Source organism: Xenopus tropicalis, chromosome 3, assembly GCF_000004195.4.
Source record: "Xenopus tropicalis strain Nigerian chromosome 3, UCB_Xtro_10.0, whole genome shotgun sequence".
NCBI lineage: Eukaryota > Metazoa > Chordata > Amphibia > Anura > Pipidae > Xenopus > Xenopus tropicalis.
Window position 1 is genome coordinate 57,261,524 of NC_030679.2, and position 287,615 is coordinate 57,549,138.

At 39.0% G+C, this 287,615-nt stretch overlaps 8 protein-coding genes and 2 non-coding genes across 14 annotated transcripts; 4 read left to right on the top strand and 6 right to left on the bottom strand.

The window, feature by feature from the left end:
- Positions 1 to 15,300: 15,300 nt before the first annotated feature.
- c12orf66 (chromosome 12 open reading frame 66) lies at positions 15,301 to 23,458 on the bottom strand. The gene is made up of 3 exons (XM_002941253.5): positions 22,929 to 23,458; positions 19,907 to 20,195; positions 15,301 to 17,955 (listed from the first exon to the last, which is right to left on the bottom strand). The coding sequence occupies exons 1-3, from the start codon at positions 23,263 to 23,265 to the stop codon at positions 17,145 to 17,147; spliced, it is 1,437 nt and encodes a 478-aa protein (XP_002941299.2). The 5' UTR covers positions 23,266 to 23,458; the 3' UTR covers positions 15,301 to 17,144.
- A 4,242-nt stretch (positions 23,459 to 27,700) lies between these two features.
- Positions 27,701 to 34,816, bottom strand: rpl18a (ribosomal protein L18a). Its single transcript, NM_001016690.2, is given in 5 exon segments — positions 27,701 to 27,847; positions 28,146 to 28,255; positions 31,893 to 32,022; positions 33,465 to 33,644; positions 34,795 to 34,816. Coding segments are annotated over 5 exon segments (531 nt in total). The 5' UTR covers positions 34,813 to 34,816; the 3' UTR covers positions 27,701 to 27,754.
- LOC116409910 lies at positions 32,763 to 32,893 on the bottom strand. Its single transcript, XR_004222158.1, has one exon. It is a non-coding gene; the product is annotated as a small nucleolar RNA SNORA68 (small nucleolar RNA).
- Positions 33,760 to 33,890, bottom strand: LOC116409909. Its single transcript, XR_004222157.1, has one exon. It is a non-coding gene; the product is annotated as a small nucleolar RNA SNORA68 (small nucleolar RNA).
- Positions 34,817 to 42,911: 8,095 nt separating the features above from the next.
- On the top strand, positions 42,912 to 47,557 carry nxt2 (nuclear transport factor 2-like export factor 2; the record flags this gene model as incomplete). The annotated part of the gene is given in 4 exon segments (NM_001126661.1): positions 42,912 to 42,962; positions 43,681 to 43,767; positions 45,055 to 45,199; positions 47,192 to 47,557. Coding segments are annotated over 4 exon segments (423 nt in total). The 3' UTR covers positions 47,371 to 47,557.
- Positions 47,558 to 59,144: 11,587 nt separating this feature from the next.
- n6amt1 (N-6 adenine-specific DNA methyltransferase 1) lies at positions 59,145 to 67,223 on the top strand. Of its 2 annotated transcripts, none has more exons than XM_002941254.5 (7): positions 59,145 to 59,271; positions 60,395 to 60,527; positions 61,683 to 61,769; positions 62,556 to 62,646; positions 63,848 to 63,931; positions 64,101 to 64,242; positions 65,817 to 67,223. In XM_002941254.5, the coding sequence occupies exons 2-7, from the start codon at positions 60,403 to 60,405 to the stop codon at positions 65,933 to 65,935; spliced, it is 648 nt and encodes a 215-aa protein (XP_002941300.2). In that variant the 5' UTR covers positions 59,145 to 59,271; positions 60,395 to 60,402; the 3' UTR covers positions 65,936 to 67,223. The 2 variants fall into 2 exon arrangements, with proteins under 2 accessions (XP_002941300.2, XP_004912981.2); XM_004912924.4 differs by having other exon boundaries at positions 59,150 to 59,251.
- A 3,606-nt stretch (positions 67,224 to 70,829) lies between these two features.
- Positions 70,830 to 102,257, bottom strand: xpot (exportin, tRNA). Its single transcript, NM_001142243.1, is given in 25 exon segments — positions 70,830 to 71,486; positions 71,612 to 71,668; positions 72,803 to 72,874; positions 73,237 to 73,284; positions 74,881 to 74,996; positions 76,327 to 76,443; positions 76,649 to 76,838; positions 77,388 to 77,673; positions 77,981 to 78,219; positions 78,993 to 79,062; positions 80,051 to 80,145; positions 81,829 to 81,948; positions 82,132 to 82,276; positions 85,555 to 85,679; positions 86,439 to 86,501; positions 87,450 to 87,488; positions 88,252 to 88,488; positions 88,753 to 88,921; positions 90,416 to 90,600; positions 90,707 to 90,925; positions 91,377 to 91,446; positions 92,757 to 92,813; positions 96,551 to 96,633; positions 97,431 to 97,567; positions 102,231 to 102,257. Coding segments are annotated over 24 exon segments (2,889 nt in total). The 5' UTR covers positions 97,491 to 97,567; positions 102,231 to 102,257; the 3' UTR covers positions 70,830 to 71,459.
- A 644-nt stretch (positions 102,258 to 102,901) lies between these two features.
- Positions 102,902 to 114,713, top strand: tmbim4 (transmembrane BAX inhibitor motif containing 4). The gene is given in 7 exon segments (NM_001004879.1): positions 102,902 to 103,033; positions 110,353 to 110,461; positions 111,232 to 111,337; positions 111,849 to 111,882; positions 112,086 to 112,203; positions 112,894 to 112,939; positions 113,960 to 114,713. Coding segments are annotated over 7 exon segments (708 nt in total). The 5' UTR covers positions 102,902 to 102,945; the 3' UTR covers positions 114,167 to 114,713.
- Positions 114,714 to 117,850: 3,137 nt separating this feature from the next.
- Positions 117,851 to 122,032, top strand: llph (LLP homolog, long-term synaptic facilitation (Aplysia) pseudogene). 3 transcript variants are annotated; one of them, XM_031897799.1, is made up of 3 exons: positions 117,851 to 118,066; positions 119,323 to 119,552; positions 120,506 to 122,032. In XM_031897799.1, exons 2-3 carry the CDS (start codon positions 119,348 to 119,350, stop codon positions 120,670 to 120,672), a joined length of 372 nt encoding a protein of 123 aa, XP_031753659.1. In that variant the 5' UTR covers positions 117,851 to 118,066; positions 119,323 to 119,347; the 3' UTR covers positions 120,673 to 122,032.
- A 55,771-nt stretch (positions 122,033 to 177,803) lies between these two features.
- On the bottom strand, positions 177,804 to 235,831 carry hmga2 (high mobility group AT-hook 2). Of its 2 annotated transcripts, NM_001113874.1 has the most exons (5): positions 235,045 to 235,405; positions 233,249 to 233,338; positions 220,687 to 220,737; positions 193,505 to 193,531; positions 182,923 to 183,408 (listed from the first exon to the last, which is right to left on the bottom strand). In NM_001113874.1, the coding sequence occupies exons 1-5, from the start codon at positions 235,147 to 235,149 to the stop codon at positions 183,364 to 183,366; spliced, it is 318 nt and encodes a 105-aa protein (NP_001107346.1). In that variant the 5' UTR covers positions 235,150 to 235,405; the 3' UTR covers positions 182,923 to 183,363. The 2 variants fall into 2 exon arrangements, with proteins under 2 accessions (XP_012813981.1, NP_001107346.1); XM_012958527.3 differs by lacking the exon at positions 220,687 to 220,737 and having other exon boundaries at positions 177,804 to 183,408; positions 235,045 to 235,831.
- Between the last annotated feature and the right edge of the window lie 51,784 nt (positions 235,832 to 287,615).

Here is a 287,615-nt window from a genome sequence, read left to right on the forward strand (position 1 = left end):
GGGGTGCCAAAATTTAAGCACCCCCAAGTAACTTAGATCGCTTACCTCGTACCCTGGGCTGGTGCCCCTGTTAGGAGAAAAAAGCACCAGCCCAGGGTACCTGTAGGAAGCGCTTCCTTCTTCCTTTTTCTTCTGCCGGCAAAATCCGTCGGCCGGCGCATGCGCAGTAGAGTAAAAAGCAGACTTTCTTGTTTAAGTTTGGCTTTTCACTCTACTGCACATGCGAAAAGAAAGGAGGAAGCGCTCGCTGCTACCCCGGCTGGTGCTGTTCTCTTCTAACAGGGGCACCAGCCCGGGGTAAAAGGTAAGCGATCTAAGTCACTTGGGGGTGCCTAACATTTTGGCACCCCCAAGTGACTTAGCCTTTCCTTCTCCTTTAAGGTACCGTTGGCCCAGGGCAAAGATCTCATTGGTGGGCCCTCACAGCTACCCTAAGATATTTTTAAAAGGACTACCCTCAAACAGGAGAACTTGAATCTATTAAGGCAGAAAATAAAGAAATAGCCAATAGTTTGTGAAATAGATATGAGATTCAGGCGTGCTGCCCTGGACCAACAGCATTGCAAGCAGATCCCATCATTTCAAATATCAGCATTTTATTTTTTAAAAATCCCTAATGAACATTTGTTCTAATAACAGAATTAATTAAACTATTGAGCTCTTCCAGGTGATTTAAATGAGGGCTCTGTCATTTCTAGAGGATTCAGTCAAAAGATATAGCAGTTCAAAAGGTTTGATAGTAGGCCCTGGGCAATTGCCCCTTTTGCCCATTTATTAAAACGGCCCTGCCAGAAAGTGCAGCTGAGTTTGGGGCATATGCAGCCCTACCTCTCCCAGTAGGACACATACAGTAGCTCAAGCTACAGCCACAGAAAACTCTTTTACTTTAAAACTTAGAGATGGGAAAATGGAGGAATGCAAAAGAAACCGGAAGCTCAGCAAGTGCTGGAGAAACTATTCAAATTCAATGAAAATATCAGAGCGGGGGCAACTTGTTTGCATTTACTTTACATAGCATGACTGCTGTGAAGCTGTTTGTTTCCCAGATGGAATGAGTGCAGCTGGCACATGAAAGGAGGAATGACTAGCCTGGCACAACGTGTAATCTAGCACACTTGGAACAGACTCGCCACCTGCCACGGCACCGGCAACATCCTGCAATAAGAAAGCTGTCTGCCCAATGCCTTAAAGCTTCTTTCATATCACATTCAAGGAAAAGTTATAGTTGGTATTTAGACATAGGTGCAGGCTGGTTTATGTGTTTGGCGAGGCTAATTAAAAGCATTTTCTACACAGATTCTGTTGGTATCTCAGGGTCAGTTTTATCTGCAATTCCAAGAACAGGTGGCTGGATATGGTATAAATGTGCCATTTTTGTGTATTAAGCCCCAGACCACATAACAAATTGGATACAGTAACGCTCTCCCTTTTATTATACATCCTAAAAATGACAGGATAATTGCAGTGCCTCTTCTATTTGTAATAGCCCTAGAAATATAGTTTCATGGTAACAAAACATATCACAAGTTAAATACAGTGTCAGTTCAATGTACAATGTCCCCAGAACTCCTGGCAGGATAAAGACAGTGTTTGTTCCAATTTTATTTATTTTATAAGTCTTAGGAGGAGATTTACTAATCCACAAACGGTCCGAAGGCGTCTGAATGCGTTTTTTCATAATGATCGGTATTTTTGCAACTTTTTCGTTGCCGTCGCAAAAAAATCGGATTGTTTTTTCCGCCGTTTGCAATCTCTCAATACGAAAAAATCGCAACGGCGGCGAAATAGTTGCGCAAAATACGATATAGTCGCGACGACGCCGTAAAGGTTGCGACAAATACAAAAATTCGCGACAGCGACGAAAAAGTCGCAAAATTTTTGTTTCCAATACGGTTTTTTTCCCTTTTGGGATTCGGATTCGTGGATTAGTAAATCTCCCCCTTAATATTCTGCCTCCTAAAAGACTGTAACTAAAACTGCTATTTGGGTTGTTAAGGTCACTGAGGAAAGGCATATTATTGTCCCGTTGTCCCGAAACATTTGATCCTGCTCTTTAAGCACCCCAATAAATAAATTGGGGGCACCCCACAGCAACCATACAGGTATTGTGGCTTTATTCTTATTTGGATCCGTATACTGGCGGTGGAGGAGGCCAGCCACATACCCGTTTCCCCCTCAGCATTTTACATTACTAAGGTCACTGACTTGTGCCGGTTCTCTTCTTTTATTGCAAATCTTTTATTCCAGGCCCTCTCCAATTTGGATTTCGAACTACTGCCTGGTGGCTTTTGCAATTAACCCCTAGTTGCCAGATACAAATTTAAGGAAATGCACCTAAGTGCTCACCAGAGCATTTCTGGCAGGAAAAGCATTCGCACCTGCACTTCTGCCCATTTTCAGTTGAAGGCAAATGGGACCTCATAGATTTGTCATCTAGTTTGTATTTTACCACCATTGCTTCAATGCCAATGTTATTAATATGGAAGAAAGATAAAAATATAAGAAAAAAATGTCAAAACCACAAAGAACTTGAAAAAAAAGTTCTGTCTGCTGCCTACACCATACTAATGTGTTCATTGTAAGATGAACAAAACCCTACTCTACATTAATTAAAATAATATACCAGGAAAAAAATACCCTCAATGAATCTACATGTAGCATGTTTCAAAAATTCAGTATCAGTCCAAGAAAGCAAAATATATTGATTCAAAAATACCTTTATGTTCATTTTATAGGGCTTTTTCACTGGTCATTGATGATTATTATATATTGCTAAACACAATAGATCAGAAAGGCTATTTTTTTATCAATCAGAGATCATAGCAAACACTTTGGAATGAAAAACATGACTTCTGCTCCATGAAACATATTTTAGAATTATAGGAGAGAAATAACTGAATTATCATTTTGATCTGCAATGCTGATGGCAAAACAGCCAACAGCCAATTAGTATATATTAATCAATGAGACCCTGCTCATGTCTGAGCAATGCAACACTTTCCTTGCATCAAAAGAAGTTAAAAAAAAAAAAAAGGTGCTGCATCAGGTACATAAGTGCAGCTGAACTGCTGGCCATATGTGTTCACCCTTTAATAATGCTGAAAATTCCCTACTCAAACACATTCTTGAGCATACTCTTCCTTTAGATGAAAGGCAAGGCAAGTCTGAGCAGCAGCTGTTGGGACCCAGACTGAGGTGCTGGAGACAATCTGTTCCCCGAGGGCCCATAAAGAGCCATTACTTATAGAGGAACGCAGCTGTCCAACTTATCACTATGTACATGTATCTGCTGGACGGTGAGCAAACCCTATAAATAAACTTTCTCATAAAATGAACTTAACAACACAGTGAGGACTGCCACCCAATCAGAGCTTTGCTGTTCTTAAACTACAGTTTCCAGAATCTCCTCATAGCTTTCAGCTATTGGTGGATGCCAAAAGCTGTAGATTAACAACACCTATAGAGCCACAGGTTGGGCAGTGTAGAATTTATGCAATAAAATGTTGCCATGTGCAGAACTTAGTTCAGCTCCTCATCAAATATTTATTAGGGACCTGCCTAATTGTATTCATTTCTTTATATGCAGTATTTGATTGCCATAATGACTGTTACTGCATTATAATTTATATTAAATCAATAAAAGCAATTTCTCTTGGAATGTATTTCTTTAAACAAGTGCTCAGTCATCAGTATCATAGGCCAGGTCAGTCTCCGCATCCTTTCTGGCTGTCAGGGGAAAGGGAGAGATGGAGTTCAAGTACAGCTGCCAACAGGCCTGGACTGGCAGGTTGCTGTAAGATGCCATAGACAGTCATTATTTATTGGGCTGGTGGGAGCTGTTTGGGCCTCTGTGTACCTGAAATGCCAGGGCCTATTTTGAATATGAGTCCAGACCAGGTTGTCAGCTATATCTGTGTGCCTATACATGCACAGATTTACATATGTGCTAACTGTCACCCTGCAGTCATCCAGCAAAAAGCTGTTGTGGGTAATGTGAGTAATGTGTGAGTATTGGGAGTTGTAGTGCAACATAGAACATCTACTTTAGGATATACAGGCCATTTCTTTTCTTATTAGCTGGCTTATTAAATCCAAGTTAACCTTCTTAAAGTAGCATTACTACAAATTTCATGAGCTGGCTATGGGCCTTCCGAAGTTTGTGCTCGGCCTGCAGGTACCTTAAAGCATCACCAGGTACTATACAGCAGGGGTCCCCAAACTTTTTCCTACCCCAGCCTATCTAACATTTCTGTTTGGCGTGTAGCATAACATTCTATATTTATCACAAATAATAGTACACATTTGACACACACTCACTAGTAATAGTGTGCGCTTATGACAATAAACTCTGCACTACCTGTGTATGAAGTATGAAGTCATTTTCACAAATGTTTATGTGACTGACGCACTTCATGTTCATCCTTAGTATTTAGCAGCAGTAGAGAGATTTATTTCCATAAAGCTGCATTGGTTTTTATATGAACAGTCCATCATGCTAATAAGGCCTAACTATAGCTCTTGTCTTGCTGATTGGTGAACAAATGATTGGTGAACAATAGCAAATGATAATGCCTTTTTATACCTTTGGTGCATAATGAGCATATTAAAAAGACCAGAATAATTTCCGCCCTCTTGTTTTTGTGCATTTCATTTGTCACTTGACGTGTCTCTGCTGTGGTATGCGTGGGACATGTATGTCACGTTTCACAGGAATCCAGCTCCCACAGATCCTGTTTATTCTTAAGTGGAGAAAAATGTAAATACTGAGGGGCCATATTTCTAAATGTGTCTTCCAGCAGCTATTAGTGGGATCAGGATCTGGAAACTAAGACCCCTCTCCCTATTTAGTATGTATACAGTGCGCGGGGAGAGCAATAGCGGTATATAAATATAATGGGTACAGATCTAACTGAACTAGTGTTCTTTTCCCATGTTTTATAAATCTTTACTTGTATGAATATCAGAATGGAATTCATGGAAATACCTCCGACCACCTCTAAACATTTTCCAAGGGAAGTAAACGACAGCGGGATATTTATTAGTTTTGACATAATTTACACTGCAGGAAACCACAAATGCAAAATAAACAGGATTTTAGCAGTTTAATACAAACGCACCACGATGAGATGAGGTCTAACACAGGAAATTGCAAGTTCCCTTAAATCCAGCCAGATTTCAATCAAAGCATATATTGTAATAAATAAGAAATATGTCAAACTGCATAAACTGCATATACCTCCACATACTGAGTAAATGAGAGACGGATAGCATAGCGAGGGTTCTACCCAGTTCTGACTCCAGAGTTAGTGATATTCAGACACAGGCAACTGGTAAGACAACAATTCGTCCCAGTAACAGTCATGTGAGAAAATTTGTCATGTGACAAAGGTAATGTTGCCTTGGAGAAAAATATCATCAGCTTGGAGTTACCTAATTTGGCCAACTTTTGAAATTTAAAGAAAAAAAATGATAATTAACTGACCCAAATGAACTTCAGGCTGTGTTTCTTACTTTTGTTTTCTAGACATTTTCTGTGAGGCTCTGCCACACCTGCAGTTCTCTACCGTCTTGCTACATTGCAATATCAGTCTGTGGTCTGAGGTAATATATATATACTGTATAATAAAAATGTTCATGTGGACCAGCACTCCATTTCTTGTGAATCAATATCTTTTATTCAGCATACTTGTGTATGTAAGTCTGTGTAATGTGCTAAATAAACTTTACTGAAACAAAGGAATTGGTGTAATTAAGTACTCGCTCCCAAAAAAAGGATAATTTGTATAAATGTTTGGCCAGTTTTGTTTTGCTAAGGGAACACTTAGGTGCAATGGTTAGCACCGCTGACTTGCATTGGTGGGGTCCTGGGTTTGATTCCAGCCAGGGTACCATCTGCAAAGAGTTTGTATGTTCTCTCTGTGCTTGTGGCCCCTGATAAAATAGTGAATCTGATATGGCCCTTAGATTGTAAGCTGCTGTAAATAATGTAAAGTCCATTGATCTTTCCATAATTTGGGTTTCCACATCTTAAAGGAACAGTAACACCAAAAAATTAAAGTGTATAAAAGTAACTAAAATACAATGTGCTGCTGCCCTGCACTGGTAAAAGTTGTGTGTTTACTTCAGAAAGTCTACTATAATTTATATAAATAAGCTGCTATGTAGCCATGGAGGCAGCCATTCAAAGGAGAAAAGGCACAGGCACAAAGCTGATAACAGATAAGTTCTGTAGAATACAATAGTGTTTTATCTGTTATCTGCTATGTAACCTGTGCCTTTTCTCCTTTTTTCCAGCTTGAATGGCTGCCCCCGTGGCTACACAGCAGCTTATTATATAAATTATAGTAGTGTTACTGTAGCAAACACACCAGTTTTACCAGTGCAGGGCAACAGTGCATTATATTTTTATTACTTTAAAGCTCTTTCATTTTTTGGTGTTACTGTTCCTTTAAGTCTACTAATAAATCATGTAAACATTAATTAAACCCAATAGGATTATTCTGTCTTGAATAAGGATTCATTATAGCTTAGTTACCTTCAAGTACGAGGTACTGTTTTATTATTACATTTTTAAAAATTAGAATTATTTGGTTATAATGTAGGCTATGGGAGATTGCCTTCCCGTAATTTGGAACATTCTGGGTAACGGGTTTTTGGATAAGGGGTTCCATACATGTACTGACACAGAAACAATGCTGTTGCAATAGCAGATATAGGTTACCGGACATTAGAAACAGAACCCATGCTTGGGCAAGGTTTTAGCAGATATCTGGTTGCTAGGTTCAAAATTACCTTAGCAACCAGGGAGTGGGTTGAATGAGAGACTGGTATATGAACAGGAGGGGACCTAAATAAAAAAAAAAGTTATAAAAAGTGACAATAACAATAAAACTGTAGCCTCACAGAGCAATAGCTTTTGGCTGCCAGGGTCAGTGACGCCCATTTGAAAGTTGGAAATAGTCAGAAGTAGAAAGCAAATAATTTAAAATCTATTAGAAATAAATAATGACGACCAAATGAAATATTGATTATAATTGGCCATTCTATAATGTACTAAAAGTTAACCGAAAGGTGAGCCACCCCTTTAAGGCCACTATACAGGTCTGTATGTTCGTGGGGAAAAAACTAACCACAACACAATTTTCCCACATAGAAAATCTGGTGCAGCTGTAAAAGTGCTTCAAATTAATTTACCGTTTTTAAGTATTTGTAAATCAGTCAGTTTCTGGCAAGTCTAAGCTTTCTCCCATCCCTTTGGAAACCAAGATCACAGAGGCAACTGTTTTCAACCATTTCTGCTTTTAAACACATAACATAATGTTAAACTATTAAACACACCTCTGTCATTAGCGTAGGCTTGCCTTGTGTGGGAAACAACTCAAATGAATCTCCTTTGTGGCTGAGCCTCCATCAAACTGGAATTGTTTGCTCCCCTTAGAAACCCAGCAAGTTACTGTAATTGTTCTAATAAATATAGCCATATGTATGTGCCGAGCAGACATGAAACAGCTCATGTTGAGACAAAACAAACCCATTCTCATTCCAGCTGTGCCGACGAGAAAGCAGAAACAAATGAACAGACAAATAATTTCCACTGTTAGATCAGTTGCTGCTTTATAGCATGAAATGTATTACTCCAGCGCTCCAGTATTTATCCAAAAGGTGCTCTTAAGGTAGAGGTAGATTTTAACTGCTAATTCAGGTCCTTTAGACCAATTCCATGGATGGGAACCCAGAAGGTCCTACTAGACCAGTGATCCCCAACCAGTGGTTCGTGAGCAACATGTTGCTCTCCAACCCCTTGGATGTTGCTCCCCGTGGCCTCAAAGCAGGGGCTTATTTTTGAATTCCTGGGTTTTTGGGCAAGTTTTGGTTACATAAAAACCAAGTATAATGCCAAACAGAGCCTTCTGTAGGCTGCCAATCAACATAGGTGCTATTAAGTAGCCAATTATAGCTCTTATTGGCACCCACAGGAACCTTTTTCATGCTTGTGTTGCTCCCCAACACTTTTTCCATTTAAATGTGGCTCACGGGTATAAAAGGTTGGGGATCCCTGTACTAGACTGACTTTTGGCCTAAAATCTCAATCAGGCAGGTTTGATTTTTCTTCGGATTGGGGGCCGCCTTGGCTCGTTGATGCAGTCCTCGGTCTGATATTGCCTTAGGTGGGCATATCCGCCAAACGAGCAGATATTGTAGTGTATGGCCACCTTTAGTAACCTAGGTATCCCCACCCCAAAAACTGTGGGTAACAGTAGAGAATAGTAACATAGTAAGTTGGGTTGAAAAAAGACATACGTCCATCAAGTTCAACCATAATGCCTATATATAACCTGCCTAACTACTAGTTGATCCAGAGGAAGGCAAAAAACCCCATCTGAAGCCTCTCTAATTTGCTGCAGAGGGGAAAAAATTCCTTCCTGACTCCAAGATGGCAATCGGACCAGTCCCTGCTTTCATTTTCCATCCATCATTCCTCCAAGGGATGTAGTAAGGTTTTAGCTCTCTCTCAGTGGAAATAATGAGCCTTTTTCCTTCCCTCAGAAGGAAAAAGTAAAGGTGGCAGAATCTGCCAATTTGAGTCCTTCAGACTGATACGGCAGTTTATCTGCTGGTTTATGTGGCCCCATGACGGGCTTACTCAATATCTGGCTGAAAATCATACAGGTGTCGATTAGGCAGGTTTGATTTTCCGTCGGATCGGGGAGTGTATCGGCTCATTGATGCAGTCGTTGGTCTGACAGTGCCTATGCCTGCCATTGTTAGCAAAGCAAAGCACACAGGATTAAAAAAAGAAATCTTCAGATGGATACTGTATGGGCATTGTCGGACTGGGATGCCAGGGGTCCACCAGAAAACCTTAGAGCATAGGCCCACTCTCCAAAATTATCTCTACTCCTCTCCCCATTCAACCTCTATATTCCCTCAGTGTCTTTTTCTAATCACCCCATCTTTTTAGCCTTGTTGTATTCATACTGAAACAGGAAATGACCACGGAATAGGCCAGTAGGTTAGGAGCAAAAGGGCCCATTGACACCTGGGCCCCCCAGGAGTTTTCCTGGTATCCCTTTGGGTCAGTCTGACACTGTGTATGGGATACAATACCTAGGCAGTTTTGCATCTTTATTTAGAATCAATATTACCCTGTATACAGTAAGTCAGAAGTGCAAAAAAAACAAAAAACAAAGATTGAGAATACTGGAGACAAAACCAGCCTCTGGAGAGAGCTTTCTGTTTAGGCAGTAACACAAAATGATTAGAAAACAAGCTTGAATTGGTCGCACAAATCTATTATATCATATGCTGAAGCATTAATGGAAACCTCACTTTTTAGCCCCTGAGGTTTGTCCATGCTGTTTATATGAGACTTTGCATATACCTGTTAGCAGGGGCATGTCTACAGAAAGTAGGCCCTGTAGTTGCAGGGTGGCCCAGTGAAGCCATAATTAATGAGCAATTTCAGTATATCTTTGTAGACATACCAGTGTTTTGGGACCCCATGCTAAATTTGCCCAGAGAAACTTGATTGAGTACCTCATGATGACATCATCAGCCATGTTAATACAGAGCTGTGGCATGATGATGTCACTGACTTGTTGTTGAGGCACAAACACATCATTGTTGCAATGCTGCGATGCATGAAGACAAAGCAGGAGTCTGGCTCTTCCTAGAACATTACTACACTCCATTATGCATATATATATTAGAGGAAGTAATTAATAGGTTTCTTCTGTGTTTTTGACAAAGGTTTTGGCAAAATCCAGGAGATTTTATGAATTTAGGGCAAATCAACATTTGCTTTGTCAGCCAGGGAACGAATTGGAACTAAAAGTATAGTATGTAGAGAAAAGAGACTAGGATAATAAAGAGTCTGAGGGAGGAGAGAAGGAATTAAAGTTTTGAGACTGGGCCCATGGTCCAGGGTTTTCTTGTGGGCCCTTGCCATCTCAGTCCGACACTGGATATGGTTGCTCCTCCATGTATTGTGTGCTCTTGATTGTTGTCCACAATTTTGTAGGTGAATGTGATTGCTGGCGTGTGTCTCATATCTCTCTTGTACAACTGACAGCTTGTTTGTGTTATCTGTGTCTTGTACTTATATATTATGAGTTTAAGTTTGCTCCTAATATTAACTAAATGCACATCTTTGAAGGTGCTAGGTTGGTAGGTGAATGTGAGCGTTGGTGTTTTTAAGGAACAGGAACACAAAAAAATGAAAATATAATGTACTGCTGCCCTGCACTACTGTAGTTTATATAAATACGCTGCTGGGTAGCCTTGGGTGCAGCCATTCAGTCTGAACAGGGCAAAAAGGCACAAGTTACCTAGGAGATACAGATAAACTGTGTAAAATACAATGGGTTTTGTTCTTACACAAGAGATACAAGGGATCATACATGTAATTGATGGCTACAGGACTATAGAGTGAAACCTCTTTCACAGATCAACAAATGCAAATTTTCACTTTTGGATATTACTGGTCATTTCATTGGGTGACTTGATAAAGAAAGACAGCTGTATTGATTTGTTCATGAGTGCAGTTTTTTTTATTCTGGGGTTTCTCTGGTTGAGATGTGGGACTCTGGCTTGAGGAAAATCAATATTTTTGAAGCACTTTAGTGCGGGTAGGTGAATGTGTCTGCTGGTGCGTGTACATGTGTTATTGATAGAGGCTGACATATTACTTGTATTTTTTGTGTTTTTTTGTTCTTGTTTTATAGATTGGGTCCTGCGTTGAGGAAAATGTACATTTTTGAACATGGCTGTCTTAAAGGTACTGTAGCTGGAGCAGCTGTCTGATGCACTCGTTCCCTTTTTTATTTATTGCTTTTGGTGATGAAGGTGAAATTGGTTTAATTTATTATTAGCTGGCACACTTCTAGGTGCAAAATCCCACTTTTCTCCATTAATTGGCAAAGCACCATTGCATCTCTTGATGCACATTGCGCAGCAGCACAACAAAGCATCTGCATCTTAAAAGACTGTATCTATAGGGCTCTCTTTGTGACTACAAAATCACACACAACTGAGGGGCACAAAAGTACTTTATGTACATAATTATCCTCCAGTGCAACTTGCACCACATTGACAAGCAGGGGCATGTTTTGCACCTGTGCTGCTTCATATCTTGCTCCTATTTCTTTCTGTGTTTTGTGTACAAATTGTAGCCAAATAGCTTCTATGTAGCCTTTAAAACAAGGAACTGATTTCAGGTGTATATTAATGAGCTGGGGTATAAACGCTCCCTGCTTTCTCACTAGAGCCTTGGAGCTAAGGGTAAGTGCAACAGGGTCTTACTACTTGATTTTAATTGCATCACAGACTTATAAAGCTAACAGGCAGTGTAGGACTCATGTACAATGAGGGGCCGTGACGTGGCATGTGAGCTTACATATTTTGGCCAAAGTGTGGTACTAACACCTCATTTTTTTGTAAAAATTATTTTAACAGCAAACCAAGTGCTGGTAATCGTTCTCCTTCTTCTTGTGTTCAAATAATGGCTTTTTATCGTTTCTAGCAGCTAGTGAACTCTAGTGGGTTAGACTGAGAGCTGGCACAAGGGTGTTTCTAGCAGCTGGTCAACACTAAGGGCTGTGACACACGGGGATATTAGTCGCCACGCGGGCGACTAATCTCCCCGAAATGCCATCCCACCGGCTATAACGTAAATTGCCAGTGGGATGGCATATGCAGCGGCGCGATTTGCCGAAGTCGCTGAAGTTGCCTTGAGACTTCGGCAAATCGCGCTGCCGCGTATGCCATCCAACCGCCGATTTACATTTTAGCCGGTGGCATGGCATTTCAGGGAGATTAGTCGCCCGAAACAAGGAAGATTTGTCACACAGCGACTAATCTCCCAGTGTGTCACAGCCCTAAAGCGTGGGTTAGAGCGAGCACTGGTGATTTTTTTTTTCCTTGTACCAAGGAGACACAAAGAGATCTAGGGGTTAATGCTGCTGAGGGGATCTCACTGTGGAGGCATTCCCTTTGCAAGGACACCGAGGAGCTGTGTGATGGACTGCGGGGGCGCTCAACCTGATTGGCTCTCGACTACTTTGGAATTGCACTTTTTGGAATTTACATCTTTTTGGTTGTAGGAAAGTCACATTTGCAGAAATCAAGCAAGCGTGGAAAATAATTTGCTGCAATGGTAATCCTACTGCACATGCATCTTCTTTAATATGCAATTATAAACAAGCTTACGCTTTATCTGGTCACAGGGTTTTTACAAACCAACACATTTGTGGATTTACCCTATTGCTGTACTATATGGGATTATGAGTATGCATAAAGAGAAACTGACCACGCACGGAAATGCTAGATATTGATAATATCAAATGACTTTTGTACTTGCTTGGACTTCAACAGGCTGCCCTTTGTACAAGCATCAAAGATGCCCAAGAATCTTTTTAACCCACAATATCCTTTCACTGGGACACAGTGGCAATTATTTGGGAGCAGATTTATCAAAGGTATTGGAATTCCTTTTCATGCTTTTTGATTCTGTTTAACAATTATTCTGAATGTAAATCTATGGGAAAGTTCTGCAAGTTAGCAAAAACTGGAAAATACTATCAAAGAATGATAAATATGTGACAAAATATGAAAACAAGAAAAAAAAATCACATGATCTTTGATAATTTGACCCTTTGGAAAAATGCTAGTAAACAATGATAACTATGGGAATATATCCAGAAACTTTTTATTTCACTAGTGACAAAAAAGGAATTATTTCCTGTCCCTTATGTATTGACACTACATAAAGAATAATACAAAATTGAAAGAAATAACTAAATGCCCAAGACTGGTGCTGCCCTCTGCAGGCTGTTAGCAGTTGTATTTCCCATAAGCCAGGTCAATGATTTTGTAATAGAAATTTTGTGGACAAAGGCTCATTTATCATTGCATGGAGCAAATATGAAGGAAGAATTCTGTCTGCCAAACACCATTCCATAAATGATTTGCATTGTGCAAAGATATGCCACTTACACTTGCTTTTCAGAATAGGCAAAACACAGCACAACACTATGGTGCAAGAATGGAAGTAACTAAACTGGGTGCAAGTTGTGTCACACACAGTAGTTTGCATTAACACCGTTACACTGTAATCCTGGAAAAACATCTACATTTATGCCAATGACAAGTGTATTCTGCTACTTTTTGAAATAAGACTTAATATATTTTTCACACAAAAACACAAAATACTTGCAGCACCAACGTAGGATTTAAGGACAATGTAATATTTCCATGTGGAGGCCCTGGTCTATAGTTCTTACTGGGGAGCAGATGCTCTTACCTGCAAGACTTATCTAATGTATGTGTATATGCAGTTTTCTGGTAACAGCTGTTGGACACCTGTGCATATTCTTCTGCTATTGTTTCATGAACAAGTGGATTCTTTACATTTGATACATTTTATAGTATTTCTATATATTTACTACAAATATGTTAGAACCCAAGATATGTAATATAATTCTACGGCCACAACATATACTATGCAAACAAATTAATGCTATGAGACATATTTGTGTGTGGGGGGGGTTAAAGATATATATATTATTAGAATTATAGCCCCACCCCTCCCCAAAGATAGAAAGCAGTGGCTGGAGGGCAACATACTCCATTAGGGTCAGTTATGGTTAGATTTGGTGTTATTTGATGTCCTACATATTCTTGTAAATATGGTTACACAACAATTGATATATATATAATGCCATTATGTGTTATAGTTTTGCAATCTACTCCTCAAGTCTGATCTGAACCAGGTAATCATGTACTCCTTGATGGTTGCATTGGTTCAACCGCACTATGTGACCTGGAAGTGTTGGAAGGAGGTGCATGCACCTGACTGAATAATAATCAACCACCAATTTATTTTCATGGAGTAGTGAAACTGAATGCAAATTGGTTTACTTTGTAAATCAGCTCTAATTGTACAGAATAAAGATCTCCTGCAGCAGCTTGATGCACCTTGTGATTTTCAGCCCACCAGCTGCAGGTATTCAGCCGTTTATATCACATTTATCAGATGGCTCTCATGTCGTAATGCTCTGACTGGTGGCAGGTACTTATAAAACGGTGGATTTTTTTTACATGTTCTGGGAAAGGTATTTGCCATACTGCATATCTGAGGGCCAGAAATATATCAAAATGATGATGTTCATGGATTCCTCGAATAGACTGGGGGGCGATTAAAATCCCATAGAGTAGCATATGCATCCCAGGACCCCCAGTCGCACAGCACTGCTGTAGATTTCAGGATACAATGGAAGGTGTACATGCCTCACATATTGCACTTAAGTTTAGTGTATGCAAATCATTTTTACTATGGTACTGCCACACACATTTGTTTGGATGTTAGGGCATAGGGTGAATTGTTCTGACATATACATATTTGTTGACTGGGCATGTCTTCTTTACTATATTCATACCAAATTTCACCTGCAGCATTGCATTTAGAATTTATGCCTGTAAAAGCATACCATTAATGCTAATCTAAGTTGTTAAAAAAAAAAAAAAAGATGGAAAAATGACTAAACCATATCCTATTCCACACAGATCCTAAAATGAACAGTACAAAATGACTGCCACTTTTTAGCAGCTTTCAAAAAATATCTGGACAGATGATGGCATTTAACAGATGATGGCATTTAACAGATGATGGCAAACACTGCAGGAGCACATAACCCATTAAATACTCATGTTGATGTCATGTACTGCAAGTGAACTAGATAAATTGAATTGTAATTAGCTGAGCAGGGTGACTGATACTCAGTGACATTCTAAACCAGGGAGCAAATTCAAACAACAGAGACTGACACAAAATGGTCTGTTGAGGGGGGGCACACCTGCCTAAAGTAATTGCCAGAACCTTTAATTTTAATGGAGTAAATACAGTGTCCCTCTCACCCCCCAAACAATATTCGTATTTACATCACACTGCACATCATGCTCAAATAAAACCTTGTTTTATGTCTGATGATCGTGTCCTTTAAAGGGCCAGTAACACCAAAACATGAAAACAAATCTACACACTTACAGGATCTTATTTGTCTCTCATGCAACTGCAAATAAAATGTTCATTGGGAGTATTGTATTGTATATGAAAAGTTTCCATATTATAATTGTGTAAGGAGGAACAAATAGCTTATTTTATATGCAAAGTGAGCCCTTCTGGCAGCACCCATGACTATATATATATATATATATATATATTATAAAACCTACATTACTCAATCTTCTAATGCAACACATTTTGTAGAATGTTACATTAAAACAAAATTAAGCTTTAAGAAATGCAGTTTTCTTGTCTTTATTGCAGCAGCAGCAGCATGTTATAAACACCCATCCATTAGTGCAGACATAATTTATACCCGTTATACCAAAATAAGTTTTTTCTTTTTATAACATATTGCAATGATTATTTTCTACATGAGACACAGTACAGGACATTAAAAAAATGAAAAAAAAAAAGCTGAATGCAGTTTAAAAGTACACACAATACTGAAAAATATTTTTTTTAAAAAATGATTAGAATGGCCAGCATGTAAAATATACTTGTAAGGGTCTTCTGAAAACTCCCATTACTATTAAAATGAACTGCATTCAAAACAGGATTGGGGGCGTAATAGATACAGAACAGGCCTTGTGCCCGATGCAGACTCTCTCTATATATTCCGATTCATGTCAGTGGGCCAACTGTTTGAGGCTTGCTGGATATGCATGGGAAGAATCCTGATCAGTTACCGAGCGCTTGGTTCAACTGGGTCAAACTGAAACTGCAGGAAGATCAGTAGTGAGTGTGTGTGTGTGTTTGTGAGAGAGATCTAATTCCATGTATTGGCTCAGCAGCTTAAAGTAACAACAAAAAAACAATAAATTAACACAAGTCAGAAACTCCAGGATTGATTCACTATTTCCAGCAAGGCAATCTGTGTTTAATGCTTTCATTGCATATAAAACTGCACAAGCCTGCTCAGCGAATGGGGGTAGGAAATGCTATAAGCTGTTTAAAAAAAAAAAATGGAAGAAAGTAAAATAAACAAGGAAGGGGCATTAAACCTGTGGCCCTCCAGCTGTGATACACTGCAGTTCCCAACCAACCTTAAGAGAGCTGCAGTTAACAACAGCTAAATAGACACAGGCTGACCATGCCCAATTTCCCAGGGTTATTGCAGTGAGGTGCAGAAAGGAATGCCGGGGTGCAGGCTGGCTTTAACTGCAGTTAAACTGTGGTGGTAGATGGCTATAAAAGTTACACATCAACAGTATTTGTGTAAACAGAGAAGCAACCCACAAGAGCTGGATTGTTTTGTCAGTTGTAGCACCAGCAGAACAATGAAATGAGGTTATTAAAATGTTCCAGGTGAAGCTGTTATGCCCTTACAGTTGTGCCATAACTGTATTCATTCCATTGCAGCCAATAGCAGTTAGTGAATCATCCTTAGCACTTTTTAGCCAACATGTTCCACAACTATTAATACCAAGCCAGTTTCTAAAAGCTAAGATTTGTATTTGGCTAACAGCATGGGCCACTTGTTATAATGTCCATGAATATATCAGAAACACTTTTCCCTAGAATGCAGCTCTCCAATATATAATACTCAGATGTTTCACCCTTGATTTCTGCCAGATAAGGCCTCGCGCGTGCAAGTGTGATCTGCTTAGAAGAAGCAAGTGTGTGTTTGAGAATACACAGAATGATGCTCTACGAGACATTGTGGTATGCACCAAAGTTAAGGATTACCTACACTTTCTTGCAGTCTCCAGAGTCTTATAAATGATCATCTTATGTACCTGTGATGCAGCTCAGCTTCACTTCTCCTGGTCAAATCCCACTGCTTAATAAAAATAGTAGAGCGCTAGCCCTAACAGGTTGATTACTAGCCGCAACCAAGATACAAATAAGTCAAATTGTTGCAGAGCCAGCACAAGTAAAATTAAATGAAAAATAAGGGCAAAAACACAGCAGAATTTGCTAGAAATTTCTTTTGATACAATACTGTGTATAAGTATATTCTGTTGCTGGCTAAATGTATCACTTGCTAGAAAGATGTGTGTAGCCCTTTTGCTGCTGGTGGTGAAAAAAGCAGACAATCTAGCTAGCTATTATATTTTTGCGAACGTGTTACTAGGTTTTATTAAACTTTGGAACCTGGCTTCAAGCTTGCAAATGCTCTAGAACCTTTAAGGGAGTGAGAAAGCTCATTGAGAAATGAGATGAAATGAGAGTCTCTCTCTGATTTCTTGGATTCAAAAATCACCACTATTGTAAAATTGGGCTCAGGACGAGTTAGAAAATAGGTGCTTTGAACTTTGTCATCATAGAAATGCACAACCTTTTCCAAAGTGTTGAGGTCTGCACTCTTGTCAGTCATGATCATAATAACATTGGGCCAGTGCATTATAGGTCTGTCATTGGGCAGAGACACCACTGCTGGATACTGGTCCACACCTTTGGGTGCTTCCCGATAAGAATCTGGATGGTGGTAGCCATGGCCCTGAAAATTCTCAGAACCCCTTGTGTCATAGATCAAAGACACATTGACTGCATCATATTTTCTAATGAAACTAGATATTTTTCCAAAGTAGTCGGGATTTGTTTTAGCTGTGAGTGCCTTCATCTCCGACGTCTGACGGCTAAGAGCTTCATGGAAGTAAAAGCTAAATTTTGCAAGGAGTAAGTTCTTAAATTTCATGAGCCAAAGAAATAGATATGGGGGTTGTGCAACCTTTTGAGACTGCCCTCCGAATAGATGTTTCTTTGTTTCCTTTTGCTTCTCAAATATTTGACCCCAAGTCTGTAGTTTGGTGTGGGCATTGTGCAAGTTTACCAAGGCAGGCAGGAATTTCCACTCATAAATTAAAGACTGTGCTTTCAAAAGATGAGTAAGAACATCCACTTCAAGCTGAAATCCACTTTCTAATGGAGACAATATAGGGTGGTGAAACCTAAAAGACAGAAATAATAATATAAAAATGAAGACTTGCAAGTATAAGATACAAAGCCACCCAATCCACTTTCTGGTGTATCTGCACATGCACATAACCAGTGTCTGGCTCAAAATGACATGCATAACTAAAGGCTGATTTATGTTGTAATAGTGTTTTGTATGTGCAATGAGAGATGAGCAACTGAAGCACAGGATCAGTTTCATTCCCTGTACTGTAAGGAATTAAACATCAAAGGGAGTGAGATATAAGTTCCAGACGCTCAGCTGGAGCGCTATGCCCATAGCTGCTATAAATTCCAACACCTATTTAGAAATGTGCAGCGCTGTATAGCTTCATCATATTAAGGGTCAAGCTCTGGATGAGAAAGGATTTTCAAATAAAACACTAGTTATTCAGCTTATTTATAAACAAGAGGTACTGAGCACAGAAAACTGCAAAATTACAAAATTAAATTTAAAAGATGTCCAGGATATATTGTATACATAGGCATATATATAACCTTAGATAATGGTTTTATCCTTTACCGTGCCATCTCAAAAAAAGGAAAAGGGCTACTCTAAGTCAGGCACAGATTCTAACATGCCCGACCTGGAGTTCAGCCACCTCTCTGCCCTTTGTTCCTCACCTGTTTATGGAAGTGTAACAATTATCTGAATGCTTCACTAACATAACTTGCATCAGCTTCCACTGACTTCCAACTCTAGCCAGTATAAGATATCTTGACCCTGCTATTTACTATTGTGTCGATGCATTTAATCCACATCATATTATCAACCAGCACAAGGGAACCTGTGATATTCAGATATACATATAGAAGTATTTACTGATCAGATGGTAGTAGAGTATAAACAGACTGGAGTAAATCTCCCAAATTATTTACAGCAAGGACTGTGAAGCCTGCAAGGCACACACATTAAATTTATAAATACTAGGTATAAATAAACCTTGTAGTTCAGCAATGTATTTAAAGTTAGCCACTGAAGTTAATATAAGAAATATTCATTATCATTTTAGGGCCTCTCAAAAGCCAGCTATGGAAAATGAAAAGGAAATATTGTGCATCATAACTGTTACTTACATATATGTTGTATATAATCTTTTGAAGTATCCCTATATCCAACTGTTATACAATAGTTTACCTATTATCAAGAGTTTATTTGGCACTACCATCCAGGCTGATGCACCCAGATACATGGACATGCTCAAATTTCACACTGCACTGGGCCAGTCCAACAGACTCAGCATATCACAAATCTAACAAACTGATAGGTTAGGTTTGCAGCACTCTGTCACAGGCACAGAAAGCAATGTCAGACTGACAGGAGACTCAGCCAATAGGAGTTAAGTCTGCTGCCAGTATTATGCGTGATGTAATATAAGGAAGTAAAAAAGCAACTGTAGCGTTTATAGGAGTTACTGATCTCTCCCCCTGCTACACAGCCATTATTTCACTATTAAAGACTTTTTCTAACAAAAATCTTTAAAAGTAGCCTTTATAAATGCAGCACTCCTATGCATATAGGATAGATATTATATATATATATATATATATATATATATATATATAGAAAATAAATAGATGCCGCACTCACAGGTCTTAATGAAAAATAAAGAAAAATTTATTATGTCAAACTAACGTTTCGGCTGACTCCACAGCCTTTCTCTTTGAGAAAGGCTGTGGAGTCAGCCGAAACGTTAGTTTGACATAATAAATTTTTCTTTATTTTTCATTAAGACCTGTGAGTGCGGCATCTATTTATTTTCTGTACTACACCATTTTATATACTGCACCCAGGCATCTGTGACCTTTTTTTGACGTGAGTGCCTGCTTCTCCTCTTTTTGATATATATAGATATATATATATAATAGCATTTGTGCTTGTAGCATATCAAACAATCAATTTCTTGCTTGTTGTTTTGAGGCTAGATGAAAACTTAAGATACTAACCTTGAGCTATACTTCTTTAATATGGCTTCCAATATACTAACCAGCTCTTCTGAGTTAATAAACTTTTGACTGCTTAAAGTGTACATTTTCTCATAAAAGTCTGCAATTTCCATGTGAGCCTGAACAAAGTAGCAGAGCTGTTCTGAAAGGTGAGAGAGCAGTTCTTCCAAATGAGGAGCTGTTCCGCCAACTGCGTTCCTGCCAGTGGTTACAACCTTCTTCAGTTCATTGTACAGTGAGGTATAGTTAGTTCTGATGGAGTCCTTTCTGCTGAAAAATGACTGGCCACCTGAGAAGGAAACATGGTATAAACATGTATAACATGTATAAACAGTAATTGCTGCCTAGGCCTGGGATGGATTATCATTCAGTTAGACAAGCAAACATTAACACTTCCACTATTAAAGAAACAATTCCCTATGGGAAAAGCCCTGCAAATCACAGTCACTATTCTGACAAGGGCAAAAAATATTTACACAGCAGACTGTAAGAAGGGAATGCATTTGTGGCAGTTTGCATGCAGCCTATTACTGTGGCCCCTGAATCATTGCTGACAATACACATGGGTTCTCTGTAAAGAAAGAATATCTAAAATTCACAGGATAGTCACAATAAGGTTTTAACACCTATCAGGACTCAACAATCTAGACCAGTGATCCCCAACCAGTGGTTCCTGAGCAACATGCTGCTCACCAAGCCCTTGGATGTTGCTCCCAGTGTCCTCAAAGCAGGTACTTATTTTTGAACTCCTGGCTTAGAGGCAAGTTTTGGTTGCATAAAAACCATGTGTACTGCCAAACAGAGCCTTCTGTAGGCTGCCAGTCCACATTGGGGCTACCAAATAGCCATTCACAGCCCTTATTTGGCACCTCCAGGAACATTTTTCATGCTTGTATTGGCTCTCCAACTCTTTTTACATTTCAGTGCGGCTCACGAGTAAAAAAGGTTGGGGATCACTGATGTAGGGTGTAGAAGCCAAGATACCTGCAGCAAATAATTAGCTAGTTATGAAAACTAAGGTTATAGAGGTACTTCCATAATCTAACTGCTACTTGATAGCCTGATGAAAGATATGATATGTTTATATATATCATTAACTTTTTATTTTTATCATTGTTTTTTAATGTCAGAACTAGGGATGCACCAAATCCAGGATTCGGAAATTCGCCAAAGATTCAGTCTTTTTCAGCAGGATTCGACCGAATCAATCCTTAAAATCACGTGACTTCGGGTTATGTGAACATGGAAGTAAAACAAATTTTAATTGTGTGCTTCTATTTCACCCTTCTGTAGCCTGATTTACATTTGCAAATTAGAATTTGGTTCGGTATTCGGCCGAAGGATTCGGGGTTCAGCCGAACCCAAAAATAATGGATTTGTTGCATCCCTAGTCAGAACACCAGTATTTATGCAATACAAACCTAAAAGGATTTCAGCATGCCGTGGCAGTTGGGTCAGAGCAAATCTAAAAGTTAGTTTAAACTGTAGTACAATAGAGGATGCTAAGAAAGTTTCATTTGAACAGGAAAAGCATAAACGCTGATCCCAGTTTTCTGCTTCTTTACAACCAAGATATATATTTATGCTTTGATCCAATGCTGCCACCTACTGGTGCTACACTAATATACACCCTTGTCCCAGATGCAAAATATTCTGTTTTTAATTATTCATTTGCCATATTACTATAATGTATCTTTAACACCACTGACAATAACTGACAATTCAGGCTGTACAAGTTGCTGCATTGTATAGCTAATATGGATTGCTATCAAGCATAATGTAGCATTAGAACAATACTACCACTTATTTCTGTGCTGTAAATCTTATACTTAATTGAACAAACCCAAAATAGCCAGTAACATCACAAATTAAAGTTTTGGTATGGATTTGAAGGCAAAGTCCTCTTAAATTGCACTGGTTAAAAAGTTGTGTTTGCTTTAAGCTCTGGTTTATATAGACAAGATAGTATGTAGCCACGGGGACCATTCCATCCCAACAGGGCTCCCATATTTGCGTAGTAGACAGAAGATACACAATATAGAATACAATGGTTTTAGTGCTTATCAGATATCATTCTTGACTCTTTACACACCTATGGGACAAAAATCTCTCATAAAGGGCAATGACAGGGTGCTTTGTCATCTGTGGGAAATCGCTTCTCTTGCGAGCAACAAAGCGCCTGAAAATACTTGCCCCTCCACAATCATTTGAATCACGGCAAGTAAAACACTTAACATGTGGTATTTCAAATGAATGCAGAAGGACAGGTACTTTTGTGCACTTTGTCGCCCACTGGAGAGGAGATTTCCCAGAGACAACAAAGCCTCCATCTGTCACTGCCCTAAAAAAGGACTTGTTCTGCTGAGACATATTTTGTTTGCAGGTGCTTAGCAAACAGATATAACATTTAAATGTAAATAAAATAATATACTTGATAGTGTTACTGGCACTATAAAAACCCTTTTATGCTGATTAACAAAGCATGCATTTTATGCTATCTGCATTGCCCTGCAGCATATGCCCACAGTATAGTTCAACATAAGCACAAATAAAACTTATATTGAAACTGTGTACAGAATTTTGAAAAATGCCTTGGCTTGCATCCCTCTGGTTTGACTGCGTATTTATTTGGGCAGCAGCTGTGCGCTGAGGGGCACCTGGGTGGCTCCGGGGAGCATTGGCAGAGCAGTGACAGCACAAAATATAGAAACAGGCTGCTGCAAATCCCCAGGCCTTGCTGCAAATGGCAGGCATTTAAAGGGAACAGAAAACATGCAACAAGTTGGTGGGATCAGTTGATTTTTATAGAGCTGTGGAATGAAAGCTCTTGCTTTATTCCCCTAAATATCTATTGTATCTGACATGGAAACAGAAACGATCCACTGAGCCTATGGAGCCTCCTGTATTCCTATGCTTGATCTATACACCTTCCTACTGTACGAGCTGCTGGCACTTTCTATGAAATGAATACAAATAATAAGACAAAGCACAAGTATGTAGCCTAAAGAGAGAAGGAGATTACCCGGCTTCTGCCCCAGGAAGCTCATGCTATGGTAGGCTTTCTCCGCAGCAGCCAAATGTGCCAGGGCAGCCAGCATTAGGGACCAGGAGGCGCCGGCGCTCTTGTTGCCTTCCTTCTCCTTCTCCACATGGTCCTTGGCTTTGTCATAGGAGAAGTTCCCGAGGTGGGAGAAGAAAGTGTGCAGCACGTTTTGCTCCGCGGTGACTTGTGCGGAAGTCAGAGGTATCATGACCGAGCTGGTCATCAGCAAAAGCTCCGCGTCCTCCTCTTCCTCCTCCTCCAGCAACAAAAGGCCCGCGGCAGCCGGAGCATCGCCTGGATCCTGGGGTACCACCATGCAGCTCTGGGATGCGATGAGGCGCTCGGCTGTGGGCAGGGCAGGCCGGCCGCTGGGCTGCTGGAAGGCCACTTCCTGACAGCTGCTCTCCGTGTTTACTGTTTGCACTGGGCACCGGAAACCGGCTACCGGGCATGCGCAGGGGGAAATAGCGCAGCCAGACCGGGGAATAAGCCTGACACCGGAGCCAGCCTGCGGTCTTTCTCCCGCTGGGTGCAGGGTACAGTCCTGGTTTACTTGTTTTAATGTATGTAAAACCGAACTGGTGGGGTGCTAATGTCTTCTTAGGGTAAAGAATTCTCTTCTATAGTAACCACATAGCACGGCTCCCCTCACTCCTACTACAAATATGGAATCTACTCTTTAAATCAAGTACACAGAGGCCCAAACAGCTCCCCACCAGCCCACTAAATAGTGACTGTCTATGGCATCTTACAGCAGCCTCTCTGGCAGAATCCAACGATTGCCAGTCTGGGCCTGACTGCCATTCTACAGGTATCTTACTTGCTTACCCTGTAAATATGATAGGTTACCTGATGTACTAGAAAAGGAGGCATCCCTTTCCTTTCCATAGAGACGCAGATGATTTAAAAGCAAATTTGCATTTTAAAACAATTACATACTTAGCCAGATGTACATTGGGCTGTTTTCAAGCACAATATCCACAGTTCTAACTTAATTTTACTCTCCGAAATCATAGTAAAGGCCCAGGGTAATCTTATTTTACATGCAACTTTTGTTTTCTTACAAAGTCACAAGCAGTACAATTGATCTTATTTTAATTTACCATAATTGTCAAACGGTATGAAGAAACTAGAAAGGGAAGTTTTAGAACAAACTTAATCTTGGTTTGAAAAAAGCGAAGGCACTGAATGAAATCTGATTGGCTGTTCACAGCCCTGCCCACTTTTGGGCATCCAACAATCACCATATTTTCATTCAGGCTGACCCCATGACTATGTTATTCAAGTTTGGGGGGTGTAGCTTCAAAGCTGTAAGGTTGGCAGCAGTTTGAAAATCTTCCCTGTCAAAGTCAATGGAAAAATTGGGGGGTTCGGAGCGGCACCACAATAAGATGTTGCCAGTAATTGGGGTAAGGGAAATCTTTTAAATGGTGCATAGAGTCAAAAATCATAATCCATATGTGTTTAGACACAATGAAATAAATTTGCTATATAAACCCATTACAATTTACATGACCGGAGAGTGAAAACCCACCCAGGAATACAGAGCTCCAGTTAGCTGTGTTTTAACCATTTAAACTGCTTTGCCATCTGATTTATTTAGAATCTTAAGGCTGATGCCACACGTGGCGTTTTTACGCTGCGTATTTTCTAATTCTCTCGGCAGCTGAAAAACGCACAATATCATCATCCATAGAAATAAGTTGAAAAGACTCGAGGCAAACCACACAAAGCGTAAATACGCTAGAAAACGCCTTAGCATGGATTTTTCAAGCGTTTGCCAAAATACGCCAGTATTTGCACAGCAAGCTATTCCTATGTATACACAAAGGCAGCTGCCAGACCTAGCGGAAATACGCTGCGTTTTTCACTATTTCGCACTATTAGCACCATGGAAACGGGATTTGCTAAGTCACCAGTACTAGGCTGAAAAACACCATAGTCAGGGGCTGTGTGGCTTGTGTGGCGTTTTTAGGCTGAGAAAATATGCAGCGTAAAAACGCCACGTGTGGCATCAGCCTAAGGTCCCCCATACACGGGCCGATTGTAGCTGCTGATATCAGTCCCTTGGACCAATTCGGCAGCTAATTGGCCCGTGTAGGGGCAGAAACAAGGGGCCTGGCCAACCGATATCTGGCCTGAAATTGGCCAGGTTAGAAAAATCAGTTGGATCGGGGACCGCATCGGCTTGTTGATGCGGTCCCCGAACCGACTGCCCCATTGCCGCAGTTACCCGATATCACCCACCCGTAGGTGGGGATATTGGGTGAAGATCCGCTCGCTTGGCGACATCACCAATTATTTCAAATGTAGTTTTAAATTTTATTTTTTTTTTGCCATGGGGCTCTGAGGTTGGGGGGGGGAACCTTGCCTTACGCCCCAAAAAACAGCCTTTCAGTAGACTCTGCTTTTTTTTCTAGTAACAATCCTAAAGTAGTCTTCTTGATAGTGAGTATTTTGAAATAAAAGGAGGTTAATCAGAATTGCCTTTAATTAATGGCATGATTACGAGAAGGCTGTTAATGTGGCATAAACTTCAAGGCAGGAGGGTCAAAGGGTCCTCCATCCACTTTCCCTGATCTGCAGCTGCCAACATTATATATTTATGAAGAGTTCACAGGGGGTCACGCTGAGTGTCCTTTATTAATTAATTGATCATTGAAACTTGGCAGTAGCGGCTGCATTTCCCACCCTAGGCTTATACTCGAGTCAATAAGTTTTTCCAGTTTTCTCAGGTAAAATTAGGTACCTCGGCTTATATTCGGATTGGCTTATACTCGAGTATACGCGGTATACTAAAAATCAAATCATCTTTTGTATCTAAGATACTTATCTCTTTCACAGGAGAGAACTGTATGAGTGGGGAGGGGGGGGGGGGGAGAACCCAGGGGAAATCAATACAGGAAGAATGCATATTCCACACATCATTCCCTGGTTTGAATCAAATTAAGGCTTTACATTTGGCAAACACAAGTAATATCCTAAGCCAGTGATCCCCAACCAGCAACTCAGTGGCAACATGTTGCTCACCAACCCCTTGGATGTTGCTCCGTGTCCCCAAACCAGGTAGTTATTTTTGAATTCCTGACTTGGTGACAAGTTTTTGTTGAATAAAAAACAAGATTTACTACCAAATAAAGCCTCCTGTAAGCAGATAGTGTGCATAGAGGCTGCCTAATAGCCAATATTAGGCCTTATTTGGCACCTCCATGAACTTTTATTATGCTTGTGTTGCTCTCCAAGTTTTTTTACAATTGACTGTGGCTTACGAGTAAGAAAGGTGGATCCCTGTCCTAAGATGTCAGCATTTTGCCTTTGCACCATTTTCTAGAGAAGGCACCAAAAGGAACAAATTTTTGTTTTGTGATGAGTAACCCTTAGCTACCAATAAGAGGTTGGCCAGGTGACCAGAATCAAGGTTGAGGAAAAGGCTGGACTGTCATAAGCGGATGCTACAGAGCTGATTATTACATCCTGATGCTATTTGCACTGGTTTCCTAGCTGCCATGTAGTAATTCTCTGTATTAATTACTAATCAGCCATATGACATTTATATTCTACATATTCAGTATACAGTGCGTTGGTTCCTAAGCTCAGTAACTGACAGCAGCACAGAGCATGTACCTACTAAAGGGCTGTGGTACAGAAGCCCAAACATAATATGCAGCATTTCTACCCTATTTGTTTAGTTAAGCTTTAGGTCTCCTTTAAGAAGCTGTAAATAGTCAAGAACATCCTCTTATTTTTAAGTTTGTTTCATTTAGAAGATTATCTAGGACAGTGCTGTCCAACTTCTGCGGTGCCGAGGGCCGGAATTTCTCACGCATACATGGTGGAGGGCCGCTAATGGAAGCCACTCCCCTTTTAAACCACACCCACTTCAAACCACACCCATTTTATCACAATGGTGGTAGTGCAGCAAAAACCCAAATGCTTGGTCCTCACTGCAGGGATATCAACCATCATTCATATGTGTAAGAATTATATTATGTCATATTAAGACACACCCTAAAATCCATATGACTTCTCCTCCCCTATGGATAGCACAGCAACCCCCAGTACATAATTACACACCTTAGGGACCATTTAATGGCTATTTCCAACTGCTAACAAACTCCCAGAACAAACCCCTGCCAGGTTCACCTCCCACAGGCAGCATAGGGTAGAAAGAGTATGGCACACATCACTCTGCCTGTCCTACCCTGCCTGGGTGTGCCATACTCTGCCATATGCTGCCTGTGTGTGCCATACTCTACCTGCCATATGCTGCCTGTGTGTGCCATACTCTGCCCTACCCTGCCTGTGTGTTCAATACCCTCCCTGTCCTATGCTGCCTATGTGCCATACTCTGCCTACCCTATGCTGCCTACACACAGGCAGCATAGTTCAGGCAGTACATACAATGTCTGAGGTGTGAACAGACGAACAATATGGGTGATTACAGACTGAGCCTGAGGTGTGAACACTGCAGGGGGTAAACAATGCATAGATTAAAAGGTGTGAACAGTAGAGGGGATTACATGTTTAAACAATACAGAGGGATTACAGCCTGAATCTGAGGTGAGAACCATGCAGGGGGACAGTTAATCTCAGTACTGATACCATTTAAAGTTTATACAAGAGTAAACCATCAAAGCAGCCAGACAGGTGGGGGGCCACACAGAGGGGGGTCGCGGGCCGCATGCGGGCCGCCAGTTGGACAGCACTGATCTAGGACATGGTAAAGGGTACAAAAGCAAGCTGCAAGTGTAGTTTTCCAAACATTTTTATTAGACCAAAGGTCAAGGAAAGTTCTTTTGCCTTGTTTAGAAGAAAGTGTTTGGTCTCTTGGTGGTGAAACGTGGCTTGTGCTGGCGACGCAGTACTCTGTGTGGTAGAGGGAACTTGATCTTTGAGTCCTGCAAAAAACATTACAAATCATTTGTTTTCATAGTGCTTTCTTAGGTGTTGAGTAATTCTCTAACATATGTCCCGCCAATACACCAAAACTATTGTTCCATGGAATCTGATTTCATGGGCAAGAGTATTTTCCTTGGAGAAAGTAAAATTTAAAAATTCATCGAACAGCACTGTCCTTCCCGACTATCACCAAGCAAAGATCATTTAAAATTTTTTGCATTTGAATTTATTACAAGCAACTGAATAAAAATATTTCCCCACCTAGTTTTACCTGTTGGAAACCCCAATAATACTTACGTGGAACTGCTTGATGGCAGGTCTGCGACACTTGCTGGCAGGAATTACCTCTACTTTCATGATCTGAATTGCATGGGCACGAGCACGGTGGCGAGCGCCCATATCACGGTCTAGAGGATGGAGCATAAGGATACTTAATACATTAGAATTTGGACAAATACGTTACTTAGTTAACAATTTTGATCTGTCTACATAGAAGTTGCCATGTCTTGCTAAAATGTTTTGTACAAAATGATATGCCGTTTCCTATGTTACTTCCCCCTCCCCTCTTTCTTTCTGCATCCCCTCTAATAAAAAGCTAAAAATATACACATTCCAGCCGCATACACTTTGAAGCAAGGATATTTTAAGTTGACTGTACTGTCAAAAAATAAATTAGTGACTATATATCTGAGGACAGAAAAAAAGAAAATAAACGTGATTGGATATTTTTAGACTATTCTATTCCTGGGCTGATGTTTTCAAGTGAACACAGGAAATAACAGCACAGTATCTCAAACATTTTCACAAAGTCTGCTAAAAACCCCAACATCTACTGTACTAACACACATTTGAATTAAAATCAGATAGTGAAAGATATAATCAGAATAGCATTCCTATGCTCCAGAAAAGGTCAGTTGTAAAGACATATGTAAACCTTTTGGCAGCATGATACTGCACTACGTGTAAAGTAAAATTGCTTGGAGTTTACTAGATTAGGCATTAAAGGGGATAAATGGAAAAACCCCTAATTTTGTAGGCAATTATGAATATATGGTGCAGGTTTAATTTTGGGCTAAAATTGAATACTGTGTATTTAATGGCCCCTTTATTGGAGCTCCCTATAGATCCTATCAGTTCTCTGTCCATTTCAAATGAGGGGTGGGTGTGTCCTAATGGTCCCTGCTAGAAGCATAGTAGGAGGGGATAGCCAATCACAACCTTGCACTCATACAAGCAAAGACAGGCTTCAGTTCCCTATCAGGTCAGCCTAGCTGCTGATTAGTTCCTATACTACAGTGCCATTTACTGTAGGATAGGCCAGCTCCCCTGCACATCCAGAGAATTCAGCCAACAGGAAGTAGAACAGATGGGCGGGGCTAGTGGGGTTTTGGTGGAATTTCTCAATAAATCAGCCCGAAACATTTTTTTTTTTAAGAACAATCGTTCTAAATTTAGAGAAGTATAATTCACTGGTACATTAATTTTTACATGATACATCTCCTTTAAAACAGATACAAATGGATCAAATCAAAGAAAATTCTGAACTGTAGGGCTGTACCTTCCAGGGCTGCCACCAGGGAGACTGTTGTCCCATAGGACGCTGGTAGTGTTTTGACTTCAGTCTCAAGCCAGTCTCCTCTGTAATTAGTAGTCTTGGAAGACCACAACCTGCAGGGCAGATGTAGCTGGGGATATCGTAGGGAACACACACAGGTATTCCACCTGCTTTTTGCATTTGCACGTGTCAGTACAACCCGATCCCAAAGAACAGGCTGCATCTCATGCATCGTAACTTGCATATAAGCTTATGTAATTTACATAAATTACAGCACTGATAGTGTAAAAATGTACAACTTCCATATCAAGCAATTGCAAAGCAGGTGTGGAGGGATTAAGCACCCCAATGAACTGAATTAGCAGCAAATAAATTACTGGACCTATTTCTATGATTATTGTAGATTAACATCAGCAGTTTATATTTGGATGAATATACTGAAGGATATTGCAAGCATCTCCTATATTAACATTTCAGCAGAGGATTGAATACTTATTGGGTCCAACAGCAACATCATTTGGCCACTAAACTTTTGGAACAAGAAATTTTCCTTAAACATATTGCAGCTGCCACTGGGCCCCCTTTTATAGTTATATTAAAGGAACATTAACACTAAAAAATAAAAATATATTTTAATTATTTGAAAACAATGTGCTGCTGCCCTGCACTGGTTAAAGTTGTGTGTTTACTTCAGAAAGACTACTGTAGTTAATAGAAATAGCTGCTGTGTAGCCATGGGGGCAGCCATTTAAATTGAAAAAAGGAGAAGAGGCACAGGTTACATAAGAAGATAACAGATAACTGTGTAGAATACAATGGGAATCTGCTACTTATCTGTTATCTGCTTAGTAACCTGTGCCTTTTCTCCTTTTTTCAATTTAAATGGCAGCCCCCATGGCTACACAGCAGGGTATTTATATTAACTGTAAGGGCTCTGGCACACGGGGGAGATTAGTCGCCCGCCATAAGACTCCCTGTTCGCGGGCGACTAATCTCCCCGAGTTGCCTACCCCTGCCATCCCACCGGCGAACATGTAAGTCGCCGGCGGGATGGCAGACGCGGCGGGGCGATTTCCGGAAATCGCCGAAAAAGACTCGCGATTTGCGCGAAATCGCGCCGCCGCGTCTGCCATCCCGCCGGCGACTTACATGTTCGCCGGTGGGATGGCAGGGGTAGGCAACTCGGGGAGATTAGTCGCCCGCGAACAGGGAGTTAATCGCGGGCGACTAATCTCCCCCGTGTGCCAGAGCCCTAATAGTGTTTATGAAGCAAACACACAACTTTTACCAGTGCAGGGCAATAGTACATAATATATTAATTATTTTTATAAACTTTCATTTTTTGGTGTTACTGTTCCTTTAAGGGCTGTTTAAATTCACAGACAATGCATATTTTACTTTGGACAATAGCAGAAGATCCGCCTGAAAATCATTTAGGTTAAAACAATGCTGTCCTTTACCTTGCCTGATTTATGGCTAATTTCATGCTGCGCTTTATCTCCACTGGTGGAAAACACACTGTGGATTTGTACAGTTGAGCAATTCGTGTCAGTTACTGCAATGTGTGTACAGCTGCATGTGGATGTCATGTTAGATTCTACACATGGGGTGGCATTTGTACTTTCCCTGCTGTTGGAGAAAACATTGTGTGAGATTAGCCTAGAGCAGGGCAACTGCTTAATGTATCTATTACTGTAAGCTAGAAATAAAGTAATTGGGGCGCTTTCATATGCTGAAGCACAAAACAGGGTCTGACCACCACAGAAACAATAGCAAACATGGTGCCTAGAAAGCTCACAAGGTATAAACAAAACCCAGTGCTCACTGGCTTGAGCAAAAACTTGGGGAAGTTTAGTGCTTGGTGAGGCTACTTAATCTTGCTGTGCCTCTGGCCTGAGATTTTGACTGAAAGCCCTACATGGTTAAGAATTTGAAATAACCATGTTTTTAAAACAGCTGCCACTGTTTTCAAACAGTGGAAAGGAGACAAAGACTGAAACGAGAAAAATGCTAGTAAGGAGAGAGAAGAGGGGAGAAAAGATCTGAGAAGAGATGAGTACAGATAAATAGAACAGAACAAAGTTAAGTTAAGAAAAAGGTAGCTTTTGGAAACAGTTGGCTACACTGTACCAATGTATGTAGGCACTGCATTTAAGGGCAAAGACACGGGGCGATTAGTCAGCGCAACTTTTTAAAATGTTGTGGCAATGTATGCGCAGCGCTCTTTTGTTCCCGCCTCCCATTAGAATTCATAAAACTTACTCCCCCCTCCAAGCTAACAACTAGACCGCAAGCAGGAAGCTATGAAGACCAAGCTAAAATGGCAGCTGCAATCTTACACAAACAGAAAGCTTCTAGGGCTCTTCAGGTATGGCAATACTGATGCAACCAGAGATGTACACAGAAAAAATTAAATTACATATAATGTAAATAGCAAGAAAAATTCCAATAATTACGTCAACACTGACGATAAAACAATGTAAACTTACAGCACTGGGTAACAGCGGCAGCAGTGGTTAAATCTCTGTATTCCCTGTACATGTTGTGTGTTCCACTACGAGAGTCATAACGTAGCCAGATGCCAAAGTTCTTCACCTTCAGGGGTGTCTTTTCATATACCTAAAAAAAAAAAAAAATATATATATATATATATATATATATAATGGTAAACAGTCAAAAAAAAAAAAAAAGTTTGACATGGTGCAAACCTACTTTGTTAAAGGGACAGGGAGTAACCGGGTATAATCATGGGGGGGATTAACTGGTAGGCACCATGCAGAAATTATAATTACCTACCAGAGACTTTGGGCTGCAAACTGAACCAGCCCAGTGCATTTTTGTGAAAGCACCACAATGCCATCATCTTCTCAGATCCTCCTTTATAGCCCTTTCCAGGCATGCATGTGCCCAGCTAAATGCTGAACTTGGAAGAAAGAAGCTAGCTTTTCGCTCTACTTCACATGCGATAATTGAAGTTGCGGAAAAAGATTGCAAACGTGGTGCTTCTACAAAAGTACCCCAGACTTCTGCAGTTTTCAGCAAACAGGAACACTTGCCCAGGGTCTCAGGTAAGCGATTATAATCCCTGGGGGAAGGACTAAAATATAGCAAACCCCATAATTATACCTTTCCTTTAATGTGCAGGATCTATGCTAATATTTACTTCCTAATAAACCACTCCAACTGCTGTGCATTTGATGCATAATGTATGTTTCAACCACTGTCCAAAGATAACCACCATAAGGATTAAGATTCCAGCAAAGTGCATTACTACACAACAGGACAGAAGGCCTCTATTTTAGCCATAACTTGTTTTAAAGGAAGCAATCTAAAATGAATTTCCAACTACTGATCTTTGTGTATGTAGGACCTTTGATTTCACTTTCACAGGCACATCAGCTCTTGAAAGGCGACAAGGTGCTAATAATATGTGCACACCAGACAAGATTGTTACATGGCAAGTTAACAATCTTTGGGTTTTGTGTGCACTTTTATTACTCATGATTAAAAATCTCAAGTCAACCTGTAAATATCTTATTACAAACAGGTCTAAATACTATTTGCACAGATTTTGCATAATTAAAGATAGGCAAAATTTTCCGGTGGCCTAGGATGTCAAGATCCCAAGTTTTACATTACAATCGTATTAATAACCATCTTGTCAAAAGTTTCAAGTTACAGCACAAAAAAAGCCTTTATTTGGTTTGCTTACAAATAAGTATACCTTAGGTTTAATAACTGTGGTGAGTTATACCTTGCATTTACAGGTGTCTGATACGTTAATGGGTTTCCGGATATCTAGAAAGCTCCAAATTTACAGAAAGGCCATCTCCAACAGACTCCATTATGATCAAATAATTCACTATTTTTTTTTTTTTTTTTTTTAAAGTATTAGTATCCTATTTCTCTGTAATAAGCACTTGTACTTGATCTAAACTAAGATATAATTAATCCTTATTGTAGCCAAAACAATATTATTGGGTTTAATTACGGTTTAAATATTTTTTTGGCATAGTCCAGCAATATATTAAGGTGAATTAAAGCACAAAAATTAAATTTACCTGTCCGCAGTAGACAATTTCACCTGATGATTTCTTCATCTTCTTCAGCTGAGACACAAAGTACCAAAAGCGGGACTTGGCAACCACATGATTGGGAGCAAAAATTCTCATGCGATAGAGAGGTGGAGAAGGAGCTTTGGGAGTAGGCAGGCTGCGCCCGATGACCTTATACTCCCTTAGCTGAAATACAAAATGTACAATTATTAAAAGCTAACCTTCACTAATTTGAGTAAAAGCCATTTTACAATATTGCAGATCTTTAGTACATCATTTTTACAACTACAACATGTATTTTCTTTGTTGTACCTTTTTGTTCACTTTCAAAAACACATCAGCTCTAGAAAGGCGACAAGGTACAGTTTATTTCTGCACAGCAGACAAGATCATCAGAACATGGTATAATGATCTTTGGGTTTTGTGTGCAAAATCCCCCTAAAGTCAGGCCAGAGTTAATTCCATACCTTTGTATTATGGGATATACTGTGCAATGACACATTTTGGGGCTTAGTTTTGACTAAAGTGAAAAAAATATTTTAAAGTTTCAGTCACTGTAGAGCCTATACTCCTGCAGCACATAGGTCTGGCAGTCAGAGATAAAGCCACATGAATAAAGGATTCAGTTCAGATCAGGTTCAGCACATCACTGCCCCACCATACAATTGTGCTGCTGCATAAAGCTGAATGTGGTATTAAACACTTTAGACATAAGGATTTACAAGTGGGTACAGGTCATCAAATAGTAAAGTACACTGATAATGTTCACTGTGAAGTCACATGTGCCATATATTCAGGTTATACACAAACTATGCAAAAGCCTCAATGCCAGAAATTATTGTGTTTAATAAAGCGGAGATGATGTGAGTAGGGCTTCCATGTATTCTCAAAAAATCACCAAGACTCGTTTAAAAGGTATATAAATGGGTATGAAAGTCTGAATGTAATAATAATAAGTGTTTGAGATGTATGTTGCATGATTAGCAATCACAGGAAAAGTTGCTGTATTACAACTGTAACTATCCTTATTATCTCTCCATTTAGCGGAAAAGAACGGTAATCACACGCCTTCTTACTTGTATGTACTATCTCACAGTGTCCATTAGGCATCAGTATCTTAATGAGTAACAAACCCGGGCGCCTAACAGCCGGGCCGCATGGTCTCAGAGCCGCCATGTTACAGGCCGCAGTCGCTTGAAGCGCGCATAACTATAATTATACGGTTTAGAACACAGTGCAAATCAAAGCAAAGCCTAACGGTGTCCCTTCAACCAACTACGGTTACAGGATGTGTCAGAGAGTCGCCCCTAAGCCCCATTTCCCCGGGCCTCCTTACAGTGCCGGACGCCTTCATGCTGCCTCGATCCCTGCCAACGAGCGAAAGGAAGTATCTCTGCGAGCGCACGAATACGTCACCCAGCAGCCGGAAGCCTATTGGACTGCCGTTCAACTTTCCTGCATTCTCATTGGAAGCAATATCTGTCAATTCAAGATCGTCCGAAATCCGGGGTGTAGCTAAGCGGATACATGTATCGGTGTTTGAGGGGATGGGGAGTTTCAGAGAATGAGCTCTGTAGAAACATTCCGCGTTATGCTCCTACATGTAGATTCATTCCAAAGTTTAAATTAAATGTTTAAACGCCTTATTGGACCTTTGGAAGGGGTTCTACTTGTAAGGATTGTTTTATTTAAGGATGTTGCGTTTGTACATAACATATTGCTAGCTTTCTGATGTTTTACAGTGTCATAGTTTCTACCTGATTCACTGGGCCATCAGTTCTAATTGTATGGCAATGTGACACTTGTTTGGCTATATTTAGGCAAAACCCAGGCTAGTGTTGAGGTTAGAGCATGGGTTACATTCGACTCTCTTAGGATGGGCCTTCGCTAGGTGAAAGAGACCATGCGGAACAAGGGTGTAGTGGGACTACAACTCACTGTAGCTGTGTAGTGCAGATTTAGCAAAGATGGACGCCAGAAGGTTCTTGCAGTTGAACTATAGTACAGTTTATTGTCAGAAACAAATATCAAAGCAGGGTTATACTCGCAAATGCAGATATAGCTGTTAAGTGATAGTAGTACTCTGAAGACAACAAGAGAGGATGCACACTGGTTTATCCCAACTCTTTTTGGGAGTCTGTCAGGGTAAATGCACCTGGTCAGCTTGGCACCCCTTTGGAAGCTGTCAGAATAGATACCTTAGGTTGATAACCCCTAGCTTGAGAGTCCTCTGTGTGACTAGGGATCAGGGTTTGTTCTAACCTGTCTCCTACGTCTACTCCGTGGCCTAGGCTGAGGCAACATTGCCAGATGGAAGGGTATTTCCTTTCTACTTTCCTTGGTGGAGCTTTAAACTGCCCTTGCTTCCTTCCCTCTCTACCTCACTCTCCTAGATAGTGCTTGACAAGAGTAACTATCTAACTGGTCCTCATTCACGGGGTCTCTGTCCCCGACTTCACCAGAGTGGATGGTAACACTCTGGGGCACATGGCTTTAAACTGGGGCCCTGTTGATCCCAGGCTCAGTGGGCCTTCACCTGAGACACAGAGGCAGCCAAAGAGGAAGCCACACCTCCTTGCTAGACACTATATAAGACTGCAAGGGGTGTGAACAACCATAATAGTCAATAGGTATAAGTGCATAACTTTAAACTGATACATGGGTCTTTGCCCAGTAACAGCTGTAGGCTGCCAGTCCACATACAGTAGGAGCTATTAAATAGCCAATTATAGCTCTTATTTGCACCCCAGGAACCTTTCGTCATGATTGTGGTGCTCTCCAACACTTTTTCCAATTGAAAGTTGCTCATGGGTATAAAAGTTGGGGATCCCTGACGTAGACAGTGATATTCTCAGACAATTTGCCCTATCGTCAGCTGATTTCTAATGTCAGAATTTCAGCAGTATCCTGGGTCCAATTTTCCACAGCAACCAATCTGTGGTTTAAATGAGAAACTGGAGGAAAATGAATAAAAGACTTTAATAGAAAAAGAAGAACGCAAAAGTAACAATAAAACTGTAGCCTCTTAAAGCAGTAACCCTGTTTGAAAACTGGAAAGAAGCAGAAAAGAGAACATTAATTGTATTGGCTGGCAAAGTTTCGGATCAGGATTTTGCCAAGATTCAGCCTTATCAGCAGGATTAGGATTCTGCCGAATCCACTCTCCTGGCAGAACCAAATCCTTAAAATCACTTGACTTTATGTTACATAAACATGGAAGCTGAACATTTTTCGCTGCATGCGGCTCTCTTTAACCCTTCCGTATCCTAATTAACATGTGCCCCCTTTAAAGAATTATGGGCCTTGATTGGTTGTGCCCCGTGCGTGCGCGTGAAATCAGTACGCACAGGGTGCAACCGTATAAAAGTGTGCGGATGCAGTGGGGAGACGGGGGACAGATCAAGAGGACACACCTGAAGGATGGTGGAAGCAGGCGGTTGCTGGAGGATGGAGCTGGGGGGAGCCGCTCGCAGGAAGTTGTAGGTCACTGGGGGGGGGGGGGGAGCTGTAAGATGCTTGGGAGGATGCTGAGGGGGGGAGCAGGCACCGGAGTGTATCTCATTCATTCTGGTGCAGGCACAGGTAGAAAGCAGATGGCGGTATTTTTGGCAAGTGTTTTTCTGCTTGCCGAATATATACGCCAGACGCCTCGTTTGACATTAGCCTTATTATTTCCTGCCTTGACTGCTGCAGCTTGCTTCTTGCTGGTGCTATATAAATAAATGATGATAATTGTGGTTAATATACATTTTTGACCTGGTTTTAATTTAATCCCTGGTATTTAAACTCTTGATGGATCATACCTTCTTACACCTGTCAGTTTCAGCTAACCCATAACTGAATAAGTTCAATAGAACCATTGTGATTGGATGTCTGTGACTGTTCTACCATCAAGAGTTTAAATACCGGGGAATTCCCTACCAGTCATTTGAACAGAAGAAGCCACGCGGATGAGTGGTGAAACGTTTTCAAGAAAAACTCAGAAAAGTCCAGTTGTTTTAGACAATTCTACTAGATACTGTATATCATGACCTGGATGAATGAGAATCTTCATGAACATTCTTCTGTACCTTCTTCCTATATTTTTCTTAAAGCCACAGTTAGACATATTACATTCTCTAGACAAAAGTGGAACATTTAGCTGTATCTCTGTGATACTTCTGTTTACTTTCAGCTACTATAAGTTTCTATTGCGATAAGGGCTCTGGCACACGGGGGAGATTAGTCGCCCGCGATTAACTCCCTGTTCGCGGGCGACTAATCTCCCCGAGTTGCCTACCCCTGCCATCCCACCGGCGAACATGTAAGTTGCCGGCGGGATGGCAGACGCGGCGGCGCGATTTCGTGCAAATCGCCCCGCCGCGTCTGCCATCCCGCCGGCGACTTACATGTTCGCCGGTGGGATGGCAGGGGTAGGCAACTCGGGGAGATTAGTCGCCCGCGAACAGGGAGTTTTATCGCGGGCGACTAATCTCCCCCGTGTGCCAGAGCCCTTAGAGTGAAGACATACAGGGCTATTTACTAGCAGCTACTTGTCACAGCTACTAAATGCCAGAAAATACCCTCCCATAGACAATACTGAGAATTGCCTCTGCTGAAACACACATAGAGACAATTATCAGTAAATGATCAGCATTGTCTATTTTAAGAGATTTTAGCAATAGAATGCTTGCTTTATGGTACCATGTGATTATTTTTTAAAGGAATCCTGTCTCAATGCTTACCAGGTACCCTATTCCAGCCATTACATACGGGTATTTTATGCCTAATCTAGTGCAGAGCTGTATCACTTTTGCATACAGTGCTATCCAGATCTGCATCCCAATCTACATATATAAAGCCCTCATTTACAAATGGTACCCAGCTTGCAATTTAGTCAACATATTCATGGGAAGGATAGTTAAAGAAGTGGGCAGATAATATATTTCCTTATTAGAGTAGATAGAATAGGCAAAAGTTGCAAATAAATGCAAATTTTCAAACCCTCAGAATTACTTCACATAGTAACATGAGTCAATTACGGCCCCAAGCAGCCCCGACAAAGTTATTAGCAGACAACCATGCAGATAGTCAGTCCAACCACTTACACTGCACATATTACTCAAATAATCATACTGGTTCAGTTTATGAATTTGTATTTATGTATGTATAACTTTATTTATAAAGCACCACAAGGGTACGCAGTGCTGTACAATCTTACAAAATATCACACAGGGAGGACAAGTGTTATAATAAATAAATACAATAAATATATATAAATACACAGGTAATAAGTGCCATGTGGTATGAGACACAGTAGGAAGGAGGTCCCTGTCCCGTAGACCTTACAATCTAAGTGATTGGGTAACATACAGGCACAAACTGGAAGGTAAGAGTGCACCAGGTATGGGCATTTGCCCTTAAGCGCAGGACTAGGCCAAATAATGTTTTAGTGCTCTAGAAGGTAACAGCTGAGCTTTTTCTTAAAGAGAGTGGGTGAGTTTTCCCTACGGAGGGATTCAGGGATAGAGTTCCAGAGGTAAGGAGCAGGGGCGCTTCTGCCATGAGGCGAGTTGAGAAACTCGCCTCAGGCGGCAGAAGCGCCCCAGTTACCAGGGGCGGCAAAAAGCCGCTCCTGGTAACTTGAAGAGCCGAATTTCCGTTTTTTAAACCGGAAATTCGGCTCTTCTAGTGCAGAGAGCGCAATTGCGCTCTCTGCACTAGCGATCTCACCGCCCCCGGACCCGTTCCTGCGCTCAGAAGGTAAGCGCTGGGGAGCGGGGGGGGGGGGCGGCATCCAGGAGCCGCCTCAGTCGGCGATATGTCTAGAATCGCCCCTGGTAAGGAGCAGCGAGATAGAAAGGTTAAAGACGAGAGAGCGCAGTGGGTGTGGATGGTGTAAAGAGACGGAGGCTCTGAGAGGAGCGGAGGAGACGACCAGGAACATGCAGGGAGACCAGTGAAGAAATGCAGTGAGGAGCAGAGGAGTGAAGGGCTTTGAATGTTATCACAAGGATTTTGTAAGCTATCCTTTGCTTAACAGGCAGCCACACTAGAGAGCTTAAGTGAGGCTGAACAGGTTACCTCTTCGGAGAGAGCAGGAGGATCCTGGCAGCAGAGTTTAAGAATCATTGCAGGGGAGAGAGGTGGGAGTCTGGGAGGCCAGTTAGTAGGAGATTGCAGTAATCTAAGTGGGAAAGGATAAGGGCATGTATTAGTGTTTTAGCTGTTACTTGTGAAAGAAAGGGGCATATCTTGGCAATATTGCGGAGGAAAAAACGGAAGGTTTTGGCAGTGTTATTAAACGAGAAAGAAAGGTAAAAACTAAGTAAGCTTTATCAGAAAGGTCTATGTAAATACAGCCATGAGCACTCACAGAAACACTGCACTGACTTCTCTGTCAAAAGATTAGTTGTGTCTGTTTTCCTGTGCCACAGACACGCAGCTCTCTGCTTTCTGCTCTGTCCTGCTCCCCCCTCCCTCAAGAATGCTAAGAAGCCCCTCTTTCGAATTATCTATGGGGGGAACAATCTTTAGTAATTAAAAGATTGAAAGAACACCCATTAATAGGGGCCACCTATAGGTGGTGGTTCCAAAATAGACAAGGGATGAATCTTATAGCAACCCCATACATTTTACAAACTTTGGTATGGAACCCATTGTTTATTCCTAGTATGGAAAAGGGTGCTTTTAAAAATTGGCAAGTAAAAGACGGGCTCCCCACTAAAATAGCGGATCTCATCAAGAATAAAAAGCTGATTCCTCTGGCCGAGATACAAGAAAAGTGGGGGAAGAACCCCCGGGACGGGTGGAACTACCAACAGATTTATCATTACGTTTCCAAACACAAGGAGGAGGAGTGGGATAGGGCCCTTACAAAATGGGAAAGGCTTATGGAGCAACCCAGTCCGATAGACAAACCAATTTCCTTGTTATATAAATTACTTATTCAAAATATACCGATGAGGAAACAGGCATTTCAGTTAGGGTGGGAAAACGACTTAAAATTAGAAATAAATGACCGAGACTGGGAGAAAATTTTTTCTATAATCCATAAATCCTCCCGTGCTGTGAGAGTGAGAGAAATGAACTATAAATTGGTTACGAGATGGCACCACACTCCAGAAAAATTAAGGAAAATGTACAGAGATAGCCCAGACTCCTGCTGGAGATGTGGGTCTGATATAGGAACTCACTCACACATTTGGCTCACTTGCCCTTTATTAAGGCAATTCTGGGCTAAAATTATCTCATCAATAGCCAATATTACTGGGACTGCACTACAAGATATAGAGGGCTCAACGATTCTTTTATATTTTAGCCCCCGAGAAAAGTCAGTTTTATCTGACCCATTCACCTACTCCATGCCACAAAAACACTGATCCCACGCAATTGGAAATCGGTGGTACTCCCATCCTTTACGGAGTGGGTTAACTTAGTGGAAGACACTAGAAAAATGGAAGAGATCACCCACATTTTACATAAAACAAGCATGCTCTACTGGAAAATATGGGAACCATGGCATAATTTTATTAAATCAAATTCCCTTTGATTAGTATACTAAGATAGCCATTGACTAGTATATCAGGATAGCCATTGACATAAACAGAAATTATACGATAGAAACATTGGGCAATGTGAATTTATATTTGTTGATAGGAATTAATGTTAAGGAAAAGCCTGCTGTTATGTGATTTGTTTTGACTGACCTCCTCCCTTTCCCCCTTTTTTTTCCTTCTGTATCCCTTTTATTTGTTCAGAAAATCAATAAAGAAAGAATATATAAAAAAAAAAAAAAAGAATGCTAAGAATTCACTCCCCCCCTTAGGAATGAGGATCTGAGCCAATCAGCAGGAAGCTTACTCATAGGGGCCGATTCATTAAAACACGAGTTTGAATCCCGAATGGGAAAAATTCGGATTGGATACGATAATTTCTGAAGATCGCAAATATCACAAAAATGCTTAGTCACGATAATATCGTATTGGGGATCCGAAAGTCACAAAATTTTCGTACCAAGCGATTGTAAACAGCGGCAGAAACTTTCTGAATTTTTCATATGAAAAAGTCGCGCAACCATGAAAAAATTGGCGAAAATACGCTCGGAACGTTTGAATTAACGCTCCGAGCATTCGTGTCTTAATAAATCTCCCCCATAGCCTTACACACTGCGCATGTACACCGGTCTTGCTTTTGGTGCAAGAGTAAGGCATTATAGGAACTTTCTTTACACAGCTCAGTGTTTTTTCTTCCTGTTTGGCTTCTGATCTTCTGAACAGGTGAAATATGGGGAGACTTAAGGGCACTATAGAGAGAACTGAAGGTATGCCTGCAGCTTGAGATTAACTCTTTATTAGCCTTTCCTTCTCTTTTAACATGGTTAGAGAAGGAGAGTGACTGGTCAAAGATAACCCCAAGGCAGCGTGCAGAATTAACAGGGTTGATGGTTATGTCGTCGATAGTAATGGTGAAAGGAGGAGAAAAGGGCTAGGTTTGGGCGGGAAGACCATGAACTCTGTTTTAGCTAGGTTAAGTTTGAGGTGGCGTTGGTTCATTATATATGCTAGAGACACTTCAGTTTGAAAGTCCTTCAGTGCCTGGTATTCTTATCCTCCCCTAGATCCCTGGGATGGTTGCATTTAAATTAAATATAATAAGTTTGCAATCAATGCAGCCCAGAAATGCCTGTATGAGAAGTAACCACAGTTTAAATTAATTCACGGCTTATTTCATTTACTATTGATCTACTGCAGCAGGAGATGTCACAGTAATAAAGACTAATCATTGGGAACCACCCCAATTTTTGGTCCTGATCAATAGATAAATAAAGATTGGTTTTTAAAGGCTTTTTCCACCTCTGAACTTTTAGTATGATGTAGAGAGTAATATTCTGAGAGAATTTTCAATTGGTCTTTATTTTTAATTTGTAGTTTTTTAATTGTTTCCGTTTCTGTTTGGCAGCTCTCTATCTTGGAGTTTCAGCAGCTATTTTGTTGCTAGGATCCAAATGACATTAGCAACCAGGGTGTGGTTTGAATAAAAGACTGATATATGAACAGGAGAGGAATTGAATAGAAAAATAAGTTATATAAAGTAACAATAACAATAAAATTGTAGCCTCACAAAGAAATAGTTTTTTGGTTTGGGGGTCAGTGACCCCCATTTAAAATAAAGCGTTAGAAAAAGAAGGCAAATAATTTAAAAACTATGAAAAATAAATAATGAAGACTAATCGAAATGATACTTTAAAATGGCAATTCTATAACATACTAAAAGTTAATTTAAAGGTGAACAAGCCCTTTAGTTTATGAAGTTTGTAGCTCATGATTTCTGCACTAATAGGATATCGGGGAATAGCACAGCGCCACCTTATAGACACAGAACAGAATGCAGAGAGGCGGAACCAATGTGATCTCCATCCTGGTATTTACGGGGAAGGAATATGTGACTGGACCAGGAAAGGGCTTAATTTTATCGAGGTTTACGTAATCTGCAGACGCGAAATCGTTCAAGATGGTCTCTTCAGTAAGTGAGCTCTCAAGGAAAAGCTGTTTATAGGTTGGGGTGGGAAGAAAGTAGACGAGCAGTTCGCCATTTGGCGCTCTTAGCTGTGAAGCCGCAAGTCCCAGATAGTCAGGCACCGCTGCGCTTGGGCAGGCATGGCCACACATGTATTTGTGCAACAAATCTGTCTGCGTATCGGTTAGGTTTAGGCGCATGTGTGTGTGACTTGAGTATCACGTATGGTTCTTGGGACGCAACAGTGCTTGTTTGTTTGCGTATTTTCCTTTGTTTCGTTTATAGGTCGGTAATATGGGCGCTTCGCGGTCTCTTTGGTACTGCATACTCTTCCGGATCCGGATGTGCTATTTGTCAGTGGGACAGACGATTTTTAATGTACCTGTTGAAATGTAGTATTGCATCCTAGTAGCTGCACGGAATTAAGTCCATGAACTCCCTCCCCCACAGGGATTTTTGTTTTTCACTTTCTTCCAACTCCACCATTCCTGTACAAAGTTGGGGGAGAGATTGCTTAAATTCTCTCTAACTAGCAATAGTACAGTGTACTGACTGTAACTTGAATTTGATAAGGCAATAATCGCAGTAGTGTTAAATCAGGCCTTGAGGCAGGCAGGTTGCCCATCATTATTATTACTACCCATATGCCACAATATAGTGCCTGACTGAAAGCTTGGTACTTAAACATAATCGTAACAAATCTATATTATATTTTTTTGGTCAGGATTTTAGAACAGACGTGGACCTAGCATGCAGGGCTGCAGAAGAATTTGTCAACCTTTACTATGAGACCATTGATAAGAGGAGAAGGGTAAGTTGTGAAGTGATATTAAGGTACAAGCTTTTTTACCTGACATTTTTATTGCTGAGCTGTAGGTTTCTAGGGAAGGTTGTTGGTGCATTAAACTTCTCAATAAAGTATAAAAAAAAAAATTATTTCTAAGAAAAAAAAAGATAATTTGCCATGAGCAGTTGCGGTCTCCTACACCTGATTTACACCATCCACATTTTAGTTACCCTTTTGCTGTAGAGCACCAGAAATATCATATTTTTAAGAGTAGTTTAGTAGTTGTAAAGTCTGTATTTGTTTGCTGACCACAGTGGATCTCTCCATTTCTTCATTTCCCTGTCTCTTATTAAATGTTCAACAGTATAGATCAATGGGAGAGCACACTATTAACACCAAGAGATAAGGCTCAAAATAAGGTGCAATAAAGTCCCAATGTACCGTTATGCAAGGTAACTTGAAGATACACTAATATCAAGGAGTGTAACAGTACAGCAAAATGTAACAAATACAATACAGAGCACTTGAAATTTGTCAGCACACATGAAATGTCTATTTAATCTTATTAAACGTGTGATCAGAAAAATCGTTACATGCTATTTATCTGATATTGTAACCACTATACCTTTTGCTTTACGGAAAGTACACTGAATAAATAATTTAACATTGCAGGTATTTTGTAATCATTTTTTTGAGTAACCAAAGACCTACAGTGATTATAGACATATACTTGTTTTTTTTTTTTTAAATCCAGCAATAAAATACCGGTATGGCACCCATTACCCAGAATGCTCTATGGACCTGGGGTTTTCTGGATAAGGGGTCTTTCCCTAATTTGGATCTGAAAAATCATTTAAACATTCTTAAACCCAATAGGATTGTTTTGCCTCCATAAGAATTAATAATATCTTAGTTGGGATCAAGTACAAGGTGCTGTTTTATTATTGCAGAGAAAAAAGGACATTTTTAAAAATCTAAATTATTTGCTTAGAGTCTATGGGCGATGGCCTTTCCTTAATTGGGAACTTCATGGGTAATGGGTTTCCGGATAACTGAACATACCATACCTGTACCTGAAATTGTCCCCATGATGCTTACTGTGGGAATTTATGTGAGAACACCATAACTGTTTATTTTTATGTGAACATTGCCAGAAAACACTTTTGTATATAAACTTTTTAATACCTACATCTATTTTAAAAAAGAAAAAAAACATAAGCACTACAGAGGGTAAAAGAAAGCATATCCAGAATCTGTATATGAAACCGTAGATAACGTAAACCTGTAGTCAGAATATCCTTTTCTCTGCAGCAACTGATCAAGCTTTACACGGACACTGCAACCTTGGTATGGAACGGCAATCCAATCTCAGGCCAAGATTCTCTTGTTGAGTTTTTTGAAATGTTGCCATCCAGTGAATTTCAAGTGAATATGTTTGACTGCCATCCTGTCCATGGTAAGATTTGATGGTAGGCAACATTGAACCCAAATCAATTCAGCTTTTGGTGTATATAAACATGGTTGGGTGGGTATTATTTTGTTTTTGGAGATTATTTCCTTTATTTATTTATTTTTTCAGCCATGGTAAAGCTAAGAAAGCAAAACTTTAAAAATTCTGCCATATGTTTTGTATTCAAGGTCTGTGTGGTATTGAATGTCTAGAGGAGCAGTATGTAATGAGATTTAGTAGTGCTCACAGGGTTAAGGGATGTGCAACTCCATTTTAATAAATGAAATTCGAAGGAAGAGCTTCCTGGGTAATGGGCACTCGCTAACAAAATATAACTCTTATTGTATGTACACGTTAACCCAATGTGCTGTTCCTTCTAATGTTGTTACACAACAAGTTATACATTATATAGCTACACCCTGGTTTAGCCTAGTGCCTTGCAGCATTAAAGGAGAAGGAAAGGCAAAGTCACTTGGGGGTGCCAAAATGTTAGGCACCCCCTAGTGACTTAGATCGCTCACCTCATACCCCGGGCTGGTGCCCCTGTACGGAGAGAACAGCACCAGCCCGGGGTAGCAGCGAACGCTTCCTCCTTCCTGTAGCGCCGCATGCGCAGTAGAGTGAAAAGCCGAACTTAAAAAACAAAGTCGGCTTTTTACTCTACTGTGCATGCACCGGCCGACAGATTTCGCCGGGAGAAGAGAGAGGAAGGAGGAAGCGCTTCCTACAGGTACCCTGGGCTGGTGCTTTTTTTCTCCTAACAGGGGAACCAGCCCAAGGTACAAGGTAAGCGATCTAAGTTACATGGGGGTGCTTAACATTTTGGCACCCCCAAGTGACTTAGCCTTTCCTTCTCCTTTAAAACATATTGCATTTTAATACATGGGCACCATAATACTTTTCATCTGCTATAATACACTAGATCCTTGATTAAACTATAACTTGTATTCTTATAAATGAGATTGGTAAAGTAAAACCTGTGGAGTAAACAGTATTACCCCCCCGACATGACCTGTATAAAAAAATAAATTACATAAGGGACTAGATAACCTTTAAAGGCAATACAATGCAACCATAGAAATAAAATAAAGTAAAAAGCATACTTCCTTATTATCCAATTCTGCCAGCACAGTTAAAAAAAAAAACCCTAACCCTTAAAAATATTAAATAACTACCTCTCCTGGAGGGGCCCCTCACTTAAAGAACGATATGACTATAACCAAGTAAAGATATCATAATCTCTCATATACAATTGTATTATATTTTTACCTCCATCAAACTGTAACTTTCAAACATCAGTTGCAAGTATTTAAACAGACTATAATAGATAAGTATATTGTGATATCAACCTTTAATCATATCTACGTATATAAAAATTCTGTGAATGTTCAGTGGGTATTACACAGCATATCACGCTTCCCAGTATAACTCCTGTATGTGTTGTAATAAACTTGACCCTGAATATATCCAGCAATAGCTGAGCGATGTATAAATATTCAGTTTCTATACAGAATTATGCAGGCATTAGCACATAATAGTTATCTCCCACATCAGTATATGTGGATGCCATTCCAGGCAATTTTGAAGCATGGCCCAATCACAATCCAGTGGGCGCAATGTTGCGCTTGTAAATCCTCCCAAAATGGTATAAGGTTTAAAAATCTGTCAGACTTCACTAGAATGGAAAGGGGGGGGGGGGCAGCTTCTTATGGTTAATCGCCACCTTGATGATCGTTTCGCCATTAGCTGTATAAAAGCAACTCCTCTGTAGCAACATGCCTTCATATGTTCATATAACAGCTTGGTGACTTTTAATTGCATCAGATTTTCAATAGGGCATACATTGTTACTATAAATTGGTCACTCTGACATTACAGGATATAAGCATATGTTTGACTGCATATTTTAAGCTAATATGTATACTATGGATGTACATCTTACAAATTTGTGATAACCTGTATAACCTAACTGGTATTTTATTTTTCCTTTTCATTAAAGAACAAGCTACACAGGGACAGAAAACAGTTCTGGTTGTTGCCCATGGAATAGTAAAATTTGAAGGAAACAAGCACCATTATTTCAATCAAAACTTTCTCCTGAGTCTTCATGCGACACCAACCAACAGTGTGTGGAAGATAGCCAGTGACTGTTTCCGCTTCCAGGACTGGGCGGGCTGAGGCAACCAAACTACCTTTCATGCTTTCTACTCAAATGACTTTAGCTAAAAAATAAATGTACATGGAGTATTTTTTTTTTTGTTGGAAAACGTTTCTATTTTTTCGATATATGCAGAAAACTGCATTTTTTTCTATTTTTTTTTTTTTAAATCCAATAATTAAAGTTATTCTGGAAAGAGTCTTGTTACTTTTTATACATTGGTTTTTTTTGAACATGCATATGGAAAAAGATATAATTTTATATTTAGTTCCTGCAGGCATTCGGGCCACACCAATATTTGGAACAACTCTGTTATAAATATTTGCTTCACAACTAACTCCCTATAGGGATGATTAAGTATGTGGGGATGTTCCTCTGAAGCCTTACTGCTTACCTATAACCAGGATGCTGGTACATTTAACAAACCAAGCCCATATATTAGGTGGGATTGCACTACTTGGAAGCAGCAAAGTGACAATCCATATGTTAACCAGCAATGAGGGAAGCAAAATGTATACTTGGGGAGTTAAAAAAAAGCTAATTAAATCGTATAATAATATTTATTTTATTTATTATTACCTACAACAGACTATGGGACTGAGTGGTTTACACCTAAAAGGCATTTTACAGGGTTGGTACTAAGACTTTGTTGTATCAAGTCATGTCCATGTCCGTCACACTGATTTTCTTAGATATCCTTTGCAATGACTGATCATTTTCATTTCAGGATGTGCTAAATCACTTGTCTGTATGCTTTGCATAACCCAACTCCCAGAGAAGACAACTTAAAGCTGCCTGGAGATTGCAAGAAATCGTCAATTGTCTTAAAAGCTTTCAGTTTCATAAATGCTTTAAGCCTATAAGTGCTTGTAGGCAATGGAATCAAGACCCTTGTGTAGTTCATAGTTCTGATACAGTGGACATATTGTTCTCATAAGTACTACAGCTTAAGGGATTTTTGACAAGCCTTCCACGATAAGCATGGTGGTACTCCAGTAGATGACGGTAGAAAGGTGCTAAATGTTGTAGTTTGAGCTGCTGCTTAAAGGCCAGAGGGGACACAGTGCAGCACCAACAGGTACTGGAGGATTTGGGTGCACAATGAATAGGTATTAAAACGTCTGGGTCTTGTTGTGTAATAGGCCTAGATAGTATCAGGTTGAGCAAAGTCATAATGCCTATTATCAGTCCTTATTTTGTGCCTAAATTGTAAATTCACTTTTGTTCCTTAACTGTAATAAGAGAGATTTGTGTGCTTAGTTAAATCTTTTTCTCTTATCCTATCATTGGGAGACACAGGCACCATGGGGATGAAGATCCTGCAGCTTGGAGAAAGGACACTAAGGAGTTACGATAGCTCCTCCTCCTGCTCAGGGCTTCATTCCCTGCCTAATTCCGCCTAACCTCAGTTTTCTAACTGAAGAAGGGAAGGACCATGACACTAAAGAAGAAACACTACCCTGACCAGAGAAAGAGCCTCACTCAAAAAGCCCTCTTTATGCAAGAGTATGTACTACTCCATACTTAACTGAAGGGGGAAAAAAATGCCAATTGTCAATGAAAAAATAATCTGCAACTGTTGGAAACTGTAACTTATCTATAACTATGACAAGGAGGGAAGGCCTGTGTCCCCCAATAATAAGACAAGAGAAAAAGATTTAATGGTTAGTACAAAAAATCTCTCTCTTGCCTATATTGTGTGACACATGCATCATGGGGTGTCCCAAAGCTACCCATGAGAGTGGGACAATATGAGCCCAGGTGTTCATGGCAAAGCTGTAACACCTTCCTCCCGAAACTTGCTTAGGCCGAGGCATGTGTGTGCACCCTGTAGAATTTTGAGAAAGTGTGAAGGGAGGCAGCCCTACAAACCTCTTCAGCCGATACCCACAAAGTACGTAAGAGTGAGCGAGTGACTGAAAATGGTGGTCTGTCCCTGATGGTTTATGCCCTGAGAATGGTGAATTTGAGCCATCTTGCGATGGTGGTCTTGAGGCCCTTATTGGCACCTTCTGGCAGCACAAACAGAGCATCAACCTTTCACAACTTCTGAGTTGCCCCAATGTAAGTCTGGACGGAATGGACCACGTCAAGATTGTGCCTTGGGGTCTGGACAAAGGGAAGGAACAGTATGTTATCTATGGGCTCAAACTGTTCCTCTTGAAGAACTGAAAGGACCAAGTTCAGGTCCCAAGGCGGAATGGGTTGTTTGTAAGTAGGAAACCATTCTTATGGCTCCCTGTAGGAAAGTCTTGAAATAGGCCTGCTGTGCTAGCTGTTGTTGGTATGAGATGTAGTGTGCTGACACCTGCACCTTCAGGGAACTTAGTGCTAGCCCCTTGTTGGGAAACCTGTTCTACTCACTCTTCCATGGCCTTAGACACCCATGCTGTGGCAAAGACTAGTCTTAGCATTGCTCCAGAAGCAGTGAATATGGCCTTGCAAAAACCTTGAAGGAGGCCGTGTCAACCACGGGGATGGTAGTGGTCTTGGATAGTCATGAGACTGAAGTAGGTTGAGCAGACCATGTATCCACGCATTCCTGAGGGAAGGGGTAGGTCTGGGTGAAGCACTTGGAAAGTTTTACCCTATGGTCGGGAGATTTTCACTCCACCTTCACTATCTCGTCCAGCTGTTCATAAGCTGGAACTCTTCTTTTGGTGCTTGAATATGTTCTTCTCAGGCTCCTGTGAAGCTTGAGTATCCTCAATGCTTAGAGCTTGCAACATGGCCTGAATGAGACCTTCAACCTCCTTCTGAGATCTAGGAGCATCTTGTTCCTGTCTTCACCAGAAAAAATCTGTCTCTCTTCTCCTGAAAGCTCCTCTTGTTCCTCTAGGGAAGGAGGGGGGTGTTTAGAGCCAGTAGGTTTTAGGGAGTGACGCAGCAGAAGGGGAGAGCCAGGGCTGGAAGCTAGAAGGAGGAGAGAGGCCATGGCGGCTGTTCTGGTGATGGCGGGGGGCGGCAAATGGAGATACTTACCTACATATCAAGCCAAGGGTGCCAATTAGAGATGTTGTCCCTAGTTTCATGAGGTGGTACAGCCTTCGTAGAGCAGGTACCAACCACTCAGGGCGCTTGACTAAATCTGCACCACTGTTCCCTGCCACCTAGTGTCTGTCCTTCTAATGAGGACACTAAAAGAAAACTGAGGGTAGGCGGAAGTTGTCAGGGGATGAAGCCCTGAGCAGGAGGAGGAGCTGCTTTAACTCCTTAGTGTCCTTTCTCCAAGCTGCAGGATCTTCATCCCCATGGTTCCCATGAACCCTCCCTAGTCTTCACAAACAATACCAGACAGTCTGTCCCTTGGGAACCTGTGACAGCTGGTATTGGTCATACTCCTCTGTGAAACGGGGGGACCCCTGCCAGCACTGGTGTTCACCAACACTTTTTTGGTGCCCTGGAACTGACTTATTTTTAGGTAAATGTCAAAATTAGCCTTGTTTTGGACAAGAAGCAAAATACTAAAAACTCAAGTTTACTTTTGGTCAATTTCATCCATTATCTTCAAGCTTGTGCAACATATAATCACTATTTTGCAGTTTGGTGCCCCTAGAGAGCCAATGTTAGAGCCCAAGAGGCCTTAGATAAACACATCTATAACCAGTACAATTTATGGAAATAATTAATTGTTGAATAATTCTATTAAAAAATGATAAATTATTCAGCTGTAAAAATACTAGCATAGATTAGTATATACACAAACTTTATAAATGAATAGCTTGTGAACCACTTCAGTATTTATTTTCAGTGTCGGACTGGCCCATCAGGATACCAGGAAAACTCCCGGTGGGCCCGGGTGTAAGTGGGCCCCTGCTCCTCACTATTTGGCCTGTTTCATGGTCATTCCCTATTTCTGAATAGGAAGAAAGAGGAAAAATAGATGGAAGAATAGATGCTAGCATGTAAAAAAATGACTAGGAGAATAAAGAGGTTGGGTGAGGAAAGGAGGAAAAATAGTTTGGAGAGCGGGCCTAGGGTCCAAGATTTTCTGGTGGGCCCCTGGGTCCCAGTCCGACAGTTTATTTTCTTTTGTTAAGATTCACAACTTAATTTCTGCTTTCATTTTTTTGATTAAGCGAAGCATTGATCTGTGTGTGATCAAGATGTGACGTGTGATTAAGATATTGTATAATCTTTAACCTTTTTAGTGCCACAGGACGTAGAATCTACGTCCTGTGTATCAAAGGACCAAAGTGCCACAGAACGTAGATTCTACGTCCTGCTGCACTTCTGGTTTTGGGAGCGGAGGAATGGCTTTTCAAGCCATTCCTTCGCTCCCCACTCGTTCCCCAGCCTCCAGACAATAGTCAGAGGTGGGGAACGAGTGGCCCCTGGGTAGCGATCACCCAGGGGCCCCATGGGACTTACCTGCCATCCACGTGGCTTTCTGTGCAGCTCCTCTCCCTTCCGCAGCTTCCCCCTCTGGCCCCCCTGCTTCCTGCCCCGCCCCCTCACATGGGCTGATGCTGCTGTGCCAGATCGAGTTTCTCCTGCAGATCCTGATCTTCTAGACCCCAAGTAAGTGGCAAATACACACACAAACACACAATCACACATTTATTACACTAATACACACTTATACTCACACTTACACACACACACATGCATTTTTGGGAGGTTTTCAAACATTCATCACTTACAGCACTTAGAGAAAACTCACACTTGGTTGCACACTCGCACACATGCACACAAAACACATTTTACACACATGTACACACACACTTACACACTTATGTAATTTTGTAATTATTTTTTTTTTTCTAATCGCATCGTTTTTATTCTTGCCTGAAAAAAATGTTTTATTGCCATTGCGGATAGTGTATTCGCTAACCGCACTGCGCAATACCTTTTGTGTATTATTTTGGTGTTTCTACTACATTTTCTGTGATTTTGGTGGATTTTTGGGTATTTTACTGCATGTTTAGCCATTTTATAGCATTTTCAGTTATGCATAGTTGTTGTTTGCTTGACTTTGTCTGTAAAACTTATTTGCCCTAGCCAAAATACTCAAACTGTTATTCTGCCCGCAGATATTATTAGGCAAAAAAAAAAAAAATGATTTTAGTGATTTTTTTTTTTTCTTTATCAATGTTATTGCTTTTTACATTGTTCTTTGTTACTTGTCTTTGCACATGGACATTTTGTCTGGCATCCTCTGTACCCCACATAGTTTGGTAAATCTATTCATATTGGGCATCAAACTGTTCAGTAGACTAGTGGCGTTCATACTTAGAGTGTTTTATGTTGGTACGTTACTAAATGTGGGGTACATAATGGGGCAACATGCAAGCTTTGTGACGATTTTCAGAAATGTCACAAAAACAGTTCTGTTTAGCATAGCTTTGTAGTTTGGTAGTTTGCAGTAGAAAGTTTTATTTACCCATTTTTGTTTTGTCAGAATGTGTACTTTCGGAAAATATATGGTTTTCTAGGGTCTCCTTACTGTTAGGTGGTCATATGGCACATAATACACATACCGGGTGCAAAAACTGCATGAGCCGAAGCATCTTATGTGAAAATTCATATGCACTATTTTTACTTGGGTGCCCCTGTACCCCACATAGTTTGGTAAATCTATGCATATAGGGCATCAAACTGTTCAGTAGACCCCTGGCGTTCATATTTAGAATGTTTTATGTTGATACGGTACAAAATGTGGGGGTAAATAATGGGGTAAAATGCAAGCTTTGTGACAATTTTCAGAAATGTCATAAAAACCGTTCTGTTTAGCATAGCTTTGTAGTTTGGTAGTTTGTAGTAGAAAGATGTATTTACCCATTTTTGTTTTGTCAGAATGTGTACTTTCGGAAAATATATGGTTTTCTAGGGTCTCCTTACTGTTAGGTGGTCGTATGGCACATAATACACATACCGGGTGCAAAAACTGCATGAGCCGAAGCATCTTATGTGAAAATTCATATGCACTATTTTTACTTGGGTGCCCCTGTACCCCACATAGTTTGGTAAATCTATGCATATAGGGCATCAAACTGTTCAGTAGACCCCTGGCGTTCATATTTAGAATGTTTTATGTTGATACGGTACAAAATGTGGGGGTAAATAATGGGGTAAAATGCAAGCTTTGTGACAATTTTCAGAAATGTCATAAAAACCGTTCTGTTTAGCATAGCTTTGTAGTTTGGTAGTTTGTAGTAGAAAGATGTATTTACCCATTTTTGTTTTGTCAGAATGTGTACTTTCGGAAAATATATGGTTTTCTAGGGTCTCCTTACTGTTAGGTGGTCGTATGGCACATAATACACATACCGGGTGCAAAAACTGCATGAGCCGAAGCATCTTATGTGAAAATTCATATGCACTATTTTTATTTGGGTGCCCCTGTACCCCACATAGTTTGGTAAATCTATGCATATAGGGCATCAAACTGTTCAGTAGACCCCTGGCGTTCATATTTAGAATGTTTTATGTTGACACGGTACAAAATGTGGGGGTAAATAATGGGGTAAAATGCAAGCTTTGTGACAATTTTCAGAAATGTCATAAAAACCGTTCTGTTTAGCATAGCTTTGTAGTTTGGTAGTTTGTAGTAGAAAGATGTATTTACCCATTTTTGTTTTGTCAGAATGTGTACTTTCGGAAAATATATGGTTTTCTAGGGTCTCCTTACTGTTAGGTGGTCGTATGGCACATAATACACATACCGGGTGCAAAAACTGCATGAGCCGAAGCATCTTATGTGAAAATTCATATGCACTATTTTTACTTGGGTGCCCCTGTACCCCACATAGTTTGGTAAATCTATGCATATAGGGCATCAAACTGTTCAGTAGACCCCTGGTGTTCATATTTAGAATGTTTCATGTTGATACGGTACAAAATGTGGGGGTACATAATGGGGTAAAATGCAAGCTTTGTGACAATTTTCAGAAATGTCAAAAAAATCGTTCTGTTTAGCATAGCTTTGTAGTTTGGTAGTTTGCAGTAGAAAGATGTATTTACCCATTTTTGTTTTGTCAGATTGTGTACTTTCGGAAAATGTATAGTTTTCTAGGGTCTCCTTACTGTTAGGGGGTCTTATGCCGCATAATGCACATGCCGGTAGCTTATATTGCAGTGTATACACTTTGTATGCACTAACTTCCTTTTGGGGTCTCTAAATGCCAGATACAGTGCTGATCCTATGCACAATGGGCATCAAACTGTTCAGCGGACCCTTGGTTTTCATATTTAGGGTGTGTTTTCTTGGTACCTAATGTTATGTGGGAGATATGGTGCTTGAAAGTGGAAGATTTGATGTGATTTTCAGGTATTTCACCAAAACTGGCAATTTTGGGAAAGCACTGCGACTCTGTAGTTTGGAGTAGAAAGACATGGGTACCAATTTTGAATTCGCCCGAATGTGTACTTTCCAAAAATATATGGTTTTGGGGGGTCAATGTATTTTTGTGTGTTTTTACCCCACAGAAAATGCAGTAATCGTGTTGAATTTTCAGTAGCTAAAGAGACCTCTGGGGCAATCTCTATGCACTGACGTCCTTATGGGGTCTCTAAATGCCAGATACAGTGCTGATCCTATGCACAATGGGCATCAAACTGTTCAGCGGACCCTTGGCTTTCATATTTAGGGTGTGTTTTCTTGGTACCTAATGTTATGTGGGAGATATGGTGCTTGAAAGTGGAAGATTTGATGTGATTTTCAGGTATTTCACCAAAACTAGCAATTTTGGGAAAGCACTGCGACTCTGTAGTTTGGAGTAGAAAGACATGGGTACCAATTTTGAATTCGCCCGAATGTGTACTTTCCAAAAATATATGGTTTTGGGGGGTCAATGTATTTTTGTGTGTTTTTACCCCACAGAAAATGCAGTAAACGTGTTGAATTTTCAGTAGCTAAAGAGACCTCTGGGGCAATCTCTATGCACTAACTTCCTTATGGGGTCTCTAAATGCCAGATACAGTGCTGATCCTATGCACAATGGGCATCAAACTGCTCAGTGGACCCTTGGCTTTCATATTTAGGGTGTGTTTTCTTGGTACCTAATGTTATGTGGGAGATAAGGTGCTTGAAAGTGGAAGATTTGATGTGTTTTTCAGGTATTTCACCAAAACTAGCAATTTTGGGAAAGCACTACGACTCTGTAGTTTGGAGTAGAAAGACATGGGTACCAATTTTGAATTCGCCCGAATGTGTACTTTCCAAAAATATATGGTTTTGGGGGGTCAATGTATTTTTTTGTGTTTTTACCCCACAGAAAATGCAGTAAACGTGTTGAATTTTCAGTAGCTAAAGAGACCTCTGGGGCAATCTCTATGCACTGACGTCCTTATGGGGTCTCTAAATGCCAGATACAGTGCTGATCCTATGCACAATGGGCATCAAACTGTTCAGCGGACCCTAGGCTTTCATATTTCGGGTGTGTTTTCTTGGTACCTAATGTTATGTGGGAGATAAGGTGCTTGAAAGTGGAAGATTTGATGTGTTTTTCAGGTATTTCACCAAAACTAGCAATTTTGGGAAAGCACTGCGACTCTGTAGTTTGGAGTAGAAAGACATGGGTACCAATTTTGAATTCGCCCGAATGTGTACTTTCCAAAAATATATGGTTTTGGGGGGTCAATGTATTTTTGTGTGTGTTTACCCCACAGAAAATGCAGTAAACGTGTTGAATTTTCAGTAGCTAAAGAGACCTCTGGGGCAATCTCTATGCACGGACGTCCTTATGGGGTCTCTAAATGCCAGATACAGTGCTGATCCTATGCACAATGGGCATCAAACTGTTCAGCGGACCCTAGGCTTTCATATTTCGGGTGTGTTTTCTTGGTAGCTAATGTTATGTGGGAGATAAGGTGCTTGAAAGTGGAAGATTTGATGTGTTTTTCAGGTATTTCACCAAAACTAGCAATTTTGGGAAAGCACTGCGACTCTGTAGTTTGGAGTAGAAAGACATGGGTACCAATTTTGAATTCGCCCGAATGTGTACTTTCCAAAACTATATGGTTTTGGGGGGTCAATGTATTTTTTTGGGTTTTTACCCCACAGAAAATGCAGTAAACGTGTTGAATTTTCAGTAGCTAAAGAGATCTCCTGGGCAATTTGTATGCACTAACTTCCTTATGGGGTCTCTAAATGCCAGATACATTGGTGTTCCTATGCACAATGGGCATCAAACTGTTCAGCGGACCCTTGGCTTTCATATTTAGGGTGTGTTCTTTTGGTACCTAATGTTATGTGGGAGATAAGGTGCTTGAAAGTGGAAGATTTGATGTGATTTTTAGGTATTTCATCAAAACTGGCAATTTTGGGAAAGAATTGCGACTCAGTAGTTTGGAGTAGAAAGACATGGGTACCAATTTTGAATTCGTCCGAATGTGTACTTTCCAAAAATATATGATTTTGGGGGGTCAATGTATTTTTTTGTGTTTTTATCCCACAGAAAATGCAGTAAATGTGTTGAATTTTCAGTAGCTAAAGAGATCTCCTGGGCAATTTGTATGTACTAACTTCCTTTTGGGGTCTCTAAATTCCAGATACATCGGTGATCCTATGCACAATGGGCATCAAACTGTTCAGTGGACCCCTGGCTTTTATATTTAGGGTGTGTTTTCTTCGTACCTAATGTTATGTGGGAGATAAGGTGCTTGAAAATGGAAGATTTGAGGTGATTTTTTAGAATTTTCATAATTTTTTATAGAAAATGCTAAATTCAGTAAAGCATTGCCGTTTGGTACTTAGGAGTTGGAAGACATAGTTACCCATTTCGGATTCGTCAGAATGTGTAGTTTTCAAAAATGTATGGTTTCCTGGGGTAAACCTAATGTTCCAGGATTTTTGGCTTTGGAATGTAAAGTGTGCCGTATTCTGCTGTAATGCTTTGAAAATTTAGTAATTTACTGCTGGGAGTTTTTGATCTATAGAAGTCAGAAATCTCAATAAAACTATACATATCAGGTATTGGCACGTTCGGGAGACATGAGGCTTTCCAAATCAGTTGAATTTTTGTCCATAAAATAAAATGTGTTTCTGGTAGAAATCCTTATATCATGAAAAATTGCATTTTTTCTTTTTTTTTTTGTATTTCAAGCTCTAAATCTTGTTCCAGAAGTGGAAATACACAAAAACTCAGGTAGATTTGGAAAGCTCAGGTTCTCCTGAAAAAAACAATATATAGTTTGCCTAACTTAACTTAACCCTGCCCCCAATAAAAGCCCCTACATTGAGAGAGCACAGAATGTTCACAAAACGTCTGGCACTGGGGGGAACTGAAATGACGAATTCGGCTGGCACTTAAAGGGTTAAAGGGTTTTACATTTAACTTCATAATGCAGGTGTATGACATCATTAGTCATAATTTTCAATAAATGTGGTACAGGTATAAGACCCATTATCCAGAATGCTTGAGACCAAGGGTATTCCGGATAAAGGGTCTTTCTGTAATTTGGATCGACATACCTTAAGTCTACTAAAAAATCAATAAAACATTAATAAAACCCAATAGAATTGTTTTGCATCCAATAAGGATTATTTATATCTTAGTTGGGATCAGTTATAAGGTATTGTTTTATTTCTACAGAGAAAAAGGAAATTGGTTTTAAAATTCTGAATTATTTGATTAAAATGGAGTCTATGGGAGACGGGCTTTCCGTAATTCGGAGCTTTCTGGATAATGGGTTTCCGGATAAGGGATTCCATACCTGTATAAACAAACAAAATGACTAAAAACATGTTTCACACAGTCCTAGGGGCACATTTACTAATCCACGAACGTCCGAAAAGCGTCCAAATGTGTTTTTTTCGTAATGATCGGTATTTTGCGTTTTTTTTCGTAAATTGTCGCGACTTTTTTGTAGCTGTTACTACTTTAGTAGCGTTATGACTTGAGCGAATTGTCGCGACTCTTTCGTAGCCGTCGCGCCGAGTACGAAAGTTTCGGATTCATTCAAGCTTCAGTATCGTGACTTTCCTTGGGCCACGTTGGAGCTGCAGAGTGCCATTGAGCCCTATGGGAGGCTTTCCTTGGGCCGGGTTGGAGCTGCAGAGTGCCATTGAGTCCTATGGGAGACTTTCCTTGGGCCAGGTTGGAGCTGCAGAGTGCCATTGAGCCCTATGGGAGACTTTCCTTGGGCCAGGTTGGAGCTGCAGAGTGCCATTGAGTCCTATGGGAGACTTTCCTTGGGCCAGGTTGGAGCTGCAGAGTGCCATTGAGCCCTATGGGAGACTTTCCTTGGGCCAGGTTGGAGCTGCAGAGTGCCATTGAGCCCTATGGGAGACTTTCCTTGGGCCAGGTTGGAGCTGCAGAGTGCCATTGAGTCCTATGGGAGGCTTCCAAAATCATGCTAAGTCTGAAAGGTTTGCCCGCCGTTCACGAGCGCTCAATACGAAAAAGTCACGAGAATATACGAGCAAGTCGTAACGGCTACGAAAAAGTCGTAATGGCGACGAAAAAATCGCAAATAATACGAAAAAGTTGCAAAATGTTCAATTCCAATCCGAATTTTTCCCATTTGGATTCATGGATTAGTAAACGTGCCCCTTAGTTTGCGTAATAGCCTCTTTACTTTCGGGTCAAATTTGAAGAGGCTTTGATAAGAATTGTCTGCCACCAGGAGAACGTCTCTTTTAGTTCCCTGGTACAAGTCAGAACTCCAAGCAGAAAATATAAATGACTTCATTGGAAATACTGTTAGCTAGGGTGGCGGTATGCATGGTAACAATGTTTTTTCTGTACCATAATTAGGAGGTGTGAGCAGTGACATACCAAATTGGAATTTCCGCTACCCCCAATTTACCAGCCGCTTTCAACTAGGTTAAGTTACGCAAACTCATCTCTCCAACCAGGCTACGTGATGCGTCACTGCGCGTACGTACGTGTAGTTGTGACGCTGGTCTGGCGTGATGAGACGTGGTTGGTGGAGTTCGTGTGAGAGTTGGGGCTGCGGGTAAGAGCCCTGAGGGAGGCGTGAGTATTTATCTGGGTGTCAGTGACAATTACAACATTTGGCAATATTATGCCTGTGATTTGTGTGCTCTACCAAATACATACTTACAGCTGACTGTTTACATTCTCCATTAACATTCTCGATCTTGTTTAAATAAAATGTACCATAATTAGTGCATCGCACCAGGAGAGCCGTAATTCAGTACCACTGGGACTGCTTTTCCTTTCCATATTACAGATAACATCTAGATAATACTCCCTTTCATAGATGGGGTATCTGTGCTGCCTACTAATTTGCTAGGGAGATATGTTCTGTTCTGAGTTTACTGTCCACCTTTCTGAAAGGTTAATCAATAAGATCCAATGGGAATTTCTTTTCTACAATCCTTTTTATTAATAGGGCCCTGTTAATTAAATCATAAACTGGTCCATACTTTCTACAGAGTCTAAAAAAATTGCCACAATGGGTGGATGGAAACTATGGTATCTCATGTATGGATTAGTATTAGTTTGTGTTTTTAATCTTCCCTCATTGTGTCAAATCCAAACAATTGACCTGTTTTACTGTCCATTAAGATCCATTTGGAAGAATGATCTTTGTTATTAAACATAAGTATTACAGTGCCATTTTTGCATAACAATGTTGCACTGTAATTAAACTTCAGTAGGGCACATATAGTGCTGTTTAAATGTTTATAGCTACCGAAAAAAATTGTCATTATTTGGTCTGATTAGGTACACTCTGACCAATCAGGTGCACTCTCTGATTGGTTAAACAATGAGAGTATGAAGGCCATACACAATATAACTACTCTTCCGATGATTCAGGAAAAGAAGAGAAGCTTCAGCACCTCTTCACTTTTTCACATGCTGGCATATATAGTGGATTAGGTGATTTAATTTTCAAACATGCACAATTTCCTGAATTGAACAGTATCCATAGTGCATGGATCATGGTTAGGATCTGTGGGGCACCATAAACATACCGTAATACAAATGATATTATTGGTACACCACCAATGTGCGTATATACTATAATATGTGTGTATATAGTCTTGTTTGGCATACCATGGGTCGATAAGTAGTTTGGTCATTATAATTATTAATAAAATGTTTAAATTTGCAAATCTCTATTTGTTTTAAGATAAGAATATGTTGCCCACACCCATATATCCACATGTTGGCCATGGTATTTTCGCTGATGTTTATGACCCTGCAGAAGATACATTTCTTTTACTCGATGCCCTGGAGAAAGATGCAGAGGAGCTTAAGTCCAGGTATGAAATGATAGCCAGCTTGTTTAGGCAGGGTTTATTTTCTTATTTATATGAAAGCATATGTACTTCTACAGGTATCGGATCTATTATCTGGAAACCCATTATCCAAAAAGTTCCGAATTACAGAAAGGCTGTCCTCCATAGACTCCATTATAAGCAAATAACTTTTTAAAAATGATTTCCTTTTTCTCTGTAATAATTAAACAGAACCTTGTATTTTAGTTGGGATCAAGTTCTATTAATTCTTATTGGAATCAAAACAATCCTATTGGGTTTATTTAATGTTTAAATAATCTTTTAGTGGACTTAAGGTATGGAGATCCAAATTATGGAAAGAGCCGGAAAACCCCAGGTCCCGAGTATTCTGGATAATAGATCACATACCTGTATAAGGTAGACACACAGTCATTTTGAGTTCACACATAAATTACAGCAAATTTGGTTAGATTAGTCTTTGTATAAGGCATTGAGGTCCCTGTGGTATACTGAACAATACTCTCTTCCAGACATACATTTGTGAATAAAATTGTGAATGTTGTGAATTCACAATATATCAGATAGACACGTACAATTCATCACTTCAGAAGGCATGGTTTAACTGCTCCAGTGGCACTGGCCTTTACAGAACTTTACCTGACAATTGGCAATGTCCATGGTGACTAGACTTGCGTGCAGTTGTGTACCCATAAAACCCCATTTTCTTGATGAATATTCTTTTGAACTCGGTAGTAACTTCCAACTGAGAAATATCTGAAATACTTTTGGCCATATAGTGTATTCTAACCCATCTGTCAGCATTCAAAAACACATCTTGTTTTAACATACATTTTTGCGTCTGTGAAAACAGTGTCTCATCTTATGAAATACTTGTGAAAAATACATTGTGCTGTGCTATTTTGTTTTTCAAATTAACTCCTTGTACTAAATGTTTGCACTACAAATAAAACCAAGAACAGTCTGGAACAGCACCACCTGTATTTTTATTTAAAATGCCTTTATTGCACACATCTTAGGGCATTACAGCAACATTTTAGGCCATGTGTGGCCTTTTATCAAGCTACAAATAAAACCAAAATCATATTTTGTTTTCATTCTCACTGGTTTACATTATGAGATAGAAATTTAGTATGAATTTAATTCTTGGCTTTCTTGCAGAGTTGGAATTAGCCTTGAAGTGGGCTGCGGGTCTGGTGTTGTCTCTGCATTTATTGCATCACTTATTGGACAGAAAGCTTGGTACCTGTAAGTGGTTGTCACTTTTAGTGTTAAACAGAGGCCATCCTTTTTTGCTTTCACAATTGCTGATTTGACATTACTGTAATCCAATGAGTACAATCCATGTCGATCACCTTGCTGATATTACATGGGATCAATAAGAGGAGAAGGAAGCCTAATCAGTATAATCTAGGTGTCCCAGAAGGAATTGCACATGCACAGTAGAGTAATATTAGACATTTTACCCTGATGCACAAGCCCAAGCTCAGAATGCCTGGAAATAAGGTATGATGGTGGGGCTAGGCAATTTTTCTTAAAAGGAACACCAACCCTGGAAAAATAAACTTGAATTGACTTTTGAGGCACCTAACATTTTGACTTGTCCTCCCAGTGAATAAGGGTTTTCATGTCCTTTAAGATTTTATTTAATATTTATATATTAATATATTTAACAAAATCATGTAAACTGTGGCTGGGCTTCTCACCGCTGTAGCGTCTGCTTTGTTGATTATTACAGTTCTGCTGCGTCTGTCCTTATTTGTGCATAAAACTGAAACTATTACATGCTAAAGTAACACATTTAGTTGAATTAAGAAGGGGTGAGTGATAAGTTTTTAATTGTTACAATGACATTTAAAATGTATCCATTAATGAGATTAATGAGCCTACATTTTGTTAATGAGTTTATGGGCTGTAGCTTTAAATGTCCAAAGTTGCAATACACAAAACAACTCTGTAAATAAAGATAACCAGTAACATATATGTGTTGATATTTATATTGTATTCTCTCTGTAAGCAGTTTCCCTATTGCAGATGTACAGATATCAACCCTGTGGCAGCTTATTGTACTTTAGAGACCGCCAGGGCCAACCAGTTACACATTGAGCCAATCATAACAGACTTGGTAATGAAATAATCTTTGAATACTTTCAGTGATCATATTTTTAACTATAGTATGCATGTTCATGTTATAGAACTTGGAATATGATATTTTGCAGTTATAGAAGAAAAAAAACAGGTTAATATTAAAAGGGTTGTTAATATGATAGTATGAGGTAGATCATGCATAAAAACTAGGTTTCTTGCCAGAGTCTCCTGTAGGCTGCCAGTTCATACAGGGGATACCTAATAGCCAATCATGGCTCTTATTTGGCACCCTGGAACTTGCTCCCCAACACTTTTTCCATTGGAATGTGGCTCACATATAGTTGGAAAAAGAAGGCAAATAATTCAAAAACTAATATAAATAAAAAAATGCAAACCAACTGAAAAGTTAACATTTACTCATTCTATGGGCTAAACTACACAGGAGATTTTGTAGGATGGTGTCAGACTGACAAAAAAACTTGGATGTAGTTGCAATGGTTAAAATATAAAGGGACGGATAGAAAAATCTGATGTGTAAACTATATATCAACTTTTGACATCCGTCACAATGTCTTTATTCAACGAGATAAAATCGTATAGTTCCTGACAGACTTTCTCTTCTCATTGGAATACACTGACTGTCAGATGGAGACACATGAACAAAACACTTTGCAACTTTATCTGATCTGATTTTTACATTACAGCTTGTAGAGATCAGATTTTGTAGGATCCTACAGAATCTTGTGGTGTTGCATGACAAGATCAGACAAAATCTCCCTTGGAGTTAAGCCCTAAAACATACTAAAAGTTAATTTTAAGGTGAACCACCCCTTTAATAGGCTCATTCACAAATCTTATCAATGCCTATGCATTATTACATACGGCAAGTTCCTCATTGGTGGTAACAGGTTGATTTACACCACAGCATGGTGGCAGATAAACAGTGCTTCCATGCTACGATTCCAGTGCTCATTAGGGGAAAAAAGGGGCTAGATGGCCAAAACTGTACTTTTTATTAGCAGTAAAGAGAACAAAGGAGGTTTTAATGTTGATCCTGGACATGCACCTTGTGTAAGAGCTAGGGGGTACCTAACATTTTGGCACGCCCGAGTGATTTAAACTTTCCTTTAACTAAGATGTTATAAACTATGCAGAAATTATCATGACGTAACATCAGACCTTTATACATACCTGAAACAGCTTTGTAGATTGACTCTTGGATATTCTTCTTTACACAGGTTACTGGGTTGTTACCACGTTTACAAGGACACATTGATCTTCTTGTTTTTAATCCACCCTATGTAGTTACACCCCCAGAAGAGGTAATGTGTCAAAAACACATGGGTGGTTGTATTTTTGCAAAAGTGAGGTTGCTCTATGTGAATCAAAGGCTTTTGCAATGATATAACATTGTGCCCTGATCGGAGTGACCTGTGACATGCTTTTGAATGTTAATCTGCTATTCTGAGTCGTTCTTCCTTTCAACTCTAGGTTGGAAGCCATGGAATTGAAGCTGCATGGGCAGGAGGCAAAAATGGTCGAGAAGTAATGGACAGATTTTTCCCATTTGTTCCCAAACTCCTTTCCCCAACTGGCATCTTCTACTTGATTGTTTTAAAGGAAAACAATCCTGGTAAAGACAATACAGCTTCATATTTTATATACAGCAGAAAATAGCAACTGGTTTTCAGAACAGGTGTAATCTAATGGTGGATGACATTATAAAGGATTTCATATTTCTGCTGGTCTTCAAGTTAGTGTACCCAGCTAGTCCCAGTAAAGGTGATAAGGACAGTAAAGAAACAGAGACAAACACAGTTAGACATAACAGTGCTGAATAGACCATGCAGAAAACTGCATTAGCATTGCATTCTACCTCTACCATTTCAAATGTTATTCTTGAACCAGCAAATTTATTTTTTTTTAGTTGCAATGTTGGTGGGTAGGCGCCATCTGAGTGCATTGTGCCTGAGTCTGAGCTTTCAGAAGGAGCCAGCGCTACACATTAGAACTGCTTTCAGTTAACCAATTGTTTCTCCTACTCCAATGTAACTGGAGGAGTCCCAAGCTGGACTTGGATTTATTACTTTCGAGTGCTATTTTGATAACTAACACTAGGTGAGGAATGAGAGCAAAATTAACAATACAGGGTGTCAGGGAGCTGCTATCTTGCTGCCTTCCCATTGTTCTGCTGATTGGCTACTGGGAGGGGGGTGATATCACTCCAGCTTGCAGTGCAGCAGTAAAGTGTGACTGAAGTTTATCAGAGCATAAGTCCAGTCACCTGAGAAGCTAAAGGTTGGCCCGATTTGGCAGCTAATCGCCCTGTGTATGGGCACTTCCGAGGGGCCTGCCCGACCAATATCTGGCCTGAAATCAGCCAGATATCGATTGGACAGGTTAGAAAATCTATTCGGATCGGGGACCACATCAGCTCATCGCATTGACTTCTCCTATACCCGTTGTAATCCGATTGTTTGGCCCCAGGGCCAAACGATCGCATTACCCTGGATTCTCCCGATATCGCCCACCCATAGGTGGGGGATATCGGGAGAAGATCCGCCCGCTTGGCAACACAACATGCCAGTGTATGGGGAGCTTAAGAATATGGCTAGCCCCATGTCAAATTTAAAAATTAAATAAAAAAAATGTTATATTTAGATGTAGATATCTGACTGATCCTTGGTCTACACTGGTCTTCCCACATAGCTACTGACACTTAAGTTAACTACTGTCTGAAGTTCACACCAAAACAGCAGGCACTCATGGATCCCACTAACAGGTTTGTGTAAAAGAAATGCAAATTTTATTATATGCCAGCTAAGGACATAGCCTTACACGTTTTTTTAATCGTAGGCTGGCAATTAAGTGTTTTATGTACAAAACGTTTAAGGCTATGTCCTTTGTTGGCCTGCATTTCTTTTACACCATGGGTGGCTGCTGTTTTGCTTGTGGTATGATCCTCCTCTTGCTGTAGGTCTGGGTCATGTACACCTGGACCCCACATATACTTTGGTAATATGTACTTGAATACTAAAATGTTTAAAATGGATTTTTACTGTCTGAAGTTGGCAGCAGATATCTGCCTGTGTATGGCCAGCTTTGGTCAGCTGAAAATTCCTGATGTTGTCTATAAGCAGTAGTATAGACCCACATTTGAACTATTTTATATTTGCTTACATAGTATGTTACTTTTTTCCTTTGTAGATGAAATACTGGAAAATATGAGGATGTACGGGCTGATAGGATCCAAGGTTCTCTGCCGACAGGCCGGAAGGGAAAATCTATGTGTTCTAAAATTCTGCAGATTGTTGAAAGCACCTTAAGTACTTTTTAAATTGCTAGGAAGTACGGATTGGATTGTTCATTGATGATTTATCCTCTGTGAGGAATTTCTGCAAGTACAGATTAGGGACTGGTTGTCATATGTTCATCTCTGCACTAAAGTTTGTAACACATGGGTGCATTGGAATGTGCTAAAATATGGTATAGCCTCATGCCACAAAGAACCATCTGAATCCTGCTTGAATATCAATTAATGCAGCAATGTTTTGATATAGGCAAGCTCAGTAGGAGTCCCTACCCCTGCTGCTTACAAAAAAACTGTTACAGGAAATTTACATATACAACATATATTAGGTTTCTTCAGAGCATAGAATCTGCCTTGCGTCTTGTTGCAGGACATATTTTGTAAAAGCTTTATAACCCCTGTTTAACCAAGGGATCCCCAGATTTTGCTGGACAATAACATCTTTCCCTGGGGCATCGCTGGGCCAACAACAAATGTGTTCAATTAATTGTTTGCAAAAGCTAAAAGTATTGAGCCTTGAAAAGCTACTTTCTGCTTCATTTTCTAATGTCCTGTGATGTGTCAATCAAACCCTGATTTCAATTCAGATTAGAAGCTGCAGGAGAATTTAAAAATTAAGCAGACAAGCATCATTCGACTTACCTAAACAACTTGGAGCAAATCTGCCTGGAAGAAAAGGCCAAAATGCACGCAAAGCTGCAACATACTTACAGCAAAGACACAGGGCTTATTTTTTCACCTGGACAGTAACCTATTTTTGCGGTCGTTTTTCCTTTCACCTGCTGAAAACAATCTAATTCCTGATTGGTTTCGATTGGTTATTGCCCAGGTCCGAATTTGGCCAGTGTTCATTAATGTGCTCCACTGCATTCTAGTGACTTCACTTTAAATTTTTCAGGTCAGGGGAGTACTGCTCCTTTTGGGCTTTGTATGCATGATGAGTGTTCCTTTCTGTGCTTCCCTGCATAAGAGCTTCAAGTGAAATTTATGTTCCTTATGTCTAAATTGGTGGATTCCTGCCCTTTTCTATGTGAAAATGTCCTCTATTATATTTATAAAGAGCAACTGTGTTTTTATACATTTCACTATTCGTTTTCCCTGTCTTTAATAGTAAAGGACTAATAAAACTAGAAAGTGATTACACTTTATTTCCATTTAACGTTGATATCTGGTTGCTAAGCTTTGGATCAGATACACATATGGCAGGAATAAGGGGCTGATTATCAAATACTGAACTAAAAAATCCTGAAGGATATTAATATTTTTCCCATTTATTAAAACGTTCCTAACTTTTAGGAACTTTTTCAGGGAAGTTATATCAAGTTGACAAATTTATCAAAGCTGATCAGTTCAAATCTGTCAGTTTGTCAGAATGTGCCATGAGCAGCTGAATGCCAGTATGATCTGTCACAATTTGATTAATTGATCCAGTATCATTTTTTTTTTTGTCAAATTGTGTCTTATATTGAAATATAATCTATGATTATATATTAGTCATATGTCACCAATGACATTTTGAAGAAAAAAATACCTGTTTTGGCTGGTATGGGCCCATGATATTCACGTTCTCTCCTATTCATTTTGCAGTTGCTAAGGTAATTAGCTTTTAAAATTCTAAATTAAAAAAAAAAACTTAAATAAATGAAGACCAGGTACAAAGTTTCTTTTAGTAATAACTAATACTAAAATTATTTCAAAAGGTGAATGACCACCTTCAGTTTTGCCTGAAAGTAAAAAAGGTTTGTGCATGACACATGGGGTAAATTTTGGTAATTTCCACTGCATTTTTTTAGCTTGTAAAAACACTCCCACCCTGTTTTATTGTCTTTTTTTTTTTTAAAGTTTTTATTTTTGCATTTTTCAACTTAACATAAAAATACAAAAAGGACAATAATCAGAGGGGAAACAGGGTGAAAGAATAAGGAAGAGGAAAGAGAGGCAGAGTGTAGAGCTGGGGAGATAGGAACCAGTTTATCTTCATTGTTGTGGTATACTGTCTATGGAGTTTTCTGGGGTTTCATGGAAGATCAACCAAGGGCCCCATATTGAATGAAATTTTTTTGGACAACCACGTGCGAGGTAGGTCAGCTTCTGGTTGGTAAGGGTATTATTTACTAGAGTTCTCCAGAACGGTAGGTTTGGGGGGACCAAGGATTTCCATTGTAAGAGAATGGCTTTTTTGGCATAGTATAGAAGCTGGAGGTAGCAGAGTCTGGAGTGGTGTGCGAGACCTAGGTCCTCGGCCACTCCCAGTAGGCAAACAATTGGTGATAGAATCCGGGGAAAGCTTAGGGCATCAGAGATGTAGTTAACGATTTCTCGCCAATAGTTTTGCACAGCTGGACAGCTCCAGAACACATGCATATATGAGCCAGTGTCTCGGTCACATTTTATACAGGTATCTGGGGTGTGGGGGAACATCTTGGAAAGCCTGTATGGCGTAAGGTATACCCGGTTAAGGAACTTCATTTGTATATTGTTTTATTGTCTTTAATGAGAATCAAGTCAATGTACTAGCATGGTCTCACTGCCTAAAAATGTACCGTAGAGCCTGTGCTGGTGCGTTCAATCAGTACTCCTTATCATGAATGGGAGATTTCAGGAGCAATTTTGGGTATTTCAACACATTGGGGCTCATTTATCAACACTGGGCAAATTTACCTGTGGGCAGTAACCCATAGCAACCAGTGATTCGCATTATTTAGCAAGCTGCAGGTCGAACAATGAATGCAACAGTCTGATTGGTTGCCATGGGTTACTGCCCATGGGCAAATTTGCCCAGTGTTGATAAATGGCCCCCATTGTTTTTCAGTGGCAAAAACGCTCAAAAATCACACAGATGAACATTAAGTCTTTTATGGGTTTTACTTTGCAGCAGTGTAATAGTTGCACTTAAAATGCTTTTTAATTTGTGTTAATTTCATGAGAATACAGACTCATGTTAAGGATCTGCAGATCGCATTTATGAAAAAAAAAAAAGACCATATAAAATGCCTTGAAATTTATTGTAAGCACCATTTTTCAAAACTATTTATTAGCATTACAAGAAAAATGCAATGTCTTATAATACTGGGTGATCACAATTAGATATATTTACACTGACATTTGTCTAAAAGCCTTCCCTCCCACAGTCAGATTCACTTTCCTAAATGATGAGACTCAATTCTTTGCAGATCTGACTACATAAAATTTACTGTTATTCTTTTATAAAAAGTTTGAAGAATGCGCTCCTGTATTTAACCTTTAATTACAGAAAAAAAACAAGTTTTAGTTCTAAAATCATGGTATCTGAGACCACCATTGTCAGCATAACCTCATTTGCTTTGAGATAATAACTAAGCTAAAAGGGGAAGTTCACCTTCAGACATTTTGCTTTATTTGGATTTGCAATTGTTTTCTATTTTTCTTTGGTATTTAATTTAGTTATTTTTGAGCTAAACAGGGAAATTAAAGTGATTTAATGTTTGGTCCTTGCAAGCCTAGATAATTAGATTCCCAGTGCAGATACCCCCCTGCATAATGGACTCCTGCTAACATAACAGTTATAAGAAAGGAGGAAGGGCAAGGGGTTGTATATTATATACCTCACGAGGACCAAATATGGAGTAGCTTTAGTTTGCCTGTTAACCTTAAGCCCTATGCATTGCACTTATGTTGAACTAGGTTGTAGACTGCTAATGCTGTCAGTGACTGTCATACTAGATGCACAGAGCTGTTTTACCTGTAATCCAAAAAAACTGGGTTTGGTGCATCCCTAATTCTCACCCACACTATACCCTTGTTTTCTCCTTGGTCTCTTGTTATCATTTCAGAGCTGCTTTATGTTTATAGACCTCTGTGCTACCTTTCCATATAAAAGTGCTGTTATGAAGGTTCTTTCTTTACCATATCAGGCTCGTGCACTTGCATTTCCTTTCTACACACCAGAGTCGTCACACAAGTGCTTTCTCTGGTTGTTTCAAATTCACTTGCTAGCAGTCATACTCAAGTGTGCGAGTGACAAGTTAAAAAATTTCCTCCATCACATCTCTAGTAATGTACTAAATCTGTAGTGCGAAGCACAACCCCCTGAAGGGAAATGGTGAGTAAGGCAGATAACCAAGGGCTATAAAGGGGTCTAGAATGACAGCTTAAATAAACATTAAACATTTTAAGTTATTACAATATAATGTACAGTTGGCTCTGCACTGGTAAAACTGGTGTGCTTCAGAAACTACTTATAAAAACAAAGCTGCTGTGTAGCTATTCAAGTTAAAGTAGGGCTAAAGGTCACAGAGGTTTAATAGCAGACAATATATAAGCTCTGTAAAACACCACTATATTTTACGGAGCTTATCTGCTATATAACCTGTGCATTTTCTTTTTTTCAGACCCTAAAGCTTGTTTATAAAAACTATAATAATGTTTAAGCAAACACACCATTTTTACCAGTCCAGGGCAACATGACATTATATTTTATATTACAGGTATAGGATCCATTATCCAGAATACTTGGTACCTGTGGTTTTCCAGATAAAGGATCTTTCCATAATTTGGAGCACCAATACTGTCTGCTAATCATTTAAACATTAAATAAACCCAGTAGGATTTCTTTGCCACCAATATGGATTCACGCAGCTTAGTTATGATTACGTACAAGGTAGTATTTTATTATTACAGAGAAAAAAAGGAAGTAATTTTTTTAAAAATTACAGGCCTTCTTGTTATTTGGAGCTTTCTGGATAACAGGTTTCTTGATAAGCAAACCCATTCATGTACTTTAAAACACTTTCACTTTTAAAGTTGTCCTTCCAATAGGCACATAAGACATTAAGAATAACTCCCCTCAGAAGCAGAACTCTGAAAAGGGACATGAACAAAAACATAATGGTGTCTAAATTCTAAATTACTTAAAAGCAAAACAAAGAATGGAAGCCTATTGTAAATATAATTTATTATAACTATAAATAAAGCAAAATGTATGAAGGTGAACCTACCCTTCAAATAGCAATGATAAGCAGCCACATACCAAACAAATAAGATTAGTTTCAGAGGCACAAATATTCATTTTACTGAATGTTTGTATGATCCTAGAGATACTATTCTAGATATGTGGGAATATCAAATTCAGGCTGTAAAAGTAGAATGACTATTTACAAAATCAATTTAATTGCTTTATTACACCATGTTATATTCCAGGAGCCTAAATTTAGCATTTTCATTTCTTTGAAATATTTTTTCTTTTTTATTCCATTGACCTTTTCTTAAAAAAAAAATTTACATATAGATACTCCTAGTCTAGAGATTTTCTTTACTTTCAAATTTCAAAATAAAAGCCAATGTTTTATGTGATACCATAAGCAGGGCACAAGCTTAAACTGCAATGCAGAAAATAATGTGGCAGCAGAGTCCAAACAGCTTCATGATGTGTTTTTTAAGTTTCTCTCTAGAACACCAGTTTCAATGGTTTGTACAAAACTAGCAATCTACATAAGTTAATAACTGGAGTTCCTGAGAGAGGGGGGGGGGGGGGGGATAGGGTGCGATTTCCAGTATTTTCCTCAAGGTTTTGCTCTTTGGAAGAAAACCTAGAAAAGAAAATGAAGATTGTGAGGTTTTAAAAGTGACACTAAAACAGCAACCCTCCAGCTGATGCCAAACAGCATTCTTGTGAAAGTGATGGCAGGAAGTTTAGACTGCTGGATTTTCTTACCTTTAGGTAGTTTTTAAAAACTTTTGCATCAGGTTGTTGAAGGGCTTGGCAAAACTCCTGCGAATAAAATGAACGATAAGGAAGAGGTTAGCATGACTGCCCGAGTATTCTGATCTAATGGTTCTGTGACCTATCTTTAAAGGAGAAGGAAAGGTTAAAACTAAGTAAGCTTTAGGTCTAAGTAAATACAGCCATAAGCACTCACAGAAATGCTGCACTGAGTTCCCTGTCAAAAGATTAGTTGTGTTTGTTTTCCTCTGCCAGAGACACACAGCTCTTTGCTTTCTGCTCTTTCCTGCTCCCCCCTCCCTCAAGAATGCTAAAAACTCACCCCCCCCCCCTTAGGAATGTGGATCTGAGCCAATCAGCAGGAAGCCGACTCATAGTCTAACTAACTGAGCATGTTCACTTGGTCTGGGTTTCTGTGCAGGAGCGAGGCATTATGGGAACTTCCTTTACACAGCTCAGCGTTTTTTCTTCCTGTTTGGCTTCTGAACTTCTGAATGGGAGAAATATGGGGAGACTTAAGGGCACTATTGAGACAACTGAAGTTATGCCTGCAGCTTGAGATTAACAGAGAATTTAATTTTGCAGCCAGTACTCCAATCCTCATGCGCACTTACCTAGTTGCTACCTGAATTTTTTTTATAGGTACCTACAAGGTACTCAACATATTGCAGGACCCCACTTTGGGGGATAGCAAAGCGCATTACCCATAAGATGCTGTAACTTTACCAAACAATGTTCCAGTAATGCCATCTGGAGACAGGGCAAAGAAGCCAACTAACTGTCAGGAGAAATCATCCCATTTCTACTATATAAGAGGAGTCACAATTTCCTTATTGATTGCCTTGCCTCCAATTATGGTTGAGTTTACTCTAGAAGTCTAAACTGACAACTAGGACAATATTTATGGGAAGAGCTCATACCAAAGAGTACACAAAATTATTTTACGCAGCCTTAGAATCAGTTAGAGTAAGCTTTGTGGTAAGTACCTACACCAAGTCCCAGTTTGACTGTCATTTACAGTGTGATACAGGGCACTGTTTTTATATATCTATAGCCTTAATATTAGCTAAGGGGGCCCTGAACAAAATTTGGACCACCATGGTTGCTTGAACTGAAAAAGTCTATCAACAAGTATTAGGAGAATGCTCCCCGTGTCCCAATGTCTTAGGAACAATTAATTACCTGAATAATTTCTGGTGCTACCTGTAGAGATGGCAGGTACTCTTGCTGCAGATACTGAATGCATTCTGGCCCCTAATTACAAAAAACAAAAGTTAACAAGCAATACTAAATTGTATGGTCACTGATATGAGGCGCTCATTAAAATATGCCAAGTGGTTAACAAATCACTACAGAAAGGTAAAGCTTTTAGCAACCACAAAGCAAATAATACACCACACTCATACATGAGGAAGGAGACCACCCATGTAACTTGTGTATATATTTGTTTGTTATATATAATACACACGTTTGGAAATTTAATAACAATTACACTGCCCTATTGATGCCATAACATTTGCACAAATATACAAATTATAGCAACAAAGCCTAATCCTGCTGAGCATTGTAAAACAAAAAAGCCATTTCAGTTTAAGATAGGGTCATTAAAAACCTACCCTTTTGATATAAATCGTTTTCATTGTTACAGCACATTCCGATAAAGCCTGAGAACAGAAGATAAAAAAAGTTTGATGGTTTATATTAAAGAAAAAAGAAGCAAAAGCTGGTGTTCTGCACGTCAAATGACAGTAGAGCACTCCTGTTTTAGTATGATGGGGTCTAGGTTTGCCACATGAATTTCAGAGAGCGCCAAAAGAAAAAGTGTCTAACAATAGATCTGACAACAAGTGGTAAACTGCACTAGCATCCCTTTACCATGATAAATGCTATAAACAGAATATTAGAACTGGTCCCAATTAATCCAACCTCATTTTCCTTGAAAAGCCACGGATCGGCTGCAGTTTGCCTAGCATGTATTTTCTGACACAGCTCGTTTCTCTTAAATCTTCTCTTAAAGTGCAAGGCAATTTTTATTTCTTCTTTCTTTTAGAGAGGTGAAACTATACGTCCAAAAATTAGGCACCCACTGGTGTAAAATAAGTCACAGTCATGGGTCCGCAGAGAGGTGACCTTGCCATGCAGTATTAGTACCACAGAGACTCTATCCGCACACCCTAGCACTCCAAAATTATATGCCCGGTGCACACTGCTGGAGGGATCGGCACCCTCCAAAATCTGTACAACCACAAAAAATGCAAATGGCACTCAGGGCTACAAACAAGGGAAAACCCTTTTAAAGGAACAGTAACACCAAAAAATGAAAGTGTATAAAAGTAACTAAAATATAATGTGCTGCTGCCCTGCACTGTGTTTGCTTCAGAAAGTCTACTATAATTTATATAAATAAGCTGCTATGTAGCCATGGAGGCAGCCATTCAAAGGAAAAAAGGCACAGGCACATAGCAGATAACAGATAAAACACTATTGTATTCCACAGAGCTTATCTGTTATCTGCTATGTACCCTGTGCCTTTTCTCCTTTTTTCCAGCTTGAATGGCTGCCCCCGTGGCTACACAGCAGCTTATAATATAAATTATAGTAGTGTTACTGTAGCAAACACACCAGTTTTACCAGTGCAGGGCAACAGTGCATTATATTTTTATTACTTTAAAGCTCTTTCATTTTTTAGTGTTACTGTTCCTTTAAAAGTTTATTGCAGAGGCACCTTCGCAATAAACTTTTAAAAGGGTTTTCCCTTGTTTGTAGCCCTGAGTGCCATTTGCATTTTTTGTTTTTTGTGCTTGCCATGCAGTATGTAATAATTCATTAAGCTATTCTGCACCAATAAAATTAAATAAATTTGTTTTTAGTGGATAACTTTATTTCTCAAAACTGGATTCATATTGGTAATTGCCTTCTGGAACATTTGAATTCTATAAAAAAAAAATGGTCAGCCACCCCCCCCCCCCCCCCCCCCCCAATTAGCTTATTACAGAGTTACATACATTAAAAATTGTTGTAATAGTCATCAAGCTATGACATCAGGAGTTCTGATGACAGCTAAAAGGCAAATGCCTGATGTCATAGCTTGATGACTATTACAACATCTTAACCTGAGTAACCTTCAGGTTGAGTTCCCTAGGGGTCAGCCTTACAGTTTCAAAACACCAAGTCACCAAGAAAGCCATACAGATATCTATGTTTGTTGTTTTAATTGTAGAATGGAATGAAATTTAAAAGTGGTACATGAATTCATTTACCAATACTGTTTGAGCATCTGCAAGATCAAAGCTGGGTTTTAAAGGCGCCAGAAAGCACGCAGGAACAATGTGTTTGTAGACAAAATCTGCAAATCCCACAAGTCCATCTTTGCCACCTGTGAAGGAAAAAGTATCTGTTGTGAACTGAACCAAATGTGATGTTAGAACTAAAAATGAATACAAATTAAAGTTTCTGTTGAGGTACTGGTAAACTTTTGGAGATCTGTGATATAAAAGCCCAAGCAAGTTACTGCTTGGGATAAGTGATCTATTAAAAGATTACAAGTGCTAAACTGAAGACAGTGCAAAGCAAGTATGGTTAGTTATTCAGGAGAATACAGGAAAGCTAAGATAAAAGAAAGAATCCCAACATGTTTAGAAATAAGAGAAGAAGGACAACAAGAAGCAGGAGGAAAGAGGATGGAAATAAAGACATAACATACAATTGTCTGCAATTCCATTAGAAAGACTACTATTGAAAGAAATTGTAAATTCTAGGTTTCATTTTAAAATTATTTGTAAATAGAATTGCTGTTTAAAAGCAGTATATGTGTGGATGGTTACACTTTCTGCTGTGCTGGCTCTGACTCCTGAAATAAAGTTGCAAGCCATATCATTAACAGACCTGAAGGAAAACAGAAGGCCCTGCGAACAAAAAAGGGATAAACCGTGCTTTCGGTAGCCAATACATTTACACATAACTCTGGAACCATTGACATTTTGCACAATTCAAAGCAAATTTCCATAATACATTTGTTAAAAAAATAAGTTTTGGTTGGATGATTCCTTTAGATGGAGAAAAAGGCTAAGGGGAACTATCATAAAATCAGAAACTATAGACTGAAAAGCTTATGTAAAATAAGGCATTATGCTAAATATATTTTTCTTTTTTGCACATTTCGAATATCACATCCTTCTTCTGACACTGTTTGGTTTGTGGTGGTACCATATCTGACAGCATAGTTTAGCACCATATGCCTGTAGTTATTTGGCTGATATACATTGTGTAGGGCTCTGTATATGGTGATCCAGTAATATAATTATTTCAGAATGATTATATCACTAGCCAGCAAGGAATCATAATATTACTGGATTACCAGGTGCAGAGCTCTGCACAAACCAGCCAAGTAACTACAGGAATATGGCTCTAAATTATGATCTCAGATACCATCACAAACAAAATGTTGGAAGTGCTGCAATTCATTCATCAAAGTGATTGCACTATTGGCTGAAGCAGGACTGGAACTGGCATATCTAGTGTGTTAACCATTGAAAGATGCAAAAAAGAAAAAAATGTTTAGGAAAACACTTTATTTTACATAAGCTGCCAGTCTATACCTTTTGATTCTTGCTCCTTTAAGAAAAATAAAAGCGAGAAGGTTGATGTTGGAAAAGAGTATTAAATATTTGTTTCCTAATATGTGCATAGCAGACCTAAAAACTTACCCCACAATTCTACCAGTTTTGACAGGATAATGAAACATGTTTTCTGTGCAATGGGATCTGGGTATTCCACAGCTCCTTGGATGACAGTGAATAAGACACGTTCCACATTTTCAGGCCCTGTGATCCAAAAAAACAGACCAGTTTACTTCTGCATTCATGATAAAAGTTAGGTGTCAGGTGTCCTCCATTTTTTTGATATAACGCTCATGCTATATAGTGCTACAACAGGAGCGACAGCCTGGTCAAAGGAGTTAGCTGAACTGGGATACTGAAAGTAAAAATGTTTGGCTGTTACCCAACAGTTATTGAATTCAATACCTACCCTGGTTGGCAATAACCTCACTCATCCCACTGCCACTGACTGTTTGAAGGAAGGCAAAGTAACTTCTCCGTAACATCTGTTTATCTAAAGCAGCAGACTGGTCGTTTTCCTCTGATGGACGGACTAACATCTCAAATATGGCATGCAGAAGTGGCATAAAGACTTGTTGCAAAAATGGCGAAACCTGTGTCTACAGAAAAATCAAGAAAATTAGATTATACCAAAATAATTTGTATAAACTGGTAAAAGTCAGTTTTGTCAGCTTGAATGGCTACTGCCATGGCTTCACAGTAACTTAAGCCCGTGGCAGACGGGGAGATAAGTCGCCCGTGACAAATCTCCCTTGTCGCAGGCGACTAATCTCCCCGAAATGCCATCCCACTGGCTAGAATGTAAATCGGCGGTGGGATGGCATATGCGACGCCGAAGTTTCCTCTCAAGGCAACTGACGATTTTGGCAAATCGCCACGCCGCATATGCCATCTCACCGGCGATTTGCATTCTAGCCTGTGGGCTGGCATTTCGGGGAGATAAGTCGCCCGTGACAAGGGAGATTTGTCACCGGCGACTTATCTCCCAGTCTGTCACAGCCCTTATATAAACTATTGTAGTCTTTCTGAAGCAAATACACACATTTTACCAGTGCATGGTAATGGTACATTATATTTTATGTACTTCAAAATACTTTCATTTTTTGGTATTACCATGTAACAAAGTACTAACTTATTTAAAAACACACCTTAAACTTAGCTGTTATCTGATTGATTAAGGGAATGAATTCTTGCAGGTCCTTTGCTTCACAATCTTTTAGCATGTGCTCTGAGGCAGTAGGGATAAATGGAAGAACTTCCTCTTCCAGACATATGATCATGCGATGAAGAAAAGTCCGCACCCCACCCCTCAAGACCTCTTTTTGAACAGGACAGCTAAGAGCTGGAAGAAATGTTCGTAAACAGTCCAGGTAGACTTCAGAGCAGCCACACTGCTTTACCGTCTGTTTGTTACTAAAAGCTTTGCTTGTACGGCTGCAAATTAAAAAGATAGTTCATGTTTACATAATTTTCATGGCAAGAACTAATAATATAGTTGCTCAAAAAACAGCTCAATTACTCTATAAAGTAAAGCATTTGATGCTATTAGCAGAGGGGTAATACACAGAAGCAAAATGCAATAGATAAATGGCTTTGGCTTGTGTAGCATGACTTGCCAAATGTTTTAATTTATAAGGTCTTACATTGCAAATATTTCAAATGAATTTACAGGTTACATGCCTACTAATATGGCGATGTTATAATCATGTATAATCACTCATTTTGAGACTTTGAAAGCTACCTAGCAAATCCAACTGCATGATTCAGGCAATCGGCCAGCACAGATTGTCGCTCTTCATCTTGCTCCAGCATTAGTTTCTCTAATACGATTTTGAACTTTTCCATTAGTGGACTCAGCAGGTTCCTCATTAGGATGTGTTTCCGGTCTGCAGGGTAATCACTATTTACTATAAGCACCCCCGCAGTTTCATAAATAAAAAGTTGGTCATCGCTAGTTAGCAAGGTCTGAAAGCCATTTTCCTGAATGGAAATTGAAAGAAATTACCAAAGAATTAAAATATATATAAAAAAAAAAAAAATTAGTTTTGAACTACTTATTCACCTTGCTTCAATTACTGCCTTTAACTGTGCCAAATAATTTCCCATTATTTGAGGGAATCATGGAGAACCAACCTAATAAGCATGGGTATCAATTGGTTAAGTATGCCTGGTGTGGCCTCAATTTTTTTTTCCACCCTCGAGAAAACGTCACATGCCCATCTTATGTAAAAATGCTCAACAAAAAAGGCATGGAGGCATAACCTAACAGGTGAGACTACATTCTCATGTCATTTAGGTCAAGGCTAGATTTAGATGGCCTGGTAAATGCAGAGTGCTAGATAACAAAATACATAAACAACTGTGGTGCTATCATATCAGAAACCCTGTATTTGTGTATGTTGTACAAAGGTGAACAACCCCTTTAAGTCTTAGCAAATACTACCACCTGGGGTATGGCAACATGCATTTATGAAAATGTATTCTTTTGATTCTAGCAAACTGTCAGTGCCCTTGCTCAAGTGTTTTTACCTTAAACGGGGTTGGTGGCTATACACCAAGACTCTAGAATATAGGTCTATGTTTAGAAAATCTTTACTTTGCATTCAACCAACCAGTGTAAGATGTACACCAGCAATATACAGCAGGCAAAGTAACAGCTGTGGTTTATTCGGTGTAAAGGTAGTTTTGGCAAAAAAATAATCTTCTATAAATACAGACTTCATCACTGTTCAGCTAATTATATATTTACTTACAGGTGGTGACAGCTCCAGCAGATCTTGTATCCTTCTCAAAATATCTTCAACAAAAGCATTCATCTGTTTGCTAGTTTGAGTGAGAAAGTGTGAAAGAGTGCACCAAATAGCTATTTAAAAAATTAAGCATATAACAAACATTTTGCAATGGGATGCAACTCATCTTTAGGCAACCAGCAGAAGGAACACCAAGATAAAAACACACAGGGGTAATTTACACAATATTGCACCCTTTAGCCCTCATTGTAGTATCACTTACGTCCTGTGTCTTGCCATGCTCTCAACTTTTAACTATATAAAATGGTGCTAATGTGCCCCCCCCCCCCTATTCTTCACAAATACAGCACTACCAAATGCAGGCAACACGTAATGCATGGTGGAGGAATACATGTTCTTGTGTTTCAGACCTGTGGCCCGCAACCCTGACAAGGGGGGGGTAGTGGTCAAAACGTAAAAAACATGACACCTGTATTTTTTGCATTTTACCCCAATGTCAGTAAAGGAGCCATTAGATTTTCCTGCAGGCTGCATTTTGAAACACCAATGGATATGTGCAGCAGTGACATGTAGCTTGGGTATTTTTTAGCCATCATCTACCAGGCAATTGAGCTGGTATGAAGTACCAGTTGGTACCAAGCCACAGGCTAATAAAGCAGTTTGGTTAGGTGTTTATCTCTTTGGCATCTGGATGCTAAATCCAATAAGTCAGCACAGACCACTGAAGAACGTAAGCTATGAGAACATCGCCATTTATGGTCATTTGTTGGTCTCGGTGGAAAATGTTTTGTTCAGTTTGCTTTGATAATCATTCAAAACAAATATTTCAGGGACAACACAAAATCACTGATTGCTTACCAAAACAGTTATTATTACGAGACAGTCAGGTCTTTGCCAGGCAGTAGCACAGATACTATATCAGGTAAGCAGTTAAAGTAGATGTTCAGTTCTAGTATGTAGCAGATGTTGCTTGAGAGGTATGAAACCACAATAAAAATTCTACTGCTGCAGTAGGAATCACCTTGAAAACCCAAGCATTCTCGTAATCATAAGGCACTTACTGAAGAGATTTGACAAATCTTGAAAAAAGGTATGCAGTTCTGCTACGGACTTTGGGACTAGTATGACGAAGACCTCTGTGATCCAAAAATGCCATCTGAAAAAGACAAGGAGTGCTTTCAGCTAAACTACTACTTTGTAATTGATGGGGTTTATAAGAACTAGCTGAGCAATAATGAAGAAAAAGGCATTCAATTTCAAATGACAAATTAGGTTGTTTTGAGACAAAAATTATGATGATGTATTAGTACCATTTCTGCAGAGAATTTCTACATTGCACCAGCTGAACTGCCTGTTTATTCATACACCACTGTGACATTTTTCAGCAGGTTTACATTAAAGTGCTATATTCTCTGCTATTGTTGTACAAAGAAATCTTGGGTGCTTCTGAGGTTGCACAGATTTCTCTACACAGTTCAGGACTGTACAATGCAGCTACAAGACAACTGGCCCAGTCGCAAAGAGTGTCGTATGGTGCCACCCTGCATCATGTTTCCTTCTTATTAGTTCTCCTTTAATAATGCAGCTGCTTTTGAAGAAACAGTGATTTAATTTATTGGTTTCCAGAAAAATCTTAGCAGGTTAACGATTTGGTATTGTATATGAATTAACTCCCCCCCCCCCACAGACAGCCTTTTTTAAAGGGGTTGTCCACCTTTCAGTTTTTAGTATGATGTAGAGCAGGGACCCCAACCACTGGCTCATAAGCAACATGTTTGCTCAGGTGGCTATTTTTAAATTTCTAGCTTGAAGACAAGTTTTGGAAGGACAGAGACACAGTTTTACTCCAAGCAGAACATCCTGAAGGCCAGCAGTCCACATGGGGCTACCAAATAGCCAATCACAGTACTTATTTGGCAACCCAAAAGAACTTTTTTCATGCTTATGTGGCTCACCAACACTTTTTACATCTGAGTGTGGCTCACGAGTGGAAAAAGGTTGGGGATGCCTGGTGTAGAGAGTAATATTCTGAGACAATTTGCAGTTGGTCTTCATTTTATATTATTTGTAGTTTTTAGTTATTTCAATTTTTGTTCAGCAGCTATCTGGTTGCTAGGGTCCAACTTACCTTAGCAGCCAGGGAGTGGTTTGAACTGATAGGGACAGGAGAGGACCTAAGTTGAAAAATAAGTTATAAAAAGTAACAATAAAATTGGAGCATCGCATAGCAATAGTTTTTGGCTGCTGGGGTCAGAGACCCATTTGAAAGCTGCAAATAATTAAATAGCTTAATATAATGAAGACTAATTAAAAAGTTGCTGAGAATTGTCCATTCTATAACATACTAAAAGTTAACTTAAAGGTGAACCACCCCTTTAATCTCCACACTGGTAATGTTACTCACAAAAAGGTCAGCTGCATATCCAGAACCATTAAACAACAAGTTACAATAATGCTAGTATTTAGCACTGGGAAACTTGTTTCTACTATAGAAATACATTAGAATACTAGCATGCTTTTTAAAATATTTCATAAGTCTGAAGCTTATTCAATTTCCATTTCATGCAAACATTCCATATAGCAGGTGTCATTTGCAAGTTATATCACTTTTTATTACCCTGCACTTTAAAGTCATCCTGTCCCTCACCATCTCTTCAAGAATGAAATATAAACTAAACAGTGCTTATTGCTATAGCAGTGGGCCACATCTCTATAGTTATTAGGCCTTTACACTGTTTTTAATAATGGCTCATCTGTAGCTTTTAGCCAAATTTGATTATGACATTGCAGTTTTTTTTCCTTTTGAAAACTTTCCATGGTAACAAAGCAAATGACTTACCAAAACATTGGGAATGTGAATGGGTTCTACAGCAAAGAATTTTTCATAGCGAACAACAGTTTCAAAATATTCTAATGTTACAGAGGTATGATTGTATGAGCTCACACCAGAAGTCACCAGCTACAAAACAAAAAAAAGTCATGTTGTTTTGTAATACATTGTAGTAATTTAAGTAATTATTGCATTCCAGTAACATGGCTGCATGCATGTAGAAGACTTGTTACACAGCCGACTATGTTAGGTTTTTAACATTGTTTTCCTATATGAAAACATCACTTCTTAGGTTCTACATAAAATACTCACTGTCCTCATCAGGTCCTGTAAGACACTGGCTTTAGCAACATCACCACAGAAATGAGCCCCGTGGGATGCTGGGATTGCCTCACCCAACATATACAGCAATCTGATAGCAACCTCAACTTCCATAAAGGGAGCAGTTTGCCAGTTTCTAGGAAAAAAGCAAAAATAATTGTCTCATTTTGAGCTTAAATAAAAGCAAATGTAACATATTATTAATACATCTACCAAAACCATCTTTTATGAAACAGCCATTAAAGAAATACTAACATACATCTGTACCAACAGAGGTCTTTCTGAGGATGCCTTTCTGTCCCTGCATAAAGGTGACCATACACAGGCAGATTTCACCTGCTGGTTCGGGTCCTTCAGACCAATTCAGCAGCTAATATGCCGTGTATGGGCCTAGCTGACCAACATCTGGCCAGATCTCAATTGGGCAAGTTTGACTTTCCGACAGATTGGTCCAATGAGCTGATGCGGTCCTCAGTCTGACGGCGCCTGCCATTTTAATTTGATCATTTGGCCCAAATAAACGAATTAGCCCAGTATTGTCCACTTTAGGTGTGCATATCAGGAGAAGATCCACTCGTTTGGTGACCTTGTCAAACAAGCAGATCAGAATGTGTATGGCCATCTTTACTAATGGTGGCCATACATGTAACAATTAAGATCTTTCCCGCGACCATTGTCAGGCATTGATTAGTCAGGCATTTTGAGGTGTAATAAAAAAAAAATTCTCTAGGAAATTGAGTCTTACTAATGATTTTTAATAAACTTTTATTATCCTTTATATCCCTTCCCCAATATAGCAATTAATCCACTGCTAAAACAGAAATTAGTTCAGGCCAAGGGGGCCCCCAATACCATCTGAGCCAACTGGCAGTTACAGGGTCTGCACCCTTTAGTTACACTCCTGATATGGATTAGTAACTGATCTTCTGGACTGGCTCAATAGATGTAATTAATAAATCTCATCAGTGTCCAAAATACCAACTGCTACAAATCTCTTGATCCACTATTTAATGATGTTTTATACTATATAATAAGAGGCATTCAACTCATTAAATGATCAAGTGTATTTGCTGCTAGATCAAACTATTATTAGAATATTAGTTACTTTGTTTAACTATTCATTTGTCATTTTTATACTACAGGCATGGGATAATTTATCATGAAAATCCGTTTTCCAGAAAGATCCAAGTTTAAGTAAGGCCATCTCCCACAGTCTCCACTTTTATAAAATAATTCTAAATTTTAAATTCCTGTAATAATTAAACAGTGCCTTGTACTTGATCCCAGCTAAAATATAATTAATCCTTATTAAAGGCAAAACATTCCGTACTGAGTTTATTTAATGATTAACTCTTTACCTGCCAAGCACGTAGGTACGGTATAGGACCCGTTATCCAGAATGCTCGGGACCAAGGGTATTCCGGATAAGGGGTCTTTCCGTAATTTGGATCTCCATACCTTAAGTCTGCTAAAAAAATCAATAAAACATTAATTAAACCCAATAGGATTGTTTTGCCTCCAATAAGGATTAATTATATCTTAGTTGGGATTAAGTACAAGGTACTGTTTTATTATTACAGAGCAAAAAGGAATCAGTTTTAAAATTCTGAATTATTTGATTAAAATGGAGTCTATGGGAGACGGGCTTTCCGTAATTCGGAGCTTTCTGGATAACGGGTTTCCGGATAAGGGGTCCGTTACCTGTACTAAGTTCTTGTAGTAAATGCTTTCCCTCTGCACTGGTGGCTTTTGCTGGTGGTGCAAAGAGTCAGATGTGCCCTCAACTCCCTAGGCAACCAGCCAAGGGGGCTTCCAACGCGATTGTCGCAGGACACTACTTTTATCTGCAGTCACAATTGCCCACGTGTCTGCCGTTAGTACTTCCTCCTTCAGCCCCCCAGCACCCAACCCATGCATTTCTTGCCTGTGATCATCAGTGCTGGAAAGGACCCTCTGCTTTTTTTACCCATATACACACATTTACAAACACGCAATACACCTTTACTAATGGTAACTTTTTTTTCTACTTTTGTACATATTTACATAGTCACATACACATATGTATGCGAGTGTAAACATTTTTAGGCAGTTTTCATATTTACCCATTTTGGATTTGTCTGAATGTGTAATTTTCAAAAATATATGGTTTCCACCTTGGCGTTCATATTTAGGATGTTTTATCTTGGTACCTAATGGTATGTGGGTGATAAGATGCTGCAAAATAGAAGCTTTGATGTGATTTTTGGAAATTTTATCAAAATCACCAATTCTAAGGAAGCTCTGTGGCTTGGTACATTACAGGAAAAAAAAGATGTGTATCCATTTTGGATTCGGGGGAATGTGTACTTTCCAAAAATATCTGGCTTTCTGGGGTGAGTGTACTTTTTTGAAGCTTTATCTCACATAAAATGATTTAAATGTGTTGATTTGCAAGAGCTGAAATGACAGAAATGAGAGATCATATGAAGTTATCTTCACCTTGGGGCCCGGCCCTAAATGCCACATAATTAGGCAACATATGCACATTGGGCATTTAGGATGTTTTGTCTTGTTATCTAATGCTATATGGGAGATAAGATGCTGCTAAGAGAAAGCTTTAGAGATACTGACACCAGAAATTAAACCTTTTTTTACATCTATCATAACATTGTCTTTGCATGACCTTCATTTTTGCCATAAAAGTATTTCCTGATGCTTTTATATTACCTGTCTGATCTCCCATGTTCCCCCTTTAAAGGGGCTGCCATATTTGTCCAGCATGAGGCCATTAGCATTAGAAGCTATAACTGACAGGCTGAGAAGTGACAGTTTTAGGAACTTCAAGTACCAATTATTTACAAAAGCAAATCTCTCAGCGAAAATCAATCAACATGACCTATAGTCGTTATTTAGTGTCAGTATCACTTTAAGGTGATATTCAGAAAGGTCATAAAAATCACAAGTTTAGTAAAGTTTTGCGGCTTGGTACTTTGGAGTAGAAAGACACGTATCCATTTTGGAGTCAGGGGAATGTGTACTTTCCAAAAGTATATGGTTTTCTGGGGGTGAACTTTTTTGTAGCTTTATCCCACATAAAATTATGTAAATGTTGATTCTGCAGGAGCTAAAATGACAGAAATGATAGAGCATATGGAGTATTTTCGTTTTGGGGCTCTTCCATGTCACATACTTAAGTATATGCACATTGGGCATCAAACTGTTCAGTGGACCCCTAGCGTTCATATTTAGGGTATTTCATCTGGTTATCTTATGACCTGTAGGAGATAATATGCACTAAATTGGAAGCCTTTAAGCGATTTTTCAAAATTTCACAAATTTAAAAAAAAAAACAAAAACAAAAAAAGTCTCCCCAACCAAAAGCCTCTAAAGTGAAAGAGCATAAAATGTTAAAAATAAATATGCATATTTACTCACTGTAGTGTATTATTAAAAACTCTACGAACAGAGGTCAACAGTAACTCAGGTGAGACCTGAGCCAAACGGTCCAGTAATAATTTAAGCTGTTTTCTATATTCTACAAACATTGCCTCATCTTCACCCTATAAAAAAACAAAAGAAGAACATTTTATTTAAGACAAAAATCATGTTTTCCTTTAACCTACTTATTTCTCCAACTATATTCACTGCTAGTGAGCCTTCACCTTTTGGGGAAAGACTTATTTGACTCTTTCGTTACTGTAACTATTTCAACCAGACTTTACATAAGGCGCTTGCAACTTCTATTCTAAGTAGACTCTATGAGAAACTTCACCTTTAAATATGCCTATAATATGCCTATGTCCAGCATTTTTATAGCAAAAATGGTGCACACAAAAGAATTTTGTAGTAAAAACACATAATCTTATACTTACTCTGACGCACCCAATGTACAAGATTTTTAAAATGTACATGAGAGTATGTTTTTACACATAGGCCAAAGAAAATTAGAGGAAACATTGGGGAAGGCGGCATTTTAAGCAAATTTGTTGCGGTAGTGCAGATTAACCGCAAGCGACAAATCTCCCTGTGTGCCAGTACCCTAATAGTTACCTCATAAGGGCAACTATAGCAGCTATGACTGATGTGAACAAACCCAAACCGACAATTAAGGCATTTTATATATAAAAACTTATGACCATTTATTTCACTGGCAATTTATAGAAAAATAAAGTGTATGTAAATTCCATTTATTCAAACTTATAACATGTATATTTAACTGTTATGTAGTTACTTTTTTAAACAGCTTATCACCCTCATGTTCTCTAAGCAAAATTATATTAGCATTGCAGATAACTACCAGTAATCAAACACAGACTTACCTCATTTTCAAAGTTATATTCATCATCATAAGTTAGCTTCTTCATAACTGCCAGCATAACTGCCTAAAGTAAATAATGCATTACATAAACGTGGATCATTAAATACAATGTGTAAAAATTCCTCATCATATTCTTACATTAAATTGGGTTATAAGAAGTCAATTAGTCATAACCCAAATTATGGGTCAATATTAAATTTACTTGGTAAAGAAACATGCAATATGCAAGAACTTTATAAGCATATAAATTGGAAGTATCCTTCTTTCTGCTTGCAGCGACAGAAGAGTGTTTTTCTGACATCTACAGCTTCTCCAGAAAAAAGGCGCTTGCGAGGGGACATAATTACTCTGTACAAGTACATTAGAGGGGATTATAGGCAGATAGGGGGTGGTCTTATTTCCAATAAAAAGGATCAGCACACCAGAGGCCAGATTACAGGAACGGAACCTTCATTTGAAGCAAGGTAACTGGTTTTTCACAGTGAGGTTGGGGAATGCGCTTCCTAGTGATGTTGTAATGGCAGATAATGTTAATGCCTATAAGAGGGGCCTGGATGAGTTCTTGAACAAGCATAGTATCCAAGGCTATTGTGATACTAAAATCTACAGTTAGTATATATGTTGGTATATATGGTTTATGCATGAAAGGTTGGGTGTGCTGGGTTCACTTGGAAGGGTTGAACTTAATGGACTCTGGTCTATTTGTTATGTTTGCCATTTATGGACCAATCCATTACCTAGAATAAATAATGCTGGGGTAAAAGATAAATACAGTGGAGCTGAATAAGACTTTCCAATAAATATTTTTGACTGCTCAAAAGAGTTTTCATTAAAAATGAGAAAAATATACATTTTTTAATTTCTCTAGGAATTAGAAAATTTACAGTACATTTTTATTTGGTCTAAAAGTTAGCAGCAACTCCGACCCCTAGCCAGATTTAAAAGTGTGCCTCGCCATTGAAGAAATGCTAAAATAATATACATTGTAAAAAGAGCAACTGAAATCCCTTACCTCCACATTAGCCTTCTGTTGATTTGAAAGCATGGCAAGCTGTAATAAAAACAGATTTTTGATAAACTGAACATTAATTTTAGAATTCTAAAAACTTAAAAAATACAAGTAAGCAATAAAATATAATATTGTAGATAATTATAGAAAAATTGTCAATAAATTATATTAATCTAATATCTGTACAGAGGTGTTAAAAGCAAAACATTTTGACAGCTCAACAAATTCAGTGATTCCAATGAAAAATACAGCCCATTGCAATGCATTAGAAATCTATTGGCAACAGTCTGTGACTATGAAACAGCACACATATTGCAGCTCAATGGGGACTAACATACATTTTTTATTAGAGAACTCGAGAATTGAACTCGAAAATTAAAGAAACAAAAAGGCCCATATCTCAAAATACCAGTGCATTCATTTCACTAAAAGTTAATTCTTTACCTTTAAAGCAGGTTTGCATTATAAAATGCTTCAAGCCAGTCTCTTTTGCAGTCTTTTGTTCAAACCATTGCCTGGCTGGTAGGATCCAATTTAGCAACCAGGCAGTGGTTTGAATGAGACATAGATGCTGAAACTCCAAACTGGAGACCCAATTTCACAAAAATCAAAATATAAAAAAACAAAATAATAGTAATAATTGCAGAGTCTATATACACACACACATATAGCCAGTTTTACTGCAGTTAGGAAAGTACAACAAATGCAATTCTCCGAAGCCTGCCAAATATACACATACACAAACATTAATACCATTAGCCATAAATAGCAAATGAATGAAGGGGATTTGCCTATGTCCATTTACCTGTTTCAAGATATGTAAATACTCATAGCAAAACCCAATTATATTAGATGAAATATCATCGTCTTCATGAACTAGCAACTGCAGCATTAGAGGCACTTTCGATTCAATGGACTGCAGAGTATCTTGGGCACTCTTCATGTCTCCAGTTTTAACCAGTTTACTCCAACTAATAATGAGTGACTGGCCCATGCCATTGACAAGCTTTGAAAACCTGGCCAGGAAATCCACATCTTCCTCCTAAAAGTCAAAATACACAAGTAGGTTATTAACAGCAGGCACAATGGCCAAGATGGTTTCATAATAATACTGAAAAATAAAAAGTTACACTGAAATATCTGGATTCTAAAATGTTACCTTAAAGGTGAAAAATCAAAGTTAAAAAAAACTACCACTGGTTGGCAAGATCAATTACGGTTTCATAATCCAAAGACTGAAGTAGATGCAATCTGCTACAGGCTGGATAAATGTTACGCTGTCAAGAACACTTAAGCACGCCCTTACCCGATTAATGCTGAAGAAGCCAGCTGACTGTAATACTTGGCATAAAGATTCTACTAATTTTGTTTTATCTATTGGATCCATTCCCTTATTTACAATTTCATACAAGCAGTCACATGCTTCCTCCCGCAGAACTTCCACTGACAAGTGACCTAGCAGCATATTTATGAATCTGAAAAAAACAAAAGGTAATGGTATGAAACAGTCTTAGGCTCATCCAAACACAATAATGTAAATCGCCTATGGGAAACATATGCAATGCTTCTTTTTACCCCTGAAGTTGCCTCATGAGAAAACTTTGCCTGACTTTTTTTTTTTTTTGCAAATGAAGTTGCTTGGGCACCCATCCAGCAAGGAATTTAGGGTGGTTGATGCTCTCTCAATTATTAAGCAATACAAATTATTAAAATTTGGACAAAGAATGGCTAGGAACAAAAATAGCAGAGTCATATAAAAGTGTAAGTTTAAAACTCCCAAATAACTAATTGGCGTCACAACTGTCCTACTTACATGAGTGCTTCCACCAAAATCCTATTATTCTAATACCCACCGACCTTGGCATCAAAAGAGGGCCTAGGTAATTTCCCATATCACTTAAAGGAGAAGCAAAGGCAAAGTCACTTGGGAGTGCCAAAATGTTAGGCACCCCCAAGTGACTTTAATCGCTTACCTTGTACCCCGGGCTGGTGCCCCTGTTAGGAGAAAACAGCACCAGCCTGGGGTACCGGTAGCGCATCACTTCCTACTCGCGCTGCTGCTTTCTGGGATAGGCGCATGCGCAGCGAACCAGGAAGGAGGAAGCGCTGGCAGCTACCCCGGGTGGTGCTGTTCCCTCTGAACAGGGGCACCAGCTCGGGGTAAAAGGTAGGCTATTGAAGTCACTTGGGGGTGCCTAACATTTTGGCACCCCCAAGTGACTTTGACTTTCCTTCTCCTTTATACGCTTTCTTTTTACATTGTTGACTTCATATAGGGAATGGCATCTCAAAGCAAACAGGGCAAAGCGTTACATGAATCTCATCCCCCTGTCCTCTTAATTTACTATCTGCCCCACTTACAACATCATCAGGGTTTTATATTTTGCCCCAGCAAGGTAATATATTGGAGATATTTTGGAACATTCCTACCCAGAGGCTTCCCAAATATGTATGCATGAAACTATTCTATACTGTTTTTAATGTTTTGGCCAAATACTGACACCTTCTGTGGCACCTTCAGGTGGAATCCAAACAGAATCCAAACCCTTAATTTGTACAAACTTTATTTTTTTGATAAATACATAATGTATATGGACAAAATGATTCCAGGATTCCATTTCTTGTAATTTTATGTCAAAATGTTTTTATGCTTTGGAATGAGGTTTCCTATCCCATCTGCTTTTTAAAACAATCAGTTAATAAAGCTATATGACTGATACAACTCACTGCAAAGACAGGGAATTGGAATTTCCTTTCTTCTCCACTTATGTTCAATTATCTTTGAGGAATGAGGTACCAGATAAGCCAAGTCATAAGCTCCCAGCATAAACAATAAGAACATATTGTTTATTGTATCTTTAACAGAGTAATTTTGAACTGTAGTAAAATTTGCTAAAAAAACGTAATAGTTAACTTTTTATGATACCGGAAATACAATAAACATTACGAATGTGAAGTGTGAATTTTACCTGTCATTAGCAATCAAGGTTAAATCTATCCAAGAGACATAAGCTCCGATTACTTCAAGGCACTGGCATGTCAATTCAGAATTACTGTGCTGGTAAGTTTGCAGGATTTGATACCAGGATTCGACGAGATTTGGAATACACTGTTCTCTCATTGTATCTTTCAGTAGTGTATTTCGGCGGGCTTCCTAAAAACAAATGCTGAAATTCTTACAAACGTATCATAAAAATGCACTGAGATCAAATCGTGTCTGCAGAATTATCTATAAGAAATATACTGTAAAAGTTGCTTACCTCTGCTGTGTGAATTACATCCCGATCTACTACTTCTGCATCAATTGCCATTAGGATTCTAAGGTACAGGTCCACACCTCGAGGATTAATGCCTACCACGGACAAAATATCAAAGAAGAACTTGGGCCACTTTGTGACATACTCCGTTACAAACACCAAGGCAAACACTTGGGCCGCTTTATTCCGGATAAACGTTTTCTCTGACTGTGCATTAAGCATCTGCATAAAAAGAACAGAAGTCATTTTATTTTTTTATTTTGTGTCTCAGACTGACCTTAACAATACCGGTATTTTGTTTAAATAACACACAGAAATCTGTACACTTGGTTACATTTAAGGTTATTAGTTAGTAAGTCTACTTGTGTACAGTTTATGAAAGAAATCTCTGTAAATCTAAAAAACTGTTTTTTACGTTTCTGCTTCTCTCTTGCCTGACAAGTAAAGTTTATTTGGCTGCTAGGGTTGGTGATCATAGAAAACACATTAGAATTCCAAAGCTGGTGTTGCAATGTCTATAAATAACAAAAGTTATTTTAAGGTAAAAATCACTTTCAGTTTTATCCATTTAGACTGCCCCACTATCTATAGACCATCTCATCTGGATGTAAGAACCCAACTAAAAGGGGGGTGGGGGGGGGGTTGAAACGTTTACAAATATTTCTGTACTTACCTGAGACTGAAGCCATGACATAAGAGTTTCCCTAATGAGCTGCTGTTGCAAAGCAGTTAATTCAGAATATCTGTATAAAAAGAGGATATTAATTACACTACAATTATAAAGATAGTAGTAGAAAGTGCATACCTAATTCTTATTAATGTTATATTGGTAGCTACACTAACTGTTTTTGTTTTAAAGTGCAGGAATATAACATTATAAGAGGGTCTCACACTTCATTTCCTAAAGTAACTCGTAATTCATAAGGAAGGGCCACAGCTGACACTGCCATAATTCCTTAACCTATAAGGGCACACAAAGGGAAACATATTACACTGTTTTTCCCACCCACACAAATTACAGCAGATGATTCATTTATTTCAAAGCACTGTAACGGCACAGAGTATCAACTTTGGCTGGGCCACTGTAGGAAATGTATCTTTTGGCTTGAGCCTTTGGTAGCTTGTTTTTTTTTTGCAGTAGACCTGATCAAGTATTTTACTCCCCAAACTCTTCAAAGTCTAAAGTATCTGGCAGCAGATTTTCAGGAATTTGAAAAAGTGGTTTCCATACCTACCATATAGGTAAACATGGTCTGCACCCATAAAGGTACCACGCCAAGGCATGGACCCACGGGTGCCTATATAGCAAATTGCTTCCACCCAGAAACTGCTCTCGCTTAATTGGCCAACCACCATCTCTACAGCAAAACAAACATAACATCTCCCTATGTACTTTGAGATTTCTCAAATGGTCATCATTGCCACAAATATGGCCTGATTTATATGGGGAGACAATTCATTCAAAGACAGATTTGCCAAGTGCCCCCAAAACCAATTTAAATGGGGTTAAATTGAAAAAAACAGAAGACTTGGACAGATAGGCTTAAAAAGCCTTCATCCAATAGGAATTCGGACTTCTCTCTACAGACAGAATTTTTTCCTGTGCACTTTCTTTTTTTTGGATACATCTGTTAAAACAGAAGGGGTAATCCGTTTGTACAGATTATTTGCATGTTTGGTTTATTATATAGGAGGGAGATCCTAAGGGTTTTCACTTGGTGTTTTTAGCTAGGTGAAGCCTCATGCCTCTGCTCCCACATCTCTACCATGTCCCTCACCCACCCAAGTGGCTGCAGAGGTTCCCAGCTTCCCCTTGATACTTTGCTCATTTCTCCCCACAGAAGGCACCTTGTTGTTGTGAGCTTTGAGGCATTACACTGCAACACTGTTTATATACATGAAAAGAGGGCAACAGCAGCTTAATGAAGCAGTGATCTTGTGTGTATATTTTTCCTCCCACCCATCTGGAATAATTTTCTGGAGAAAACACTGGAATTTTTAAATGTTTGCGAATTAATAAAATGAAAAAAAAATGTTACAAAATATGGCTTACTTAAATTTCATTTGGTGTTCCAAGACCTGAAAACAGAAGAACTTCACATGATCATCACTGAAACAAAAAAAAAAGAGAAAAAAAATAATTAAACAATGATTTTTGGGTGGTTAAAATCACGATAATTTGTGATGTTCAAAAATGTCACGAAAATTATTTTATCGGTCATACGAAAATATCGTGGCTGCGTTCCGAAATTTTCAAATTCAGGTGTTCGTAAAGGCCGTGAAAACCTTTCTGGCTTTGAAACCTTCAAAGTATGATCTTGGAAGCCTTCCATAGGACTCAATGGAGAGGAGAGGAGAGAGAGAGGCTAATCTGTCAGAAACTACTGTAGGTGAAATAGCATTTTAAACTAGAAAGAGAAGTTTGAGAACAAACTTCATGTTGGGTTGAAAAAACGTGAAATCACTGAATGAAATCTGTTTGGCTGTTGTTTTCTAACCTTGGACCACAGTTTTTAATGAATGGCAGCAATTGAAATTTCCCCATTGAAAGTCAATGAGTGACATCCGATTGGCGGGTGGTGGCTCCGTCCACTTTTTCTGACCTGGAACTGCAGTTACCCAGTGACTAACTCTGCAAAGTTTAGGGACCCTAGGATTAATAGTTATAGAATGGCGGCAGTTTAAATTTAAACCAATAAAAGTCAATAGGTAAATTGTAATTGGTGGTTGGTGGGTGTGCCCACTTTTTATAACCTTGAGTCGAAGTCACTCAGTGACAAACAGTGGGCACCCTGGCCCACTTTTCTAAACTTGGAACATAGTTACCCAGTGACAAACTGTGCAAAGTTTGGGGACCCTGACATTAAACATGTGAGAAGCAGTTAGAATTTCCCCACTGAAAACAATGAAAAAAATGTGATTGGCTTTTGGCGTCCGCCCCTTTTTCTAACCTTGAGTACACAGTCACCCAGTGACTGACTGTGCAAAGTTTTGGAACCCTGGCTTCAAACCAATAAAATTCAACAAAATCTGATTGGCTGTTGGTGGCTCCGCCCACTTAAAAAAAAAAAAAAAACACTGCAGCCCCCTAGTGACCAACTGTGAATGGTTTGGGGGCCCTGGTGTTAATACTGTGAGAATGGCAGCAGGTTGAATTTACCCATTAAAAGTCAATGGGTAAAATCTGATTGGCTCTTGGTGGCTGCGCCCACTTGTAAAAAACCCCCCCCCCCAAAAAAAACCCTTGAATACGAAGTTACCAAGTGACTGACAGTGCAGAGTTTGGGAACGCTGGCATCAAACCAATAAAATTCAATAGGTAAAATCTGACTGGCTGTTTGTGGCTCCGCCCACTTTTCTGCAGCTCCCTAATGACCAACTGTGAAAACTTTGGGGACCCCGTCGTTATTACTGTGAGAATGGCAGCAGGTTGGATTTGCGCCAAGTCAATAGGCTGTTCACAGCTCCGCCCACTTTTCGGCATCCAACAATCATAATATTTTCATTCAAGCTGACCCCAAGACTATGTGATTCAAGTTTGGGGGGTATAGTCTCAAAGCTGTAAGATTGGCAGAAGTTTCAATTTCCCCATAAAAGTCGACGGGTGAAGTTTGATTGGCTGTTTTTGGCCTCTCCCACTTTGGGGTCATCCAACAAATGTAGCCATTTCATTCGGGGTGACCCCATTATTATGTTATTCAAGTTTGGGGGGTGTAGTTTCAAAGCTGTAAGCGTGGCAGCAGTTTGAAAATCTTCCCTGTCAAAGTCAATGGGAAAATTGACTTAGAAAAGCACAAGCAACCTGCTCCGCTTTAGGGTCAAGAAGTGTGGAGAATTTGGGTTTTGTACCCCTAGAACTGTAGGAGGAGTAGCGATTAGAAAATGAGTGGGGGGAGGGGAGCACGAAGAACAGTATGTTGGATTTTTCAACCCAACATGAACCAGAAGAGACTTATAATGGTAAATCTAAGTCAACTGGAATTACATCTTGAAAATGTTTCACTGCTCATCCAAGCTGCATTGGTAAATCACAATTTTCAAGACTACTTAGGAAGATTTACAACTACTAGAATATACCAAGATCAGTGCAGTTCCACTGGCGGCCTGAAGCCCCCCTCTGTGTGGCCTCCCATCTGTCTAGCTGCTGTGACTGCTTACCTTTGTGTAAACTTTAAATGGTATCAGTACTGGTTCACACCTCAGACCCATGTATTGTTTAAACATGTAATCTCCTGTACTGATCTCACCTTTAAGACCCTGTATTGTTCACCCCCAGCATTGTTCACACCTCAGGCTCAGAATGTAAGCGTCCACATTGTTTACCTGTTCACACCTCAGACTGTAGGAGCAGAGGGAGAGCATAGGACAGGAACAGCATCTGCTATCCACAGAAGAGGAGGTGGTGTGGGTTAAAAAGGGGGAGTGGTAATAACTGGCTTCCATTGTTGACCCTCCACCATGTAGGCCAGAAAAATTCCAGCCCTCGGTACCATAGAAGTTGAACAACACTGGCCTAGATGAATGAAAACCTTCATAAAACAAAGCTATTGATTTTAATACTTGTGACCGCAACCAGTGGCTTGCATGCAACATGTTTCTCACCAACCCTTTTGATGTTGATCCCAGTGGCCTCAAAGCAGGTGCTCATTTTTGAATATCCGACATGGAAACAAGTTTGGGAGGCATAAAGACCACTGCTAAAGTGCTAAGCCTTACACGTTTCGTACCTAGGGGCACTTAATCATAGGCTATGATTAAATACCCCTAGGTACGAAACGCGTAAGGCTTCTGTCTGATGTTTTATGGATTAAATAAACTATGAACTTTTTATGAATACTACTAGCTGCTCCTTTTGACTTTTTGATGCATTGTGGATACCAGAAGTGCCTGCCTGCTCTTTTTTCCAATGTAATCCAGCTATGCAGCCCTACCATAGAGAAATTCCTTGAATTTAAAAAAAAAAAAAAAAAAAAAAAAAGTTCCTAGGTTGTGCCCAGTAAGGGCTATGATTGGTTATTTGGTAAACTAATGTGGACTGACAGACTACAGGAGGCTCTGTTTAGCACTTTAGCAGTGGTCTTTATGCCTCCAAAACTTGCTTCCATGTCAGAAATTCAAAAATGAGCACCTGCTTTAAGGCCACTGGGATCAACATCAAAAGGGTTGGTGAGCAACGAAGTGCCAGAAGTGCCTGCCTGCTGTTTTTTCCTATGTATTCCTGTATGGCTCCCTTAAGCTGGAGGTCTGGGGCATGAGCACCTGGACCCACCTGATTTGGGGGTAAGATACTACTTGTACACGACTAGTGCTATTCCTGTGATAACAATGTGCATTTAGTATTGTCTGCTTAGCTGGATGCCTGTTGCTCTCCGACTGCTTAGGGCTCTGGCACACGGGGGAGATTAGTCGCCCGCGAACAGGGAGTTTTATCGCGGGCGACTAATCTCCCCCGTGTGCCAGAGCCCTTAGAAGATTTTGCATTACAACATCATTTATTTTAATCTAGTTTAAGGCAATTTGGGAATAACAAAGCAATGTGTATGTTTTCCCACCAGCAATTTACTTTATTGTCAGTGTGAAAGCATTTACTCAGGGTAGCAAAGATTTAAAGTGGCTGCGCTACTGCAGGTGACTGATTGCCCAGTGTGCTACCAGCCTAATCTGTTCAAACAAGTGGTTATTATCAAAAATAAACATGCAACGCTGGGGTTAGGAATCAAGGTTATATTCTAGATACAAAGGTTGTGAAACAACTACAAAACAATATACAGCCTTTAAGAGGTCTGCAACATTCATACTTTTGTCTTTGAATATAAACCTAGAAAAGTACAGCCACACAATACTCACCTATATATACGTTTGACTAAAGCTTCTGCACAGACCTGCCATGCATCATGTGATACTTTTAACTGTTCAAAATATGCTGATGCCTGAAAAAACAACAAAAACAAAGGAACAGGAACCCATGTTAATATTCTGAATTACACATTCTATGGGGCTGATTTACTTACCCACGAACGGGTCGAATGGAGTCCGATTGCGTTTTTTTCGTAATGATCGGTACTTTGCGATTTTTTCGTATGTTTTGCGATTTTTTCGGATTCTTTACGAATTTTTCGGATCCAATACGATTTTTGCGTAAAAACGCGAGTTTTCCTATCCATTACGAAAGTTGCGTAAAAAGTTGCGCATTTTGCTTAGCGTTTAAACTTACGCGAAAAGTTGCGCATTTTTCGTAGCGTTAAGTTTTAACGCTACGAAAAATGCGCAACTTTTCGCGTAAGTTTTAACGCTACGAAAAATGCGCAACTTTTTACGCAACTTTCGTAATGGATACGAAAAACTCGCGTTTTTACGCAAAAATCGTATTGGAAACGAAAAATTCGTACAGAATCCGAAAAAAATCGCAAAACATACGAAAAAGGTGCAAAATGTTCGTTTTCAAGTCGGAACTTTTCCAATTCGGGTCGGATTCGTGGGTTAGTAAATCAGCCCCTATGTATATGACAACCACAACATGTATATAAAGTAAAAGACAGGACACAGTTTAACAAACAAAGCCAAGCTCAAAATAAAAAAAACTTATAGAAAAAGTTGTTTTTAATAAACATTTACTTTTCATACTGATCATTTTTGGCTAACTAAAATAATTATACATATAACACACTTAATTTGTTTCAAGAAAAATATATATACAAATAACGTGTAAGAAGAACACAAAACATACTCTTTCTCTGTAGTCAGCACTGGCATTTGGATTTAGTCCAAGCAGAGCTTGTTCATCCATATCTGCTGCTATAATTCAAGTTTACTATTTTCCCCAACAGGTTTGCCCCTTTCTGGCACTGCAGAATCAACCAACATCTGTCAGAGAACAGAAAAAAAAGCATAGTTAGGAGAAACATGGTATTATAAAAACAATGGTGATGCTTGTTTCAGCAGAAAGTCACAATAAAAGCCAGTCTGGATATGGTGTTCTGCAACACACTTCAGACATAACAATCAAATGTTTTCTAAATAAAAACCAAAGCTTCGGTAACACAGTAACATAGTAAGTTAGGTTGAAAAAAGACCATAATGCCTATATATAACCTGCCTAACTGATCCAGAGGAAGGCAAAAAACCCCATCTGAAGCCTCTCTAATTTGAACAGTACTTTTTGTGTAAACAAAATATGTAAGACTATTAAAATACAAAAACTTAAAAAACTTTTTGAAGACAAATCATTATAACATGAGGATAAACTTAAAGCACATGGAAACCCCAAATATTAAAATGAAGCACTGTATTACATCAGTCTTTGTTATGTTATAAATACCTTATATTTCAGATGTTTGAATTTTAGTACTTTGACTGCTGTGTTTTTATCTCTATAACTAGGAGCTAGAAGACAACCCTTTCTCTCTCCTCCTGAACACCCCTGGGCAAGCAAATTTCCATGCGCAAAATACAGGCTTTGTAACCAGCGCATGCGCATTACAGCCACTAACACTATTTCAGATCTGATGGCGTGGTTGATCACATGTATAAAACTGCATTATCATCACTGACCTTACAAACAAAACTCAGTTAATAAACACACACACTATATGAGTTCACTAGGAAAAGCCCATTCATATGATAGTTGCATCACTGATGACACTGGTGGAAAAAATGGCTACCATGAGAAGAGAAAGCAATATTAAAATTTGTTTTCCATGAAAATTTTCAGTATGAGCAAGTGTGTACTACCTCTTAGTATTAATTTTTGGTGGGTTTTTATGCCCTTTAAAGTGTCACATGGGCAGTGACCAGACGCATCTTGTCGGTCACCTCTCCAAATTCTGTATAACGTAAAGCGCCCTACTGGATTCACACAAATCATGGATTGATAAAACAGCCAAAATAGCATGAAAATAATTTATGGTCCATGCTTATAATGAGTAAAGAAATTTGTTTGACATACCTAGAACACCTTACTTCTTCCATTACTAATTCATCTTATTAAAGCATGAGTTTGTGTTATGAACTATATTTTGCCACGTGACAAGTTTTTCCTTTGTGTGAGAGGCTGACATGATATAGGATTGTTGAAATGTATCACGGATAAACAGACTCACATCTTTTTATTTTGTTTTTTTAATTGTCTGTTAAGGTGCCCATCCTCGAGCTGATAAAATCTGCTGACTCTAGGGCAGGGATCCCCAACCCTTTTTATTCGTGAGCCACGCTCAGATGTAAAAAGTGTGGGGGTGCTAAATAAGGGTTGTGATTGGCTATTTAGTATCCCCATGTGGACTGCTGGCTTGCAGGAGGCTCTGCTTGGAATGAAACTGTGTCTGTACGCTTCAAAAACTTGCCTCCAAGCTAGAAATTTAAAAATGGTCACCTATTTTCAGGCCACTGGGGGGGTTGGTGAGCAACCTTTTCCTCACAAGCCACTGGTTGGGGATCACTGCTCTAGGACAAGTCAGCATATTAGGCTGCGTATGGGGGCTTTCCAATGGCCTGACTAATGGGTATTTAGCAGATTAGAAAACTGCATCCAGTGCAGGCTGCATTTGAGTGTTGATGTTATTTTCTTGTGACTGGTCTGCCTAAGTCTGTATTAGGATCAGATTGTTGGCAAAATTTAGCCCAGACCATGGGTTCCTATATTGGGCAGCAAACAATCCATGATAAAGAGAGTTATTAAATGGACAGTCCCATTTGACAAGTTTCGTTTTTTTCTTTTTCTAAATTTTATGTTTAAAAAAATGAATATCTTTCCTTAAGAAAATGTAAAGCAAAAGCAAAAAGTTGTTTGTGGTGTGCTACGGGAAATATGAGAACTGCCATTTAGGTCAATACAGTAAAGTGTATAGTACCCCACAAACTTGCCTAAGTTGGGCTCATTATAAGAGCTAGTCTGAAAAGGTGACTGTTTCCATCTGAATATGTGTTCACAGTGTATGTTTAATTTTACTCTAGAGAAATCAAGGTGACCTTCTGTCAACTATTGTTATTACTGCCAAAAGAAGGTGCTCCATCTGTCTCTCATTACTGCACATATAGCCCAAGATGGATGTCCACATTCTCTTGCTCACTCCCATAAGCCATAATGCAAGTCCTTCCTATAAAAAAAAAAAACACCCTACAACTAGCCTAGCAAATCCTAGTATGTGTTGGTGCTACCATTACTTATCTAATAAGTTTTTATAACTAAAAGAAGTCTTATGTTTGGTAACAACAGAAGTGAGCAGTATCTTCTAGAAGCCACGCTGATGCTCCTAGTGTGAGGGGATATGCTGGGACACAGTTTGCTTATAATGCACGTGTGGCAGGTCCCAAGTGAGAGCTAGCAGGCACTATCATTAAGCACATGCATGTGACAAAAGATGGCTGCCTACACTGGGAGCTCCCTCCCAGTGTGAGCAGCATAGGGCCCTCTTCACATTGTTTATTAGTTGCTTTGTATGTAATTCTGTATGTTCAATGTATAAACCCATTTATTGTACAACGCTGCAAAATATGTTGGTGTTTTATAAATTCATGTTAATAAGTAGCTATGTCCAGGACTGACAAGTGCTTTGTTAGGTTGAATAGCACTTAGTGCTCATGTGTCCAGTACCCTACACCCTGTGAGTAAACACCATACATGAAGGACAAACATGAAAAAAAGCACAAAGCAATTAAATGTGCTGCCCTTTAAAGGGCATTGTTAAAGGGGATCTAAACTGAAAAATACATTTTGCCTGTCAACACAAAATGTAAACCTAAGCAACTTTCCAAAAGACAGTCATTAGTGGAAAAGAAAAGGTGAAATCAATGAGGGGTACTACAAGCTAGGCACCCCCCAGTGATTGTACTTACTTACCTGATGCCCCAGGCCAGTGCTCATTTTAGCAGAAAACTGTCCTGGCCCGAGCTTCTTCTCAGCAAGCACCACGGCGCAACCCTCTTCTCCCACTTTGTCTTTCTTTGCTACCCCTGAGCTGACACATGCAGTAAAGTGAAAAATACTTTTTTTTGTTAAAGAACAGCTTTTCACACAAAGAAATAAGAAACAGGAAAAAAAATTGCTCCATGGTGCTTGCTGAGTAGAATCCTCGACTACTCAAAGTTTAGTACTTGCATGGTATAATCATGGTATACAACACCCTAACGTCTCACTTTGCTATAAATTATGTTGTGTGCCCTATTAAGGTCAAAAAATAACAAAAACCACAAATCTTTAGTGGTTAAAACAATAGTGAAAAATATGGTCAGCACAAGTCTGATTCACTGAACTTATGTTGAACAAGGAGGTACACTGCACCTTTAATACAGACAATTTATTGTGGCACCTAAGAAAATTGAGAAAATTACTGGATCCCCAGATAATTACGGCAGCAGCACATCATGTCAAAACACCAATACACAATTCTAATTTAAGTGCCAGGAAGTGTGATACAAAGTTCTTCTTTAATATGGAGATGCAAGTCATAACCCCAAACATAGGAAATCGCTTCAATGAAAACTTCGGTCAATCTTACAGTCCAGTGACAACTCCTGACAAAGTCAAATTTGTATACTACTCAATTGTTCACCAGAAGTCAAAAACAGGCTTACGGACACTCATCGAATACCTAATAAGTCAAAGTTCTTCTAGATGTATGAAGTTTAATGGTACATAATTAGATGAAGTAAAGCACAAAATAATTTGCCCATGATTAATGGTACAGTGGAAGTAATTTTGTGTATTGACAACCTTAGAAACTACATGGCAGAGAAGATATCACTTACTGGTGGAAAATGGATAATTAGAAAAAGCTCTGCGCTGGTTATTACTGAGCAATGTTTGCAAGATGGTAACAATATATGCACATAATGAGCATACAATAATTTCTGGAATAGGCATGCTGACTTAAAGGGAATCTTCACCAAAAGAAAATTTAACTAAAATCAGATTATTAATATACAGTAAGAATTTAGCAGTTTTGTTTTTTTTTGTAAATGTAATTGCTATTGAAAGCAGTGTTTCTGTATCCCTTACTGTTGAATAACAATTTCATTTACAAAGAACTTTAGACTGCTAGACAGATACAGTCCCTGGAAGCAGGGCATGGGGTAGGTACAGTGGTACTGGGCTCCTGTTGGTTTTGGGTCTTGGGGGCCAGCTGTGCTGCACTTCCTTGGCTTACTGGGCCCCTGCTGTCAGTGAGCTGCAGACTTGGGTAGGGAGGGGGGGAGCAAGGGTGTTGGCATGTTTTTTCCTTACACAGCTTTTCCTAAGGCTGGTTTTGCCTCAGAAGTTTAAGTCTCAGTAAAGATGCATGGAAATTAGTTTGGGGAGGGGTTTAAACTTCACCCCCAGCCTATCCAATCCCTATACAGTTCTACTGGTACTAAAACTTCTGTGACAAAACGTGCTGCACAGAAAGCTGTGAAGGGAAAGAACATGCTGGCACCCTGGCTCCCGCCCTCCCTTCCCAAGTCTGCAGCTCAGCGGCAGTAGCGAATCCCAGTAATCCAAGTAAGTGCATACTGACCAAGTGTCCCGCTTTTCCTAACGCAGATCGATACTTACACCTCCCGCAAAGCTGCTAACTGCAGGCTCGTAGCCTCCTGTCTTACAGAAAATCCCGAAGCCACATGTCTCATCACGCGAGACAGGAGTCACAACTACACGTAAGCGCAGTGACGCATCACGCGGCCGCCTTGTGCGAGTGATGCGTAAGATGACGTAACTCAGCGTAACTGGAGGTTCCCTCCCAGTATATTTTACTCGGCTCGCACCTCCTACTTATGTTGGATAACTTAAACATGCCTCTGCCGTACGCGACACTGTGATTACATATGAATAGCTAAACAGTAACCATTTCAGGGTAGCTTCTTTACTGTAGCTTGTCAACCTCAGCTGAAAAAGGGAGGGAAAGAAAATAGATTGTGTGAAGTGATAGGAAGGGACGTGCCGTGACACATTTTACTGTGTATAATGTATCAGCCAGTGACCACGTAGTTTGCTACATTCTGACTGAAACATTCCAGGACATTGCGTGAGACGTTTCGCTTTCCTAAACTGTTTGGACTTCTGAGATACCCTCTGATCACGTTGCTTGTCCTGTGACTTTCAGCCAATAGGATAGCTGAGGTTAGGAGTGTGGCGGAATAACACGTTGATCGGGGGGTGGAGCCTGACGTAAAACATTCAGTGGGGGCGAGTTTGTCTGTAAACAGCTGACTATCGTAGGAAAGAGACTGTGATGTTCTAGGTGTATTTGTCATTTAATTGCGTGCGAAAGATGGCGTCTCCATACCCTAGGTCTTCAATAGAGGATGATTTTAACTATGGCACCAATGTGGCGTCCGCAAGTATACAGATTCGTATGGGTAAGGTCTTAACTATGACTAGGCGTCTGCTCTCTGTGGTTCAATCATCTGCCTGAGCCATATTGTGTGCTTTACAGTGCTGAACGGTGTTTGCTATTGATCACTATCAGCCTTTCCCAGTTCCTAGTGGCTGACTGGTAAGGGGATTGTGTCCTTTATGCCGTAAAGCAATGCTGACCAACTTTTTGGTACAGAGGGCTGGAATTTGTCTGGCCTACATGGTGGAGGGCCAACAATAGAAGCCAGCTTTGGCCACTCTCTTGTTTTATAAGTTACACCCACTTCAAGCCACACCCATGCTTTTAAGACCATTCAAGTTGTGTAGCACACACACACACAAAATTGGTGCTCACTGAAGGGATATCTTAAGTTTATTATTAACACACCCTTAATTCCATATGGTTCCTCCTCCTATGTGGATAGCACAGCAACACCCAGCACATAATTAAAGGAGAAGGAAAGTCATTTTGGCTTTTTACTGCCAATAGACATTAGTGCAACCTAGAATGGTATATTTATTTTGCAGAAAGCTTTATCATACCTGAGTAAACAGCCCTAGAAGCTTTCTCTGTTTGTTTAAGATTGCAGCTGCCATTTTAGCTTGGTCTTCATAGCTTCCTGCTTGCAGCTTAGCCGTTATAGCTCAGAATACACATTCCTAAGGGAGAGGTCTCTTGTCCTAATCAGGCTACCTCTGTCTACTACAGCACACTCACCACTGCCCTCAATGTGCTTGCTCCTGCCAAGACTAAACGCATGAGGCCCAAACCACTCCAACCCTGGCACACTGCTCATACCAAATCCCTCCAAAAACAGTCACGTACACTTGAGCGCCGCTGGCGCAAATCAAGGTCAGAGTCAGATTTCTGCAGCTACAAATCTGCTCTGCTCTCCTACAACACCACCCTCTGCCAAGCTAAACAAACCTACTTCACTGCACTTATTAACTCCCTCTCTAAAAAACCTGCACAACTCTTCTCTACCTTTAACTCTCTGCTGTCCCCTCCTCCGCCCCCTCCGTGTGCTTCAGTCACTGCTCAAGCTATTGCTGAGCACTTTAAAAATAAAATTGACACCATCCGAAGTGACATTGCACAACTAAATCCCCATAACCATTCTCCTCCCTCCCTACATGCTCCCCAGTCTCTTCTTGGCTCCTTCTCCCCTGTGACTGAAGAGGAAGTCTCAAAACTGCTGTCTTCCTCTCACCTTACTACCAGCCCGCTTGATCCCATTCCTACCAAACTTCTACGCAAAGCCAACCCCTGTCTTATCTAAGCCTTAACTCATCTATTCAATCTCTCGCTCTCTACTGGAATCTTTCCCTCCCAACTGAAACATGCACTGGTAACCCCTATTCTGAAAAAACCCTCCCTAGATCCTTCCAATCCTACTAACCTCCGACCTATCTCTCTGCTCCCATTCATTTCCAAACTGCTTGAGCGCCTAGTATACAACCGACTGGCGCTATTCCTCTCTGACAATAACCACCTGGATCCCCTACAATCTGGTTTTAGACAACAACATTCCACTGAAACTGCTCTAACCCGACTAACAAATGACCTCCTTTCAGCTAAAACCAAAAAACACTACTCGCTACTAATACTTCTCGATCTCTCTGCTGCTTTTGACACTGTGGATCACCCTCTTCTCCTCCAGACTCTCCGCTCTCTTGGCCTTCGTGACACTGCCTTATCCTGGTTTTCATCTTATCTCTCAGATCGATCCTTCAGTGTCTCTTACAATGGGGAATCATCTTCTCCCTTGCCTCTTTCTGTCGGGGTTCCTCAAGGCTCTGTCCTGGGCCCCTTACTATTTTCTCTCTATACCTCCTCACTTGGCAAACTAATCAGTTCTTTTGGCTTTCAGTACCACCTCTATGCTGACAATACTCAGATCTATCTTTCCTCTCCTGATCTCAACCCAGAGCTTCTAACTCGCGTCTCTTCCTGCCTGTCCGCTATCTCCACTTGGATGTCCCAACGTTACCTGAAATTAAACCTCTCTAAGACTGAACTGGTTCTCTTTCCCCCATCCAACGCCCACATTGTTCCCGAGGTATCTATAACGGTTAACAATTCTACCATCACCCCATCTTCCCAGGCCCGGTGCCTTGGGGTTATCCTTGATTCTGCCCTGTCCTTCACCCCTCATATCCAATCACTTATCAAATCATGTCACTTTCACCTAAGAAATATCTCCAAAATCCGATCATTTATCACCCAAGATGCTGCCAAAATTCTTATTCACTCTCTTATAATATCTCGCCTGGACTACTGTAACTCCCTATTAATTGGCCTTCCCCTCCAAAGACTGTCCCCTCTCCAGTCCATAATGAATACTGCTGCCAGGCTCATACACCTCTCCAACCGCTCCTCCTCTGCCATGCCGCTCTGCCAATCCCTGCACTGGCTTCCCCTACCATCCAGGATAAAATTCAAGCTATTGACCCTCACATTTAAAGCAGTCCATAACTCTGCCCCACCCTACATCTCTGAACTCATCTCTAGGTACCATCCAACCCGCTTGTTACGCTCCTCTACTGACCTGCTCCTCAACTCCTCTCTCATTCCCTCCTCACACGCTCGCATTCAAGACTTTGCAAGGGCTGCCCCCCTTCTCTGGAATTCGCTCCCACAAACTGTCAGACTTTCTCCCAATCTCTCTGCCTTCAAGAAATCTCTAAAAACACATTTATTTAGAGAGGCTTACCCTAATCTAGTTTAGCAATACCCTGTGCCCCACTTCTCACAACTCTGGTCATGCCCATTCCCACACCTTGTGTCTCAACCCTTTCTCCATGTAGATTGTAAGCTCTTTTGGGCAGGGCCCTCTTCACCTCTTGTATCGGTTATTGAGTGCTTTATATGTTACTCTGTATGTCCAATGTATGTAACCCACTTATTGTACAGCGCTGCGGAATATGTTGGCGCTTTATAAATAAATGTTAATGTAATGTAATAAGTGTTATGAATTCTTATGGGAGGGGAGAGAGAACTGTGCAAACTCTGGCCCCAGGAAAGAAGGATTTTTCTGAGAGGGGAAGTCAGATACCTGAGTTTCTTTTGAGAGTACTCAGTGCAGCATTACTATAAGTGCTTATGGCTGTATTTACATAGACCTTTCTGATAAAGCTTACTTAGTTTTTACCTTTCCTCCTCTTTTAAAGGGCAAGGAAAGGCAAAGTCACTTGGGGGTGCCAAAATGTTAGGCACCCCCAAGTGACTTTAATCGCTTACCTTGTACCCGGGCTGGTGGTGTTAGGAGAAAACAGCAGAAGCCAGAAGGAGGAAGCGCTACGCTCCAGGTACCCCAGGCTGGTGCTGTTTTCTACTAACTGGGGTACCTGGAGCGTAGCGCTTCCTCCTTCTGGCTTCGTTCTTGGAACGACTAAGGACAGGCGCATGCGCAGTAGAGTGAAAAGCCGACTTCTCTGTTAAAGTTCGGCTTTTCACCCTACTGCGCATGTGCGTGCGAGCAAACCCGGAAGTAGGAAGCGCTGCAGGTACCCCGGGCTGGTGCTGTTCTCTCTGTACAGGGGCACCAGCCCGGGGAAAAGGTAGGCGTTTAAAGTCACTTGGGGGTGCCTAACATTTTGGCACCCCCAAGTGACTTTGCCTTTCCTTCTCCTTTAAATACTTGAGACCCTCTAACAACTATTTCCAAATGCTAACAAAATCCCAGAACAAACCCCTGCCAGGCTCAATTTCTACAGGCAGCATAGGGCAGGTAGAGTATGGCACACACAAGCAGGGTAGGGCAGGCAGGGTATGGCACACACAGGCAGGGTAGGGCAGGCAGAGTATGGCACACACAGGCTGGGTAGGGCAGGCAGAGTGTGACACACACAGGCAGAGTATGGCAGGCAGAGTATGGCAGGCAGAGTATGGCAGGCAGAGTATGGCAGGCAGAGTATGGCAGGCAGAGTATGGCAGGCAGAGTATGGCAGGCAGAGTATGGCAGGCAGAGTATGGCAGGCAGAGTATGGCAGGCAGAGTATGGCAGGCAGAGTATGGCACACACAGGCTGGCTACGGCAGGCAGAGTATAGCACCACACACAAGCAGCGTAGGGCAGGAAGAGAATGGCACACACAGGTTGGGTTGGGTAGGGCAGGCAGAGTATAGCACCAAACACACAAGCAGCATAGGGCAGGCAGAGCATGGCACACACAGGGAGCAATGGGCCGGCAGAGAATGGTACACACACAGGCAGGCTAGAGCAGGGCAGGCAGAGTATGGCACACACAGGCTGGGTAGGGCAGGCAGAGAATGGTACACACACACACACACACACAGGCAGGCTAGAGCAGGGCAGGCAGAGTATGGCACACAGAGGCAGGGTAGGGCAGGCAGAGTATAGCACCACACACAAGCAGTGTAGGGCAGGCAGAAAATAGGACACACAGGAAGCTTAGGGCAGGCAGGGTAAGGCAGGCATTGTGACTTTCCTTGGGCCAAATTGATGCTGCAGAGTGCCATTGAGTCCTATGGGAGGCTTCCAAAATCATGCACTGAAGGTTCAAAGTCAGAAAGGTCTTCCTGCCGCTTAAAATCATTTTGTGACTATCTGATCGCCATTCGCAAACAATTGTTTCAATACGAACATTTTGGATCGTAAGTACGAAATCTTCATATTCAAACAGAATTTTCGTGACTTTTGCAATCATCAGAAATTATCGGATTTCGAGATTGGATTCGTACTGTAATGAATGTGCCCCCTAATATGCTAGCAAGGTGCTATGTTTGCAGCAACTGAGTTGGCAGCCAAGAAAATTCATACGCAATATTATTCAGTTCAGGGTCCCTACAGTCCATATGTTTTGCTAAATCTATGTATATTGGCCATAAAATTGCTAAGTTGACCACTGATGTTCATATTTAGGGTGTTTTACTTTTGTATGTATTGTGTATTAAATGCAGCAAATTGCATTATTAGTAGGCGATTTTCAGAAACGTCATAATCAACTGCCTTCCGGCCGTGTGGTGTTGAATTAGTTAAAAATCAAGCCATGAAATTAGTATGGACAAGGTATATTTTGGCATCTGTACATGCCATATACCTCGATACACTTATGTACGTTGTGCATCAAACTCTTCAGTGGACCCCTGTCATTCATATTTAGGCACATAATGATATGTGGGAGATAAGATGCTGCAAAGTGGAAGCTTGGGGGTGATTTTTGAAAATGTAATCAAAATCAACAACTTAGTGGAGTAGAAAGGATTTAGAAGAATGTGTAATTTCCAAAAATATGTGGCTTTTATTTTGGCGTCCTTTGCATATTCGCCATCAGATTATTCAGTGTAGCCTTGGCATTTATATTTAGGATGTTTAATCTTGGTACCTAATGATACGTGATAGATCAGATGCTAAAAATTGAAAGCGGTTAAGTGATTTTCATAACTGTTATCAAAAATGCTAACATCAGCAAAGCTTTGCAGTTTGGTACTTTGGAACAGAAATACATAGTTATCCATTTTGGATTCCACAGAATATGTATTTTTCTTTCAAATATTTGTCATTTTAAAATAACATTAACAAATAGTGCCATCTGGCAACAAGTAAGAGAAAAATTGGGATGGCGGAGGGAAAAACGTGTTAATGCACTTAGGCCTTAATTTTGCTACTTGGCAATGGCTTGAGAAAGGATGTTTGTCTGAGCACAGTCCATTTTTCCCATATTTTAAAAAAGGTGTTGGAGGATCCAGTAGATAAGGCTGCACATTTTTGATAATAGTGATGCAAGTACAGTTCTGTTATAATGTGTGGAGTAGTCAGAATATGTATTTTTTTGGGGGGGGGGCTTTACCCACATAAAATGCAGTAAAAGTGTTAATTTTGCAGTAGCTGAAATCATAGAACATATGGGGTATTTACATTTTAGGACCCCTACATGTCACATACTTAGGTAAACCTATTCACACTTGGCATCAAACTGTTAAGTGGACCCCTGGCATTCATATTTATGAACTTTTATCGGGTCATCTAATGACCTATAAGACATAAGATGCTGTAAAATGGGAAAAAAACTATAATGTCATAATTTAGTAATTTACACTAATTTTCTATTTTTAGTGGTTACTGAGATATTACTGATTTTATACTGCTAGGCAGGCTTTGACTAGACAGCTCTCTTTGAAGTCCAAGAGTTTCACCGAACCTAAGGGCATAGTTATATATGATATATGGTCTACTTATCTCCACTTACATTTTGTAGGGAGGCAGAGAGCAGGGGGATCCATTCTCATTCTCAGCTCTGTGTAGCTGCACTGACAGGCACAGCAGCAGCCTGAGTCCTGACATTTTGCAGATGAGAAATTTATCAATTCATATTGTTACATTAGTGAAAAAGTAAAAAGCTAGAAATCGGTAAAATTTACCAGACTGGAAATTTTAGGAGGAACTTAGTGCAACACTTATGCCAAAACATAGGCCTGTTTTCTAAAATTTCTATGCTGAGCTTTAGTCTTTGCTTACTATTAAATACATAGTTAATTTGGGTTAAAAAAAAGACAAAAATCCAACAAGAAAAATACCTTACACCTAGGATTCCTGTTGGGACACCATTCTTGCTACAACATAAAATAGTAACTAAAGTGAGACACGCAGTTGTGTGCCTGTCACTACCCCCATGCATACAGAGGTGTCGCAGTTGGGGCACTGTACCTATGGCAGGCAGTAAGGACAGAACTGGCTTTTGTCAGCTGATGGTGTAATCTGCACCAAGCACCTTATTTTTTAGGCGCAGATGCAGCTACACTCTGGACAAAAGTGCTTTCTGAATGAGCACTTAGGGACATTCTTTTGCATCTCTTAATAATTTTGCACTTCTGTCCAGGGACTTTGTAAATGACCCCTAAGGACTCATACTTATCTTATTGCTTCCTAATATGTTTGTGTTGGGCATAAATTAGTTGCGTTCAATGAACATGTTCCTCAAAGTCCATTTTTAAACAGAAAACTCTTTCCAGTGTAACATTATAACCCACTTATAAAAGAGATGGCTAACTGCTTTGACTGCTTTTAGTTTCAGGAGATTCCCTAGAGATGAATGCAGATGTGGTTCTTGGGCTTTGTCTGACACTTGGATTACATGGTTTTCATGGAAGAATCTGAACTTTTGTTGTTGCAACTGTGCAAATGACCTGATCACTTGGAGCAAATGATTCAGCTTTGACAGTCAGATACAAATTGCTTAGAAATACAGATGTACACAAGACTTAAAAAGAATATCAATTAATGAACCATTTGCAATAATTATGGCTTTTTATGGTGATAAAACTGAAATCTAAAATTTTTATTTTGCTCCCAACATAGATTTTCTTAAAAAAGTTTACAGCATTCTGACAACACAGATTCTTTTGACTACACTAACTGCGGCGTTATTCCTTTACTCCAAATCAATTCAAACATTTGTTCATGAAAGGTAAGTGATCTTTTACTGTCATCTTGAGAAATCCACTTTTTAATGTTTTATTTAGTTTTAATTTGTTTTAACTACCGTATATACTTGAGTATAAGCTGATCCGAATATAAGCCGAGGTACCTAATTAAACCTAAGAAAACTGGAAAAACGTATTGACTCGAGTATATGCCTAGGGTGGGAAATGCAGCCGCTACTGCTAAGTTACAATAATCAAAATAAATACCAATAAAATTATATTAAATGAGACATCAGTGGGGTATATGTTTTTAAATATTTATTTCAAAGAAAAAACATAAACTAGCTCTGTAAGTGAAGAAAAGTGTCAACAAAAACAATATGGTATCCACAATGATACCTTAAGAGTACTACCCCCTTAGCTCACTCAGCAACCAAGCTAAAACACAAAGAGTTAAAATCCTTCAAAACTATATATAGTTTATATAGAATATAAAGTGTAATGTCTAGTGTAGAATGGGACAAGTGAGGATGGTAGATGAAGATGAATTTGGGAGCGGGCCAGGGCACTGGAGGTTCTGGTTGCGGGTGGCCACAAAGGACAGAGGGTGCTACTCTGGAGGGACCCATGGCACCCGACTCGAATATAAGCCGAGGGTGACTTTTTCAGCACATTTTGGGTACTGAAAATCTAGGCTTATACTTGAGTATATACAGTAAATATATCCAGTGTTTTCATATTTTTATACTTTTCTGTCCCTTTTATAATATTTATTAAGAGATGCTTATCCATTACTTAATGTTTTTTTCCTTAGTCCTGCTCTGCTCTTAATATCAGTCATTGGATCTCTTGGAACAGTCATTGCTTTAACAATCTACAGACAGCAGCATCCAGTGAATTTGTACCTGCTTTTGGCATTTGTAAGCACTTTATTTTATTAACATAGCTTTTTTTTAACAACAGTACATATACATGCTCACAACAAACTGAAAAGGATAAATCTGCAAATACTGTAACTGAAAAATCAATGTACATTGAAAGCTAGTGCAAAATTTGAGCCAACACATTGCTATGTTACTTTTATAAGAATTCACTTCTGTTAACAGAATCATCTACCATAAGTGCCAGTGTAGTATAAATATATATGACATATTTACTCCTAACAAAAGACTTTTCAAAATAATGCATTTTACTTTTCCTTATCATATACAAAGTAAACCATTCCACACACCAACTTTTTGAAATTTAGTAGTAAATGGTTGTTTATGATTAACGTGATTGTACAAGCTAGGATGCAGCAGGAATGCTGATGTGCTTTTCCATTGCCCAGCACCCCATGTCACCTCAGTTGCAGTGCCCTGACTTCTTCTGTTTAGCACAAGAAATGTTGAATTGGTTTATACATAATCTACATTTTGTTTTTTTTTGCAGACTGCTTTTGAAGCTGTGACTGTAGCTATTGCTGGTAGGTAATAACTCAATACATACATATTTACTGTAGTGAGAAGAACCATTTTCAGTACTCTTATTAGTTAGCGAATCCAGTTATGTCAAACCATTTGCTGCTGGGAGTCAATGCCATGCAGTTATTTAGATTTTGTTTTTGGTGTTTGTCACTAAACCTATTGCAATTTTATTTACATTCTCTTGTGCCTCCCTCTTTTCTAGTTACATTCTATGATGTAGCTGTAGTTCTTCAAGCCTTTATACTGACTACAGCTGTGTTCCTTGGCCTGACAGCATTCACGTTTCAGTCAAAGAGAGACTTCAGCAAGTTTGGAGCTGGGTATATTGTTTTCCTACTTCTAAAGGGTTTTCTCTATTATAGTCAAGTGTTGAGTGATTGTCAATGTTTCTTGTATGAAAGACAGATTCTCTTATACTCCATTAGTCCAGTAAGTGCTATACAACATTTTTTTTTCTTTTTCACTTTTATTTATTACAATAATTGTAGGGATTTACTCAAAGGCATTCTTGCTTTTGTCACAAATACCCTTGCATTTCTACCACCCACATTTTTATGATTAACAACTGAATTGATTATCTAAATGAAGCCTTATGAAAGTCTGACCATTAGTCTGACTTTTGTTTAAAAACTGAAAGATCATTGTAACTGGATTAAAGGATACTAAAAATATGAAACATATAAAAAGCCATCCCCAGGACTCAGTATCCTAGGAATGCCTTTTGTTTAAATCACAATATTCTGTGGAGTTTTAAAGTGATGGCACACGGAGAGATTTGTCACCCGCAGTTATGTCTGGGCTTCCACGGGCTACAAATCTCCCATGAATGCTTTTGCTGGTAAGGCAAGTGTGCAGCAGCCCAACATCCTAAAGTTGGGCTTTCTCTTAACCAAAAATATATCATCCCCAGGATATTGGGTCATGTGGATGGCACTGCATACATATATATGCATATTTATGTTTGTTTCCCCTTGAAGAGTGTGTAACTTTGTTTTGTAATGTATTTACAGGCTTTTCACAGGCCTTTGGATCCTGATTTTTGCAAGTTTTCTGAGGGTAAGCTGTCTTATTATTTTGCCACTATAACATACCGCATTATCTGTTTTTTTCTTAAACTGCTGGTCTTATTTATTATAAAATATACTGAACTATAATTAGTTTTGCTGAAATTTGACTTGTGTACTGGATGGGGTGATCAGTTTCCGTGACTTAAGAAAACCCCAGTCATGGGCAACACAGTTGCAGCAACTACCTCCATGATGGAGTGGTACAAGTCACCACGACTTAGTGGAGATGAATAGTCACCACAGTTAGATTATATATAGATTGTAAGCTCTACGGGGCAGGGACCTCCATCTTCTTGTGTCTTTGACTCTTAACTTATTGCAACTATTTATTGTTGTACTTTGTATTTATCTGTTATTATCTTAATAATCCCGTTTGTATTAATGTATTCTACTTTTATAATGTATGTATATCTTTATAAATAAAGATATACATACATTATAAAAATTGCGGCGACTAATTGCCCCATCAGTCTTCGTCCTTAATGGGTGGGTTAGAAGATTTTCAACATGAATCAGAGCCTAACCAACTGCTTGCCAACTTGTTCCTAAAATCCACTTCTAAATTACACCCCACCTAACACACTGTGATTATGTTACAAATAAGAGGGGTTGGCATGGATAAATCACTGTGGATTGGGGAGTCGATGCAAGTATCTTACCAAAGGGTTGGGTGCGTTCTTTAAATTTGATCAGCATACCACCTGAACTTCTGGGCTATATTTCTCAGCGCCAAAGTGTGTAACAGTGGCTTTCTAGGTCACACAACACTATTATATAGGACATGCAACAGGATTATGGTTGTTTATATTTTATTTCACAAGATAAGGTGAAATTAAATTGGAATTGCTGCACCCTTTAGAAGCTAGGAGCATTCATACATTGTGTTAAAAAGTATGAAATTCATGGCTTAGTATTTTCCTTCTTAAAATATTAGAGCTTCGTGGTGTAAACAGTACAAACAAATAATGCAACTTTTAACCATTTCTCTCTTTGTTTTCCTTTTGGACAGCTGTTCTTTTACAGCGAGACAGTAGAACTGTTAATTGCAGCAGCAGGAGCCTTGCTGTTCTGTGGATTCATCATCTTTGACACACATTTATTGATGCACAAACTGTCCCCAGAGGAGTACATCCTGGCATCTGTCAACCTTTATCTGGACATCATTAACCTCTTTCTTCATCTGCTTAGAATATTACAAGCTGTAAACAAAAAATAAAGTAAATTACTGAGATCAGTATATTCCATATTTTGTGCCCATAAATTCCTTTTTTTTCCCCCCTATTCTCTTTATATATTTTACTATGTTGGGATTTTAGATGGTGTGTATATTTTAGTCCACTCTTTCAGTAACTTACTATAAGCTTCACCAGATGGAGTAATGCAGTAGTCATTGACTAGGAACAGCCAAAAGCTAATGGTTCTTTGTAGCTGTTTTTTTGTTTATTTGTTTTTTTAGAAGTCTGCATAATTTTTTAATTGATCTGGTAAATATTCTTTACAGTGCAAAAGCAATTGAATAGGCCTTGAAGCCTGCTATTGAAATATTTTATCCTTTTTATGAGCCACTCATTTCTGGGCAAGACCCTCTGCTAAAATACTGAATCATTACCATTTATCAAATGTATGATTTACCTTTTAATTTATCCAGTGCATTTCTGCTTTAACTAATGTACTGTGCCAACTGTGATGTTTTTTCTGGTGCAAAGAATGTGCAATATAATTTCTGAAAATCATATGAAAATATACTCTAAATTATATTTTGATACCAGGTGTTTCTTTTTGTATTTTCTTGTTGTTCAAATACACCTTTAGAATGTTCTTTTTGTGATGGGTTTGCAAGCAGGTAAACTAAAATGCCAAATCAAGTTTCTAAGGAAACTCAAACATCAAATTAATTTATATACCAAATTAGTTATGAGCAAAGGTATTAAAGAAAACTTAGGTACCTGCTTTGAAGACCATCTTCTGCTAGTATAAGCCCTAATTCCTAAATGGACATGTTTGGCCTGTTCTTTGTAAAACAATTAAGCTTTGTGCTCAGAACTGTCCTGTAAATGTTTCTGGAAACTCAAACATTAGGTTTGTCAAAAAGGGAGTATCAAAGGATTGAATGACTTCCCCTTCATAATACATGTATACTTTCTACTATTTCTATACTAAATATATTTTTCTGAAGAGAATGCCTGGAGTTCTCCCACTCTAGTGTTAGGCAATGGGCACTCTTTAAAGTATTTCCACTCTAGTCTTTTTCTAAACTCAGTTAAACAAACTAAGCAGTAAATAGATCTCTGGGATCCTCATCTCTGTCCTAAGCCCTAAAAAGAAAAAGTTTGTAAACTTTATAACAGGGTGTGCAGAAGTACTATTGCCACCCAACTTTGAGGACAGGAAGGGGGCTACTATGATACTATGATGCAATGGCTGGCATCAGAGGCAGTGTATTATAGGATGGGTACATTTTCAGCAAATCTGTAGCTCTGGCCCTGGCTGGTATTTTATTGCCTAGTTCCCCCATGAAAACTGTAAAATACTTCTTATATAGAAAACCACACCTAGACATAATAACCAGGCACAATTTTATTCATTACAAAAAGCCTTCTAAGAGACAAAAACTTCATGCAGGCGAGTATGACTATTGAATGGAAGATGGTTCCCAGGTACGCTGCTGCGCTGCTCTACTCTTTTAGGCTGGGGTTTTTCTATAGGGGACAGTTCTTAAAGTTATAGACTATGCGAGAAGGGAGAGGTAAAGGGGGGGGGGGCGATGCAGGCCAGTTATAAGGGGGCTTTTATACCTGGGGGGTGTAGTTCTTTAATGAAGTTTTTGTCTGTTAAAAGGCCTTTTGTAATATAATAATAATCAGGCACAATTTTATTAAAGAAGTATTTTACAATTTTCACGTGGAGATATATCATTTTCCCCCATCTTAATTACACTAAAAGGCTGTAATGAATAAATGTGTAATGTCATAGGGATGCATTTTCATGCTTTGTATACACAGTGTGGCCCACCACTGCAGTGTCCGACTGGGGTGTAAGGGGGCCCACTGGGGCTGCCTCTCCAGTCGTGATCTTGTCCATGCATCAAACCCAGTGCTACCCTCACCCACCCCCGACCATGTACCTTCACCTTGTACCTTTTACTTCCTGCTTGAAGCCATAATTGTAAGGACTGCAGGTGTGGGTCAGCGTGGCCCATCACATTTTTTTTTCTCGCCAGACCAGTCCAACCCTGCACCAGTGTTCCTTCACAGGCATAGTGTGGCCTATCCCAGCAGTTCACAAAAGGCACAGTGTGGCCCCTCAGTTTTTCACAACAGACACATTTGTCCCCCATCCTTTTCACCTTTTAACTGAAGCAGAGAAAAATTAGCCACACTATATAAGAACAAGTGATTAGTCATGGAGCCTTGAAAGGTGAATGCAATAAAAATGTAACTATCAAATAGCAATGCCTGGCTTTTAAAGGGGCAGGTCACCTTTAAGTTAATTTTACTATATCATAGAATGTCCTATTCCTAGAAACTTTGTTTTTATAATTTTAGTGTTATTTGCCTTCCTCTGCTATCCTACTTCTAGCTTTCAAGTGGGGTCAATGACCCCAATAGCTAAAAAAACCTTTTGTTTTTGAGTTTATTATTTTATTTTTATTGTTACTTCTTACTCCTTATCTTTCTATTCAGGCCTTTCTGATTCATATTCCAGTCTCTCATTCAAACCACTACCTGGTTAGCAAAGTAAACAATATCCTAGCTATGGTTGCCACCTCTCCTGTACGGAAACTCTGGGCATGGAGGTGGGTTGTGATGTCACAGGGGCAGGGCACCTGTGAAATTGTCTCAAAAATATCATTGTCTACATCATACTAAAAGTTAAGAGGTAAACAACACCTACCTATACAAGGTTCTGCATCTTTCATGGGCATGAAAGTCCTTACACTTGAAACAGAGCTATCATAAGTGGGTTTAAAGAAACAGTAACACCAAAAAAAATGAAAGTGTATAAAAGTAATTGCAATATAAGTTATTGCTGCCCTGCACTGGTGCAACTGGTGTGGTGGCCTCAGAAAGACTGCTATCGTTTATATAACCAAAGCTGCTTTGTTGCCATGGGGGCAGCCATTCAGAGGAGAAAATGCACAGGCACATTGCAGATAACAGATAAAACACCATTGTATTCTACAGAGCTTATCAATTGTAAGCTCTATGGGGCGGGGACCTCCATCCTCTTGTGTCTTTGACTCTTAACTTATTGCAACTGTATTTATCTTGTATCTATCTGTATTTATTGTTATACTTTGTATTTATCTATTATTATCTTAATAATCCCATTTGTATTAATGTATTCTACTGTACAGCGCTGCGTACATAATTACTTCTCTATAAATAAAGATATATATATATACATTATCTGTTATCTGCTATGTAACCTATGCCTTTTCTCCAGCTTGAATGGCTGCCCCCATGGCTACACAGCAGCTTATTTATATAAACTATAAAAGTGTTACTACAGCAAACACACAACTTTTACCAGTGCAGGGTAACAGTACATTATATTTTAATTACTTTAAAAAAAACTTTCATTTTTTGATGATACAGTTCCTCTAAAGGCACATTCCAGCTACAGTGTGTAAATGACCCCTCCACTCCCACGCCGTGACCCAACACACTGAGCATGTCAGGATAGAAGCAGTTATCACACAGAGAAGAGGGGGTTAGAAATCTTAGCAACGCCATAGTCACCGCCTTTTAAAGGTTCAACAACTACGCTCACCCCTGCCATACTCTCACAGAGGGTTTCCGACCCCCTGACTATATATAATGATGATTTTTTTATACCCCCGATCGCGCCACATTGTATAGCCACTTGCTAGCCTCTGACTTTTATTACGAGCGCTAACGAAAGGGTTAATGAAGCGTAAGGAGCGCGCACGTTCTCCCCGCCCCTAAGCGCACTGTGACTGGCTGTGGGAGGTGCGTCTCCAGCGCAGTGAGGCTCTCAACGTGCCGATAACTTCCTTGTGTGACACGTTTTAGGGATCTTGTGGTAAGTTACGGTGTCGGTGCAGTAACGTTTGTGGGCGGCCATGTAGCAGCGTGAGAAATACTGACCAAATGTGAGACAAGAAGCGAGGGCGCTAAGTGGCTTAAGGTCACATGTTACCCGGTCAGTACGGAGGCGGCTCATGCGTGTGGCGCTCGTACTGTGCCTAAGCCAGTGGCCCCTCAGCTTGTCTAACAGCAATGATTAAAGTAGCCTAGGCTATTTTGAAATGTTGGATTAAATCAACACTGGTAATAATTATTTCTTTTTAATTACCACCAGCCATAACTTCTGTTGTGTAAACAGCCCGAGTATATGTGACCACAAAACAATTTCTGTGAGAATATATATAATTGGTAGTGCAACTTTAGCCTAGCAACCAGGCAGTGGTTTGAGACTTATTGGAATGTAAATAGAAGTGCTGCATAGATAAGTTATTACCTAATAGTATAATTGTAAATTCAAAGAAGACTTTTTTTGAATGAAGGGGTTGGTGACCCTCCCACTCACGCCCAAAAAAGAGGATTTTAAATTTCAAGCTAGAATGAGATGAAGTGGAATGTAAATAATTCAAAAGCTGTCAATAGGCTTTAATATTCCATTAATTAAAGGGATTTATATTTCTAAATGTCACTGTTTACATAGCAAATAATTCACTCTACCATTGAAAATGTTATTCTTGAACCAACAAATGTATTTTTGTAGCTGTAATATTGGTGTGCAGGCGCCATCTCAGTGCATTGTGCCTGAGTCTGAGCTTTCAGAAGGAGCCAGCGCTACACATTAGAACTGCTTTCAGGTAACCTATTGTTTCTCCTACTCCCATGTAACTGGAGGAGTCCCAAGCCGGACTTGGATTTCTTCCTATTGAGTGCTATTCTGATATCTACTGGGAGCTGCTATTTTGCTTCCTTCCCATTGTTCTACTTATTGGCTGCTGGGCGGGAGGTGATATCATTCCATCTTGCAAGTGTGACTGAAGTTTCAGAGCACAGGTCACATTGCTGTGGTACACTGGGAAATTAAGAACATGGCTAGCCCCATGTGTAATTTCAAAATTAAATAAAAAAAAAAAAAAAAACTTTTCAGGCTTGTGAAAAACTGATTTCAATGCAGGATTCTGCTGGAAAAGCTCCATTAACTGATGCGTTTTGAAAAAAACATGTTTTCCCATGACCGTATTCCTTTAACTTTATGGCAGAGACATGCTTTAAAGTTGTTGGCAAAGAAAATGTAAAGACAATATAAGTGATAGTTTGCCTCCGTAGTCATTAAATCTTTAGAATATTTCATTAATGCCAGTTTTTTTTATTGTTTTTGGATCTCTAGTAATTTTTATACATCAAAAACCAAAATGGCTAAAAGCATAAGAAGCAAGTGGAAGAGGAAAATGCGGGCAGAAAAGAGAAAAAAGAATGCACCCAAGGAACTTGCCAGATTAAAAAATGTTTTGGCAAAGGGAAGTGAAGTACTCATGGATGATGTGAAAGAAATTGCAACAGTTGTGCCTTCTAAGAAAATAAATGAGAAAACAGACATGGACGTTGATGCACCTGAAGGTGAGTAAATAACTGGTGGAATTGGTTTCCTAGCCAGTCAGATCTCTAGAACATCTCCATTTTGATTGTAAACAAATGCCTGTTTCAATATTACACCCCGCTCGATTTGTCGATCAATTCACTTTTTCAGCCAATAAACCTATGTTCAGATAGTGTTTATATACATTATATACATGTATTACATACATGTTTTTAAAACTACGTTGCGAGAAACTGGGCATTGGTTTGGAATTAAAAAACAATAGGATTGTTTTGCCTCCAATTAGAATAAATTATATCTTGGTTGGGATCAAGTACAAGGTACTGTTCTATCATTACAGAGAAATAGGAAAGCATTTTTTAAAATGTTAATTATTTGCTTAAAATTGAGTGTATGGCTTTTTCCATAATTCATAGCTTTCCGGATAAAGAGTTTTTGGATAAGGGATCCCATACCTGTATAAAACATGTGTAAATAGTTACAGTAGACACTCATTTTCTTATGTAGAATATATTTTACAACATTTTCCTAAAACAGAATGTTTGTTGTATACAATTAACTTTATAGACTATAGAGTGAGTAACTGGTACAGATGATTCATGCCAAGAAAAACTTTTGTGGAAACAAATAGCTATATTATCTGTAGTGAAATAAAAGCAGCACACTAACTCCTGTACAAGTCTGTGTGCTAAATATAACCTATACTTAGTCTTGTCATATTTCTTGGTTAGAAATTGAAAGGACATGGAAAGCAAAAATCACTGGGGGCTCACTAATTGTCAGCAACCCCCAGTAATTACTCTTACTAACCTTGAATCCCAGGACCATGCCCTTTGCAACCCTTTTAGATGTTCATAAGAGGCATTTTCTTTGTATGCATGACTTTATGCACCAGTTTTAAGGATATATTTGATAACCGGTTAATATTTCTGAAAATATGGGCAAAGAAATGACTTTTATTTTCCCATTCTAGGTGATTCAAGTAAGATGGATATGGAATTAAAACGCAACAAGAAAAACCTACGTGACCAGCATGGTCAGTATCCTGTATGGCTGAATCAGAGACAGCAAAAAAAGCTGAAATCACAATGTGGAAAGAAAAAAGGCAAATCCAAGCAGGCAAAGAAGTTGGCTTGGTAGATATTTCTTTCTTGACCTGTACAAAGCAATCCTTAATATACACAGGAGTGACTTGGAGCCGATTTGCTGTACTTGCTGTTTGTCATAAAGCTCTACAGAAAGCAAAGATGATCTTTAGCAGAACAGATGAAAAGAAAACTTTGAAAAGGCTTTGAGAAGTAGATGGCACTATGCATAATAAATTATGCCATCTTGAATTTTGTGGTCTACATTTTTAAAAGCTTTTTTTCCTCTGATCTGAACTGTGTAGAACTGTTGCCACGCGTGGCATGTGTTTAATTTTTGAGTTAAAAATGCCATAGCATGTCTTGCAGTTTTAAATATGTTTTCGCAACAGATATTTTATCTTCTCTGGATGCACCTATATGAGTGTTAAATTGAAACCATACACCATACATTGAATCCCCATATTGATTGATGAATTACATATAATGTCTTGTTATTGAAAAATATAATATTGCTACATTTCCCACCTAAAATGAAAATGATACTTGATGATAATATAAATAGAAAAGAGAGTTAAGGTCCCCATACACGGGCCGATAGTAGCTGCCGATATCGGTCCCTTGGACCGATTCGGCAGCTTATCGGCCTGTGTAGGGGCAGAACCAAGGGGCCTGGCCGACCGATATCTGGCCTAAAATTGGCCAGATATCGATCGGCCAGGTTAGAAAATTGTCAGATCGGGGACTGCATCGGCTCGTTGATCCCTATGCAAGTTGGATAATATAAAGTCACATGCACACACTGCATGCAGCTTTCCCTTCCCACAGGTGTGTCTTATCGGATGGCAAAGCCATGTAGTTTACGCATCAGATTTTTCTTCATGTCCCATTATTTTGTAGCCCATGCAACTACATCTGACTTGTAGGGTGCAATCTGTTGATCTGACACCATCCTACAAAATCTCCTCTTTAGTTTCGCTCTTAAGAAAAGCTGCTACTTGTCTTTAAAAAAAAAAAGTTGGTTGCATCAGTTGGTGTGGCCACATTAATATTCCTCACTATATGTGAAACATGGGAGAAAAAAAAGGAAGTACTGAAAAGGATAATGTACACCATACACAAAATACTCCCATATTTCCCACCTCCACCAAATAAAAATGGAACTCTTTACCTGCCATTGGTGCAGCCCCAGTGAGTACAGACTAACTGAATAGCCAGTATTTTCCTGTGTTCCACTATGTTGGAATTGCCCCCTGCTAATGGTTGTGATGTCCTGCATTGCCACCCCCTGATGCTTGGATAAATAGATGAATATATGGAGTATTGCAATTGGGAAGCTGTATCATTTACCTCTACTTGATACAACCCAGCTTGTATGGCTCTTGTAACTCAATAAAATGTTGAATTAAAAAAAACAAAAACCTGTTTCTCTGACTTGAGCAAAGAGAGTATCTCCAGCCTTCACTAATAGTCATGGAAAGTGCCAAAATCGTTGCTTCATCACCCTTATCATCGAAGGGGTAATACGAAATGATTATAGGTGTAGGCTCAGTAGCAGGACTTCGTTCCTTGCAAATGTGCATCTATTGTGCCAATCTTCACTAGAATTGCACAATAAATGTACATTTGCAAGGAACGAAGTCCTGCTGCTGAGCCTGCATTTGTTCCTACAACTATATTCATTCTCTGACTTGAGGCCAAGCTCATTCATTTTCCTGCAAGTAATTGTAACCTCATATTTTCAGACTGAATTTTGGACTATATGGGGGGAATTCACAAGTTGAGATAGCCCTTTTTTGGAGTTAAAGTGGTGGAAAACACTTTCTCCAGATTCACAAACAGAATTCTGACTCAACCGCCACTTTTCCGTTGTTGGTGAAAGAAAGACTGTTTACAGACACTTTTGTGAATCTGTCGTTTAAACGCCATTTATACACCGATTTAACGTAATTTTTTCCCAACATTTTCAAAATGGCGTAAAGCACAGTGTAACTCTGTCAGACTTATTTTAAGCTCTTCTGTTTTTTTTTTTATTTCACCTAGTCTCTGTTTCACACCTCTGGTATGAAACAGTAAAACACTGATTAAGTTTAATATATATTATTGCATTGTTATGCTACTTTTAGCTTAATGAATCAGCAATAATAACATTTTGAGTGAAGGAAAAGTAAAGCCTTCCAGGCAAATTTTTAGTTTTAGCAGCAGTGCCCCCTCTTTAATCACTTCACTGACATTTGCCTCATCTTATCTGTGCCCCCATAGCATGTCCAGAACTACAGAGCTGCGTAACTGCATTGTCCCCCACCTTTAGCTGTGCCCCTTCTGGTCCCAGCCGCCATCTTGGTGGTAAACAAACAGCACATGGCACCCAAACTGGGATATTTGGGTACAGGGCACTGGATAAAAACCTGGTGGGTTTTGGATCTCTCTTACACCAGGCATGTTAGTGTGTGGGCCGGATTGCTGTTGAACAGTAATGAGTAGGGGCTAGAAAAAGAAGGTATTTAGACCCTTACAGAATTCCACTTACAGAAGTGGAATTACACAGACATATAGAAAAAAATGATTTTGAAAACAATGTATAGTTTCCCTGGGCAAACTAAAATTACCCCTCAGGAAATGACAAATGGCATATAAAATGCAAAATCCTGCTGGTAAAATCCTTACCTCAAGGCTCATGTAGATGTGGGACTGGGTTTGATGGCACCAACAGGTTTACTAAGAGCTAACAGCTAATTCCTAAAAAAAAATGTCTGTAAAATAACAAAATCTGAAAACTGCCTGTTTCAAAGACAAGTTCACAAGAGTGGAGATAGAGATTTGTGAATTGGGTGGTTTCACAAACAAATCATTAGGGTTGAGGAGAGTGCCTTATACAGATACAAATAAACAAAAGGAATTGTGGGAATGAATTCCAAACAAACTCCAAAAAAATCCCATTTGTATGGGTTTACTCTATAGGCTAAAGCTCACCCACTGGGTTGTAAAGCAGAAGCCAGGACAATAGCTGATCTTCAACTACAGACCGGTTTCGCCTTTCTTGAGGCTCATCAGTGTAGTGCAAAGTTTTCTGATCAGCATAGGTAGTCACTGTGTGGTTTCACAATTAGGTGGAAAATCAGATAAATATATCTCCATTTTTATTTTGTCTCAAAATCAGCACTTTTGTGAATTCCCCCCTATGAGTTAGAATGATGCATTATGAATGTTGTAAGCTGAAAATGTTTTGTTTACAAGGAGAACCTATTAAAATGATGCTCTCATGACATAATCACAGTACAGGTATGGGATCCCTTATCCGGAAACCCATTATCCAGCAAGTTACCCATTATTACGGAAAGGCCATCTCCCATAGACTCCATTATAAGCAAGTAATTCTAATTTTAAAAATGTTTTCCTTTTTCTCTGTAATAAAAAAACAGAACCTTGTACTTGATCCCAACTAAGATATAATTAATGCTTATTGGAGGCAAAACAATCCTATTGGGTTTATTCGATATTTAAATGATTTTTAGCAGACTTAAGTTATGGGGATCCAAATTACGGAAAGATCGCTTATCTGTAAAACCCCAGGTCCCGAGCATAATGGATAACAGGTCCCATACCTGTACTTTCTTAGTTTAGCATGTGCTTACCCATAAGCCAAACTTGCTATTTTAATGAGGGGTATGTTATAAAGAAGTGGTGTTGCTGCAAGAAGGGACTCTACCCCATTTGATTATTTAATTCAGTTTCATGTATTACAGTTGTTGGATCTGTTATCCAGAATGCTTGTGAACTGGGGTTTTTGGGATAAGTATAATATGGATATCTATACCTTAGGTCTGCTACAAATCATTTAAACATTAAATAAACCCAATAGGATTATTTTAGATTCATGGAGCTTAATTAGGTCTTCCATAAGGTGAAAATAGATTTGCTGCCATTTTTAAAGGCTGATATTGGAGATCAAATGCTTTATCACCTTAAATTTGAGTTCATTTCTTATCTTTCTCAGTTATATCCATTAGGTATTATCTCCTGTTAAAGGCGAAGTAAAACTGGGCATTTTTAGTTATAGCTATAGCAAATCCTCTTCTCCCTTCCCAACCACATCAGTTTCCCCAACTTAACTGTTGGTCATAGCATATCCAGAACTGCAGAGCTACACCCCCATCTTTGGCCATGTGACTTCCATTCCCATCATGGATATCAACTAGGAACATGTGCAGTAGATGAAAATCACAATTTGGCTACCAGTATGCATGAGCCTGCTTGCTGATTAATGAAATGCATGTTGGGAACAGAAGTTACACAGCTAAAAGTGGTGGCCAACACTACTGACCATCTGTGGAGTTCAGGACATGCTATGGGGGCACAGATACAAGTGTCGGGGGGGGGGGGGAGGCTGGTAGCCTGTTCACTGGTGCTAAAACTATCATTTTGCCAGGGATCCCCCCACACTGCACATGAAAGGGGGGGGGTGATACAGAGTAGAAGTGCATCAAATGTAACTGACACAGGGAAGGAGTTACAGGGAGGATTAAATGCCAGTGGAAAATGTTATATGGGGTATTGTTTCAGTGTTTTTGTTGTTTAAAAGACTAGATCATAAGTGTCTTTAAAAGTTTTTTTTTCACAAAAGAGTAAAAACTAGTGATTGAGTTGCAGTTTCCCCAGATCTATGTCTGTGAACGTGTAGAATTTTTTTCCCCCTCACTTTTACTGAGAAAAAGGCTTTCTTCAATCTCTATTAGAACTCTTTATAGCTTGGACAGCTGTGCAAAGCCAAACCCCCATATAACTTCATAGGACCTGCAAGTGCATCAGGGACCAGAGAAGTAGTGCAGTGGCCACTGTGCGGCACTACATGCACACACATGCTCTGCACAAAGAGAACACATTACCTGAAACCTCATGACAAAAGTCAGGGTATAAAATATGCAACACAACTCCTAAATAAGCCAGAGGTGTTTTGGGACCAAGTCTGTGGGCTAAATAAACAAAACGTATCTCTTTAGTGACAACACATACACTTAGGAAACAAAAGCATTTGAAGAAAACAAGTTGTTACACATCAGGGTACAACAATTATGATTTAGAGTATGGCAGCCAGTGGCATAGGAAATATTCAGGTTAAGGGGACAATGAATTCTACTAAGTATCACTGAATTTAGAATTCCATGATCAGTGAAGGAAATAAAGTTGAAAAGAGTTTGGTTGTTACAACAAGAAGAGCTTCAATTCAACAATGAACTACTGCAAAACACAAAAGCTTTTGCGATTACCTTTACAGCCCCCACAGAAATGAAAGTAAGTAGGTGCTTATAAGACAAGCTAAGAATATTTCTGAGCTGGAAGAGTAGGAAAAGATTGCTAAATCAGAAACGGAAAGAACATTAGCTAGCCCCGAACAGTCATCAAAAATTAGCCAGTGGGGTTGGTGGGTGCCATGTTAACTTCATCCTAATGTCGGTTGCCACCCAAGAGCATTCCAGCTAGAAGCCAACCTGATCCTGTTGTTTGGTGTGCATGCCCCTGATCGGCAAAGGAGCAAGACAGTAAAGTGAAGAAGTTGATCATGGTGGCCACCAACTGGGTAACTCTGCCTTGGGAATATTTGTGCAGGGGGAGCAAGGCTGTTTTGGAGATTAAGTTGCAGTGGTTTGGAAGGGGCCCAGTGCAGGGGCCCTATGTTGGCTAAGTATATTTCATTTTCACTTAGCAAATCAACAAAACAAATGTACCAGGAATACCTAAAATTGAACACAACTGTAAATGTAATGTTGATAAAAGTGGAGCTATTTCTCTATGATCATCTCATGGTAAACTTGAGTTTGATTTTTTCCAGAATTTTGGCTAAACTCGAACAATTTGAGTTATTCAAGTTTTTTTTATTCGATCTTAATTAACCCTTTCAATGCCAGCCGTTTTTGGTCAAAGTGGAACTTCTACTGCCAGACAGTTTTTGAACATTTTGCACTGTTTCACTTTAGGGGCCTTTCCACTTTTAGTTTACCCAGGAAAACAATATATTGTTTTTTTCAGGACAACCTAAGCTTTCAAAATATGGTAGAATTTTGGTGTAATTCCAATTCTTTAACAAGATATAGGCTTCTAAATGTCTAAAAACTTTTTAAAAAATCACATTTTCCATAATATAAACACACATGCCAGAAAAATTATTTTATGCACAAAAATACAACTGATTTGGAAAGTCCCATGTCTCCTGAACTTGCCAATACCAAATATATATAGTTTTATGGAGATTTCTCACTTGTATAGGTCAAAAACACCCAGCAGTACACTACCAAATTTCCAAAGCACTGCTTCAGAAAGCTGCATACTTTAGATTTCAAGGCCAAAAATTCCACTAACAGAAGGTTTATCCCAGAAAATTACACATTTCTGGAAGGAACAAATTCTGGGGAATACAGAATAGGCACAACTGTCTGTCTACTCCAAACTATCAAGTCGCAATGCTTTCCTAAAGTTATTGGTTTTTACCAAAATTTGTGAAATTTTAAAAAAAATCACTTCAAAGCTTCCAGTCTATAGTATCTTATCTCCTATAGGTCATAAAGTAACCAAATAAAACACCCTAAATATGGGGGTCCACTGAACAGTTTGATGCCCAATATGTATAGGTTTACCTAAGTATGTCGCATGTCAAATGTGAACATACCCCCATCTGTCATTTCAGCTCCTGCAAAATCAACACATTTACATCATTATATGTTGGAAGAATCCTTTCTTCACCAAAGTACCAATCTGCAAAGCTTTCCTAAAGTTAGTGGTTTTTATGACAATTTAGAAAATCGCCTTAAAAATTTGCAATTTGCTGCATTTATCTCACACAATTTCTTGCATACAAAGGCAAATCACCCCAAATAGGAACACCAGAGGCCTACTGAACAGTTTGATGCCCAATATGCATAGATATACCAAAGTCTGCGGTATGTACTGACCCCAAAATAAAAATAGCGCATAAGGATTTCTTGCCTGCCAATTCAGATTTTGTACAGAGCCCCCTGACAGCGTATTATGTGCTGTAACCCCCCTAACTATACAGAGAGTCCCAGAAAACCGGATATTTTTTGAAAGTACACATTCTGATGAATTCAAAATAGGTAAAGTTATTTTTCTACACCAAAGTTACACCTGGCAAAGCTATGCTAAAAACAGATCAGGAATACTAATACTGTACTAATACTAATATCTTAATTAATCCCGTTTGCATTAATGTATTCTACTGTACAGCGCTGCGTACATAAGTAGCGCTTTATAAATAAAGATATACATACATACATACATACAGGGATAAAAATGCAATAAAACCACAAAACTTGTGCAAATTAGTGGAACGACAAAATAAGTCACACGACAGTGTAATTAGTGGTCAAGCAGCTGACGCAATGCAATCATGTCTGCTGCTTGGGGGTCGGCTTTGCAATGATCGCGTCGCAGGGCCGACATGACAGCCCCCCTGGCTTGTTGCCCAGGGGGCTGTCATCGCTAAAAACTCTCTCCAGAAGTGGCACATGGCGCTTCTGCAGAGAGTACCTTTATCTGCCAAACAACGTACGGCGCACATTGTTGGCAGTTAAAGGGTTAAACGAGTTTTCCTTATTAATAAATAAGCATTTGATGCAAGTTTATTCAATTTAGAAAAACAAACTCAAATTCACAAACTCGAAAATTGATAAATAAGCCCATTGCAGTTATTAAAATGCCTTGAGCCTCTAGAAGCTACTCCCCATGGTAATGTATGGCACACAGCTATGTTTCTGTTCATCTTTGGAAGCCCACAGGTCAGCAATATTTAATATAAACATCCTCATAAAGGCTGAACAATATCGGATACAGGGACACTGCGCAGAACCCCTCATTAGAACTGCAGTCTGTCCTTTCGTATGTGGTCTAGTGTCTTGTGGTGAGGAACAAATAAGCTGGTAATGCTGTTCATATGTTTTATTTGCTGACCTGAATTCTCATTACTTTTCTCAGCATGGTTGTGAATTTTTTATTGCTATTTTCTATAGAGATTGGGTATGTTATACTGTGCTCTATGTTTTGGTTCCAGATGCTTTTTATTTTGAGTTCAATGCATGCAGAATTGCTCTTGGTCCAGATATTTCTCTTTTCCCTGGCTGTTTCTGTTATTTGCTCCTTGATGTTTTGTTACCAGATAGCCTTCTCTTGAAAGTTTCATATGTGAAAAAGAGCTCCATTATGCAAATCTTCTAGGTCTCTTTTAGTGTGCATGTAAAATACTGTTCAAACCAATGAGCTCCTGCAGTAATGTCATAAGTAGATAGCTATAAACCAGGCACAATGAGAATAAAAAAAGTGCTATAAACACTGTTGGATGGACAAACAAAGATTGAAAAATAATAAGGTAAGATAAATTCACAACCATTAAGTGCTATAATCCATCCATAAGAATGAGAAGGTGGCACCACAAATAATTCTATGGAACAGCTGGGCTCCCACAGCATCTCAGCAAAGCAATTGCACTTTCCATGAAATTACATCTGGATACAGTGTAAAAACATCACATGCAGCCTCAAGCCCTGATACAAAAACCAAACCATCTATAAATAATAAATAAATTAATTTAATTCACTAAGTGGGAATGCTTTTACTTATCAAATGAATTGGAAAAGACTTTCCACACAATCTTTAATAGTTGTTTTTTTCTGTGTTTTCTTCAGCATGCACTGTATTAGTGTGTTATTGGGGTATTCCATGGAAAGTGGCTCATTGGCCATCAGTAGATGCTACATGTCAACACAGAGAGCTGCTGAGATTGTCCTTATTGAATGTAGGGGAGTATATGCCCCACTACAAGCAACAAAGACAATCAGCGGTGTGCAAACACAAGCAATACTAATTAGATACTGAAAAATAGATGCAGTGCCCTTTATACAAAAAACTCCCATAAACATTAATAAATTCCCACTTGTAATAGTTGCATGTTTGCTTCTATTTTGTTACATGCCCATTAACATTTAAGTAAGTGAATACTTTTTCACAAATTCAATTTTTACATTTAACATATTGCACACAACATAATCACTGTCACTTTTTAGCAAAATCACTTACTTGTATGTGCAATTGTGTAATTACCAACCTCTCAGGTATGAGTAGTTAATGCTGCTATATTTATAATAAACACTTGCATAACTCCTGGTATGACTACAGTTTTTGGCACACAGTGAATAGAAACAGCCATGATTAACAGGTAATATTTTTTATTTTGCAAGCACAAAAAGTTATTTTCATTTCTTAAAAACTTAAAAAAATAGTTGCTCCACTGGCTATAGCAGGGATCCCCAACCTTTCTTACTCGTGAGCCACAGTCAAATATAAAAAGACTTGGAGAGCAACACAAGCATTATAAAAGTTCATGGAGGTGCCAAATAAGGGCTAAGATTGGCTATTAGGCAGCCTCTATGCACACTATCAGCTTACAAAGGCTTTATTTGGTAGTAAATCTTGTTTCTATTCAACCAAAACTTGCCCCCAAGTCAGGAATTCAAAAATAACTACCCGGTTTGTGGGAACTGAGAGCAACATCCAAGGGGTTGGTGAGCAACATGTTGCCCCCGAGCCACTGGTTGGGGATCACTGGGCTATATAGCATGTATACAGCTATGCAACATGCAGCTATGCTGGATTTCCCCTAGTAGGGCTGGCGGTGGCCTAGGAAGATTTTTATTTTTTACATTTTTTTAAACTTCATTGATTATATAGGCAACTGCGGGCAGCCCTAGGTACATGCATTTGGGTTCCTATTATTAAATACGGCCCTGCTTGCAACATACATTAATTAGATGTGTCACTATATTCTCAAGTGATCTGGTAACCCTACTTTAAACACCCTAGCATCGTAGCAATCCTTAAAAGGATCAGTATCTCACAATAGCCTGGCTGACATAATTTGTCATTTGGAGGCATGGTAATTAATGAACTCTGCCTTTTAAGGGCTCGGACTGAGATTCAAAATAGGCTCTGGTATTTCCAGTACACACAGGCCAAAAAGCCTTCCAGCCAACTAAATAGTAACTATCTATGGCATCTTACAGCAGATTGCCAGTCTGGGCCTGTTAGTGGCCCAACACTAAAATGCTTACTGTAAAGCCTTACTGTTTTCTGAAGACAATTTATTTTAAGTGTCTGATACCTTTTAGGACTATGACACATAGGCTGATGCCACACCATGCATATGGTGTATAATTTCAGCAAGTCGAAAAACGCTTGGCGAAAATATGCGCCATATGCACCATATGCTCCTACCTGTGCCTGCACCCGAATGAATGGAATATGCTCGGGTGCAGGCACATGTAGCCGATATCTGCATAAAAACGTGAGAGAATGCAAAGCCAAATATTAGCTTACCGAAAATATACGCCGTACGCTAAGTGTGGCATTAGCCATAGGGGTAATAGAGCTGATGGAAAACACCTGAGACTTCAACTGTCAACTTCAATTAAATTGAATGGGGCATGAATGTCAGTGGTGGCACTGGTGAATCAGCAGTATTCAGTCAGTAGTACTCATGCTTTGCTGATTTTGCCCCATGTGCTAGCTACGCTGGGTTGCACACCTGCAAATTTGCACTATTTACTGTGTCTCACCAACTGTAAATAAAAATTGCTAAGATCTCATTTATTTTTATTTTTCAACCTAGATTTCTTTTACTTTTTAATAACAGCAATGCAATTTTAAAAAATATCCAGTAGGTGGCAGGCTTTGCTTGAGCTACAGTACAGTATAATATGGAAGCAGCTTTGAGTTTGCATCCTAGAATCCCACTCCTGGCTCTACCTAAGCTGATCAGAAAACCCTGCACTACACTGATGAGCCCCCAAAAAGGGCGAAACCAGTCTGTAGTTGGGAATCTGATCATCTATTATCCTGGCTTCTGCTTTAAACCCAGTGGGTGAGCTTTAGCCTATAGGATAAACCCATGTAAATGGGACAAAGCCCATGTAAATGGACTTTTCTAGGAGCCTTAAGGAATTTTTTCCCAGAATCCTGTTATGACATTTGCATACGTATGAGGTGGTCTCCTCAATCCCTTTAGCTTGTTCGTGCATCCTAGAATCGTAATTGCTTTAAAAGTACAAGCCAGTATCAGGTACGTTTTAAAACATACATTTATATGTAGGTTGTGGAGGCAAGTTTCAATTGCCAAGTGAAATTATTATGGTGCAAAGTATCATGTAACCATTACTCAGATACACATATAACCTGTTATTGTACAGAAAAGCTGTTGTGTCTATAACTATATTTATTTGTAGGGTGTACTGTTGTTTTTTTTCTTCTGAAAAGAGACTTAAGCTTGACTTGAACTTTCTCTAAAGACAAATAGAGGTATGGGATCCCTTTTCCAGAAAGCTCCAAATGTCATCTCCCATAGACTACATTTTAATCAAATAATTCATATTTTTTAAATGGATTTCCCTTTTCTCTGTAATAATAAAACAGTACCTTATACTTGATCCTAAGATATAATGAATCCTCATTGGATGTAAAACAATCCTGTTGGGTTTATTTAATGTTTAAATCATCTTTTAGTAAATTTAAAGTATGGAGATTCATATTACCAAATTATTGAAAGATCCTTTATACAGAAAACCCCAGGTCCTGAGAATTCTGGATAACAGGTCCCATACCTGTACTATAATGGGAGCCCTTTTTCAGCCTATGGAAAATGCATCTGCTAAGATGGCTCCTATATACAGTATATAAGAGGTGTGTTTTTTTGGTGACAAAACGCCATACATTACATTTTACTGTTGTGTTGAAAAGAGAGGAAATTACAAATAAATATCTCAGCAGTAAGATTACTGTAGTGAGACCTGGGTATGAACCTGTCATCTGTTAGTGACCATGTTACAAGTCCTTTTCCCAAGCACTGTACTCCATGTGTCTGAATATGTCTCTGAAGAAAATTTTTGCATAAGCTTTGTAATACATATAACGATTAAAAGCAGTGTGCACCTTCCAGAAAAATTCCTTACACTAATTCCAAAATAATCAGTTTAAAAAACACTCCATGAACCATTATTCTTACACTGGCAGCTTTCTCAGCAATAACACTGAGTGACAAAATGTTAATGCCTAGATGGGACACAAAAAAAGAAATAATGATAAAAGGTAAACTCTCGTCTCCTCCTTGTCTGTCGATGCTTTTTATAGAGATGGAATAAAACAAAGATAAACATTTGGGATTGTCAAAGGCATCCATAACACAAAGACAATTACACATTAATGTATCTGAGAAATGTGGGAAAAGCCCATGGGAGAGAAGGCAGGGCAGACCACCCAATTCCATTCACATGTTTAATTACAGTTCTTAGCTCACTTCGCTTGTGATCAAAGCTGAACTGGAACATATGTCTCCATTGGTGAAACCTAAGTTGCAAGAGCTGTACATATGGCACATTTAAAAGGCAGTGAAAAATAGTTTTAGGGAGCTGAAACAAAAGGTGATCATTAGGCTGAAGGAAGGAGGCTGCTTTGATAGAGTTCATTCTGAGGACAGCGGCTATTCACAATGTTCAGACACTACTTGTAAACAGACACTGATGTTCTCATCAGCAAATGTGGAACAAAGAGACAGAGAGAGGGAATGTCTACAGATGAGGAGTTAAGGCAAGACCTATGCCATTCTGTGCTGTTAACTCCTTGGCTGCAGCTACGGCACAAATGCACAGTATATTAGCATCACTGCTCTGCATTAGTACCGTTACAGTAGTTTCATTTTCATAGGACATCCCATTCATGTTATGGTTCAAATGAGGCCACCTAGATGATGCCTTATGAATATTTCATTGCTTAGATGATTTCAACTGATATACCAATAGTAATAATATACTGTACATATGTATATACAGGTACAGGACCTGTTATCCAGAATGCTTGGGACCTGAGGTTTTCTGGATAAGGGAGTCTTTCCATAATCTGGATCTCCATACCTTTAGTCTACTAAACATACTAAACATTCATTAAACCCAAAAGGATTGTTTAACTTCCAATAAGAATTCATTATATCTTAGTTGGGATCAAGTACAAGGTACTGTTTTGTTATTACAGAGAAAAAGGAAATCATTTTTAAAAATCAGAGTTGTTTGCATATAACAGTCTATGGGAGATGGCCTTCCCATAATTTGCAACTTTCTGGATAATTGGCTTTCGGAAAACGGATCCTCTGCCTGTAATCAATTATTTTGGAAAATAAAGAGTTATCACCAAGTAACTGGGTCCTGGGCTGACACCCCCAATATTTATTCACATTTGTTGCCAGTTGATTATTCCTATTAGCTCAGGTTTCCTTTGTAAAGGTTGTATGTTCTCCCCATGTCTGCGGGTTTCCTCTAGATACTCTGGTTTCCTCCCACACTCCAAAAACATCCAGACAGGTTAAATGACTTGTAATTAAATTACCCATAGCATATATATAAATGAGGTATGATGTGAATAATGAATCATTTCTGTAAAGGTTTGAGTAGCATGTTGGCACTATAAAAATGTAAAGTAGGAAGAGAGCAGATGTATAGAGAAGTAGTCATCACAGATCATCCTGCTCTTGTACGCACTAATTACAATATATTGCTACTTAAATTATTATTATGCCATCTTCAATCAACCTCCCAAGATAATACAGGAATTTTGAAAGCATGCTTACATATCAAAATCATTTAAGCCTGACTTGGCTCAACAATGTTAAGACTGTGAATCAGGAAAGAACAAATGCCTAAAGATGGTGAATAACTGATTTTAAGATGTCAATTTCTGATAATATAGAACATTCATTAGACTGCTTAGTAATGTGATTAAAGTTAAATTTAAATTCCTACTAGAGTGCAAGTAAACTTGGAATGCAGGACCAACAACTGTTATTTCATAGTGATTATGAATAAATAAATATGCACAATCTTACCATAAGGAATTTATTACCGTTATTCTTAAAATTGCCATACAACACAAGAGCTGCTTGTTTGGTAAGGTTTTCAGACAAAAGGATACGTACTTAATTTGACTACCCACACAGGGCTTAGGGTCGTTAGGGGCCTACAGATTCCTGTTACATAATTAAATTAACAAAGTAAGGAATTAAAATACATAATTATAATAACAAAGTAAAAGACAACCGAAATACATCACATTAGGCTAAATAGGAGTGCAGCAATTGGTAAAACAGTTTGATCTCTGGAAGTTTTGGGGGAATATATTTTGTTGTGGGGGTTCAGTAACATCTAACCATGCAATACTACATGTGGTTTAGTGACTAAACTATTTTGCAGTCCCAGATTAGTATATATAGCATCATTTTAGCTGGCTTATAAAAAAAATCTAGGGTATTTCTCTTGCATTTTCAGACAGAAATACTTGATGGCGGGCAGGTTTAAACCACGTTCTTATAGCTAATCTCTTAAAGTAAAAGTACAAGAGAATAGTTTGTAAAAGAATTAGCAAACTATCACAATCAAATAAAATGTTTAAAACATGAAAGGGTGAACATCTCATTCTTGGCACTCATTCACTGGGCAATTTATAGGGACACATCCAGACATTTAGAGGTCACATAAGAACAGCTAAGGGTCATATGCAATCGTCAAGTGCTGCTGGAACCCAGGATTTATTTGCACAAGCAGTTAGGTAATTACGCTATATAAACCTGAACTGCCGGTGCTGATTTCTGCTGTGCTAGCAGACAGGCTCTAAAGGATCTTGCAATATAACTGGTTTAATATAACAATGACAAGCTAAAAGACGAAGGAAGAGACCACAGCATGTTTTGCCTAATTTGCTGCTTTTCTTATGCAGAGAACAGCGTTTGGATGTTTATTTTTTGCCTGACATCAAGAGACCTTTCAACAGACCTGACATCAAGAAAAACTGTGTGTTTGTGTGTGTAAATATTGATTTGGTTTTCTTTACCTAGCTTGGTATTCTGATTATCTATGTAACACAAGCAGAATAGTATTGTAGCAGCTTCTTCTTGCTGCATAAGCAATCTAGGCTAGCCAATATCATACATACCCTTTTTAGAAGTGGTAAATGAAACTGCAGTCCCATAATATGAGAGTGTATAGGTGCTACAAAGTTTAGAAACAGAGGCTACACTAGCACTCACATGGGGTCTGGGTGCACAGCCCCAGATTTGTAGCTAAGGTGGGGGGGGGCAGATAACACTCTGGACCAAGATAGAAAGAAAATTTTGATTTAGGAAAAAACACTTAAGCCAACATGTTTCATGTGCTGCTGACCTATGGTTAATGGGCTTATTTATAAATTTTCGAGTTTGCCTTTCTAAATCAAATGGTCGCCTATTTATTAATGTGGTAAACTCGTGCAATTAAAAAAACTTGGATACCTCATATTTTCCAGTTTACAAACTCAAATAAAACCTCAAAAACTCAAATATCTCAAATTGAAAATAGGGCTTGACTTTGCCTAGTAAAATTCCCATTGACTTCTATAGAAACTTGCAAGCTTTTAGATGGTGAAGTTTTACATGTAAGTTTTTGTTTTTTTTGCAATTAATAATAATGCAGATATTTAAGCTTTCAAACCATAACTTAAATTGTACAAGCTCTAAAAATCTCGAGTCTCTGTGAAAAAACCCCACACTCAAGCAGTAATAAATCTCCCCCTAAGTGTGAAGCAACATACAAAACATGTTATATTTAAGAGATTTTAGTTATAAAAAAAATGTTTCTGCTTCTACTGATCTGGAGTGTGGGATTTTCTTCTAATAGGTATTACTGACTGTCTTGCCTTTAGCAGACAATCCCCCTCTCCATTTCCCCTCTATCCACCAGCACCTCAGTATCCTCTTCTACTCACCACCCCAGTGTTCCATTCACCATGCACCAGCAGTGCATTATCTCTCTCCAGTATTCCATCATAACTGCGGATGTAATTGCACCCAATATATCAAAATGAACACAACTACATGTGTGTACTGGTTGCAACTTGTGTCTAACATTATTTTTACTTAATTACTTGCAGTGCACAGCATTAATATACAGTAGCATTAGAGTGGGACATTTTCAGTGCCAGTTTGCTGTGCCTATTGCTGCAGGCAGCTGTGGGAACCCTGAAATTACCACCATATTCAGGGTAGCAGTAGCTTGAGGGGTTCCCAGCATCAATATGTGCACATGTACGCGATTCAGCAGAAGAGAGAGGAGAATTACAATGGCTTTAGCATAACTAGACAAAGGAATTTTGCCAACACACCTTAAGCCTTCCAAATAAAAGTACAACAGGCGCTGGCTAATAACACTTTGACAATCCAATGAAATAACAGCACGTCCCTTTATCAATCATGCAATAAACTCTGCAGGGTTCGCCTGCAATCCAGCAGTGTGCTGGTTTATTTTTGTTGGATTTAGCATAACTGTACAGAAGTATACAGAATGTGTTTGGATTCAAGTAAAGTGCCTTTAATAATTGGTGTCAATAATCTTAAAATCTGTGTCCATTTTAGTGTGACCACAGCTGTGTTTGTAAGTGATCCTCTGTAAGTTCATTAAGGGCTTTCTCCCATCAGTTTTCTTTATTTATTCTAATACTAACTTTGTAGCAGAGGTTTTCAGACTTTTTTGCTCAAGCTCTCCTTTGAGCTCCAAGGTTTTTTAAACATTCTGTATCAGCCGTTTAACTGCTTTGGGTCCCCCTAGTGAGGCCAGCAAGTTTGTGTACCACTGCCCTGTAAAAAATGTACTTTTACCTGAAAACCTGTGTGTGTGTTGTACAAAAGATACAGTCTTGTCAGATCTAAATATATGCATATAAAAAATGCCATACATAAGGGGTCATTTACTTTAAAGAACACAATGTACTTGTACGTGCACTTGTCCATTTTTTTGGCATTCTGCACTTCTTGTATTCCCACAGGTATCTGCACTCTGTTTTGGCACTCTAGCACTGGAGATATGTAAATGGTCACTATAATATGTAATATTTACTAATACTGTATGTGCTTATGTCCTTCGTCTTCTATACATATTACATTTTATATGTGTGGACCTATTTTGTAACTCTTCCAAAGACATTACAGGGGTTTAATTTAATAGGGAAATGTGCTTGGATGCGTTTGTAATTGGCTGTTTTTCACAAAGCCATGCCCAGAATGACACCAAACTTTGCACCCCACCAGGGTTCCTGGTAACGTTCAGAGCTGAATTTTGGCTCTTTTAGTGCAAAGCTAAAACTGCTAGCAAAGCCTGTAATACTTTAACTAAATCTTGTAGAAAATGTGCAGGAGGGAAATCATTTTACAAGAATAAAATACAAAAAAAGAATACAACATTCATTTGTGATATTATAGAATGGGATGATTTTAATGCAATAAATAGCCAATCCTACAATAGAATGAAGTTGCTTTAAAAGTGAAGGAACAAAACTCATTTGAGCATATAGACCGGAGAGCTTTTATAAAAACACATAAACACTCAAAGCAAACAAACGTGCGGACGAGTATAGCTACGAGACAGGAAAATGAACACAATTGAAAATAAATTTATATTTAAAAAAAAATCATTAAAAGAAAGGAAAATAATGTGTTGACAGATCATTTAAAGGATGTATATTACTATAAAGGTGCTTTGCTATATAAAAATATCATAATTAAAGAATCTGTATCCTGACTTCAAAAAGATTATTATACTTCCTTTTCTCCCTTAGTTTGTCACTAGACTGTTAGTAGCAGGAAACCTCATGTGTCATTAGTCACAATGGATTTTCCTTTCTCTGTTTCCGTACCACTGTCTCAACTCTTTCTGCTTCTCACCTCCCTGTCTGATCACTGTGCACTTTTACTTCCTATAACGTCTGTGTTTTCCAGTGACTCTTTGCAGCCTCGCCTCAGTACTTTAAGCCATTATGTACAGTTTAACCCAGTTCTCACTTCATGATATTTCATATGACTATTTCTTCCTGCCGATGACAAATCTCACTGTACAGTACCGTATTTCCATTACTGCAGCTCTTTATCCCTCAGATCTGCATAAGTTCTTTTTGCAGTATGTCTCTGTTGAGATGTATATTTGACAAAGTGTAAAGTGTAGAAATTGTATGCATTGTATGTCTTTTACCCTTCATATTGTGTTATTTCTGACAGTTCAAGCATAATTGTGGGCACCTTACAAAGTAGTATGCTCTGTTTTAATATCTGCATTGTTTAGGGCCAAACTAGGGGTAGGCAGAAGAGACATGTGCCTAGGGCACAACAGTTTGGGGGCACCAGGCGTATACCGCTTTCATCTACCCACAATTGGGACCCTTATCCTCTCACTGCATTACATCCCTCCCCTGTCTTTAGTGTGCCTGTACATGCTCATGCATACATGGGGGGGGGGCAACAGTGGGTGGGCTGGCTGGCCAGGTTGCTTAGGGTGCCCCCAACCAGCATGGCCCGGCGCTGGCAGTGTTAATTGTACTCCAGTCATGTATCTCTTGCATGTGAGTGGGAATTGTGTTTCTTTTTTTTTTCTTTCTCATTTTGTTCAATGCAAAATGCTCATCGTTTTGACTTGTATTAACCCAAGTAACGCTATGATCAGCATTTGAATGCAGGTTACCAAGAAAGAATAACTATATTTATTATCTACCATAAGAAGCTACAAATAGTGTTAAATAGTGTGAATTTAGTTTGCAAATAGTTTTTGGGTGTTTACATGTAGACTAAAGGGCAGGCCTGGGGAGCAGTATAAAGCAGCACCAATTTGAAGAGGAAATAAAATGTATTGCAGAAGCTGCAGTGCAACAATTTTCAGTTCATGTCCAACATTTTAAATTGGCTGGCACATTTTTATTGAGGTCAAAAATTATTTGTATAAAATGTCTATGAAGATTCTCATTCATCCAGGTCATGATATACAGTATCTAGTAGAATTAAGTCTAAACCAAACATTTCTTGAAAATGTTTCACCACTCATTCGAGTGGCTTCTTCAGTTCAAATGACTGGTAGGGAATTCCCAAGCATTTAAACTTTTGAGGGTAGTACAGTCCCTCAAGGGTCCCTACCAGCCATTTGAATTCAAGAAGCCACTCGGATGAGTGGTGAAACGTTTTGAAGAAAAACTCAGAAAAGTTCAGTTGTTTTAGACTTAATTCTGCTAGATTTTGTATAAAATGTGTCTGAGACAGATTTAACCCATTATCTGTGGCAAAAATTCTACTCCTCATTGTAAGTGGTAGAAAGGCTTGACATGTTTAAAGTAGCAGAGTTTCATTTACAGCACTGTTTGGTGATTTTTATGCACCATAATCTTTCTTAACACCCAGCGATTTATAAATACTCCTGTCATGGGTCAGTAAAAATTGTAGACAGCATATTACCTATGGATTTACTTACATACACTGTTTGATTTTATGAATTAAAACTAAATATTAAAGAAAAGTGGGCACTGTGCCCGTGACAGATATGGTCCGTGGTTTCTTACTCTGTAAAGGATTGGTGCCTCTCCTGGTTATTTGTGAATACATAGCTGACACTTATGCACTCGTATCACAAAAAAAATCAAACGAAAAGCCAGAGATACAGCAATCCTCTTTAAAAATGGGACTTCGACAAAGCAAATAGTGCAGGGGTTTCAGCTTTTTTCTTTTTTATTAATTTCTCACAGGCTTAATATCCTGATCTGAAACATCCAAACTAGGATTTCACATGTTTGCAAATAACATATACAAAATATCTGTGCATTCTTTTAACACAATAAAACCCAGAGAATGCTATGTTTAACCTTAAATTACTTTGGACTCTCCATCTATGGTAAAATCTTTGTCCAAAATCCGTTTCAGATTTGTATAAATCCCTGGGCATAGTGTTCTGGTCCAATCAAATACACAACCCAAGCACTGCAAGGCAGCAATTCTAACCACTGCCCCACTGGCTATCAAGTATTACAAGAAGTCCATTTGGGCCTAAGCAAAATTGCAAATGAGCCTCAGTTTGATTAACACTTGTGTAGAGAGTAGAACTGGCAATGGACATCCAAGGTGTTAGTCTATCGCTTTTGTACCATTTACTGAAATATTCATGAGAGAGTAAATTTTCAGTAGCTTTACATTTTGGTTTAATAATGTTATACAAATTAAATCTTTTACTTTTGATTTCTATCTATTTTGTATTAAAAAAAACCCAGAAATTTCATAAAAACTAGATTATCCACGATGGCATTTTGATCTGAAGGTATTTTTCAATTCTGGAGTATTGCTGTGCTCTTTGACACAACATGAACAAGATTTTCTCCATACATGACTTTGTCTATATTTGCAGCATGTCAGCTATGAAATTCTCCATACACTTTGGCAAAGGGAAAAATACTTTGTGTACTTGTTCCCTACACGCTTCACTATTAGTGGTCCAAGTAAAACATGATTGGAATTTCAGCAGTAGTAAAAGCAATATTATTGTTCAGTCCCGAGTCCCACATTTTTCTTTTTGTGTGAAGTTGTGAGGTTTCACATTGGTAAAACAATCAAAGCAATATACAAATAATAGAGAAAAATATTTAACAAAAAACCCTAATCCTCAATTTGAGGCAGGAAAGCGGAAGAAATATTGGGTGGTATGACCTTTTTGGTATAAGAGTCTCATTCTGTGGGTTGCTTTAAAGATAGTCTGGGGCTGGCTGAATGCCTTAGGCTTGAGGTTAAACATATCTACACCATAGAATTACATGAACAAGGTTACTTCTTTGGGGAAGAAACAGGGCTGCTGTATGTGCACCCAGTCTAACAAATGTATTGTTTATTCTTTAACTCTGTCTTCACACACATAACAACAGGACCATTTTAAGTGATTTGGATTTTCAGTTATTTTTGTGCTTATGTGTATTTTTACTTTAAAAATGTTTCAGGCCATTCTCCTGTATAGAAAATAGCCAGTACATTCAGTGTTGGACTGGCCCACCAAGATACCAGGAAAACTCCCAGTGGGTCCATTTCTATATGAGAATAAAGAAAATAAATAGAAGAAGGAATAGAGAATAATAATATGGATGGTGAAGTGATTAAGAATAAAGAATGTGAGTGAAGAGAGAAGGAAACATTGTTTAGATACTGGGCCTGAAGTCTAAGGTTTTCTGGTGGGTCCCTGGCACCCTAGTCCGACACTGAGTACATTTGAAAGTGCTTACTCTGTTATGTGTAGCTGAAGAATGTATTGTTACTCAAAAAATCATGCTGCACCTCCAACTTTAATCTTATTATTCAAAGACACACAAACAGACTGGGTGTTCCATTTACTGCTGCACAGGGTAATCATCTTGCCACACATTCTTTACACATTTAACTCGAGAAAGTGACTGTGCTAAGGAAACCATAGCCATTTCATACCAAGCAGACCTAGTTTTGCAACTGTGAGCTGAAATTAGCTGTTGTGACCACTAGACTGGAACATAATTAAATGAACACCCCTAATTATTTCACTTATTTCCTTTCTAATTTTAGAAAGCCATTTGCCAGTACCTCAGACAAAGCCTTCAGTTTGATACAGAGCTATACTGACCTCTGAGTACTTTTCTCTTCAGAGCCTTTTCTGGCCCATCTGGTTTGCATTAAGTTTTGTTATGAGTCATTCCATTTTCATAAGACCACTATGGTATAGAAAGCTTGCTAATATTTTACCATTTTAAAGCAAATAGTGTGCAGTGGATTACCCATGGCTGAATAAAGCTGCAGGGGAGACGTCATTAGACATCAGTTTGTGATCTTGTGTGCTTTTGGTAGGAAGCATATAGTGAGAGCTGGTCCCACCATTTGTATTTCCCAATAGTTCCACTGAAGCAAACATCTATATATTGCTCTGTAATACAGTGAATGTGGCAGTGCATAGAAATTTGTGCTAATAAAACGATTAAACAAAATACCTCAAAATGAGAACAAGGCTGGCACTAAAAAAATCTGGACCAAATAGCAAAAAGTGGTGCAGTTAAAACATGTTTGTTTTTTATTTAAAGAAAAAACATCTCAAGCATAGACAGCCTGACACAAAAGCAGACACTTAATTATAGGTTAGGCTGTCTATGTTTGAGATGTTTTTTCTTTAAATAAAAAACAAACATGTTCTAACTGCACCACTTTTTGCTATTTGGTCCAGGTTTTTTTAGTGCCAGCCTTGTTCTCTTGTGCACCTGGCCCTATATACAAATCGGCGAATGTACCCCTTGATTTGTCCACTTGGAATTTTTCTTTATTAATTGGATTAATAAAACTATTGTCAAATAAAAAAATAAAAATTATAGTCCTGTCTTATGTGCTTTCTCCTACTTGGAGAGGAGTGTAATGTAATATTATTAATTACAAGTATATGAAGCACCAGTATATTCTGTGGCTCTGTACAATAGAAGAGTACACTGGAAGTGTACCCTGCTCATTAGAGCTTACAATCTAAAAGGAGAAGACCATAAGAGGCACAAGGTATGGGTGTGTATATCAGTACACATATAAAATAAAACACTTCAAAACAGACAAATAAAAACATGATATCACTAATTTAATTTACCTTAGGGAATTCACTGATTCATGGATTGTCTCTAAAAAGCAATGATATACAGTAGAAACCCAATTTTAGGTCTCTGTATTTTACAGTTTCCCGGAATAGATGCGTTTTGTTGCTGTCCCATTCAGGGGACACAGGCAAGCTGTGTTTTTCTATCCTGGAATTAACATTTTCCCAGAATTTGTGACGTTTTGAATTGGGGTTCTGCTCTATATTAACTGTATAATACACAAGAACTATGAATAACTAGCAAAATATGTAGGGTGTGATGTATTACCTGCTACCTACTAAATTTGTACTACCTAATAACTTTTATGGCGGCAGAAGAGAGGATCAGATTCTACAACAAAACGTGAATACTTTCCTGGCTCCTTTGAATAAAGGTGCAATTCCCCCTTGTTCATCATGAGTTCAATAAAAAATGGATTATGCTAGACGGTTTAACTATAGTTATTCGCAGGGCAAAAGAAGGCATTTAGTTGTTTTGTTGTTTTTTTTTTTACCATTAAACACCCACATATTAAGGAACTCCTCATTATCTGTAAGTCAGAGAAACAGATAGCAGATGGAGGAAAGGAACTTGTTTATACAGAGCTTTTTATCCCTATTTAAACAAATTCTTTTGATTTCAGATGGGGAGATGGTATGGTAAAAACAAAACAATGATCTTTTAGTGCTTTCTAATAGAAAAACTAAAAGAACAGGCAAAATACACAATGCAGGTTATTTTGGTCATGTTTAACAAAGGTGTATGTAAGTGTTTATTGCCCCTTTAAGGGCTGTGACAAACAAATTTTCCTTGTCGCGGGCGTCTAATCTCCCCGAAATGCGGCGCCACGATTTCCCTAAATCACAGAAGTTTCCTCTGAAGGCAACTTCCACGATTTTGGGAAATCGTAGCGCCGTGTATGCCACCCCACCGGCGATTTACATTTTCGCTGGTGGGATGGCATTTCGGGGAGATTAGTCGCCCGTGACAAGGGAGATTTGTCGCAGGCAATCTCCCCCATGTGCCACCACCCTAAAGAACCCTTTCACATACTAGGTGCACTTCCATCGTGTTTGTACTCACAAGCATCTGCCCCTGCGTTCTACCGCAGGGGAATGCAGGAACATTCTTCCACATTACCGGTGATGTTGCCATCAGCAATTCGATTTCAACAGCTAGAAAACCAAAGCAAAGCATCTGATTGGTTGCTATGAACCAGTAATGTTTTACTCCACTTTTTACACAGCATGATAAATATACCCCTTAGTGTGGTATAATAAATAATATGGTACTGTGAAAATGATTGTAGGGGTTGCAGGACACTGTTCTTGGGACAAAGTTGCTTTGAAGTCTCTATCAAATGACCCGGGACAAATTTGTATTTTAACTATATATTACACCATTTGCTTTTATTTTCCTATTCCAGCAGGAACCATAATGCCCATTGAAGACAGGAATGCCACACTACACTGATTAACCCATTTTGTGCTGCTGTCTGCTGCTCTTGACATCTGGTTTTTGGCAAAGCCCATCCAGCAGCAATGTGGTTATTATCAGCTTCTGCCACATCCTTTCCCAGACTTCATAAAAAGTGTTTTGAAAGCAGCTTTTGTCAAGGAAGGATGAGTGATTCTATAGGAAGTAAGGATGCTCTGCACTTCCTTACATCTGACATTTAACCCAGGCAAAAGTGCTATATTTATTTTTCTGTCAACACTGACTTTATTGCTGCTTATGTTCCTATTCATGCATTTCCTGGTTGTGCAGTGATTGAAAAGTAATAATGCATTGAGTGAACATCTGCAGCATTAAATATGGAAAAGCAGACGGCAGTTTCTTTAAAAAAGAAATCCTACGAAACATAAAAAGCGCAGACACCGTTTTATCAAGTACTTTATAGTAATGATTTTGCACGCTGGATAATTTTTTAAAGTCTGCAATTCATTATAACATGTGATCCAGCAAAGCCACTTCAGATAAAGGAACTGCTTTTGAGTAAGCAAGACAGGTCAAATATTGCTAAAATATTTTTGTAATATGTTTGTATACCTTTATTTATAAATCTCTACAAGGATATGCGAAGATGCAAAAAATGATTCATATAGCATTGAACTTAAGGTAATAAAAGGCATTATGTTTGCCCTGGAGCAGTAATCCATAGCAACCAATCAGTAGGTAGAATTTACTGTTTAACAGCAAACATCTAGGGGTTGCTGCTCCTGGGCAAAATGAGTGCCTTTTATTACATACGGGGTATAGTTTATTCAAAGCACATAACTGCAACGAAGGCAGCCATCTAACACTGTGTTCAAAATACTGAGAAACAAGGGAGTTATGCTGCCACACAGTCAAAGTTTGCCCTGGGCTAGTAGCCCATAGCAACCAGTCATCAGTTGCTTGAATCTAGGGCAGTAATAATAATGAAAACAAAAGCTTCATCGTTTGCAGCTATATACCTGCACTAGACTAGGAAAAGTTTGGCCCATATTACTACAAAGCATTTTTAAATGACCAGGCACTAACTCTTTACTCTTTAGTTTTAGACTTTAGAGTAATTTATTTTATATAAAACCAGAAGTGCTCCTGGGTCTGCTGCCGTCCAAGGCAAGATTCTCATTCGGCTTCATGGTAAAATTAAACAGAGCAAAAGCCTTACAAAAAAGCTCAGCTTTTCTTCTGTATCTATGAAAAATATAAAAACATAGAGCAGCTCCTATTTGTATATGTATATATAGCTTATATATGCATATATATAGCTGCAGATGGACAGAAATAAAGGCAATTCCCCCAAAACAGGTGGAACTAAGAGGCAGATTTGTTTAATGGCATGGTGATTAAAGCATTAGTAAAGCTGCTCTGAATAGGGTGTAGCTGCTCAAGCTGCTCGTTTGCATGCTGATAATGGCTTTTGTGAGCTGGAAGGCTATCAATAAAATGTTACAAATTCTTAGTTATTGGGAGTTATATATAGGAGCGGTGGGAATACGCTATAAATATATCGAGTAAGAGCTTAGACTTAAATAGACATTTCCCTTTAAATGGAAAAAATGGTTTTGATTGTTAGCCCCACGTTATTGAGAACATTGTTTCCGTGAGAATGGAAATATTACAACTAATGAAAATGCTTTATTTTAACTGCAGATGTTAAAAAGATTTCATAAATATGAAAGTGTATTGAATGTCAGACATCTGCCTTAAATGTAGCAACAAAAAAAGTCACCAAACGTAAGAAGGTATAACCATTACATGGGTTATATTTGCCACAAGTTATGCAAGCATGAAATTAAATTATTATTAAGTGTATGATCCAAGGATGGTGTCCCCAAAATGTCCAGAGGTAAAACGAGGCTCCTCTATTTGAGAGCAGTTTTGTTACTCCCTAGGTACAGTATACTTACCCATGGCAACTTGTCTGCCTCAGTACACATTTCCTGCACGCAGCTGCGTCTTAGTATTGTTGCCTTAGTATAAGGAACTAAGTGTAATTGCTTAAAGTCTTAGTTTCAAGGCATATGTTCAAAAACTTAGACTCATTTCCCTTTGGGGATTCAGTGGGTGGGTGTAAGGCAAATTCCTATTTGTTGCCAAACATTTTCAGAAAGTTAAGCCTGAAGGTGGGTAAGGGTGAGATCTGAGGTTATATCTTATTTGCTTCCTAAATTTAGGGTCACATTGAGGAACTGTGCACCTGGGGTGATGCACTGCACATGTACTGTACTCCTGTAGGAGAGCCAAAGGGAGAAAGCTGCCCTAAAGGAATCCAGAAGGTAAGTGGGAGCTGCAAAGGAGACCGTAACTGGCATATGGCTTCTGTATGGGAGAAATGGCCCAGCAGCCCTTTACCTAATGAAACAAGAGCATCTTGATTTTGAGCAGCCCTTTACAGCTATTTGCAAAGAGAGGCAGGCATATTCTTACCCAAGTCAACAAACAAACAGTTATTCCTGCATGCCAGTTAACCATACTGGCTCAGAGAACATACAGGCTGGCAAGTTGTCCTGGCAGTAAAGGGTTCTAACATCTACTCTGGGTGGCTCCAAATAAATTCATTGTGCAAGAAATAAGAGCTATTTTCCCACATTTATGAAGACAAAAAGGTTATTTTTTGTATATTTGGAATAATATATGTAATATTTAATTGGTTTAATATAGTAGTTCGATTTACTGTACAAAGTAGCAGAGTGTTGTTAGCCATAGAACAAAACCAGAAAATATAGAGTAGGTGATACCTACTACCTGGCTAACTATGTAAAAACTGCAAGCTTTCAGGACTACTTAGGTTGCTGCTTCAGGTATGCACATTATTGCAAGCACCATAATGAACTGCATAATGCACTCATAATGCATCTATTATTGAGCAACTACACTTGCTGATGGATTTATAAATTACCCCTGATGTCTTTCCATGTATATATATGTGTATCTGCGACTAGGTATTCATGTAGATGCTCCATTCTACCATCCACAATGCCCCTGGCCACTGGCCATTTGACTTTGCTTGGGGCCAGAGAAATGAAACTGAAATTAAACCAAAGGTTTGTAGGAATCGTAATGAAAGATGCCCTAGTCTTGTAACCTATAGCCCTGTTTATTTTAAATAACGGACCAGTAAATGCTACCTGCTAATTGGCTGCTATGAGTTACCTGTAGCAAACATTACTTTTTATTATGTAACCCCATTTATAATGTTAAGAGAACTTAGTAAGATGCTCCCCCACAGAGAGGAAGTATTGGTTCATTTAAGGCTGCTCTAACAGTAGCAGCCTGCATTAAGGGAAAAAAACCTTGTTAGTGCCTTCATAAATTTGAAAAATACAGTATCTGACACTATGCTTTGAAGTCGGGTATCACTATATTTCTCAGATCACAGGTTTATTGCCTCCAGGTGCCCTAAGACTTTAGTAAATGTGAACAGATGTGCCCTGATGCAGTGGGAAACTTTTCATTTTAACCCGTATGTATTAATGCTGCTCCAAACATGGAATGTACCCTGAGATCGGCAAAGTGGATATTTTGTTAATTAATAGTGAAAGGTCACAAGGAAGGAAACCCCCATTGTCAAACATCGCATATACCACAAATTCACAAAGTTGCAAACAGTGGCTACTAGCCTAGTGGTGTGTGCATCGTGTTTTCCTCAATGCAATATAATATAGGAACTAATTGTACCTTCCAATATTTATCATCAGAACTGAATAAAGTCTGATATAGGTATTGGGAGAAAAGAGCAATGCTACAATACTTTTATAATAGTGTATAGATTGTTTTGCATACACAAAACTAAATGGAAAGCTAAATTATATATTTATCTGCATGCTATCCTGAACTTTTTTTTCTAAAGAAATGGCAAAACTACAGGAAAACCAGAAGGCTGTGGTCAGGCAACCAGTGTGCAAAGGAGGCTTATGTAAGGATGAATTTGCAACACAGTTGCCAACAACTTTATAGAAGCTAGGGAAAAGAGTAATGGCATTACAGAGAGTGGCATTATACATTTAAAAAAAACATTTTGTATTCAGTTAGTTTAACTATAAGTAAATCACCAGACAAAATATAACATCAATCTAAAAGTAGAAAAGATCAAATGAATACATAATAGCCACCTAAGGATACCCCACCAACATAAGGGGCTTTTTTGGTCTTCATTTCCTTAAATATGATGCATCGTTCTAAAAATGTATGTATGTTCAATGCAATTCATTTTATATGCTACTGAGAAAGTTCCCATTAGGAAGGAAAATTAAAAGAATTCATATTTTAAAAGCAATTATAAAAATTTTTAAAGCATACGAGTTATATGAGTGGTAGATATTGGAAAAGAAAGCACTTTGTGAACGTGAACTTTAATTTATATACTGAATAATAACATTCTGTTTGCTTAGGAGCATATGAGATTTTAGAGACCAAAAATATTTAAAATATAACTTTTTTGTTAGGGACACAGTACAAAATCTGCTCCTTGTATTTTCTTTCAAAATTCTGTGATTTAATAGAAATTTGAAAGCTGAAAAGATTAATCCTGTGACACCAAAATGACATACTCATAAGAATGGGTTTCTTCTATAATTTGCTTGAGTCTTCATAGAAAAAGTTACTTTATGCTGCAAGTTCTTAGGGAGTAAAAGCAGTTCTAGTCAACCTGTGTGACTCTCTATAACATCTAGAACCTTTTAACATTTTTAATGCCCTGGCTAAATTGCCTATAAATAGAAGGGTCACATATGAGTTAATACCAGCTGGGAGGCTATATTTAAAATGTATGTCTATGGTTTAGTAAAGAAACATTATGAGTGTATTCTTTCATTGACAAGTTCAAGTGAAATCAAATTCTGAGCATGTTTAAAACAATACCTCCTATACAATATATGCAATATATATGTATATATGAATACTATTAAGGGTTACATTTAGCTTTTTCTCCAGAACCTATATGAAAAGTATTCATATTATTAAATGACATTCATAGAAGTCACTTTCTAAATATATCATAATAATGATAACCTCTGCAGTGAACATATAAATGAGAAATTAAATCAGAATTTGAACTACAAAAAAACAAAGCAAATGCATTGTTTCACACACAGTTCTGCCTTAATGGTGTTGAATCCCAAAGGGGATTTATTTTTTTATTGTAAATTGTAGGTAAATTGGCTCTTGATAAAAATTGTCCCTTCTGTGCATGAATGTGATAGGGACCTTAGATTGTAAGTTCCATTGGGGCAGGGACTGATGTCAATGATGTTTAATCTCTGTAAAGCGCTGCAAAAAATGTGTTATATAAATACAGAAAATAAATAAATAAAAATGTATATGCAGTGCTGGACTGATCTTAATAACTAAATCTATTATTTATACATCCTAATGTTTAAATAATAGTATCTCTCTCTCTTTAGGGGATTAGTTTAATTTCTGTCACCTTTGTTTATATTTTATATATAAAAGGAGACAAATCTCAGTGGCTCAGGGGTTAGCATGGGTGCTGGGGTGTTCCATTCTGCCCAGAGCACTGTCTGTACAGAGTTTGTATTTTTGCAATGTGTAGCATGGATTTTCTAATGTCCCTTTCACAGTCAAAAAATACACTGGTAGATTAACTGGCTTCTGATTAAATGTTCCTGTATCTCTGTGTATCTGTGTGCCTGTGGTGTAGAGAGAAAGGCATGATATGAATGATTGAAGAGCTGCATATGTTGGCAGTATATAAATAAGATTTATAATTAAAAGGGTGGAGAGATACATCATTTCTATCGGGCACACGGATGCCTAAATCTGGAGGAGAGATACTAGTGGGTTCTGACATACAATGTAAAATATATCTAGGATTTGATGGCTGCCAAACATTACCGCATTTTCTTGGGTAAGCTTGTGGCAGAGAGGGCTATTCTATTTATTAATAGTGGAGGCTTTGGAACACATCCAGCTGAGGCTTAGAACACTGGCTCATTGCCTGGATCTATTTCTGGGGATGAAGTTGCCTAAGATGTTGCTGGAGTCAGATTTTAAAAAAGGACCATTACAGGAGCTGGATAATCAAGTAAAGGTTGAAGGTTATACTGTAGCTTAGAGACCTTTAATCAGCCAGATTTCAATGTAAAGGAATAACACGGATTTGCATGAACTGCTGATGTTAGATGGCCGTAGGTATCTATAAGGTATTTATAAGGTATCTCAAATAATAAGTGAATACTTTTTGTAGGGCAGTTACATAAATTTAATTAAGATACATAATGAATAAAATGTTACCACTGATACAAAACACAGATACTGGAATATTTAGAAAGCTGACCCAATTAATACCCAATACTTTGAAAATTCTATTTGAGGTATGTGCACAACTATCATTTAGTGCACTTTACAATTTTGTTGTGCCTTCATCACAACTTGTGTTTGCACTGCCACTGAGTTCTAATATCCCACAGAAAAGAATGGGATTAGGATACTAAGACAGTAAAACACATTCTGATAAACTGACGCTGATTTGCTAACTGCAATAAAATATAGATGAAACATACCTCTAAGGGCTAAGCTTCACTAGAGCAGATGCACCATGCTACGTTTCCTTCCGACAGGCATGTCGTGTCAGATGGCAAAAGCTTACATGTAGTTTACATATCAGATATTTCTATTAGTCCCATTATATTTTGACTCATGCGATGTCGGATGTGTTTTGTCGATCTGACACATTTGACAAAAGCGTTTGTGGAGTTCAGCTGCAGGCAGATTCTAATATAGTCAAAGCAAAGTACGAGTGCAAATAAAATGAATAAGGGGGGAGTGCAGGATGAAAAAACATCCGATTCTTTCTTATGGGGCTGTAACAACACAGGCACAAGTAAGTGCCAAACACACCTGCATTCAGCGATGCAGTGGTTAGTACAGCCTAGAAAGAATGGAATGTGTTTCTTCCTTCACTCCCCTGCGGTAGAATGCAGGAGAATGCCACCTCAGGGGAGCAGAGGGAGATCGCTCGTCTGTACGAGCCCTAAAGCACACAAGATAGCTAGTTTTTGCATTATGAAACAGTATAAAAAAAGTACAACCCTAAGGTTGCATGGTCACTGGTGTTAATATTAACAGTAATAATGTGCCATATTGCTATTTCCCATTAGAATTAGTGGCAAGTAGATTCAGGGATATAAAATAGTCCCCAAAAGTCCTTTTACTAGTCTAACAATGGATTTAGGACCAACTGAAAGTATTTGACCAGAAACACACCTTTTTAGCTCATTATTTCGCTCCACAAAAGGAGGCTGTTAACTGTTCTGCCTCCAAAGCCATGCCTTTCAGCCGAGCAATCAGTGGTTACCATTTAAGGCTGAAACACATATAAAAACATTCCCGCTTTATGTTTGTGGTCCAATAATAAATACAGTTTTCCTTACCCATTTGTTATTAAAGCACCAGATGTGATGATGCATGGTAAATGTCAAATGGTGACACTTTTATGTATACACTTTCTACTAATCAATCACATAAAAAGCTTTAACAAGTTTTTCTAATCTGGCTGGTATAATCTGAACAGTAAATCCGATTTTTGTGTGTTCTGTGGAACAGATCATAGACATCTGCAGTGTTACTTTACAGACGGAGAAGAGACTCAAAGCCCTTTCTGTTCCATTCAGCTCTGTGCCATTTTCATGTAAATTCCTGCATCACAATATGAAACAACTGGCGGGTAACAAACTGGGTGACTGTAAATCACTTTCCGCTAAAGTGTAAGGCAGTAATTAGGCTTGCTGCTGAAATGGCTTCCACCATAAATACTAGCTGTTGGGATTTTGGGAAGCCATAATTATTTTTGTAAAAGTTATATATAGAAGTTCATTGGGTTCTTTACACCACAAGGCATTTGAACAATGACATGTCTAAGTTCAAGGGGAGCAAAGGTAAACCAGAAAAAAAAATTAATACACAATAAAAATCTAAAGTATGCAAACCAACATTCTAACAGTATGGAAGCCTTAATTAAAGTTATCATGATTATTCTAGTTTTTTTTGACAGACTGTTAAAACCCTTTACAACCCACACTCGCACACTGCTTTTGCAATCATAGATTATGGACTGAATAGAAATTTTCCCACCCCTACAGAAACATATATACTGTATAGCGTAACCTGCTGTGGGACTATGAATGGATCCAGCAATGTTGTTTGTTTGGCAGTGTAGGGTAATGCCCATTGCACAAGTATTGAGTATGGTAGCACTACATTAATCTAAGTTAATATCGCAGCTTAGCCCTTGACTCTTCTATGGCTGCATAAAGCACATGCAACATTCTCTGTTTACTGTTTGGCACCACTGTTCAAATGTTGCCGAGAAATGTGGGCAACTGTATTTTATGTTAGCTGTCTGCTGTGCAAATGTACCATTTTTGTGGCAATTCCAACAGAGACAGTTACACAAGGTTTGTTCAAACAAATGTAAAAGTTACTAAAGGGTTAAAAAAATCCTCTTGCGTGACAATAATCTCAAAATAAAAGTTAGCATGTATATTATAGTAAAACATATATGATATATTATATTACAATACGTTCAGGATTCTAATGGGGATATCACAAAGGAAAACAGATATACACAGAAATAGTGGGTTTTATTTCATACCTACAACTAAGTTGTACACAATGTGTTCCTTATGGCTTTGTTTGTCTTCTGCAGATGCACAGTATGCATAGATAAACAGTTATGTTAGAGGCCTAAAACATATTTTTACCTCCTCTGCCAAAAACCTTGGGGAATATGATAGGGCTCCCCTTCTAATAGGCTGGTGGGTTACAGAGTTGCTGAAGATCACAGCTATAAGGGTAGTGGCACATAAGGTGACTTCAGGTACTTAGGAGGACCAGGACCAGACTACAATTTAAAATAGGCTCTGACATTTCTAGTACACAGAGGCCCAAACAGCCCCCCACCAGCCCACTAAATAGTGACTGTAGATAGCATCCTACAGCAGCCCCTTTGGCACTTGCAAGAATTCACAGATTGCCAGTCTGGGCCTGGTGCCAAATCAGTCCTGGTCCCTGTTGCCCACTATGGTAATAGTCTCAGAGCATTCATGCAAGCACTTTCCAGTTGACTGTTGCTTAGCAAAAATAGCTCTACGGGATTCTATGGATTGAATATCTATGCAAACATAATCATTCTAACAATTTTCTTTTTGCTTTATTTTGAGTTTCAGAAATAAATAAATGACAGAAAGGGGAATTTAAGTGTAGTATCTGTCACTTCTAGAATGAGAAAATGAGTCAAGCTGAAATACTTTTGCAAGTCACTGTATATGAGAACATATACAGCCTTGGGTATCCAGCATGTCCAGATTTCCTCTAAAGGAGAAGAGTTAAACATATTTAGGCACTTATTTTGCACAGTGCACAAAGTGCTTAATGATACTGAAAAAGACTACTGAGTTTATGAATGAATGCTTATTTGTTCAGAAAGAATTAGCAGTAACTTGTATCACTGTACTTTCCCATAGTGAAACCTAGAAGTCTTTCTTACACAGGGATTTTCGGCATGTTTTAATGAATTATTCATAGTTAAGAAATTAGACTACTTACAGTTGCAAGAAAAAGTATGTGAACCCTTTGGAATGATATGGCTTTCTGCACAAATTGGTCATAAAATGTGATCTGATCTTCATCTAAGTCACAACAATAGACACGCACAGTCTGCTTAAACTAATACCACACAAATAATTAAATGTTTCCATGTTTTTATTGAACACACCATGTAAACATTCACAGTGCAGGTGGAAAAAGTATGTGAACCCTTGGATTTAATAACTGGTTGAACCTCCTTTGGCAGCAATAACTTCAACCAAGCGTTTCCTGTAGTTGCAGATCAGACGTGCACAATGGTCAGGAGTAGTTCTTGACCATTCCTCTTTGATGTTGGTGTGCTGTGCCTCTTTTTCTCCACACATAGGGGCACATTTACTAATCCACGAACGTCCGAAAAGCGTCCAAATGCGTTTTTTTCGTAATGATTGGTATTTTGCGACTTTTTCGCGAATTGTTGCGAATTTTTCGAGCGCTCAATACGAAAAAATCGCAACAATTCACGAAAGTCGTAACGGCTAGGAAAAAGTCGAGACGGTGACGAAAAAATACGAAAAAGTCACAAAATGTTCGTTTCCAATCCGATTTTTTCCCATTTGGGATTCGGATTCGTGGATTGGTAAATCAGCCCCATAGTGTTGTGTGTTTCTTCCAAACAACTCAACTTTGGTTTTATCTGTCCACAGAATATTTTGCCAGTACTGCTGTGGAACATCCAAGTGCTCTTTTGCAAACTTTAAACGTGCAGCAATTTTTTTTTTGGGCAGCAGTGGTTTCCTCTGTGGTATCCTCCCATGAAATCCATTCTTGTTTAGTGTTTTACGTATCGTAGATTCACTAACAGGGATGTTATCAGATGCCAGACACTTTTGTAAGTATTTAGCTGACATTCTAGGATTCTTCTTCACCTCATTGAGCATTCTGCACTGTGCTCTTGCAGTCATCTTTACAGGACGGCCACTCCTAGGGAGAGTAGCAGCAGTGCTGAACTTTCTCCATTTATAGACAATTTGTCTTACCATGGACTGATGAACAGCAAGGCTTTTGGAGATACTTTTTTTTAACCCTTTCCAGCTTTATGCAAGTCAACAATTTTTAATCGTAGGTCTTCTGAGAGCTCTATAGTGCGAGGCATCATTCACATCAGGCAATGCTTCTTGGGAAAAGCAAACCCAAAACTGGTGTGTGTTTTTTTATAGGGCAGGGCAGCTGTAACCAACACCTCCAATCTCATCTCATTGATTGGACTACAGTTGGCTGACAACTCAATCCAATTAGCTCTTGGAGATGTCATTAGTCTAGGGGTTTACATAATTTTTCCACCTGCACTGTGAATGTTTACATGGTGTGTTCAATAAAAACATGAAAACATTTAATTATTTGTGTGGTATTAGTTTAAGCAGACTGTGATTGTCTATTGTTGTGACTTAGATGAAGATCAGATCACATTTTATGACCAATTTGTGCAGAAATCCATATAATTCCAAAGGGTTCACATACTTTTTCTTGCAACTGTATAAACTGACAGTGTCACCTTTTCTGCAGTTGTTTTTCTTTATACTATTTATATATTGCAACCCAAGCCATAACTTGTAAATATTGATACAAACATATTTTTCATTTTGCAGTAACACTGATATATAAATTGTGTCCTTATGGGCAGGAAAGGCGGAGAAAACAGGAAAGGAGGATATTCTAAGTTTGTTGATGAGACATAGTAGTGCATGAATTTTTACTTAATGAAACAGAAAGTTAATGTTTCTATTTCCGCTGTACATTTTTCTGATCTCACGTTGCACTATTTAATTTGGTTAGTAATGTGGAAGTACCTGGCAGGCTTTGTGGGATGGAAAAAAATAAGAAAGGAGATCATTCGGTACGGTTTTTTGGAACTGCCGTGGAATGCTCAGTGTTAACACAGCGGCGCTGCCAAGGCAAGTGACTCTCATATTAGTCACTGGAACCTCCCAACAATTAAAAACCTTTAACCGGTGATTCAGCTCTGTGATCACTATAAAATAAACTGAGGCTGACTTTGAGCTGCCTACTAGGCTGCCCGCGCAGTGATACACCTCCCACATGTTTTGCTGTAGGAAGCTTTTCAATGTACCCAGCTGATGACTAACATCAAGAGGTCCAACTAGGGGGAGTGTAATGGCTTAGCTTCCTCCCACAGCCATTAGGATGCTGTGCAGACTCCGCTACTGGCCACTTTCCCTGTAATTGTAGTTTTATGAGACACTTAGCCCTGGCTGTTATAATATGGCAATGAATGAATTCCGATTCACTTAAATAAAAGCAAATCTTCACTGCCACAGGGTAACTGTTACATATGCCAATTTAGCACCTGCAAATGTGTCATTTTTTTCTGGTTGAAATTCATTTTTAAACATTTATTTGAAATTAAGTATTTCAGGAACTTTTTTTTAATAGATGCATTAAAAATTAAAAGACCTTGGTGCAAGTCAATTAATGGGGCATTATACCTGACTTATTACGTTTTTGCAAGCAATCATACTTCTAAATTATATAAAGGCTCTCCCCTAGTTTAAAAGTCGTTGCTTGTAAACTCAAGCAAGTATTCCACCATTTTTACCTGTATTAAAAACAACAACACTTTTTTCACTTCTTCAAGGGTAAAAATAACAATATTTGCCCAAACTCCCCTGTGCGTATGCAGAAACATGAATGACAGGCACCTTGCAGTGTATATGGAAAGGATATCTGCATGCCAAAGCTCAAGTGTGCATTTTTAGGCTAAAACATTCCTCATCTGACATTTCTCAGTGAATGTCAGATATCATTCATGTCACTGCTTTCAGACACAGGGCAAAGAGCAAAATGGGTGAGTTGAAATTTAGTCATATGGGAGAACACGCATTCCAGGATTTTAGAGTCAGGGATACAGGACAGTAATTAGAAAGACAGGATGGGTCAAGTGTGGACTTTTTAAGAATAGGCTTGACGCAGGCTTGTTTGAATGGAGAGGTTAAGTTCCAGGAGTCAGAGAGGAACTGAAGATGTGAGTAAGAGCCGGAGTAAGCTCAGCAGCACAGTGTTTAAGCAAAGAAGAAGGCATAGGGTTAAGTTGTGAGTGGGGATGACAAGAGAGTTTGAGAGACTTTGGAGGCCATTGCAGGATGTAAAGGGTTAAGGCAGGCAGAACAGGTTTAGGAAGGAGGTAATTGTGTAAATAGAGGTGGGAATATGATTGTCTCCTTTGTTTTTTTTAAGTCTGTTCATAAAGGATGCAGAAGGGAATTGAATATGGAAAATGACATTGTGCATTGGATTTGTTATTGTTTAAGAGACTGAGAACTCCAGCTTGGCCTTTGACAGGGCAGAATTAAGGCATGACAGTAGAAATTTATAATGAATAAATTCTGCTTGGATTTTCTCCACATACTTTGGTCTGGTTTGTGAGTTTAACCAGGGTTGTTGGTTCTGAGCACAAGTAGGCTTAGCTTGTAAAGGTACAATTTAGCCAATGGTGGAGTAGATAACATGTATAGGGCCCTCTTAATGGCATAACTGGGCAAAAATCATGCAAATATCTATTGGGCTTGATAGAAAATCCTACTGGGACAAAGACTGAACCAGTGTGTCGATCCATTTACCCAAGGGTCAAAACAATCTGATCATTCCAATCTGGCCCATTTGTTTAACGAACTTAAGAAATCTTTAAATGTTAAAGATGTTAAATAATGCCTCTCCCATTAGTGGCTTATACATAAAGAAGGGGAAAAAATGTTTCACCTATTTTTTTGGTCGGCAATTAGTAGCTGACATCCTGAAAACTTAATGAATGAGTCAGGCACCAGGAATAAACTTCTACACATTTATCTGTAATGTATTATACAAGATACACATGAGATAAAGTGAAGAAATACAACAGAAAATGCTTTTATTACTGTTGCTTTGAGCTAGCTTTCAATGAGTTATATACTTAAGTGTACATTTTGTGGTAAATTTGCCTTGACTGCAGTGAAATAAGTACCAGGAAATAAAAATAATGTCTCTATTTTAGCTGATGATACTAGTTTGCGCAAAACTCTTTACAGATAGATTTATTTAACTTGGAGAACTGGGCAACACATTGTCTAATGACTAATGACAATGTTAATAAATGCAAAGTTATGACATCAGAATTTTAGAATATAAAAACTAAATTGTAGTGAATAGGGGCCTCATTCATTGAAAAAGTGGATTTTTGTGGATAACAAGTTGTGCAAGTATAGGCGGTGTTAGTCAGTGGCAACTATAGCAAAAAAAAAAAAAGGTCTGTTTTCAAGGGAATTAACTTGAGGGATGAAATTATAACTTTATAGATCCCTGGTAAGGCCTCACCTTGAGTGTGCAGTGCATCCTTAAGAAGGATATTAATAAGTTGGAGAGAGTGAAGAGACCTCAACTAAATTGGTAAAAGGAATTGAACTCTGAGTAAAGACTGGGGTTGGGTTAGTTTTCTATAGAGAAAAGGCACCTGCAAGAGGGCTTGAATACTCTTTACAAGTAAGTTCAAGTAAATTATAGACAGATAGTGAGCAATATTTTTTCACAAAGAAAAGATCAAAGAACCAGAGGCCACCCCTTTTAAACACAAAGAACTGAAACAAACAGTTTCAGTGGAATGTTTTGATCCAAAGCCAGATTGAAGGAGGCCCAGCAGGTTATGATCAGAAAGGAATGGTGTCAATCCGTTGTATACTAAGCACTCGAGTAGTTTATATATGAAAGGAATCAGATAGAGGGTAAGAAGGTTACCAAGGTTGGAGGGATCAAGAGGGTTTTTTAAAAATACGAGTGCATGTTTTAGTTGGGGGTAAATCTTAGATAGATGGGCTGAAGCTTTGATTTAACAGGAGTTAAAATTACGTTTACAAAGATTGGGATTAAGAAGGCAGGTTGCAGAATGCAAGGAAAGCAAAAGTTTTGAGACTTCTTTTTCAGTCCAGCAGAGAAGGAGCACTAGAAGACTGGAAAGTGTAAATGAGGCGAGCAGGGAGGTGGATCGCAAGGAGAATTTTGTTGTAATTGTGTAAATGCGATTTCCGATAGTATTCATTTTAATTTTGAAGTGCATGAAGCACATGGAAGGGGTGGGGAAGGAGAGAGCAGTAAATTGGACGCAATGAAAAGTCATTCAGGTTTTTTAGAGATTGAATTAATTAATGTAATGAAACAGTTTTGTTTATCTAGACAGAGGCTAGTAAAAATATAGGAGATTTTTACCTGCAAAAGTCTATATCTGACCGAGATTTGTGCCAGTGGCACAATAACTTGGTATGAGCTGTATGCCAAAAGCTGTATGCAGGAGCTATTTGGATCTAATGCCTTTTGGTCCAGGAGGTTGATATATGACAGTGCTGCAAAGTGATAAGGAGAAAATGAGCCTAATAGCCTAATATCCATGTTCACCATCTCCTAGCCAGTGGCATCTGCTCTGTTTCTTTAAATTCAGACAAATATTACATAGATAATTTTATTGCTGTGTTTAACAAAAATCTGTATCTTATGCCAGTTTAGCCACAAGCATATATATGTTGGAAAGAAACAACTCACTGAGGTGTGATATAATAGTAGGCCATGCACCACATGTTAAACAGCTGACATGTCAGATTATACTAAAACATATACTAATACAAAAATGCTAAATATATGATATTGCAGGGGTATCTAGAGAGAATAAGAATGCATTTTTGATTCATTTTTAAATACCCACCTCTAGGGATTAAATTTAGACATTCAGCTATGCCATTCTGTTCAGAACAACATGACTCTAACTACTTTCTGCTTCCATCTGTCCTCAGCAGTCCTACAGATACAATATTTTTGTTCTATTTTGTTTAGAACACTCTTTCACTTCTGTTACCAGTTCTAAATTTTGCTTTGACCATTGGAAAACTACCCTTAACATTTTCATTGAAAAGACCTTACTAATCAATATACTAGTGGCAAAGAAATTCTTTTCTGCTTTACCTGTGTTGAGAATATATTTTTGTCCAAATGCTCTGGGTCACTGGGCCATATTCTCACTTCAAATAGACTGTCAAGCAACTATCATATGAGGAAGCTGGTTAGTTTTACCAGGGAAATAAAGCGGCCCAATATGCCCCAACATAACTATAGGGGAAGCAGACCCTGTGCGGTCTCCATGGGGGTGGGGGTCTCAGGGGACAGGTGGGCCTGGGCTGTGTGGTCTGCTTTCTCTATAGCTTTAGAAAAAAAACCTCCTGACTGCTCTGCTACCTAAGAGCAAGCAGGTGGAGATGTGGGGCACTTGCGGGCTAGTGAGGAACAGGAGGGGCGGGTGGGCCCATCTGAAGATCTTTTTGCAGGGGGCCCGGTGCTGTCTAGGTATGCCACTGATATGTCCTAGTTATATACCTTCTACAACTGAAATGGTTGCAGCTGATGTTTGTGTGATGAGCTGTAAATTTGCATATAATAATAAAACAGAGCTTTTGGGACCCTTTTTGGTCCTAGCACAATGTCCTACACCTGCAACCTTATATTTGGAACCATCAACCCAGTTCATTATAGGGCTAGTGTTGGTAACAGAAACCTGTTATGCCAGTTTATTACAGGGCTAGTAATTTATAAAAACACAGATGCCCCAGATGCTAAGGTTGCCAGATGGTATAGTTCTGGGAATTTCACGATGAACATTCAGCTTCAAAATCTCCCCTTAATTCCCTGCTTTGAACCCCCCCACTTCAGTCTGGGAACCTCTGTGCAGTCATGGATAAAACAGCAATCTGTATTCTGTGACAGTTCAAATGGACATTGGTTCTAACCCTCTCACTAAGCACCTAGAGGTATTTTACTCCTGAGCGTAGGAGGCAATAAAAACAGAATTATATTAAACTTTATGAAAAGCAGCCACCAGTGTAGGATATTAGATCCCATGTAAAAAAAAAAAAAAATCAATAACATACGTCTTGGCAGCCATGCTAATATTTTAATTTAATAATAGCCGAAACAATCTGGGGAGAGCCAAACAATAACGTCACATTTCAGGTACACATATTGACATAAGGAGAAAATACTTCTTACATATAGATATAAATATATTAGAAGCCCTTAAATTCATTTGTCCAGATGTGTTACATGAGGATAAGCACAGGTGTATATGTTTTTGATGCCAGAAGGTATCCTCTGTTCTCTTGTTGTTCTTCTGCTGTTCTACATTATCCCCAGTTGCCATATGATTGTCTGACAGCAATACACATAGGTGAGTCAGGCCATCTATTTTTCATCTTTTTATAAACCTAACTTTGTAGTCATCACCTAGTGAAACAGATTTTTCCTGTTTGCTCACATCCTATGTGACAGGTACAGGTCAGCTCATGTTTTTTTAACAGTTGTTTTCATGTCTAAAATATATTACTGTACCTCAACATATGCTGGATTTCCTTCTTTCCGTGCTAACCTATGCCATGATTTGGGTGTCTGATTTTTTTCTTTGGATGTCCTAGAACAGGCCAAAACGTGGTATAGTGGACAATCATCACACTACATAGAAAACATGGCATCCTATAACATTTTCATCTGGATCCCAATTAAGCTCATTCTTTGTCACCTGTTATTCCTGTGCATTCACTCAATCTCCCAATTCACTCAGTCCCAATCTATAGTCAGATCCTTTTTATATACACAGTCACATTTATGTATTATCAATGTATTATTATTTATATAGACTATGTTTCTGCAGATTGTTACTCGATATCAACTGCCTGTTATAAGAAGTGAACAAGGATCAGCAGAGACACTCTTATTGAATCAGGCAATCTGTAACCCTTTATGGCTACATTTATCTTCTTTTTATGTTCTGGTTCTATAAAGTGGTAATAAGATTATTAAGAAATAAGTAAGTGTCAACTTACTGTAATCCCAGATGAAATTGCTCTTTTAGTGCACAGGAAGATAAACCTAAAAAGTGACCTCTGTAAAGTTTTTAAATTACTGTGATTTTACATTTTCAATTGTATCCTTGTTGTGGGGCTTACCTGCTGGCATAGTAAAAACCTAATAGTGTCACGTAATAAAATGTTGTAATGGTATTGCGTGTCAGTGTTCCCAAAGTGTTGTGGTAAGAGACAATGTAGTCACGCAAGTCAATTGATTGTTACAATTAAAGGATTAGTTAACACGAAACAATATATATATATATATATATATATATATATATATATATATATATACATACACATATATTTACATTTACAGATTAAAGGAACAGTAACACCAAAAAATGAAAGTGTATAAAAATAATTAATATATTATATACTATTGCTCTGCACTGGTAAAAGTTGTGTGTTTTCTTCATAAACACTACTGCAGTTATATAAATACCCTGTGCTGTGTAGCCATGGGGGCAGCCATTTAAATTGAAAAAAGGAGAAAGGCACAGGTTACTAAGCAGATAACAGATAAGTAGCATAGATTCCCATTGTATTCTACACAGTATATCTGGTATCTTCTTATGTAACCTGTGCCTTTCAATTTAAATGGCTGCCTCCATGGCTACACAGCAGCTATTTCTATTAACTATAGTAGGGTTTCTGAAGCAAACACACAACTTTTACCAGTGCAGGGCAATAGTACATTATATTTTAATTATTTTAAAACATTTTTATTTTTTAGTGTTTTTAGTGTTTTTAGTGTTCCTTTAATAACAAAGTCTACATCATCATAGCTACCGACAAACACAGAACATGGTGGTCTGGTTCCTTTCGTCTAACCAGTTGATCATGGCTTCCTCTGGTCTGTAGCCCTCACATCCTGCTCTCCAAGATGCTCTCTCTGGATGCTCCCCCAGCTGCTCCTCCCCAGGTTCTCCCCCCATAGTCAGTGTATAACACATAAATATGTATAAAAAAAAACACATATGTATATAACACAAATAATGGCACCCAAGATGAGCAATTTCTTACATTAATATATTCTTAAATAGTCTTGGTGCAACCAGGAGTCCTTTAGCAGAACAATGTAGTCTTCAGGTGAGTCCAATGTGGTTACTACCTTATGCAGGACTTCAATGCCTCCTACAGAGTCTTCAGTGGGGGGCCTTAACCATGTAAGACGATCCTCCAGCTACACACATGGACTTCTGTGGTGACAGCATCTTTTAGACTGAACCCTAAATCTTGATCTAGTTGGTCAGGCTGCCCTGCCATCCACTGCTTAAAGCTCTCCTGGGGGAAATACGTTAGCCTCACACTGTGGGAATGACTATTTTAAAGTTTTGTTTAATGCAAATCTTACTCTTCACTCTCGGAATTCATATTTAAGTCATTAACTTTTATGTGCTGCACTAAGGAATACAATATTCTTGAAATCAATGATAACTTACAGGAGTCACATTCCCCCTTCTTTTATTGAGAGCAGATATCTTCTTGTAAATTCTAATCCACATCATGTGTGCAGTGACTTTTATTTGATCTACTTAAGCATGTAATCAGCAGCTTCTAGAGCGGTTAACATCAACGCCATGCTTGCTTGGTAATCTTGGTTATCTGTTTTATTAGTTTATCAGTTTGGTTATCCAAAACGTATTAACTACTAATTGGTAGGACAGAACAATCGCAAGGTTATTTTTATTTTTGTAGCTATTAGACCCTGACAGGATCAGGATTTCTACTGTTTAGGGTTATATACTTTAGGAATGTTTTTTTTCTCCTACCAAATGTGTATATTTGAATATAAAAGGCAAATCAGTTATGTTGCGACAGATGAACCCTACAGTGGTGGTCAAAGCATTCATGTGTCATAAGCCTTAAGTATAAGATATAGGTAAGTTGAGCGAGAGAAAATATACCTCAAAATGTCCTGCATGTCATAGGCTTAAGCATTAATTAGAACAACACTGTGCAAAAAGCAATAAACTAATGGGTTCTCTTGGTGGAAATGTTCTCAGGAAAGTGGTGGCTGATTGGGCTCTTAAGGCTTTTGCTTTCACATCCATGGGTTAACGCCTCACTTTTCGGTCTTCAAAAAAAGCCCTGTTTCCTGTTTAGCACATATGGTATGGCATTGGGGGAGTTCTTTTTGATTTCTCTAAAAGAAGATTGTTCCTAAATGGTTTACTAAACTTGGCTGCAGCCTGACTTGAGTGAGATAGATGTCAGCTGTATTTTGATTCATAACCTCTTTCAAAGTGTTACCAGCTTGCAGATATCTTCTCAGCTGATGGGACGGTGGGGCTGCATGGCTTTTGTCATACAACATATAATTAACCCTTCTCTATATTAACTGTAGGCTTACAAAAGGCTTGAATTCTGTAGGAACGTGTTACATGACAGCAGAAAAACAAGAAAATAACAACTGAAATGCTCACTCATGAACCAAGTTATGCGCAAATGCTAATACTTACTGAGACCCACATGGCATATGGTGGCACTGTAGCTATATATACATTGTCTAGAGCTCTGCCTAGACCTATGGTACTATTAATTCCACATATAGCTCTGGGCAGAGTCATTTTAACAAATTACAGACGGGTGATTCTTGTGGTGTTCAATAAAAGGGCAGTCATTTGGGAGTTTGAATGTTGGAAAGTAAGTTGCAGGTAAAGAAACATATAATGACATACTTCTTAATGAATCAGATGAAAGTGAGTTTAGCACTGGCCAGACTAGGGATGACTTTAAAGTAGTTGGCCAGCTTGAATATATGGCAAAATATGGACAAACAATCCCTGTTTTTTTAAAGGGGAGGGCAATTCCTAGTGGCTTAATGCACAGAATGTCTTTATGTCCTAAATTATATGACATATGATTATTTTATTTCATCTGAGTGGGAGCAGATGACTTATTGTGTTTTTCTACATCCAAACACACACACACAAATATATACATATATCAACAACTCTCATTTTCCTCCATCAGTAATATACTTACTGCCTTCTTATGTATAGCTGGCATGCTGAGTCATGCAGATGGATTCAATTCAATATTATCTTTGAAGGAAATTCATTTTTTTGTTCATCCAACCGTAAAAAAAATTCTGAATATTGTTAGGAGACTCATAAAGTATACTCTGACACATAACATTTTATTACTGCAAAAACAAATCAACACTGACCTAAGTAGGTAAAACATTTTAGCCCTAAAAAAGAGATTAATAATGAGAGTGTTTACATTGGCTGTTTACACCCTCCTATTGCCAAAACCCTAAATATTCATTTATTTTCACTATGGGACAGTTATTTTACCTCACTGCTTATTTTTTTTTCATGTGCTTGCCAGAGTAACTCAACTAAATATACAGTATATATATATCCTTGAGAAAGGTCCTAATGAGGACCGAAACGTTGGTTTTAAACAATATATTTTCAATAAATTTTTGATAAAGCATTGAAGGGTGTGCTGGCCACGGATGATTATTATTTTCTGTATATACATAATTTTGGCTATGCACCCCGCAGAATATTGAGCCTTGGAGTGCGGACACCATTTGGATTGATATATATAAAATTTCCTCCAGTATATATATATATATATATATATCACAGATATACTAAAAACGAAATCAAAACAGATCCCAGGTACTACCGTATACGAAACATCTACTGTAGGTGTGAAAGTTAAAGACTGTTAGGGTAGCGTAACTTTATATTGCTTTAGTAATAACGTACTGTAGCACTTGTGTTGTTGTAAGAACATCTTACTTTAGGGTACTATATGCTAATGTAGTGTTAAAGTGGCAAAGGGCAGAATTATTTATTGATTTTAAAGACCCTCCTTTGTTGCTCTGTTGCTTAATCGCTGGATTATACTGATTGGTGGGATGTGGATATATATATTTTGTATCCAGTAGGTGGTTTGTGCAGCCTATGATCAAATGCTTAATCCACGAAAAAGGTTATGATGTGTCCTACATATTCTTGAAATAAAATTCTTTTATTGCATCTGTTTGTCAGATCTGTGAGTTTCTGCTATATCTTCTGTAGTTTGAATTCCCTCCCCCCAAGCTGTAGGTTTGGGACATGTGCACCAAAACCTCACATAATAAATGTTGAGCTCTCTGTCCCTTTTCTTGTCATTCAATATAAGAAGCTCAGACAGGAATCCAATCCACTACTATGTATAACTAGTGTTGCAGCCCCTTTCCCTTACCAGCAGCCACTATAGGAGATAAAAGTGCATGCTCCTGATTTAATACCAAAGTGTGCACCATACTTTTCAATAGAATACCTACAATACTTGGGCAGTTCTTAATGCTAAAACAAGTTTATGCCACATTGGCATTTCCATGGGCTTCTATATGCCTCTTTCTTTCCTAAACACATATACTGTTTCATTGCCACTTGGAATGGAACACAAAGGCAGTAACATAAGGCACTCCGGAAGAGCTCACACTGACATTCCTTATCCATTTATACATTATTAGTAAGAGGCATGCTATTTTATTTATTTACTTGATATCCGTGCAGGGCTTGGCGTACTGTTTCTACATGAAATAAGTGGTGAAAGGGATTGCGGAAATCATTTTTATTGTCTTCATATGTTTTCTGAAACTGTTGCTATTAGAGCAAAACATGATTACATCTATCACAACACACTATTGTTTAACATCCAGATTTGCAGTTTGTTTTATGAGCAGTCAGTCACCTTATACTAGATATTTTCTCTTTTGATAAAAATTCTATTGATGACAGAGAGTTTTTTCTTCTAAAACTAATATGTCATTGAAGTCCAGAAATGAAAGTCCTATGAATGGTCAGAAAGAGAGGTTAACTGGAAGCAGCTTCTCTTCTTTTGACCAATTGTGACAGGATGGCTTGCTTAAAGGAACAGTAACACCAAAAAATGAAAGAGTATAAAAGTAATAACAATATAATGTACTGTTGCCCTGCACTGGTACAACTGGTGTGTTTGCCTCAGAAAGACTACTATAGTTTATATAAATAAGCTGCTGTGTAGCCATGGGGGCAGCCATTCAAAGGAGAAAAGGCACAGGTTACTTAGCAGATAACAGATAAAACACCCATTATACGGGCTTATCTACTAGTTATCTGCTATGTAACCTGTGCCTTTTCTCCTTTTTTCCAGCTTGAATGGCTGCCCCCATGGCTACACAGCAGCTTATTTATATAGTAGCTTTTCTGTAGCAAAAACACCCGTATTTGCAGAGCAACAGCACATTATATTTATATATAATTACTTTAAAACACTTTAACTTTTTAATGTTACTGTTCCTTTAACTGCCTGTGCTAAACAGAGAGCACATCCATATTACATTTTTAGCCAACATTGGGATAACCACATAGCATATTCCTTCTCTATTCTCATTCTTAAGCTGTAGTCAAACACACTACAATTCTTTAGAGTTGTTTAGGTAGTAAGACTCATTTAGCAACATAAATGCAAAAGTATGTTTTAGTCTATAGTCCATAGCTTGCTTAGGCCTAGACCAATCAAAGTTAATGCAAACTGTATGCTAGTGATTCCATACCACATACCTCTTCCCAGTACGAGCGCTCAAGGTAAATATGCAGAAGTGCCCATTGGTAGCTTTGTGGTTACTACTGCTGCCTTACAGTTTTGGGCTCCTGAGTTGGATTCTGACCTGGCCACTTTCTACAAGAAGTTTGTATGTTCTCACCAATTTTACATGGGTTTATCCCTACTATAGCAAAATATTCTATCCCTGGCCAGCATTTACACATTTGCATCAGGAGTGCTTGCATTATTAATGCCAGTTTGTGAAGACTCCGTGGCAAGAAGTGGAAGGCTTACTTCAGAAGGGTTACAATTACAGGAAGAACATCCAATTTGAGATAGGCATCTAATTTATTGGAGGGCTGATTTGTATCTAGTATAGTTCCTCCTGGAGATAATTCAAACACCTCATAAACTTTAAAAATGCTTTACATGTATGCCATCTCCTGTTCTCCTGCCTACCCCTAGTCCTGGCTGTCTTGTCCCTGCCACCGATACTGCTCTGCATTCGCATGTTCGCTCACGTTGAGGCTAGGTGACCAGCTGGGTTGGCTAGGGTGCTCGGCTGACTTGTCCCACCCCTGGTTGTCCCAGCATTACAACATACTTACCATATACAGTATTTATTTACATTTTTTATTTTGAGAATTAAATTTATGATCTTCTATTGTGTGACTAAAAAAGATCTTTAGGAAGCAGAAGATCAGAGCTGGGGGAGGATGCTGGGAAGGACGCTAAGGGGAGTTACAGGATGCTGGGGAGTGGAGCTGGAGGATGCTAAGGGGTGGAGCTGGAGGGTGCTGAGGGGTGGAGCTGGAGGGTGCTGAGGGGGCGAGCTGGAGGATGCTGAGGTGGGGGAGCTGGAGGATGCTGGGGAGTGGAGCTGTAAGATGCTGAGGGGGGAGCTGCAGGATGCTGGGGAGTGGAACTGGAGGATGCTGGAGAGGGGGAGTTGAAGGATGCTGGGGGGGGAGCTGGAGGAAGAAGTGGGGGAGCAGGAAGCAGCGGAGGGACCTATAGTTGTGGAGCACATAGATGTGTAACATGTGGTAATATTAAGCGGTCTACTAAGTTTAGGAGCTCAGTGACTGGAAAAGGTTCGACATGCAGTTCTACGCTAATTGTAACACTCAGCATGTTGTTTACCTTTTAACATGCTCCAATTGTGACATTCAGTATGTCGGATGTACAACTCGCTCCCTGAAAGATAGGATGCGTGAGCACATCAGACATATTGTTTCCAATAATTGTAACAGTCCAATAGCCAGACACTTTCTACATTGTTGCGAGTCTGATGTTTCTTTCCTGCAGATAATAGATAAAGTTGTGCCTGATGATAGGGGCACTGACAGGCTTTGCTAGACTTTTGCGCCTTGAGGTAAAATGGATATTTGTATTGAATACGCACCATCCTGCGGGTCTTAACTCTATATTTGATGTTAATTGTTTTGTCTAGCTACTAGTTTTTCTCTTCTCCGTTTCTATTAAATAAATACTTGTCATTATTATTATTATTATTATTATTATTTTGGTTGGATATTCAGCCAACAAATTCAATGAGTTCATTTAATTTGTTTTACTTGTCTATTTATTTTTGCATTTATTATATAATTAAATATGTCAGTGAAATGGTACTTAACTTAATGAGTCTATTTAATCATAAAACAAATTCTAAAACAAATGATATCTGATTAATTTCGATATATTTACAATCTAGTGAAATAGCGCAAGTTATGAATGAGATGTGAAACAAATCAATTTGATGAAATATATAAGATGTTACATTTTAGGATTGTATTACTCTATAGGAGTCTGTTTTGAGTCTTTTGTGCGAAGCTTTCTCCTTTAATTTTAGATTGGTGGGGGTGGGGCTTGGTCCTGCCCATCATCATTGATCCACTATTTAAACTTTATTGTGACTCCTTTCTTTGCCTATGATTAAGTGCGCACGCGCACGAAATGCGTCAGGCGTTTTGATTTTAAATGGAAGAATAAAGATCGCCTTTTAACAGACTCCTATGTCCGGGCGTGCTTGAAGTTCCTCTACAGCTTTGTGATTTTTTCTCCCCCTCGGCTACGGGTTCGGGGCCTTGAGCACCCGGACCACTTCAGGATCTGGGTGAGCTAATTTATATAAATGGATTTTGTTGACCCTTTATGACTAAGTGGATTTGAATACACTTTGAGACGGGCTCGGGGTTTTTACACGGGCCTTTTTTTTGTGTTGTTAGTTCAATACAGAATCATTGCTGTTGTTATTGGGTATTGTTTGTGGTACTGTAACTGCTGGGTTTCTCTCACTGAATAAATGATGATGATGTTGATGTGCACATAAAAAATGGCAAAGCTTTTACTGTACTAGGGATATATTCATTATGCTGTGTAAAAAGTAGAGTGAAGTGTTACCGGTGATGTTGCCCAGGGAAACCAATCAGCAACTAGATTTCAACAGTTAGAAAACCAAAACAAAGCTTCTCATTGGCTGCTTATGAGCAACATCACCAATAATGTTTCACTCCACTTTTTACACAGCATGATAAACATACACGTAATAGTGTCTGTGGCTACTACTAGTATAGTATTACTAGTATTTCTAGTATTTCATTATGCGTGATGCCTTTTTAGAACAGTCTTCAACTCAGTATGGCATGTACAGTCTGTGTAAATTCTGGACTTTTTCAATTCAATTCAATATGTCTTCTACAACACATCAATCAATAAAAAGGCAGCAGTAACACATCAAACATCTCTCTTTTCCATTTTATAAAGTATAGCATAATAAAAAAAATTAAAATCAATTTCAGTTACAGTTCAGTTCTTATTCTTTTGCCAGCTAAAAATTGTTTACCATATATTACAATAATTAAATAAGCTGTAGGCAAAGGCTTGCTATCTGTAATACCCTAACCCTGCTCTACATATGTTTCCAGTGTTTTCTGTAGCTTTAGTAAATGTTTTACTATCTACTCAATAGGATTCAGATTTGGTTCAGGATTCTGCAGAATCCTTCAGGATGGATTTGGGGGTTCGGCCGAACCCAAAAAAGTGGAATCGGTGCATCCCTATTTAATACTAAAGGAGAAAAGATAACACTTGGCTTACAGTCAGAAAGGCAGCAATTAGGTACTAGTAAGGCTTGAATAAGGAGCTAGTAAAGCCTGCAGCATTCCAGACTCCAGACAGAGATATATAATTAAAAATACAACATTATTACATATAATTGGGTTTTAAGTATATGAAATAAGTCATGTCATCAGTAGATGGCAGAAGAAGACCAGGTACCATAGTGTACTGATAAAACAAAATAAATTACAATTACTGAAGAAACTTAATTGGCTAATGTAGATTTTTAAGGCTCACACAGGGGCATAACAGATACAGCAGACCTAGCAGCAACTTGTAGGTTGAAAATTTTAGGGGCCCAGTGGGGTTCTCACCAAGGCCTAATTTTAACAATTGTGAGTACAAAATTGTGTCCACTTTGCCTTGCTCCTACTGCCAATGCATCGCTTGTGCCTATTAATGTGAAAGAGACCCTAGGTTCCAATGTTCAGCTTACAGAGGCACAAAGGAGTCATGTGGTTTACACCTCTCATTGAAGAGGTGTATTGTACCCAATTTTACCCACATTACTAAGGTAATGTGAATTAGTGGCAAACAGAAAGATGTCCCTGGTAACTTTAAGAGCTGAATGAGTTGGGGGGCGGGGGCAAAAAAAAAAAAAAAAAAAAAAAAAAAATTGCAGCCCATTGACTTCTATGCATTTCTCAAACTTTTCACCATTTAGTAACATAGTAACATAGTAAGTTGGGTTGAAAAAAGACATACGTCCATCAAGTTCAACCATAATGCCTATATATAACCTGCCTAACTACTAGTTGATCCAGAGGAAGGCAAAAAACCCCATCTGAAGCCTCTCTAATTTGCCGCAGAGGGGAAAAAATTCCTTCCTGACTCCAAGATGGCAATCGGACCAGTCCCTGGATCAACTAGTACTAAGAGCTATCTCCCATAACCCTGTATTCCCTCACTTGCTAAGAATCCATCCAGCCCCTTCTTAAAGCTATATAATGTATCAGCCAGCACGACTGATTCGGGGAGGGAATTCCAGAACTTCACAGCTCTCACAGTAAAAAATCCTTTCCGAATATTTAAACGGAACCTCCCTTCTTCTAAACGGAGTGGGTGCCCTCGTGTCCGTTGGAAGGACCTACTGGTAAATAAAGCATTAGAAAGGTTATTATATGATCATGAATTTCATAGCAGTTTTGCAAATTTTTCAGGGAAGCCAAACAGGACAGATTCGCTTTTCACTAGCTTTCTCAATTCAGAATGACTTGTACAAAGATCTTCCTGGAATAAATACCCAGGAATGTGCTCCAGTCACCATGATCTGTTTCCCTTAACCAGCGTGGGGTTTGGGGGAATCAGTTGCTGCCACACTGTGTTCCCAAGTTCTTTCCCCGTCACGCTTTCTGGAAAACATGAGGGGTGACTGATGATCCAAACCCCCAGAAATCTTCCCTCTTAATGGGTATTGGATGGAACTGTTTGGTATCATCAGGAAGCATGTGATCTCCTCTTAGCCAATATGTGATTTATGAGTATGTGAACCCCAAGGTTATTTGGTTCCCGGCTCATAACTAACCACCTCATCTCTTGGTCCATCAGCCCTCTTCATTGATCATTAGTTCAAAAGGAACAAGATGGTATCTTCTTAGACATTGTGATCTGGCTTCATACCATCTTCTAGTAGAACAATTGCCCCCACTCGCTGACAGATCCCCTTCTGGAACCTCTAGTTAAGGCTCTTTTTGTGACTTGAGACCTTTTGAACCCAGTTTATCTCTGACTATGCTAGTGCACTGCTACTCTGGCATAACTTTCATATGGGATATTCTTTGGAATTAGTATGGTGGCTTTTTGGGTTGATGATAGTATATTTGAATTGCATGTATTCAGTTTCATGGAGATTGTTCATTGGACAGGCATGTGCACTTATGTGCTTATTGGCTACAATTTTCTTCTAATCAGTAGCACTTCAGTAATAATTAAATTGGTTTGGGTGCTAAAGTCTGGCAATACTTTTTTTATACTACACCCTCAAGTTTTGGGGTGAAATATTTATCAGATACCCGAAAATATTGGTGTATCTTTTAGGCAGCCATATTTCTTCCAAGAATAGCTAGAACAAATTTTCACCCATAGCTGAACCTAAATGACCTTACAAGCAGCCGGACTGCAGTTCTCTTTGTTACTTCCCTGTCTAGCATGAAGCTCTGCACCCTTTTGCTTTCTGAGCACTCATTTTCTCTCCAAATACGATGCTGAAAAAGGTGTCTACTGCACATGCCTGATGAAGTAGGCACCTCTTTGAGGTCCAATTCACTCTGTTTGTCTGGCGGCTCCCAGTCGTTCCTATTCACTTATATACTTATGTAGTGGTGAACTATAAACTTAAGCTTAAATTTAATGGTTTCTTATAACAAGCCAAACGCTCACCAAATAAGACTACAGGTCCGGGTGCATATGCCCCGAACCTCTCGCTCTGTAGGTATTCAGTCTTCATATAAGTGCAATTAATATACTATGTACAGTTGTGAACGGTTAGATATACACTCACCGCTTCCTCTCAGTGGCCCGGGTGCAATGCCCCAGACCCGCAGCAAGGGAAAACACAACCTCAAATCAGGTGTAGAAACATCACCGGCATGCACTCAACGGACCCCAGGACAGCGGTTGTAAAACTTCATTCGGCTTTATTCAAGGATCCAGACCCTTGAATAAAGGGGTCTGGATCCTTGAATAAAGCCTTTTTGAAGTTTTACAACCGCTGTCCTGGAGTCCGTTGAGTGCATGCCGGTGATGTTTCTACACCTGATTTGAGGACCTCTTTGAGGTCTTCATAGTCTCATAGAGAATGAGTCCACAGAAAGATAGAGGGGCAGAGCTTCATGCTAGACAAGGAAGTAACTACAAGAACTGCAGTTCAGCTGCTTGTAATAGAGAAACAAAATAAATCTGAATGCAGGAAAAAAGTATTTTATTCTGGGCACTGTAAAGAGTAATTTTATGGGATTTTAAAATAAAAGCCTTACTTATCCTTTAAGTCCCTGATGCAAAAAAAAAGTAGGTAAATATATATAATTTTTTTTACAGATGCTGACTGCTGTGCTCTTTATTTTTAAGGTACTAGCTTCCTCTTTTAAGTGCTATAAAGTTGTAGTTTCAATGCCATAAAAAGAGCATATATTTTCATTTATCATATGTTGTGTATAAAGCGGATATTCTAAGAGCTTCAGAACGTTAGCTCCAAAGTCACATAAAGAAGAGTCAGTGGAACAGAGATTTAAAATGTAATTTCCTTTGGGAACTAGGTTTGTCTACAGTGAATAAAGTTATTCATTTTAGGGAATTTGCAATCCTGATATTAAGTATATGTTGGATGTATTTACTTGGCAAAAACACTAAATGTATTTATATGTTTGCTTGTTTTATAGAATGTAACATTTCTTTTACATGTTTAATGTCAAAAGAATACTGGAAAAAATTACACAGGATATTACTATGAACGATGACTCTGGATTTTATATGTGGGATTATGGGTTTTCATAAACTGGAGGCAAACTTCAGAAAAGAAATCATGTTTCCCTGTTTTTATGTCTAAAAACTTATAAATAATGATGTGAGAATGACACTAGACAATTTGTTACAGAACAGAATACTTTTCAAGACATAATATTTGGCCAAAAATCTAAAGATGTTCTTCAAGCAAGCAATTACTGTCCTTATGTTCATCACAGCCTAAGAAAAACCATATTGGAACGGGAATAATCCAAATCTACCACTCCTTCATTTATTGGGTGGATAGCCAGATATCACTCTGATGCATTACATTTCAACCTTTACCCCAGAGAGATATGATGGTTTCTTTAGATCCAATCTTTAACTCTAAAGAAGTACTTGTTTGCAGGAAACTATTGATTTTACAAACCATTCATCCGCAGTGGTAGTTGGTTATGATTGGCTCTGACATATTGCCAGATACAATACACTGTAAAAGCCCTATAACCTACTGACATCCTACAGGGGCTCCTAGCGATATCACCAGTCAATGGAGCTGCACTGATCACAGTATGAAGCTAAATTGGACCAACTGTTACAAGATTTCAAAACAAAACACCCCCACATCAACTTAGAACTCCTATCTCTGCCATGCTAGACCTGCCCTGGTCAAATGTTCTGTTATTGTGAAGTGGAAACATTTAGGAACAGACATTACAGTTGCATAATCACAAATGTAAAGTTTGGTAGTGATGGAAAATGGTCTGGCCTGTTCTTTATGGTTTGGAATATGCTTTAATTTCAGTAAAAACATTAATTTCATTTAAAACACCTTTATTTTCTCTACAACTGGTTTAGACCCTGAAAGCGCCAGCAGGGTCCAATTTTTTGGGAAAATAAAGGCTTTTTTAATAATCGCAGTGAATGCGGTTAGAATTTATGTTGGTAAACGGAGATTGAAGGTGACCACAATGGTGCGCATCTAGCTTAAGCTTCACACAAAGTACTGACTTTAAGCATTGCATTAAATCTTAGTAATACAGCATACAATGACATTCTAGAGAACCGTATGCTTCCCTGTGGCAACAATAACTCACTATCTATAAAGAAGTGGTTTACAGCATCTAGTGTGGAAAAACTTGACCGGCTTGTACAGGACTCAGACCCGAATCGCATCAAACACTTTTAGGATGAATTGGAACACTGAATAACCCAGGCCCTCATTGTACAACATCTGTGTCAGCACCATAAGAATCGTCAGAGTTGGAGCAAATAGCTGCAGTCATATTGCAAAATCTAGTGAAAAGCTTTCACATGAAGTTGAAGCTGTTATAGAAGCAAAGAATGGACTATTTTCTTAAGAATACCTATGGTTTTAAAATTAACATTTTCAGCAAGCATTTCTGGGTGTGTGTTCTTGCTTCCACATACTTATGATCATGTATATGTTTGTTATGCTTTTCTTGCCGTTTTATTGTATTAATGACTTTCACTGAAGCACCCAGAGAGGTCCTAAAGGGTAATAAATGCTCGGAAAATCCGGTCACTTGGAACTGAAAAAAATAGCTTTGTTTAAAAAAGTGGCTAACCCCAAGCAGAGAGAGATCACTTCACTGGTGGTTTCATTAGAATACAATAACTATTCTTTGCAGAGAGGAGGAATCAAAGAGTGTTTTGACTAGATAGAGGAATATTTTTTTTTCATTTTTAGGTTGCATCTTGCAACTGTCATTTAAGACAAAACCCGTATAGATTTGCTGATCCAAAGATTGATTAAAAAAAGTTGAAGGGGAGTTTGGGCTGAAAAAGTGTAAGAGCATAACATGTGTTATCCAGTATATCCAGCAAACTTTTGGCCATCACGCATCATGATAATTCAGGTATGTCTTTACATTTTCTCAGTGCCCAGTTTAAGAAAAACCTGCACTCTGGGGGCACCATAAAATTATGATACAAGATGACAGATAGGACATACCCAGTTAGGCATGCAAACACACACATACCATGTCCACACTGGAGCACCAGCATCTCCAATCTAGCAGAGCATCCTGTGTCTCCATTGCAACTATTCCAGGATACAGGGAGAAACTGAGACACCACATTTACATTTGGATGTGTTTATTTCTTAAAAACAGCCCTATATTCATTAGAGATACATATCTTAAGGCAAAACGATGGCTGCATATTAATGCTTTCAGCTATTATGCAGCATATGTATAGCTACTGACCAGTAAACCTAACCAGTAATTATGTTCCAGTTTTATATAAGTGGATGTAGATTACATCCCTTGTTTGAACCCAAGGGGCTGAGTGTGTTTAGCCTCTATAGATCCATTGAATTTGAACATGGCTTAAGCCCAAGAGCTAGATTCTTTTGGTGTAGTGGGGTGGGGGGAGGGGGAAGAGATGTGTTTGATAACCTGAAATTATAAGTCATTAGTTGTTATATCCCATTTGCAAACAATGTCTGGAAAGAGAAATGGTATGTATTAATGGTTGATCACTGCAGCGAAAACACATTCTTAATATTTTGGTGCCTCCAAAATTGGTCAATTAGACCATATTTTTTTTATTACATCAGATCTCCTTTTTAGATGTGAAATTCTAAGTCATGAAAATATTTCAGGCACCAATATGCTCTAAGCCCACTGTCTAAGATCAACTGCTTTATGGCAACTTTCACCCTTTGGCTGTCAAGAGATATGTGCTAATTGTAGATGGTGTCCTGAATAAGACGTTAAATGACTTTTACAGTAGGTGAAAAACAAAAATCATGTGCAGAGTAGTGTTTTGATAATTGTATGAAACATTGACATTCACTGAAGGATGTTTATCCTTCAGTGTCTGCCTTACAAGGAGGACTTTCTATCCATTTTGTAGGAGACAGACTGTGGAGAACCGATTTGTCCATGTGAAAGCCACTCCTTCTCCAGACTTCAGTTGGGCCACCCTAAAGAAATGATGTATTGCTATCAAGGATGTACAGCATTGTTTTGTTCCAACAGGGTCAAATTTTAGTCATTGAGTAAATGGACAGAAGTTTGAGAATAGGGGATACAATTCATAACAAATTTCAATATATTGTATTATGGATATTATGCTTTTTGGTGCCAATTGTTAAATAAGTGCTGTGGTAGTATGGCTCTGTTGGACATTTTATTATTGGTTAAGTGACTTCGTACAATAAAGAACGTATACACCCTAATACTATTGGAAGCTTATGGGGTGCACTGTATAAATTGTGATATGTGAATTGTGTATAAATTCATAAAAACATTAACATGTAAATGACAAAACACCTCATTAAAGGTTTTCAGAGTTTTGTGGGTCAAGCTACCCCACTTCTAGTGTGATCCACTTGGGCAACTCAAAGTTTAGAGAATAAGTAAATACAGCAATTAATGGTTACCTTGCTAAAGCAATGACAATATCTAATATATGCATTGAAAGCAAATATCACCCTGACTGCCATGGGTTTCCTTAAGGGCAGGCTCTATGGTACAGGAACCTTTGCCATAAGTTGAGGGGTAATGTTATACACACAGAGCCTTTAATGAAATAATTAGTCAGATACACACAGGTCAGAGTTTTTGTTGAAGTGACAAATAGATCAAGACAACATAGGTATAACAAGGGGTATTATGTTTATTGTGCTAAACAGACTGTGATAATCCATTTAAAAAATATGTTCAACAAGCAAGCAATTCAAAGTACAATCACAGACATGAAGTCTAGGCAAAGGAGCAAGGCAAAGTTAGGCAACACTCAAAAGAAAAGGATTTTTAAAGCATATAAAGCAAACTTCAGTTAAGCATTTTGATACTTTGTCTCACAATCAGAATCCTTTTGCAAAGGAACAGAAAACAGAAAATGTCCAGTCATGTCTAGCTGGGGCCAATAACAGCAAAGAACAGTTTTATAAAATTTATCTCCCACAAAAATAAACTATATGCATAAAAATTTATAATGTTCTTTCTGACTATGTGGCCACCAGCTGCTTTTGTTCAGTCTGAAAAAATGAGGTATAGTAAGCCCTAAGAGGTAGTAATGTCTGATTGTACTAAAACATATAGAAAATAAACATGATTACGTTTATTAGAGCTGTTGGCACCCCAGGGCTTTGTGTCTGTACATAGTACTGCATTTCCCTCCAGCATATGCAACATAGCTGGAATAGCTCAACCTAAAGAGCTGGCCAGCCAATAAAAAGCATAGATTTTGTAGAGTCACCGCGGGATTGGGAGACATGCGGCCCTGCAGACGGCTGTAAGTAGGTTGCCCATCACTGCTGTTTTGGATCCAGTCTACCTAGGATTCCAAGAAAACCATTGCTGTTTATGAACACTATACAGGTTTCAATGCTTTGACTGTATTTTGAAGCCATACATACTTTTATTTCCATCATTGGGCATATGCGGTATTTGGCACACCACGTAAACAGCACAGACATAAGCACTCCTGGGGGCTACTACAAGCCCAGTTATTAATATAATGTTAAAGGTGTAAATACTGGCTAAAGAGAGAGAGGAAAAGATAAAGGAAAAAATCTCTACTTGACAATGTAAAATAAATCTTGAACACAAAAATTAAAAATAAATCACATTTGTGAAAAATACATGAAATTAGCATTTCCGTTTTCTACATTACATGCCTAGTTACGATTGCATTATGCAAAAGCCAAGCTTGCATTTATCCCGCCTACAAAATTTCAAGTTTTTCTGGTGTTCTTTAGAAGATGCATTGTGATCCATGTTTAAGTGATGTGCTGTGTTCTATGCAGACACCGATGAAACTTATCAAGCAGCACTACTCAAACGTGGGACAATTTAAATTTTTCATATAATTCCCACAAAACACTCTGATTAGTGCAAGGATATGTAATCTTTGGCACGTCTGGTACTGAGGAATGCCATGCCCCAGCAAAACTTTAAGTGGTAGCTCCACTACAGTTGGGAGTGCCAAAGGTTGCTTATCCTTGGATTCTAAGTAAATTGCAGTCCTAAATACTATACACTATTCCTAATGGCATTTTCCATTGCATTTGAAGTTGAGAGGTATTGCAGTTTTTGTGAAGGTAATAGCCCATGTTTAACAATGAGGTACAACTATGGACATCAGTTCCATTTTGTGTATATGAATTGTTGGTGCTAAAATATTACATGTTCAATGACTATGCTAGGGTTATTCGTAAAAACCTAGAAGAATTCCATACAAAAATATATATATATATATATCGAAGGTAACAGTTCATAATACAGGCACTGAATAAAAGACCACACAAGTATATTGAGATATGTAGGGGATTAAAGTAAACACAGTAGCAGACCATGGAGTTGTTACAAAAGTGCTCCAAATTGCTACTCATTTATACCCCCATTTACTCTTAATATGGTTGCAGGTAGGAGCACTTTTCTGTCCTAATGTAATTTTCTGCAATGTAATTAATATAGCAGCATTTGATAACAAGACCGTTGGAAATCAGAGGTAGTCTGTGATTTCATTGAAAGTCCTAACCTGTGGCATTTCTCTTACATGGCTGGCAAATGGACACAAGTTATACATTTCTTTTAAGGACAATGCTTTCAAATTGAATTTACAAAATTATTTTTAAAATATAAAGCACAACATTTCCCATTAAGAAATGTAATAAAAGAAGTGAAACCAGCAGACTCTTCAAACAAGGAGTCATTAACTGCAAAACATCATGAAGGATAACAGAAGGTTGGTTGATGCCCGTGCTTCTGAGACTCCAGATCTGCTTCACCATTTGTGGCATTGGAATAGGAAAGCACTTACGGGCTCTATAGGAACCACTTTTCTGTATGAAGGGTTTTGCTGTCATTTACGGTCTTCACACCATACAAAATGTATCATGTACAGACAATTGTTTTGTTTAGATACAAATATCTCACTGACATTCCAGGAGATGGTAAGCAATCAAGGAGTCCCTTATTCATTTTAGCTAACTTGACTTTTCCTGATGAATTATGAAGCAATCACTCAGCAAAGTGCAAAATAAAAACTCTATGGTAACAAGCCACTTTGAAAAATAAAATACTACTTAAGGACTCCAATGGCACTTTTTTCACTGCTTGCCAACTGTATAACATACATTTTACAGTGCTGGCTGTCAGGGACCTCAATTATTTTCAAAAATGCATTTCAACTTATAACAATGGGGCAGATTTATCAAAGCTCAAATTATTTTTACAGTTAAAAAGTTTTTTCTTGCAGGTTGAACATTTACAAAACAAATTCACAATTTGCAAAAAAACATTTACCAGCTTTGAGCAAGCCAAACCCATTCTAATCTGTGGGCAAGTGTGCTCCATTGTTGATGTGGAAAAGCATACTTATACTTATTTTTGCAATTTTTTTTGCAGATAAAAAGAATGGATTTCTTTCCTTGATAAACCTGCCCCTATAATAAATTGGGTGATAAGTGTTTTAGAAATTACATTTATGGATTCAGTATACTTGCAGAATATGAAAAATTATACTATACATATAAATCCCCAAATCATTTTCTTTACAGTAATTCTTTAAAAACTGAACTCTTATCTCTCAGTCTATAGAAAAAAAACATTTTTGGTGGCTGCTTCAGAATAAAATAGGCACAGTGTGGTTGCTAATACAAGGCATTCAAACTTGATTAAACTGCTAAAAATACACATTAAGGCAAATTTCAAGTTCTTATTGTTGAGGTACACGGAAATTATTTACATGATGGCAGCAGACTGAAGAGTGTCTATTCCCTTTTCTTTCAAGCATATTCTGCTTGCAGCCACACAAATTCTATGTGCCAGGTAGCTGCTACCTTGGAAGACAGCATCTGCTTTTAAAACTAAGGCCCAAAATGAGGGCACATTCGTTCATTTTAAAAGGTAGAACATAGATACCGCATTTCAGAGCTGATAAAAGTTATACAAATATTAGTTAATATTGCTTTGCAATTATGTCTTTGAAAACTTGCTGTCAGGGCTGTCCAACTGGAGGCCCTTGGACAAGAAGCATCCCTTCAGTTTACATAGTTCTAAGTTTCCAGCCTACCTCTTGAGATACTGTTCAAGTTTATATAGCCTCTGGGCAATCTGGTAGTCATTAAAATTGGTTTTCTATTACGTTGCAGTCATTTTGGAGAAGGACACTTCCCATCTCAGCAAACCAGCATTATCATGCTGAAACAGAAAAAAATGGTCTGCTTAGAGCGACTTTAACTGAAACCCTGTGACGAAAAGCCGACTAAATTACAGGCCCGAGCCCTAATATCAGTGCCCAACCTCAGATGCTTTATGCCTGAATGAAAGCAAATCCCACCAAAAATGTTCCAACATCTAGTGGAATGTATTCCCATAAGTGTTGAAGCTGTTATAGCAGCAAAGGGAGCACCACCATTACACCCTTGGTTTTAGAATGAGGTGTTGGGCAGACTGGTGTCAGAACACTTTTGGCAATATAAAAGTGTAATAACTCACTGCAAAGAAACACATTTTACATGCCCACACTAAGCACTCCAAAATATTCATGGGTAGAGACATTTAACATATATTAACTGCCTTTTGTACCTGTGTGAATGGAAAGTGAAACAAACCTAGAAGTGGAAGCTTTTAAGCAACACTTGTATATAACAGTTAACTACACAAAGAGAGCCTTATCAAGTATGTCTCATCCACTGTACTGCAGCCAATGGAATAATTTCAACTGCTCCTATCTTTTTTTTATCAAGTATGCAGGAGAACATGAGGATTGCCCAAAAGGACTTCTCCTGCAATATAAGGTAGGGCAGAGACTTGATCCAACCACCCTACAAACTGAAAGTAAACATTAAAAAAAAAAAAAAAAAAAAAAATGCTTTTCAGAACTGGTCATTTTTGTGAAAGACAATTTCGTGCAACTTCTTAACCTTTGAGAAAGGAAATATATCTTATCCATAAATTGTGTTTATCTTCCATTTATCTTTCCTTAAATAATCACAGAAGTACTGAGGACACAATTTATTGTGCACAGAGCACTCATTCTCTGCCTTGGCTGAGGCAGTCTCCAACAGAACAGCATCTGTATTTAATGCATGACCATAGTTCAGGTCAGTGGAAAGGTCGCAGCACATATTAGTTAATTACCTCATATTTTAAATGTCTGTTTAAGAGAAAATAAATGGATGATGAAAATATAAATGGATGATGAAACCTACTTTATCAACAGGGCTCATTTTGCCTTCAAGTTTCAGCAAACATTTATAACATGCTATCTCAAAAAATGACTATTTGTAAGAAGTATTGCCTATGTGATGTGGAGTTTTAAAAACAATTAGAATGACATGGTCAGTAAATCTATTTCACAAATTTCAAGTTCCAAAGAATATGAATGCACATATGAGGGACTTGTCTTGACCTCTATATTTACCAGTTTAAAAGAAATAGGGTTTTTTTTTTAGTTAAAGTAATGGATAGCTTGCTCATCTTGCTGGACATGCAGGACATGTGCAAATAACTTGTTTTCGGTACAATCAATATTTTGTTTTGGGCTATATTAAAATATTGCAGAAGACTTTGTGGTGCAACAGTTTTTAGGAAAAGCTATATAAAAGTGTGGCCACTTTTTCTGTTCAAATGTAGAAAAATGAGATTAGGATATTTACTTGCATGTAAAACAAAGCCTAAATCAATAAAATCACATTTATCCCTTATTGTTGGCGTGGGCTGGTGTGGTTTGATTTAAGGTCTAAACAGTGTGGCACACCAAGCTTTTCCCAGTTCAATGCCCATTTAATGCAGGTTTCCTTGTCTGTATACAGTGCAGAAAGTGACTAAAATGACTCCAATTTCTTCAACCCACACACCCTTTCCTAACAGCATTAACTATTAGTAGGTTAAGGAGAAACAACATTATTTATAAAGTCATCATTAATCTGAATCCCCTGTTTTACAGCAGTTTTTTTTTGTTCACTAGATCTGGGACAGAGAAGGGATTACAAAGAAAATGATCAACAAAGTCCTTGGAAAAAAGTGTGATTTTTTTTTTTTCTTCCTGGTCCCCAAGGCAAAAGTGGAAAGACTGTGGTAGTAGAAATTAAGTGGTCAAGGCAGTGTCTTTTCCTTTCTAAGACCCAGATTCACTGAAGATTCTGAATCTGGACCAAAGAAACCCAACTGCTGTCTGAGGTAGAAATTCAGTTTGGTGGTTATCTAGTCGTCTTCAGATTCTTGTGAGGATGTCTCTGCAGTTTGTTCCTATAAAAAAACAAAAAAAAACAAAAGAAAACATTGTTTTAAATCTGCAGCTAAATGCCACAGCTTAAATGCTTTACCTTATTTTCACCATAATTCTACAGCAGTAATAACCTTGCCACATATACACTCTATTTAATTGGTCTCCATTTGTTTAAATGGGTCATGTCAAATGTTAGTGCCTGTGCATTTTCTACAGGGAACATAAGGATTTAAATATATACATATGAAGGCAGCATTTTAGCAGATAAGTAGAATGAGATCATTATGTTAAAATGTTCATCGTTTCCCAAGCTTCATACCTTCATATTGTTATAGCATCCTTGTTGTATGTCTGTCATCGAGGCAGAGAGAAAAAAAATTCTACTAATCACAAAACAAAAAAGGGAAATGTAGAATATGCATGTTTGGCATAATGCCCCGACATCTTTCATCAAAGAACATTTCCGTGGTTATATCCTCTCCCACAATTTTAATAAAATGGGGGTGAAAAAGGGACAGCATTGGAATTTTCCTTCCTTAGTCTCAACATAAACTGGTAACGTTCACCTATATCAAATGCTTGTTGTAGTGTCGGGTGCCGACTGCTGAGCCCACTTCCAAGGACCAATTATATCTGTAAATCCCTTCCTTAGAGTGTAACCAATGAATCAATATCACAATGACCAAGACGTCAGCTCAGACCAGGAGTTGATAAGTGCAGGCCAAAAATCAGCCCCAATGCATCGGCCCAGGAGCAGGCACATGGAGAGGTTTTTAGCTGTTGCTAAAATAATAAGTATGCATTTCAGCACCAAAATCCACTCCATGTGCCTGCAACTGGCCTGCAGCAGTGGCTCCAGGTGCAAAAACATGCAAGGGCTGATGTGAGCAGAGGGGGTGATTCTCATCTCCATGTGGCGTTAGCCTATTAGCACCTGCTGGTGTAGTCTTGAGTGAGAAAACAGGCAAAACTGCCCTACATTACTTTAGCATGGCTTCAGACCTCTGCCAGCCAAAATACACTGTGGAAAACTGTCCCATGTGCTATTAGTCTTAATTAGCTTGTACAGTTACAGTAAAAAATATATAGATACACACAGTATGCACTTGTAAATAACCACGAACAATCACTCTAGATCCTAAACATATTATACAGTAAATTGCAGTGGGTAATGGCACCCAAAATCAAAAGAATAGTGGGAACTTTATCCTCAAATACATAATATACAGTGAGAGGCAAAGATTTCTGACACCCCAGACACACTTGAAGCTTGAAGAAGATTTCAGCAGTGTATAGGTGAAAATAAATTCAGAAATTGTTTCTAAACATTCTCCGCCTGGTGGTAGACATGAGACTATTACCTAAGCAGGAGAAACCCAGGTCATGTTTTTTTACGACTAGGTTTACAACCATTGAGTAGGAGAAAGCGCTAGCGCTTTTTTAAAGCTCAGGATCAGGCACAATGACCTAGGATGTCTGCCTATACACCAATATTACACCAAAAAACTCATTTATTGGCACATTGAATTATTTGCAATTTACACTGCATAACTTTGTAATTAAATGTTTTAGTTTAGGCTGCCACCGCTCAGCCTTCTTATCTATTTCTTGCCCACTGATAGATCAGCAAGCATCTGAAAATAGTGTGATAAGTATAGAGTGGTCTAGAGTGAATAATCCTGCTTTGTTCTGTCAGACACTGGCTCAGATATTGCAATTTAATGAAGAATCCCTGCCACAATGCAGGATAGGACTTGTGTTTGCACAAAACAGGAAGCACAAATAGTCACATGATTACTAGGAAATTGACTGACCCACACGAGCGTGTAAACAATGTTTAAATCAATAATATTATATTGCTTCTTCTGACAACATTCCCTAGAGCCTGTACAGTTTTGTGAAATAGCTCACAGGGCCACAGTAGTATGCTGAAGTCTGATAAACAGGCTGTTCTGAAAATACATTTTTTATAAATTACACACAATTTAGTTTTACTTGTGTAGTGGACATAAGGGGAAAAATGTAACCTTAAACCAACTTAGGAAAGTCATCATACTTCAATATATTTAATTTTCCACATGGCTTCATTTTGTCTGGGAGTCCAACTGACAGAATTTATAACCCTCTTCCTTTCCCAGGCCACTACAGTACACCATTGAGGGAAGCATGCTTTAGAGTTTGCCTGCATTACATGAGCAGGCTTCCATTCTTTAGTGTCTGAAACACTTCAGCTGTGAAGGGGCTCCTAAATGCTACCATGTGTGACATAACTGCACAAGAGCACCATGGTTGAAGGAAAAAACACTGGCCTTTCATCATAGACCACTGCTTTGAGCACTCCTTTCCTTTTACAAAGGTTTTAAAGAGCCTCCTCTCCTGTCCCCAAGAAAAAAAAATGATGGGTGTGCGAATGTGTGCTGGAAAAAAAAAAAGTTGTAAATCCAGGGAAAAAACACAAGCACAAATGCATGATAGACAGCTTAAAAATATTACCAAAGCAGCGTCAGGCCATGATATTTCACACTGGTTGTCTGTCCAAAGAACTGTGGGAAATGTGGATATCGTAAAAAGTAGCTTATCCTTTTGCACATTATATGGCCCTTGAAGAGGAGTCAGGGCATGACCCTTATATATACTCCTCCGATGATGTAACAGTGTGTGCAATTCCCAGAAGAGTAAACGGGAAAAATATGAGTAGGAAGCACATTTTCAATCACGTACTCAATACATCAGCCCATTGGGGGTGTAAAGTTTCACACGGAATACAGAGGCTCTTTTAAGGGGTTGTTCAAATTAAAATTAACCTTTAGATTAAGTTAGACATTTGTATTTGATCTTCATTTTTATATAACTTTTTTAAAAAAAATATATATTTTTATTGGTTTTAACCTTTGAAAGGTAGAAGAAAGAGAGTAAAGAGGGGGAGGGGGGAGCTGGAGAGTCTCAGTGTTCATTTAGTAGAAGTCGCAGGAGAATCAAACCATGGAGCCCATATACCTTCAAACTTGTTTGTGCAGCCTCTGAATAGATGGGTAATTTTGTGTAGTTGTAGTTGGGCCTTAACTAGGGAAATCCATTTTCTGAGTGTTGGTGGGGTAGAGCCCATCCAGTGCATAGCTACCATCTTTTTGGCATAGAAAAAGAGCAGCCTCATGAGACATCTAGTATATGTTCTGGGCACCAGGGAGTCTACCAAACCTAGCAAGCATGTTTCTGGGATGTATACTAGGGGAAGTGAGAGTTCTGTGGCCATAAAGTGTATGACCTGCCTCCAGAATTTTTGTATGTCAGGGCAGTCCCATAGTAGATGTTAAAAGTTGTCGGAGGGGGCCTTGCATCTTAGACAGTTTGGAGAAGGGAGTCTTCCAATAGTGTGCAGTTTTTGGGGTGCAAGATAAATTTGGTGAATAATTTTAAATTGTTAAAGTTTGTCTCAGACACTCACTAAAGGTTGGTACAAGTTGTTGATGATTTCATCCCAGTCATCGGGATCTACGTGGATCCCGCTGGCTTCCCATTTGTATTTTACTCTAGGCCACGGGTTGTATCTTTTGGAAATCAGATGTTTGTATGTATTAGAAAGGAGTTTTGATCTAGTAGGATGAACCATTAACATCTCCAGATCCATGTGCTGGATTTGTGGAGGTGATAAAGGAAATTGGGCTAAACAGAGGCATGTTGTCCCATACTGGTGTATGGGGTGACAACATCCCTGATGTATCATGCTGTCCCATACTCTTTTGGTGGCATCTAGGACAGGTAGCAAGGGACTAATGTCCTTCCGACTTCTATAAAGAGCATTATGTAGGCTTTCAATTGAGGTTGAATACAAAGCTTCTAGTATTGATGCTGGGTTTTCTGTATTAAATATTTCAATTTGGCGATGTGGGAGTTCTGAGAGGCCAGATAGTATAGTTCATAATTGGGAGATGTCAGTCCTAACTGGTCTTGGGGAGCATTGAGTATAGGCCTGGAGAGGGTGGGGGTTTGGTTTCCCCAAATGAATTCTGATTGTGTCCTATCTATGTCTTGGAGAACCTTTTTAGGTATGTGACTAGGAGTGTTACTGAAAATATATAGAAATTTAAAAATATCTTATATATTAGGACACTACCAGCCTGGAGCCTGGGTTCTCATGGGTGATTTGCAGGTTAAGGGAAAGTCTCCTAAGATTAAAACTAGTAGATTTGGATGGCATGAACCCAGTCTGGTCAGGTTCGAAGGAGGTTATCACTTTGATAAGTCGTTAAGCCACTTTAGCAAAAATTTGGATTTCCATATTAAGCAAGGAGATAGCACACTCTGCTCCTCATATAGGCCTGTCTTTCCCAGGTTTAGGTATGACCAACTATTGTTGCATCGTAAAAGGATTTAGGAAGGGAGACGTTTTCAAAGGAGCATATTAGTGTTTCATGTAGTGACCAGCCCATCACTGGAGGGGCAGGCATGAGATGGCAGATAATAGGGATGCTCAGACATCATTGGTGGGTGGGCAGACTGCAAGCAGAGTCTGGCTGCTACCCTCTAAAAGTGTTTAGCTGGCCTTATCCCACCCAAGTCATGGGTAAACCTGTATGCCATGCAAAGACCAACAGAAATGTTGCCAAGAATAAGATATTCTATCCCATTAAAAATTGACTTATAGGTGAACTACTCCTTTAAACCTGAAATGTTTACAGAGAATATATGGCAACTAGGGATGCACCAAGCCTTTTTTTTTTTTTTTTTTTGAAGGATTCAGTTCCGCCCGAATCCACAGTCCCAGTGAACCAAATCCCAATTAGCATAAATTAGCATTCAGAAGGGTTAAATAGTAGGAGGGAAAAATGTCGCCACTCACTGTGTGCACAGCAATTTTTAACCCTTCCCGATCCAATTAGCATATGCAGAATCCGTCACGGGGATCAGCTGAACCAAAAAAAGTGGGTTCGGTGCATCCCCAATGGCAACAGAAATATACATATGACCACTAAGGATGATTTCATTTGTATAAGGAGAAAACAATACAAAAATAAATTAATGGTCAATTATAAGTTACCTCTACTGCCCCTCCACACACTGCCATGCATATAGCCTATAGATAATGCTGGTGTGGCTTAAGTACTATACCTTTATATGAACACACGTGTAGCTATTTTCTAAAACATTTGAAGATAGTGAAACAAATCAAGTCATGTAATGTTGTTCCTACTTAAAACAATATTTTTTTAAGCAACAAGTAATATTTAGCCTATAACAAATATGCTTGGTATGATACAGAGTGACGATTACATTCCTAGAGAGTAACAATACTTTCCTCATTACTATACTGCCTTAATCTATTTGCCAAGAGATCCACACTTTATTCTGAAAAATAGGAGGGTGAAAATGTTTATTTAAGAGACAGACATACACACCTCATTAAGGCCAAGCTACGTGGGAAGGCCGGGCTGCAGCTTCCAGGTCGAGCCACTTAGTCATTGGAAATGGGTTTTAGTAAGGTAAGATAAAAGGCCCTTTTAAAGTGAAAGCGCATAGTGACATGTTTATGACTAGCAGGCACGAGGACTGCTGAATGCTCAACAGCTCACAGCCAATTCCATAACCATTTCACAAAAGACAAAAAAACTGCTGCATTACAAGGTAACAGTAAAGAAACATGCTCCCAGAGGGTCTTTTGTGTACTGATATTTTGCTCTGCTAAGCTTGTTGGATATGATAGAGACAAGGGGACCATTGTTACCTTCTGGGAGGTGATCACATGGGTTTTATACTGCATTAAGAGGATGCGCTCTAGAGTTTGTTACCTCTCTATTTTGGGGAAAAATCATGAGGAATCTCAGGCTCTCATAAAAAAAACATTTGAGGTTTCAAAGCATTGTCTGCTTCACACAACGGATAGGAAGAATTCCAAAATTGTGTTAAATGTATACACCATTGGCACAACACAGAAAGGCAATGCTGACACCATCTATCATGGTTTAGCCATTCCTTTTTCAGTGCCTACTTTTACCAGCAGTTATTGCGACTCTACAGCCCTGTGCAAAAGTAAGTCAGGCTCTGTAAAGTCACTGCCAAAGTCAATGTTTTCACCTTAAATTCCAAACAATGTTATTTACAGACACTTAACAGAAGGCCTTCAACATTAAAAGAATGTTTGAAAATTCACTTTATGTAGGTATAGCAGGTCGTGTTCTGGTTCTTGCTCTTATTTTGCATCTACCCCAAGACCCCCTTCTTATGCGTTTAATGGGGCCCACTTATCTGCAGACCCTGATTTTGTGAACATTTTCTTATTTACACAGCAGAGATTAGCTCTGGCAATAATTGCAGGGGCGGCCGGGTTATGTACAGCTGGTTAGAAATTAAGACCTTTATGAGCCTAAAATTTACTGTAGACTGTAATGCCTTAAGGGGGTAAATGTAATAAAAAGGCAGTAACAGAAAAAATATTCGCAATGCAAAAATGTATGCCTCTGTGCGAATTTAATATGGCCTTTGCGAATGCAGAAACTGTTTAGGGACCACTTCCGACAGAGGAAGAAAGTTTGCAAATTTTTGCGCAGTGTATGTAATTAAACTTCTTAATGAAAAAGTTAAGTTTGCTCCAACAGATTATGCCATGTTCACGCATGTCTTAAAAAGGTTGCAATGTGTAATTAATTTAATTTATTAATTTGCAATGCAATAGCACTCTAATGAACTATATATTACATTGAGGAATGTAAAATGTTATTCTTATTTTTTTCCCTGTTTACTTTACATTCCTCCAAAAGTCTTTTGAGCCACTTGCCCAGAGCCGCCATCATCCATAGACCCTATGGCAGAGAGGGGACTCCGCAGGGCATGATTACTGATGGTAGCCCTGCACTTGCCTTTCTATTCTGCCAAATATCATTTCAAGAATATCTTAGAAAAAGATTAATCCTGATGAATCAGTTTCGTTAAGGCAGTCTCCCTGTCACCTTCTTGTCATTCAAACAGCTTTATTGTAAGGTGAAGAATGACCCTAGCAACCAGAGAATGGCTGGAATTCCAAACTTGCTTTTGCAAAACAGAAATTAAATAATATTAAGAGCCAATAAAAAAAGATGAGCTGCAAACTGCCTTACAATACCATTCTCTACATCATACTGAAAATATAAAATGTAAAGATTATTAAGTTTTTATAATCAAACACGCTTAAAACCATTTTAAAAGAGCACTCTTATAGGCAACTTTGCTGCCCCTAAATGACAGCCCTGTCTCTGGGAAAAAAAACAAAGCAATCACAACAGCAGCCGTCATAAAACGAAACAATACTTCCCAGTCTATTTCCAATGAGCAGATTGTGTATGTAAACGTTCTGTTGTGGGAGAAAGGATAAGCTTGAAACTTAACTCTGACCAACACATGGAAAACCTATCAATGTGCATATTCTGAAGGAAACAGATGGAAAAGGAAGAGATTCTTGTGAATGTAACTGAAGATTTACATTATCCTCCATGAACTTCCATGCAGTCCTTGTGTTTATATAATTTATCACTATTTCCTTAGATAGTTCAGATTAGGAAACCCACATGAGCTCATGTCCTTGTTGTCCATTTTTAGCCTGGACTTTTCTCCTTTAAAGGGAAACTTGGTAGAGCCCAAATGAAAACAAAGAAAACTTTTAACTGTTAACCTCAACTGTTAAGAGGAACTTAAAGGAACAATGAAACTGGGTAAAATAGACAGACTGCGCAAAATAAAACATATTTAGTATAGTTAGTTAGGCAAAAATGTAATCTATAAAGGCTAGAGTGGGCAGATGTCTAACATAATGGCCATAAAACTACTTCCTGCTTTCAGCTCTCTAACCTCTAAGGGCTCTGGCACATGGGGAGATTAGTCGCCCGCGACAAATCTCCCTGTTCGCGGGCGACTAATCTCCCCGAAATGTCATCCCACCGGTGAAAATATAAATCGCCGGTGGGATGGCATACGCGGCGGCACGATTTCCTCAAAATCGCAGAAGTTTCCTTTCAAGGCAACTTCCGCGATTTCACTGAAATCGTGCCGCCGCGTATGCCATCCCACCGGCAATTTACTTTTTCGCCAGTGGAATGGCATTTCGGGGAGATTAGTCGCGGGCCTGAAAATCGGGCAGATATCGATCAGGCAGGTTTAAAAATCAGTTGGATCGGGGACCGCATCAGCTCGTTGATGTGGTCCCCGAACCGACCAACGCCTATACCCGTCGTTCTAATTCAATCGTTTGGCCCCAAACGATCCCTGTGTATCAATCAACACATCTGTGGTTTCAGTAGAGACACAAAACTTTCACGAATCTTTTAATTTTTTTTTATTTACTCAAAATTTTATACAACATAAGTTTATTTTATTTTTAAAAATCTATAAAAGGAACAACATTTTTAGATACTGTTAATATTTTTGTTTACATTACAGTTGATGATTTTATGGGTTAGAGTATGATGGTATCAGAGGACCTGCTACTTGTGACATTATACTAAGCCCTATGCCACACAGGGGAGTTCTCTCCAATGGCATTTTTCAACCTGTCATTTACTTGAATTGAAGCGGCCTCTCATTAGTTACAGGCAGTTTTGTGCCAGGAAGGGATCAAACTTTCCATTTAAGTAAGAACCAACGCTCACATCCATCATGCAGGCACAAAATCATATTCCAATCTGAATGGATTATTAGTGTAATAAGAATGCCATGGAATTTTTTTTTAAAAACATAGCATAAACCTTATGAAAGGTATGATGTAAAATAATACATACTAGATAAAAGGCTATTTTTTCAATCATTATAAATCACTTTTAAGCCCTAATTAACTAAAATGACTTGCTAGGGCTATAGTATTCCTTTAATCTTAAATTATAACCTAATAATGTTTAGGTGACAAAGTTTAATTAAGGATTTTTTTCATGGGAGCAGTAAGTTCAATATAAATGAATTGCTTACACTTTTACAGAGGCAATACACTTTGGTTTGTATTATTCACGATATATAGAAGAAATATTGACTGCATATTAATAATGGTAACTTTATACTGCAAACTCATTTTCTACTATGGATTTACTGCATAGAGTATGGTCCAAAGACCACCTCCTGACCTCACTTCCTGGATACTTGCTTGCTCTCACAAAAGCTGATTTGCAAAGGCATTTAAGAAATAAATTTCCTTACCTCCATACAAATACCCTTTTAGTGCAGAAAAAAGCAGGACTCCTAACTGGAACACAGCCAGAAAAGCTATATTTAGCTTTTGTCTCCTCTCATACTAACCTCATCTCAACTTCCTTTTCAGTCTAAGCAGTGGCCTGAGCCAAGACCCCTTAATCATTCTAACTCTTGTAACTAAACAAAATTTTCAGCTCATCAGTAATCCTAGCCTTTGTGAAAAATGTAAGCCTGTGTTACAAATAGTGATTTTGGGCCATTTTGACATTTACGCACAGAAAGAAAAGCCCCACAGTGGGCAAGGCACCCCAAAGATTGCCATGTGTAATATAAGCTTTAATCCTGAAGCAAAGGTGATTGATATCAGCTGTATTAGGGAAAGGGCCTAGGGAAAAGGCTAGTCTGCTAATCATTATTTAAGTAAATGCACAATTACTACAAGGCAAAATTTATTAAAGAACCCTGAATGGCTGATGCTTGGGTCAGAAATTTTCCAACATGCGCTTAGCACTAATCAACCCCTAGAAGGGGCTTTGGGACCTGCACCATCCTAATCCTTCTGCTAACTGTAGAGATTAAATCACAAAAGGATTCTCTGGTTGCTAGACGAGACAGGAGGCTGCAAGTGTAGAAGGGCACTAGTCTGGCCCACAACCCACCCCTATACTGATGGTGGGTAGTAGTGCAGTAGTCTACCTATGCCCAACTTTAAATCTGAATTTAACTTGCTTACCTGGCCCTCCAAAAAAAAAAAAAAAAAAAAAAAAATTATATATATTGTATTTATTTGGTGAATCCATTTGCCCATGATGGTGCCCTGTAAAAATTTGTGGCCCAGGATTGTTAACATTAAACAATTTACAGTATAGCTGAAAAAAATAAAAAAAAGGCAAGTAAATGTGCAATAAGTATATGTAGTATATGTAAAACTGCATAAAAATAGTAATTTAATATGGAAAGGATGCTTACCCGACCAGACTTTTTCTCTTGCTGTGGCTAAAAAGAAGACAAATGAGATATTAATTTTTGAAAGAAAAATTAGAGTTACAAATTGTATATTTTGCTCCTTGTGGGAACCTCAGTAAATCCTTGCAGTGTGGACTATATATTATATATGAATATGTTCCTATATGACTATTAATTTTGTACGTAAGTCACCTAATCATAACTTAAAAGAAAAAAAAAACATTTATCTGTAAAATTCTGGTTTAGTCAAAACCAAACTGACTAAACATGTTATCAAATGTAAAATATACAGGCTTACAAACACTAATAACACAATTGTTTTCAATTTAACCCAACTTTCATTTTTAAAAGTTGTAATTCCTTTTAAATTCTCTAGATGTCAAGCTATTTTTTCTCACCACATTTTTGTGCTGTGAATCACTCCTGGACTGATACAAACCACATCAAACACAGACATTTTTTCAGCCTGACTGATTCCTGCTGCTAAGAAATCCCCATGTATCGCTGGCTGTAGGTCTTGAACTCATGTGACTCCGGTACACTGCAACTCAGTGAAACCCAATGAAAGACCTGCCAGCTCAACCAATTTTTCCATGAATTACATTCTGACACTTCAATGAAGGGAAAGACAATGTCTGAAAGCAGGCCAGCTCTGGCTTCCTGCCTAGTATGTGTCACAGTAATTCTGCAAGCTGCCCTTCTAAAAAATGAACTCCATACTTTACAGACCACCAAACAAACAGACCCTTGAAAAGCCTCAGTGCTAGTCGGGGTTACAGCCACATGCACGTTTTTTCAGCTAGTGGCACCCAATGGCTCCAGACATTACTTGCAAATATTTTTTCCACTGTGGTGAAATTTATGAATGGTGCGCTCTAGGAGTGAATATGCACCAGCTATAAACAGAATTTCAGGTAAGTAAAAACAAAATATTTACATAATATCAAACCAAAAAACGTACATATTACATACACAAATATATTATATACATGCAGAAACACATGCACACACTTCTTTCTCTCTTGCGCTCTTCTGGTCTATTCATGAAAACAAAATATTTTATGAACAGAAAGAGGGTGCAAGTTTTAGCAACATGTGTACACTTGGGTCACAAGAAGGATCTGACATCATTCTGTATGCTTAGATGATTATACATAAGGCACTGTGGAATATCTTGGTGCTATATAAAAGATATTTTACTAATAAAATAATTACACTATTTACTAAAAAACACATCTCTCCAAAAATGGAAGGGCTGATTTACTTTACATCAAGAATAACAAAATAGCACAAAGGACTGATACACTAACACAAGTGCTAAAATGGTAACAACTGGGAAGTATTTAGTAGACATTTCTAAATTCAATGTTTTGCCCATGGTTCCAGTCAGGAATTGTGGGGCCTCAAAATTCCACCTGGCCACACCCCTTGCCTGCCCAACTCTGCTCCTTTAGCAGGAAGCACCACCCTTTCCACAGCTGTCTAGACCACCCACTTTGACTGGGCCCTGCTTTTGGCAATTGCACTGTTGAAACTGAAACTAATCCCATATTGTCAGTGAAATATAGGTTATGTTAGAAAATTACTGCATTAACATTACAAATAAATTTAAAGAACAGGAGGTTTAAGGTAAATTTCCTTTACATAGTAATTCAGGCCTGATGAAGAGCCCCATACATAGCCAGATAAATTACTGAAATCGGCAGCTTAAATCTGCCCCTGTATGGCCACCTTAACTGTATAACTGGGTATGTGTGTAGACCCTACAAACAGTTTAACAAATGTAAAACGATTTTGACAAGTTTAGCCCTCCTATTTGCATATTCCCTTTATTTGCCTTTATTTAGAATAGAAGATATTCACATGTTCCAAGCTAGGCACATAGCATTCCCTTAACTCACACTTAGGGCTGTGGCACACGTTGAGATTAGTCGCCCATGACAAATCTCCCTTGTCGTGAGTGACTAATCTCCCCGATATCACATCCCACCGGCGAGAAAGTAAATCGCTGTGGGATGGCATATGCGGTGCATAGGCAACTTCTGCAATCGGGCGTCACGTATGCAATCCCACCGGCGATTTACATTCTCGCCGGTGGGATGTCATATCAGGGAGATTAGTTGCGGGTGACTTATCTCAGCGTGTGCCACAGCCCTTAAGGAATCATAAAATAAGTCACGCAAATGAATCCTTTTTATACCTGTGGCCAACTACCCATCCAAAAACCACTTGTTTACTAAAACATACACAGCCTAATTATTCAGAGCTATAAATCCAAGCTTACAGACAAGCCTGTTTTGATCTCCATATATCTCATCAGTGCAAGATATCGGAACATAATTTTGGACAAAGTATTTGAAAAGTAAAGAACCCTAAACATGCACTGCTTATCAGTTTATAGGATCTTCAAGGGCATATAAACTTGCTTTGAACTGGCCCGTGACTTGCTGGGGTGAAAGCAGGTCACAATGCCTGCAATTTAAAAGCACTGCAGAAAAAAAAAAAAAGACAAAACTAAACAGAACTACAGATATAGTGGCTGTAGTTCGAGGACAGTGGGGGACAGCAGACAACGAGAATAAGCAGTTGGCTGGAGAAAGCAGTTCCTTCCATCCAACAGCAGCATTGTGATTCTCTCACTAATGTTACACAGTTTTGTGTTGCATGAAAAGATCCCATTAATGTCTCTGCTCCATAACATAGCAGGCCATGTCTATGAATGGCACCTATCAGAGTCTAGGATAAATCCAGTGATTAGGGAGAATTTGCCAAAGGGCCTTTGTAGCTAAGAAAAATGCCTTCTCCCGAATGGTATGCAGAGAATTCCTGGGAGCACAGGTCCTCTTTTGTTGGAAGTCTAGTGGTATTCTGCAGCAAATAAAAGACACAAAAAGGATCTGAGAGGCAATAAGTATTTGGGGAAAAGAAATCTTTCAAAGGCTTCATTTAAGCATTGCCTGCTTTTCTAAACTGAACTGATCTCTTAAGAATAATATATAACCCATACAGGGGTCATTTAGTAGGGTTCAAAAACAAGTTATATATTACATTTCAAAAAAGAAGAAAAAAAAAAAAAAAAAAAGACAATTATGCAAGAAACTGGGTATTGCTAGTGACCAGAAGGCCTAGGTCTCAGATGTGGCCACTGCATGCCCAAATCTTCCCAGACAGTCCTATATGTATTATACTAAGGATACAGTAATATGAATTAAAAATAAAGGAAAATCAATTGTTAGTATCTGAATTATGTTTTTTTATATTAATTTATAATGTTCACTTGGTAGGCATAATGTTTTTTTGAAAACACCATATATTAAAAGACAGTGCTCTTTGACCCAAGTCTAAAGTCTTTTCATGAAACAGACTAAGAAGTTGTGTGTCTCACTCTATTTAAAGGAACAGTAACACCAAAAAATTTAAGTGTATAAAAGTAACTAAAATATAATGTGCTGCTGCCCTGCACTGGTAAAAGTTGTGTGTTTACTTCAGAAAGTCTACTATATTTTATATAAATAAGCTGCTATGTAGCCATGGAGGCAGCCATTCAAAGGAGAAAAAGCACAGGCACATAGCAGATAACAGATAAAACACTATTGTATTCTACAGAGCTTATCTGTTATCTGCTATGTAACCTGTGCCTTTTCTCCTTTGAATGGCTGCCCCCGTGGCTACACAGCAGCTTATTATATAAATTATAGTAGTGTTACTGTAGCAAACACACCAGTTTTACCAGTGCAGGGCAACAGTGCATTAGTATTACTGGTTGTATATATATAGTTTATGTATGTGAGTGTATAGATTGGTTAGTATAGGTTGTGTGCTGGGTTTACTCGGATGGGTTGAACTTGATGGACAATGGTCTTTTTTCAACCCTATGTAACTATGTAACTATGTAACTATTATATTTTTATTACTTTAAAGCTCTTTCATTTTTTGGTGTTACTGTTCCTTTAAGAGAACTGTGTAAAAATCACCTATGTTCCTGAATGTGCAGGCATCCATCATGATTCTGGAGAATTGTTTAAGGGCTAGATGCAAGTGTTCAGTGAATAAGGCCTTTAGCTCTTGTAAGGTATATTCACACTGAAAAAAAAAATTTGGAGGCACTTTTAGAGCGTTATAATTGGTGTTATGTAGTAAACTTGCATGGGGGTTAAAGAAGGTACAGCAACCAAGGCAATATTTTTCATTATTGTTAATGTGCTAAGACCAAGTCCCTTGCATATTCCAGGGTTACATCCTGAAATTCTCAAAATTAAAAAAAAAAAAAAAAAAATGTTAATCAAATCGCCCAAGCCCACTGAAATGTACAGGAACAGAGCTATGCAAGTCTACTAAGTATGCATGGGAACCAGCGTTATTAGTAAATAAGTGGTATAATTGGCTCAAGTACTTGCATTCTGTATTTAAATTTAGTATGCATGTTTATTAGACAATGTCTCATGGAATTTACAATTATTTTTCATCTATAAATTTACATATTTAAGGGCTGTTTAAATACTGGTGCTGTCGCTGCATTTTTATTTTATTAAAACAGTTTCATAAACACTATGACACTAAATGCCAAAACATGCTTTAATGTGGAAGAGACATATTTAAATTGTTCCTTTAACTTTTTTGTAATCTCAGTCACACTGCAGGCATTACATCTTGTATGAATTCATCTAGTTTGCTAGGTTTTCTAGGTGTTTTGGCTTAGTAGATATGTTTGAAGTGTAACTTATGCTTCTCTTGACTCTACCCTTTAATTATCAGGCGATTAGTCATATTAGACAGCAAATCTTTAGTGTTTTCTTTATGCCTATACATACGCAGTTATGAAGAGCAGATAAATCCCCAGTGCTTCACACAGAAGCCAGGTTAGAACATCACATTGTAGTTTTTTGCCACAAACACACGTGCCTAGATCAATAACCTAATTTTAAGATAGATGGTAAAGGAACCACAAAATAGACACTATGCAACTGTTTTCCAATCATCCAACAAGCACATGGAAAGATCTCCTTGTGTTTACAACTTAAAGCATCACTGTGGTGACTATATGTATCCTTTGCATGCCTAATGAATTTAAGGACACGTAAAGCCTACATTTGCCTACAATGTATGTCAGTTGGGCACGTCTCCCCCACCCAAATGGCATAATTTGTACTGCATATATCCCCTCCGCTTGCCAGCACCATCTCATTTTCCTAAAGCAAATAGCAGCTTTCACCTGGTGGCCATTTTTCCTCTAATATATAATCAGATACATTGAGATCTGCAAACAGCATACACACACACACACACACATTTATTCAGCATACATTTCATCAAGAATACAGGCTCACAGAGGCACAACTGTCTTTGATAAAAGTTCTGCTTTGTTTGAGCCGAGCTCAGGAGAGGAGGTTAGCAGAAAAAAACTGAAGCAGACAGCTAGAGCAGAGTTTCTATGGGAACCAGCAATGCCATCTTTTCACTGGCTGCTAGACTGGGGGGCGTGTTTTGTAATCTGAGCTTAGAACAACTGAGCATGCCCACAAGCCAGAAATCAAAGCAAATTCCTAAGGGAGGGGCTGAGTGGGTTTCAGGAGGAGAAATATTTCAAAGAGGCTGTTTACTGATTAAATTTGTGTGTGTGGGGCTTACATGTCCTTTAAGCAGAACCCGTATCAACAAAATCATCTCTTTAAATGAAGACTGTCCAAATAACCATGCAAATTTCTGAGAGGTCCATGATTTAATACCAGGCCAAGGGCTCTAAACTTGTTTAAATGATTTCTTTTTCGTTGTCTGATCCACCAGCGTGTAGTATAGTAGAAAAATCAAGGATGTGTCAATGCACTGGTGGGGCCCAGTTTCATAAGTAGGGACCATGCATCTCTCATCACCCCCCCCATGTAGTAATGATGCACCCTTACCTTACATCTTGGTATTATTATAGTTATTTATTTTGTAAGCTAAAAAAATCCAGGTGTGGCACAGTTTAGCACTGCTACCTCACAGAGGTCTGATTTAGAGAAGAGCATTTTTTGCATGAAGTCTAAGGGGCTGATTTACTAACCCACGAATCCGACCCGAATTGGAAAAGTTCCGACTTGAAAACGAACATTTTGCGACTTTTTCGTATGTTTTGCGATTTTTTCGGATTCTTTACGAATTTTTCGTTACCAATACGATTTTTGCGTAAAAACGCGAGTTTTCGTATCCATTACGAAAGTTGCGTAAAAAGTTGCGCATTTTTCGTAGCGTTAAAACTTACGCGAAAAGTTGCGCATTTTTTTTTTTTTTTACGCAACTTTCGTAATGGATACGAAAACTCGCGTTTTTACGCAAAAATCGTATTGGTAACGAAAAATTCGTAAAGAATCCGAAAAAATCGCAAAACATACGAAAAAATCGCAAAATACCGATCATTACGAAAAAAACGCAATCGGACTCCATTCGACCCGTTCGTGGGTAAGTAAATCAGCCCCTAAGTATTCCACCTGTATTTGCAGTCTAGAGACATATTTGTAGATTATGGTAAAGCTGAAACTGACCATATTGTGCTTGTTTGCATGCCTGTGGAAGGAATATTAGATTGTAGTGGGATGATTAAGCATTCTCTGCAAAGCGCTAGGTATCTTAGTTCTGTATAAAAGAAATGTAATAGCAAAGGTCAAGTGATTAACTTGGCTTAATGAGACAAGAGGTTATAGCTCGATTTTTTTTGAACAAGCAGCCTGTCACCATGCAAAGATGGACTGCACTGTTGTGCCACTTAAGAAGTTTTCACAAAAGGACGACTACTACTTATCTAAACCCATCAAAATTATGGCTTTGTCATTTATGACACACGTGACACTCAAACCAGATAAAGGCAGCACCCCATGTCCTGGTGGGCTTTGGACAAATGTCCATTGTGCCAGTTTATTAAAGTGCCATATGCCTGTAGGGACCCATAGGTATTAGAGTCCCTATGGCTTTAATTCCCTACTGCCTCTCTCCTATTACTGTTACTCGGCAAAGTCCCATGTATCTAGTTCACTATGCCTTATTGGCTTAGTTAGGATGACCACTCCCCTTACAGACTGATAAAGTGTCTAGCAAAGAGGGGTGGCTTCCCCTTTGGCTGCCTTCTGACTCTCAGGGAACAACTCCATTGAGCCTGGGATCAGAATAGGCCCCAGTAAAGCCACCACAGTAGCCCCTTGGTGCTCTAGTGAAGTCGGGGACAGGGCCCCGTGAATGAGGTGAAGTTAGTGGTAGCATAGATCCAGTCATAGCACGCTTTAGATAGTGTGATATAGTTAGGGCTATCTAGTAAGAGCAGTCTTGGCTCCAACATAGGAGAAAGTAAGGGTTCAGCATACCCAGGCTCTGTTTGACTTGCTGTAGGGACCGCAGTTCAGACACAGGTATCAGGCAGTATCTACCCCAGATCCAACGTTGGCTGTAGGGATCCGGTCCAGTAAAGGGTGATCATCCTTAGGATTGCTGCTAGCTCCTCATCTACCTCCACTGTGGTGCTACTCTGCCTTTGCATTTGTACAACTGCCACTACTTGCTGTATTAACTACCTCAACTATTGTCAGTATAACCCTGCTTCAACCTTGTCTTTGACAATAAACGTTCTACAGTTAGGACGCCAGAAGGTTCTTTGCTGAATAATTACTACCACTACACAATACAGCTTCAGGGAGTTGTAGTCCAACAACATCCTCACCTCCAAAATAGCTCCTATAGGCCATCTCCCACTTAGCGGAGGCCCATCCTGGGAAAGGGGGATCGCATGTAACACATGCTCTACTAAATACTAGCCTGGATTAACCCCTAAATGGCCAAAAAGGTGTTACATGCCATAACATCATTTAGAATCATAATCATCATCTTTTATTTATATAGTGCCAGCAAATTACGCTGCGCTTCACAATAAATTTAAACAAATAGGGATCTTAAGAAGTTTAAACAAACAAGGGTATACAGAGAAACAATAGGATCAGGGGGCCCTGCTCTCAAGAGCTTACAATCTACAGGATGCTAATTGTCCTCACATGAAGGAGGAGCAAGCTGCAGCTTGACAATAAAGTCCAGCTATTTGCATCTCTCACGAATAATTGTTGGGAAGGGCACTCATGGCATCCATTGAGCAAGTAACAGACAGCAGAGAGCCATAGGTGGTTACATTCGGGGCCTATTTAATTTTCCGGATAATTGAACATGGCACTAAACCCAGGGTCAGGGCTGCAATTTTTTGCATGTGCTATTATATGCAGTCCCTCAGAAGTTAGAGCCAAATGCCTTTGTTGTGGAGCTAAAAAGCAAAATAATAATACATTTGCAAAGCTACATACAGTGCATTAAAGGCCATATTTATATTTTTCATTAGGTAAAAAAAAACAAACGATTTGTTGTCTGAAGTAGAGACCTTAAGTAACAAATCACCACGTGCCATAATCCTTAAACTGGTGGCACACAGACAGATTAGTCACCTATGATAAATATTCACTACCGCAGGTGACTAATCTCCTCAAAGTGCCTTCCCACCTGCAAGAGTCTGAATTGCCAGTGGGATGGCATACGCAATGCTTCAGTTTTCTGAAGTTTCCTTGTGGGGCTACTTTGGACTGAAGTGTTGAGCATGGCATCACACAGGCAATTCACATTCTTGCCGGTGGAAGGCATTTCAGGGACATTAGTCGCCCACAGTAACAAAGATTTTACGGCGACTAATCACCCTGTGTGCCACCACCCTTAAAGGTACCCAAATGCAAAAACATTAATTGTTCTTTTGCAAGGACTACAGCAGCTCTAACAGAATAAAAGTCTTTCCAAAGTGTACATCTGGGCAGCTCTAAATTATCATCAGCTGCATAAATCCCAATGTTATCTTCTAAAAGATATTTATCAGCTAACAGAACAGATCAAAGAAGTATGCAGGGCCTGCATAACAAGCAGCTGTTGATTTATTGTGTTACTAAAGAACTACAGATGCGAGAAGTCCTTTTTAATTCCATACATGTATTTCCTTCGCAAGTCTAGCCACTGAGATGATGTTCACAATAATCAGAGATTAGCCATTATTAAAAATTTGCAGTAACCCATTAAGAAGCTTTGGCCATAAGTACTAGACACCGAGAAATGACTCTTAGGTACTCTAAAACACAGCTGAGTTTGGTTATATTCAGCATCAAATTCAAATATAGGTATGATTTTTGGTGGTCTAAATCTATATAGATCTACGTACTGGCCATGTTTGAAATTCTAATCTGCTGATGCACCATCTGTCACAGCAAATCTTCACTTCCAGCTGTTCCAACTGCATGGACCCACTACTTACTTTCAGCAGATGGACAGTGAGTATTTCAAATTCTATTTAATTTTTACTACAATACTGTGAAAATGATTTGCAGCTGGGAATATTTGCCTTTCTTTCCTGCCTCTCTCCAATCTGAACTATTGAAGGAGATGTTTAACTTTGGACAAACAAGCAAACTACCTGTGCCAATAAAACATTTTTTACTACTTGACCCTGTTTTTTTTTTTTTTTTTTTTTAAGTTAAGCATTTTCAAGATATCTACCTCTGCAGTTTCTCTTTGCCTGGTCTTGAAGTTTCTCCATTTCCCCCAGACCCTGCCCACAGGATGACAAAGTTTGTTCAGCTATTCAGCACTACTGCTGTGCATGCCCCTTTAACTTGCATGCCACTGATCCAATTGGCTAAATCGTGTCAACCAAAAGTATCAGACATGCAAATTAACGTCATTTACGGAAGGAAAATAATTCAAAACATATTAAAAAAACAAACAATGATAATCAGTGGAAACGAAGCCAGGAATAGGGCATTGTAAAACATAAACGTGAACTGCCCCTTTAAGAATTTGCTCCAGACAGTAGCCACTAAAGTTTCTATAAATACAAAAAAGTAACACAGCTAGTTTCCCAATACCAGGCTGAATAAGTGAATAGTGCAAATATGTGCTATTTACCATAATTATAAAATATAAAAAAAAGTCTGTAAAAATTTAACAAGCACTTCACCTTCCTACTGCTATGCAATATAAAATTTATTCCAAGACATGCATAGCTTTTTATTTGTTCAACAGAACTTTCCAGGCTACTATAAATGTAACAGCTCTCAACACATCTATTTCTTCATCTTCTTTTCCTCTAGGCTGTGGTCTTTTACCATGATTAACTCTATTCATTAATTTACTTTTAATCAGTGGGTAATGCAGGCAGCAGCTGGAACTTGTTATTCTCAAAAATATTGTATTCGCCCCTTTGAACTTTTATAAAGCTGATCTGGATGCGAATACAGCCAAGCAGGGACAGGTACAATTCCCAAAACTGTGTAAATAGTTTTAAATTACATTGCCAACCACTAAGGGCCAAAGCAGCAGTCAGTGCATCCATCTGTTTCACAGAAGAGAGAAAACAAGGCATTTCTAGAACGGAGCATTTGAAAATAGTGGGTGAAAACAAAGCTGTTCTTTTGTCACATTCAGGGACATTTACATTACTTCTCACACAACCTCAAACTCTATAAATAAAACAGGCATCCTGTGGAAATCATTAAAAAAAAAAACAAACTTGTCTCCCACAACAGAACAAGTCCAACTACTGAGATACGTAGAAAAAAGGAACACAAAGGGCACTGCTCTACAGTATTTGTGAAGGCTCTGCTGTACTAACAGCAATTAGAAAGTTCAGCTGTAATTTCACCCTTCATTCATACAAGACCTTCTCTCACCTTCAGCAGGAAACAAGGGCTGGCTCAGTGGAGCCTGGATATAATAGAAGTCTGTGACTGTAGTATGCAGCAAAGCCATCAATATAAATCTGTCATAGGCAGAAGCAATAAGGAAGAGGAACTTGTGTTCTCTGTGGGACTAAACTTTTTTTTTTTTTTTTGATACTGACAGAAATTTACACCTTTTACAACATATCTGCCCCAGGGACAAACTGTTTCCTTGCACTACCATTTTTGCAGTAAACACATTTAAGGTTTAGGACCTGGGCACACTGAGCATTTGGTACACTTCTCTCAGCCTGCAGAAAAAATGCAGTCTGAGAGAAGTAGATCTGCTTCCTCATGCAGCTCTGTGTACCTGCATGGAAAAGTAGAGGTTCCATCTGAGTACAGGTACGAAGAGTGGAGGTCGGCCCGAAAATGCCAGCTTTCTTGTTTTTTGCCTAAGGCTAATGCCACACGTAGCGTATGGAGCATATTTTCTGCAAGCTGAAAAACACTTGCCGAGAATATGCTCAAATATGCCCTTACCTGTGCCTGCACCCAAATGAATGGAATACACTCTGGTGCAGGCACATGTAGCAGATATCTGCTAAAAATATGAAATCTCGCGTTTTTGGTGGATATCGGCTACATGTGGCCGCACCCATGCGTATTCCATTCATTAGGGCACAAGAAAGGCCGAATTTACCATAGCAGGGTATATTCCCAGCAAGTGTTTTCCGGCTTGCCAAGAATACGCCTGTGCAGCATTAGCAAGAGTGAAAAAGACATTTTCAGGCCGGCCTCTTCTTCACTTTTTGTATCTTCAGACACAAGCTGCACTTTTCCTTTTCAGTGCAGGTACATGAAGCTGTGTAAAGGGAATAGAAAATGGACCAAATACTATGTGTGCTCCCAAACTCCGAAATTTAAAAAAGTAAATGTATCCATTGGACAACAGTCATAGATAGTGTCAAAGATAATTACATGAGTAAACTGGAGATGAAAAAAAAAAAAAAAAAAGGGAATGATGACAAACTGCTGACAATTGGTAAAAACCTGTATCATATGTTCACTTAGCCCAGCAAAACTTATTTAAATTGTTTGAGCTTTTGTTAACGTTGATGCCCAATTGTACTGCATGATGGGGGGCTGGTTCAAATTGGCATTCTTAACCAAGGTGCCATTACTGTCATTTTCTGATGCCATAAGATAATCAATATAATCATGGCAAGCAATATTATGTTTAAAGACAAATACAGTATATTGGCTGCAGCTGAATATGTCTTGTGTAATAGGATTCTGTTAAAAAGCCAATACACAGGCCTTTTTGCACTGATTTTGGAGTGATTTTGCATTTCAGTGCACACCTGTTTGTGCGATAATGTACTCCCAAATAATGAAAAATCTCTCTAGAGACATCAGTAGGTATTAGTGAGATCAATAATGTTAAGTCCGAATCCTTGAGGATTTTAATTTAAGAGAAACGCACTTTGCACAACTCCTGTTGGACCAACTCACCCTCTTAATTTTACTATTGGGTTCGAGGAGGAGGTTAAAGTATCAGAGCTGTTCTGTCACATTGCAGCACAATATATATTACACTTATTTATTACAATGGCACCATGGTTCAGGTCAGGGCTGGTGCCTTGCAGCACTGAATTTGATTCTGACCAGGGCACCATCAACAAAGGCTTTGCTCTCTTCATGTCCATTTTCTCAGCTGCTCTTGTTTCCTACCACACTCTAAAAAAACATTCAGGAGGTTTAACTGGCTCCTAATAAAAATTACCACTGTGTGTAAATGTGGTAGGGACTGATGTAACTTAAGTACTATATCTGCCGCTGGGTGGCTTTGATAAGAACGTGTGTTTAGTTTAGTGACTCTTACATTGCTTGCTACTACTTGCAAGCCCGCTTTTTTTTTTAGTAAGTATCTGGTGAAACGTTTTCTTTGATGGAAAGTGGTTTAACTAAAGGAGTTTTTTGGAGCGTTAGTTTGGGAAAAATGTGGTTGGCAAAACATGTCTTCCCATTACCCGTACTATCACTGGGGGGGGGGGGCGTAGTAGCTTGAAGGTACACAAGCTCTAATATAAAGTCCCACTTTAGACTAAGAATATCAAACAAAAACCCCTATACAGATAAGTTACAAGTTATCCAGAATGCTCAGGATCTGGGGTTTTCTAGATAAGAAGTCTGTCTGTAATTAAGATCTCCATACTTTAAAGAAGCCTATTTATTATGCTATACAAAATAAAATTTGCCGAAAAATGTCGTACAAAGCTGTGTACAAGAAATGGCAAAATGTATCAAAGGTTTGTTTTATTTTACCCATCTGAACAACAGATGTGACATCTTTATTTCTGGTGGTAATCGATCTTAAGAAAAACATATTAAAAGTTATGCCTTTTTTCTACTTGGCAAAGCCTAGTGCCATGTGCCGAATTTTGTCCTTTACACCAGCGTTTTTCAACCGCTGTTCCGCGGCACACTAGTGTGCCGCGAGATGTTGCCTGGTGTGCCGTAGGCAGGGCCGCAATTTTTACTTTCAAAGGGGGCCCAGCGATGCTACAGTTTTTCTTAGTAGCCCTTTAATAAAATCCGGGCCCTGTCATTGGTTGCGCCCCGTGTGTACGGGTGATGTCAGTACGCACGGGGCGCAACGTTATAAAAGGGCCTGTGTGCGGTCGCGTGTAGGCAGAAGTGCAGAGGCAGCGCGCGTGAGGGGAAGATGCTGCTGAAGCCGCCGAAGAGCAGAAGTAAAATGCTGCTGGGCACCAATGTATTAGGGGGGGCCACGGGGCACACTGACTTATGGGGGCACTGCTGCTGGGCACCAATGTACTAGGGGGGCTGGCTCTTGGCACCAATGTACTGGGGGGCACTGCTGCTGGGCACCAATGTACTAGGGGGGCACTGCTCTTGGCACCAATGTACTAGGGGGGCACTGCTCTTGGCACCAATGTACTAGGGGGGCACTGCTGCTGGGCACAGAGTTAAATTTTTTAACATTTTCTAATGGTGGTGTGCCTCGTGATTTTTTTCATGAAACAAGTGTGCCTTTGCCCAAAAAAGGTTGAAAAACACTGCTTTACACTGCATAATAAATCTGGTCTATTAAGTTATTTTAACACTGATCCTAACTAAGATATAATTAATCCTTATTGGAGGCGAAACAATTGTGTTGGGTTTAATTACAAGCAACGGTTTTAATATTACAGAAAAAAAGGATTTAAAAAAAAAAAAAAAAAAAAAAATTGAAATGAGTTGCTTAAAAGGAACAGTAACACCAAAAAATGAAAGAGCTTTAAAATAAATAAAAATATAATGCACTGTTGCCCTGCACTGGTAAAACTGGTGTGTTTGCTACAGTAACACTACTATAATTTATATAATAAGCTGCTGTGTAGCCACGGGGGCAGCCATTCAAGTTGGAAAAAAGGAGAAAAGGCACAGGTAACATAGCAGATAACAGATAAACTCTGTAGAATATAATGGGGCTTTATCTGTTATCTGCTATGTGTCTGTGCCTTTTCTCCTTTGAATGGCTGCCTCCATGGCTACATAGCAGCTTATTTATATAAATTATAGTAGACTTTCTGAAGTAAACACACAACTTTTACCAGTGCAGGGCAGCAGCACATATATTTTAGTTACTTTTATACACTTTCATTTTTTGGTGTTACTGTTCCTTTAAAACGGAAGACTGATTCCAGATAAATGATCCCATACCCGTATCCCTTTAAAAATATATTATAAATAAAAGTATCTTAAAGTGGAAACTGCATTATGATAAAGTGAGGGCTCAAACTTTAATATCATAGAGATCCTCCTGGGAGAGGGCAGTGAAAAGATGCCCCTTTCCTTTAAATAAACAAAAAAAAGAAGGTTATTTGAAAACAAACTGTCCCAGAACATTTAATCAAATGTTTCCTACAAGTAACTGGTCACTGATTAAACAGGTGACTCACTGAAGCTGAGAGCAGAAGAGGGCTGCACTGTAGAAAGCTGGAAGGCAAAGTTCACTATTTTGCATTTGCGGAAGGCATGCCTGTACTATAAAAAGAATGTGCTGTTTGAGAGCGACCGTATCTGCAGTAATCTGGCTGCTGAAAGTCTTTCCAAGCTCTCCGAGTACAGTATGAATCACAATCATGTGGGTCAGATCGCTGCCAAATTCTTCCTTGCTGCTACCACTATGAGTGTCTCTGATCTCTGCCAGCAGTATTTGTCATCTAGCCAAGACCATCAGCCGAAGTGGGAGGCGAGAGTAGTCGCTCTCTCCCCCCCCATGGCAACAAGGAAGCAAGCAAGCAAGGCAGCGTATTAAATTTACTTAAGTAACTTCAGTGACTTAAAAAAGTGTAGAGATGGCAGAAATACAGAGCGTAAGGTGAATGTTATTACTATAGATTATATATCAACAACAAATTCTGCAGCGCTTTACAGAGATTATACATTATTCACATCAGTCCATGCCCCAATGAAGCTTGCAATCTATGGTCCTTATTATATTAACACATACTATGGTCAGTTTTATCAGGAGCCTATTAACCTGTCTGTATGTTTGTGGAGTTTGGGTGGGAGGAAACTCAAGTACCCAGAGAAAACCGACAGAAAAATAGGAGGAGAACATACATACTCTAACATTCTAGAGTAGCAGTGCTAACAACTGCAACACTGTGCTGTAGAGGAGAGTTATTCACCAGAAAAGTACCAAGCAGACCTACAATTCCAAACAAGGGTTGTATCCATTCAGCCCAATATATGGAAAATGTTGGTCAGAACTGTGAAATAGTATTAGGGATTTCATACCACCACTTCGAATTTAATCATTTAAAAAGAATGGTAAAAGAATAAGTACCACCACAATGTGTGTGAACAAATATATTTTGAATGCCATTACTTTAGGTCAATTTAATATTGTTTTTTTCCCGCTCTTATCCAGAAACCTATTGAGATTTTTTTTTCTCTGTAATAGTAAAAAAGTACCTTGTACTTGGTCTTAACTATGCTATAATTAATTCTTATTGGAGGCAATCCAGAAAATAGATCCCATACCCATATCTAAATACTTTGTGTTCAATAAGATAAAATAAACTCACACAGCCTATCATTTAATAACAAGACTATTTGGTTAAATAGGATTGAAGCTTCCCAATAAATTCTAGTCAAATTGCTCAGAGTGCTCTTCTGGGCACTTTTGCATTTCAGATTGGTTTTATAAAAAAAAAAAAAAAAAAAAAAAAATTAAGTTCACATAGTTCTAAATTGTGGAACCACCCCATACACAGCTTGTAAATATGTCCAGCATAAAAAAACCAAAGGCATGCCTTACATACAAGTTGTTACCCGGTATTGAAAAAGGAACTAAAATGTTCTGAAAGTTTGCTATGGTTATCTTAGTTAGCCAATAAAGGTATCACCTTTATACCACTTTTGTTACTTTTTATTTCAAAAGGGTTACCCTGTAAACATACAAGTTGTTAGTAATGCAACGCTGAACTAAGTGGAGATCCAGGTTTTGAAGAGTTGCCTTACAGAACCAGTGCCTATAGGACAGCAACATTCCCTGTTCCCTAATGGTATTTTTCGTGCACAGACATCACAGACCAACTACAGCAGTCAGCTTAGGTTACATAGTTACATAGTTACATAGGGTTGAAAAAAGACCAGTGTCCATCAAGTTCAACCCATCCAAGGAAACCCAGCACACTTAACCCACACCTACCAATCTATACACTCACATACATAAACTATAAATACAACCACTAGTACTAACTGTAGATATTAGTATCACAATAGCCTTGGATATTCTGATTGATCAAGAACTCATCCAGGCCCCTCTTAAAGGCATTAACAGAATCTGCCATTACCACATCACTAGGAAGGGCATTCCATAACCTCACTGCCCTCACCGTGAAAAACCACCTACGCTGCTTCAAATGGAAGCTCCTTTCCTCTAATCTAAAGGGGTGACCTCTGGTGCGTTGATTGTTTTTATGGGAAAAAAGAAAGAACATCCCCCAACTGCCTATAATCCCCTCTAATGTACTTGTACAGAGTAATCATGTCCCCTCGCAAGCGCCTCTTTTCCAGAGAAAACAACCCCAACCTCGACAGTCTCACCTCATAGTTTAAATCTTCCATCCCCTTTACCAGTTTAGTTGCACGTCTCTGCACTTTCTCCAGCTCATTAATATCCTTCTTAAGGACTGGAGCCCAAAACTGCACTGCATACTCAAGGTGAGGCCTTACCAGGGACCTATAAAGGGGCAAAATTATGTTCTCATCCCTTGAGTCAATGCCCTTTTTTATACAAGACAGCACTTTATTTGCTTTAGTAGCCACAGAATGACACTGCCTGGCATTAGACAACTTGTTATCAACAAAAACCCCTAGATCCTAGGTGAATCTAATATTATGCCTGTTCTTCAAAACGTGTTTATTTCCCCTACTCTTAACCTTTGTATAGTAGAGCATCTAGGTTACTAATGTGAAACAAATTCTGGATTTCATAAGAAACATTTTATAAAAGTCTGCATTTATTAGACAACATTGAACAAAACAAATGCATGATTGGCATAAAGGGCTTTTTCATATTTCCTATATTACATTCCATTATACCGCTCCATAGAAAATACATGTAATAAGATACAGCAAGCATAACAGGCAGAAAAAAAAAAGTGTTTTGATTCCGCAACGTTGCTTAAAGAGCTCCCTTTTAAGAGATTAGAAACATTTTTAAACTTGTTTAATAACAAAATGGCAGCCTAAAATAGTGAAGGGGTTAAGTGAGGCAAACTGACAACACAAATTAGCAGACTGAAACACAGAAATTCACCGAGGACAAGGATGCTTAACGAAGTCTGAATGTAAATGTATCTTGGCTTAGTTCCATCAAGACATTGCTGCTCTTGTTTTGGTTATTCCTCAGAGTTCAAACCCACATTAAAAACACATGGCAGACAGCACAAAGGAAAACATGTATGTACAGCTCAAGTCTATGCTTTATATTGCAACAAAGGCATTTGGAATTTGGGGAATACAGAAATTACCATGAAAGGGTTGCAAGAATGCATACTACATTCTGTTTTGAGTTTTGAATTTTGAATTATACCACCAAAAGTCTACTCAAGGGTTATTTGACTATTTAATACAATGGTGGTGTGAATATCTTAAAATCTTTGAGGGTTTGAAACTTAACATGTAAGACAGGAGTGAAGGTTTCTTGTATTACTAGTCAGTTAAAAATCTGGGTAATAAAAAGCAACAGAACGCCCAGGCAGAAAATGACGCATAAGCGAGAACATAACTTTTTTTGTAAACTATTCCCTGCTTAAAGAAAAAAACATTTCTAAAAAGACATTGCCCTTTGACTGAGAGCGCTAAACAATTATTCTGAAACAAACAATAGCAAGAAGTTATGGGGTCCTCTTCAGATGGGCCTGCATAGTATTGATGCGAGGCTCGTCCCACACTTGACCATAAACAATCCAGTCCCAGCTGGACTCAGGCTGACTGTTGAGCTATGATTTATATACCTGCATTCGACCCACCCACCCACCTCTACCTCATCTGAGGGGACAGTGTGGGGGCAGGCACGACTATATAAATAAGTAACTGGTAGATGGCCAGAGGAGGACATGTTGAATTTGTTGGCAGGGACAGCAGATTGTCTTGCTATAGCATTGATTTGCCACACATAACTACTACATAGGCCTCAGTTATGATCCGATCATTGGCCCAGGGGCCAATCTATCTGGCCAAACCTTGCAAAAATCTCTATGTGCATGGCCAGCAGTTCTAAAAAGCATCTAAATTGACAAATGCAAATTACACATGGGGTGGTATTTTGCACCATTCATTCTTCCTTCCAAAGCATTTATTTCAGCAATGGTACAGATTTTAAACTGATTACATTAAGTATATGTTTTCTTATTTCCACGAGGATCTCATGTTTGTTTCATGGTGGTTCCCCTTTGAAATTTCCTATTTTTACAGAACAATGATCCCAAGCACAGGGTTGAGGAAACACTGGAGTAGCACAGAAACAAAGGTGAATGCCCTGCATGCTCCAGTCCAAGCCTGACCTTAGTCCAACTGAGACTCAGCGGCAGCTTTTTGAACACCGAGGTACACAAGAAACAACTTGAAGCAAAACTGCCAATCATTCTTTGTCAATGTGCAAAGCAGGGATATAATTATCTCCAAAAAACTCACATTTTGTGTTATGAAAATGAAAATGTATTGTATCCCCACATGTTAATATGTTAGAGAAGAGAAATCTGCCATTCACTTCGACATGACACGATGACAAGTTTTAGCTGGCAAATTGTCAGATTTTTAGTGGTTGTCGCAGTGAATTTTTTCTGCGACTTTTACCACTAAAAAATCTGAATTGGGAAAGAATATCACGGAAGTTTCCTCTCAAGGCAACTTCCGCCGCGTATGCCATCCCACCGGTGATTTACATTTTCGCTGGTGAGATGGCATTTCGGGGAGATTAGTCGCCCGCGAATAGGGAGATTTGTCGCGGGCGACTAATCTCCCCGTGTGCCAGAGCCCTAAGGGGCTGATTTACTAACCCACGAATCCGACCTGAATTGGAAAAGTTCCGACTTGAAAACGAACATTTTGCGACTTTTTTGTATTTGTTGCGATTTTTTCGGCTTCTTTACGAATTTTTCGTTACCAATACGATTTTTGCGTAAAAACGCGAGTTTTTCGTAGCCATTACGAAAGTTGCGTAAAAAGTTGCGCTTTTTGCGTAGCGTTAAAACTTACGCGAAAAGTTGCGCCTTTTTCGTAGCGTTAAAACTTACGCGAAACTTTGCACCATTTAAGTTTTAACACTACGAAAAAGGCGCAACTTTTCGTGTAAGTTTTAACGCTACGAAAAATCGCCAGATTTTACGCAACTTTCGTAATGGCTACGAAAAACTCGCGTTTTTACGCAAAAATCGTATTGGTAACGAAAAATTCGTAAAGAAGCCGAAAAAAATCGCAAAAAATACGAAAAAATCGCAAAATACCGATCATTACGAAAAAAACGCAATCTGACTCATTTCGACCCGTTCGTGGGTTAGTAAATGTGCCCCTAAGTGTCCACAATCTTACAAAAGCTAAGTTAAAGCTAAGGTGCAGGATCAAAATGCTTAAATTAAAAACTACAATAGATCCAGAATCTCAAAGAACCATGAGAATGTCCCTAATGAAGACCGGCACAATGGACATTTACAAGATCTGATAAAAAAAAAAACGTAAGTAATTTTTCACCTATATGAAAGTGCCAGTCCTATTGTATATATTTATAGACAAACACCCATACACTTTGTATACATAAACCTATTAAAAACAGTTTTATAAAGACAATGTCACTACAGTGTTTGACATCTCCAATCTAGCTAGGCAGTAGGCAGCCTGAAGAAGCTATGCAAGGTTTCAATGTGTGATTCCGGCAGCAGGCTAGCAAGCAATCAGTTTAAGACAGACCACCACTGTGCTTCTCCAGCAGAGAGCAGTGAAACACTGCCAGTTTATTGCAAGAGAAAGGTTTAGTGGAGTTTCCCTAAGCACTGTTATAATGTGTCTGGCTTATGGATGTTTAAAAGTGAATGTCAGCTGGCTTTATAGCAGCAGTTGTACAAACTGTTGATAATGATACTTTGTATGCTCTTAAATCAAGACAAACATATTATGTTATAATGCACAACTTTGTAAATAAGGATTTTTTTTAACCACCTCACTACCACAGGATACTGCAAGCATCTAGAACAGGGGGTCCTCAAGCTTTTTAAACATGGGGCCAGTTCATGGTCCTTCGGACTGTTGGGGGGCCAGACTGTAGTCCTCAAATTATGCCCCCCCCCCCACGTCCTCAAACTACAGCCCGCTCCCTGCTGCGTCCTATGGCTCCCTGATCACCCGCTCCCCTGCTGTGTCCTCCAGCTCCCTGTTCCCCCGCTGACCACTGCCCGGTAAATTACCTTGGAACGCCCCGCAGTTTGAGTATCCCTGATCTAAAAGGTCTTTACTGCCAACCTATGACAGTGATCTAGACTAGATACCATACCAAAACCACATTAAATGTTGTTGATGTTCAACTAAGATGACCAGAAAGTAATACGAGACAAGAAATTAACTTTTGTCACTGTCCATTAAACAGGTTCGTGGTGCAGATTACGCAAAGTACTGCAGACATGTAGCACACATACTGTCAGGTCCCAACATTCACACTATGGACTACATTTTTATATTTTCCTATTTCCTATTATAAAACATCCATTTGATGTTTTATTCCCTAAACTCTGCTCCATTTCTTAAAAAGGAAATAATTAGCTCTGTAAAAACTCCCTTCCTTACGATGTAGCATTTGTTATGAACAGCTTATTATATAAAGGACTGATCATTTGTTTTATTACCCTATTTTAAAGCGTTTTAATATCTTGTTTAATGCAAGAAATAAAACTATTGGAGCGGTTCAATATCATTATCACAAGCCCCATTCATGGAGACCATGTTAAAAAGGGGTATGCTGTTTCTATCATTTTTTGTGCTTGCATAGGCAAATGTAACCAATGGTTAGATCTTCCTAATTATCAGAGCACAGTAGTCAAAATCCAACCAGAAACCCACAGATTACATCAATGAAGTATTTTTATTACTTAACAGGATTAATCAGCAGGGTGATTAAGAAAGCTTAACACGACAAAGTAACTTATGTTAAGGCTACTGCCACATGAAGCAGTTTCTCGGCCTGCGTATAAGCACAGGCAGGAAAAACTTACCCTCCGCTCCAAACCACTTGTTGTGTTTGCACCCGGTGTCACTGTATTGGCCTGGGTGCAGACACACAGAGCAGTCTGCATTTTCATGCTGAAACCAGCTCTGTCTCTTTACTTAGGCCAGCACAGTGACTCTGTGTGCAGACACAACAAAAAATGTACAGAGTAGAAGGGCAGTTTCTTGGCCTGCACTTATATGGCCATGTGGCAGTAGCCTAATAATAAAAGTAATTTTATGAAAATTTTGTTCTATACCGAGTTCTATTAAAATATAATATATACATAAGCTACAATAAATAGTAATTTGGGGTAAATTACATTTGTTTTATGTGATTGACCATTTAGCTGCAACAGTTTATTAAAATGAAGAAAAGCCCTGGAGGTGTTAGACTCTAAAAGACAAAGAGGGTGGATCGCATTGGACAGCTATAAGACTATGAATAAGCATTCACAGATTTTGTTTCTTAACCTCAGAGGAGGCCTGGCATTGTAAACACACGCTGCCAACATGTCAGTGCCTAATGAAAGTGGCCACTCCAACAACAGGTATTTGTATGATTCATACACAGGAAGTTCAGGCTTGCTTAATCATGATCGGCTTTAATGTGTCTTTACAAATTATATACATTCCAATTTCATTTAAGAAACATTTAATGAAGCATAATGACTGCATTTAGACTATATTAACAAAAAAAAAAAAAAAACTACCATGACTTTTCTAACATGGCCACAAGGTAGAAATACGTCATTCATGTAAATTGTTTTGCCCTTAAGATGAGCACCACCTCTTACTACATTACTGGGAACCCATTATCATTTTTGTACCCTAAACATTAAGGTCATCTTCCATTTGCATGATCCATAGTCTATACACACATTTGATTTTCTTATATCAAATTAGCTATAAGCTAATTAATTTAGCTTTATTTCCCAAAATAACTACACATTAAATAGCTGGAGCCTGTACAGATTACTGCAAAGGGAAATATGGTCAGACGTTGAGCCTTTCTCAAGTGAAGTCATGCATTGAGAGAAACTTCAGGGGAAGGCTTCACATAAAAAATCAAATTCCTAGCCATGATGGTGGTCAGTTGTGAATCTCTTCATGCCTGTTAGGCTCACACAGTTATTTTCCTGTCATTTACTCTGGGCTTCCTCTTGAACAGCAGATAAATTTGCACTCCTAAGGACCTAAAGTCTCTTCTCTCATGCTTCAGAAAAATACCGGCTGAGGAGCTTGGGAAAGTGCAGCTCTGCTGCTCCCTGTCAACATTCCACCCCCTCTGCCTTTCCCAAGGTCTCAGGCAGAAAATCCTTTTTTGTTCTTATCAGTTCAAACAAGAACAATGAATTCCTCTAGCTGCAAGAATGTGACAAGGTGCCAGCAAAGGCAACCAGGAAGGTGATGTATGGCCTATAGGCCATAGCTCAAATAAATTACACAGACCGACCTCCACAAGAGAATCATTTTTATGTCTGCAAGAAAGATAGGTTTCATAACTTCATGAGCATATTTACCTGCTAATGAACCAGCTAGCCGTATATATATATGTGTATTGTTAAACCAGTTGATTTCATTGTGTTTTGGCAGACAGATGTGTCTTTAGACAACAGTGCAGTTCTACCTTATACTAACAGGAGTTCTCATTCCCCTACTTTGAGTGATCTACAAAAAACCCCATGATTTGTTGCTGGTGTTTTTCTATAAAAAGATTTAAAGCAAACACAAGTCAACCAACTACTTAAGTTTGCTTTTATGGAAAAGTTGCTATATCCCTATTATGTCTATGAAGATTTTCATTCATCCAGGTCATGGTATATCTAGTATAAATAAATTTAAAGCAACTGGACCAACTGGATTACCAAACAAGTCCAGTTGCTTTAAATTTATTTATACTAGATATATCCCTATTATCTTTCTTCCTTAGTTAATACTACTGGCATCAAGAAACATTTTTATCTGGGCTAGAAAAATACTGCATAATGAATTGACAAAGTGACAAGGTGTCAAGAGAACCCTCTGAATGTCAGGGTGTAAAATGAACAACTACCAAGGGATTGACAAGGTCTCTGTACATATAAATCATAAGTCTGTCACACACCTAAAATGTATTTATGACTTTTATTCCATAATCATCCATCTATTCCATAATTTTTGAATTTCTGAAGGCTAGAGAAGATTATGAGTGAAGAAATGCTGCTTTTTTTTTTTTTAACAATACAGGGAAGCAATATTGAGTTTGCACTAAAATGCAACGTTGTGTTCAAGAATTCTTTTATATGCATTTAATATATAAAGTGGTGTTTCAGAAGATGCATCAAAATGCAGATATAGGTAAAAAAAAAACAGCTTGTACATTTGACTGTGTACATTCCTTTGATTCTAATGTAAAAAAAAAAAATCAACTACTATTGTGCCTTTCCGTGGACATTGTCATTAAAGCAAAATCTTTCATATGCGTCAGAATGGAGGACCTGATGCCCATGCCAATGGACAGGCTACACAATTATAAACTGGGAGGAGGGAGGGGAAATGTAAGGAGCGCAGTGACTAGGAAGTACAGAATGGAAAGTGAAAGTTAATAGCCTGACCTAAAGTACTAAAGCATTGAGGCAGGGCAGGCAATATATGAATGACAACGGAGCTTTTTAGATATCTTTATAACAGGTATGGATGTTTTAAGAATAACATCATTAACTTTCATGTTTAATTTCTAAAGGACTTATTATAGAGATTTTTTATGTGACAGGACCCCTTTAACCTCTGCCAGTGGAAATACCAGTCAAGCAATCTCATTACTATATCTGCATCAATGGATTTTAAAGTGACATGACCTTGCATTTAAGTTCACAAGCAGAAAACAGGAATGCTTTGAAGTTAACAAAATAAAACACATTTCTTTAAACGTTTTAAAAAGAAAAATACAAAAAACACAAAAAAAGTGTTTCAATTAGGATATTTTTTAAATTATCTGAAAATGAATTATAATGAAAAGAGTGAATATATGAATATATGTTATAAGTAAAAGGAGGACTACACTGTTCCAATAAGTTATCTGTAAATGTAATTGCTACTAAAAACAAAAACTGCCTGACCCAGCTGCTCAAGTGCTAGTTCCGACTACTGAAACAATGAACAGTCATAAATCTGGTGGTGTAGTTTTTAATACTATATTGCACAGTGTGACTTGCAAAATCATGTATTGCATCATTCAAAGTGTTATTTTCAAACAAATGTTTTTGTTTGAAAATTAATTTTAGTTTTGGGTTTTTATAAAGTTATGAGGGCAGCTACTGCTTCAGTCATTAATTTTTTTTCTCCTCAAAGAGCTTTTCCTTGGAAAAAGCAGAAAGGGGCTGGTGGTAAACTAGTGTACAAACTGAAGGTAAATGGCACAGAGGGTGGTATATTTAGTATTTTAGGTGGTAGGGAAATACCAGAAACCACCTGTGTCACTTCCTATTAAATTGAAACAGCCAGACACTACAAGCATAAGCATGAAATCCATGTGAAAGCTTTCTAATAACCATCCTAAATAGCAGTATTAAGAAGCTTCAATTAGGGCTATGGTACACAAAGTGTTTTGTCCACTGGAAGTTGGCTAAAACAGTGGGTTAAAAGCCTACCGCCACTCGTGATACTATATATTAATAATTATTACTTTTGAAAGAAAACATACAACATTACCTGAAACAGTTTCCATCTCGCTTCAGCCATACAGAAGGGTTTGAGGTAAGATACTGGTGACTAATGTAAAAACACTGATGCTAAGTTGGAGCATCACAATTACCTAAAGCAACCAATCACATCTTTGCTTTCACTTTCTAACTTATAGTAGTCTGATCAAGACTAATGAGTAACTGCACTGCCATGATTTAACACCTATGTTAGTAAATAAGCAGTGAGGTGAGTTGTTAAGGTAGCAAGTCATGAGGCATTACTAGTAGTGTCAGACTGGCCAACGGGGGAAATAGCAGATATCCCCAGAAGTCAGGTAAATTGACCCATCCAGTTGGCTCAATAATAAATAGCTACAGAAGAGTTTTATACATCAAAACCTCTCCTTTAACCACCCCGGAATTGCTTGGAGATGAACAGCATAAGATTTTAATATAAAAAGGGGTTACAGCCAAGATTACTCCTGCTCTAGAACATTTGCTTTGCTCATTCCCAGTTTAACTCATGTTCTTTGTTGCAAGTTGTTCCCTAAAGAAAAGAGTTATTTGGACTGTCTGTTTCTCCTGCCAGGTTGTATTTTCTCTTTTAATGCAGCCAAATAACATCTTTATCCTGATTTACAGTCCAGGTGAGGTTTAGAATGACAGCATAGATTAAAAGCAAATTATTATTTTAGTATACATTTACCTTATTTTGAAACAAAGAGTGTTGTTAATATGGTCATAGTTTTAAAGTTAAAAAAAAAAAAAGCCACCACACAAATTACAACAGCCAACAGACAGAATGTTGTGATTTTCTGTGGCTTGGGTGTAGAAGAAAAAATCAGAACATGGCGTCTTTTACACCGATGGCTGTACATGTGACTTTTTTTAATGGTTACTGGAAAGCATATTTCTGCAGACCCAAGACCTTTATGCAATAGTCACAGACGTAGCGTAAGAAAATGAAATCATGTGGGGGGGGGAATAGTTGACTATTGTCATGCTCTCCACTCTCAATATTTGTCTGTTTTCACGCTCTGTTCTCAGAAAATTCTCTGCAACGAAAAACGCTAATAAATCCCACGCCAGAAATCATACTGGCCTTTGGTTTTACTGCCACTCCCAACCCAACCCCCACACAGCAGGAGGTATCAACGTCCTATCAGTTGTACAACATTTACAGAATAAACACCCCATACACTCATACCAGATCTAACTATACTTTAAAATAAACCTTGGACTCCACCACATTGCTAGCATTTAGTCACAAGACTCTCCACTGAGGGAGTCTGATGGCTAAGCTGGAAAAAAAACTTCTCCCATACTATATATTAGGTTTGCAATTCAAAATCATGACCCCCTTGGTGCATTGTTTAAAATTTATCAAAGATTGCTGAATTCCTTGGCAAGAAGTTTTGGGTGAGGTAAAACAAGCACTTCTTTGGCAATTTTGGTGAATGTAGAATCCAAGTGTAGCACAAATACAGCCAAATGGATATAAAAAGGGTGATATAAGCTAACGTAATATGTTATAGAATGTTCTATTCCTAGCAACTTTGCAACGGGTCTTAGTTTTTGAAAGATTTGCCTATTAAAAACAATAGCTCTTCTATATCTTTCCAGTTTTCAAATAGGGATCACTGACCCTAAGCAGCCAAACAACTATTGCTCTGTGAGGTTACAATTTTGTTGTTACATTTGATTCCTTTTCTTTCTTATCAGTCCCTCTCTTATTCATATTCCAGTCTCCCACTGAAACTACTGCCTGATTGCTAAGGTAAAAAAGGCCCTAGCAACCCGATAGCTGCTGAAATTCCAACCTTGAGAGAAAAAAAAAAAAAAAAAAAAAAAAAAATCGCAAGTTGTATCAGAGTATTATCTTCAGTCTCTGAAGCACCAAATTCCATTTTTCCTCAAGATTTCATTAGGGAATAACATTGTCAGCAGTAATACAAAAATTTAACATAACATTTTTAATATAAAATTTTCCAAATAAAATAATACACACACTGAAATGTTCAGATGATTAAATGCATACCCATTTCCTTGGACGCCCTCTTGGACGTTTCTCACCGCTAGCCTCTTCTTTCTGGAAGGGTGAAAGATTTTTACAGAATTGTTAAATGAATAGAAGAATATTCATTAACACACACATATACAAATACACACACAGGTGAATTCAGGAGAATTATGCAGGTGCCAAGATGTTTGCCATCTCCCTATTTGCCATTGGCCTTAAGCTGCCCATACATGCACCGATAATATCGTACAAAACCAGGTTTCGTACGATATTCGGTGCGTGTATGGCAAGTCGCGAGTCGACCGATATCGCAGGAGTCTGCTGATATCGGTCGACTAGCCGATCGGCCAGGTTAAAAGATTTTGATCGGGCGCCATAGAAGGTGCCTGAGCATAATCTGCCTTCAGGGCTGAACCGGCAGAAATTGTTTCTACCTCCTTATTGAAGAAATTGTAGAAATTGTTTCTACCTACTTATCTGCCTTTTCAGCCCTGAATGGTTAGTGGCTGATTGAACGATCTTTCGAAGAGATCGCAAATCGCCACGTGTGTGGCCACCTTTACAGAAAGGATTTTAATATAAATTAGACAATGAAATAATGGGGAAAAGTTTGTTCCAGCAACGTAGCAACCAATCAAGTAACAACTATGTTTAAAGGTTTTAAAGAAAGCCCTCCTCCAGAGAATGTAAACATGTTCTGTATATTATGTAAACATGCTGGTCTATTTTACATTCATTATTACATATTTACATACAGACTCCAAATACAACATGTACATACAGATCAAAGTGTACATGACCTTAAGGGCAGTGACAGACAGGGAGATTAGTTGCCTGCAACAAATCTCCCTTGTTGCAGGCAACTAATCTCCCTAAAACGCCATCCCACCGGCTAGAATGTAAATCGCCGGTGGGATGGCATATCGGGGAGATTAGTCGCCAGCGACAAGGGAGATGTGTCGCACGGCGACTAAACTCCCCGTCTGCCACGGCCCTAACAGGTGCCTATATACCGTAGCGTACAGGCCTGGCTGTATTCAGTCATGAGTACTGTGCAATTTACATTTAACTTTCATTTACTGTTGGCCTAAAAACACCAAAAGGAAATCTCCGTGAAGATCAGTAATGCACATTAGTTTAAACCAATTTAACACTAGCGACTATTTGTGTATTTTCAACATATTTGGCACGACCCACCTAACTTTCCCTTCCCTGAAAATGACAAACTCAAATCTGAGCTTTATACAGCTCATCCTGTTAAACTTTACTATGTAGTAACCCATAACAACCAAAGAGAGGTTTGGGCTTTAAACATATAAGCAGTTCATTCTACCTTCAGATTTATTGCACTTTTAATAGCACAACCCCCTTAAATGTTTTGGATCAACAAGAAATGCTGCAAGAGGAGAAATTAATCAAACTGCATAGAAGGTTAGAAGATACTTAAAGGCAGCAATACTTACATAAACAAATGTATTCGTTTCACTGAAGAAAAAGGTTACAGAATTATATCTGCCCTTACGATTACTACTAAAGGTCCCCATACACGGGCCAACTATAGCTGCCGATATCGGTCCCATGGACCGATTCGGCAGCTAATCGGCCCGTGTATGGGCAGAACAGAGCAGCCTGGCCGACCGATATCTGGCCTGAAACTGGCCAGATCTCGATCGGCCAGGTTAGAAAATCCGGTCGGATCGGGGACTGCATCGGCTCGTTGATGCGGTCCCCGAACCGACTGCCCCATGGCCGCAAATGTAATGGGGCCAAACGATCGGATTATTTTTTTTTCAAGCCACTTGCTACCCGATATCGCCCACCCGTAGGTGGGGATATCAGGTGAAGATCCGCTCGCTTGGCGACATCGCCAAGCGAGCGGATCTTATAGTGTATGGGGACCTTAAGGCTTAAGCCACACACACATTCAGCTGCTATCTCAAGCTGCACGACTGTTTGGCTGGCCATGCACACACACACACACTAATATATTATATATATATATATTATATTTGTACATTGTCTGAGGGTTGGCAAGTCTGGTCTTCTCATTTTTTATTTTAAAGGTGTTGTTCACCTTACAAATACTTTTGTTGCGTTTAATTGTACACAAGAAATACACTTTTTTCTAACTGCTTAAAATTTTAAAGTTACATTTTTATCCTTCTAATGTATCCCTGGAGGGGTTCCACCAACTATGTAAACTGTTCTAATTTAATACATTAGTTGATACATTTCTTATCTTTGTCCCTGCTAATCTCTCAGTATTATTAAAGGCAGCTGTTATAATTGATACATTTCTTTATCATTGATTGTATATAATGTAGCAAATTGTAACAATTCAGAGGCTGTGCCTGGAATTCTGAGCTGCCAGAATGAAACACAAAGGAGCATTAAATTTGAGTATGCGGGTAAAAAAAAAATAAAAAAAAAAAAATGGACATGAAATGGACATGAAAAAAATTTAACCAACAAGACTTAAGAGAAAAACATGCAACAAAATATTTGACTTCTACTGAAGTCTTTGCAGCTTTTTCAAGATTTTTCTGGCGACTTTTTGCAAAATTGTCATTAATACCAACTATTCTTAACAATATTGTTGAGTATATTCGCATTCTTCCTCGAATATGTGAAAAATCCAAACTCGAATTTTGGTAAAATCGGCCTATTAAGTTCAAACGTCAGAAATTTTTTTTTTCGAAACCAACAAAGTCTGTTTCTGATGTTTAAAAACACCTGAACAACAACAAAAAATAAGTTTGGAAGGTGAATGACCCCTTTAAGCAATAATTACACCATGCTGCTGTGTTCAGCCATGCTTTTGGGTGATGGCACAAGGGGTAATGCATTGTCCTCTGAAAAACAACAATCTCCTGAAAATACATTAGCATTGGCGTCAGTATGAATCGCCAGCAGTAAAGCATATGATTTACGTAACATTTGGAAATGCAGGGGAAAGCAGTGGCTATACAATCACACACCAACAATATAGTATTTTCAGATTTGTTTTCAATTAGTATCTCAAATTTCTCAAGGATGATAGATCTGCTCAACTGAATTTACTCATACATTTTGTAACCAAAGATCCACCAGTTCTACTGTATTCAGTGGAGCCACAGACAATACATATTCAGTAAATACACCCCCAAACGGATGATGTAGCTACACTATCATGATTTCTAGAAAACATTTAAGGAGAAGGAAAGGCATTTTGGCATTTTACTGCCAATAGATTAGCCACATTAGCACCACCTAGAATGCTATATTTATTCTGCAGAAAGCCTTACCATACCTGAGTAAACAGCCCTAGAAGCTCCCTCTGTTCGTTTAAGACAGCAGCTGCAATTTTAACTTGGTCTCTGTAGCTTCCGTGCTGTAGCTCTAGCCGGATCAAACGTGAATTCTTATGGGGGGGGGGGGGGGTAGCAGGAGAGAGAGCTGCGTAGACTTGGGCCCAGGGAACAAAGAATTTTTTTTGAGAGAGGAGGTCTGATACCGAAGAACATGTTTACATAAATGAAGACAAGAAGAAATCCTGTGTTTCTTTTGATAGAGCAGCTTTGCTGTGAGTGCGTATGGCTGTATTTACATAGACCTTTGTGATAAAGCTTTCTTGGCTTTAACCTCTCCTTCTCCTTTAAAAATAACCATTACAATTGTACCAGATAGTGTTGTGTATCTGCTGTAGGTCTTGTGATCTAAAGAAAGTTTAAACAGCCACTGTATGCTACAGTTGTGCCTAAATAGAACAGATGAAGTTGTGCACTTTTATTGTGGTGAAACCATATTTGTTTTAATAGACTACAACAGAAGAGTAGTGCTATGGTTTGTTGCCTAGGAACCCAGGTAACCATAGAAGTTTATTGAAATCTGAAACTGCCATCTGTATCACCTATAAAGAACGGTACAGAAGAATCATTATATTCACCTTTTGCCATACTAAATCAAATTTTTAGAGCTCAAACTAGCAGTGTACAGGTTTCATTGTATGATATCGCTTATTATAGAGAATGTGACCTGTCTGGATGGTGTATTGTGTGAACTGTATATGTTCAAAATTCCTATAATTATAATGGTACCCAAGACATCTCTCTTCAGTTGACCCCTTATTATTTGTAAATGGAATTCTCATTTGGCCATTTATAATTGAAATGAGTTTGTGTCGGCTAAAGAATAAATCAAGAACTTATTTTTCTCAAAACTGTAAACTGTAAAGGAATGCCTTTCTATATTAAAGTGTATAAACAAGTAACCACCTAGTTTGGGAATCCAGTCTGTTTCATCGAGTAATTTTAGAATAACTTAAGTATGGCACATGGGCATATATAATCGGCAAAAGAATGTTCCTGTCCATGGAAAATTTAGTGGTAGTCAAAACATGGGAAACCAATTGTGGTACCATAAACCTAATTTAGAGTACCTGCAGAGAGTGGCATATCCATTTTTATGGGAAGATACAGAATTCTGGGATTACAATTATCTCAAATGACAGGCTTGTTTAATATGTCTTTATATGGAGTTATTTTGTCACAGATTGTGTTATTTATTACTTAATCACTTTGTTGTGGTGAAAAAAAATGTGATCATAATTTAAAAAATAAAAAAAAGTTAATATAGATTAATAACTTCAGTGGCATTTTTTCAGGGTGTGTTTGGTGTTTGTCTCATTAGTTTAAAAAAAATAAAACTTCGTTGGAGGTGTACTAATCGTCTGCTATAATATATATAGCAGACAGGGATAACAGAGTACCACATACATGGCACAAAAAGTATTTATTTATTTTAAAGCTGCTTTATATTATCTAAGATCCAAGTCCCCCAGCCACTTTCCACTCTGCCACTTCTACCAGGACATCTGAGGGTTAAGGTTCTCTTACGTGCTGTAGGGTTGCTGAATTTGGAGGCAGCACAGCAGTTATATGCTGTGAGATTGAAATAACTATTTTTTGCACTTTAATGTTGAATACAATATTCATCTTGACAGCAATAAACAGGGCTTTGTTGATGTTCTGTCTTTGACAATATTCTACATTAAAAATTTTCAATAAAAGCATATTGAACTAAAAAAATGGAACTTTTAAATAAGTCAAATACAGTAATTTTCTTAAAGCATCATATTCCCATTCAAGAACCTCATAGGGTGTGCAAATAAACTTTAGCATAGTTTATCCTGCGTACTTCAAATTTAAATACATAGTAATTTGCATCTTTAGCAGTGAGAATCTGTGCCTCCAAAGATACCCCTAGTAGCATTCATCATTTGATGAAAAAAAGCTTATAAAATGAATGAAAAATGGGTGAATTTTTCTTTGGTAAATAGTGATGAGCAAATCTGTCCTGTTTTGCGTCACAGAAAAATTTACAAAACGCATTGAAGTCAATAGGTGCCATTTTTTTGAATGCAACAATTTATGTGGCAACGTTTTTTCTTCAAATGCATTGAGTGTTTAGTTCTTTTCTTTTTGTCTCAACATTTTGTCTTGGAGAATTTTGTCTGAGCAAAATTTTTTTTTGTGGCAAATATTTGCGAAAAAATTCACCAATGGTGAAATGCGGAATTTAGCTGTGAATCCATGCCTGGTGAAAAAATTAACTTTTCACTAGTGGTGAGCTCTAATCTCACATTTGCCCGAAGGTTTCTCAGGGAAAACTAGAAACACTGGACAGACGGTCCATTTTTGCAATGTACTGTATCTTAAAGGACAATGAAAGGTTAATAGAAGTATAAAGGCATTCTTTTTAAGTACTTACTGCATATCTAAATTCCCAGATCCCTGCATGCTTCTCTGAAATATGGTGCTGGCAGCCTACAGCAGTGTGAAGTCTACAGTGACATCACTGAAATCTCTCTCCCCTTCCTGTAGGTGCCAGCGGCAGCCTTCCTATTCTCTGAGCATGTGTGTAACTTGATCCTGTCTCCTGTTCTGAGCTACACATGCCCACCAGCCAATCAGAAGTGGATCTGGCAGAGGGGAGGGGGGGAAGAAATGAAACATGTGCAGTATGAAGCAAGAAGGGAGAATACCTTTTTAGAGATGGTTGCCTGTTCTAGAAAATGTGAAGTAAGTGTGACTAAGTGTGAGTAAATATTTGATTAGGTGAGCCAAAAGTGTGTTGTTTTTACTAAACAATAGGAGGACTATTGGTCAGTATGCTTTTTAAATTTTGACTTGCATTCTCCTTTAAGGAAGGTCAAGGCAGAAAGTCATAGACCATAAACATATGGTTTACAGAGACAGAATTGCTGACTACACATACTTCTAATGAAAGCTGAAAGCCCTTGTGCTATGAATCCAGTAGGGTTCACTACTTGCCTATGCACTGGCTATTTGAACCCTGGAACTATTTGAGGTGGCTCTGAACAGTAACACAATCCAATTACCACCATTAGTGGTCTACAACTCCCATTTTACCACCAGCACTTACACTAGATCCTTTTGTATGCTTAGAATAGATTATGTATTCATTCTGTCTAAAATCTAGGTCCATGTAGACACAATGCCTTGATAAGGAGGGAAGAATATCCAACTGGGCTTACCTGCTGGTTGATAAGGTTTAAGACAATTCATTTGATAAGGAATAGCTGTATACTCATCTAAAATGAAGGGGGGGGGATGGCCCCCTAAGGGGCAGACAAGAGAAATTGCAGGGAGGGACCCAGACAAAAGGAAAGTTTTAGATTAGGGAAGAATTCCCGTGTTCTCTAACAGAGTTCTAGGACCCCAGTCTGCATATAGCGGCAAATAGAAAAAAAAAAAAAAAGTGCCAAATACTGGACCATCAAAAGGGGCTTGAACAAAAATAGCCCAAAAACCACTAGTCTAGAGCAAAAGTTTGTCTAAATTTATAATATATTTAAAACCTGTAAAAACAAAATATTTATCTAGTAGCAAAAAGGTAAGCGAGGGAGGAAAATAAAAATGTGCCCGATTTATAAAAATGTTTTTTTAAATCTCCTGTAAGAAAAAAAGGGGTGGGGAATAAGGTTTGCAATTCTTTCCAGTTTTTTTCTCAGAATAAAACAATCAAGCTGAATGAGTTTCCCCATAGACTGGCATTTCCTTAAAATTTCCTCAAAGGATCAAACAAATATTTTTTACCTCACTTGACTAATAGGTTATAGAATATTGTTCAGCCTATGACATGGAATGGACATGGACTGGGGAAAGATATTTAATAACCATGGTAGCAGAAAAAAAAACAAGGTAAGTTAAAATTTTAATATGAATAACAAATTTAACCTTCAAATTATTATTATATATATTACACAAAAACATATACACATACAGTACATACATGCACACACAAACCTATACCATGCTTGGATGTAACATGAGTAAACAGAATTACAGAGGATATAAATAAAACTCAGTATTCAACTGATGTGTTTGACCCTGTAGCAAAACATGAGTTTGCCTTGCCCAGTCTTTGTAGTTTCACATGTAAAAATGACAATAAAACAATGTTTCTTTACTATGTTCTCACTAGTCTGTTTGCTGCTCAGAGGAAACCTTAGAAACATTGGAGTCTTGTTAAACACCACAAGTTAGTGGTAAAGGAAAATAAGGGGAGTTTAAAGAGCTATTGGTAGCTGTTAAAAAGGGAAGAAAGCAAACATGGGATTTAATAGGACAGCCCACATAAAGTAGCTTGCCATGTTGAATGGTGGGGGTTGCCTTGACTGTTCCTCAAATAGCAAGGTAGTTCCTGGCATTAACACTGCACCAGCAACACTTTGCTAATTAAGTAATCCACATTAAAATGTCTATTTATGGGTTTGAAATAAAAGTTACAAACTCACTCTTCAAAACATTTAATTGCCTTTTGTTTAAAGGTGTATAATGTTGGGATTTTTTTTCTAAATCTGCTCTAGTTCTATACAAAGATTTTGGTGTATAACTCTTTTTTATTTCACTGCTATACCACAGTTAGAAATACCTGTTTTACATTTTCTCTACCAGCTATGCTTTAGGGTTTGTGCTCACGAGCATTCCTTCCTATCTTCCACCAGAGGGGAGCGCAGGAAGGAATGCATTTTATATTTCTGTATGTACCTGTACTCACACAGGCGCATATAAATGCCCAACTCAGGTAAAACACCAACATGCGCCTGTGTAAGTACAGACACATACAGAAGTGTGAAATGCATTTGTTTCTTCACTCCCCTGTGGTGGAATGCAGGAGAACACAGAAACAAAAGAGCCCTAACAGTGTTTGCACAAGCACTTATTTGGGGCACTGGGAACCGGTCATGGTTTTTAGCTTTGTGCACACCTTGATGCGTGTGCTAACACATTACAAAGGTACTGGTGGCTAAGTAAAATGGCAGGTCTGCACCAAATGCAGAAGAATGAAATATTTCTATGCTCACATTTAATTTATACTGTATGTAATGTATTATTCAAAACCCTAAAGGCCATCTAATGACTAAACTGTTACCCATAAAACAGGATACCTATACCTGGACACAGTCAACCACCTGTTTCATGTTACTCATGTAGCAATGTTAAAGGCTTAGATCATCATTTCATCAAGTATAACTTTACATGTGATAATACAAGACAGTGGCTACACATTACCACTTAAGTCTACTATACCTAGAAATATTGTTACGTAGAAAAAAGCTAAAACATTTAAAATATACCGGTATATGTATATATGGGTGAAGACCAGTCTTCTTGCGTAAACAAAACATAAAGCAATTATTTAAAATGTGAACACAAAAAGTAACAATTACATCCTCTTAATTATACACATGAAAGAACGACTCAGGAACTGTCGTTGAAGTGTAAACCTCTAACTTGTAGGCTAAAAACAATGGTCGCACGAAAGATCGCAAATCGCCACGTGTGGCCCTTTTCGGCGATTTGCCGAAATCGCCTGCGCAGCGTGTGCCATCCCACCGGCCACTTACATTTTCTCCGGTGGGATGGCAATCCGGGGACATAAGTGTACCGCGAACAGGGAGATTTGTCGTGGGCGACTAATCTCCCCGTGTGCCAGAGCACAGTCCTGGTAATTTACAACAGGTATATAAATCTGTAACACTTAAAATATATACCTAATTATTTAACAAGACAGAAGGAACACTTCATACACAGTGTTGTTTAGTGTATGAAGTCTAATATGAAAAGTTCTTGAGGGTGTAGGGTACAAGTGTTTTTATTTAAACCTAGTGCTATTAAAACACAAGAGTAAGCTAGTCCCTACCTCAGCAATTAATACTCATGTAACATTAGACTTCCTTCTGCCTTCTAAAGGCTTAAGCACTCTTTCAAACCTCACCTCTCTAAGAGAAATCAATGCTCAAGGGAAGGGAAAAATCTTGATTAAAAGAAGGTCTTGCATTAGACTCCTGACAATTTTTGCTACTAGCACATTATTTTACATGGGGATAATTATTTGTCAGCATATTTCTCCTTAGTCGCACAACTGGAAGTAGCAATAGTTGGTCAATCCAGGAAAGCTCAACACAAGAATAATAGATCTGAGAAAACAAAAAGAAAAAAGGTTTGCTTGGATTCACAAAGAAACTTTGAACCAAGCATCTAATACAGGAGTATGATCACAGGAGATTTTATTCATGAATAAAAACACTATAACAAATGCAGCATTTAACCCATTATTGTTCCACAACATGCAATAAAAACTATATACACACACTAAAATCTACCATATTCATTTAAAGAGGAACTAAACTAAAGAAATAAATAGGATACAAATTGCATTGCATCTTTGGCCAACATGGCCCTTCTATCTGTAAATGTATGCCTCTAAATATTCCTCTATCAGCTCTCCATTTTCTTTTTCATTTTCACAGCTTTGGGTTGTTGTCAGTTGCTTATACTTAGGGACCAACCCAAAATATACAGTTTATATACACACACACAGCCACAACACAATGCAAGGATGGTTAGCAATTAAACAGAGTAACACAAAATGGCAGCAGAGAAACCAGCGCATCAGAATGCATTAATTGCATTAGCTTCTATAATAAATTTAACCTCACTTTCTGTTAATGTTTTGATTTCCAAGGAACCTTAAGCACAGCATCAACAGCAGCCCAGAGCATAGTTAGTAAATATTTACTGTGTCACTGTCAAACGAGGTCAAAGATGGGGAGCTCCTATTGACAACTGAAGGTATGGATAATTAAAGTTATAGTGGTTGCTAAATATCTGGTAAAGTTTTATATGTAAAATACATCTCTCACCATTACTTCAACTTTAAATATCCTATAACTTGATGGTTCACATCATAATTCCACTTACCTCTATTATCTTACCTTGTCTCCATTCCTCTAAAATTTTAAGATAATAAAAATATTCAACCTTTACATACATATGTTTGCATTCCCCTATGCGCAGGGTACTATAAACAATATGGGGCCATATTTAAAATAAAAAATACACCACACATTAATGGGTAAAATCACAAATAGTTATAAAGCTGTAATCAATCTAACTGCGTATACAGCAGGGTGTAACATTTTATGAACAAATGATGTGTTAGGAGTCACAAAAGCAGCTTTTGAACACCAAACCTTGGCATAATTTTGGCATTTGTAAGACATTAAAAAATAGTACACCATTATAAATATTGGAATTGGAACTTTGCAATGGATGCACAGGGTTAGTTTTAATTATTAAAATGGAGCTTTATAAACATGTTATTTATTTTATACCCCTTATTATAATTTTTTGAGGCCAATACATGTATGGAACATGTTATAAAGAATGCTCAGGACTTGTTTTCTAGTCTAGTCTAGTTTAAAAGTCATTTAAAAATGAAATAGGATTGTTTTGCTGTAATAAGGATTAATTATATTTTTGTTGGGATCAAGTACAAGGTACTTTATTATTATTACAGAAAAAAGGAATCATTTTTTAAAAATCTGATTTAATTAAAATGGAGTCCATGGGAGATTTGGAGCTTTCTGATTAATGGATGCCATACCTATACTAATGTTAGACAAGATCAAGGTCAATAAAAGGAGATCTGGATACATTTTCTGAAAAAGTGGATAGCGGTGTGTTCAGAATGGATATAGATATACAAGTGCAATATTCATTTTTGTGACCTTACCAGTTTCTCTAGATCATCAGTAAGAATTACATTTTTCATCAAACGTCTTGACAATCTATTTTTGGCAGCTTATGTGCTCAGTTAAGCATAAATAACAGTCTTACTAGTGATAACACATGAGAATGGAGTCAATAATTATATAGTGAATTCCCTTCAGGCAGACATTGATTTGAAATGCCTCAAGGACAGTTTATGTAAATAAAATACAAGTAGCACAAGAAAAACATCGAAAAAAATAAAAAATAAAAAAAATCATTTTTCAAGAAAACACCAGCCAAACAGCTAATACATGGTCTAAGTATTTTTACCTTCCTAACAGATAATGCAATACATTTTTTAATGGCAAAATATAATGATCTGCAAGAAAACACCCAATAAATCAATCATGAAAACCTTTTAATGTCTGGTGGGTGGGTACTAAAAGGTGCATGTTTGACTCCCTTATCCCTAGTGCAAAACACCCATGCTGTCCCACAATGCATTGCTATAGATAATAAGATTATCTTTTATAAATGTACCAGATGTATGTTTGTCCCAAATGTGTGATTTTCCTACATAAGAAAAGTTCTTCTCAGAGCAATAACATTAAAAAGTAGGGATAATTATTTGGTTGCAGTGAAATAACATTTTAAAAAGGTCAATTTGTTGTACCTATACAGAGAAAAGTGTGTTTTAACAGGACCTTAGATGCCCTTTCTAAACCTCTGAATAGTAAAACATCATGAATACCCATTTTAGGACTCAAAGATTGGTATTCCAACAGATCAAATTTCTCTCAACTCAAAACAGTGGAAGGGTATGCGGAGCAGCAGAAGAGATCTTCCTTAACACTTACTAAAGGTTAACATGTATTAAGACATGTATTATAATATCTATTAATATTTGCAGTGCAAATAAACCAACAGCCATGTGCCTTGGAAATAATTAGAGAGCAATTTGTTGTACTTTCTTTAGATTTGAATGCCTGGCCTACAAATTCAAGTCTCATGTTTGGGTTAAGGTATGTAAAATTAAAATAAAAATTGAAAATATTTTCATTTCAGCATACATTTCAACAATCACAAGTTTATTCAGAAAGACAAGTCTTATTCTATGTTAGTATTTTAAGCCCAAATGTGCCATATGTAAATGAATTCTTCATGTACCATTCATAATCACAGATTAGGAGAAAGACATTTATGCATCACTTTTAGAAAAATACAAAATTAGAACATGAAAAACAAATTTACAAATATCTTTTCTCAAGACAGTCATTTAGAGGTGAAACAAAATATTTATCTGTTTCTAAAAAGATCTTTGCTGAGAGCTCAACTGAGAATTTACAACTTTTCTAGACTAATTTTTAATTCTTAAAATATTGCTTAACATAAACCAAATAAATGTATATACAGAACAATAGGCAATATTAACCAGTTTCTGCAGGACACAGATATACTTTGAACTACTAATCTTTGACTATACAATCTGCAAAGTTTTGATAATGCTCTTCTAAACTCACCTTCTGTGCAGATTTGGAGGGACTCTTATTCTTACTCCCTTTTGGTCTACCCCGAGGTCTTTTGGGAGAGGGTTCTCCAGCTGTTGGCTCCTAAGGAGTGAAATAAATCTGATATGGTAAAAGGAATTTAATGTGGGAAATTATTTTGCACTCTACAACAGAACTGAAACCTTTTTCTCTCATGATATACTGTACTGCTAAAACCTCACCCTGAAACATATGTAACCAATGTTTAAATCCTATGATTTGCAGGAAAGAAAAACATTTACACACTGAGATGGGTAATAAAAAGTTAAGTTCTGTACTTAGAGAGTACACAGCAGTAATATCATTTAATGCACACAGAGAGCAAAAAGGGGTTATGCATTTTGTTAAAGTATTTAGACTAGACTTTATAGACATACACAATGGTGTCAATGTTAAGAGGCAGGTTTATGTGCAGTCCCTATTAAAGAGCAAATTCATTTCTAGTCTAGTGCTGACTAAAAGTTGTGCACAATGCCCAATGGCTGACAATTTTGCAAATTGCATTTTTAGCAATCAATACAGCTTTCAGAAAGACCATACACTGTGACTACCTGAATAAATGTCAAAGCTTTTTTTATATGACCCAGCAGATTTTACCAGATGAACAAAAATTAAAGAGTTTTTGGTTTTTTTAACAGACAATTTCTAAAGAATTGGGCTTTGCATAGGGTTGTGGCTATAAAAAAACAACAACAACAACTAACTGCACTGCATGGGACTTTGGAAGCACATTACATGATTATCAAACATAAATAAAACACTTTTGGCTCAGCAACTAGATTGCCCCCCTCTTCAAAACGTTATGTAAATGCTGTATCACTTCCTAAAGGAAGAGGTGCTTTACAGAAACGTTGAACAGCACTTTGAGCAAGTTGTTCCTTTCTGTATGTTAAATGTGACAGATCAATACATCCCTTTTAGCACATGGCAACCCCCATAAAGCCTGAAGGAAAACCACAAACAAGTGAGCCTTCACTAAAGTCCTGTTTTAGCAATGCCGGCACACACCAGATAAACTATTTATCTCTGGGACTTGGACAGCTCTTTTTCCCTCCTAAATAATAATGGCTAGTACGGGCAAACAATAAAACAATGAACACTCCGGCGACTGTTTATAGACGGTGCAAGTACAAAAAGAAATACCACAAAGACACGTGTAGAACTTTCAGTTAAATGTCCTGCTTTGTTTCTGTGGCCACAGTATGAGGAAGCTGAGCAGCTCAGGAATGGACAGGTATTATATATATATATATACGGTATATATGTATATATTATAGGTGATGTGCGTTTAAATGTACTGCAGATACCATTAAAAAACATGAGTTAACATTTAATCTTAACGGGGGAAGGGGGGAGAGTAGTGTATGAACCGGTGAATAATAGGGGCCCCCTGCACCCACAGAGAGTGCTGCTCCTCAGTGAGGCTCACAGGGCTGTAGGTGAGGCGCCCCTAGCCGGTGGCTCCCTGCTGTGTGTGCCGCTGCCTGAGGAGAATGCTGGCGCGGCAGTGAGGAGCAGCTCAGCCTATCAATGTGTGCCGGGGCAGTGCAAGTGGTTAGTCAGCTCTGTGCGCGATTCTATGAATGAGAGAAGAATCCCCATGCACAAGGCAATGTGCGCGCCTACACACAAGTGAATGTATCAATGCGTGTGTGCAACACAATTGTGGGCGCACTGCGGGGCAACAGATAACCGTGTGCGTAAGTACAGTGTGTATGTGTGTGTATTTTTGTGTGTGTGTTGGGGGGGGGGGAATGTGCGGTACTGACTTTTTGCGGTTTCCGGGGTCTCCCTCGCCCCCTCTTCGGAGACTGTGAGGGGGATGCAGGTTGCTCCGCGGACGAGGATTGGCGGGCTCCTTCCCTTGAGCTCATGGTGAGTGTGTGTGCCCAAGCCCGGCGATCTGTAGCACCTTAAGGGATCCACACGAGGAGCCGCCGAACCGGACGTCCTGCTGCTGCTGCGGCTGCGGCTGTTGTTGCTGCTACTGCCAAAGCGAGTGAAGGGAAAGAGGAGGAGAGCGAGGGAATCTCCTTTAATACACTGACCAGCAAGTCAAGAGGGGCTCACACAAAAGAAACTGCTCAAATGCCTCACTGTGGGATGGAAAGGGGAGATCAGGCACAGGCACTGAACTGATAGCTGATCGATATCTGATTAGATCTGATGAGGGCAAACAAGGTCATAGGGCACAGGAGGTAACTGGAGAGAGGCGAGTTCCCTACCTACATGGAGCTGGCAGTTAGTGTTAGGAGAGGTTAGCACATTTAAGTATTGCTGGATGCCCACACGTGTGTGTGATTTGGGGGGTAAGGGAGGGCTTGTGTTTGTGTGAGTAGGGCATGTGATTTAAGGCCAGCCCACGGATTAAAGTGGGATGGGTAAAAAAAACACCTTTACCCGTGGGTGGAAAAAATAGGAGGAGGCAGGGCGAAGGAGGCAGCGATCAGAGTCTGGAGAAGCGCCAGATATAACAGAAATACAGCAGCGGCAGCGCCGGGAGAATCCACTGAAACAAACTCACGTGGCTAGTGCAATTAAAGCAGCCAGTGGCCCCATTCCAAGCTAGTTAAAGGGACAGGCTGGGGGAATCCCTCAGCTTCCCTCTCCTTCCCTCAGCTTCCCTCTCCTTCCCTCAGCTTTGCTCTCCTTCCCTCAGCTTCCCTCTCCTTCCCTCAGTTTCCCTCTCCTTCCTTCCCTCAGCTTCTCTCTCCTTCCCTCAGCTTCCCTCTCCTTCCTTCCCTCGGCTTCCCTCTCCTTCCCTCAGTTTCCCTCTCCTTCCTTCCCTCAGCTTCTCTCTCCTTCCCTCAGCTTCCCTCTCCTTCCTTCAGCTTCCCTCTCCTTCCCTCAGCTTCCCTCTCCTTCCCTCTCCTTCCCTCAGCTTCCCTCTCCTTCACTCAGCTTCCCTCTCCTGCAGCCGGGAGCGCCTTCTCTCGCCTAAGCTTTCTAGCTGTGCTGCGGGATCGGAGCCGGCTGCTTCTCACTCTAACTCCAACGTGTCAGGGTATTCAGGCTACACACAATGTAGAAACCTTCATTTGTTATGGTCCAGTTGTTTAGGGTTTAAATAAGATTTGCCTTGAAGGGACTGATAGTCTTAAATACTCCAGGGCAATATGAAATAGATACAAATCTAATTTTTCAGACCTGTCAAGTCTGCCTTTTTTTTTTTTTTTTTGTAAAGTAAAGGTGGCCATACACCATCATTTAATATTTTTGTCTCCCTTACAACCAATTTCTGTGCCATCCATCCATCAAATTATTGTACAGTAAGTGGGCACCAAACAATCGCACATCTGCGATTGTTTGGTGCGCAAAAAAAACATCATCGCAAAGCGTTATTTCTAACGCATTGCGTTAATTACCGAATAGAAATAGTACTGCATGATTCACAAACACATATGAAGCATTAAACGAGCAAAATATCACGTTAATCTGTATGAATATTAACACCTACTTGGGGTAGGCGGTACTTAAAGAAAATTGCGGTTTGTGAGCTTTTGGCAACACAACATGGAGTTTGCAGTCGTATTTTTTCAAGTATATGTTGGCCCTAGAGTGATGCATCCTCCAGTTTTCAGGGAAATGGTGTTTTTCAGAACGGTAGTTCCCAGAAAGTAATAGTTACATGCGTAATATGTTGCGTGCTGCGTTATATATTGCTTGAAAATATGTCATCGCGAGATAACGCAAAGAACATCGCTTCTTAATTATGAAAAGTGTCCTTTTAGTGAATCGAGTGTTAAGTCGCAAAAAATAAGAAGTAATAAAATTTTTAACACATGCTATAAATAGCGCTCATTTTATTGACCTTTAGTGAACCAGCCCCAATGTCTTCTTTGCCCTGCAAAACACTGGATGGCACAATTCTAGCACAGACTTGCTTAAAAAATGTGCCCATTGTCCAGTTGCTTGCAGGACCAAGCTGGTAGTTTTCTTAGTTTCAATTATACAATATCACTTGAAACTATAGTTTTTATTGATGGACAAATTGTACTTTTAAATGATTGCTTCAGGATAAGCTTGGCCCTTTGATAACGAAAATCTTTTACAAATCCTAACATATATGGCTTGGTTCCTTTCGCCTGCAGCAACATATCGGTCGCCAGTGCTTATAGTTTACAGTTGAATTAAAGGGGCTTATCTACTAATTATTTCTAGAGCTGAACCAGGGAAACTGTAAACAACTGGTGTATACCCTTAAATATTAACCTCCATGACTGAAAGGCCTATAAAACCTTCCTGAATATAGCTGAGATGGGGGCAGTGTGGGGGCATAGCAGACATGGCCAAATGCACCCTTGATATAATACTGGTGGGCTGTCATCTCAGATTTATAAAATTACATTGCAGATATTTTTAGCTTTGTAAGAGCACATACGTTCCTCTACCTTTCAAGGTTATGTTTATATATGGATATCCGAGGGCCTGTGCCTAGGGTGGCACCATTAGTACAACACTGTTACCTTCAGTGAAGTATCTATAGAGGAGCCGGATGTTGCAGCCACAGGGAGGCGAGGTATGCTTCCTGTATACAAGTGACCTGTGCTGTGTTGTTGGGGGCTGAATAAAAGTTAAATTTGCAGGTGGACCACAGGGTTATGCCACTGCCTACATTGTTAGAGAAGCTCCTTCCATATTGACAGTTTTTTCCCCAAAAACAGGAGTTCCTGGGGAGGGCTCCAATCCCATTGGTTTATATGGAAGGCAAGGGGAAAATAATAATGACATCTGCATTCTTTTCCCAACATAACAGACTATGTCTTATTTGCCCTGTAAAACACTGGATAGCACAATTCTAGCACAGACTTGCTTAAAGGACAATGAAAGGTTAATATAAATTAAAAGTAAGTCTAAAGGCATTGTTTTTAAGTACTTACTGCATATCTAAATTCCCAGATCCCTGCTTGCTTCTCTGAGATATGGTGCTGGCAGCCTACAGCAGTGTGAAGACTACAGTGACATCACTGAAATCTCTCTGTCCTTCCTGTAGGTGCCAGCGGCAGCCTTCCTATTCTCTGAGCATGTGTGTAACTTGATCCTGTCTCCAGTTCTGAGCTACACATGCCCACCAGCCAATCAGAAGCGGATCTGGCAGAGGGGAGGGGGGGGAGGGAATGAAACACATGTGCAGTATGAAGCAAGGAGGGAAAGGAAGGGAGAATACTTTTTTAGAGATGGCTGCCTGTTCTAGAAAATGTGAAGTAAGTGTGACTGAGTAAATATTTGATTAGGTGAGCCAAAAGTGTGGTGTTTTTACTAAACAATAGGAGGACTATTGGGCAGTATGCTTTTTAAATTTTGACTTGCATTCTCCTTTAAAAAATTTGCTGCTGGTGAAATTACAGATTTCACTTCACAACTGTACCAGATGAAAAAGTTTACTTGTCCTTAGTAATAAAACATTAGCCCTTTTCACGCATGCTTCTACAATAATGTTTAAATGTACTATCAGAACTAACACTTTTGTTGAGACTCCTGCAGTCTACTATGTTCAAAGGTATACTGGCTTTAGTTGGCATTGTAAGCAGATTGTATTTGTAAGGTAGCTTGGCACAGTACCAGCACCTGGCGTGCAACCTGTGTTTACATTCATCGGGTATCAGTATAGCATTCTTGCTTCAATCTCCCATTTTACCTTGAGGCCCTGTGTGTGGAGTGTGCATTCAAGGTGCTGTAAACACAACTATGAGTGCGTCAGCCTTTAACTAGAGAAAAACCCCAATGGGTACACAGCCTTAAAGGAACAGTAACACCAAAAAATGAAAGTTTTTTAAAGTAATTAAAATATAATGTATTGTTGCCCTGCACTGGTAAAAGTTGTGTGTTTGCTACAGTAACACTACTATAGTTTATATAAATAAGCTGCTGTGTAGCCATGGGGGCAGCCATTAAAGTTGGAAAAAAGGAGAAAAGGCACAGGTTACATAGCAGATAACAGATAAGCTCTGTAGAATACAATAGTGTGTATCTGTTATCTCCTGTGTGCCTGTGCCTTTTCTCCTTTGAATGGCTGCCCCCGTGGCTAAACAGCAGCTTTGTTTATATAAATTTCTGAGGCAAACATCTCAGTTGTACCAGTGCAGGGCAGCAGTATATTTTATTCTTATTACTTTTATACACTTTAATTTTTTGGTGTTACTGTTCCTTTAAGAATATCAACTTCAAGAAACAGTATTGCCACCTATTCTGGCCTGTTATAACCAGGTTGTGGAAACTGTCAGTATTCTAGATATTTCTCCTGAAGACAAGACAACCTGGTAGCTTGATATGACCTGTTTTGTTCACTGACTGTTTTCTAACTATACATGTTTAATGTTTCACAGTGATTATTTATATTCTGGTCTAATCTATTATTTATGCAGTAGTTATGTTCAGATACTTATTTGATACAGTCTTAGATGATTTGTAACAATTTATGCATTTTGCTGGTAATGTCAGTAGAGGGGTTGGGGTGAGGCTGGCCTGGGCTGTGAGTAAGGTCACCACCCACCTGCACTCTGTTTCTGGGAAAAAATGGTCAGCCTGAACCTGCCTGGTTCGGCTTTTCCTGCGACTCACAATATCTGACCATCAGTTGTTGCTAGGGTTACCATCTTACCCATTTAAAGTAGGACAGCTTTTGAATACTCATGCTGAAAGTTGGATGCATGGATCAAGGATTTGTCTGCACCCATGCATCCAACTAGTTTAAATGGGTGAAATAGTTTCCCTAGTTGTTGTACTCTTTAATGTTAGAAATAAAATTATGTTTTTAATTAAAACTGTGTTCATGATGCCTTTTAATAACGGAAAAGCTTATACTTCTCTTGAACTTGTGTTAATCAAAATACACACAAAATATCTGCAGCATGAGCTGATGTTCGAATAAAGAAAATTAGCTGTAATATAGTATGTGCCCTTAAAATATTGACTCTGTGTGTGTTGTGTGATTTTGATAAGGAAATTAAAATGTTGGCTTCACTAGGGTAGAAACTGTCTTCTCCTGCAAACTCAGACTATTGGTGATTGACAATTGCTGACACCATACCAATAGATAGCATTGTCTACACCTCCAAACTCCCTTTTCTGGAATACGTGTTATAAACATTTTTCCCTAGCCCCTCCTATGCTCCTGCTTGTAGTGGCATGAGGTAGGGCTACCTAAAAACCCCATAAAACCTGTTTACCGGGATCCACCCATTTACATTTATGGGAGTAGTTGACTAAAAAAACAAACATTACTTACCTAATCAATCCATCACTTAGAAGGGGAAACCTGGTCACATACATTCTCAAGCATGCCACAATAACCTGTAAACACAGTTTTTAAAGGAGAAGGAAACATTAAAAACTAAGAAAGCTTTATCAGAAAGGTCTATGTAAAGACAGCCATAAACACTCACAGAAAAGCTGCACTGTCCTCTGTCGAAATAAACACAGGATTTGTAGTCTCCTTTTTTGTAAACATGTTCTTAGGGTATCTGACTTTCTCTCTCAAAAAAATCCTTCATTCCTGGGGCCAGAGTCTGCACAGTTCCCTCCTCTCTCCCCTCTCCTGCTCCCCTTCCCACAAGAATGCTAAGAACTCCCCTCCCCCCTCCCATAAGAATGTGTGATCTAAATTACCAAAGGCTAGAGCAGCAGCAGGAAGCTACAGAGACCAAGCTAAAATGGCAGCTGCTATCTTAAACAAATGGAGGGAGCTTCGGGGGCTCTTTACTCAGGTATGGTAATGCTTTCTGCAGAGTAAATATATTGTTCTAGGTGGCACTAATGTAGTGAATCTGTTGGCAGTAAAATGCCAAAATGACTTTCCTTTTCCTTTAAAAAGGCTATACAATTGAATAGAGAGCTGGAGAGCACCCTCTGATGAACTGTAGATTTACACTTATGCCCTCAAGTGACTAGAAGTGAAAATGTGATCATTGTCCTATTCTATTGTAGCATTACAAATGACTAGTCTTCAGCAGGTGTTAGAAGGGTTTTTCCTCATAGTTTATAAATGTTGTAACAGGACAATGTTATTAAGGTTGTCAATAGTAAATAAATAAGCAACACAAACAATATTTTCTCTGTGTAATTAATTTTTTTAAAGTGTTTCCACTGTGAAAGATTCAACTTGCTGCAAGAATGGTATAACTGCACAATGGTCAATACAAAGTCATAGACATCTATGTGCATCAACTCTCCATCATCAACGCAGTCTTCTGTTGCCATATTAACAAAATTCTGGTAATGACCTAAGCAGAATGCTGGGCAGACAGTGAGTTAAGACTGTTTAAGGCAACAAATCAAGTGTTTACTGGCTCACTCTGCCCACCACTGGGTTTAGAACATTACTTGTAATGGTTTTACTTGACTATTGATAACTTTAAATACTTAAAGGGGACCTAACACCCTAAGAAAAAACTCCAAATTCTTTTCTATCATTCTAGTCGAGCAAAGTAAACCTTATTTACACTATACAGATAGTATAAATCTTGTTGCCTTCAGTCTTGGAACTATTCAGTCACAGCAAGCAGGCAGCTGCCATTTTGTGGACACTGTTAGTAAGGCAAGCTTTGCATCACACCAAAATCTTGTAGGAGGACCCAATGCCCATACCCATGCACTGGCTACATAATTAGGTGATGGGGAGTGAGGGTAAAAGTGTGAAGTGCAGTGACATCTAGGAAGTGCTGAATGGTAATCTAAAGGTATTGTCTGACGGGCCTGGTGGGGCAGGCAATATATGATTGACAGCTGGGATTTTTAAATGTTATTATAAAGGGTATGTATGTGTTATTTAAAAAAATGAATTTGGGTTTCATGTTTAACTTGAAAAGGACTTTTATTATTCAGCTTTTTATGTCTGGGTGACAGGTCCACTTTAAGTGCAATGCTTAAATATTAACCCAGTCCCAATGCATGTCCCAGCTTTCAGTTTCAGCATGTAATGCATTAAGCAGTAAAGCAATTAAGTGATGCCTTTACAGGTACAAACTCCAGTGGAGCTGTGGTCAATAAAAACATTCAAGCAAGAATTTTTTAATAGAGGGCCACCTGTCAATGGTCTAGCAGCATTTTCAGCAGTCAAAGAGGGGTGCTTTAACCACCACTTTTCTCCATTGGTGGTCAGAAATCCACATTGGTGAAAGAAAAGAGCAAAAAGAACAGGGGGTGCAAGGAAGAGCAGGAGGATAGAAGGAGTGTGTAAAAAATAGTTCTAGAGAATAAAATTGAGAGCATTAAAAAGGGAGGAAAGGCTGAGAATTAATTTTGGCTAGATAGAGCTAAGAAGATTAGGAGAGGACTGGGTAGAGGTAACAATGGACTGGGGAGCAAATATAGCTCAGAGGAGAATTAAGGGAAGTAAGAAGAGAACATGTGAGCAGAATGAGAAATGGTACAAGAAAGGTCATGGAAATAAGAAAAGAGAAATGGTGAAGGAGGAATAGAGAGAACAAGAAGAGAAGGGAAGAGGTCAGATAATATGAAAGAATGAGGAAAACAAAACCGGTGGGAATAATTATTATCGTAACACATACTTTAGTGAATAAATCACAATAAGGTTCAATAACAATGAAACATTTAGTTACATAAAAAAATCATAGTTTCCTAGACTAATGTCACAGTTTGCTGTACCATCTATACTTTGCCTCTGTTCTTCTTTGTCCACATAACATATTACTCTGTAATATCATGTTTGGATTTTGTTAACAGGCATATTGCTCTGTGGCATGCCAAAACCTCTGACTCATGTACACACTTGCCTTTAGGTATTCTGATATATATTTCACTCTATATATAGAAGTGGTGTTTTAAATATTTCCTTTACAAAAATATTGTGAATGTATCCTGTGGTTCAAAGGAGGATGAATGCTAAAGTACTGTCAATTTAATGCCAGAAACTCACACTTCATAAATGTTTAACTACAGTCCTTCTACAGGCTTGTATTTTGTATAATATAAGTGACTAATCACTGACTCATGTTTCTGTTCTACCACTAGTGAGTAAGAGTGACTCATTATACACATCTCAAAACCATTTGTGTATTTATTTGAAAGACAGGGATGAATATTTAAATAGACACCGGAAGCAGTATCTGGCTGTATTTAGGGGCAGATTTATCAAATTTGGTTTCAAGGAAAAAACCACAATCGCAAAAAAATGACCGGTATTTTAATTTCTCTAGCACTAACATATTTAGAAAGAAACAGACGATCCCAGTTGAATCCCAAAGAATCCTGGTTGCATATATATCGAGGGGAAAAAAGGCACACACATTAGAAAAATTAGGTTCTTTATCAATTTGTAATGAGATTAAAAATCTTGACTGTTTTAATGAACTGAAAAAAAAAAGTTGCTAGAAATTTCTGAGACAACTCCCATTGAGTTTTATAGAAACTCATAAGCTTTGACTTGCCAAGTTTTTCCATTAAATTTTTTTCGACTCTTGGAGTTTCAAAATATATTTTCCGTTATATTTGCGTTTGTCTTTATTTTTTCTTGAATACTCTTATACTAGCCTATCTTTCCAAAACTCAGAACCCTTAAAGGAGCATTTCAGTGTAAAAAAAAAAGAAAATGGGCAAAATAGATAGACCGCTCAGAATAAAAAAAAATGTTTTTAATATAGTTAGTTAGGCAAAAATGTACTGTATAAAGGCTGGTGTGAGCAGATGTCTAACATAATGGTCATAACACTACTTCTTACTTTACAGCTCTTTAAGCTGTTAGCAGTCAGTAACCAATCAGTGATGTGAGGGGCGGGTATATGGGACATAACTGTTTAGTTAGTTTGCATGTGGCCCCCCTCAAGTCTCTGACTAACTAAGAGGTTAGAGAGCTGAAAGCACAAAGTAGTTTTCTGGCTATTATGTTAGACATCTGCTCACTCCAGCCTTTATAGACTATATTTTTGCCTAACTAAATATATTACAACTATTTTTTATTTTGTGCAACCGCAGTCTGTCAGTATTACGCTACTCTGTTCTCACCCCTACCAGCTCAGCAAGAAAACATACTTAGACATTCATACCTCCCAACATTTTGAAAATGGAAAGAGGGACAAAAAGAAATGGGGATATTTTTGACCACGCCCTTTTTTTGCGACCACGCCCCACTAAATACCACTCCCATTTAACTAAACTTGGCAGGTTATTTAAAGTTTGAACACATTTCTGGTGGTTTCGGGGGCTTCTTTTATTGTGTTATTACAGTTTTGCTAATGAAGGTGAAATTGCCCCTTAACCTCCAAGTCTCAGTTCCCCCAAGAGACCTGTTTAGCTTATTAGTTACAACTGTATCTCATTGCAGGGGGGCTTGTTAACTTTCTGGGCTCTCTGCTAAAAGCCCACTTATTTTATTAAATGTGAGAATCATTGTTTCTAAGTGCAGGTGACGCTCATTAAGATTTCTGGGCTCTCTGCCAAAAGCTACTTTTTAATTAAATTTGTATCTTTTTTAGTGTTCAGTGCAGGTGATCAAAGGGACACGAGGGACTTTTCAGTAAGAGTCCGGGACTGCTGTCAAAAGAGGGACTGTCCTTCGAAAATCGGGACAGTTGGGAGCTATGGACATAATACACATACCTAAACTCCCTACTAAAAAACTTATTGCACCATTCACTAAAGATGGGATGCTCGACATCTTAACCTCCTTACCTCTAATTGGTGCACATGAAAGGCAGATGCCCTACCTTTAGGGCAGTGACACACGGGGAGATTAGTCGCTGTGCGTCAAATCTTCGTTGTCGCAGGCGACTAATCTCCCCGCAGTGCCATCTCACCGGCTAGAATGTAAATTGCCGGTGGGATGGCATATGCAGCGGCGAGATTTGCCAACGCTGCCTTGAGAGGAAACTTCTGTGACTTCGGCAAATTATGGCGCCGCGTATGCCATCCCACTGGCGATTTACATTCTAGCCGGTGGGATGGCATTGCAGGGAAATTAGTCGCCCGTGACTACTTTGATATGCACAGATGTCATTCTGCTGTATTTGGAAAGTACTGGACAACCTCACCAAGGCGCATTTCATAAATTTAGAATTTACTGGTCTTAAAATTAACTGGAAAAAAAATCCCACATCTTTCCTATCAATACTGTCACATCCCCTGATGCATTTCTCTCCACAACGATGGGTACACAAATTTAAGTTCCTAGGCATAATGGTACAGAAATATATATCTCAGTATGTATCAGCCAATCTTCAGCCTATTATATGCTTACTGACAGAAATTCTACCCAGCTCCTATTAACAATATGGGGTAGGGTAAATCTCCTGAAAATGATTTTTTTAGTTGCCCAAATTCCTATACATTTTTCACAATCCCCACTTCTCATACCCCAGCAAACAGCTGCTGAAATAGAGAGCATTCATGTCATATTCATTTGGAACTAAAAAGCACCATGCTTTTCTAGAATTAAACTTAAAACCCCAGTTAAAGAAGGAGGTCTGTGTCTCCCTATTCTCATATTGTACTATTTAGCTACCCAATTATATTATATCTCCTGATAGTTCATCCAACCCAAATTTCATATTTCAGGCAAAAAAATTGGTTTAATAGAGACTTTAAAATACACCCTGTACAGGAAAAGATCTGATGTACACACTGAACACCCAGTCTAAAAAGACACATATATCATCTAGGCCAGTGCTGTCCAACTGGCGGCCCGCGGGCCGCATGCCCCCCCTCTGTGTGGCCCCCCACCTGTCTGGCTACTTTGATGGCTTACTCTTGTGTAAGCTTTAAATGGTATCAGTACTGTGATTAACTGCCCCCCCTGCATGGTTCTCACCTCAGATTCAGGCTGTAATCCCTCTGTATTGTTTAAATATTGTTTTAAATCCCCTGTGTTGTTCACACCTTTTAATCTCTGCATTGTTCACCCCCTGCAGTGTTCACACCTCAGGCTCAGACTGTAATCACCCATATTGTTCCCCTGTTCACACCTCAGGAGCAGTAGAAACCCACAAATAATCCCTGCACACTTCAAAAAGAACATATACTGAGGTGGTACTGCAATTAAAAAGTTTTTTAATAAATAGTTATTGTGCAGACTGTAGGAGCAGTGCCAGCATTGTGTCACTGTAGGCTGCCTGTGTGTGCCATACACACAGGCAGCATAGGGCAAGCAGAGTATGGCACACATAGGCAGGGTAGGGAAGGCAGAGTACGGCACACACAGGCAGGGTAGGGAAGGCAGAGTATGGCACACACAGGCAGGGTAGGGCAGGCAGAGTATGGCACACACAGGCAGGGTAGGGCAGGCAGAGTATGGCACACACAGGCAGGGTAGGGCAGGCAGAGTATGGCACACACAGGCAGGGTAGGGCAGGCAGAGTATGGCACACACAGGCCAAGTTTGGCACAAACCAGCCAAGAATGGCACACAAAGCGAAAGTATGGCACACGCAGGCAGGGTAGGGAAGGCAGAGTATGGCACACACAGGCAGAGTAGGGCAAGCAGAGTATGGCACACACAAGCCAAGTTTGGCACAAACCAACCAAGAATGGCACACACAGTGAAAGTATGGCTCACGCAGGCAGGGTAGGGAAGGCAGAGTATGGCACACACAGGCAGGGTAGGGCAGGCAGAGTATGGCACACACAGGCAGAGTATGGCACACACAGGCCAAGAATGGCACACACAGTGAAAGTATGGCACGCAGGCATGGTAGGGCAGGCAGAGTATGGCACACACAGGCAGGGTAGGGAAGGCAGAGTATGGCACACAAAGGCAGGGTAGGGCAGGCAGAGTATGGCACACAGGCAGGGTAGGGCAGGCAGAGTATGGCAGGTTTTTGCTGTACTACAACCATTAATATGGGTATGGTCATGTGATAACATGGGTGTGGTTTCAAGTGGGTGCGGTTTCAAAAAGGGGAGTGGTCAAAACTGGCTTCCATTATCGGCCCTCCACCACGTAGGTCGGAAAAATTCTGGCCCTCGGTACAACAGAAGTTGGACAGCACTGATCTAGGCCATAACTGTCACAAAATGCAAAACTAACCCACCTTAACCTACTTTAATGGAGCAACTCTCACATATAACAATTCTCCAAATTATTGCAATACCCAGATAGCAAAAATCATGTGGTCCAGATCTGGCCCAGACCCATCGTAAGTTCTGGGCCAGATTCGCGCAACTGACTTGGGCCGGTGTCTTTTGGCACAACGGGCCAATACTGGCACATATCCGATTGTACTTATCCGGACCAGCACTGAGCCGGCTCCGGGCCAGATGCGGATTCCTTTATGATGATCTGGCTCAAATGTGGACCAGATCTGGTCCAGCTCTGTTCTGGTTCTGGTCCCATACCAGCCCCAGATGTGGGCCAGAAGTGTGGAATAGATGTGGGCCAGATGTGGTTCACATTTGAGCCAAATCATCATAGCATCTGGCCTGGAGTTCGCTCAGCTGACTCAGATCTGGCCCAGACTGCGGAGACTTATTCCCTTCCTTCCACCTAATCCCCCCCAATGAGCCCAACTGACATAAGAAAAACACAATGACGCCGTTTTGGTGGGTGGAGTTCGGCCACAGCTTTATTAAAGAATCCAACAGTATATTTATACTAATTTATACTAATAAAAGAAACACAAACACTGATCTTTACAACACTGTTGACAAAAATAGGTATTGTGCAAAGTGTAAATAAAAAACAAATAAAACAGTACAAGAACAATGCAAATAAATTCATTTATTTATTTATTTACTATTTTTTTAACTGTGCAACTACAGGAGTTGGTCCCCTGAGTCCAAACAATGTGGTCAGAACAAAACAGAGAATACTAATAATAACCAATGAACTAAAAACACAATCAGATAGTATCCAGTAGAATTAAGTCTAAAACAACTGGACTTTTCCGAGTCCAGTGTAGTGAAGAGTGCTCAGACTTATACATTGGGGAGACAAAACAACCTCTCTGTAAGAGAATGGCCCAACATAGGCGGGCAAACTCCTCAGGACAAGACTCGGCAGTCTATCTACACCTCAAGGAAAAAGGTCACTCTTTTGAGGACAGTAACGTGCATATTTTGGACCGAGAGGACAGATGGTTGGAAAGAGGTGTGAAAGAGGCCATTTATGCCAGCCTGGAAAAACCATCCCTGAACAGAGGAGGGGGCCTGAGACACCGCTTGTCACCAACATACAATGGCGCGTTGACATCCTTACCCCGGCAGTTTCACAACAGTTCACACTTCCAGTCATGTACTTTGAAGGATTAACACCTTCATCAATGAGAATCTTGGTACCATTGTGATTGGATCATACCTTCCTACACCTGTCAGTTTCAGCTAACACCTAACTGAACAAGTTCAATGGAACCATTGTGATTGGATGTCTGTGACTCTACTACCATCAAGAGTTTAAATACCGGGGAATTCCCTACCAGTCATTTGAACTGAAGAAGCCACTCGGATGAGTGGTGAAACATTTCAAGAAAAACTCAGAAAAGTCCAGTTGTTTTAGACTTAATTCTACTAGATACTGTATATCATGACCTGGATGAATGAGAATCTTCATAGACACAATCAGATAGAGCAGTCAAACAATTTAATTCCCATGGGCCATCTGAAAAAAAAAAAAAAACACCAATAAGAAAGCTATTATTTTTCCACTAAAGCAGATTAAGTTATCTCACAAATTCTAGTAATATTTTTATTTATTTATAAATTTTTTATCTATAAATCAATGGCTGTTTAATAATGTTTGAGTTTTTTGCCTTAAATAAAAGTTGAAATGTATTTTTATCATGAAGTCAACCTCTATTACTGACTTGTTGTCCTAATGAAAAAATGTAACTGCCACTATGCTTCTTGGATCTGAATTTACCTCAGTTAACGCCTCTTTGACTCTTGAACGCTCTTTCCGGCCACCGCCACGGTCAGGAGCAAGATTGAACCAATGGATGGCATAAGAATCTATCTCACTGTCTGCTGCATTGGTCGAAGACTGGTTCTTTCTTACAGCCCCTGTAAAAAAGAAAAATAAGAATCTTTAACTTCCACAGAATAATAAGCTCCATAATAATGGCATAGTAACTTTATTGTTTAGGTTTTAAAGATGTATCTAATACTCAACTTCTTGGTATTACTCAATACTTACTGATCAATAAACTTCTTGTGAGCATTTCCTTAAAGCACTTCGAGTCCCATTGACTCCTTTCCAGTTTATTTGTTTGGCTACTGCATCTGAGTAAAGCCTTGAAAGTATGTTCCATGTCACTCTTTTGGTGTTTTGACCTCCAACAGCACCCAGAGCAGATATCTGAAAAGACAAAAATATATTATATTCTCTGCTCTAATCAAAACGAACAAATTTTATATAATGTAGAGAACAGCATATTCCAGGACCCTCTCTGACTACAAAAGTAGAGAGAGACATTAGTAAAGTCAAGATGCTTTTATTGTCATTACAACCACATATAGCTGATGCAGTACAGCAAAGGGACTAAGTTTTACCTGCAACCTGCAGGTAAAACTTAGTCCCTTTGCTCAGAAGGGCCAGAAGGGATGACTTTGACGTAGTTGGCCAGCTTGAAGTATATTGCAATATATGGACAAACAATCCCTCTTTTTGGGGTGGGGGGGGGAAGGCATTTCTTAGTAGCTGAATGCACAGAAATGTCCTAATGTCCTATTTCTACATATTGATAATGGGTGAGTGCAGAGGATTTTTTGCGGTTGTTTATATTTCTTTCACCAAAAACTAAAAAGCGGCGGTTGAGTCGGAATTTAGGCGGATTTCTGTCTGTGAATCTGGAGAAAGTGTTTTCCACCGGTTTTTCCACAACTTTTACTCCAAAAAAGGGCTCTCTCCACTTTTGTGAATTCCCCCCCCCCCCCGTAGGAACAACAGCGCTGCTCAGGAAAATGTTAAAGATGCTAGCTGTCCTGCACATTCCCTGAACACTCTGCCAGGAATGTTGTCTAGTCCAGCAGATTTCCATGGGTTAACTCTGTATAGAGTTTGCGTAATGTTTCTTAATGGACATACAGAGCATCTGATCACTGGAGGGAGGGATGGTCTTCATCATGTTGTTCTGTACCATGAACCGAACGAGTACCAAACTTTATATTAATTGGTGCCCTAAATCTAACACTCTCACCTTAAATAATATGTAACCAAAACTAAGAATATTAATATTCGAGGCCAGTATCACTACAACAGGCACAGAACCACTTTAGATAACGTAGGTACAACAACCATAAAGTAGCTTTAGATAATGGGAAAAAAACATACCATGTTTTGTTTAGCTTATGAATTTCCTGAGTCTTTAAGCCATTCCTCAAACTCCTCAACTTCAGGCACAGTGGTCAGGGGGATACTGATGTCTTTAGGCATTTCAGCCACAGGAGCCTCTGTCCCCAGTCTTGCAGCAAGATTGTTCACAGCAGCAGCAATCGCCATTTGCTGTTCCTTCACATGTTCCAATAAAGTTAGGATGTGCAGCTGAGCAGCTACAATAAAGGAAAGATTGAAAGTTTTCTTATTATATATCATTTTGAAAAACTGGATGTTTGAAATAAAAAAAAAAAGATTTTACCAGAGCATGGAATTGGTCTAGTGCCTGTCTTCCCCAGTCTAAATGTGGGCCTAAAGAAATGCTCATCTGGCAGAGGCGTGGCAGAGATCTGGCCCATAGAGCTTGATGGTGTGTGAGAGACACGTGTTGCAACTTGAGGCACTGAGGATGGGGAGAGTCATTATTTTTAGCAAAGATGGCATGCAAACAATTATTAAAAAATATAATATATATATATATATATTAATTATTATAAAAAATACCTGACTGGAAGGCATGCAAGATGTACTTAAGGGGGCAGGTGGTGCTGCTGTGAAACATAGGTATGTCAATAACATATTTTTAAGTGAATAACAACAAATTATGATAAATGTACTATTATAATAATAAATCCTTTATGTTTATAGTTTCTATTGTCCTTATGTGCAAGTTGCTTTGTATAAAAGCATCTGCTAAATGACCAAACTAAATGTAAGCTTACAATGAACAATGTTCAGCCAAGATCTGTCAGATTCACTCAGCACATAAAAACATTAACTTTAGGGCTCTGGCACACGGGGGAGATTAGTCGCCCGCGACAAAACTCCCTGTTCGCGGGCGACTAATCTCCCCGAGTTGCCATGACCCGCCATCTTTTTCGGCGATTTGCGCCGGTGGGATGGCAGGGGTAGGCAAAATCGCGCCGGTGGGATGGCAGGGGTAGGCAACTCGGGGAGATTAGTCGCCCACGAACAGGGAGTTTTGTCGCGGGTGACTAATCTCCCCCGTGTGCCAGAGCCCTAACAGTTACATTAACTGCATCAGATCCAGGCAAGTACCTTGACTTAAGATAAAATTTGCCACGGCTTGACTGTATATACATGTTCAGTTGTAACATTAACATAACAGTATTAAAAACTATTTAACGAAAATAAAAGAATATACCAGTAAAATAAGATTCTGTCTGCCTCTGGTCTAGGAGAGGTCTAGCAGTAGTCTGGCAAGCTTCATTGTCAGGAGTAGGGGAAGGAATAGGTGGTACTGGACAAGGGAGGACATTGTGGCATCTCCTCTTTATAGCCGTCTCTGGCTCACTGTCAGAGTCTGTATCGCCAAAGATTTGCCTAACAAACAACACAAACACCACCTAATCATGTTTGGCAGAGTTAAAAACTTTAACAAATTGCTTTAAGATTAAAACCTAAAAACACTCAAAATACATAAAAAGACACACAAAATATTAAATTAACTTACACTATGGAATCTATAGTATGACTTGTATCAGTTGACCCTTTATAGTACTGCAAAATATCCAAACAGTCCATTGCTTCCTTTGGCAATTATAGCAAATTACTTCAAAGCAAAAAAAGAGAAGTTTACACTACCTAGCCTTTCAGCTCTATAGTTAAATATTTCTAAATGTATTTTAAATGGTACATAGTAGTAGTAGTGTAATAGTCTCTAATAATATGCTGTGATAATGGCTGAGTTTCCCCTGAGACCCCTCTCCCTGGGCTTGTATGGAGCTGGGCACAACCACCTTGGGCAATCTTTGCCAGATAGCAGAACTCACCAGACTCTTGGAATCCACAAAAGGTTGTTTATTTGTTGTGGGTTAACAAACGTTGGGGGTGGATGGACAAATGCTGGAGGTCAAAAGAAATATTGCTTTCCCAACCCCTGGAGTAGCTCCTCACACATAGGAAGCAGGAACATGAATGGCATGATGGGAGGAACTGACGTCACACATAAGGAAGGGAATGGGAGGGTATACAGACTTTGAAGTAAACAAGTTGTAATGCGACCTTGGTCACTAGGTGGCAGCGTAACAATGAAAATACATATAAACCATTAACTTTAATGGTTATGTACTGTACAGTATTACCTGCTGGGGCAGCACAGTGACTTACCTTTATGAAATTTGTAGCTCTGAGGATGTACTGTACCGCCGATAACTACCACACCGAAGAATTTCACGGATTCGTTTTCACAGATGGGGCACAGATCCGTTTAGCGAATGTTCCCGCCCACTGACACCCGGCCCTGAGCTGTGAAACGGAGGTGACTGTAACACGGATTTGCCGGTTTGAAAACGGATCCGGCTCGGAGTCAGCTGCCATGTGGGAAACGGAGGTGACTGTAACGCGGATTTGCCGGTTTGAAAACGGATCCGGCTCGGAGTCAGCTGCCGTGTGGGAAACGGAGGTGACTGTAACACGGATTTGCCGGTTTGAAAACGGATCTGGCTCGGAGTCAGCTGCTGTGTGGGTACACCCACCCAGTTTTGAATAATAATTCTGGCAGACCTGTTACATGAGGGCAGCTTTAAAGCTATGACTAAATTAAGACTGGGAAGACCTCCTAAATTCTTTGCATGCTTCCAGTTTAGACACATCTTTTGCCAATAATTAAAAAATGTGCAAATCAGCTATATAAGCTATATAATATATTAGCCATATATTATATTAGCTATAGGCACTACACTATAGGCCAATGACCAATGGTAGCTAGTGACCACACCATTTAACAAGCTAATAATTCCATGATCCATCCCCCATGGCCTAGCCTCCTTCAAAAATGGAAGAGGGCTAAATCTACCTTAGACCCAAACAAATAGGACAAGGCCACATCTAAAACCTATGATCTCTTTCAAAGACAGACTGATCCAATTTAAAATGTTCTGTCTGCTTTATTACTCACCTGAGCATCTAGCCTAGTTCAGTCAAAGTAACAGATTGTCTGGGATGCTAAGAACCCAGTGCAAAATTTATACATAAGTATTCAAACCTATTGGGGGAAACTGTGCCCAAACTCTAAAACTTCCCTCAGGTTTTCTCCACAGAGTTGTGTTTGATAGTAGTAATTGATAATATTGTCCCATGATTTAACCACAGAACTAGGTTTCAAACCCTCATATACTTTGTGGGAAAGTTGTTAGCTTCCAAGTGGTTGGAATCCAACCTCAAAGGAATGGCAGAAACTAGTGGCAAGAGTCCTATCATTAATTAAACTTACCTATCTCTCCAGGGGCTGTCCTAATAAATATAATATTTACATTTATATTATATTATATATAAATATAACATTTGTATTTGTCAGTAACGGGATGAAAATTACATCTAGTAGCTAAAAGTGTTTAATATTAACAATATATTCTTAAAACTAGGCTCCTCCCTATTAATATGTTTTTCTTATTTCCCCACTGTGTTGGGGATTAAGTCGTTGCCAATTACAAGTAGACCTAGGGGCCCATTTAACAAAGTACGATTGCCTCTGAATACAAAAAAATCGTATTTTTTCTAAGTTTTCATAACTTGCATATTTTTGCCTATTTTTTCGCTAATTTGCACGACTTTTACGTGACAGAGTACAAAAGTTTCGGATTCATTCAAGCTTAGGTATCGTGACTTTCCTTTGGCCAGGTTGGAGCTGCAGAGTGCCATTGAGTCCTATGGCTTCCAAATCATGCACAGAAGGATCAAAGTCAGAAAGGTTTTCCCGCCGTTTACAATCGTTCTGATGCGAAAATTTTGTGATTTTCGGATCGCCAATACAACTAATTCAATTTTTTGTAAGCATTTTCGTGATATTTGCGATCATCAGAAATTATTGTATCTAATCCGAATTTTACCCATTTCAGGATTCAAACTCATACTTTGATGAATCAGTCCCCTAGTATGAGAATTTTTCCTATCCCTAAATGGCATATAATTCATGTTAGAAGCATTTTTAATGGAGGTCTTTTTTTCAAATGTGCTATCTAGGCTCTGCATCTGTGTTTAGAATTAGCAATAGTGTTCATTGAATGGAAGCAGGCAGTTATTCAAAGGGACCTTAGATTGTAAGCTCCAGGGACTGATGTGAATGAAGCGCTGTAAAGCGATGCAGAAATATGTAGACACTATATAAATAACAGGATATAAATAAATGATAATAAATCATTTTTATTCAAAAATTTGATTCATTGTAAAAATATTTTGTTTCCACACCCAAGAGCTTGTGGGACACAAAATCCTGTAATCTTTCAGTCAATATTTAAAAATGTTGCTAAACTGATTTACAGTTGGCTAGTTTTGTATACAAAGCATATTTAGCCAAAGTTTGATTGCAAAGGCCCAAAAAGTTAAAAAAAAAAGTCCATGGTGAATATTTTGGCATCTGTAAATGATATTCGTTGTGCTCCCTGTAAATGTGGGGTATCAATTTACTCAGGAGATATGTTAAAATCATATTTAAATGTCTATTGTTAATTCTTTGGAATACCTTAGAGTTGAAACTGTATATGGTTTGGCGGGGTTACCATACTGATACAGGCTTTTTTAAGACATAAACCTCTAGTAGACAGTAAAACACTAATTTCGCATTGTTTACTATTGGTGTCTATACTTAGCACTAATTTGTAAAGTACCAGTGTATTTTGTTTGCAGGGCCAATGTTTCAGCAATAAAAATGTATATGTGGAATTCACTACATTCCATATAGTTAGGATACTCATATCCATACAAAGTACTTGTGACCTGTGGAATTCATACTGATAAAATTTTATCTTTGTTTACAAGAACCCATAGAAGATAAAATGCTGTAAAATGCTACTTTTATAAGGATTTTCAAAAGGTTGTGAAAAAATAGCCTAAACATCAACCCTGTTAGCTAGTAGCAAAGGTTAAAAATATTGGTTTGCTTCTTGATTCCCATTCATGGCAGCAACTTATTTGTCAACAGCACAATGTTAGGTGAGTGGTGTCAATTACCATGTAACACATCCCTAGCTCAGAGGGGGTTTTCCTTAGTGTTGAAATTGGATCTCCTGCCAAAAGAATTGATTTAGACTGCACTTTGCATACGTTGTATATAATGGAACAAATTCCTGGATTTGCTTTTTACCTATACCCATACCAATAGCCATACCCAAGAAAAGAAAGCCTAGAATTAGAGCAGAATGTGTCATGCCGAAGGTCTAAATCAATTAACTGTCTTGTCTCTCTCTGCACTTAAAGGTCATTCTGATATTTGCATTAGATATCAAGTGGGGAAGAAGATATATCCACTAATGTTACAATCACTCAGTATTTAAATATGTGGTTTCCTGGGATATAAATACCCATGACAGATTAGTTTACAGAATAGGATGGCCTTGGACATCGTTTTAAAGGAGAGGGGAGGAGTTTGTAGTTTGATAGGCCAGGAAGTTTGTACTTATATAGCAGACACCCACTATTCAGTTAAAGGATTTACAGACTAAGCTTTACAAATCCCGGGATTCATGGGATTTATTTGACTGACTTGGTTTCATCATTCTGATATGCTTGCTTGTCAAGAATTATCCAGAAAATGGGGCACTAAAGATAAAATAAAAAGCCTGTGTATTTGATTGTTGATCCTCTAATAACAGAAAAAGAGAAATAGTAAATAAAAGCTTTATTGTATGTCTTATAGGGGACAATACACCATAAGTGTTTTTTCTACATATGTTGTGTCATGTGCCTTAAATTAATTTATTGTGTATATACTGCTTATACCGTCAAATGTAAAAGTTGTTTATTTTGAAAACCTTCCTAAAAAATTACTTTTTAAGGAGTCAGGTGTAGATATACAGTAGGGGCACATTCATTAAAGCACGAATTTCGGATTGGAAAAATTTCATAGTATCCACGATTATTTCTGATGTGCATAAATTGCGCAAAAATTTGTGTCGTGGTTGTACAAAAATATCGCAGTTGCGATCCAAAAGTTACGAAATTTTCCTATCTGGTCAAAAACCTTTCTGACTTTGAAACTTCAATGCATGATGTTGGAAGCCTTCCATAGGACTCAATGGCACTCTGCAGCTCCAACCTGGCCAAAAGATAGTCACAATACCGAAGCTTGAATGAATTCCGAAATGTTCGTAGTCATTGTGAAAAATGTTTTTTTCATGCAAATTTACGAAAAACGCAAAAAAGTTGCGTAATTTGGAATATTATTGATTTGTAGTTCTAAGGTTTGGACTTTAAGGGTGATAGCAAATGGTTCTTGGACTTTAGGGATGATGGTAGATAGGGCATTTTGTCACCCAAGCTAAATCTCCTCCAGTGTGGGTAACAAAACATTGGACAATAACTTGGCTACAGTGTCAGTGTAAGGGGCGTGACACACGGGATATTAGTTGCGCCGTGACTAATCTCCCCGCAATGCCATCCCACCAGCTAGAATGTAAATCACCGGTGGGATGGCAATCGCCGCGCTGAGATTTGCCGAAGTCGCCAAAGTTGCCCTGAGAGGAAACTTCGTCGACTTTGGCAAATCGCGGCACGGCGAATACAATGCCACCGGCGGTTTACATTCTAGCTGGTGGGATGGCATTGCGGGGAGATTAGTCACCCGCAGCACGACTCATCTCCCTGTGTGTTATGGCCCTAAATCTCCCTGGTTAAAACATTTGAATAGTGTAAGAGCTGAAAATTGCCTTCTCCTGCTCTCCTTTCTCTTTTCAGAGCTTTTTTTTGGATGTTTTATCAATCCAAGTTGATTCAAAATATGTTTGTTCTGCAGTAAGACTGAAGTGCATTTATTATGAAGTAAAATTCTGAACTTTGGTAAGATTTTGCAGTTTTACATAATTTTCTGCCCCTTTCTGGCAGAGCAATACATTTTCTATTTCTCTTCTGCAGGAACATAACCCCTGTGTCAGAAATTATTTGGGGGATGAAAACAGCCATTGTGAATTTGTCAGATTTTGTACTTTTAAAAAATATTAGGCTTGTGGATTAATTTTATTGTTAAGGGCTTTTGGAAAAGAGTGAGAGGTTTCGGAGTTCAGCTATGAAAACTGTATTGCACTATTTACATTTTGAGGTCTCTAAAACCACATATTTTTGGTATAGGGGACATAGTGCTGTGTATTTCCATTTTGTGTCGATGTGTCAAAAAAGGCTAATATTTGGCATGAAGGTTATAAAAGATAATTATCTGTAATTAGTTTGGAATACAGTGCTGTGAATATAGGTTGTGGGTGAGTCATTTGGAATTTACCAGATGTAAAAGAGGCTATCAGATAAGATCAACTAATCAAGATCAGATAGCTTTTCACTGTACCTGTTAAAGTAGAAGGCAACTTTACTTTTTATTTCAGATTACATGTTAAAAACTATAGATATTTCATAATTAAAACAGCAAGCACAATGTATGACTATTAATTAAACTAATGTTAAAAAATGTGGTATACTGCCCTTTTGAACACTGTTTCAGGCATATTTAGAAAGCTTACATTGTTCTGATAAAAAAACATTATTTTAATTTCTTAGGTCATTTAAAAGTTGCCCCAAGAAATGCCCAAAACAGAGTACAAAATCTCAAAAAGTGCACGTATATGAAAAATAAGCGGGCACTGAAATTGGTTATTATGAGCAAGAAAGACAAATTACCATGGGCGAATTTGAAGTGAAAATCTGTAAGGTTGTCCAGGCAAAGTTATTATATGCCTAGGGAGCAGGAGATTGCTCCTGCTCTGAACAAGTACTGCCCACAGAAATGACAGTTAGGGCATATAGGATATGAGATTACATTTGAATGTCCTGCTTGCCCTGGTTGTCTAAGAAAATGTCAAAAAAATGTTGCCATCTTCCTGCCCTGAGATAACAAAATCTCATAGGTTTTGCAAATTCACAGTTGAAACAAATCTTATGAGTTGTTTTAGAGCCAACTGTAAGGACCTGTTGGATCAATATAAGCATTTGCTAAGGTTAAACTGGCCGTACATGCACCAATTTGTTTCATACGATTTTCGGACCATGTGTGGGTTCCAAATTATCATCCCGATATTTTTCGTACTATGGCATCATTTATTTCATTGGCCAGGTTAGAACATTTTGGTCAGATAATGATAAAATCTGTGCATGTATTGTATATCTGACAATATCCTTGGGGGACCGACTATGCTTTTCCAGGAAGTCACTTTGGTACAATTGGTGTCTGCCAACTATTTCATGTTCAGAACATCCTCCGATTTGTTGTTTTTAGGGCTTTATCCTACAATTTCAGACTGAATGTTAGTTTTAGATTGTTGTATTTAAATATTTGATCGATATCCCAAAGTTTATCAGAAGACTAAAATCTGAATATGTATGGCCACCTTAAAGAATAAGTAAACCTTTTTTTTCTATTAATAAAATTACTCTAACCAGCTTCCCAGAATTGCCTACCTTTTTCACTCTGTTCTTTCTGACCTGGTTCCTCAGTCACAAGCTGCTCTATTCCTCTCCTTCCTTGTTCAGGGTGAAGCCCCGCCCCCACTTCCTGTTCAAGTCTCTAATCAAGAAAAAAACCCTGCTAATGCACAGACTGGCTCCTGCTGCCTCCAGGCATGCGCAGAAGGCTCTCCACTTAGACTACAGGTAGTCGATGTAATGAGAGACCTGAACAGGAAGTGGGACGGAGCTTCACTCTGAACAAGGAAGGAGAGGAACTGAGGAACCAGGTCAGAAAGAACAGAGGGACAAAGGTAGGCAATTCTGGGAAGCTGTTTAGAGTAATTTTATTAATAGAAAAAAAAGGTTTACTTATTCTTTAAGTCTACTGCATTCAAGTACCACTAACCAGTTCAGATTAGTCTGTTAAAGGAATACTGTCATGGGAAAACACATCAGTTAATAGAGCTTCTCCAGCAGAATCCTGCATTGAAATCTGTTTTAAAAAAAAAAAAAAAAGATTTTTTTTTTATATTTAATTTTAAAATTTCACATGGGGCTAGACATGTTCTGCATTTTCCAGGATGCCACAGCCATGTGACTCGTACTCTCATAAACCTCAGTTACACTTTACTGCTGCGCTGCAAGTTGGAGTGATATCACCCCTTTGACTGGAACACTATAGAAAACTATTGTGGGACACTATCGCTCTTCATCTTCTTGTGCCACTCCAATATTATTTTGGGCTTTTTTGGGAATAAACTCCGAAGCTTCAGTCTGTTAGCGGGCTAAAATAGCTGCATCCCTTTACTTTGCAGCATGTGTTCTTCCTTTTATTTTTTTTACTTTCTTTTGGTTTCCCAATACAAAAAACAAACAAACAATTAAATGAAGAAGGATGCCCTATTAGTGGAATGTAGAACGTTTTTCACAGTTGAAGGTAAGTTAATTATTTTATAAAGTGAACTAGAGTTTCACTGGATAAGGGCAATGACATACAGGACTACTTCAAAAGTAAAGTGTATTTCACTGGGGGTGAAAGGCACCAGTCTTTGGAAAAACCTCCCTAAGCAATGTGCTGGCTTTTTCCTTACCATCCTACCAGCGTCCCAAGATTCCCTTGAGAAAATCCATGTTGACACATGAGTAGTAGAGTAAACCCAGCAGATGCATGCACAACTTGTTAAGCGCCAAGGATAGAAGAAGGAAGATATTGGCCCGGTGCAGGTTTCTCCTTACAGGATCACATATTTTGGCAACCCCATTAAAACAGACTTTACTCATCCTTTAAGTGTGGTGTTTTGATAGCAAAAATGTGACGCCAAAAGTATGAAAGTAAATAGTGAATGTTAGGCAATAGTAATCCTGAAACAGACAGGAATACTTATTATTATTACATATTTATAAAATATATATTCCAACATATTCCTATGTGATGTGCTATACATTGTGTGTATATTGATGTGTATACATTGAACATCCAGATTACATGCAAAAAACAAAAACTGATACAAGAGGTAAAGAGGCCTTTGCCCAAAAAAGCTTCATGCTCTGTGGTATTATCGGCTGCTAAAATATGGTGTAGCCCTAATAGAAATATGTTTTATAACTGGCAACATAAACTATTAATAACATTCTTTTGTTACAACAAGGTATCGCATAAATGACAATTTCAGACAGTTTAAAATTACATATACATACCATAAGAACCTTTCTGTCTAGCCAATACCAATAAATGGTCATGTGAATACTACACAGCTTATACTTAATCCCCAAGGGCAGACACAAGATGAGATGAGATGTTGCCCTAAGACAACCTGATACACTGGGTGTGGATATGTCAGGTTATTAAGAATTTGGGGGATTAATATGAGTTAAAAATTACTAATGACTAAGAAACCAAACACGATAACAGACTGAACAAATCAGATATATATCAAAAAGCTTATAATTAATACTACGCTATGTTATATGGCTAATGCCAGGGTCCATCCCCACTGTGCCACCGGTTAGTCTCAAAAGTGTCTCTTTATGTGTAGCTCCTTCAAAAATGCAGAGTTGTGCAGTTGGGCTTGTAGACACCATTTTAATCTTCTTTGGGTCCTCTTCTGTTGGTGCTTACAGCAGGATCATGCATGGTTGAAGCTGATCTGGACATGGCTTCAACCAGGCATGCTGAAGCAGAGCGAAACTATTGTCTGTCAACCATGCTGTGCAACTCTGCATTTTTCACGGAGGTACACATGGACACTTATAAGATTAACTGGTGGCACAGGGAGGGGGGCGTTGGAGAGTATTATTATTATTATTATTAACATTTATTTATAAAGCGCCAACATATTCCGCAGCACTGCACAATAAGTGGGTTTCATACATTGGACGATTGTTCTCCTTTTAAATAAACCACATTATAACACCATGTTTAAAGGGAAACTCAAAGGGACAGTATACCTACCCTTTGTTCAGCACAAGATCAATGATTTGAATGACTTGAACATACTTTTTGCCTATTGTTTAATCACAGAAAAAGTATTTTCAGCATAAGCTCTATTCACTATAGCTAGCAATACATCTATATTCAATTGAGAAAATCACCCCAAGAAGTCACCACACAAACAACATTTTTTTCAGTACCTCCTGAAAAATTAGAGGTAATATTCAAACTCAACAGAGACTGCAAAAAATTATGTTTGTACAGTATTTAATAGAATTAAGTCTAAAACAACTGGACTTCTCTGAGTTTTTCAGTTCAAATGACTGGTAGGGAATTACCCAGTATTTAAACTCTTGATGGTAGTACAGTCACAGACATCCAATCACAATGGTTCCATTGAACTTATTCAGTTAGGTGTTGGCTGAAACTGACAGGTGTAAAAGGTATGATCCAATCACAATGGTACCATGATTCTCATTGATGAAGGTGTTAATCCTTCAAAGTACATGACTGGAAGTGTGACTGTTGTATAACCGCCGGGGTAAGGATGTCAAAGCGGCATTGTATGTTGATGACAAGCGATGTCGCAGGCCCCCTTCTCTGTTCAGGGTTGGTTTTTCCAGGCTGGCATCTGTCCTCTCAGTCCAAAATATGCACGTTACTGTCCTCAGAGTCACCATTTTCTTTGAGGTGTAGATAGACTGCTGAGTCTTGACCTGAGGAGTTTGCCCGCCTATGTTGGGCCATTCTCTTACAGAGAGGTTGTTTTGTCTCCCCAATGTATAAGTCAGAGCACACTTCACTACACTGGACAGCATAGACCACATTATTTTTCAAACCCAGCAACACCCTGAGACAAAAGCTGGTACACCCTAAAGACCCTACACCCAAGCACATGAAAAGTAATGTGGAACCATTGTGATTGGATGTCTGTGACTGTACTACCATCAAGAGTTTAAATACCGGGGAATTCTCTACCAGTCATTTGAACTGAAGAAGCCACTTGGATGAGTGGTGAAACGTTTTCAAGAAAAACTCAGAGAAGTCCAGTTGTTTTAGACTTAATTCTATTAGATACTGTATATCATGACCTGGATGAATGAGAATCTTCATAGACTTATGTTTGTACAGTTTTCACTATTTGTGGTGTAATTCATGGTAAAATTTCCTAAAGAACCAAAGTCTGTACTCGCCTGAGAGTGTTGTTATAATATATTGTAAAAATCCAAACAAAAAACATATTACAAAAAATAACACATCCCTATATAAACATATGAGTTATTTTTTGTAAGAAAAGTGCAATTATGTAGAGCATTTGTACAGTTTTGGTTTGGATACTTGCCTCAAGGCACAGTTCACATCTGGGCCCTTTAAGAATACAGGGCTTGATTAATAAAGCCAATGTTTTTGTGGCCATTATTCCCCCCCAAAAAGCAAAAAAAAAGTCTGGACTTACTTTTTTGTTTACTAACTAAACTACATGTTTTTATGTCAAGAGTTATGAATAACCATCAGTCACGAGTTGCAAAGCCATGAGTCAGTAATTTAGTCATTCAAAACAAGTGAAACAAAAACATGTGTATTACTTTTGAAGCATTTCTATTTTCTTTTTTTTTTATTCACTTTGTGGATAGATTATATACACAGTGCATAGAGAATCCCATGCATTTACATGCTAGCATGTACATTCCACTGATAAAGCAAATAATAAAGAAGCAGAATAAAGAAAGGAAACACTGGCAAACATAGTGCTGTCTGCTCAGCTACAAAATAATACCGGAATTCCATGTTTTTGCAGATATTGCTTATTCTAAAGGCACATGTTTTTTAACCAAAAATTATTTTGTTGGGTTAAAACTTCCAGCATCTTTATTTAGCCACTCAGGCAGATAAGGCTGAAAAGCTGTTTGGATGTGTCTGTGCCAGGTGCTCAGCCTATTTTTCAGCTGTCCAAGCTGTAGCTGTTGCCTTGTGTCATAGACAGGATAAGCATTTCTCTGGAGAACTTTTTGTTGACTGGCTAATGAGGTTGGCATAGGTTGTTCCAGGTGTTGCAGCGAGATGTTGAGCTTCCATCAGGGCTTCTAAAAATCCCATAGGAATGAATAGAACCTGTGTGAGTTTTTATGTATTAAGCTCTAAATTTACATTTTGATAATTCAGCCCCCGATAGTTTTTATTTATTAATATATTTGGCTTTTAGTTTAATTTATCTATGCATTTAGTAGGCAGACAAAAACTAAAAGCATGGGAGAATCAGCATACCTTTATGGTATTTTCTTTGCTCAAGTGCACAATTTTAGGTATGCATGAATGTGTTAATGACTGCTGCCGTCACAAAGTAGGCCAGGGTATTTAACTTTTAATTGGCCAGAAACTATATTGGCCAACTTACTGGAAATTAGATATACATTTTCATTTCGTGGTACGTACAGCTTGATATAGACTAAAAACTGCTATTTGAAAATAGCATGCATTAGTGCCATAAACTATTTGTGGGTAATTTACATTTTTGGCATCTCTTTTGGCATCTCTCACCTTCTTCTTAATATTGTTATTACAAGGCACTGGAGTCTTAAACAAGTGTGCTCAGTATAGGTTGACATAAGATATAATCACCAAATAATATTGATTAACTTGATAGGAAGGCAAATAAGAGCAGATAATTATCTAAATATATGTGATATGTACTAGGTTAAGGAATGTATAGACCTCTGGAATTATACCAGACAGAACAGAAGATTACCATTTTTAATTTTTTTTACAGGCAACTGCATAAGCAGGGTCAGAAGACTGGAAGTACTATGAGAGAACATCTGATAAGAGTAACATAAGGGGTGCAACAAAAGTAAAGCACTGACTGCAGAGGAGGGGAATGTAAGTTGCCATTACAGGAGCAGAATGCTATATATATCTCTCTCAAATATTATATATCATATATATCAAATTCATATAGACAATGAAACAGATGGAGAGTAAGGAAGAAGAATTCCAGTTGCTGAATTCCTATACTCTAAAAGCTTAAATTAATGAAAAATATTATCATACTTGGGTTGCTTGCCACAATTATATGAAATATTTTAGTTTTCAGTGTGTTATCTTTATATAGTCTTTAGTTTAGTACGTGTTATACATTTATAAATTGCATTTCCAAACAAGACAAGCTTTACTTTTTAGTTGCAAGATAAGACATCAGCCATTTGTGAACCAATGCAGATTCCCCATTAGTAACTTGAGTTCTTTAAATGGTTGAAACAGTACTTTGGTGGTCCTATTCTATAATAAACATCCTGACTGACAAATTCATCTTATATAGTCTCATGGCTTAGTCGCCAATGCAGCCCCCTGGGTCTTTGAGTATTAATTCATGTAAAATTTCTGGCCAGCAGAGAGCCTGCATGACTGTACTGTTACACATAAAGGGATTTTCTCCACTCCCTTACTTGATATGCTCTGCTGGTTTAGCATAAATACATCTTAAATCCTCGAGGAAACATTTAATAGTCTATAAAATTGTACACTCAAGTTAGTTTGTCTTTCCTTGGCATCAAATATTATGGCCTGAAATGCCCCTATGTTTTAGATACAAGTGTAATGTATAGCTTGTGTTATTGGAAGCACTCTTTCAATGCTCAGAGATGAAATCAAATTACAACAGTTGGCTTAAATCACTCACTGAGGTTTGCCACATAAACAGCAACAAAAGCTAGTCGAAAAAAAAAGTATTTGGAACCAAAGTTTCTTTTCCTACAGTCAGTATCATGTATGTATATTTTATATATATTTAACATGAAAGTGCCACAAAGTTTTTTCACAGTGATATTAATCACTGTTGGAAATGCAAATTGTACCATAAAATATATTAAAACAATCTTGTTTCCATACATAAACAAATTGTAAGGTAACAGCATAACAAAGACACAAAGAATATGTCATTCCATCCGCAAATCTGGGGAAAACGGAAAGTTGTGCTCACCACTAAATTTTAAACCATGAGGCGGGGTGCAAAGCCGCTGTCAACACAAAATTCATACAGACAGAAGTCCTTTGCACTCACCCATTAGAATATAGATAGGGCATTAAACTATCAAGAAATGCCGTCCCCTTGAAACAAAGAAATCAAGAGCTACCAATAAATGTCCTCCCCTTTAAACAAAAGAGGGATTGTTTGCAAACAAAAAGCAAACATCTTATTAGTTGCTATGGGTTAATACTCCTGTGCAAACTTAGTGCCTTTTATAACATACGGGGGTACATGTATCAGTCTTCTCCATATTTAACAAAAAGTACAAACTTTGCCCAGTGCAATAACCTATAGCAACCAGTAAGTTTTTTGCTTTTAAACAGGTAACCAGTAAATGCAACCTTCTCATTCATTTCATTTCATTCATATAAATGTAACTAGACCTGCTCCTCAACTCCTCTCTCATTCCCTCCTCACACACTCGCATTCAAGACTTTGCAAGGGCTGCCCCCCTTCTCTGGAATTTGCTCCCACATACTGTCAGATTTTCTCCCAATCTCTCTGCCTTCAAGAGATCTCTAAAAACACACTGATTCCTGTCTAATGGTGGCAAGGTCACCAAGTGAATCTTCTCCCAATATGCCCACTTTTGGGTGGGCGATATTGGGCTAATTTAATCATTTGCCCTACTGCCAAACAATTAAATTAAAATGGCGGGCAGAGGCACCGTCGGTTTCACAAAATACTTTCCGTTACATTACCTGGTATATTTTGGAAAAATTAAAAGGAACTAATCCCTTGCTGCTTGCCACAGTGGATCATAATTAATTTAGACAAATGGTGACCCCCAGGATGCACCACAATACTGACATTCTACCTACTGTTTCACATAACTATTTATAGGGCTGGTGAAAATATAAATGAGAAAAGCTGGATTATGTTGGTAACTGTTTATAGCTTAAGCCTTCATGACCAAATCTAGTGAGGTAACCATAGAAGTTATTTCATAATTGCTTGTTGGCACATTTTTTATTTATACCCATTATCTGTAATCATTATTGTAACTATGCTTATTTAATGTGTTATTGAAAATGGAGACAGATCCCTGTTTGTGCATGCGCAATAGAATAAACCTGGCAAGATCTACTCTACTGCGCATATGCAAACACCAAAGATCTTAATCAAAGAAGATGCCAGCACAGTGCCTTGAGTGTTTTAGATGCAAATTTTCACGTTTTTTACCTATTAGACATGTTTATTTGTGCAGTGTGTGGCTTGTCCAAATGGAACCATTGGCCAACAATAATTGGCAACTTTGTGTGCTTGTCCATTAATTGAATTTTACATAGACCTTTAGCCTAAAGCCAGATGAAATCGTTTCACAGGACAATGACCTAATATATAGGTCTTTGGTCTTGCATAGTAACATTCTTTCCTATATCCATAATAACACAAAAAGGTGGAACAGCCTTATAAAGAATACTGCACCATATTGTTAATTTTCTTTTTTTGCTGTGCTTTGAGCGCTGGCTCTATATATTACAACCCATTGATTACATAGTAATATTGTAAGTTAGGTCGAAAAAAGACATATGTCCATCAAGTTCAACCATAATGCCTATATATAACCTGCCTAACTACTAGTTGGTCCAGAGGAAGGCAAAAAAAACCCATCTGAAGCCTCTCTAATTTGCTTTAGAGGGGGAAAAAATTCCTTCCTGACTCCAAGATGGCAATTGGACCAGTCCCTGGATCAACTTGTACTAAGAGCTATCTCCCATAACCCTGTATTCCCTCACCTGCTAAAAAGCCATCCACAAGGTGCCCTTGTGTCAGTTGAAAGGACCTAACTGAGACTTTCCATACCCTTTACCAGCTTAGTTTCCCTTCTTTGAACCCTCTCTAATTCAATAATGTCCCGTTTGAGCACTGGAGACCAAAACTGAACTGCATATTCTAGATGGGGCCTTACCAGCGCTCTGTAAAGGGGAAGAATAACCCCCTCCTCCCGTGCATCTATGCCCCTTTTAAAGGGGAAGGAAAGGCTAAGTCACTTGGGGGTGCTAAAATGTTAAGCACCCCCAAGTGACTTGAATCGCTTACCTCGTACCCCGGGCTGGTGCCCCTATTAGGAGAAAACCGCACCAGCCTGGGGCACCTGGGGCGATTCGCTTCCTCCTTCCGCCTTCCTTTCCCCTAGACTCCGAGTCCGGTGCATGCGCAGTAGAGTGAAAAAGCCGACTTCTCTGTTAAAGTTCGGCTTTTCACTCTACTGCGCATGCGCGCACAGCGAGAGAGGAAGGAGGAAGTGCTGCTGCTACCCCGGGCTGTTGCTGTTTTCTCCATACAGGGGCACCAGCCCGGGGTAGAAGGTAAGCGATCTAAGTCACTTGGGGGTGCCTAACATTTTGGCCTTTCCTTCTTCTTTAATACAGCTCAAAACCTTGTTTGCCCTAGCAGCTGCTGCCTGGCATTGCTTGCTACAGCCAAGTTTATACGTGTATAAGTGGCTTGCATATTTTTACATCCCAGGTGCATGACCTTACATTTATCCACATTAAATCTCATCTGCCACTTAGCCACCCAGATTTCCAGTGGGTCAAGATCCTGTTGCAAGGATGCCACATCTTAAAAAACTTTTGGGGTTAGTTTTAGCCTCTCCCACAATGAGCTCCTCATTTTCTATCTTTGCCTTCTTGATTGCTGTTTTACAACACTTGTTATAGTGTTTATATTCACTAAATGCAGCTACTGTCCCCTCTGACTTATATTTCTTAAAAGCTTTCGTTTTTTTCCTTTACCTCAGAATTAAGCCTCATAGGTTGATTCTTAACACTTCTACATTTACTTATTAATGGAATAAATTGAGAACGGTAATGATTTAATATCATTTTAAATGATAACCATTTCTGCTCTTTGTTTTTAGCAGAAAATATAATGCCAAAATCTATGCCCTGAAGCGCTGCCCTTAAGGAGCTAAAATTTGCTTTTCTAAAATTCAGTGTCTTTGTTGCCCCCGTGTATTTTTGTTTCCTGCACCAAACATCAAATGAAATAACATTATGGTCACTGTTACCCAGGGGTTCAACCACTTGCACATTTGCTATACGTTCTGGGTCATTAGATATCACTAGATCCAGTATAGCATGGTTTCTGGTTGGCTCCTCAACAACCTGTGACATAAAGTTGTCATGCAGCAAGTTGATAAACTTGTTCCCATTTACTGTCCTGGCAGTACTATGGCTCCAGTCAATATCAGGATAATTAAAATCCCCCATTATTATCATTTGCCCCCAAACTAGCAGCCTTTCTATTTGCAACAGGAGCTGAGCATCCTCCCCTTGCTTTCATTAGGAGGTCTACAGCATACCCCTACCATAAATTTAGTGGACTCTTTACTATATGTGAGAAGCTCAACCAATAAGGCTTCAGCTGCCTCATTATCACCATACTTCCTCCTTAATATTTGCTTTTAATTCCTGCTTAACAAACAGACACACCCCTCCTCCTTTTCTATTGCCCCTGTCCCTCCGAAACAATGTAAAACCTCAAATAACCCCCCACTACACTAGCCCCTGCCAGTGGTTGCTCAATGAGCCTCCTGTTCTCCCCCATGTTTGCAGCTGCCCTCAGTGCTGCCAGTTCCCCTCTTAGATTCTGCACTTCAGATTCCAAGAGGAAAACCCTACTGCATCTCTCACAAGTAAATGCTGCGTGGAACTGCTGCTCCAGGATCACATACATGCGACAAGAGTAACACCGGCAATCATACTGAAACTCATATTGCCACTGGTGCAATATTTCCAAAATAGATACAAGAAGATACTTGAGGGCACTACATTATAGGCCACCTAGGCAGATTCTAAAAACTAAAAATCTTAACATTAACTAAGTATTATCATCCAACTGCATAATATTTTACCTCTGAAGGAAGAAATCTTAAAATGTATTCCAAGACAGTTCAATGTATGCGTGGGATTTCTTAAAACCAAAAGCCTGTGAAATAGCCCTAAAATACCATATCTACACCCACAGCACATTACAGTAGGAGACAATTAATCTGTCACAAAAATATATTTGATTCATCACTACTATCTGAAATATTTCATAGCAAGCATCCTGTAACCTAATTAAAAGCTTATGATGGAGAAATTCCCATTAATAATGCTCCAGGGCATATGACAATTCTATGCCAAGATTGCAGGTGGTCTTACATGCCAAAACATACTACTAACTGAATACTAAAATCAAGTGATTGCACAGATAAGGAAAGTAATGTTAATAAATATAAGGGAGAAAACTGGACTATTAAAATATATGAACGGAAGAAGAAACTGGAGAATGTTATAAAAGTGCAAAACTGTTATTCATATCTTACTCTCAATATCAAAGCAAATATTATAGTACAGTGTAATTTACTGTCAATATACTTTTATTATTGATAGTAAGTAAAGAAAGATTTACGAGCCAGATCTAAAGAGTCTGTCCCATAGCATAAAATACTTAAATGGATACTGTCATGATTTTTATGGTATACTTTTTATTTCTAAATTACACTGTTTACATAGCAAATAATTCACTCTACCATTTCAAACTGTATTCCTGAACCAACAAATGTGGTTTTTTTTAGCTGTAATATTGGTGTGTAGGCAGCCATCTCAGTGCATTGTGCCTGAGTCTGAGCTTTCAGAAGGAGCCAGTGCTACACATTAGAACTGTTTTCAGGTAACCTATTGTTTCTCCTACTCCATGTAACTGTAGTCCAAGCCGGACTTGGATTTCTTACTATTGAGTGCTATTCTGATATCTACTGGGAGCTGCTATCTTGCTACCTTCCCATTGTCCTGCTGATCGGCTGCTGGGAGGGGAGTGATATCACTCCAACTTGCAGCTCAGCAGTAAAGTGTGGTTGAAGTTTATCAGAGCACAGGTCACATGGCATTGGCACCCTGGGAAATGAAGAATATGGCTAGCCCCATGTGAAATTTCCAAATTAAACATAAAAAAAATCTGTGTTTTTGAAAAACAGATTTCAATGCAGGATGCTGCTGGAGAAGTTCTATTAACTGATGCATTTTGAAAAAAAACATGTTTTCCCATGACGGTATTCCTTTAAAGCTATGAACACATTTCTTTGGTGTGACTCTGAAAAATCTGGTACAGATCCCCTGTACCCTGTTAATGTGCTTAAAAGCGATGTTCACCATAAAATTAAAGTTTAGTATGATATAGTAAGTGATATTCTGATATCACTTACTTATTATTATTTGTGGTTTTTTCAGTTATGTTGTTCTTTTTGTTCAGTTCCAGTTTGGAATAATTTCAGCAGCTATCTGGTTGGTAGGCTCTAAATTACCCTAGCAACCAGGCAGTGAAATGAAGTAGAACCTGGAAGATAAATAGGAGAGGCCCTGAATAAAAAGATATGTAATACAAAGTAACAATAAAATTGTAGCCTCCCAAAGCAATAGTTTTTTGGCTGATGGAGTCGGTGACCCCCCCACAAATTAAAAAACTTATTAAAGCACTGCCAGGTTATGGTGGTGTAAATGATAAAAGCAATGGGTAAAGAGAAAGCAGTACAGTTTTATGAGTCCATTATTTGGTGAACTGTGTACTGTATAGCTCGTACGAATTTACGTATGTTTAGTATCAACAAAGTCTAGGTGCATGGTGGGCCAAGCTATACACAGTTCATAGAGCTATACACAGTTCACATGCATGGAAGGGAAAATGGCTTCAAGCTTTTGTGGAAAAGACCTTCATCAGGGTTTTCTATTTGAGTAAAAAATTTTATGTAAAATGCTTTTGCTAATATTTACTGGTCTTATTCTCTGTGGGGAAAAAACATAGAATTTGTTCAAATCACATGTGGAGTTTGGTTTAAAGGTATGACATAGATTAACTCTTATTATAAATTTGGGGGAATAACAGCTCCCTCATTCTATATATTCTAGATGCCCTTTAAATGATCATTATTGGGTATTTTTGTTAGATTTTAATATTATTACTGTTAGAATATGTTAGCAGTTATGACCCAAGCAAATCTACTTGCAGCACCAAATATAAGGTCCAATTGAATCTAGAGCAACTTTGTGTGACTTCGGAGAGCCAAAGAGATGTGTAGGTCTTTCCACAGGCGGCTCCTATTGTTTCCGGTGGAAAGGCATTTTGGAGCAGTAGCAGAGATTTGTCATGGGCTACTAACATCAGCCTAAATGTAGGTTGATTAATCATACTCTCACTGCTGGAACGTATCTATTTACATACAAGAATAGACATGTTATGTTCTCTGACCCACCATATTTCCCAGTATTTAAAACAATATTCAGAATTACTATTTTGCAAGCATATCATTAAAATAAGTCAGCTGGTTTTCTGAAGCCCCAGCTGTGATTTAGAACCTGCTATTCTTGCCTCAGTACCTTTTTTGTAATTTAAACTAGAATATTTTCCTGAATAGTATAAAGAGTTTGCTGTATCTTTGAAAGAATGATACTAAAGCCAGATCGTATGATTGCTCGGCTAATCTAATTTCAAGGTTGGAGAACCTTACCACTTTCACTTCCTATAACCCAGGCTATAAAGGTACTTATTATTTACTTATATATTACCTATTATGTACTTGCGTACCTAGTTGGCTCTTGGTTTATTTCTCCTCAAAGTAGAAACATTTTTCTCAAGTAAAGCTGGTTCTTCATCAACTAAGGTAAGAATAATTGAGTCCAATCCCATATCTCATCCCATATTTCCTATATACATAATTTATGCTGAAGGGTTTAAGAAGGACACAGTAATATTTTTTGAGATTCCGAACTCAAAGCTATTCAGTTCTTTCTTGGATTTTCTAGTTTTTATAGGCATTTAATTAAGGGCTATCATAATATTGTAACATAGTAACATAGTAACCATCGGACCAGTCCCTGGATCAACTAGTACTAAGAGCTATCTCCCATAACCCTGTATTCCCTCACTTGCTAAGAATCCATCCAGCCCCTTCTTAAAGTTATATAATGTATCAGCCAGCACGACTGATTCGGGGAGGGAATTCCAGAACTTCACAGCTCTCACTGTAAAAAATCCTTTCCGAATATTTAAATGGAACCTCCCTTCTTCTAAACGGAGTGGGTGCCCTCGTGTCCGTTGGAAGGACCTACTGGTAAATTAAACATTAGAAAGGTTATTATATGATCCCTTTATATATTTATACATAGTTATCATGTCACCTCTTAAGCGCCTCTTCTCCAGTGTAAACAGACCCAACTTGGCCAGTCTTTCTTCATAACTGAGACTTTCCATACCCTTTACCAGCTTAGTTGCCCTTCTCTGGACCCTCTCTAACTCAGTCTGTGTCCAACGTAAGAATTATTGTACCTTACCATGTGAAGTGCTCCAGCTTTTGAATATGGACATATATTGCAATGGACTTGTTTGTGATTTTTTGTTTGTTACCCCTGCCTATTACACAGATTACTGTTGTCTGCCTCCTGCTTTGACCTGTGCCTGGATCTTAGATCTTCGGCTACAACTCTCACTGCTAATCTTAAATGTAACTTGCTTCTGGTGTTTTCTACCTGGACTTTGGCAATTATCTTGACTATCAAACATCTCTGATGTTCTGCCAATATATTGTCCCATGTAGGACTGGATTTCCTCAGGTGCTCCTGGGACAAGACAGGGGCCCCATAAAGGCATCCATGAAAAAATACATGGGAAGTGCTCCAGATGAACTACAGGAGTCAGAAAGCCAGTAAACTACCTCAACTCTTGACTAGTACTTAACACTAGTTGTTCTTGTGCCACTACACTTAGGGGCAGGTTCATGAAATCATGAGTTCGAATCCTGAATGGGATAAATTCGGATTGGATACGAAAATTTCTGAGGATCGCAAATATTCCGAAAATGCTTACGAAAAAATTGCATTAGTCACGATGATATTGTATTGGCGATCCGAAAGTCACGAAATTTTCATACCGAATGATTGTAAACAGCGGGAAAACCTTTCCGATTTTTTCGCGCAAGCCTATGAAAAAGTTGCACGGGCGCCGGAAAAGTTGCGCAAGCACGGAAAAATTTGCCAAAAATACAATCCGAGCGTTCATGTCTTCGTAAAATAAAACCTAAAATTTTTTGTTTCCATGCAAATAAAACCCCCCGAAAACCTCTAAAACCACAAATTAAATAAAGATTGTTACAATTTGCCTAGGACAGCTCCCATTGACTTCTACATGACCTCAACAGCTTTTAGATGGCATAGTTTTGTCTTTTTTTGAGTTTTCGTGTAATTAGTAAAATCCACAAATTTTATCACACAAGACCGCGATTCGTGAAAACCAAAAAAAAAAAAGAAAAGAATGTTAATGTTTTTGTGCACAGCACCACAGAAAAGATTAAAGGAAAGTCATTTTGGCATTTTACTGCCAATAGATTTGCCACATTAGTGCCACCTAGAATGCTATATTTATTCAGCATACAGCTTTACTATACCTGAATAAAGAGCCCTGAAAGCTCTCTCCAATAGCAGCTGCCATTTTAGCTTGGTCTTGGTAGCTTCCTGCTGCAGTTATAGCCCTTGGAAGCTCAGATCACACATTCCTAAGGGAGTGAGGACTGAGATCTTATGCATTCTTATGGGAGGGGAGAGCAGGAGAGAGGAGAGAACTGAGCAGACTGAAGCCCCAAACCTGAAGGAGCCCTAAAAGAGAGGAAGGCTGATACCAAAGAACATGTTCACAAAAAAGTGACAAGAAATCCTGTGTTTCTTTTGATAGAGGACTCTCTAGTGCATCTTTTCTGTGAGTGCTTATGGCTGTAGTTACATAGACCTTTCTGATAAAGCTTATCTAGTTTTTACCTTAACTTCTCCTTTAAGGCATGCTAGTGATTGAGACTCTTTAAAATGGTCATCAAGCATTTAGATAAATCATGGTCAGCCCGATAAAGATGCTAGTGCATGGGTCACAAACGGAATATTATGGCAGGGGTTAGTCAGGGGTTAATGCAAACTAAAAAAGTGTCTTTTAAGATTGCACCTAATCTTGTGCTGGTGGCATAATTTGATTGAATGAGCCCACAATAGAGCTAAAAGTAGTAAAAAAAAATGACGACTTCTGCGACAAATCTAAATCCAAAGATACTCCTAAAACTTGTTAAGATCAAGTAGAAGTCAACGGCAGATGTCCCTTTTACTACTGGAAGAGATTTCTATGCTTCAACATTTTAGATGTTTTCAGTTTTTTTGATGCTTGCTTTTGTGCAACAATATTAAAAAGTTGCAGTTATCGTGCAACAAGTTTTTAAAGTTTAGATTAGAGTCAAAAATTTGAGTTTTAGCAAATATGCCTCCACTTGTCTGCAATCAATATTTAGATGTTTTTCAATTACGAATCAGTTATTTATAGAAAATATTGTGCAGACGTCATATATCAACATTGTATTGAAAAGGGAACAAATAAACACTACTTAAAAATACACACAGCACAGATAGATAAAAAAAACTAGATATTCTCAATTAAATAGAAAAAAAGTATGTACAGGTATGGGACCTGTTATCCAGAATGCTGGATTAGTTGGGATCAAGTACAAGGTACTGTTTTATTATTACAGAGAAAGAAATAGAATTATTTGTTTATAATGGAATATATGGGAGACGGCCCTTCTGTAATTTATAATTTTCTGGATAACGGGTTTCCGGATAAGGGATCCCATACCTGTACATTAAAAAAACAAATGCATATTGTGATAGTTCTGAAGCAGCCAAACATTTGGCTTTAGCCTGTGCTTTGTACTATTTGGTGGCTTTGTCCTTATATGTACCCATGTTTACTGGGTATCTTTCAATTCAGGAGAAGTTGCAAATGTTGTTTTTGTTACTGGTGATGTTTTTCTTTTTCAGTGTCAACTCTGACCTTGACTCTGTTTTGCACTTATTTTTATTAAATTGGAAAAAAACACAAACTTCTGTGTAGAACTAAATGTTATGTGTATGAAAACAAGGAAGGCACAAAAAAATGATTGAAAGTTTTATTTCATGTATTTACAAAAAATATATGCTTTGTGGCGATGTTTCTATTGCACAGACAGGTAGCAGCCCACATATTTACAGCCATACCCTATACATTGTATCACTTTTTATAGGGTATGTACCCGTCTTTATGACTGCGTATTTATGTTCAGTCAGGGTTGGAAAAAAATCTGTAGTGTCAACTACAGTAACCTGCAGCACTTAGTGGCCGATTTACTAAAGGTCGATAACGCGTATCGCATGTTTTTTTGCGTTAAAAAGCATGCAATAATTAATTCCCAATTCATCAAAGTCATTTTGTATGCGTTAAGATGCATATCGCATGTGCAGAAAAACGAAATATCGCAATGCGTTATTTACCTCGCATGTCTGTAATTCTCGCATAGAAATAATACTAATGCATGATTCACAAACACATATGAAGCGTTAAACGCGCTAAATATCGCATTAGTCTGTGCGAAGATTAACACCTACTTGGGGTAGGCGGTAAATTGTGGTTCGTGAGCTTTTGGCAACACAACATGGACTTTGCAGTGGGATTTTTTCAAGTATGTGTTGGCCCTAGAGTGATGCAGCCTCCAGTTTTCAGGGAAATGGTAATTTTCAGAACAGTAGTTTTCTGAAAGTAACGGTTATGAGCATAAAATCGTGCGCTAATATAGCACTCCGCGTAGCGGGAAATAATGCACTCGGCGGAAAATAACGCAAGAAAAACATTCATCGCGAGTTAAAAAACACAAAGAACATCACGTCTTAATTATGATCTTAATTATGATTCACTTTTAGTGAAGCGATAAAATTTATAATGCATGCTATAAATATCACTCGTTTTATCGACCTTTAGTGAATTGGCCCCTTAATATCCTCCTATTTATGTCTGCAAGTTACCATCTCACTTAGACTGTAAGCTCTACAGGGCAGGTATCTCAAGAGAAAAAATGGAGGAAGCTGGAGAGCAGAGCTATGCTTCAATTATATTATTCATAGTGCACAACACTGCACTGTGCAGTCGTGTAGGTGTGATGGTGCTTTAGACAGGTGCATGGGGTTAAACAGTGAGGATCACAATTTGTTCTATGGGAGATTGCCCCCTAGCAACAGCTAATGGGTTTGGCGGCAGCCTCCCAAAGATACACTGGAAAAATGTATTTTACCACTACAGCCACATTTCTGCTTTCCCCTTTTGACGTGCTTGTGCTTTCAATATGTGGGAGCAAGCACAGGTCTGCTCAGTGCTGATTGGACAGTATAGAGCAGGAAGGGGCGTAGCTGAACGGGGAAGTTAGAATTTTTTTACCTCAGCGTTAATGGAGGATGCAGTTTCTTTATCTGCTACAGACTCCATGACATTTCCACCTCAGTTTCCTTTCAAATATCACAAAACACGGAGAGTGTAATCTCCTTTATATTTTAAATATGAGGAGAGACATTTTTTCTCTGTTCTGAAGAAAAAGAGTAACATTAAACTCTGCTTTTTTTCCTCCTCATTTGACTGCCCCAGGAAGGGTTCAGTCCCACATGGATACTCCTAAGGTTAAACAAGGAGTTTTTAAATGTAAAGAGTTAAACTAAGGGTATCTGGTGGTTCTACTCTCAGTAAAGAGGCCCATTTGGGTTTCTCCAGTGGGAGGTCTGTCTCTACAGGCAATGATTCCCAGGAGTGTGACGCAGGCTCCACTCATTATTGTTTGGGAATCTGTATGGAATACACTGCAAAGGTCCAAAGTGAGTTTGCAGGTATAAAAGAAAATAAATAATGACAAGATGTCAGTGGCTTAAAGGAACAGTAACACCAAAAAATGAAAGAGCTTTAAAGTAATAAAAATATAATGCACTGTTGCCCTGCACTGGTAAAACTGGTGTGTTTGCTACAGTAACACTACTATAATTTATATAATAAGCTGCTGTGTAGCCACGGGGGCAGCCATTCAAAGGAGAAAAGGCACAGGTTACATAGCAGATAACAGATAAGCTCTGTAGAATACAATAGTGTTTTATCTGTTATCTGCTATGTGCCTGTGCCTTTTCTCCTTTGAATGGCTGCCCCCATGGCTACATAGCAGCTTATTTATATAAATTATAGTAGACTTTCTGAAGTAAACACACAACTTTTACCAGTGCAGGGCAGCAGCACATTATATTTTAGTTACTTTTATACACTTTCATTTTTTGGTGTTACTGTTCCTTTAAGAGAACTGAGTAATCAGTTATTTTGCTGAGTGAGTTTGCAGGACAGATAACTTTCTGTTATTGCTCATGGAGGATGCAGTCTCTGTCACTGCAACAAACTCTATGGCATTATTGTTTTGCATCTCCCTGATATAGTAACATAATGTAATTTACACTTGCATTCTTGAATTCCTGATATGCAAAAATAAATTGCTCTTTACTTTTACCCACCTCCCAGGGGTGTAACTACAAAGACAGCAGACCCTGCAATTGCAGGGCAGCCCAGGAGTGAACAATCAGGGTACACTTCACTACATGTTGTACTGTGTATGTGACAAAATAAAAGGAACAATCTATTTTCTATCTACAGGGCCCAGTACAAGGCCCTTATTATTAAGCAATTTTAATATATCTTGGCAGAATGGATCAACTTGCCAGTGTCTGTGGCCCTAATATGAGTTTGCTATGAGGCCCAGTAACATCTACCTGCTTCACTGCCTCTTTTGGGTAATCAGGCCTTATAAAACACATATATTGGTTGAATTCCTTTCCACCATCCAGTACAAAGTGACCAATGCTATTGGTCTGTCGCAACTATTAGTCAAAGAGGACCAAGAAGGCCTAGATAATAAGTTTTTGCCTTGAATCTCTCTTATTGCTTCCTAATTGGCTCTAGAGAGCAGCTCTATTTATTGGCCAAACCTTCAACCATGTGACCAGCCTAAGAAGGTCTCACCACAGCTGCACTAGCTGTCTTTAAATCTGCCTTAATATTACTTTCTCCTGCATGTTTGGCCTCAGTTTACTTTCATAAATATGGATGTTTTCCATAATCCATAATCCATATTAAACAGGGCTACTTTGCCTACCAACACAACAAAACCTCCATCCTGCCTCCTCTCACCTTCTCTGTAAAGGAAATCAGGGAAGGCAATACTTTGGTTAAACATAACATCAGATCCCTGGTATTCAGGCAGTTAAAGGGTCTTTGCCTTTCTTTACAGATATTACCTGTACAAGTGTCTGTATTGTATCCCCCTCATCCAAAAAGACTAGACATCTTGTTAAATGCTCTCAAAAGAAGGAAGATCTCTTCAGGAGATCCCTTGAAGAGAAGTTGGGTCACTTGGACAGGTCACATTCAGCAAGTGCTAAATACAAACATATATATCATTTTTACCTGCAGTCAGGCAAGCTGTTGGCTATTGGACCTGTTGTGTGAATATGTATGTATACACTTCAAAATAAAAGGATTAATAGATCTTCCAACTATTCTTCATGCTGGCCAATAAGCAATATAAATGCGGACAGACTAACTCTTCAAGGACGTATAGTATCTATAGAGCATGCTATATATAATCTCCTACCATAGACATCTATTTTGGGAATTCTTAAGCTTCAGAGAAATAAATATAGTCATCCCAACATCATTCCAATCTAACAAATTTGAGAATTTTGCACAAGGTGGCATGTACAGAGGGTTTTGTGCCTCTCTTAGCATGGATTCACAGAGCACTTGTGAACATGCTTTAAGACAGCGCAACACGTCGTTATAGTATTTCCATTACTTATCAAAATGTGAAATATTTTGCAACAAAGGTTTCATGGTCTTAAAGTTTCCTCAGGTTTATAACAGAATTCCTTCAGGCCAAGGTCTCTTTTGGCTTACACCAAAATTCTAGGAAAGATTTGGGTTATCAATCCAAACCCAAGGAGAACTAGAAAGGATGCTACTTTTATAATTCTGAAAGTGCTGAATTTCTCTTCCTTCAATGTGCTTTGGTTAATTTTACAGTGAATGTTGTGCTATGGGTAGTTAAATGCTGTACAGGGACTATAGCCTCATCTGTCACTTTTTTTATTCTTAGCCCATTTATAAGACAATTACAACTTGAACTGCATCTTCATCTTTTATCGTTTTTTTTAAAAAATCTCGGTTCCTTTCAAGGACATTCCCTTATTTTAAGGATTGTCATCCAGCAGACTCCCGGGAAACAAAATCGAACTTCCCTGTTCAGCTACGTCCCTTCCTGCTTTATACTGTCCAATCAGCACTGAGCAGACCTGTGCTTGCTCCCACATATTAAAAGCACGTCAGAAGGGGAAAGCAGAAACGTGGCTGCAGTGGTAAAATATATTTTTCCAGCGTATCTTCGGGAGGCTGCCACCAAACCCATTAGCTGTTACTAGGTGGCATTCCTGTCCCTAGAACAAACATTAGTCGCCCACGATAAATCTTTGCTAAATAGGACAACTAATCCCCCCAAAATGCCATCCCAACAAGCAAGAATGTAAATCACAGGTGGGATGGCATATGCATCGCTTCAGTTTGCCTCTCAAGGAAACTTCGGGGCGACTTCAGGAAACCGATGTGACGTGTATGCCACCACTGATTTACATTCTTGCCGCCCACAATAAATCTTCTAATCTCTACTTGTGCCACCTCCCTTACATTAAGGGCGAAGACACACGGAGCTACTTAGTAGCAGCTTGTCTCAACTACTAAACACCAGAAAATACCCTGCCTTAGACAATACTAAGAATTGCCTCTGTTAAAACATATTTAGAGACAATTATCATTAAATGATCAGCATTGTCTACATTTTAGTAGTTGTGACAAGTAGCTGCAACTAGTAGCTTTGTGCGTCTTCACCGATATATGCTTTTATTCAATGCTCCCCAAAAAGAAAAAGACAAAGTTTGCATATGTGAATAACATGCCTAGACCGGGAAGGTGCACAAAAATAGATATATGTTAAGTAGTGGTTACCGAATCTGTCCCGTTTCACTGCCGAAAAAGTTGCAAATCTTGATCAGTGAAAAAGTTGTGAAACACCGACAATGACGTGCAACAAAAAAAATTTTGCGCACAATTTTTATGACGCACATGACAATTCTTTGGCACCCAGTGAATTTATTTTTTTTTGCACCTGTTTTTACAAACACTCATCACTAATTTTAAACTTTTTTTTTATATTTTCTTTCTTTTTTAAATCAAAGTGAAAAAATGTTTAGCCAAAGCAAGAATACTTATTGGACCCAGTAAAATGAAAGCCAAGGGGGTACATTTCTAAAGACATTACAATGTGTGAAGAGAAATATTTTTTAGCCTGCATTCTATTTATTGATTCTGCCTCTAGTGAGATTGGGAAAGGCGTGTTACTTTCTTCCTTTAGAGAAAGAGGGGGGGGGGGAAGAAGAGGGTACATTTGTGAGCTGATTGTACTGCTGCTGCGACCTCCAACAGTCTCACTCGCCTTTGAAGTATTCCACCCTTCGACTTGAAGTGAGATCGATTACAGAAGAACAACAGGGACAAAGAAATCGCTGCTTTAACGTGAAGGCACTTTCCCACGATCAGGGCAGCCAGCTCAGCAACAGCACCAACAACCCAAAAGCAGACAGAGCTACATTCCCCCCCTCACCTTCCTCCCTGACAGGCGGGCGGGGGGGGAAAAGGGGTGGTCTGTGTTAAGAATGTGACTAAAAACACCAGGGCAAATTAAAGAAAAAAAATATAAGGGGATGCATTTCATGTGTAGCTGTCATCGTGTGCAACGATAAGAAAGAGGTCACGTCGAGGATAAACATGCGACTAACAGACATCACAGTTGTTATGTTGCATAAAGGAAAAGCAGCCAGGAACCAGATCAACTTCCCCTTCAGTCATTCATCATAATAGTATATGGGAAATATCACTAATTAGGTACAGCCACTGATACTCTGCCGGACGCTAGCATGTTGGCCAGTTTCTTAGCAGTGCAACAACAGTGCATAAACACCTACAAAATGAGCGCATAATCTGTTTTGGGGATGTGTAGGTATTCTTTATACAAACCTATTTGTAAACAAACGCACAAATAAGCTACATCAGTGAGAAGAGTCGTTGAGGTTGTTGAGGGAAGCGGGTGGATGAGTGCAAGGGAGGCGGATATAATGGCATTACCTAATGTAACCTCGCTCGCTCGGCTCAGGGAGGGGGCAGCTCGGCTCAGGGAGGGGGCAGCTCGGCTCAGGGAGGAGGCAGTATGGCTCAGAGAGGGGCAGCACGGCTCAGGGAGGGGGCAGTATGGCTCAGGGAGGGGGCAGTATGGCTCAGGGAGGGGGCAGTATGGCTCAGGGAGGGGGCAGTATGGCTCAGAGAGGGGGCAGTGCAGCTCAGGGAGGGGGCAGAGCAGCTCAGGGACAGGGCAGTAAGTCTCACAGATAGGGCAGTACGGCTCCGGGAGGGGGGAGAGCGGCTCAGGGAGGGGGCAATATGGCTCAGAGAGGGGCAGCACGGCTCAGAGAGGGGGCAGTGCAGCTCAGGGAGGGGGCAGAGCGGCTCAGCTAGGGGGAAGTACGGCTCAGAGAGGGGGCAATATGGCTCAGGGAGGGGGAAGAGTGGCTCAGGGAGGGGGCAGTATGGCTCAGAGAGGGGCAGCATGGCTCAGAGAGGGGGCAGTGCGGCTCAGGGAGGGGGCAGAGCGGCTCAGAGAGGGGGCAGTACGGCTCAGAGAGGGGGCAATACGGCTCAGCGAGGGGGAAGAGTGGCTCAGGGAGGGGGCAGTATGGCTCAGAGAGGGGGCAGTGCGGCTCAGAGAGGGGGCAGTGCGGCTCAGGGAGGGGGCAGAGCGGCTCAGGGAGGGGGCAGTACGGCTCAGAGAGGGGGCAGTATGGCTCAGGGAGGGGGAACAGTGGCTCAGGGAGGGGGCAGTACGGCTCAAGGAGGGGGCAGAGTGGCTCAGGGAGGGGGCAGCTTGGCTCAGGAAGGGGGCAACTCGGCTCAGGGAGGGGGCAGAGCGGCTCAGGGATGGGGCAGCTAGGCTTAGGGAGGCAGCACCACGGCGCCACTGGAGACCTTGGGAGGTTCAAACATCGCTAAAGTGAGCTGCCCTGCGATTAGGTGAATCGCCCCACTACATCTCCATACGGCTATAGAATCATCTTCACAGATATTTATAGTTTTAATCACGTTCAGAAAAAGTATATATAGTTTTACGTTAAACAGCACTTATCCCCAGCGTCTAGCTGCAGCAGAAGAATAACAAGCACTAATGATGTGTCACTGGCGTTTACTTCATTCATAAAAAACGCCGCCCCAGACCCCCAATGAAGGTGGCAGCCTGAGGGATTTTCTCATTTTTTTTAACCTCCCTCAACTTTCGCTCTTTTCTCAGAGTTTTGTTTATTAACATCCCCCGTCTCCCTTTCATGAGGAAACCCCGCCCCTTCCAGACAGAGCGGCGTCAGGGGGCGAGCGAATAGGGACAGACACAATCAATAAGCAGTGGCTACACACGGTTGCAGGAAGGGTTAGTGTAGCGGCAGCCTAAAGAAACATGTAAGAAACATCGAGCCGTGGCGGAGGCTGGGCAGGGAGAGGGGGTGCTGAGAATGCTGATAGAAGAGAAGCCGTATTTATACACCTGAATGGTGCATCGTGCTTGAGAGGCATCGTTATTAAATGGGCGGTGAATGGAGGTTGTAGAATTAAGACGTTGAATAGTACTAATGCAGCTGCAAAAGTGCAGCATACGTTATTTTTCCATCATTAAACATGCATCATTTTATTGTTTTATGCTTAAATTTTTAACGCTGAAGGGAAGCGCCCATTATCAGCCTGAGATGCCAACATTTATGAAGAAATTATTGTGAGATTTTTTTGGCCACACCACCAATTCATGTCAGCCATGCTTCAAGCCCCTCACCTATTTTGTCTCGAAGTCTCCAGCATAATTTGAGACTACTGGCATGGATGCTGAGGCGGGGTAATCTAAAGCATTGCAAGCCAATGAGTGGTCTATGTGGCCACATAAAAAAAATCTAGAAATGTATTTTACCATGTACAGTATTAAAGGAATAAGCAAAATTTAGAGGCTAGTTTACTTAGGGCCACCATTAGGAATCACAGATCCTTACTATTAAGTTGGAATCACCCCCTCCCTGTGGGCCCCATTAACCTTCTGGGCAAAGTGCCCTGCCAAAAAAGTAGAATGGGAGAAAATGGCCCATGCGCACACAGACACACCCCTGACTCACTGAAATCCCACCCACAATCCACCAGACTGCCCTCTTCCTGCAACCTCACCCTCTTTGCTAGCTGCACTTTTAAATCTCTTGGGGACCCATTTGCCGTGGGGCTACTGGCTGCAGTAGCCCCTCTATCCCTCTGATGGCAGCCCTGGATTTACAAACATTCTAAAAAAGGGAGAATTGTTTTCATACTTACCGTAATTCTCCTTTCCTGGTCACTCTCCATATCAGCATTAAAATTGGGAGGCCCCTCCCACCCCCGCCTACAGCCCAGACTGTCCCTCCCACTCAAAATCTTTAAATACACCCATAGGTACCCACCTACCTCGTCTAATACCAAGTACCAAACTACAAGGGTGGGAAATGCTGATATGGAGAGTGACCAGGAAAGGAGAATTACAGTAAGTATGGAAACAATTCTCCCTTTTCCTGGTCACTCCATATCAGCATTAAAATTGGATCTACCAAGCCATGCTGAACCCAATGGAATGGGAACAAAAACAGAGACTTGAAGAACTGCAAAATTAATTAAATGAGGAAAAAGCCAGATGAGTGCCTGAAGCAAAGGCATGACTACTGGACTCGGACAGATCTAACTGATAATGTCTGATGAAGGTCCTGGCTGAAGACCATGAAGCCACCTCACAGATCTGTGCTGAAGGTACCTCTGCCCATACTGCCCAAGAGGTTGACACAGCCCTGGTCGTGTGCGCTCTCAGATCCTCTGGAGCTAGCTTGCCTTGGGCTTGATAAGCCTTCTCAATGCAAATTGTAATCCATCTGCTAATGGTGGAAGTAGAAGCCCCTAGACCTTTCCGACACCCTGCAGGGATGACGAACAAATTGTCCGACCTCCTGAATTGGAGACCTCCAGATAATGCTTGAGGCAACAAACCATTCGGAGCCCAGGTGGGCACCCCAGCCCAGTGTAGAGGCATCCGTTACTAACCCCCTTCACTGGGTTTGAAAGAGAGGTAAGCCCTTCTTTAGATTGTGCATGGAGAGCCACAACTGGATTGAATCTATGAAAGACTGCATCAGAAGAATTTACTGATTCCAATCCCTCTTGAATCCATCCCGTAGGTTCAGAAAAGACACTGAGCTGGCCTCACGTGCCACCAGGCCCACCTGGTGAAAGGGATAGTAGAAGCCATGGTGCTCAGGAGAGGCATCAGTTCTCTGGCTGAGACCTGAACTTTCTGCAGAAAAGACTTGCAAGACTGATGATGAGCGAAATCTTCTGGGAAGGGAGAAAACCAACCCCTCGATGGAGTTGAACCAAGCTTCCAATACACGAGAAACTGTGTTGGAGTCAGCTGACTCTTCTCCATATTCAGGAGCCACCCGTGAGCTTCCAAAAAACAGATGACTCTGTCGCGATGAATCAGCAGGACCTCTCTGCTTCTTGCTGAGAGGAGGATGTCATTCAAAAAATGTCCTATGAAAATACCTTCCAGTCTCAAGCTGCCACTAGGGTGACTAACACTTTGGAGAACACCCTCGTAGCTATGGACAGAGCGAACGGAAGGCAATGAAACTGGAAGTGCTTTCCTGAAGGCAAAGCGCATGAAGTGCTGATGGGGCCGCTTAGAACGGAATATTGAGATAGGCATCTCTCAAATCTATGGAAGGAAGCCAATCCCCTGGAAGGATAGACGAAAAGATTGAAAAAAGGACTCCATCAAGAGTATCTGGACCCTCAGATGCTTATAGATGAACTTGAGATCCAAGATGGGTCTCCATCCCCCCGAGACCATTTGGTCTTCCATGGGGACTGGGACTACTGCCCTCTCCTCGACCAACCATTCTACATAATGGAACAGAACCTCTCTTTCTCTCCTGAGATGGGAAAAAGAGGAGACAACGAATTGGTCGACTGACGGAAGAGAGGCGAACTTCAGCTGAAAGACCCTTCTGAAAACATCCCGGACCCAGCGATCCGAGACAGAGGAGTGCCCGACATCTAGAAAAATCTACCTTGCTGAAAACCGAAGACTAGTCAGGAAGACCCCTTTTTGGATGACTGAGAAGGCCTTGACTTGTCACCTTTAGGAAGGTGGCATGACCCTTTTTCCAGGCAAAAGGCATGAAACTTTCTTCTGCTGAACCAGAAGAATAAGAAGGCCTGCCCTCCCCTGGACCGTAGGAACTGGAGGACCTGAATGGAAGGTTTTTTTGTTTTTTTTTTCTTGGGGTACGAGGCTTTAATCCCCCCTTAGAGAAAAAGTCATCCAGCTTTGGACCAAATAACCGAAGACCCTCGAAGGGAAGCGTGCAGAGGCTCATGCTGGAAGACATGTCAGCTGTTCAGGATCTTGCCAGAGAGCCCGATGAGCCGAGACTGAGATGGCCAAAGAACGCACTGCCAGCCTAGTGAGATCAACCACACCCTCTGAGCCGCCAGCTTAAGATCTGCCAGGCTTGAAGAGATCTCTTTGACCTCAGCACCTTTCGCTATGGCTCTGACAAAGCCATCAAACCAGAAGGACATAGCTTTGGCCACTGAGATCAAGGCTATGGCAGGCTAACAAGTTGCCCCAACCACCAAAAAACTCTTAACACTCAGACTCCACACGTCTGTCCATGGGGTCTTTAAGAGCGGAACATTCATCAATGGGAAGGGGAAATTTTAACTATATGTATGAGAGGTGGGTCAACGGAATGGACCATGATCCCCTCCTGCTCTTCAGACTCCTTAAAAGGAAAAAGTTTAGGAAACCTTGTCCCTTGGGAGACAAAAGAAACTCTTTTAGAGGCTTTCTGCCACTCGGCTATGATGAGATCCAATACTTCCTGGAAGAAAGGAAAGGTCTGGCGGCTCCTGGATGGAGTAGGCAGAACCTTGAGAGTCTTGGAACTGTCCAACTCTTGCTCCACTCCTGAGGTCAATTTGAGTGCTTTGATCAATGGAGTGTTGAAAACGCCCACACATTTAGGTTAAGACGAAGTCTTAGCTTGGACTTAGCGCTTTTTATAAAGACCATCTAGTGGCAAGCTGATGAAAGAGAGTAATGAGGAAGGGAAAAAAGAGAATAGAAAAAGAAGGAAAAAGAAGGAGGGACCTACCTAGCTTGGAGAGCAGAGGCATATGAGGCTGAGGAATCCATGAAGGAAGACAGAAAGTACCCCAAAACTAAGAGAAACCAAACAAAAAATGAGCCAAAACGAGAAAAAACACACTCTTTGGCAAACACCTACCGAACAGGAAAGTGAGGCAAAAAAGGCAGCAGCAGCTGGAAACTCCATCAGGCAGGCAAGCAGGGAACACGCTGGCACTGAAAACGCCAAGAATTTAAACTCCCCGGCAGGAGGAAGGTATCGCAAACTCACTTCAGCCCTTTGGAACACAATAGCGATTCACTTCCGGTCTTTGGAACGCAAACCGATAGAAGCTGCAGAAGAACACAAACTACAGCAAAAAGACTGGGGCTCAAAGAGAAAAGGATTCCCCTTTGACACGAGCAACTTCCAAGTCACCCCCATGCCACTACCTCTGACATCTGACACTCTGTACAGCCACAAGGTTCAACCAAGGACAAGTTACAGGAACGTACCGCGCTGTCTCCCAAACTTTACAAGAAGGGGAGGGAAACGTAAGCTCTCTGCCAATTCACTCATGGAACATCAATGCACATTAAGGAATATATCCAAACTGATAAAGACCCTGAAGGAACTGTAGACAAGGACAGAAAGAAAAAAGACGAGGTAGGTGGGTACCTATGGGTGTATTTAAAGATTTTGAGAGGGAGGGACAGTCTGGGCTGTAGGCGGGGGTGGGAGGGGCCTCCCAATTTTAATGCTGATATGGAGTGACCAGGAAATATTTTTTTTCTTCTATACTTGTCAGAACAGGAAGATTCCAACTCACCTCATCTTGACTCCTCAGAGGACAGTGAGGTTAACCACACTACCTCAGCAAAACCTGACACTGCAAAGCGCTTACTCAGAGAGATGATGCATACCTTGGACAATTCTCCAGACGGCCATGGTCTTCCCAGAACAGGTCCTTTTGTGGCCGTCAGACCTCCTTTCACATCAACGCACCCGACTCCGGCCAAAGGTCCAGCAGACCACCATGGCGACAAGAGTCC

Coding starts and splice junctions, on each gene's coding strand:
- c12orf66 (XM_002941253.5), bottom strand. CDS start 23,265: ATGGTGGTACCCCAGGATCCAGGCGATGCTCCGGCTGCCGCGGGCCTT. Junction 20,196..22,928: donor CTTCCTGGGGCAGAAGCCGG/GTAATCTCCTTC, acceptor TTTCCTTCTCAG/GTGGCCAGTCATTTTTCAGC. Junction 17,956..19,906: donor TTAAAGAAGTATAGCTCAAG/GTTAGTATCTTA, acceptor TCTGTCTTTTAG/GTTTCACCACCCTATATTGT.
- n6amt1 (XM_002941254.5), top strand. CDS start 60,403: ATGTTGCCCACACCCATATATCCACATGTTGGCCATGGTATTTTCGCT. Junction 62,647..63,847: donor AGCCAATCATAACAGACTTG/GTAATGAAATAA, acceptor TTCTTTACACAG/GTTACTGGGTTGTTACCACG. Junction 64,243..65,816: donor TTTAAAGGAAAACAATCCTG/GTAAAGACAATA, acceptor TTTCCTTTGTAG/ATGAAATACTGGAAAATATG.
- llph (XM_031897799.1), top strand. CDS start 119,348: ATGGCTAAAAGCATAAGAAGCAAGTGGAAGAGGAAAATGCGGGCAGAA. Junction 119,553..120,505: donor GGACGTTGATGCACCTGAAG/GTGAGTAAATAA, acceptor TTCCCATTCTAG/GTGATTCAAGTAAGATGGAT.
- hmga2 (NM_001113874.1), bottom strand. CDS start 235,149: ATGAGCTCAAGGGAAGGAGCCCGCCAATCCTCGTCCGCGGAGCAACCT. Junction 220,738..233,248: donor CCTCCAAATCTGCACAGAAG/GTGAGTTTAGAA, acceptor TCACCCTTCCAG/AAAGAAGAGGCTAGCGGTGA. Junction 183,409..193,504: donor AAGAGAAAAAGTCTGGTCGG/GTAAGCATCCTT, acceptor GTTTTTTTATAG/GAACAAACTGCAGAGACATC.